Source organism: Onychostoma macrolepis, chromosome 03 (assembly GCF_012432095.1).
Source record: "Onychostoma macrolepis isolate SWU-2019 chromosome 03, ASM1243209v1, whole genome shotgun sequence".
Taxonomy (NCBI): Eukaryota; Metazoa; Chordata; class Actinopteri; order Cypriniformes; family Cyprinidae; genus Onychostoma; species Onychostoma macrolepis.
In genome coordinates, this window is record NC_081157.1 from 23,207,525 (window position 1) to 23,469,358 (window position 261,834).

General features: G+C 37.9%; 6 protein-coding genes across 12 annotated transcripts; 5 read left to right on the forward strand and 1 right to left on the reverse strand.

Annotated features, from left to right (window-relative positions):
* The first annotated feature begins 2,462 nt into the window (after nt 1-2,462).
* Nucleotides 2,463-15,949, forward strand: tfap4 (transcription factor AP-4 (activating enhancer binding protein 4)). Of its 3 annotated transcripts, none has more exons than XM_058771424.1 (7): nt 2,463-2,875; nt 5,521-5,686; nt 7,133-7,231; nt 7,337-7,510; nt 8,184-8,342; nt 9,335-9,502; nt 12,970-15,949. In XM_058771424.1, the coding sequence occupies exons 1-7, from the start codon at nt 2,787-2,789 to the stop codon at nt 13,117-13,119; spliced, it is 1,005 nt and encodes a 334-aa protein (XP_058627407.1). In that variant the 5' UTR covers nt 2,463-2,786; the 3' UTR covers nt 13,120-15,949. The 3 variants fall into 3 exon arrangements, with proteins under 3 accessions (XP_058627407.1, XP_058627408.1, XP_058627409.1); XM_058771425.1 differs by lacking the exon at nt 2,463-2,875 and adding an exon at nt 2,949-3,104; XM_058771426.1 differs by lacking the exon at nt 2,463-2,875 and adding an exon at nt 4,669-5,124.
* Nucleotides 15,950-17,704: 1,755 nt separating this feature from the next.
* Nucleotides 17,705-45,111, forward strand: srl (sarcalumenin). Its single transcript, XM_058771906.1, has 7 exons — nt 17,705-17,789; nt 31,331-31,426; nt 33,017-33,112; nt 40,630-40,746; nt 40,836-41,069; nt 42,678-43,660; nt 43,715-45,111. The coding sequence occupies exons 1-6, from the start codon at nt 17,732-17,734 to the stop codon at nt 43,487-43,489; spliced, it is 1,413 nt and encodes a 470-aa protein (XP_058627889.1). The 5' UTR covers nt 17,705-17,731; the 3' UTR covers nt 43,490-43,660; nt 43,715-45,111.
* Nucleotides 45,112-50,292: 5,181 nt separating this feature from the next.
* LOC131534865 (adenylate cyclase type 9-like) lies at nt 50,293-128,753 on the forward strand. The gene is made up of 8 exons (XM_058767958.1): nt 50,293-53,681; nt 104,035-104,210; nt 115,444-115,626; nt 115,879-116,087; nt 118,624-118,783; nt 122,391-122,533; nt 123,748-123,771; nt 123,900-128,753. Exons 1-8 carry the CDS (start codon nt 51,869-51,871, stop codon nt 125,191-125,193), a joined length of 4,002 nt encoding a protein of 1,333 aa, XP_058623941.1. The 5' UTR covers nt 50,293-51,868; the 3' UTR covers nt 125,194-128,753.
* Nucleotides 128,754-129,206: 453 nt separating this feature from the next.
* Nucleotides 129,207-189,440, forward strand: LOC131535882 (CREB-binding protein-like). Of its 5 annotated transcripts, none has more exons than XM_058768398.1 (31): nt 129,207-130,049; nt 145,262-145,902; nt 169,746-169,907; nt 171,224-171,467; nt 172,963-173,076; nt 174,401-174,634; nt 175,147-175,231; nt 175,587-175,721; nt 175,795-175,912; nt 176,010-176,169; nt 176,276-176,338; nt 176,966-177,090; nt 177,371-177,553; nt 178,390-178,710; nt 178,804-178,980; nt 179,678-179,849; nt 179,935-180,053; nt 180,259-180,498; nt 181,178-181,266; nt 183,166-183,309; nt 183,398-183,454; nt 183,597-183,674; nt 183,760-183,827; nt 183,908-184,058; nt 184,213-184,359; nt 184,457-184,570; nt 184,801-184,966; nt 185,086-185,253; nt 185,334-185,495; nt 185,605-185,886; nt 186,147-189,440. In XM_058768398.1, exons 1-31 carry the CDS (start codon nt 129,962-129,964, stop codon nt 188,430-188,432), a joined length of 7,293 nt encoding a protein of 2,430 aa, XP_058624381.1. In that variant the 5' UTR covers nt 129,207-129,961; the 3' UTR covers nt 188,433-189,440. The 5 variants fall into 5 exon arrangements, with proteins under 5 accessions (XP_058624381.1, XP_058624384.1, XP_058624383.1 ...); XM_058768401.1 differs by having other exon boundaries at nt 183,166-183,276; XM_058768400.1 differs by having other exon boundaries at nt 183,196-183,309.
* Nucleotides 189,441-192,344: 2,904 nt separating this feature from the next.
* Nucleotides 192,345-203,234, reverse strand: trap1 (TNF receptor-associated protein 1). Its single transcript, XM_058768403.1, has 18 exons — nt 203,015-203,234; nt 202,472-202,633; nt 201,921-202,003; nt 201,387-201,527; nt 200,216-200,287; nt 199,967-200,127; nt 199,296-199,405; nt 199,132-199,205; nt 198,891-199,046; nt 196,386-196,506; nt 196,217-196,286; nt 195,987-196,134; nt 195,720-195,905; nt 194,706-194,844; nt 194,385-194,470; nt 193,734-193,879; nt 192,860-192,932; nt 192,345-192,781 (listed from the first exon to the last, which is right to left on the reverse strand). Exons 1-18 carry the CDS (start codon nt 203,133-203,135, stop codon nt 192,680-192,682), a joined length of 2,151 nt encoding a protein of 716 aa, XP_058624386.1. The 5' UTR covers nt 203,136-203,234; the 3' UTR covers nt 192,345-192,679.
* An 11,531-nt stretch (nt 203,235-214,765) lies between these two features.
* LOC131534874 (uncharacterized) lies at nt 214,766-250,870 on the forward strand. Its single transcript, XM_058767984.1, has 22 exons — nt 214,766-214,861; nt 214,973-215,393; nt 216,828-217,259; nt 217,380-217,535; nt 218,224-218,334; nt 225,049-225,460; nt 227,815-227,991; nt 228,090-228,097; nt 228,192-228,315; nt 231,236-231,293; nt 231,471-231,546; nt 232,598-232,939; nt 233,602-233,851; nt 241,912-241,953; nt 244,799-244,840; nt 248,281-248,322; nt 248,484-248,516; nt 248,739-248,780; nt 248,990-249,017; nt 249,153-249,209; nt 249,650-249,694; nt 250,267-250,870. The coding sequence occupies exons 1-14, from the start codon at nt 214,766-214,768 to the stop codon at nt 241,916-241,918; spliced, it is 2,670 nt and encodes an 889-aa protein (XP_058623967.1). The 3' UTR covers nt 241,919-241,953; nt 244,799-244,840; nt 248,281-248,322; nt 248,484-248,516; nt 248,739-248,780; nt 248,990-249,017; nt 249,153-249,209; nt 249,650-249,694; nt 250,267-250,870.
* The last annotated feature ends 10,964 nt before the right edge of the window (nt 250,871-261,834 follow it).

Below are 261,834 nucleotides of genomic sequence, written 5' to 3' on the forward strand. Positions count from 1 at the left end.
ACAGCTGGAGAACTGAAGATGATAGTTGAGTCTCGGGGTCAGAAAACGTTTTAAAAAATTGTCAAACAGCACCAACATCACCACATGTTGTTTGGGAGGGTTTCAAGAACTCAAGCTCATCCAAAAACAAACTAACCCATGTGTACAATGAAATATACTGCTGTATGTTTGATGTTGTGGGCCTATATTCCTGCTGGAGGTCCTGGACATCTTGTTTAGACACATGGCATCATGGATTCTATCAAATATCAACAGATAAAAAAATCAATAAGTGACTGACTCTGTTAGAAATCTTATAATGGGCCATGTTTGGATCTTCCAACCGTACAATAATCCAAACACAAACCTCAAAAACAACACAAAAATGGGTCACTGAGCACAAAACCAAGCTTCTGCTGGCCATTCCAGTCCTCTGACCTGAACCCTGTAGAAAATGAGTGAACTGAAGAGAAGAAGCACCAACATGGAGCTGGGAATCTAAAGGGTCTGGAGTGATTCTGGATGAAGGAATGGTCTCTGATCTCTTGTCAGGTGTCTCTAACCTCATCAGGCATTATAGGAGAACATTTAGAGCTGTTAAACTGACAAATGGAGGTTTCAAAAAGTATTGAATAAAAGGGTGCCGTTAATTGTGGCCAATGTGTATTAGAGAAAAACATTTATTTCATAATGATATTTCCTCTCATTTTAAATTCTTATTATCCAATGAAAGGTTAGATTTTTGTACATTTTTTCAAATAAAAGATCAAAAGGATTAACAATGCAGATTAATTTTCACAGCCTTCTTTGATCATATTTACCAAGAGTGCCGATATTTTTGGCCATGACTGTATATATATCAGATTGCAACTAGAATTTATAATAATAATAATAGTAATATTTTATTAGAAAATTACATAAAACATATAATTTGTATCATTGCATTATGATACCAAATATTATTTTACTATATTATGTATAAAATAATGTATAATTTTGTATAATATTTAATATAAAACACATTAAAAGTGGACATATTAATTCCTTTAAGTTCAAATGTATTTGTATAGCGTTTTTAACAGTGCATGTTTCAAAGCAGCTTCACAGAAACATTTTATGCAGAACTTGTAACAGATGACATATGTAGAGTGTCGTTTCCTCCATAAGTTTGTGTTCATATATCACAGCCTGCATGTTCGTCCACGATCTCGCCCTCAGTGTGTGTTGAGTCACAGTAAAACACATTTCCGGGTTCTTCATGACCGCTCCCATTTTGTCTGTGTGTGTGATTTGTGCTTCGAGCATGCGATTAGGTAACTCCTGTTCCTCCTCCTACAACTACAACTTTCATGCACCCAAAATGGTGTGTGAGTGTCAGCCCTCTCTCTTCTCTTCTTCTCTTCTCTCCTCCTCCTCCTCCTCCGCTGGTCGGTGGTGTTGTGTTGTAAAGCCCTGCCAGCATGTCAGCTGATCCCGCATGTTTCACCCCCCAGTCAAAGAAAAAGAGCCTATTTACATTCACTAAGCGACATAACAGATCTAGAGCGATATTATCACTCATTATGAATTGCATCGCGCATTGATTTTTAACGTGTTTACATTCGCTTTAAAATGAAACGCTTCGGTACTAATAAAATAATCTATTTAAACACATGCAGACAGAAGATTTTAGGATGCGCATGCTCTGTGCGCCGATATTTTACATATGGTAAACTGTAAATATATGATTATTGCTTTAAAAGAAAAAAAAAATCAATCAATAAAGCTAGCTTATAAAAAATATAACCGGCATCATTTTAACATAAACAGATTAGTAATTGTGTAACAAAAGGAAGAAAATAAAATGTAGAGCTTACGAAAAATATTACCTGTTTACATGCACTGATCATTTTAACAGATGTAGATCAATATTTTTTATATTACTGATTAAAAAGCTAGCTCACAAAAAAATATAACCTGTTTACATGCATTAATCAGATCTTGATCAGTATTTTTATATTAATGATTTAAAAAATAATAGCTATAGCTTACGAAAAAAAACCCTGTTTACATGCACTAATCATTATTTTTATATTAAAATGCAACAAATATAGATTTATATTTTAATATACATGCTTTAAAAGTTATTTAATGTAAAAAAGGGGGGAAAAAAACCTTGCTAAATGTACATGCACTGACCATGTCAGATCTAGATCACTATTTTAAGATATGCATAATGCTTTAATTTATATTTAGGTTCATGAACCAACAATATATTTACGTGCAGTATATAGAAACACTATATTTAACGCATACAATGAATTTATGCACAGAATGTTATTGCACACGAGGCAGGTATTTAAATGCATTTAAATGCATCCATTACAAGACCCTTTCTGTCACATGCAATCAGCATGAAACTGATTTCAGGAAAACATGGTCGCTGTTGCAATACTCCTTTGTTTACATGCAAGTCCTCCTGTTCGGCGGAAGGAGGCTTTTTGGTAGTGCAGTGCTGTGTGTGATTCCTACCAGCTGTTTCCCGCCTTGAAAGACATCCGATCAGCTGCAAACACACACATGCAGAAGGAGGGAGGGAAAGAGAGCGAGCGAGCGCCACACACACACTACGAGGGAACCCCATCAGCTGGAAGAGTAGAGTAACCTTACAACTCAACACTCATCTTACGCGCTCATGCCCCAAATCAGCAGGACAAGCACAGCTCTGCTTCTTAAATGAGAAAGAGACACGAAGAAGCTGTTTTGTTTTTAAGCCGATAAAGTACAAGAAGAATCGAGGAGCCAGAGCTGGAGAGAAGCGGGGAAGCATGGAGTATTTCATGGTACCAGCTCAGAAGGTGCCCTCCTTGCAACATTTCAGGAAAACCGAGAAAGAAGTAATAGGGGGCTTGTGCAGGTACGTGAGAGCCTCTTTTAAATAAATGCGCACACATATGTGCGCGTTTCTTTAATAGCGCGCCAACAGCAGCTGCGCTACTACGAGAGTAACATGCATGCATGATTTCTGTGTTATTGTGTACATGCGCCTATCTAGCGGCTTAAGACGGGACGGAACCCATGCGAGACTCGGTTTTCTAAATTTGAAACATCTCGCGGGGGTCTATGGAAGCCCCTTGGCTTGTCAGGTCAGTGTTACCTATGAAATATCTCGGCGAAATCGATGCATTTTGTGTCTAACAAACACAAACCACGTGGTTGCATGCACACAGACCACGCTGCTGGTCTCGCGCGTGTATTTAATATCAGAAACCGCGCTTATTTCGTCCCACCAGTGAATTTGTCGTCGTATAGAGGGGTTTGTGGATTAAAAGTGCGTTTGGGCTCAAGTTCGCGTGTTTTTGGGGCTTAAGTTATTGTGGGCAGTGCGGCCATGCTTGTGGCTCGTGCATTTGGCGTCGTCTGTTTCTCATTGCTATCAAACATTAAAAGTCTCCAGACTGCCATAGCATACGAGTATCCCCCACATACGAGACTGAAATGGGCGTTAAGCGCGAGAAATCTCGCCGTGCGTGCGGCGGGAGAGAGATCAGATGATATTTGGACTGCGTCGCTGCTGCCGCATGGACGGAGGAAGCGCATTGTTGTAATGGCGGACCGTATCATCCGCGAACACGATGTTTTTTATTTAGGCCAGCGAGTATGTTGATCATCTCGCTCGATGTTACAGTTTCGGCTCATTGTGAGTGGAATATGGGGTATTTAGAGGTTAGTAAATTAATAACTGGTGTTATTTTAATAAGGGGGTGTGTATGCTGTTGAAGGAAGGCCCCGTCAATGCGTCTGCGATCCATTCTCAGAAGGGGGCGGGGCCAGTAATCCGATTAGCGCAGGGCGTTCTGGGAATTGTAGTTTTCCCCCAAAGTAAATCGCATACAAATGATGCGTATGGTCTCGGCTATGTTTGTGCTGCTGTTATTCACTGGACACTTTGCAGATTTACATGGGTTATCAGTCTATATCGGTTGAAGTGATCCAAAGTACATAGAATAGCATGGTTTTGCAAGTGTATAAAACACCAAGGTAGTGCGTGGTACTTTTGTTGTTGGTTAAATGTTGCTGTGCTTATGAAGTATACACATTACTAGCAATCTGGCAATTTTATGTTTTCCTTTTTGGTTAAAACCATGTTTAAGTTATCTGTGTTTTGAAAATGTAGAAAGCAAAGACTGTTGTTCCTTCTCTAATAGTTATTTAAACTGAGGGATGCATATTTTTATTATTTTAATAGCAGTTAGTTTATTTCATAATGTTATGAGTAAAAACAACCAGACATATGAGCAGTGTTCAGTAACATTTTATCAATCTTGTCATGTATCATTACAAGCTTGTACCATGGCCCTTTGTCAAATTTTACCAAATTTGTTAATAATATTATTATTAAAACATTATTTTTAAAGTATTAAAATATTAGTTGTAAATTATTAATTACTGTTGTTATTAAGTATTATTATTAAGACATTACTATTATTATTTTGAAACATTATTTGAAATTATACATTTATTATTTGAAATTGGTATTATAGGTTGATTTATATTTAATATAAAACTTGTATGTATTACTATTTACTATTGTAAATGTTTATATATATATATATATATATATTTATTTATTTATTTTATGGCAGCTTTAATTACACAAATGCAAAGTCTCTCACCCCAAACTGAAATTTAAACTCCCTTTTGACCATTCTATTTTCATGCATAAAAGAAGTTGGGTCATATTCAATGCATATGGCTGGAAACGGCTGATCTGACCGTATCTCTCGTTCCACAGTTGGCTCTAGTTGTGATTTTGGCATTGGATCTGTTTGCTGGGTTTTGAGCCGCTTGGACATAAGGAAGCGAGCAGGGAAACCTCTCTCTCTCTCCCCTCACAATTGTTCGCCATGTTTGTCCTCGTGCAGCTGAGGCGCTGCTGATAAGAGAGGCTTTCCAGAGATACCCCGTGAGATGCCCAGACAGGGAGGAAGTTCAATTAGGGTTTGATTTCCTCGGCCAAAGCACGCGTGTGATCGTGCGAGGCAGAGATTTCCAGGGGCTCGAATTTAGAGACAATGGGCTTCAATGAGCATTCAGGAAAGTCAATATTTTCTACTTCGCACTCTGATGTTTCTCTCACTCAAGGTTGCATCCTGTTTTAGAGATGTAAGCAAAAGGAAAAAAGAGAACTTTTAGTTATTATATAAACAGTATAACTTACAAAAAGAATTAATTTAACATTATTCAACTTTCTTTGAATCTCAGTGTTTACATTTCAGACACATTGTCCAAAACAAAACATCTTGCCAAGCTTCCTTCATAAAAAAAACCTTAAAATGGGGAAAATTATCATGGAATGGTAGTACCATGGTATTCTTTGAAGTACATTACAGTATTATTTAAACAACATGGGGTTTCAATATAGTAATCAAACAGTGCAATGATATGGATTTTAATTATATACCATTTTAACATGTTTTTGCAATTTCTCTTAGTGCATAATTATATTAATACATGCTCCGTTAAAGTAAACTAAAGTGCTGTAATGTCTCCTCTTCACAGCTTAGCAAACATTCCCCTCACGCCAGAGACGGCACGGGACCAGGAGCGGCGTATTCGGCGGGAAATCGCCAACAGTAATGAGCGCCGGCGCATGCAGAGCATCAACGCTGGCTTCCAGTCTCTGAAAACACTCATCCCGCATAGTGACGGAGAAAAGCTAAGCAAGGTGAGTCAGAGAGCTCTTGTAAACAAACTGGGAAGAGTGTAAATCAAGTGTTGATTTGAATGAGTAGTTCATTTAAAAATGAAAATACTTACGCACCCTCAGGTTCTTCCAAACCCATATTTGTTTTAAGCTCTAAACAAAGTTGGAGAAGCGTCTTAGAAGTACAACAGAAGTAGTCAACATAGCTTATAATGCTATAGTGCAAATCTTCTCAAGTATTACAGTATTTTCTTGGTTATTCTCTCATAATCTTCTCCTCCAGTGAACTGGGATTGGATCCTTTACTCACTGAGTTGAATCTGATCAGTCCAATGTGTGAATGAATCATTCAGAAAAGCTTTGAGGACCAGATCAACTGATTAAAAGGGATTTGCTCACAAATCAGAGGCTGTTCACTGAAAATCTTGACATGGAAGTATCACTGGTGCGGATGTCAAGATTTCAGTGTGTATATATATATATGGTCCATATTACAGTCTTTGGTCACTATGATAGCTTTTTGTGAGAAACCGACTGAAATATAAGTCGTTATTCATTGATAATCTTACAGTCTGTTTTGTTGCATTGGAAAGATCTAAACAGATATGTGAGGGTGTGTAAGTAATGACGATGTTCATTTTTAGGGTGAACAATTCCTTTAAATATAGATTTTATGCAAGTGTAAATGCTCCCACAAAATTAAAATGTTAATTATGATTTTCTTTAAGTTTAAATGAAGTCTGCTTGCTTTTTTTTATTTTTTATTATTATCTCACCAATGTTACCACGTCATACATAAGTTATACTTGTAATTGTCTATTTCCCCCCTTTATTACTTAATATTTGCTTGTATGTTTTGAAGCTATATTTAGTTTATTTCTTAACAATAATTAATTAATTAATATATTAATTAACGTAATTATTTTAAAAAAGTAGCCTGCTTATATAAATTAATAAAAATGCACAAAATAAATTTGATATAGTCGTGATATCGAATTGAATCGAATTGTTGATATGATAATCGTAAAGGAATTGAATGGTGAAACCACTGCCAATTCACACCCCTAATCATTACTCCAGTCTTCAGTGTTACATGATCCTTCAGAAATCTTTCTAATATGCTGATTTGATGCTCAAGAAACATTTCTTATTTTTATAAATGTTGAAAACAGTTGTGCTGCTGAATATTGTTGTGGTCACTGTAGTTTCTCAGGTTTCTATGAACAAAGTTCAAAAGAACAGCAGAAAATCTTTTGAAACAGGAATCTTCTGTAAACTTAAGTGTCTTTACTGTAACTTTTGACTGATTTAATCCATCCTTGCTGAATAAAACTATTCACTTTATTCACTATTGACCTCAAACTTATGAACGGTCGTGTACTTCTAGCATCCATCAAAGATGTTTGGTATCACTTTGACTGAAACATTCAGATCAGATGGATGTAATGCGATCTCTTTCTCTCTCAGGCTGCCATCTTACAGCAGACGGCCGAATACATCTTTTCTCTGGAGCAGGAAAAGACGAGGCTGCTGCAACAAAACACCCAACTGAAACGCTACATACAGGTGAAGCACTTCATATAAATATAATATCTTATCAATGTAACAGATGAAACATGACTGTTATGAGGACAGTCCTGTCATCTCATGTTTTCCTCTTCCTCCCATCAGAAGGAGTTCAGTGGCTCATCCCCGAAGAGGAGGCGCGCCGAGGAGAAGGATGAAGGCATTGGATCTCCAGACATTCTGGAGGAGGAGAAGGTGGAGGATCTTCGGCGAGAGATGATCGAACTCCGACAACAGCTGGATAAAGAGCGCTCCGTTCGCATGATGCTGGAAGAACAGGTATTGTTGATAATTATTGATAGTTAAATATTTATAAGAGGTGTTTAAAATGAGATATTCATGTATATAGAGAGAGAGAGAATATATTATGTAAGATGCAGTCATATGGGCTAAAATTTCCATATTAGTGTATTTTGTAAAGGATATGCTCAAGAAAAGTAGGGATTTCTTAAGTCCTAAATTAATTGATTGTAAACCACATTACAGAGAGAGTTCTCAGTCATAATTTTTTTTTTTTTTTTTTTGTCGTTATTTGACAAATTTTGCAAATCTTCAGTAGAACTCATTGGGAGCTGTTTGATCTGTCACTTGCAGTTTTGCTTGACTAAATCTCGCATATCTGTATTCATCATGGCCTAGTGCTGAAGAGTTGTCATCTGTGAAATCCATTATCAAACTTTTCTTTTGCTGCATCAGTTTGCTTGCTAAAATTAGCTCGCTTTAGTCTTTGCATATTTAATGAGATATCACAGAAGGTGCACAGCTCCCCTGAGAGCTTGAATCGTTTCTGAACATCACACTTGAAGTGCAAATTACACCCCAATCTCTGCTGCTATCCATGAAATGCGCTAGAGAAACTTCCTCAGGCAAAAAAAAAAAATATTAGGAGGAAAGACTCTCTCCAGTGTTTTCTGGATATGTATTGACCTGTTTCTTTGTGTGTTTCTGTTAGATCCGCTCGTTGGATGCCCACTTGTACCCAGAGAAGCTAAAGGTGATCGCTCAGCAGGTCCAGGAGCAGCACGTGCAGACGCAAACTCTGCTTCGTCTTCAACAACACCAACAAGAACAGCTGGGAAAAGAGACCACGACACCTGCTCGCAGCCCGCTGGTCAGACAGACTCTCGGTTTTTATTGATAAACTAACATTGACTGATAATAGGAATCAGTATATGAAATACTTCATAAAAGAGAGGTTTTGCAGTGCAGTTTATAAGTCTTGATCTGATGTGTTGATCCACTAGAGGGCATTAGAAGAGTTAAGACATCAAATTGCATTTGCAATCCATTTAACTTCTATAATGTGACAGATTTCTGAGTGACACAATTTTCGGAAAATAATGTAGGGTGGGACTTCATTTAGCCTATGAATATTTGACTGTGTAGTATATTTTTTTTATTGTTTTTATGCAAAGAGAAGCTGATTATATTAATAAGAATTATATAATAAGAATCTTCTAATAAGTTATTAACTTATTCAGCAAGGGCACATTAAATTGGTCAAAAGTGACAGTGAAAATATTTATAATGTTGCAAAAGATTTCAATTCCAAATAAAAGCTGTTCTTCTGAAGAATCCTGGAAAAAAATGCATTGCAGTTTCCTCAAAATATGAAGCAGCAAAACTGTTTTTAACATTTATGATAATTATTAAAGCTTTTGTGAGCAGCAATCAGCACATTAGAATGATTTCTGAGGAATAAAGTGACACTAAAGACTGGAGTGATGATGCCGAAAATTCAACTTTACATCACAGAAATAATTTTTCATTTTCAAATATATTCTTATAGTTCAGATAGTTCTTTTAAATTGCAATAATATTTTATAAAATAATTTTATTCTATTTTTAAGTTAATTAAATGCAGCATTGGTGAGCATAAGAGACTTCTTTCAAAAACACAAAAATCTTACCAACCTCAAACTTTTGACCAGTAATGATGATTTTTTTTTTCTTTTGAATGTGTACTTATGAATAATGCACAGTACGACCATATACATTAAGTAAATATATACATAAAGTGTCAGTTCTGATTTCTTGTTCACTTTGTTCATAGAAAAGGTCTCTGTAATTTATCGTAATCCTCCGTCCTGCTGTGTTGCTCAGGTGTTTTCTCCTGCCACGCCGCCTGCGCCCACTCATCACGCCACAGTAATTGTTCCCGCCCCTGCGCCGCCGCCCCCTCCCCATCATGTCACCGTGGTAACCATGGGCCCTACCTCTGTGATCAACACAGCGTCCACATCACGACAGAACTTGGACACCATTGTGCAGGTAAAACGCATTCCTGCCCAGCTCAAGGAGAAAGTCCTGATTGAATGAGATTTAACTACCAGATTCCCATTGTAGAGATGGTATGGCTTAGTGGCCATATATACAGGTGCATCTCAATAAAATTTATTTCAGTAATTCAACTCAAATTGTGAAACTCTTGTATTAAATTCAGTGCACACAGACTTAAGTAGTTTAAGTCTTTGGTTCTTTTAATTGTGATGATTTTGGCTCACATTTAACAAAAACCCACCAATTCACTCAAATCTCAACAAATTATAATATGGTGACATGCCAATCAGCTAATTAGCTCAAAACACCTGCAAAGGTTTCCTGAGCCTTCAAAATGGTCTCTCAGTTTGGTTCACTAGGCTACACAATCATGGGGAAGACTGCTGATCTGACAGTTATCCAGAAGACAATCATTGACACCCTTCACAAGGAGGGTAAGCCACAAACATTCATTGCCAAAGAAGCTGGCTGTTCACAGAGTGCTGTATCCAAGCATGTTAACAGAAAGTGGAAGGAAAAAGTGTAGAAGAAAAAGATGCACAACCAACCGAGAGAACTGCAGCCTTATGAGGATTGTCAAGCAAAATTGATTCAAGAATTTGGGTGAACTTCACAAGGAATGGACTGAGGCTGGGGTCAAGGCATCAAGAGCCACCACACACAGACGCGTCAAGGAATTTGGCTACAGTTGTCGTATTCCTCTTGTTAAGCCACTCCTGAACCACAGACAACGTCAGAGGCGTCTTACCTGGGCTAAGGAGAAGAACTGGACTGTTGCCCAGTGGTCCAAAGTCCTCTTTTCAGATGAGAGCAAGTTTTGTATTTTGTTTGGAAACCAAGGTCCTAGAGTCTGGAGGAAGGGTGGAGAAGCTCGTAGCCCAAGTTGCTTGAAGTCCAGTGTTAAGTTTTCACAGGCTGTGATGATTTGGGGTGCAATGTCATCTGCTGGTGTTGGTCCATTGTGTTTTTTGAAAACCAAAGTCACTGCACCCATTTACCAAGAAATGTTGGAGCACTTCATGCTTCCTTCTGCTCACCAGCTTTTTAAAGATGCTGATTTCATTTTCCAGCAGGATTTGGCACCTGCCCACACTGCCAAAAGCACCAAAAGTTGGTTAAATGACCATGGTGTTGGTGTACTTGATTGGCCAGCAAACTCGCCTGACCTGAACCCCATAGAGAATCTATGGAGTATTGTCAAGAGGAAAATGGGAGACACCAGACCAAAAAATGCAGATGAGCTGAAAGCCACTGTCTAAGAAACCTCAGTAAATGAACATACTTTCCAGAAGGCCAACAATTCACTAAAAATGTTTTTTTTTTATTGGTCTTATGAAGTCTTCTAATTTGTTGAGATAGTGAATTGGTGGGTTTTTGTTAAATGTGAGCCTAAATCATCACAATTAAAAGAACCAAAGACTTAAATTCAATGCACACAGACTGAAGATGTTTATTTAATACACGAGTTTCACAATTTGAGTTGAATTACTGAAATAAATGAACATAAAGGGGTGGTTCACCCAAAAATAAAAATTAACCCATGATTTACTAAGCCTCGAGCCATCCTAGGTGTATGTGATTTTCTTCTTTCAGATGAATACAGAATTGTAATAAAAAAATGTCCTAGCTCTTCCAAGCTTTATAATGGCAGTGAGTGGCTGTTTATATTCAATAGTCCAATAAATTAAATAGTACTCCACGCAGCTTAATAAAGGCCTCCTGAAGTGAATCGATGTGTTTTTGTAAGAAAAATAACCACGTGTCAAACTTTATAAACCGTAATCTCTAGCTTCCGTAAACTGTTGTGTACACATTCACGAGAGAGTGGCGTTCAGCTGATGACGTAGGCGTGTAGCGTAAGCTCTGAAAAGAAGTGACGAACGCAGAGGAGAAAGCAAAACAAAACGCTGCTTGCGAATTAGAAGTACAAAATGAGGATTTGTAAAGAAATATTGAAATATTCTGACATTTGTGAAGAGGAGACTGGTTTTCCTTTGCTGTAATAAAAACTTGGTTCTCGCGAGACTAGCATATTCTCACCGGAGTTTACGCTTTGCGTACGTCATCCGCTGAAACACCACTCTCTTGTGAACAAGCGTACGACAGTTAGCCGAAGCTACAGATTACGGTTTATACAGTTTGACACATGGATATTTTCCTTACATTGATTCAGTTCAGAGGGCCTTTATTAACGCCCCCTGAGCCATGTGGTACACTTTTTATGATGAATGGACGCACTTTATTGGACTTCTATTGGACATTCATATATGGCTATTCACATATTTTAATATAACTCCGATTGTATTCGTCTGAAAGAAGAAAGTCATATACACTTTGGATGGCTTAATGGTGAGTAAATCATGTGGTAATCTTCATTTTTGGGTGTGAACTATCCCTTTAAAGGGATACTCCACCCCAAAATGAAAATGTTGTCATTAATCACTTACCCCCGTGTCGTTTAATTTGTCTTCGGAACACAATTTAATATATTTTAGATGAAAACCGGGAGGCTTGTGACTGTCCCATTGACTGCCAAACAGTTAACACTGTCAAGGCCCAGAAAAGTCAAGTCAAGTCAAGTCACCTTTATTTATATAGCGCTTTTACAATACAGATTGTGTCAAAGCACTTAACAGTATCAAATTGGAGGATAGAGTGTCAGTAATGTATAATGATAAGATTAAACACTCAATTTTCAGTTAAAGGCATTTCATTATTGAATTCAGAGATGTCATTGTCTAGCTCAGTTTAGTTTAAATAGTATCTGTGCAACCAAATCGACTATAATCGCTAGAAATTAAGTGTCCCCAACTGAGCAAGTCAGAGGCGACAAAAGTATGAAAGACGTCGTCAAAACACTGGCCTCGACGTGAGTAGGTCACGGCGTTTATGTGCTGCGTGCTTGCGTCGTGCTCTGCTAGTGAACTCATGAACGCGCTTGCAGGAAGTGTCACGGAGGAGCAGAAAAAGTTAAATTATTTTTTTTGAATTTTTTTTTTAAATTTTAAGTGTTTAAGTGTTCTCGTCGCATCATAAAATTTAGATTGCACTTCTGATGGCAGATGGACTGTTTTGACTACGTTTTTCATACTTTTATGGACTTTGACAGTGCAATTTACTATGTAGTCAATGGGACAGTCACAAGCCTCCTGGTTTTAAAATATATTAAATTGCTTTCTGAAGACGAATGAAGCATTTATGGGTTTGTAACGACATGGGGGTAAGTGATTGACACAATGTTCATTTTGGGGTGGAGTATCCCTTTAAGTGCATCTTCACACTTCACAAGTTTTGGTGTGGACACTAGGGAACTTGCACCCAAAGTTGTAGATTAAAATGTGAGAATATCTTGAGCTTATGCTAACCACAGACCAAATGTAAAACCAGTTTTTGATAATAAAGTAAATAATTTGGATGTTTAACCAGTCAGCTGACAGTTTCTTCCTGTTTTCCCGCAGGCTATCCAGCACATCGAAGGCACGCAGGACAGGATGGTCGTGCCCGAGGAGGAAAAGCGTCGGGCGGTCATCGTCACCCCGGGCCGTGTCCTCACAGACACCGGCGACTCCGACACCGCCTCTGACAACGAAGGATCTGAGGACTGTTAACTGCCCCGGTCACCCCCACCTCCATATCGCCCCACCACATGTAACCGGGGGCGCGGAAAGGGGGTGAGGGGGTCTGTGGCGAAGGGCCTCCCACAGAAATACTCTTTCTTTCTCTCTCCTCTCTTTCTGTCGCTGTCTTCTTCACACTCGCATACGGGACTCACAGACTCAATGACTTGAAGGTATCTTGGGGGGGTGGGGGGGGAACAAAACAAAAACAAGAAAAAAAGGAAATGTTACAGGAAATGTGCTACAAACAGAACGAGCACGCTTATGTATACTCACACAGTACACTATAACCCCATAGCACTCTGGTAACTTGTTGATACATTCATGTTATACAGCTCTTACTCATACTCCGTCGAATTGTCCTATGTTTCCACAACACACGCTCCCAGGTAAGCGATTTTGTGAGGGAATCACAAAATCTCCGTCAGAATCTACCACAGGTTTTCCAGGCCTCTACTTCATCACTTCCTGTTCTTCATCCTGCCCATAAGAGGGCAGTAGAGTGTTCTGATTGGAGGAATCCCATTACCTCTTCTCATCTCTCAAAATGAACCCTTTGCCCCACCACCCTCTGGTTGCATCATATTGCTCTTTCCGTTCTGGGGAGGCTTGAAGCATCACTGTGAGCCAATGAGACTTCAGAAACCTGTTCCACACCATGGCTTCCGAAACTTTAGAGGAAATGTTACCTTTGTTTTGTTTTGTTTTTTGGCACAGACGTGCTCCTAGATTTCCATTTGCTGGTGGGCACCTTTGATTGTCATGTTGTCAATGGAGGGACAAAGACCGCCTCTGCTTTGAGGGGCTTCGAGCACTTTGTAAATAACACAAAGTTATTACGCAAAGAGGGGGGACTTTGTGCACTTAATGTTGCTCACCTTTACTGGGCTGGGTTCCCAGTATGCTTGTTGGTGTAGGGTGAAGCACTCCCTCCGTCACGTCAAACGCCCCCCGGTCCTGTCCTCACAGATCTGATTTTGAAATTCTGGCCGAATTCTTGTCGTTTGTGTGTCAAATGGAATAAGCTAACCATCAGGTACTTGTACCTGCGAGGAAATTTGTGTGTCGCTTTTAGCACACTCGCTAATGTAAACGTAAAGGTCTTGTTTTTTGTTTTTTTGAGAAAGTGTGAAAATAGCACTACCAGGGTTGTCATGGCCCGATTTCAGCCTATGCAGCTCTTTTGGTTCTCGTCCCCCTTTGAGAGCAACTTCGTGACCCCTTTGGTCTTCTCCCGGAAGTATTGTCCTGTCCATTTTTCATGTCCGACGCTCCGTAACGATGTTTACGGCGACACCGAAGAGTGACTAGCCCGTAATCATGTAATCACACGCTCAAGCTCTATGCACTCGCTGGTTCACTCTGCTCGCTTGAATGTTTCAGTTTCCCTGTTTCTCTCGTCATGCGACAAGGACGTTCGTACATGCCGCAGATAATCACGTGCAAGGTGGTGCTACTCCTGCGTGAGCTCTCCGGATAAGCCAAGGATGTCCAATCTGGCTTCCAGAGGGCCAATGTCCACTAGAGTTCGGCTTCAACTCCAATTATACAGGATTACTACATGCATGGAATGGGACACGTTGGAGCTAAACTCTGCAGGACGTTGGTTTTTGGACCAGGCTTGGACACTCCTGGGATAAGCCATGCGATACTGTGAGCTCTTCATACCCCTGGTGGGATCGAGAGACAGAGCGTATCCAGTGCCGAACAATGGCCAGTGGCTTGCCTTAAAACAGCTTCGGTGTGCACGGTGAGGCACAGAGGCCTGCCTTAAACTAGCCCTGAAGGTGGCGCTAGAGAGCAAGGCCGGAGGACACAGTTAAGACGCGGCACCCCACGTTCATCTCTTCTCACAGTTCACGTTTCCAAACATTCCAGAACGGTCTACCGTTGCGTTTTGCGTTTAGTTGTTGATGCTAAAGTCGGTAAGATTTGGCCATAGACGAAGGTGAGAGGTGTCGTTTATTTTGACTGAAAATTCAAAGTGTGCATCCCTTCCCTTACGAAATATTACAGGGAATATTTTTGCTGCTGGACAGATAGTTTTTTTCCTTCTGGATTTATCAGGTGCTGTCAGCACGCTGGACCTTGTCATTCGTATTGCGGTGAAGACTGCAGGGAGTCAGGGCTTCCAGAAGAACGGGCTGGTCTAATTTTGGCAGATTTTCTTGTTTGTTTGTTTGTACTCGTGCGTTTTTATTTTGGATAATGGGTTGTAGAGACTAGCGTCCTGCTCATGCCGTCTTCTCATGTGTAAGTCTGTAATAACGGTTTTTTGTCTTCGTGAAAAATCTCTTTCCCTCTCCCGCGTTTGAACATTTCCTCTACCGAAGCCACAGGGTGTCTATTTTTTTGTGTATTTTCTACTCACAGAAATCACTGTAAGAAATCTTGAGGACATATCAGAGGTTGGGTGTGTCGAGGGGAACGGGGGCGATTTTATGAACCTGAAGCACTTACTGTAGTATAACGAGGAATGACTCTTGTTTTTTCAAAGAGATGTTGTCCTCGACCGAAGCTCTTCTCGCTGTGATTTTTGAACCACACAGCTGTGTTTAACCCTCAACGTTTGTCCTGGCACACCACACGTCCTCTGGCCGTCTCCGCAGTCTCCAGACTTGTCCTGTCTCTCATCCTCTCCCTCTTTTATTGTCTGTCATCTCTTTTAATATTTTTTGTTTCTATTTTTGTTGTTTTTCTTTATGTGGGACAGTCAGTCCATTTGGTTGAGAAGCTATTGTATTTTTTTTTTTAACTGGGGAAAAGAGGCTTGTGCCTTTGTAAAAACAGAATAATAAAGTTTGTACTTTGTTTTTTACAACTTCTCAGTCTGTGTAAATATTTTTGTCTTCAATATGAATTGTACAGTATGTTTTGCCTGCATTACACTCACATTAACATTTAACATTATAAAAAGCTTGCTAGATTACACATCAAATAACAGATCAGTTCAACTTTAACATTCAAAGGAATATTTTTAAATCTAAGAGTGACGTGCAGCTGTAGCATTTGAATTGCACTTTGGGTACCTCATAAATAGGATGACAAGCTCAGATTTCTTTTGGATACCATTGGAGTGTGTTGTATGCGAGTGAAACCCTGAGTACTCAAAGAACATTTTACAATTTCCTTAAATCTGACATTTAAGCGATAAGTAAGCTAAAAACCTGTTTTTCATCAGGAAAGCAAGTGTCAAGGAGAAGTAAATGGTTTAATACTACAAAAGATTTAGCTAAGTTTTCAAACAATGTCTAAGTAAATTCAAAATTAGCATGTGTATCATCACCTGGCACCAAATTAAAAAGTTGTATAAAAAGTTGTAAGTTCAGGTGGCTAACCAGTCATCAAGATTTGGATGTGTTCCTTGAAATTTAGTTTTTTATATTTTTTCAAACATAGTCCTAACCTACCCATAAATTTGGTACAACACGCAAAGTTATATAGAAACTTGTTTCCGCCATGGCTTTAAAAAACTCATTTCCTCACAATTCTAAATTTGTCAGAGTTCTGGGTCCATATCTCGTAATTCTGACTTTTCCCCCAGAATTGGAATGAATAAAAAGTTCTCATTACCTTTTTATTGTTTTTAGTTCTGTGTTGGAAACAGGTTTCCATACATCTTACATTGCTTAAAACTACTAACCGAATGCAAGTACACACTGGCCAAGAACTCACTATGCTACTGCTTTCGTGTACTTGCATTATGTTTCTAGCCTAAGTTCACAATGAGCATGTCTGGGGAATCACAGGACGTAGGAGTCATGAAGTTCATTAGTTGTAAATTATTATTATTGTTATTAAATTGCTTCATTTATAACGGATTTGCATAATTTTTTCAAAATCCCAGAACAACAGACAACCCTAAACAAAAGAAACAACCTCCTGCTGTTTGTTTCATGCTTGTATTTTACAAGTCAATTTTTCCATGAACACGTTAGTGTATTCACAGATTAATGAAGGGAGTTAATTTGCCTGTGAAGTGCTGGAGTCGGCGTCTGCTGTGTAATGATAAGGCGTTAATCTCCACTCTCCGAGGAAATGATGATGCTGACTTTTACACCTTATTCCCGACTGTCAACTCCTGTAATCCTACCCAGCATGAATGCTGGTGATTAACAGCACCGACTCGAGCCTGTGATCGGGTTAAAGTTCATTAAATAGGACAATAGTTTATAATGACCAACAAGCTATTTGAAACCATACCATCAAGTAAATTCTTCGTTAATTATTTTATTTATTTATTTTTTTGATCAAATTCATCAAGTGTCTTTTTAAAAAAGTGGAATGCCATGTCACAAATAGTGTTGTCTTGTCATACCTCTTGTACAACATTCCTTCTCAGTTGCCAAAATCAACACCAGCTGAAGTACCAAAGCGCTCTTGTGCTGGAGATGGCTGCACACCCTTGATTTGACGTCACTGCCATGATGGCTTTGCTAAAAGAGACAGTCAGCTGCTCGGGTGCGCCCTTTTCTGACACCTACGGCACCAGCCCCCTCCATGTAGTCCTGTCTGTAAGACCACCCTCTTGCCGGCACCCTCTGACCTTATCAGCCCAGTATATATAGCCAGAGAGGCAACCAGAGGTCTCCTGGCAGCCAACATGAAGGTCTTAGTCTCGCTCTGCGTCTTTGTGCCCCTGCTGGCACTGGCCACAGCAGGTAAGAGCATTTTACAGTTTGCTCAGTTCAGTAATGCGGATCTGAGATGAGGTTTACTTTGTGTAGTCGTCAAGAGAGTACCATTTCCCGTCTAGTGGTTTGAAAAGTTTTAGCGGGAAAACGCTTGGATCCAAAGAGTGGTTGAAACTGAAAGTTGAAAGCATGTTAAGGCTGTTCTTGTTGTGCAACATGCTAGTCATTTTGACATGGGACTATAGGACGTTTGAATGAATTAGGCATGGCAGCATGCCTTAAACCTGTGATGGTCACCAGCAGAAGATGGGCCGTGTCACCTATTTGTGCTCAGCTATTTAAACCCGCAGTGTTCAATAATAACTCTGGACAAGGATGAGTTATCTTAAGACTTGGCATGTGCAGTTTAACAAAAAGTTGTCTGAATGTTAAACGAATCCTTTATCATTTAAATTTTATGATATGTGTTCCAGTTTAAGCTTGTAGAATCTCTGAGCTGATTGTGGGACAAACGACAGGGGGTTTATTTTCGTTCATTTCAGCCCATGCATTGTGTGTCAGCTGTCGTGAGGCATGGCATCGGCTTATGGAAAGAGCTAGAGCCTTGGGACGACTATTAACCAGTCGCTCTGCTCCTGTTTCCAGCTCTTCTTGAGTCCCGAAACATCCCGTATCCTAATTTCAGAGGTTTGATAGAGGGTTCAGCTGGTATTTATGCACCGTTTGAGGTGCTTGTATTCACAACTTTGGTTTTATTGATTTGCCAATGGGAGACAACTAAATCCAACCATTCTATTTCATTCAACAAGGTCTTGCATTTTTAACCCTTGCTCTTGAAAATAAACATTCTTAATTGGCATCAATGATTCCATGAAGAACCTTTAACACCCATTGAACCTTTCCATTCCATAAAAAGATTCTCGATAGGAGAACTATTTCAGAACTTCTTTTCACTGAAAGGTTCTTTGGGGAACCCAAAAATGGCATTGCAGTGAAAGCTCCATTTTAGAGCCTTTATTTTTAAGTGTGTCAGCTATAAAAGTCCAGCTACTCCGGCTTTGCATGTGATTTCCAAGGGCTCTGGCAGCCGCCGTTACCCTTGTTCCGTCCTTGGGTTCCTCTCGGGCCCGGCATGGGCCTTCATAGGCCCAGGCTGCCGTCAGGTGTCTAAGATTGGAAGTTGTCCTGTAACCGGACACTGTCTACTATAGATTTCCCCGTCGTCCTCTTCCTCTCTCCCCTCCCCTCTCCTCCCCTCCCATCCGCGCATGTCTTTGGATCCAGCGTGCAGCTGCTGTCACCCTGACACAATCACAATTTATTTATTCCCAGCTACTGGCCATATAAGGACATGCATTATCTCAGCAGGAGGAGCCGCGGTGATCTATGCCAGTCTTGCTGCATTAGTGTGTGTACAGCTAGAGAACTGAAGTGCTAGTTGCTTCAAATGGACAAAAATTTGATGATTTTAGTGCCATTGTTGAATGACAGTTAAAATGAGTGCTTATGCTTCTGAGCTTTAGTTGATTTATTGGTGAAAAGGAGTTTTCAGTCTGATTATGTGCAGATAAAACTTTAAGAATTTTCCATGAGACAATCTTCACTTCACGTTCATTATTGGCATCTATGATTACACGAAGAACCTTTAACATCCATGGAACCTTTCCATTCCAAAGGGTTCTTAATTGTAGGAAAAGTTCTTTTAGGTTTTATAAAATGTTCTTCATCGTTCTTTAAAGAAAAAGAAACTAAGAGGTTCTTTAGGGAACCAAAAATGGTTCTTCTATGGCATCACTGTGAACCCCCCCCCACACCCTTATGAACCTTTCTTTTTAAGATTGTTGCAGGTCACTTTTCACTAAACAACTGGAAAAAGAAAACACATTTTGTCATATCCAATGGTTTTATGCTGTCTTTCTCTTTGTAACAAGCATCACGATTTTGGCGTAGGTTCTTCTTAAGACTGGGGCATGGCTTCATTTGTTAAAACATAATCTGGATGCAGCTGTAGTAGGTCAAAGGTTTACGACCTTATGACCTCGCATCTGTTCGCCTTCCTCACCTTCCTCCTGTTTAGCCACATCTTCTAGGTGACGAGTTTCCTTATCTTGCATATTAGGATGCTCCTTCAAGACATTTCGCAAGTATGGTGTTTGATAGCTGAAATAATTGATCCAAATCCTGAATGGAACAACTTCTCTCAAGCAAAGAACATTTTAAAAGAATCGTTTTCCACTATAAAGAACCTTTTGTGGAATGAGAAGTTTCCATGGATGTTCAAGGTTTTTCATGGAACCTATAAAGAATCTTAATTTTTTATGAGCGAACCACGAGTAACGGAGGAAGTCGTCTTTATTGACTACACATCTGATATGGGCTCTCCCCGCCTTTCAGCAATGTAGTACAGCAGGCATGCGGTGCCCCTGCTCTTTAGGGACTTCCCTCTGCTAGGAATTGTGGGACGGGCAGCCAAGTGCTTATTCCATAAAAAGGCCAATGCGACATGGCTTTACAGAAATGAGTCATGCTTTCAATCCCCTTTACCCCTTTGGTTCCATGTGATGTTCTTACGCCATCCTAACTCTGATGCCCATGATTCCTCTGAGGAATTACCTGCCGGATATGATCCTGGTTCTCGGATTCAAAAATGTGTCACACAAGACACTGCCATTTTGTCACGCTATTAAAAGCTTTGAAGTAACGAGCTAAAAACTGGAATCAATTTATACAACAAAATATTACTGTAATATTTTGATTCATTTAGATTTATCGCTTCTGTTGACTTTAATGTATGTAGATGCTGTTAACTATTGAAGAGACATAATATCTTCATCAATTGCTAATTTTGGAAGTGTAGAATCACACTTCTGATTGACAGAAAAAGGCCAGTTAGACTCCGCCCCCTGGAGGCTTGATCCATTGTGGAGCTATTTCTGTCATCAAGTGAGACCAGAACCTTGGCACCTGTTGCTATTTATGTCTCTCGGTGTTTTGCCCCATAGATAGATTAGACAGACAGATAGATTAACATTTGCAGGTATGCTTTGCTTTGTGTATGATTTTTTTTTTTTATATATAAGTATATAATTAAATTTATATAAGTAGTATACTTATATAAGTATATAAGTAAATTTATATATGTATATAAATGTTGTTTTATGCTGAATTAAATTTATATTTTCTATTATAATTTATTCTAATTGTGCTATATATATATATATGCTGTTTTATGCCTAATTTTTACAAAAATATTTCTTATTATAATATTTCTAAATATAATAATATTATTTCATTATATGTAATATTTCATTTTACTCATAATATATTCATATTAATAAATTAATATTTCATTTACAATATACATATTTTATGCTACATTTATTTTACATATGTAATTTTATGCAATATTAATATGATCATACAGTGTATAGAAATACCATGGTATTTCCATTTTATACCATCATTGTACTGGACTTTTTGTAAGGCCTTATGTAGTTTGATTAACAACATTTGTAGTTATGATTTGCAGTTAGTTTGTTTGTTCATTCATTCATTCATTTTATTTTTTAGCTTTAATTTAAAATTTATGCAAGATTTAATATAATTTAATATAATTTATAATATTAAAATTGTAAGTGTACTGATATAGGCCATGGCAGTGCCATTTTTAGTATGATAAATTTTTTGTAAGGGCTGTAAAAGCATTTTAAGTGAAGTTTAGCTGCTGATTTTGTGAAGTTTAGCTGCTGTGTACTGCAATGCATTTAATCTCACAGCAGCTTTGTTCACTTGGAAATCCCTTGGCCTGCTGTAAAGGTTGTGTACGCTCTCCCTCGCTGCCGGTAAATCCTGCGGGTTCAGACGGGCTCAAGGCTCACCTCCCTAATCACACTCACAGTAATTCAATTTACCTCCTGCATCCGCCAGCGGAACATGATCAGGGGCTTTAACCCTGATCCACTGAGGAGATCACACCTATGGGCCGCAGGAACGAAACTAGATCATTTGCATGAAAGTTGCTAGTTAGAGAATGAATGCATTTTTGTATTTATTGCCTACTGTCAGAAGTCTAAACGATCACCTGCAGCTTTTCAAGGATCTCCATCTGTGTTTATGCAATCATAAACATAGAGAGAGCCTAAACCGACCGTTATTTAAACACCTGTAAGGTCAGCAGATGATACTAAACCATGCTTCCTCACAAAAGCGCACATGTGTGTATTTGACCAATTAGCCGCAGTCTACAGCAGTCCGATGGCATTCCGGTGAGATGAGCTCTAGCAACAGCTGTGTTTTTTCCAAAGCCTCTGTTGCTAGGCGACAGGCTCATTGGATGTCCGTAGACCCTGCGACAGATGCTGGCGGTTTGCGTATTTGTCCTTCCAGTGCGTACAGGGTTAAATTAAAGCTAGCCCCCGGGGAATGACATTGTGCTCGCCTGAAGCGGATATATTTGTAATTGTGTTGGTGCTATATTAGGTGCTGGAACTGCTGCCGTTGCATACTATGCACCCGAGGGCACTGAGTCTCGTCATGAACTCCTTGATGCCCTTTGAGGGGATATTTCACAGATTTGATGCTGTGTAGATCTACACTTGGCCCGCATGAGAATAGATTACACAGCCGTAATGTCTGCCTTAAGACTAAGGTCTTACAATTTCCTTTTGTGACAAGTCAGCTAGTCTGCAAGGTGAAGGGAGGGACATTTTTACAGTGTACTTGGTCTTTCTTTAATAAAATAAAATAAATGGTAATTTTGTGAGTTTAAAATAAACTTACAGTAACAACAGATAATTAAAAATTTTTTTTTTAAATATTTTGTATATTAAGGTTATATAATGCAATGGCATACACTAACTTGTAAAAATGTAAAATAGAAAATGTAAAATATACAGTCACTTCCTTTTTATTGTAAAGTTTTGGCATCCACATATACCAACATTTTACTATAAATAAATAGTTTATTTATTTTTATAAAATGTATGAATTATATTATTCTAAATATATAATATGTTATTAGTATCTGTTTGTTAAAGTTTTATTATATATTTATTTATTTCTGCATTAAACATCTTTCCATAATTAGCCTAATTCATACCATTTTCTTTAACATTTGTTTGTTTGATGTTTATTTAAAATGTTTTCTCACATATTAACACATTTTTTACCTAAAATTTATTTTTTCTTTTAACATTTGTTTATTTGTGGTGTTTATTCATTTATAATATATTTTGCCATATATGAATATATATTTACCATGAATTATTACTTCAATCATGCATGCATTCTTTCATTCATTAATTTTTTTTTTTCATTTTGCAGATACTTTAAAAAAAGCATAAAGAGGTTTCCTTTCCTTTTTTAACATTTATTATAGAATTTTTACACAGTGTCAATATACATGTGTGTTTCACACTAGGACTTTTCTATGTCATCACATTAGCCATTAAAAACCCCACATAGTTCACAGTTCCTCCATTTAAACTGCACACTTTTCCGCTAACCTTTCGCCGTTTTAGCGCCATGCTGAGCTCAACATTACAGGGCTGTATTTTTAGCAGCTTGACTTGGCTCGCGTCGGCTGAGCACTTGTATGCTTTAACCAGCACGTTGTGTCATCACAACAGGCCTGCAGTCTCTGCACTGAAAGCCCATCTGCTCTCAACAATATGGCATTGCATTCGGCGGGCGAGTCCTCAGCAGGCCAGAGAAACGTGTCAATGCTGAGCTGTAGAATTTGACCTGCGGCGAGCCATTGTAAAGTCTACAAAGATTAAATATATATATATATATATATATATATATATATATATATATATATATATATATATATATATATATATATATATATTAAATAAATTTATTTATTTATTTATATATATTTATTTATATATATTTAAAAAAAAAAAAAGATCACAAAGGGCAGCTGTGGAAAATGTGAAGTTGCTTTGTTAGCCACCTCTGTTGGAAAATTCAGCTACCAGCTTTGAATACTCGTTTTTACATGGTTTCTAGCTAGTCCAAGCCAGTTTATGTTAGCTAACTTGGGTAAAGATTTTTTTAAAATAGAAATGAATAGCCTACGTTTATTCAGCAAAGACGCATTAAATTGATCAAAAGTGACAGTAAAATTACAGAGGATTTCTATTTAAAACAAATACTGTTATTTTGGACTTTCTGTTCATCAAATGAATGCTGAATAAAAATATATCACAGTTTGCTCAAAAATATTAAGCGGCACAACATTTTCAACACTGATAATAATCAGATATGTTTCTTGAGCAGCAAATCAGCATATTACTATGATTTCTGAAGGATCATGTGACACTGAAGACTGGAGTAATGATGCTGACAATGTAGCTTTGAATCAGCTTTTTAAAATACATTCAAATAAAACCAAGTATTTTGAATTGTAATATTACTTTTTACTGTACTTTTTACCTTGGTGAGCATAACAGACTTATTTAAAAAAAAAACATTAATAAGCGTTTAACTTTATTTATTTATTGTTTATTTGCTGTTTGTGTATTAAAATATTTTTGCTGTTTTAACAGATTTTTAGTTGCTTTTTGTTGTTTGTTTGTTTTTGCATTTATACGTTTATTTATTTATTAACATTTATTTTCTTTTAACATTTTTGTTTGTTTATTTTAAAAACATTTCTTTGCCGTAGATGCAAAGAATTTAGCGTTGACACCTATAGATAAAAAGTTTTCTTTCAAATCTGTCTGATTTTTTTCATCGGACAGACAGATAGATAGACAGACAACCAATTAAATGTTGGCAGCGGCTATTTGCACTGTGTAAATAGCAATTAGATTCGATTTACACTAAGTGCAAATGGCAGTATTTTTTAAAGATATGCTATTTACACTAAGTGCAAATAGCTAGATTATATTTACACTGTTAAAATAGCAAGATTTTCTGCTATTTATACTACTTATTGCAAATAGTGGCAATTATCTGCACCTCAGTATTGTAGTACATTATAAAACAGTATGCAATAATAACGTATTAAGTGTAAATTGAAGTTTTAATTCATATTAGGCTATTAAATGGATGCCACCTTATTGGGACAATAAAGCCCTCCCTACACCTACCCTAACCCTACCCAATACTTTATTTTCAACTTTTTGATTATTTCCTTCATTTTTATTGAAAATAAATGCCTTTCCGATGCGATATGAGATTTGAAAAGGGAGATTTGAAAAAATTTGGCAAAAGGCAGGTTCGAGATTTGCACATGCCTTATCATCTACGTCACTGAAACTGATGATCAACAAGCGTCTTTTTTCAGTGGTCACTATTCCAATCACACGTTAGTGGGCGGAGTTAGTGTAAATATCCTTTGCCAACAAGGCGGGCTATTTGCAATGTAAATAGACACTCCGTTAAATGTTTTGTCATGACAAATTTTGCTCTTCCAGTAAAAAAAAATTGTCTAAATTTCAGTTCATTTGACTTCTTCCTTGCATTATAATTCCAACTGCAATGCAGTTAAGTTCAATTCAAATTCACTTATACATAGCAAACAACCTGAACCCATGGCTGGTTTGATCAGCTTGAGTTGAACTCTATAGATGGGGGATGTAAAAAGATGCCGGGCTCTTCAGAATCCTGGCTGGCCCACATTCACAGATGGTTTTTAAGTTGTGCTGATGCAGGTTGATTAAGCATATATTGCTTGAGCTGTCAGTTATTTCGGTCGGCAGCCAGCGAGGAAGGTTAACGGATGCCCAAGCAAGTTTCAGATCAGCAAATAAATGCCAATGGACACCTGAGAACTAAATAAATACGCCATTTAGCTGTATGGGTCACTAGTGGGGTTGTGAGAAGGGATGACAGATGAGCTGGACTGGACTGCATGCAGATGAGCCAAACTTCACTTCTAGAGCTTTCCAGGCAAACTGCATTAGCAGCAAGTACATTACACTGTATGCTGAATCTAGTCACTCTTTGGTGTATTGGGTTGAATTTAACAATTATAATTTAATGAAAGCAATCTTGTCGTTCTTAAATTATATCTCAAACATTTAAAAAAAAGTTTTAGGCTGGCCACACACTAGACGATTTTTAGGCCCGATTTTTTTTTGTCCAAAAAATCCTCTATTGTGTGGTGTCATTACAATTACTTAGATTTTTGTTCTAAGTCCCTTATGCTCACCAAAGCTCTATTTATTTAATAAAAAATTCAGTAAAAACAGTAATATTGTGAAATATTTTTAAAATATGGAATAACTGCTTTCTGGAATTTATTTTACAATTCATTCTTGTGATGCAAAGCTGAATTTTCAGCATCATTACTCTTCAGTGTCACGTGATCCTTCAGAAATCAACCTAACATGCTGATTAGCTGCTCAAGAAACATTTCTGATTATTATCAATGTTGAAGACAGTTGTGCTGCTTCATATTTTTGTGGAAACTGTGATAGATTTTTTTCATGATTCTCTCGGAAATTCAGCATTTATTTGAAATATAAGTTTTTGTAACATTATAAATGTATTTACTGTCACTTTTGATCAATTTAAAGCATGTCTTCTTATGCAAGTACATTTTGATGCCAGCACATCAACTTATACTCCAACTTCAAAAGATACAATAAAATATGGTACTCCAAAAGATACCATACATAATGCATGGTAATGTACTATAATGTACTAGGATTTTTAGGCACCACTAGCATCCTGAGGTAAATCTTCATTTGTTCTGCTGGTAAACTTGCATAGAAAACAGTATAAAGCAGAAGTGATACAGTGTGTTGTTGGGTGCATAAGGGCAGCTACCCACTGCTGGGTATATTTAGGGTCTGTTATCTCTCTTATCAGCATATAATCCAACCATTTGGTAGCCATGTGTCCATCATTGAAGCTCCAGCTTGTTATGAAACCAGGGAGTCCCCGTATACACCAACACCGTTGTGTTATGAAACCAAGGCTACATTACACTCGACCATTGGCTGTTGGCTGTGATGGTTTTATTTTTAGATTTAATACTCTAAAATAAGACAGATGATGGTTGAAAACTTTTACATTGCTACAAAAAAATTGCAGTTCATTTGAACTTTCTATTCATCAACAAATCCTGAAACAATGTATCACGGTTTCCGCAAAAATATGAAGCAGCACCACTGTTTTCAACACTGATAATAAGAAGAAATGTTTCTTGAGCAGCAGATAATGGTTTGATTTTATTTTTAAATTTGATACTCTAGAATAAGACTGATCAAACTGTCAAAACAAAATGGAAATGTAATTATAAACAGGATATGTAATGGATGTTATGGTGTTCTCTCGTCTCCTTCCTCCCAAAAGAGATGTCATGCTGTTAATATATGAGGAACTTGTAATGAATGGCAGCGCTGCTAAATATAAATGTGGAGGCACGGTGTCTTCCCATTAGGCTCCATTTATGTCTTCGGTCTTGATAACAGCAGCCTGGCAGGAACGCCCTGAGGCATTGTGGGTAAATATCTATGAACAGAGGGGGGAATATTGTGGCATGAATATCAATAGTCTGACATTAATAGTACAACAATGCCCTGATGAGAAGAGTGCTAGACAAATGTTGACAGAAAATAACTGTATTCATAACAGCTAAGATAAAGCATTAGGCTACAAATGTTGTTGCTTGTGAACTATTAAACTTGTGTTACGGACATAAATGATAACTCAAATTAGGGATTTTAACACTGTGATTAACCCTGGTATGTTGTTGTTCTAAACCCAGGTAACTCCGGGTAAAGTAACATTTCACAATTGTAATTTACATGCGGTATAGCACCACGTTTTACCCGTGGTTATGAAACCGCCTTTTACGTTTTTAACCCACATCACAGTGACAAACGTGTACAGTGTGAAATGAAGCTTGGTCCAAATATTATGACTAGTTGCTCATTTACATGCTTTGGACAGTCACGGAAAAACCGCGTGTTGATTGAACACATGTTTCAGCGTTTGAGGCAAAATTAAAAAAAAAAAAAAGAAAATGGTGATGAAAAGGGCGTCAACTGTAGTGAAGAAGAGACCATTTAATTCTTCCCTTTATAATCCAAAAAGCAGTGTTGATGAGCTACCTACAAGTAGAGACACTACTAATATAGCTACATTTTCTCAGTAGCTTGACTGTAGCTCAGCTACTTTTAAAACAGCGTAGCTTTTCCAGTAGCAAACTACTTTTTCCAGCAAGTAGCGGTTTAGCGCGACCAAGAGCTATAACTTCATTATAATCCTTCATTTACAATTATTCAGTTATTTGTAATGTTAAATGTAAAAAACAACAACAACAACATTAAAATAATAATAATAATAAAATTGAAAGTAGTTTCAGTGTAGCTAGCTACGTTTTGATAGTAACTTGTAGTGTAGCTAGCTACTTTCAGAGTATCTTTCCCAACAATGCCAAAAAGTTGTTTCAGGAAAAAATATCTAATATGAGGAAGTGCAATGCTAGAGGCATTGTGTATACAGGTGGCGTGCTGCATTTGTCAGTGACACTGACACCGCAGATATGCAAATGAGAAGGTTAACCTGTGATTTAGGAATATACTGAGTGAAACGCAAGTTTATGAATAGGATTAATGGCTGACCCCAGGTAAATTATGAGCAGTGTGAAATATGAAGCAAAATTACCGAGGATTCTGTTTACCAAGTGTTATTTGAAATAACCCATGATTAAAGGGGTGGTTCACCCAAAAATGAAAATTCTGTAATTGATTACTCACCCTCGTGTCGTTCCAAACCTGTAAGACCTTCAATAATCTTCGGAACACAAATTAAGATATTTTTGATGAAATCCGGGAGCTCTCTGACCCTCCGTAGACAGCAACGCAACTGACATGTTGCCAAGTCCAGAAACATAGCAAAGACATCGGTAAAATTCAACCGCTCAACCGTAATTTTACAAAGCTCTTTAAAGTTACAACTCGAATTCCGGAAATGTTGGGACATTTTTAAATTTAAATAAAATGAAAGCTAAAAGACTTTCAAATCACATGAGCCAATATTTTATTCACAATAGAACATAGATAACATAACAAATGTTTAAACTGAGAAATTTTACAATTTTATGCAGAAAATGAGCTCATTTCAAATTTGAGGTCTGATTTTTGCCTGATATAGGTTATCAGCTGCTGAAGAGTTTGTGGTCGTCTTTGACGTATTTTTTGTTTAATGATGCACCAAATGTTCTCTATAGGTGAAAGATCTGGACTGCAGGCACTCTTCTACTATGAAGCCATGCTGTTGTAATAGCTGCAGTATGTGGTTTTGCATTGTCCTGCTGATATACACAAGGCTTTCCCTGAAATAGACGTCGTCTGGAGGGGAACATATGTTGCTCTAAAACCTTTATATACCTTTCAGCATTCATAGTGCCTCCCAAAACACGCAAGCTGCCCATACTGTATGCACTTATACACCCCCATACCATCAGAGGTGCTGGCTTTTGAACTGAACGCTGATAACACGCTGGAAGGTCTCCCTCCTCTTTAGCCCAGAGGACACGGCTTCCGTGATTTCCAACAAGAATGTCAAATTTGGACTCGTCTGACCATAGAACACTTTTCCACTTTGAAACAGTCCATTTTAAATGAGCCTTGGCCCACAGGACACAATGGTGTTTCTGGACCATGTTCACATATGGCTTCCTTTTCGCATGATAGAGCTTTAGTTGGCATCTGCAGATGGCACGGCGGATTATGTTTACCGACAGTGGTTTCTGGAAGTATTCCTGGGCCCATTTAGTAATGTCAATGACAGAATCATGCCGATGAGTGATGCAGTGTCGTCTGAGGGCCCAAAGACCACGGGCATCCAACAAAGGTCTTCGGCCTTGTCCCTTACGCACAGAGATTTCTCCAATTTCTCTGAATCTTTTGATGATGTTATGCACTGTAGATGATGAGATTTGCAAAGCCTTTGCAATTTGACGTTGAGAAACGTTGTTTTTAAAGGTCCCATGAAATCAATATTTAAGTTTTTTGTTAGTGTCAATATGTTAGTCTTAAGGTTATCTGTATGCCAGTACGCTCCAAAACAGTGACAAAATTCGCATTTAGAAGATATAAGCATTCAAATCTTGCAGTTCGTCACTTCCGCCAAAACGGCTCAACGATTTTTCTGACGTCACATCGTACTTCATCTTCTCATCAAACTTTCTGTCCAATCAAATGCTCCCCTGCACTATAAATAGACGCTGAAGCTGAGGCTGAAATTGGTCACTTGTTCACAGAATTATTTTCTGTGCGGTGAATGGCACATAGTGCACTATAATAGGGGACAGAGAACGATTCAGACAGTGTAAATATGCTTTCCATTAAGGAAAAAAATAAGTCTTGTTTCGCGTTGTCACGCTAACCACTCTGCACACACACTCTGCTCCGGTCCATAGACACAGAAACGTATCAGAATTCTACACAGAATGCTATATTTTATAGCCATATGGATGAGATTGTGGCTGTCATACCCTGTCAAATGTGGCTTTATTGAGCTCAACGGCTCTGAACGGCTTTAGCCCAAGCTGTGATATAAACTAACGCTATTGTCTATTTTAAAAAGGGGCGGGGCTGCTTGATATGTCCCACCCTGTCTTCCTGTTTCAGTTAAAATGACGTTAACTCATAGAATAACGCTGCATGTTTCAAAGCATTTCAGGGGACCTTTAAAGTATTCCACAATCTTTTTACGCTCTCTTTCACAGATTGGAGAGCCTCTGCCCATCTTTACTTCTGAGAGACTCTGCCTCTCTAAGACATCCCTTTTATAGCTAATCATGTTACAGACCTGATGTCAGTTAACTTAATTAGTTGCTAGATGTTCTCCCAGCTGAATCTTTTCAAAATTGCTTGCTTTTTCAGCCCTTTGTTGCCCCCGTGCCAACGTTTTTGAGACCTGTAGCAGGCATCAAATTTGAAATGTACTCATTTAGTGGATACAAGTGTAAAATTTCTCCATTTAAACATTTAAGTTCTCTATGTTCTATTGTGAATAAAATATTGTCTCATGTGATTTGAAAGTCTTTTAGTTTTCATTTTATTCAAAAAAAAAAAAAAAAAAAAAAAGTCTCAACATTTCCGGAATTCGGGTTGTAGTAGGATTCTGATTGGTTGACTCAATCGATATTGTTCCTCTGTTTTGTTATTGTTATAGTTGTGGTGCGAACTCTGCTATTTTTTTACCTTCTTAAAACTATATCTTTGTCGTTATAGTTATGGTCCTTGGTGTGAAGAGGCCTTTAAACCTTGTGCATTTGTTATTATATTTATTCTAAGACAAATTACTACAGTCTGGGCCAGCCATGCACATTTGGTCATATTAACTTTTTACAAGGTGTTTTAAAGTCTGTAAAACTCTTTGTAAATTCCCGTTTATCCATCCAGAAACCACACAAACAGATAGCTTGTCGATGGGCCTTGGCAAAGACTAAAAGGACTGTTTTATCACAGGATACTAATCACAGAGACCTCAGGAAGACCTGCTGCAGTGAATTATGGGCCGCCGTGGCTCGCTGAGCAAGATTTCCTCAGGCTTCGAAGGAAGTTTTAATGTGTGTCTTTTTGGTTTCTCTGCAGAGGAGGAAGCCGTTCTGGAATCCATCCTGAGAGACAGATCTCACATCGAGGAAACTCTGAGGCTCGCAGCAGATGAGAAAGCAGGAGATTATGCTGGTGAGGACATGAAGCCTGTGTCTTAGACAGATACACACATAAACAGATCGTTAGCTAGCAGGTGAATGTTGCCTTTAAACTTGGGTTAAGCAACATTTCACACTAGCATGCTGTTAAGAAACAGCTTAACCATCTTAGACTGGTTTAAACCAAGAGTTTGCAAACTTTTCAATGCCTAGGACCCAGAAATAGGATGATATGCTAGCAAAAGTATATAACATTTAAATATAAAATTTAATTTATACAGTGTGAGAAAAATATTAAGTGTGATATTATAAAGAAAACGTGTTTCCTAAAATTAAGTGGTTTCTGTGTGGACAATTACACTAAAGCCAAAACAAATTATTAGGGTTTTTAATATTATGTATACCCATTATTAGAGTAATGTTAGCTATGTAAACCTGAAAACAAGCATTTTCCATTCAAATTTATTCACAATAAATAAGATGTCTTATGATATTTGTAAGTATAAAATTGTAATGTTATTGAATTCTGTAAATGTGCTAAAAATCAACCATTATATTTTATTAATAAATACAATATTTTAATATTAATATTAAAATACTGCAAGGTATTATGATAACTGTTATATCGTAAAAATATATATTTTTTTTTACATTTTCTGTAGCTCCTTATGAACCCCTTTCGCCACTTTTGTTATCATTTACTAAAGCTATTAAAAATACTTTTCATTGATTGAATTGAATAAAAATATTAGATGAAAAAAACTAAAATTAAAAAATAGCTCCCTTGCCAACTAAATAAAACTTTAAAAACAGTTTAAGTATAAAAATCACTGAAAATAAAACAACATTTTTGAATATCTATCTATCTATCTATCTATCTATCTATCTATCTATCTATCTATCTATCTATCTATCTATCTATCTATCTATCTATCTATCTATCTATCTATCTATCTATCTATCTTATCTATCTGTAGTGACAATAAAAGAACATCATTACATAGAATTCTTAAATTAAAATTAAAACAGTAAATATTTTAAATAAAAACTAAATCAAAATATTCATAAATATGCTAATAGTAATTTAGATACACTGTAGATACAGAGGTCTCTGATTACTATTTAAATAATCAGTAAGTCAGTTTATGTAAGTTATGACAACATTAATTCTGTGTGTGGAGGCAAAATCTCGAGTAACTATCACATAATTTGTTTTTACAATCACAGCAGTATTTATCTGGCACAAAACAAAAACCTTCAGCTAAACTACTTTTTGAGCAGCTTGTAAGCTGTGAAGCATGAAACCACGGTGAGTCATTGCTTCTTGTGAATTGAACTCACCGTAAAAGTTTAACAATGGATTATTTAGTCCATATGTCACATCAGCTACCAAGAGAGAGTTTTTATCTGACTCATGGGATCAGCTCCAAACTGAACTATACCTCTGAAAGGCACGTAGATGTTTTTAGGTTTGTTTACATAACTGTCTCCTCTCATTTCCTTTCCAAACGCTTTATCCACAATACCATCTGCAGTCTTCCCTCTCTGCGCTCTGCGCCTGTGTCTTGTGGTGGATGTCATACTCAGCTTTCGCTCTTTGTTTGTTCTCGGTTTCATCCTTCAGCTGCTTTGCAGAGGCTGAGGAAGATCTACCACAACTCCATCAGGCCCATGGAGCAAGCCTACAAGTACAATGAGCTGAGACAGCATGAGATCTCAGGTACCGTCAGCCTGCTTTCCACTGCTGTCTCATGTGTGTTTGTCTACTCTCAAAAAATATTTAGCTCTTAGTTTAAGATGTATTTGAACTGCATGTTCACATAAACTAATAAACTGTTATGCGATGCATATTTGTCTGTCATACACAAATGAAACAGGTAAGAAACAGGTTTCTTAAGATTTCTGCTCTCAAAATCAAATAGATGCAAATCCTCAATTATAAACCATGCCATGATTAAAATTTTATTTATTTATTTATTTATTTATTTATTCAAAATGCATTTATTTAAATGGCATAGAATCAGAGTTATTACAGTTAACTAAAACCATAAAAATACTTTAAATAAACGTTAACTAAAATAAAATAAGAAACCTTTCCAAAGAAACATTTCTCATTTTTATTTAACTTGATGTTCTAAAATAACTCAAAGTAAAACTAAAATAAAAGATAGACCCATTTAAAAAAAAAAAAAAGTAGTAAAAATGGCAAAAACAGCTTTAACTAAAATTAAAATAAATAAATTGAAATAAAAATTACAACAAATTACTAAAACTTTCAATAAAATGAAATCTGAAATATATCTTTTTCATTTAACTTGATTTTACTTAAAAACGAAAACTGAAATAAAAATCAATAAAAACTACATAGATAAAAAACTAATAATAATGACAAAACACAACAAATTAGTAAAACTTTAAAATGTAAATATTCATCATAAATATGTTCGCTGTGCAATAAATTACATTTGCATAATTTAAATTATATATGGTTAAAATATGGCTATAGCTGTGGAACAATATTTAATTAGTTAAAATATATGAGATTGAAAGAAGTAAAAATTTAATAAAACATTATTAAAAACTAATAAACATTACAACACGTACACAATACTAAAACCTTAAGTAAAATGAAAATTGAAAATAAAAACTATAATAGTATTTCAGTGATACTAAAATAACACTGTTTTGAATCCGCATACATCTGTTCACTGTAAAATTAATTAAATTTAGTGTGAACATGACTAAAGTCTATAGCTGAGGAACAAGCAATATTCAATTAGTTAAAATGTATGATATTATTGCATTATTTATGATAAATATAAACCAATTACTGAATTCTTACTTGTTTCGTATATATGTATGCCTGACAAACATGCATCACATAAAGTTTAGTACTTTGTCAAAACTGTCTAATCTAAATCGATGGAAATTTTATATCCAAATACATCCTAAATTTAGGCTAAAATATTTTTTGAGTGTAGTTTAGCATTATATGAATGTTGATTGATAATTCATCTCCATCATCTCATTCTCCATCATCCAAACCATCCCACTGTGCATTCAAGCTGCCATCGTCATATTCATAAGGAAGAACCTAAGGCTGCTGTGTCAAATTTCAATGTCTTTAATTAAATACTAATGTAATCATTTATTAATGATTTTGAATTACCTGTCCTAAACTTGCGCTAACTGTGTTCCCGGCCCAGTAATTGCTGCTCGCAGCTTTATTTAAACGTGATTTTCTGTGTGATGTGTGCAACAGCAAATGCGGTTCTTTTCACTCACAAAGTTCCAGATACATACAGAGCTGGTAAATAAAACCCCTTAGACAATGAACTGCAGGATTAATTGAGGCTAAAGGCTTTTTTTCCCCGTTGGCGTATCCGAGTATCGTGGCTTCTTTGAGCCGACACATGTGCGGTTCGTCATTCCACAGCTGTAGCACTGGTGCTCGTCCAGAGCCGGCCGAGGGGGGCCAGAAACAGAGGAAGAAAGAGAGAGAGAGAGTTAAAATAGAAAACACAAGGCTTTCTTATTACTGCCGGAGGAACGAAGCCTCCATCTGAAAGCAATCAAGAGTTTCTCAACAGCCCTCGCTTTATATAAGACCTCTATGTGCTCTAGTCCTCACAAGTCTGTACAAAATTCTTATGAATACACAGGAAATATCCTCTGTTTTTAATTATTTATACAGTAATACCTTATAAAAGAGGAGGTTCTGCAGACATAAATTGTGCTTTTGGATTGAACTGAACTTTTGACGTTTTGACTTTCAGCAATACTTTATGACTTATTACAAACAATATCTGAAATAATAAGTGGTAAAATGTATAAACATTTACATTTATAACTAACACACAACACTTTCAATAAATAAGTTAGGCCATGTTTTTAAAAAATGTAATTTTGGATTTTTGCGTAATGTTACTGTTAGTTATCAGATTTTATTAATTTATTTATAACAGTACACTTTTGTTGTTGTTGGTGGTGATAATATTAAAACCCAATAGTTTTTGTGACATTTTCATAATCTGCATATTTAATCAAATGTATTATGAATTGAGCACAATTTAAATATTTAACATTTTTAAATGGACAATTACACAATATAAAAACATTATTTTGGTTCTATTATATTATGCTTTTAGATGCATTGAACTTTTGACTTTCAACAATATTTTACAACTTCAAACATTTAGAAAATATCCCAAATAATAAATTACAAAATTCAGATTTTATATTTTATGTCGGTTTTTATTTTTATAATTTTTAGAAAAATGCCATATTTAGACCTTTAATTTTGGATTTGTCCTAATATATATGTTACTACTAGTTGTCTTATTTATTTATTTATACATTTTTTATACATTAAAACAAACCCAATAGTTCTTTTGATTCGCTCATAATCTGCATATGTATGGACATGTAATAAAATTAATTATGAATTTTGCATAATTTGCATATTTAAATGGACAAAGACACAATGTAAACAAATAATTTTGTTTGTATTTTATTATGCTTCTGGATGAAATTTGGACTTCTTGACTATTAGCAATATTTCTTGAAACTTTAAAAAAAATATCCCAAGTAATGTGTAAACAAAATGTATTCATTTAGATTTTATAGTTTTATATAATTTTCACCAAATGAGACTATTTTTTTAGAAAAAATAAATTTTTGGACCTTTATTTATTTATTTATTTACACACAACACTTTTGTTGGTGAAAAATTAAATTAAAAATTATTTTGTGTATTTTATATATATATATATATATATATATATATATATATATATAAAGTTTTATTTTTATATGGGAAGTTTCATTTGCAAACCCCCATGCAAAAAGCAAACCCCATGTTTTAACCCATTCACCAGATTTACTTATTCCCTTAGTAGTAGTTTGAGTGTGAAAATAAGGTTTAGATAAACAAGGGGCAGGTGATTATTGTAGAGGTGTTGGGTGTATGTAGGCTGTGTCCTCGGAAGGGTGACTTTCACAGTGTTGAGTGTCCTGCTAACCCCTGACTGAACACTGGGCTCCAGCTTGCCCCCTTGTGGTTCAGCATGGTATTTAACCCCTACACTCACCACAATAATGCAAAACTGACCTCTACACTTGTGAGGAAGTAGAAAGAAGCTGAAACAAGCTAGTGCCAGTGTGATCAAAGGCTGCTGCTGGTGATCAGAGGAAGAAAATGTGTCCTAAACCATCACATTACAAGAAACATTAGTTCAATATGAGTACATTCTGCCATGCAGGGGCTTCTGGGTACATGCATGGTTTTCCCACCAAACATCTGACAGCACAACCATAAGTGAATATACAGTATTTAGTGGGATTCATGCTAAATTTGGTATATTTAGGCTTTAAGAGATTATATAAGAATTTAGTGAGGTATTTATTTTTACTTGAATTGATCCTTTGATCTCTTGATCTTTACTTGAACTTGTTCAGATCATATTTCACCACAAAATCAAAAATCTAAATTTAGCTTATTTTAAGGATTTTTTTTGTTTGTTTGTTTGTTTTGCTTTATTCTGTGATGAACTATGTTACTGTTGTGTAAAATATCTCATTCCCATTACTGTAAAACTGTAAAAATATATTATTATATATTTTTTCATGAATAAATACTACATTAAAAATGTGGTGTAGAAACTAGTAAATTTTACACACAATGATAAAGGAATGTGAAGTAGCACATTAAATTCAATGTAAAATTAGGAAGTTAAAAAACTAAAAATATTTTCAATTTTTATTTTATAAAACACATAATCCTTGTTTTGTGTTTTTACAGTTGTATAAATACCTAATTTAAATGAAATATTCTTATATATTGTAATTATATATGTAATCTTCACATTAAAACAAAGAGATTGAGGTTGTTGTTTTTTTACATAGCAGTAATAATGTACTATATACAATAGATAAATATATAACAATGTGTATGTAAAATATTACTTTTTAATGTCATTTTGGGTGAAATATTTTCAATGTGTTCTTGGCAGGTTTCACAAATGAATTTATTTTCTGTTTAAAACAAGATAAACATTAATTTGATGTTTTATTTACCTTTATTTATAAGGTTTTCCAAGATTGACCCATCTTTATATTACATTAACATATAAATATTGTACATTTTTATGTAAAACAAGACAAAATATTTAAATTATTATTATTTTTTTTTTTTACATTTATTCGTAAGAATAGGATTTGTTGCAGTATGTGTTCAATCTCTTCTAGAAATCATTGTATCTGGACGAGCATCAATCTTCATCCACACACATTTCAGCTCATCACATACTGTCTCCCGCTTCACAGGAAAAGTGTCCCTTTCTGTCCCCCTCCTCAGCTTCTCTCTTTGACCCCCTTCACATTCTCTTTCTCTTTCTGTCTTTCTTCCTCCTCTGCCTGCACTTTTCCTCACACTTGTCATTTTCATCCCTTTCTCCTCGCCCGACATCACCCGTCACTAAACAGCCTATCCTGGACGCACACTGGGGGATTCTGCCACAGGTGGGTATGACGGGGCGCTTCACTGCATGGCACTGCCTGCGTCTCTGATCCCCTGCAGTGTAACGCCAGCTAGCGCTCATCTGCCCAATTACCATCAGCACTGAATGAGCACTAATTACAAAGTGCCATTATATGTCAGCGTGGAGCATTGCTCAGTCGACATTCAGCCACTGCAAAGAGGAAAACTCTGTCGATTTTTTTGGGGAGAAAATAAAACTAACAGACGAATTTGGTGCTTCAAATCATCCAGTGGCACGTGCAACAATTCAACCAGCAGATTTGGGTGAAAGTCTAGATTTGGTTCAGCTATTTTCTTCATCCGACTAACCAAATTGTCTAATTGAATTAATTCTGAACACTAATCGAAGTCTTTGTTTATGAGAATAATTTGATTGTGCCATATTGTGTTCATTGTATAAAGACTGCAAAATATGGGTTGCATAAGTGTTATAGAATGGTGTGTGCAATAAACAGTGCTTGGCAATTAATCGTGATGTATCTGTTATAAACGTTTGTGGGTCAATAAGATTTTTAATTTTTTTATTTTAAGAAATTAATAGTTTTATTCAGTAAGGATGCATTAAACTGATCAAAAATTACAGGAAAGGCATTTCTAATGTTAAAAAAGATTTCTATTTTCAATAAATGTTGGCGTTCATTTGAACATTCTATTTATAAGACAAGCCTCAAATACAAAATGCATCATGGTTTCCGCAAAAATATTAAGTAGCTCAACTGTTTTCAACATTGATAAAAATAAATGTATCTTGAGCAGCAAATCGTCATATTAGAATGATTTCTGAAGAATCATGTGACCCTGAAGACTGGAGTAATGATGCTGAAAATTCAGCTTTGCATCACAGGAATAAATTACATTTTACAATATATTCAAATAAAAAAACAGTTATTTGAAATTGTAATCATATTTCACAATATTGCTGTTTCTATTGGATTTTTGATCACATACTGTAAATGCATCCTTGGTGAGCATAAGAGAGTTTCAAATACATTACAAAAAAAAAAAATCTTACCGACCCCAAAAATTTTACTGGTGTTATGACGTGTCTAGTAGACAACGTGTCTAATTTCATGCACAAAAAAAGGAAAGAAAAAAAGAACCAGTACGTGGGTATTAATTATTCATCAGACAAAACACAGAAAAGGACAAAAACACCACAAAACACAAGTCATGCAAATTAGATCAAACTTAAAGACAGCACAAATTGAATGGTCTGTACTTCCGTCCCTCATAGCCTTGATTTTATTTGCATCATATTAAATATCTACTCTGGCTAAAGTTAATTGACGTATGAGTGTTGGTTGCATGTGCAGGCCTCTCATAACCATATGGATGGGTGGGTGAGGGGTGGGGGGTGGGGTTACTTGTCATATGTCGGATGCTTATATCAAAACTGACTTGCACTAATTGCAATAAAGATCACTCTTAAAAATATAGGTTCCAAAGAACCATTTTTTCTTAGTGTGAAGAACATTTTAATCATCTCAAGAATCTTTTGTGCATTTGAAAGGTTCCATGGATGTTAAAGGTTCTTCATGAAACCATCAATGCCACCAAGAACCTTTATTTTTAAGAATGTAGAGTCACATGCTGTGTCTGAAGGTTTGATGGTGGCACTCAGGTTATCTTTATTGTGACTGGGTTCAAAAAACCTACATCTTCTGAACTGCTAACCGAGCTCCTCGACCTCTACACCGCTGTAGAGCTGGAGGGGCCTTGAGTGATTGTGTTTGCCCCGTTCTGAAGTACTTCATAGAAATGACATTCTCTGCAATTAATTAAACAGAAATTAGTTTCTTTTCCTAAAGAACTCTTAGAGCTCTGTCCTCAGGTTTTACAACAGAAAAGATGAAGTGAGTGAAATGGCCTTCATTCCTTCATCTGCGCTCTTAAATAGGCATTCATTAGATATAAAAAATTAAAGAAATCCAATTTAGATTCATTGTAAAACTTCTTTTTCATTATCTAGAAAGGTTTGGGTTCAACAAAAACTTACCATATAGAGAAGAGAATCTACATGCATTCACACAACAATTTAAAGACTTGTTTTGGGTTCCTTAAAATGATTCTGATTCACTCGCACTAATGCCGACACTCAACGATGCTGCATGGCGCATTCATCACTCTTTACGCTTGCTGTTTCTGCTGGCTCTTCCTCATGTGCACCCCAGTGTGATGGTACTTTACTTGTGGTCTAAGGTGAACGATGAAACCCAGTTAATCAGCAATATGCAATAAGCACCAGTAAAAAAACCCTTGCAACATAATTTTCCCTTTGACAGATGGAGACCAATTCATTCTTGAATATTTAAATTCATACACTCATAAATATAAAAAAGGGGGGTTTTGCAGCGATGAAAAACATTTTTGGTTTCTCAAAGAACCTTTCAGTGAACAGTTTTGAAACCATGTTAAATTGTGAAGAACATTTGAAAAATCTAAGAATCCATTTCGACTATAAAGAATCTTTTGTGGAAAGAAAAGGTTCTATGGGTGTTTGAGGTTCTTCATGGAACCATCAATGCCTATTAAGGACCTTTATTTTTGAAAGTGTACTAATATTATGATTTCCGTTTGCTTTATAAAAGAGAAAAAGGGCTTTTTCATTCATGGTAGATCTTGAATTGTGGTTCTTGCCCTTAGTCTCACATGTTTAATAGTAAACGCCATTGTTCTCTAACTCTCTCTCTCTCAAACAGATGGAGAAATCACCTCCAAACCCATGGTGCTGTTCCTTGGACCCTGGAGCGTGGGCAAGTCCTCCATGGTCAACTATCTGTTGGGTTTGCAGGACACTCCTTACCAGCTGTACACGGGTAAACTGCCGTCTGTGCTGCTTGTCAAGTGGTTTTCGGTATTAAAGTCTTGTTTTATTACAAATTGGTATTATCTTCTGTTCATCCAGGTGCTGAGCCCACTACCTCAGAGTTTACCGTCATCATGCACGGCGAGAAGATCCGCACCGTGGAGGGCATCGTCATGGCTGCCGACAGCTCTCGCTCCTTCTCCCCACTGGAGAAGTTCGGCCAGAACTTTTTGGAGAAGCTGGTTGGCATCGAGATGCCCCACAAGCTTCTGGAGCGGGTCACATTCGTGGACACGCCTGGAATCATTGAGAACCGCAAACAGCAGGAGAGAGGTACAGACTTCTCTATCATCGCCATTGATTTCTGTCATTTCTGGGATCTAGTGGGTCCTTAAAAAGTCTTAAACCCAAATTGAAGGTCATAAAAAGTCTAAGATATGTGAAATGGTTCAGTCTTTATTATCATTTTAAGAGGTCTTCAGTTTAAGAGCTGATCATTAAACTCATTCCTTAAACTGATTTAATAAAATGTAAGTGCTGCTCTTTTCACTGTTGCCTGTTCTACAGGTTCACAGTTTCAGAGCAGTTGTCAATCAATAATTTCATGCATTTATGACTATTTATGATTGTTTATGACCTACTGTTTATCAATTATGACGATGTTTAGTGCATATTTTTTCATCATCATCTGTTCCGTTTGAATGAGCAGCTGGAAATAGTGACACATAGATATTTCAATATAAGAGTCCCGGTGTATCTCAGGCTCCTTTATAATTAAAAGTTCAGCGTTATGCATACAATCTTTTTCTGGTTATTATGGCATAAACCATAAACCATATTTTACAGGAAGGAAAACATTATTTAACATATTCAGTATATAGATTTGATTAGTTCAGGCACCAGGGTTATTATAGTTAACAAAAAAATTAAATAAATAAAAACATAAAGACAAACATTTTTTGTAACATGAAATAAAATACATTTTTATATGTTCTTCATATACACACACACACACACACACACACACACTCTAAAAAAAAAAAAATGGTGCTATATAAAGCACTATACTAATCTTGGTGCTTCAGTGGTTCTTCAGTGGTTCTTTGGCATGACTGAGGGGCTACATAGCACCGCTACCATATACAGAACCTGTTAAGCTCCTGTATGGTTCTTTGGGGTGATTAAGGTGCTATATAGCACCACTGCTGTACAAAGAACTTGTTAAGCCCCTTTAAAGGTTCTTTACGAGCCAAAGAACCACTGTTGGTGCTGTTTAGCACCATTTTTGTTGAAGAAATACAATGCAGTATGGCACCTCTTATGGTTCTACATAGCACCATTTCACAAAGGTGCTGTATAGCACCTTTAAAGATATGGTGCTATATAGCACCAAAAGTGGTTCCCCTATGATTACGAGCCAAGAACCACTTTTAGTGCTATATAACACCATTTTTTTTACAGTGACACTGCATATATATATATATATATATATATATATATATATATATATATATATATATATATATATATAAACTATACAGGCAACTAATAAAAATGACAAAAGCACTAATTACTAAAACTTAAAATTAAACTTAAACTAAAAATTAAAATGAAAGCGAAAAATATTAAATAAAATAAAAACTAAATTTAAATATTGTTACAAATATAATAGCATCTCAGTAATATGACCCCCCACCCAATGATTTGCTAAAAAATAAAAATTAAAGTCTTTGCTGAATATGTGATGTACACTGTAAGGAAATATGAGATATGTTTTGCAGTTGTATAGGTTTAATCTGAATGGATATACGGTATTAATTTTGTTTGTCAAGGTCTTAAAAAAGGTCTTAAAAAGTCTTAAAAACCCTCCAGATACACTGTATTTAACATCTCAATTTATGAATAATAATTAATTCTTTATATTTCTTCTCTCACTTCAAGGTTACCCATTCAACGATGTGTGCCAGTGGTTTATCGATCGCGCGGACCTCATTTTCGTGGTTTTTGATCCCACCAAGCTGGACGTCGGTCTCGAGTTGGAGATGCTCTTCCGACAGCTGAAAGGTCGGGAGTCTCAGATCCGTATCATCCTCAATAAGGCCGACAGCTTGGCAACCCAGGACCTCATGCGCGTCTATGGGGCCCTCTTCTGGAGCCTGGCGCCCCTCATTAATGTGACAGAGCCCCCGCGCGTCTACGTCAGCTCCTTCTGGCCCTACGACTACGCGCCAGACACCAGCCGCGACCTCTTCAAACGTGAGGAAATATCCCTGCTTGAAGACCTGAACCAAGTGATTGAGAACCGTCTGGAGAACAAAATCGCCTTCATACGCCAGCACGGCATCCGCGTTCGCATTCACGCTCTCCTGGTGGACCGCTACGTGCAGACCTTCAAGGAGAAGATGAGCTTCTTCAGCGACCCTGAACTGGTCTTCAAGGAGATCGTGGACGATCCCGATAAGTTCTACATTTTCAAGTCCATCCTGGCCAAAACCAACGTCAGTAAGTTTGACCTGCCCAACCGAGACGCTTACCGCGACTTCTTCGGGATTAACCCGGTGAGCAGCTTCAAGCAGCTGTCGGCTCAATGCTCCTACATGGGCGGTTGTCTACTGGAGAAGATCGAGCGCGCCATCACCCACGAACTGCCCTCTCTGCTTGGCAGCATCAACTCCGGCAAGAACCCGACCCTGTCCTCCTGCGAGGCCACCGGCTGCGGGGAAAAGCCCAAGAACCGCTACCGGCGAAACTGAGAGAAGAAAATCAGGTGGGAGGGAGACCGAGGAGGAGGACGAGAGAAAGAAAGGAGGAACGGTGGAGCGAACAAACCGAGGAGGAGCAGTGGAGCTAATCCTGTTCCTGCCGCAGGTCCGTTTTGAGTCAATGGAGACGGATCTCACGGGACTTTTTTTTTGCGTGAAGAGGTTGTGTGTGGGGATGTTTGTGGGCGGGGGATTCTGGGATGGGGTGGAGGGGAGGTTCTTGTGAAGTCTTGAGGCGGAGTTTATTGTGAATGCGAGGAGAGCGCGTCAAAATAACTCTCTTCTCTTTCCGCGCTACTTTTATAAACTGTCTGCAGTTTTGAAGGGGAAAAATGTGTACGCATGGAAAAACTAAAATGGCTGAGACACCCTTAAAAAATGTAAAAAATAGCAAAAATAAAATATCCTGAGACTGAAAATGGATATCAGCTGCCTTGAATGTGAACAGTGATGCAATTGTCATGTTTTAAACTTACTGAATCAGTTCCCCAGTTGTGCGTTTTTCCGCTGTCTTTTGGGTTGATTTGTTCACTTTTATAGGTTAATAGTAACTATGGATGATTATTTCTCTCTTCAGACTGATAAGCTACTAGCATGTTATGATACATATGGGTTTGGTTTTTTCACATTTCCACTTTGTATACCACAATAAAAAAACGATCTACACTCTTAAAAATAAAGGCTCTGAAAGGAGGTTTTCACAGCAATGTGATCTATTTGGGGTTCTCTAAAGAACCTTCAAAGGAATAGTTCACCCAATAATGAAAATTTGTAAGATTTGAAAATATGTAGATGAGTTTTTCTTCATCGGAACAGATTTGGAGAAATTGAGCATTATATCAGTGAATGGGTGCCGTCAGAAGGAGAGTTCAAACAGCTGATAAAACATCACAATAATTCACAAGTAATCCACACCACTCCAGTCCATCAGTTAATGTTGAAAGCTGTGTGTTTGTAAGAAACAAATATGTTATATAGACATTTTAACTTTAAACCGTTGTTTCTGGCCAAAATACGAGTCCATAATAACACTTCCTCCAGTGAAAAAGTCCATCCTTAATGTCTTCTCAAATCAAAATGAACTGATATGTTTGTTTAGAACTGTTTTGTCTTGCAAATGGTGCTTGATCTGTGAATATTTCTCTCCTGATTCAGACAAGGGAACTTTTTCACTGGAGAAAGCATTATTATGGATAGAGGACTCATATTTTAACCAAGCAATGGTTTAAAGCAGGGGTGTCAAACCCTGCTCCAACACACAAACCATGCAGTTATCAAACCTAAACCTAAATGACTTAGCTGGATCAGGTGTGTTTAATTAGGGTTGCATCTAAACTCTGCAGGGCTCCGGCCCTCCAGGAACTGAGTTTGACACCCCTGGTTTAAAGTTAAAAATGTATTAATGATGTATTTGTTTCTTACATACATGCAACTTTTTGCTTTTCCATTAACTGATGGACTGGAGTGGTGTGGATTAACTTGTGGATCATTGTGATGTTTTTATCAGCTGTTTGGATTCTCATTCTGACGGCACCCATTCACTGCAGAGGATCCGTTGGTGAGCAAGTGATGTAATGCTAAATTTCTCCAAATCTGTTCTAATGAAAAAAACCCCAAAAACGAATCTACATCCTGGCCTGTGGGTGAGTAAATGTTCAGCTAATTTTCATTTTTGGCTGAACTATTCCTTTAGCTGAACTGTTCTTTCTTAATGTAAAGAACATTTTAATAATCTTTTTCCATAAAAGAACCTTTTTTGCATTTGAACGGTTCCATGGATGTTAACGGTTCTTCACGGAACCTGCGATGCCAATACAGAACCTTCATTTTTAAAAGCGTATTTAATATTCCACAACTAATAGCCAGGTCTTATGTAATGGTTGGGGTTTTGTGTGGAAATAATCACATTAATCTAGATATCTAGATAGATGTTACCTCAGAAAGCTGCATTTTTATAAGCTTTAGGCTTTTTTGGAATCCTAGTTATGATGTATGGTAGTCAACAGTGAACATAGTGCAAACAGTGCAGTTCTGTGGGAGCGACAAAACTGCAATAAAGTGTTATTAACCGAGCTGTCTGTTTTTTTGGAGTTGGGTCGTGGGGGTTAATAGACTCGGATCTCTTCTGAAAGACCTGTCTAAATATCGAGGTCACTCTTTGTTCCCACCTCCAAAAATAGACACAAGATGAACCATGGTGTCACTATCAGATTCAGATTTTAACGGCAGGTAAGTGCTGAAAGATGCTCAAGTCAGCTGTATATTTAGCAGGTGTGTTTTCTGAGGCAGGTGGGAGATCACAGGGGTCGTCATAAATGTAGCAACCCCATTAAAACATGCAGAGGATGTGAATATTGCTCAATCCCTGAGCTTGATTTGTTATTCTGACAGGTGGCTTGTTTAAAAATGTGACAAAATCTCTGATGTTTAAAAGTATTAAACTACAGCTCATGAGCTGTAAAAACTACACAGATCACCATAACAAGCGCATTAAAATGACCTGGCAACCAACCACAACTTTTGCATGTGCAAACGCCCCTCTCATGTTCTTTAGGCAATGTAAAACTCCGTTTCATAAAGTATCTTGAGACTATTAAAGTGAAAATAGTTTTTTCAACACTTCTAATTAGCCGTGAGTGAGTGTCCATATGTGTTGAAGTTGCTGTGGCAGTAGTTGTCCACTAGAGTGAGCACAGAATGTAAAGAGCTATTGCATCACATTGACATGAGGACAAAGCAACATAAATTGCACAACATAATGCTGAAGCGAGGAAGATTATAGTGCAAACCATTTTTTTGCCAACGTGAGGTGAATGAAATCATGCAAAATATGAAATGGAAAAAGTTCAAGCATTGCAAAATGCTCATTATGAAACAGTTTAATGTAAACTTGTAGAGCAGCTTAAAATTAGCAATTTGGGGAGAGATTTAACATTGCATTGGAAACCTCTTAACCATGATGCAGCGGAGAGAGTCTTATCATTATGTGTGAGGTTAACATAAAAATAAATATTTTTGACTGAGAGAAGAGAAGAATTTGCCCCCCAGGCCCTCCAAGATGTAGATGAGTTTGTTTCTTCATCAGAACAGATTTGGCGAAATTTAGCATTACATCTCTTGCTCACCAGTGTATCCTCTGCAGTGAATGGGTGCCGTCAGAAGGAGAGTCTAAACAGCTGATAAAAACATCACAATAATCCACAAGTAGTTCAACAGTTACAGTCTTGTAAAGTGAAAAGTTGTGTGTTTGCAAGAAACAAACCCGTCATTAAGACATTTTTATCTTCAAACCATTGCTTCTGGCTAAAATATGAGTCCTTTATTCACAATACTGCTTTCTCCTGTGAAAAAGTCCATCTCCTCTTGCCCACTCACATCAGAATCCACCCACATATTTGCTTAGAACAATTTTGAACTGTTTTCACTGTAAACTCTGCTTGATCTGTGCACATTTCTCTTCTGATTCAGACGAGACGACTTTTTCAAAGGAGAAAGCAATATGAATAAAGGACTCCTATTTTAGCCAATAGCAAGATGTTGATGGAGTGGTGTGGATTGCTTGTGGATTATTGTGATGTTTTTATCAGCTGTTTGGACTCTCATTCTGACGGCACCCATTCACTGCAGAGGATCCGTTGGTGAGCAAGTGATGAAATGCTAAATTTCTGCAAATCTGTTCCAATTAAGAAACAAATTCATCTACATCTTGGATGGCCTGAGTAAGCTAATTTAGCTAATTTAAATTTTTGGGTGAACTATTCCTGTAATCAAGTAAATAATATCCCAGACAGCAAGGAGTGTCGGCCCAGATCCGGCCCACAATTGGCCCGCATGGATTTCACACGGGCCAGATGTTGCTGTCTGGGATGGCACTAATGGCAAAAAATAACAAAAATAACTCCTATATTTCAAACAGTAAAGCATGGTACTTGAAATGCCAAGATCATGGGTTTGATTTCCAAGAAATACACGCTATGAATCCAGTATAGGTTGCTTTGAATAAATGCAGACGTGAAAAATAAATAGTTTTCCCACAACACTGCATCATTCCTGTAGCTCAAACACACTGCTAAAAATGCCAAGGTCATGGTTTTGATTCCAGGAAACGCAAGGGCTGATAGAAATATTTATATAATGCAATGTAAGTTGCTTGGATAAAAGAGCCTACCGAATTCATAACTGTAAATATAAATCCACCATAAATCCACCACAAACTCACTTTCAGCTCAATTCTGATAAGAAACGCACGCTTTACACCTTCACATCATTTCCTGATGGATAAAATCAAGTGCCATCCCACACAAATATTCTGTTTCCCTCTGAAATACGTCACATAACTGAAGTAAATTGGGGTGCTGATGTCTTTCATGTTGCTTCTAATGAACAGATTGTAATCAAGGAAATTTCCTCATTGCGTTCTCGTATCTGTTATTCAGTGTTTAATGCACTGAATAGAAGATGTAACAGCTCATTTTGCAGCACTCCTCGAGAAACAAATGTGCAATATGGCCATCGCACTCAATAGCAGAATGAAGCCAGAGTCCCGTCGCCAAATGATATTAATCTTAATGAGTTAATAATGACATGGGTCTGCGCGCCTGTGTGAGGACATGGCCCACTGATCACATATTTCAAAACAGACTGTGCTATATTCCCCCCAGAGCGAGGGAAGCCCCCACAACATCAGGGCCGCCTCTGAAAGCGTGTGAAGTCACACTCACACATACACACGTTTCAGATGGCAGGCTGAAGTTTGCCTTGCACTCAGACGTGATTGGAGAACAGGTCTGGAAGCTGCATTGCACCAGCTCGGGGTCGGTCGTGACTCCAACTCAAAGGGAGGTGTGCGAGTGAACTGTAACGGGGGACTATGTAACATGTTCAAAGGGAATGGTGATTCTCAAGGCCATTTCTCCAGATTTAAGTCTTTGTGAGTGTGTTTCAGTAAACTGAAAAGTGTGAGTAGAAAAACATTTTATTGAGTGAATATCACAAATAGATGTCTGGGTTCAATTTCACCCCATAATCAAAAGAAAAAACAAAAACAAATTATGTTTTGCTAAATTTATGTCTATTTTAATTTATTTTTTTATTTTTTTGCACTGTGACATAATTTTTATGCCAATTAATCACATGTATTTCTGGATGTGATTTTTGCTATGCATTTGTATGCAATGTATAGGTTTGTTTAATTCAATATGAATTAAAGGCAGATGCATCTAGATGTTTTTTTTTAAACCATAATTCTCAATGGATTTCTGCAGTGCACTTTTTTTTTTTTAACAGTTTTTTTAATCAAAGAAAATATATCTGTGACATATAGCATTACAGTTTTCTACAGTTTATTATTATTATTATTAGCAATATATTTAATTGTCATGAAAATAATGAACTTCAATAATTCTATGCTCCTTTATTTTCCTCAAGCAAAATATCCCCTTTGACTTTGGGATGAGATATAACCTGGACATGTTCTTGAGAGGTTTGTATAGGAATGGATTTCATAATGCTCTTCACTTTTCCCCAAAACAACATAATCTACCCTAAGAACAAGCAGTGTACTTCTGTAAGAAACCTGTCACCTTTCTGTGTCATGACCCAGCAGCTCAGGCCCGGCCTGCTCTAGAGACACACACACAGCTGCAGTTCTCCAGGGAATTCCTTTGAAACAGTCTTCTGAAGCTTTTTAAGCATCTTAGCCTCTTGTTGGCTTCCAAAACAAAATAATCACTTTGATTCAGCCACAGTTACTGCTGCGCAGCGCAAGCACAACACGACAGCCGAGCAAAGAGACTCTATTAATTAAAACATGCGGATTAAAGACTTATGGTTTATTTTGGGAATAATTTCATAAACTGGGATCAACATTTAATTACAAAATTGGTGGATTTGGTGAGTATTACGGAAAACATTGTGGAAAATGTTTAATAAACCCTTCGGCCTCCAAGCAGAGCTGACCTGGAAAGGAAAGACTTCCTGTAACCAAGAAATGACTATTTAATTACAATATGATTGATATGTGACCTTGGAGCACAAAACCAGTAAAAAGTAGCACAGGAAGCCTATATTTGTAGCAATAGCCATACAATGTATGGGTCAAAATGATAGATTTTCCTTATATGCCAAAAATCATTAGCAAATTAAGTAAGGATCATGTTCCATTAAGATATTTTGTAAATTTCCTACTGTAACTATATCAAAACTTAATTTTTGATTGGCAATATGCATTGCTAAGAACTTCATTTGGACAAATTTAAAGGCTATTTTCTCAATATTTAGACTTTTTTTGCACCCTCAGATTCCTGATTTTCAAATAGTTGTATCTCGGCCAAATATTGTCCGATCCTAACAAACCATACATCAATAGAAAGCTTATTTATTCAGCTCTCAGATGATTAAAAAATAAAAAATAAAATTTGACCCTTATGATTGGTTTTGTGATCCAGGGTCACATATATTGATAGGAGTTATGATAGAAATGATTGAAGATTATTCTTACCTTAATCTATCTATCTATCTATCTATCTATCTATCTATCTATCTATCAAAAACTATGAAAAGAACCAGACAGATAGATAGGAAAGCAAATGTGTTTCTGTCTAGTGGTGTCAACGCTAAATTGGTTTGGTTGATTTAATATGGCTCTTAATATGACAGCTGTGTCTCCCCCTGCATTACACGTGATTGATTGGACTCCCCCCCATCCCCTTTTGACAGCTCTCGGTGACGCGCGTCAGCGTTGGGGACGCGCTCCGACGCGAACACTGCGGTTTGAGAAGAGCCCACCTCCATGTGAATGCGTGCGTGCTCGCCACCCTTCTGTTGTTCTCTCTCCGGAGCGTGCACGCACGCGTCTATCCCCACCTCTCAATGTATTTCCAGCGTCTGCTGGACTTGTACAGACACCGCGTCGGATTCCGAATACAGATGGAGATCTCACTGATGTCTGATGGCCACCGGCGCATCCAAGCTGCGCTAAAGCACACAAGTCAACTATGATACACTGGCATGTGTCTCGAGTGCCAAGCTGTGCGCTGATGGGGATCATAGAGGAACCGGCTGAGAAAGAGATTTGTTTGGACATCACAGGAAAAGCTGCCCGTGGAAATGAGTCCTGAAGAGAAACCAAAGAGGCACTTTACCACTGTGAGTCTATGGAGAGAGAAGTGCAGACTTTCTGTCTTCTCTACGAGGAAAGGAAACTTAAATGACTTCTGAACATCAAGGTGAATTCATTCTTCATTTGAAGCACTTTTACAACGTGCATTGAAATAAATGGCTCAAACTGGTTTCAAACAGCCGCACCTGAATTAAGATCACAGTGTTTTAAGTCTGTGGGAATATACTGGACAAACAGGCATTTATGCATCTTGAATGATAAATTAATCCATATGCGCAATCTTTATTATTCTTATCCCGTTACGCACGTTTAATTCGCAATAGAAGCGCCTGCAAGATCCGGAGCAGGAACTCAGGAAAGGTCGGTGCTCCTGTCAAGAGAATATTAACGCGACAGGCCGTTTAAGAAAGAAGACTGGTTGAAATTTTCTGCGTGTTTTTTAACAACAGGCTGTTGTGCCCTTTATGTCCGTCTGACAGGACGCGGAGTCTCCAGTGAACGCTTATTCTGAATCTGAAGAACAAAAGAGGGCGGAAGGTTTCTTTTTAAGAAACCATGTTGAGTTATTTTTCTTAAGTAGCCTAAATAATGTAGAAACACATCGTTTTTTAAAGTTTGGACTTTTTTTTAACATACTCATCCCCTGCTGGACTTTTTTAATGTTTATTTGATCAAGAGTTTTTGGACTTTATTATGCATAACTGTGTTGGATATGAGGAATGCCATAACTTACGTCAAGCATAAATGCTGACAGTCCTCTAAGTGGTCTCATAAGTACAATTTTCTTCTTGAAAACTAATGCAATGGCTCATTTATGGGGAAAATTGTGCACTTGGCATCAGAATGGAGTGAAGAAGTTCCCTAAGGAGTCAAAGCAAACAGTCCTTGACTTGAGTCTTCATTTTTGTGGTGTTATTATGTAACTTTGATTCATCAGTGAGAGAACATTTTTGATTCACTTGTAGTAAGTCGAAAGATTCCATGCGCTTTGGATAAACCTCTCCGACCCATGTGCGTCAAGAAAGACAGAAGAGAAGAGGAATGCGCTATTGACGTCATGAGGTGAAATAACCAAAACTCAAAATCCTGGAACTGTCTAAACGCATGAGTAAATTTTTCGTGATTTAGTCGTCAGAGCTGTTTGGCGCCATCTCCGTTTGTTTCCCCCTCTTGATTCTTTTTCCACCCAAGCACCTTATTTTCATCATTTTTTGCATTTCTCCCAGCTTGCCTCTGATCTGAACGGTATCATGGCTTCTCCTCAACATCAACATCTGCTGTTTCACAACAGCGAAGTAAGCTGCGACTCCAGCGGCGACGGTGCCATTTCTGTGCGGATCAGCGGCACCAAGCCGCACAAACAGCAGCGTGGGAGTCTGGGCGCCAGCGCCATGTGCAGCATCATCGGGGGCTCCAAACATTGCAAGTACAGCATCTCTTCCAGCTGTAGCTCAGGCGAATCCGCCATCCGCAAACCAGTGGTCAAAGGCCTCCGGACTCAAAGGAAGATGCCGCAGCTGTTCGAAAGGTCGGCCGGACATTTCTGGAACCCCAAGTTTGACTCCAACATTCTGGAGGAAGCCTGCCGCGAGCGCTGCTTCCCTCAAACGCAACGCCGTTTCCGTTGTGTGTTGCTTTACTTGGCGGCCGCCAGCCTCCTCTGGGGGTTGTTCTTCATTGCTAATGCTAATCGATGTGAAAGAACTGCCTTCTTATTGCCCACAACTGCCTTCCTACTCCTCTGTTCTGTCCTGTTCGCCTTCACGTTCACCCGGTTCTACTCCCACTGCTACAATCAAGCCTCGCTGTTGCTCATCGTGGTGACATTTACCCTCACTCTTGCACCTCAGATCCAGACTTCAGGCTTTAGTGACTTTAATGTTCCTCCTTTGAAGGATGAAGAGGACGCAAGCGACTTCAGTGGCGCTGAGGATAAAAACCTGACGTTTGAAGCCACCCGAAGTGGAGGTCTAGTTGCTCCTTGTTTGTCCCCAGTTGGCACCTTCTCTTTAGGCATGGAGGTGCTTTCGTTGCTCTACAGTTTCCTCCACGTCCGTTTGTATGCTTCGCTCCTGCTCGGCTTGCTCTACTCAGTGCTTTTTGAGACTCTTGGCTGGATGCATTTGATTCAAGGCAATGGCTGGAGGAACTCCACCGAGGAACATTTGGAAACGCTCTACTGGCTGATCCCAGGAAGGGCAATTTTACATCTTTGCGCCCACGTCATTGGCATCCACCTTTTTATTATGTCCGAAGTGCGTTCACGCAGCACGTTCCTCAAGGTCGGCCAAGCCATCATGCATGGGAAAGACCTGGAGGTGGAAAAGGCCCTGAAGGAGCGGATGATCCACTCGGTGATGCCTCGTAGGGTGGCCGATGAGCTAATGAAGCAGAGCGATGATGACAATGACAATTCGGTTAAGCGCTACTCGACGGGAGCGGCCATTGCGGGCGCCTCCAGCCCAAAGAGCACCAAACGCAAGAAGACGTCGATACCTCGAGGCCAGATCATCTTTCGGCCGTTCAACATGAAACGCATGGAGCCGGTCAGCATCCTGTTCGCAGACATTGTGGGATTCACCAAGATGAGCGCCAATAAGTCAGCGCATGCCCTAGTGGGACTCCTCAACGACTTATTCGGACGCTTCGATCGCCTGTGTGAGCTCACATGTTGCGAGAAGATCAGCACACTGGGAGATTGTTACTATTGCGTGGCTGGTTGTCCCGAACCAAGAGAGGACCACGCCTACTGCTGTGTAGAGATGGGGCTTGGGATGATCCAGGCCATTGAGCAGTTCTGTCAAGAAAAGAAGGAGATGGTGAACATGCGTGTTGGCGTCCATACTGGCACCGTGCTGTGCGGGATCCTCGGCATGAAGCGCTTTAAGTTCGACGTCTGGTCCAACGATGTCAACCTAGCCAATCTTATGGAGCAGTTGGGTGTTGCCGGGAAGGTACACCTTTCGGAGGCCACGGACAGGTTTTTGGATGACCGGTACTTGCGAGAAGACGGGCGAGTCACAGAAAGGATTGGACCAAGTGTGGTTGCAGATCAGCTTAAAGGTAAGATGTGCATTTCTAGTGACTAACACAGTGTACATGAGTATGTTTCCTTGTTTAGCACTGTGCTTAATCTTTGTTGCGAAACCGTGCCTCAGAGGACTAAGTGAGACACTTTTGGCTCTTGGCTCATGTGGCTGTTAAAAGTTTCTTGCTGCATTGAAACTTCATTCTTCAGCCTGCGTATTGTCAGTGTCCTCAGTGTTCACTTGTCAAATCGTTTTATTGAATCTTTGCCCCTGCGGTTTCTGTGACACATTCGGTTAAAAGGGCAGGTCTTTTAGGCAGTAACATGTTGTCTAACCTTTTCCGCAGCCTTCAGAAAGGGACTATTAGGGATTTGTGCAGTCAGTTTTTCCTCAAAAAAAGCCTGTCATTTTCTATATATTATCATGTTTTCCATTTAGTGGTCAACAAAGCAAAATAAGCATTTGCAAGTGGCAAATTAGCAAAAATCCAGTCATGTTAGCATGCAATGCAATGTTTGCATACATTTGTTGCATATCTATCCTTTCATTTAAAGAGATAGTACACCCAAAAAATGAAAATTGTCATTTACTAACCCTCTAGTAGTGTAATATGTATGACTTTCTTCTGTGGAACACAAAAAGAAAGAAAGATTTACAAAAAAGTCAGCCATCATTTATATATTTTCCATAGATGCAATTAAGTCATACCAGAATGGAACAACATAAGGGTGTGAGTAAATGCATTGTTATATCTAATATTAATTATTTATATTGGTTTTAGTTTAAGTTTTAGTGTTTTTATGTGCTTTTTTTATATGCTACTTTTATTTATTTTTTTGGCTTTTTAATTTATTTAAACTGTAGTCATTTTAAATGTATATTATATATTCATAATATTTACACTGTAAATTATGACAATTTTCATTTTTGGGTGAACTGCCCCCTTAATAGCTAATAAAGAGATTCATGTTGGAAATTTGTAGATTCATTTCGTCTTGCAAAAGGGCTGTAATTTTCTCTGTTACCTGATTTCATGCGCTTTCTGATCAGCAATCAACAAAGAAAAATTAGCGTTTGCAAATTAGCAACCTTTTTTGCATGCTAATGAGGTTAGCATGCAAGCTGTATTTGTACGTTTGTTTCTTCTGCATATTTTGAATTTCAAGCTATCCCCTTCTTTTGCTTAATGGCTGGTCACCTCACTTACATCAAGTATTGGATTCTCAAAGCACTTGACATTTGTATAAATGTGGCTGAAGGCTGGCATTTTGATGTAATTAACTTATGGAAATGGTTCCTTCGTTTTGTTAATTGTACTTGAGCTCAAGCAAAAGCCAATAATTGGGCGTTAAGTGATACATTTTCCTAGCTGTACAGAATATGAATGTCCCAGCATGTTATTAATCCTTTCAGGTCATAATTATGGTTACTTAATAGATCCTCTGGATCCTCTGTAATTAATATCAAATGGAATTCTCATTTTGACAGTATTGATAACGAGTTGAAACCTCTTATAAGATTAGCAAAGTGGCATATTCAGGTTTTTAAGGAGCCAAAACTGACCCATGCGCATCCACGGGACTTTTGACATCTTTATCCGCTGTGCTAAAATCTAAGCACTGAAGGATCCCAAACGCCTGTTTGTGAGTGGATAAAGTCACTTGGCGAAACCGAAATCACTGTGCCAGAACAAATCTCTATGCTGTCACAGCATTGACTTGCCGTGGCAGCGCAGGTGTCTCTGTAGGTCCTGCGGGTCAACTGGAATTGACGGCGCGGCTGTCACCCTTGAGAGTCTCGCTTCATTTCGCTGGTGTTAGTTGCCAGCATTCCCCCTCAATCAGAGAGGATTTGAGTCTCTTGAGGAACTCGGCTTCATTTTTTTTTACTCCGTCATTCCCTCAGCCTTCGTTTAAAAGGGTAAAATGGCCTCCTGAAAACGGTCCCATGGTGCTCGTTTCTGAATATCTGTCAGTTCCTCTCTCAATTTCTTTCCCTCACTCTCTGTTTTTATGTGCCACTCAGTACTGTAGTCTTTCCAGTGGACATAATTTTTTTTTTTTTTTTTTTTTTACAGTTTCATGACTCAGAACGGTACAGCAAGGTTAAGCGTAACATTGCATAACAACCTTTCTTTTTCTAACACCACTGAACTCTCTGTTGAATTCACTGCATCTCATTTCGCTCAGTTTTACACACACTGTACCCGAGGCCTGAAGCTTTAATATATGACTTCCTTTCTTTAATCATCAACAAAATGATTAAAGTGTCGACATTTATTTCCTTCATATCTTGTATTCAGTTGATTGCCCCTCTCCAGGCGGTTATGTTTTTTCTTTTTCTCCTCCCGTTTACTGGCTGAAAGCTTAATTTTCCCACTCCGGAGTGATGTATTCAGTCCAGCGCTCAGGATTTATCTTTCCCTCTTGGATTTGCAGGCCCATTGAATGAGCTCTCCGTCAAGAGAGACTTCAACTCCAGAACGGCAAAAAATCTTCCAGCTGCTCGCAGTAGCTGCGTAAATCACCGAAGGAAAGTAGCGAGCTCGTGTGGAAACCTGGCAGACCTGGGAATAGAGACTGGCCGGGTCTCGAGTAAATCACACCGGCCTGGACGCTAATCATAAAACGGCAGTCTCTCTTCAGACGCCGATGTTCTTTTGAATTGGACATGTGTTTAAATGAAAGCGTTGGCTGTGCTGACTCTCGCTGCAAGGTCTTTCAATTTGCTGGTGAAATCAAGCTGCACAAACCAACAAAAACAACACACCTGGGTCATTCCTACTGTGCAGTACATTTTCATGTGAAATCAAACCATGAAACCAAGAGCCCATCGAATCTAAAATGGTGTTTTTGTAGATTTTAGTCCTTGTGTGCTTTTGAAGTAGTCTATATGTTAGTGTACTGCTGAAAGAGCAAAGTCATTTATGTATAATTTTAAAATGTGCAGTTCTTCGCTACAAATGCTAAAAATGGCTCATTTTCTTCTAATACAATATTATGATTATGTAAGTTAATATAAATTACTGTATTATGTAAAAAAAATATATATATATATATATATATATATATATATAGTATCGTATTTAAAATGTCCTATTTATGGGAAATCGTGCACTGTAAAAAAAATTAAAAATAAAAAGTTTAGAAAACATAGCAGTTTAAAGCAACCAGCTTCAGCAGATTTTTGTTTTGACTGTGTCCCCAAATATCACCTTCCATCCTGTTTTTATTTCAGTCTTCTGTAAATTCTAACGAAAGCCAGTGAATGACATCATCTTCCAGGAAGTGATATCATTTTGGCGGGAAAACAACAGCAGTATTAGCAATGGATTCAATGAATTCTTTAATGGTGTCTCACTATAAAACATCCATCTTTGTTACTATAAATCTAAACCTTTTTTTGTTTTGTTTTGTTTTATTTTGAAGACATACCGAGCTGTTACTGCACAACAGGAACAACCCACCACCAATTGTCTCCGCTAATGCTAGGAAAACAGGTCTGACGTAAATGGAGAGGGAATGATAAATGTGTACTTATACAGTCGCCTCCAGTGCTAGTCAAGAAAAACAATATCCTGATCTCACACGCTCTTGTATTGCGTGCAAGCGGCGAAAGTCACTGTCATTTCTATAATGCTGTCTGGTGCACTTCCAATAAACCACAGTCTGCTTTATAAATAGCAAAAATAAGAATAGTCATAACTGCTGGCCTGGATAAACAACACCAGCCGATGCATCGCCCAAGGGAGGACAAGGCTTGACCATTTGGCTACTTTTTGGAAAACAAGTGCATTTCTTGTAGCTCCATGATGAGAGATTAAAGCGTTTAATAAAATAACCTCTTAGCACAAGTGTTCTTGAGTGTCACGGTAGCGTGTATCTTTGTGCTTTCCACATCCCGTTCCCTCCGGCGCTTCCGATTTCCCACTGCGTGTGTGTGTGTGTGTGTATGTGTGTGTATGTGTATGTATGCAGGCCCCTGTTGTGTGGAGTGCTTGTTTGAGTGGAAATGGTGGCTATTTTTGGCTGTTTCCCTGGAAAGTACCTGACTGTGCCCTGGTCCTCCTGCGGTTTCAGAGAACGATGCCACCTCCCTTATCGTCGGGTTATCCAAATACTCGTTTTGTCAGGCATTTCAATTCCCACTGAAGAAAAAATATGGGTCATATTTTTGTGGCCCACAATTTTTCCTGTGAACTCAATTTAGGGGATGCAGCCTGTTGTACCACCAAGTAGGTTATGATTGTTCATTAAGCTAACTTAGCATGACGGTGGCTTGGTTATTTTCAGAGTAGCTTTTGCATTAACAAGCTGCTTTTTCCAGTAATTAGCATTACTACAAAAACTTCACCCTCACATGAAAGTCTTATTCATTTTAGTGAATTGGTTCTTTTGTACAGATTGTTTTTGTCAATAAATGATTCTTTAATCAAATGAAAGGTTCCTGTGACATTTACTGACTGATTGACTGTATTAACTAGAAATATTAGGAGCAGCTTGTTAAGAGAAAGTGTGGCTGTGAAATAGTTAAATGTTGTACTATAGGTGTAGCTAAACTTTTAGCGTTCAGCTATGTAAATGACAGTGTTTGCTAGTTTTATTAGTTGCTTTGTTTAAATTGATCTGTTTATTGTTGACTGCTGTAATGCAATCACGGTGTGGTTGTGAAATGGTTAAATGTTGTTGTTCTTTGCTAAGTGTTTACCGTTCAGCTATGTATAAATGACTGCATTTGCTAGTTTTCTCGGCTAGTTTATCAGTGTGGTTGCAAAATAGTTAGGCTAAATGTTGTTCTTTGTAACGCTTCATCTGCTAAGTTTTTAGCATTCAGCTATGTATATGGCAGTTTTTGCTAGTTTTATTAGTTGGGCCATTCTACAGAAACGTACATTTTTCTGTCCCTAGCCTTTACAGAAATATTACAGTTGAAAAACACCTTAGGGTTACAATTTTTTAAATACTTTAAAATAAAACAATGTGTTATTTTAACAATTAGACCTTGCGCCATCAATGTGGCAATATTTGTTTTTAATTAATTATAAAGAATTCCAAGCACCACAAAACTGCTTGTCTCCACAGCCATGTACAGAGGGAAAGTGCTTTATTTTGAGGTCAAAAACTGTTTTTCTACCATTTTAAAATACAATAATGTATTCATAACTATCAAATATATTATGTGAATGACATAAAAAAACAATATTCTAAAATATATAATGAAAGTAGTGGTCCCCTGGAGTTGTCACTGGTGTTACCGTTTAACAAAAATCTGTTATTTTGTAATAAAAATCACACTGATGACATCACTTGACTTATTTCCTGAAGATCTATGAAAAAAGGCCCACGATAAGTCCATTGTCTCTTTTCAGTTATCAGAAATTTTCTCATTTATCTCATGATTTCATATGAAGCTTTTAGTTGAAGTCACTGGTATGACCTACTTTATTGTTAGGGAATTGTAAAAAACTAGAATACAATTGAATTAAACTATTTAATTTAGTGAGTATACCATGATTGACAACATGTGGTTTGATATCTTGTAGCAGACTTTTTGTAAAATGCATTTTTCTTGAAAATTGTCTCTGGTGTTACTGTCACTGGTGTTACCTTCCTTGTGGGTAACACCAGTGAAGATCAGTTTATGTTTATATTCTTTTACTAACTGCTTTCACTAAATACCAAATGTAAAAATTTAGTCTCATCTAATAATTATAGTTGAAGAATAAGGATCTTTGGTCTAATGTATGTCACTGGTGTTTCATTGTGTCACTGGTGTTACCGATAAAATGTATCACATGTGACATGATGATAATTTTACATCCATTGAATTCTGCTTCACTCGAGAGTTAAGATTTAAAGGATTGCATCATTATTTGTTTATAATTGTTTTTCAAATATTTTCATTTTTATAGCAAATACATGGTTGCGCAAATGAACTAACATCATTCAATCACACTTTTAACAAACCTGATTAAAATAAATAAAACACAATCTCCTTATTTGTTACATTATCACTATTTTTCTGTAACTCTGACTACATGTGCTGAAAAAAATCGAGAAACAATATTTCAGAAAAACCTTTAAAATTGCCAAAGTAGTAAGGTAACACCAGTGACAAAAAAATGGTACATGTGGTCTTTAAATAAATGTACAAAATTAAAAAAAAAAAAAAGTAATTAAGCTGTCATTTATGTGTATTCATAAAGTCAAAAGGTAATCTAATAATGTGGTCTAAGTTTAAATGTTAAAAAAATAAATTAAGACATCTTGCTATACCATAAGTGTACGTTTCTGTAGAATGACCCTGTTTTTGTTGTCGCTTTAATGCAGTCCCCTCAGTTTAGCTATTTTTTGTTATTAGTTTGTAGTGTAGAACAATTTGAGTAATTTTTTTTTTTATCAAAGTAGTTTCACTGTAGTTAAGCTAATTTAAATGATGAGCACCTTAAGAGTTAGTGCCATTACGAAATACTTCAATGATTTTGCTCTTTGTTACATTTTTAGCATCCAGCTAAGTTTCATCAGTGTGATTGCGAAATAGTTAAATGTTGTTCTTTGCTAAGTTTTTAGTATTCAGCTATGTTAATGGCGTAAAGACATAAAAGTCTTTGCTAGTTTTATTAGTTGTGTTTAGTGAAAATATATTTGTTTTTGTTGTCTGTTTAATGCCATCACCGCAATTTAGCTACTTTTCGTTAATAGTTTGTAGTGTTAACCTCTTAACTGTCACCGTCCACCCTGTGGGACGCCTACGTTTACTTCACTATTTTACAATTAAATCCTAATCTAATCATGACAAACTATATATCGTTGGAAAGGTCTAAGACTCCTAAATAGGTATTTTACCACTTTTTTTGTAAAAAAATTATGTAGGAAAAGTAATAGATTAATTTATGACAAGAGTGCACCTGAAAAATCTACATCATAACAGGAGTTCTGACCTTTGTCACAGAAAGTCTTCTTAGTTGCCTTTTTCTCTATCACGCTTTAGAAATCATAAGAAATTATATATCAGTTGAAAACTTAAAATCTCAAAATTCATCCTTTGAAACCCATTTTAAAATCAGACATTGCATTACCATGGAAATGGTACATCAAAATCACGTTGGAAAATGTTTTCATTCATGAATTATAAAAAAATAAGTTTGGATAGTGCACTATCATGTCTGTGTTCAAAACTGTGAGTGACAGTTAAGGGGTTAAACAATTTTATTCATTTTTTTTTTTTAAAACAAAGACTTTAGCTTAACTGTAGTTAAGCTTGTTAAAGTTAGTGTGGTTGTGAAATATAGTTAATAGTTAAAAATGCTTAAATGCTATTACAGTGTGGTTGCGAAAGAGTTAAATGATGTTGGTCTTTTTAGCTGTTTTTAGGTGTTTGCTAATTTTGTTAGTTGTACTTATTGTAAATTTATCTGTGTATTGCTGATCACTTTAGTGTTATCAACTCAATTGGCAATATTATCACAAAGTGGTTGCAAAATAATTAAATGTTGGTCTTTGCCAAGTGTTTAGCATTCAGTTATGTAAATGACTTTTTGCTAGTTTCGTTAATTGTATTTAGTGTAAATTTATCTGTTTGTTGTTGTCACTTTAATGCTATTACCTCAACATTTCATTAGTAATTTGTAGCGTAGAATGAGATTGACTGTAGTTTCACCATAAATTACGAGCAGCTTGTTAGAGACACTGTAGTTGCAAAATAGTTATATTGTGTTGTTCTTATGTATCCTGCAGGATACAACACATGCAAACTTCTGCATAATTTCATACATATCCTGTACAATAGTCCTGTTTTTATTTAAATAGACATGGAGGATACAATTCCTGCATATAATTCTTTCCTTCGTAGAATTCCTGCAGGTACTATTTCAGGAAAATGAGCCAAAAATCATGTAGGAAATCTGCACAATATTCCTGCAGGTTTTTTGGCAAGTTTTTCTTGCTGGTATTATTAGGTTGTTTTTTTGTTTTTGCTGGTATTATTAATTGTATTTCGTGTACATTTATCTGTTTATCTGATCGCTTTAATGCTATGACCTTAATTGAGCTCATTTTTGTAAGTAATTTGTAGTGTAGCTAACTATTTTAAGGTAGCTTGACTGTAGCTTTAAATTATACTTATACGACTGAATACTAGCCTATATGTTACATTTTAATTATACTACTTTAAATTATAAATTATTTAAGATACAGTTTCAAGTTAGCACCCCAGCACTGGTCAAGTGGTAGTCGATATGCCTTGTACGTGTGAATTTGAAAGTTGCAGATTGTTAATTGCATATCCATCAATATATCGTCTGTGAATTTCCATAAACCGCTCTGTACGCGTTGTACGGCTAGGCTTTGATTTTAGTCGCTGACATGCGAGTGACCTCTTATCAAATCATTCCAACTGAAAGAGAAACAGTGCAACCACTTGTTTTGTGCTCCCAACGGATTGTTTTTCAATTAAGCATGACAGGGATTGTAGAAGAGCCTCGAAAATTATCGTCTGTAGTTAATTTAAACTATATTTTCTGCAAAAACTGCCAACTGCCTTTTCACTGCCATGATGCTTGGATGTTTACAGGACATTGATATAACATTTCTATGGCATTCAAAGTGATTTTTAGTGCTGCTGCTGTTTTGGGTCATTTGTTTCTTGCTTCTGTGGTTCAAATCTATCTTGAGATAGTATTGATTCTAGCCTGTCCCATATCCTGAAATCCAGTTATTTTTCCTCTCTCAGTGCATGTATTTTCTGATTCCTTGTTCTGGTTGTACAATCAGTTATGTTTGCATAAAATAATTGGCCATTTGTTTCACCTAAACCTCTGCAGATGTTCGATTCAATGGCGTTAAAACGAAAACCCATGATTAATCACCTAGATTCTTCTCTGTTCATCTGCAAATGACTCATTTTCCATTCATTTCACTTTCATCTCGTTCATCCGATGGCAGCCGTTGTGCCGTGTGTGTGTGTGTGTGTGTGTGTTACTGTAGAACAACCTTCGATGTGAGGACTGACAATGTGGCGCCGTGACCTTCACAAGGAGGACTGAAGGCAAGCAGGCAGTCCGACGGGAGAGTGAAGGAGTCCTATAATGTGTTCATTTGATGGACGTCAGAGGACAGTCTCCATATAAAGTGAACCTCTGCGCTATTTGTCTCAGGGGATTTTGGAGAAATCTGCAGTCATATAATCAGAAAATTCAGTTCTCCAAACTGCATGCTCTCAAGAGAGCGTAGGTTGTGAATTGATCAACTTAGATTTGTTTGTTTATATCTCGGCGTGCAGCAGTCTTTTATCATGAAGTGGAGATTTTGACATGTTTTAACCCTGATGGGGTGGTAGTGGGTGTTAGTGGTTAAGGACTCTTGATTGGTAATTTGAGGGTTGCTGGTTCGATCTTAGCAAATTGTGAGCTTGCGATATATCGTTCTATCTAATGTTCGGCTGTTTTGAGATTATTGTTACACTTCCCCATAAAGTCAATTTCAAAATCTATTGATACACATATTTATTGATATAATGGGTGTCATATAATGGGAACTAAAAGTCTTAGAAATGCTTCAGTTCTTTACATTGCAAATAAAGTCATGCTATTGGGTTGTAAGATTTAAAAAAAAAATGTTTTTAAAGAAGTCTCTTATGCTCACCAAGGCTGCATTTATTTGACCAAAAGTAAAAACATTAATATTTTGAAAAATTATATTTTAAATTAACTGCTTTCTGTTTTAATATATTTTAAAATGTAATTTATTCCGGGGATGCAAAGCTGAATTTTCAGCATCATTACTCCAGTCTTCAGTGTCACATGATCCTTCAGAAATCATTCAGTGTTAAAGACAGGTGTGCTGCATCATTTTTTTTGTGGAAACCCTGACACATTTTGTTCAGATTTGTTGATTAATAGGAAGTTTAAAAGAACAAATTTTATTTGAAGTAAAAGGTTTTTGTAACATTATAAATGTCTTTACTGTCACTTCTGGTCAATGTAAATCATCACTGGTGAATAAAAAAAAATATATTTTGTTAAAAAAAAAATCATACTGGCCCCAAGCTTTTCAAAGGTAGTGTATCAGCATGAAACTTTACATAAATATTAAATGCATTTCAATGAATAATTTGTAAAATCATCATGAATTTGAATATGTCTCAATATTTAGTATTTTAGTATTTAGTATATTTCAGTATTTTGTGTGTAATTATTTAGTTTTAATGACAGCAGCACTGGAGCTAACATGAACAAAACCTTATGATCATTTTCTCCATAATATTTGGATATTTTCCAAAAAACGTTTTGTGCTTCATTGGAAGCAAGAACATCTGACCTTCTGTACAAAGAATTTGCAGAATTTTAGATATTTCTTCATTTTATACCAGGATCTTTGTTTTAGTCCTAATACTATCAGTGTATTTTCAGACTTTTGGAAACCCATCAATATTATATTGCACCCTGCATCCTAGATATAGCTATAGACTCAGGCCATTGAAAACCCATAGCGGTGGACTGCTGGTTATCACCGTTGTGCTCTTGAGCTCTTGGCACTTAACCTCAGACCGCTCCAGTGGGACTGTAAGGAGTTCATCCTGGCGCTTTGTGACAATAACAGAGGAAATATATTTTCTCTGGCCTTGGTCAGATATTAGTAAATACATTTTTTTAGTTGTTAAGAACCAGGGTTAATATACAGTCAAACCAAAATTTATTCAGACACCTTCAACATTTCTCACATTATCACACTCTCAGAAATAAAGGTACAAAAGCTGTCACTGGGGCGGTACCTTTTACATGTTTGTATCTAAAAGGTCCATTTTGGTACCTTAACACATTAGTACTTAAAGTGTACATATTTGAACTTAATAGGTACAAAAGTGTACCTTTTGAAAAGGTACCGCCCCAGTGACAGCTTTTCAGTGTTGTAAAAAAAGGGTGCATTAGCAATTAAAGAAAAACACTCAAGAATAACATGGTCAGGTCAAAGTGTCTGAATGATTTTTGTCCCAAATTTTTATCAATTTTACTGCTACTCTGTATGAATAATTTTTGGGTATAATATGTCACAGTTTACTTTACTTTGCTATCCTCACTTACATAAATGAACTATAGTGTCCTGCACCTACTAGTAAAAATATATAAAAAAATTATATCTGGTGTCTGAACAATTTTTGGTTTGACTATAGTAGTTAACTGAAGCTAAAACTAAAACTAAAAGCATAAAAAATATTTTTGTTACGTGAAATGACAAAAACACACAACCAAATTACTAACATTTTAAAGCTGCAGTCCGTAAGTTTTGCCTCTTTGTCGACATCTCTGTTTGAAAACCTGGAATTGCAGCTGCTTGCAGAATTATCTCGCTTTCGTGGGGTTGTGATCCGGTGTTCCGGCCACGGCTTCAGCACAGATGAATCTAATGTTTTGAGGTGAATGTGTAGCTGTCGGTGTGGATGTTTACCGTACTTCGCAATCACAGATTTTAGCCTATGTCTTGGAAATGTGACCCAAATAAGAATTTTCACTGTATATTGCCATCTGAACAAGTAAGTAACAAGTCTGCCACGTTTGTTCTGACCAACTGAGGAAAAAAGCATTACCATAAATCGCGCTATCAATGGTAATTAAATCTAACGATCGTTTAGCTCATATCACATCAAACCGTGCAAATTATTATTATTGTTATACTTTATTCTCAAATTATTAATGTTAACAACATCAGCATTGCGTGACTATGAGTAGTGTGTATTAGCGTGTAGATTTCAATTTCTGTACAGTCTAATATCTAATTGTCATACCATTCGAATTTCATATTAATAAATTCTTTTAACCCAAAAAGCAAACTATGCTCCCTTCGAACTGGTTTTCTTTAAAATACAAATCTTGTGTAATCCCAGGCTAATCTGTAATCAGAAGCACATTTAAAACTGGAATATAATTAAATTTCATTCACATGTGTTTCATAAATCCTTTCTGGATTACAAACCGCCATCAAATGATACATTTAATTATACCAGCTGCTGTGAGAAAAGAATATAAACGATCCGCCTAGTAGCTGGGACAAGTTCTTTATGTTTACAGATGTGACGTAATGACGCAGTGCCATGCTCGAATTTCCCGCGAAAACCTACCTCGTACCTCTCAAATTAGAAAACATTATTATAAGCTCTAACCGTTGTGAATCAGGCTAAAGTAAGGTGATAGTTTTGAACACTGCCTAGTTATGTAATTGCTCAAATATTGATTTCGGATAATTTTTAACCAAAAAAAGTTACAGACTGATTCAAATCAAAACAAAAAGTATAAAAAAAAAATTAATTAATTAATTTAGCATGAATGAACAAGGGGTCAAAATTTGTCCAGTTAGCAAAGGTCATTTAGCCCCTGCTGCTAGCTGCTCGGACTACACAGTCTGTTGCTAAAAAGCATCTTTCTCCATTGACAAAATTATCAGCTAGATTTCCCCAGGTATTTTTAACGACTTGTGAAACAGAACGAGTGTGGTTTGGTGTCAAGGAGCGAGTTGACTGTGAAGACAAGGTAACTTCTTTCGGCAGCTGTGATGACAGCTAATGAGACAGCTAAGAGTAAATATATCCTGCTGTGATACTGATTCCCAACATGCCGAGGCAGCTGCTGCTCTTTGATGTGTGATTGTACGGCGTCTGAAGGTGACAGGAGAAGTACACTAGCGCCGTATCTGCTGCAATGCTGCAGGGACCGCTGACCGTCTGCACTGTTCTGACCTACTGACTCCAAGTATGTTCTCATAAAGCCATTAATAGAATATGAAAAATTAAAAGTGGCAGTGTTGTTTCTCATTCTGACGTAGTCTCTTTCCTCTTGTCCCTATGGTGTCTGCACTAGCAAAGCCAATGTTCTGCAGCCGTGAAGCAAGATGTTTTTTTTTTTCTTTTTTCTTTTTCCCTTGAATGACCTGTGATTGAGTGTCTTGCTCAAGGGCACCATGATTATATACTGGAGAGCCATACTTCATGATTCAGTCTAACCAGGGTTCAAACCAGGCGATCGAGGTTAGGAGTTGAGCGTATTTTGAGCATTAAAGGGATAGATCTGTTGTTAAAGTTTGCTGTTTATTTACTCACCCTCAAGCAATCAAAATTAATACCTGACGATATATATTGAGGTCTTATGAAGCGAAATGATCAGTCTGTGCAAGAAACTAAACATTATTTATAACATTATTAACTGTAATCCAGGGCCTCAGGCAAACTAGAGTGATTAATGATTGGTCAAGAGTGATTTTTGGTTTGCAAACTAATCATTCTTTTGAATCATTCTAGTGAACTATATGAACCAGTTCACCAAATCGGACGGGGCTGCGTTTCCCAAATCCATTGAACCCAATGGAGCTACGATCAACTTAGGCTTACGATGCTTTTTGGAAATGCAGCCCTGAACGGTCTAAAACTGTTCACGGCTCGAGCAGCACAGATCTACAACATACTCAATCAAGCTCACTTTCGGATTTGTCTGACAGTCACTACGACTCAAAATGAGCACATGAGCCAGTGATATGTGCATGCATGAACCTAGCACTTGAAAAAAGGTGTTGAAATGAAAGTTTTTATGGTTTCACGTTATTTCTGTAAAAAGGTTAGCTGAAGAAGGCTATTTTAGTCATTTTATATGCTTTAGACAGGTAAAACATCCAAGTTTCACATTATAACTTTACTCTAATGATTTAATTAACTGTGTATGTGATTTGTCATTGCGCTATTATGTAAAGGATAGGGCTGTCTTAGTCGATGATTTTTAAAAATCATCGATGTCATTTTGCTCGTGTCGACTAACTGGCAAAATACACTGTTAGACATTTCTGTAATTTCCACAGTTATTTACTGTATATCACCCAGTGTAATACTGCAAATTCCCTTTACAGTAAATAACTGTAATACCCTTTGCATCATGGGAATTTTCTGTGATGTCAGACCCCACATACAGAGACTTACTGTATTTTTTAAAATTGCTGTATACTACTGTAACGGTCTCTTTGGCGCCATTATACTGAGGTCGTTTTATTTTCCTAATTTCTTACATTTGGATTGACACAATTTGCCCTGCACCGTGTCTATAACGCCGCAACAGCTTGGGACTGACTACTGGACGTGTTACATCGCTTCTAATGATTGGAAAATCCGTTTATACTTCGTGTCAGAAACAGCGCCAGCGCTTGGAGTACATCTGTACATCAGAAATATACCGGGGCATCACATTACTGTCCACATCCACTGAAGATAGTATATATAATGGGTTCTATATTGCTTTTTTATCGAGTCGCGCCTCACTGCGCCGCGCCACTCGCGTCCGAGGAAGACGCGGAAGCAGCGGGGCAGCGCCGGGGATGAACCCGAGAGAGTGGGAGTGCTCCGGAGAACATCTGGGCTGTGTGTCGATGCACCTTACGAGAGAAAAAGACCAGCAAGCAAGGTAAAAATATATGTATGTTTGTCTGTGTGTTTGTGTCAGATTTTTGCACACCAGTTTAACCCATAGTAACATTTACTAGTCAACATGGCGGTTACAGAACTTTACCATGGTAAACTGCTGTCGTTTCAAACGACTTTTGTCAGCTTATTGAATTAAGTTACCGAATTAAAATTGTTTTTAAGGAGCAACGCTTATCTTATATTAACATTTAAGTTAACTAATGTGAAATTTAGTTCAGGTGTTAGTAGTTAATGTTGGCCAGTAGCCTGAGAAAATAAAATCGTATGTTAGCTAGGTTAAACAAGTTTTATGGCTAGCTGCCTTTCTAGTTTTAGAGTTAGTTTGTTATAGTTTTTAATGGAATTTAAGGTTTACTGCATTTTTTTGTATTTGTGTTTTAAAGGCAACTGCAATGAAGCATCAAGAAAGACATGAGCAAGCCAGCCACCCTGAGACTGATAATTCATGCTAAGAGAACAGCTATGGTTTTGAGAGGTTTGTGTATTTTATATGAGGTTTGCCTTTTAAAAGTGTGCTATTTCTTCTACTTGTTTTTCAGAGAAGACATTTCTGTCAAAGTGGATGGTGAGCAAAGATGGTGGCCACGTTTTGGAGCAGCACCTGGGTTTTGCAGATGTCTATGTATTCTTTGGCTGCTTGTCTTTTTCCCCATTATGTTTCTGTTGCCTAAAGATTCTTTGTGAGGATGAATCCAGAGGACACAACATAATGCACTGCAAAACGTCCTAAGACAGGAGAAATGGTGAAGATGCACTGTTCCAGCATTGGAAGACTGTATTTTTAAGTGTTATACATGCAATGTTTTAAATAAAGAATTTGATATTTTGTAATTATTGTGTCTGTTTGAATTGAATGCCAGTAGTACCTATGTAGAGTAAAAATAAAATGAATTCTATATAAAAATTATAAAATCTAATGAAATCTATATTAAAATGAATGAATTACAGTAGTATATTGATAAATCAAATACAGTTTGCTACTGTAAATCTTAATTACAGTAACTGTTTTCAGTAAGTTACTGTAAAAACCCTTTGAAATGTCTAACAGTGTACCAGAAGTGGCACATTTCAGGCGGACGAGAATGTGTGAGGCTGCATGATATATTTCAACCCATTTAAAAATAATAATTAAGCATAATTGTGTATTTACAAACGCTATGATTTAATTAAATAATTATATGCGATGCAGTTCTAATACAGTCTATGCGCTTTAATTATTTACATGCATGTAGGTTACGTTCGTGCGTCACACAGCGGCTCCGTTCACAGGAGCTCCACAGGAACTGTTATCATTTACATGTGTGGAGCGTCTCAAACTCCGTCTCTGCATGTTGTTGTGAGTTTGGGTTTATTAACATTCATCTGGGAACGCAACTTACGCCATTTCATCAGATTTGTAAGGTAAATCATTTATAAATCTACACAAACAGGAGAATACATCACGATTTCAAAATAAAAGCTCAAACCCTTACTCTGAGTTTACAGGTTTTGATGTCCACATATTCATTTAATCACAGCGGCTACAGCATTTCTGTCCTAAAGAAATGGCCAAATATTAAAGATTAAGTGGACATTTGAATTAAATGGTGCTTGGTCAATATTAAACAAGGATTAGATCAAGCAGTAATGTGTAAAAATTCTTAAGTAAAATGGTTGATTATTTTGTGGGAAATTAATTGTTTAGATTAATCGATAAATTAGTCGATAGATTAATTGAAATAAAAATAGTCGTTAGTGGCAGCCCTAGTAAACGAACAAGTGAATTGAAACGGTTCATTAAAACAAATCCCAGTTTGCCTCAGGCTCTGGTTTACAGTTACAACATTATTAATGTTGTGAATAATGTTTTATTTCTTGCACAGACCGAACGCTTTGCTTCATAAGACCTCAATATATTGTCAACAGCTACAGGTATTCATTTTGTGTTCCTTGATATGTTTTTTTTTTTTTTAATTACCAAGGACCACTTCTTCTTTACTGTTTTTCTGAAGAAAAAGTCGACAGAGCTGTCGTGGTTTGTCTATGTTTGGAAGGCTGCTTCTCAGAACGTGCTCTTGAAGGCTGGCCATGTCCACTGGTTAAAAAGCATCTCTTATTAAGCATTTTTGGGCTTTTGTTTATTGCTCGGCTCATATAGCAATCCATTTTATGGAGTTAATAAAGTAGGAGGTCGCTATATTTTGGTATGTGGCTTATTTCCAAGATAACGTGATTGGATTTAAGTTTATTCTGGGCTTGTTCTTTTTTTTTTTTAATAGCGAGATCTGGCAACACTAATGAATCAAAAACGTTCCTCATTCACTGTGCACCACACATACAAGTCTGATATGTCATTAACAACTAATTGTTCAGTTTGATTCATTACACACTGAGTAGAGTATTTAAAAATAAATTTTTCTGGATTTAATTTGATTGTAGCATGCGTTTGTCACTGTCGTAAATGACTGAATTGTGTTTGTACAGAACAGGATTGAAGCCCTGTTCACACCAAGAACGATAACTTTAAAGATAACTATAAAGATAACGATTAAAGATAACCAGCAAACGATATCATCTGTTTATTCTAAGCGCACGTGCGTCTGCTGCTTTAAATTCTCGAGCTTGTTATAGCAGGATGGATTCTGATTGGGTTTCAATGTTTGTATCGTTCATCAGCTGGAAAAAAATATTCTGAAAGTGATTCCAACGATATCGTTTCTCTGTGCCTTTATCGTTATAGCTGTGGTGTGGACTCTGCTATTCTTTAATATTGAGAATGATTTTTAGAAATATATTATTATCTTTATAGTTATTGGCCTTGGTGTGAACGGGCTTAAGCGCTAAAAGGCTAATTGATTTGAATGTACTTTTTTAGGCTCGGAAATACATGCCTCAACCTAAAATTTTTCCGAAACCCCAAAAATGTGCCTATGCATAAAATTTGTGGCACTGTTTATGTATAGCAATTAACTGTGGTGCTTATGTATGAGATATGGGTTCAAGTTGGCTTATGTTGTGTCCTAAATCCCTCTGCATCGTTTCCTAATATCTTTCATCAGTCGCTGCTAAAACAAATGAGCAAGAATCCAAAACTTTATTATGTACTGTAGCCAAGAGTGTAGCTTTGTTCATAATTAGCCTTCATTGTGTGTTTAATGACCGTGGAGAGTTGCTCTGCTATGTGAGATTTCCGTCAACTATGTGGACTGAGCCGAGAGCGTGTTATTTCCACAGCTCAGCATAAAAGTACACCAAAAAATCTTGAGTCAGCATTACCCTGTCTTTATCGCTTACGACAGACATGTCTGGTACCTCATATTTACTGTCTAGAGAGATGCAATATTAGCCAGCCAACCTGTTCTCCAGTTCTGAACCCTAATCAGACATCGTGTCTGACAGTCTACAGCACCTGTGAACTGTGGGTCGAGGGGAGATGGTGAGCAGGTGCGTCTGACGTTTCAAGTGCAGTGTTTTGAAAAGCATTTGTCTTAGACGATCACCTACAGGCGATGGGATGCGATCAGAGCCACCTGGAGTCTGGCAGATATGAGCCTTCGCTGCCATATAAACAACTTGGATTGTCTATCACTGCAGATCAGAGGTCATATGCGCTGATTTTGATACGATCCACCGTCCGCTGGGCTCAGGTGTGTGGCAGCTGTCATATACCCACGGGTCAGAGACCGGCTGCCTGGTAATGCAATTATGATGGGAGTTCATCATGGTGATGTGCTTGCCGTCTTAAAAAATCTTTATCTTTCCTCATGATGTTTCGCTGAAAATAATGAGACAAGTACAGGATTTTATTGTTTGTGCTTGACAAATTAAACGTCAGTGCATAATTCGTCGTACGCTGCGGGTGTTACAGACATTAATGAACACAAATGAAGTAGAAAATATACTTTCTAAGCAATGAAACCTTAATTTTTGCTTGGCAGGTGAAAACATTTTTTTTTTTTAAATATTTAAAATTTAATTTAAATAAAATTAAATATTTACAATTAAACAATGATATTTACATTTTATTTAGAAATAAATAAAGCAAGTATAAAAATATTATTACTTTTATTGAATCATTTTCACATTGTGTTATGAATAAAAACTATTTAATTTAATTATTTAATTTTATTGTACATTATGTAAGATTTTTATGCTCAACAAGGCTGCATTTATTTGATTAAAAGTACAGTGAAAACAGTAATATTGTGAAATATTATTTCAATTTCAAATAAGTTTTTATTTCTGTTTGAATATATTTTAAGATTTTTTTTTTTTTTTTACTCCTGTCTTCAGTGTCCTGATGACCTGATCCTTCAGAAATCATTCTGTTGATTTTTATTTTATTTTTATTTTTTGCTCAAGACACATTTATTATTATCTATTATGATTAATATTGAAACAAAATTTGAGCTGCTTGATACTTTTGATACTTTTGCCCACAAGGTTATCGGCGCCGACAAAAATAATTATATTTTTTACTAAAACTCCAAAATTCAACATGAATCAGTGCTGGAGAGAAATTCTGTGCATGTCTATTGTTCACGTCTCTGTAAATATCATGCATGAAGCCTAGAGCTTCACTCTGCTTAAGTAGGTCCATTGGATTCATTATCCTGCAGTCCTGACGGTGACAGATTCTTGTGTTTTGAGAGAAGGTGGCAGCATCTCACTGTAATGAATGGAGTAAATCACTGCAAAGCCATTACAGTGGCGCGTCGGCTCTGGCCTCTGGGAAGCCCACGCATTTGACCCTGCTCACCGTCATTTATTTCCACTGTCCTTCGGCTCAGGCCTCGCTGAAGACACTGATATCTGGCCCTTCATCTCTGTAGAAGGAATTGAGGTGGGTGTTGCTGCTCGGATCTGAGCGGATGATGGATTTGCTGTGAAACGCGTTGGACTGTAGGTTATGCTGAGGTTATGTTATTTGTGGGCTGTGTGCATGCTGGATACTAGTGGAGCAGATTTTGCATCGAAAAACCTTGCCCAGGCAAGCATTCTGTTTGCATTCATAGCTAAAGTGTTTAAGATTGTTTCATCCTGTCATAAGCATTATATATACAGAACTGTAAATTTTTAGCTCAATAAGATTTAAAAAAAAGAAATTAATACTTTTGAATTCAGAGAAATGAATTCAGCAAGGATGCATTAAATGGATCAAAAGTGACAGTAAAGAAATGTACAATCTTACAAAAAAATATGAAGCAGCACAATATTTTCAACATTGATAATATTCAGAAATATTTCTTGAGCAGCAAGTCGGTATATTAGAATGATTTCTGAAGGATCATCTTTGCATTAAAATAAAACTGAAAACGATTGAACTAAATTACATTTTAAAATGTATTCAAGTAGAAAAAAGTTTTTTAAAACAGTAATATTATTTCCCAGTTTTACTGTTTCTGGGCAACTGTCTACTGTCCACTTAACTGATTAATTGATTGTGAAAGGACTGTTACGATTATGTGAATCGACTGTCTTATTTTATACAGCATCCTTGAGCGTGGGAAAGGCGCTATTTAAATTAAACATTATTATTATTATTATTATTGCATTTTTGATCATCAAAATCAACCTTGGTGAGCATAAGATCCCAAATGACCCCAAACTTTTGAACAATTTTTGTATTTATGTCATGTTCAATATTACAACTAGATTTGTCTCTTGTTGGGAATCAGTTGATTTGGAAGAATTGTTTCAATGAACTGGTTCAGAACTGGTTGATTGAGTCATTAATTTTTGGAGAAACATTTTGCTAAATATGCTTATGCTTAATAATAAGCTTAATGATAAGCCTAGTGAACCTATATAGATTGAGTATTACATATCTATCTGTCTATCTATTTAAATATATTTTTGTTAAAAAATTATGTTGAATAAGTTTTTATTTATTTATGGAATGTTGTGTTAGTGACATTTACAAAGGCAGCTTTTTCTATTGCTGATTCTTCTCTAAACTATCAGACGTACAGATTAAGTCTTCCAGCAGGAGCTCTATATGTTCTGGTGTTTTATCTCAAGCTCTGTGTTGTCAGAGCTGGCTTGAAGTCTAAATGTCAGCATCAACTGTACACACGGCTGCTTTTCCCCACATCGGTCCACAACAGATCCACAAAGCAACCATGCATTGATCCCTCGGGGGAACGTGTCTGCTGTGGCTGTGGACCGGTTGGTTTCATCTGAAGCGTCTGAGGGAACGTGGGGGTGTTAAATACAGTCGGCTTTCTGTTAAGAGTTACTTGGCACTTCTCATCAACACTCTCATCCCATATTGATCCTTACCAGATTCAGCATGCGTGAACACACATGCTCATCCTGCTCTTCAGTGGCTCCGCGCTGTTGCTAATACCTCGTTAGCGCGCTCTGCGGGGAGGTCGTGTGATAGATGGCGGTGTGAATGAAAAATGAGATGCTAAGAAGGGAAAGCGGTCCATGAGAGGCCCTTCTGAAATAAGCATGAAGCCGCACAGATGTGTGGGACTCATTATAGAAACACCTGCAGAAAACTGCACATGGAAAAGACATGTAACGAAAGTGACATCTGTAGCTGATACTTGAGACTTCAGGTGAAATGTGTCATTTTTGGATGTGAAAGTACTTTGACTCTGTCTCACTTTTTAGCATTTTGATAAATATTCATTATGAATCTGACATGTCAGAAAGAGACAGTTCTTGGTTTAATGAGTCAGTGAGCTGTAGATTTGTGAATTAATTAGACTTTTCAGTCCAATTTGTGAACAAATTTTTCAGTCTAATTCATGAATGAATCATTTTGTGAATCCGTTTGTACCAGTAATTGAAAAGGCTTGTGAAATTGTGAATGAATCGTTTTGTAAACTAGTTCAACCAATTAATTGACTAGGTCCAATTCATAAACAAATTGTTCAGGCTAATTCATTAACAATTCATTTTGTGAACCAGTTCAACCAATTAACTGAACAGGTCCAATTCGTAAACAAATTGTTCATTCTAATTCATAAGTGAATCATTTTGTGAACTGGTTCAATCAATAATTTGAAATGGTACTATCCGCAAACATGTTATTATGTCTGATTAATGAATGAATCATTTTGTGGACCCGTTTAACCAATTCATGGTAAAGTCCGATTCATAAACAAATTGTTCAACTGTCCAAAACCTCAATCTGATAATTGAAAAGTTTAGGTCACAAAAAGGATTTGTTCATGAGTAAGGCATTGTTTAAGCATCAGTTTTACTATTACATGCTAAAGGCTAGTGATTTGAACAAACCACTAACATAGGGCTGGGCGATATATCTCATGCGATATGCATGCGCATCTCGTCAATAAAGCCGGTTCCTTGATTAGCGGTAAATCTCCATCACCTGTTTTCAAATGGAGCGGCATTTAATACACAGAGCCGTAGATCACTGAAAAGCTACGCAATATCGCATTCATTATCGCAGATGAATCGCCTTCGATAATGAACGTGATATTGCGTAGCTTGTAAGTGAACTACGGCTCTGTGTATTAAATGCCGCTCCATTTGAAAACAGGTGATGGAGATTTACCGCTAATCAAGGAACCGGCTTTACTGACGAGATGCGCATGCATATCGCATGAGATATATCGCCCAGCCCTACACTAACACTTATTAATCTGCATCAAGTAACTCATTTGTGCAACAGACATGAATGATGCTGTTATCAGCTGGCAACCACATAGCAATACCCTGGCAAACAGCAACACCATCAAAACATCCCGATTCTCACATTTCTTTAAGAAAATGTAAATTCTAGTTAAGTTTGCATTGACATGTGGTTTCAATAGTGATGCAGAGTTGAGAAAAATCACATTCTTTTTATGCAAACTTGCAGCTAAAGAGGCAGAAGCGAGCGAGCTTGAAGAATGAGCGTATTATGGGCTGTGGCCTCTTGTGTCTGATGGAGGTTAAACCTCTCTGGCTCCCCTCCAGAGCGCTTCTGATGTCTGTTCACACATTCAGGGGAATTTTTCAAGGATTTCTTACAGTTCAGATGAGCGCTTCTTTCCGTTTGTGTGCTGAAATGCATAAACACAGGCGTTCTTGCCCGAGCGTGGTGCACATTGTCATGCTGTCTTCACTCTTGCTGCTGTATTTAGCCAGAGGTCTCATTTGCTTTGACATGCTGTATAATTTACACATGCTTCTTGTGCATTCCTGCCTATTGTAGTCTTCTCTCTCAGTCTCTCCGCTTTCTAACAGTTCTTTCCCTGCCATATCTGCCCGTTTTTGTGCATCTGCATGGTTAACCTCTGTCTAAATGAATTTATACACGACATCATTGTTAAATTCTTCTTTCTGATTGGTTGGTAGACATTCTAAGGTGATTATTCACAGAGGTGCTGCTACCAATAGAGAATGTACACCTAATAGTTAAATGTGAATGTGAACGAGGATTTAGGCCTGTTTTATTTTCTACACCATTATAGTTATAGAAATTTAAGAATAAAGTTCAGCTTTTCGGAATCTGATGATGTCAGTGTGTAATATTTGCATACCGAGTTCTGATTGGTCTTTTTTCTTGTATGTGTCTGCATATTGAATTGTGATTTGTGTCGTCTTCCTTGCATATATTTAGTCATTTATAGTCACTTTTGTGCTGCAAAGTGGCTGTAGGGCAGCAGGGCTAAGAAGTACTTCTAGGTTTATCAAACTAGTTTATTTCTGAACTAGTAACAGCTGTTTGTTTTAAGCAAAATGCTTCATCAGTTGCGTAAGAAAGAACTTTTCCAGGATGGAAACCTGAAAAATGTTTTGAGATAAATACATAATATGGATAAAGTTATTTCAGAGAAAACCTTGTGTAGCATTTGTTCGCCGATGTGATATTTAGTTACTTATTTATTTGCTGATTTACATTTTAATTCACTTATCAATTCATTCATTCATCATTGGCTTATTTGTTTTTGTTTTTTTATTTGCTTTTATTTATTATTTTATTTTTGTCTACTTATTTTTATTTCTTTGCTTGTTTGTTTGCATTTGTTTTGTTTATTAATTTACTTATTTTTAGGTTTGTGCTTATTTGTTTCATTTATTTGCTTTTATTTAGTTTGCATTTATTTACTTGTTTGTTTGTTTGCATTTTATTTATTTACTTATTTGCTTTTATTTACTTTATTTATTTGCATTTATTTATATAGTTTTATTTATTTGCATTTTTAGTTATTTAATTTATTTATTTATTTGTTCATTCATTTGAATTTATTTATTTATTTATTTCAATCTAATGCAATGGTTAATGCAAATCTAATGATATCTAAAGAACTACTGTTTGGGGCCACAGTTTAACTTAATTTTTCGAGCAGACTATGCGTCGATGGTGGCCGTGGCATCTGTACTGTATCTGTCAGATGGCTCTAAAGAATATGCCAGCTCTTGAATTCATGTTAGTTGTTGTATTGGATTGGATTGCATGCTCAGATCATTTCATTCATTATACTGCATCCACTATTGTCACCTTAGCTTGTAGTGCAGACCGAACAATTTTCACAGAGCTCACAACGATCTGTAAAAAGAGCTTGTATCCCATATCTACCCGCTGTTGCACTCGTATTTCGTTTTTTTCCCCTTCCTTATCTCCCAAGAGGCCTTGCTGCTTAACAGCCATGGCCATGCAGGAGAGATAGTCAGAGCAGTGCATTCAAGGACAGTGTGTGAGAGAGTGTGTATGTGTTTGCAGTAATGACCGTGTTTATGAACTGAGCATCAGCATTATTATAGCGCTCCTGCATGAAATCACCTTATGCTCTTTGGAGTCTCAGGAGCAGCAACCAGATCCCTGATGGAGATCTATAACCATATGGAAAGACAGAGAGAGGACTGGAAGAGCTGCTCCTTATCTGATATTACACAGAGAAAAAGGCCTTGTGGTTAAAACGACGTGACCAATAATGCCATTTATTATATAATTAACATCGGTCTGATTAGGCTTGTACTGGAAGTAGGGCTGAACAATGTAGAAAGAAAAGTATCAATTGATATTTTATCAGAATTTTATCTATTCAGCTTAAAATTTATAAAACAAATAACAGTTAAGACATTTATAATGTTATAAACATTTCTATTTCAAATAAATGCTGTTCTTTTGAACTTAAAGATTCCTGAAAAATAAAATGTATTACAGTTTTCACAAAAATATGAAGTGGCACAATTAATAATTTCTGAAGGATCACGTGACACTGAAGACTGGAGTAATAACAAAATAAATTCAGCTTTGCATCACAAGAATAAATTACATTTTTCACTATATTCAAATTTTATGTTTTCATAAATAAAATTATTTTAAAAATATAAATTCAGCTATTTTAAGTTGTAATAATATTTCATAATATTAATGTTTTTACTGTATTTTTGGTCGGATAAATTCAGCCTTGGTGAACATAAGAGACTTCCAAAAACATTAAAAAGTCATACCAACCCCAACCTTTTAAATAGCACACTGAAAAATGTGGTATAGAAACAATTTTTACCTTATACATTGATAGTAAATTATTTACAAATATTTAGTAATAAATGCATGAAACATATTGAAATAAACATGAAATTTTGAACTAGAAAAATTGAAATAATATTTTCTTGAAAAGATCATAACTTGAAAATAATTACTGTAGCATTCACCACTAACTAGGGTGTTAGAAATTGGAACAAACCCATAACTGTAAGTATTAAAAGTTTGGTGCATAATTCATGGATGTTGCATATAATAATGCAGCTTGTGGAGTTATTCTTCATGATAACAGCTACATAGCTACATGCTTAAAACCAAACTGAATACATTAGCATAGCAACGCCACCCAGCATCCCTGAGTTTTATAGGAGAAAGCGTTACTCAAATTAACTTTGTTTTTATTTCATAGATTTTTTAGACAGATTTTGAAAACATGAAAATACATTTATTTATTTTTTCTATATACTGTACTATATTCGACTGTAAGACCACATGACACAGATATGACAGCTGAACAGTTTGTGCTCAGTGGACAACAGAGTGGATTTGTAATGGTGAGTAGTTTGTTTAGCCCTCAACATCTGCCTGCACTCTCAAACACCACAAACGCGAGTCCAAATAAGGATGTGTTTTCCACAATGCATGCCATGTTTACTGGGAAATGGTGAGAGGGCCGAACGCAAACACGCCACTTGACTTGACTGTTTGAAGAGCAGAGAATTTATTGACATTGCAAAGTAAATCAGGCTTCTACTTCTCCTCAGTCAATTTAAGCACTGTTAATTGGGGATTTCTCTATTGTCCAGTGGAATTAGACACCTCACGAGACTTTCTCTGCTGTTTCACCTAAAATTCCTTGCTTAGAAATAAAAATAGACACACGAGTCAGTAGTTGACATACAGTAAGAGCATTAAGCACTATAAAATTAATGTGTAGCAGGTCAGATAGTTTGAGTCGAAGTAACATCTCTGATCTTTGCTATATTTAGTAGGGTACAACGGGGCTAAAGGCCCACCTTAAGAAAAAAATGTGCTGTTTCCTCCACCTAAAATGCATAATTGCAGAAAAAATATGTATGCTTGTATTGAACATTAATGGAGCAACAGATTTTGTGTGAAAATAAATCATACAAGTCGTTTATTTTGTTTAAAAATCTTATAAATGTATGAGGTGGCAAGGGGCATGGGGTAATGGCACATGGTGTTGATACAAATACTTTAGCTAAAATAATGTTTTTTTGCTTTTTTTAAATAATGTGTAAGTTAATACTTGTTCAAAACAATCACTTTAGCAAAGTTTGTACTATGTTGTGCTTATTTTGAAAAATAAAATTAACTTTTTGTTCAATAAATATACTGTCATTAAAATGTTAATATAAAAAAATATATTCTAAAATACAGAAACAAAATAATTTAAAAAAAATAAAGATTCTGAAAGCATTGAGATCCCATAAAAATTTAATATAGATTTACAGTATTAACAACAAATGATATTTTATTATATGATATGATTAATATCATGTTTTTAAATATGATGGTTTCATTCTGAACATGGTCATTATCTCTAATATCGACACCCAACATAATATATGATGTTTACCATCTGAATCTAACCATGTATTAATTAACCATCTATTAATTATCATGTTAATTACTGTGCGTTTTTAGCCCCAACAGCAGGGGTGCTTTTTACCCCAAATACCATACTTTTACATATTCTTTTGTTATTTAAAAACTGTTGCTTTAATTATCTTAAACAAAACTGAAAATCGTTAAGAAGACTTTTGTCACAAAATATATGCATTAATTTTAGTGATTCTCATTTGCTACTTAAATCTACAACATTTTAAAAAACATAAAATATTAGATCAAGTAAGCACAGAATCAACTTTGCGCTGCTGCGCGCGATCGCGTCAAGGATCAGACAAATATACACATGCATCTTGAAAAGCGGATGTTTTGAAAAGTGCTACGCCACGTTTTTGTGCCATCTAGTGGTATAGAAGAAAAGTATATCAAAGGCGCCTTTTACCCCGTTGTACCCTAATGTGGAGTCTTTTTTTATCATGCAGACTGTGAGAAATAGAGATCAATTTGAAAATTGTCATTATGTAAAACATTAATTTTCTACTTGATTCCTGTGATAAGTTGAATTTTCAGTGTCACATGATCCTTCAGAAATCATTCTAATATGATGATTTGCTGCTCAAGAAACATTTCTGATTATTATCAATGCTGAAAAACAGCTGTGGTGCTTCATGTTTTTGTAGAAACCATGATGCATTTTGTTTTTCAGGATTATTTGATAAACAGAATTTTCAAAATAACAGAATTTATTCAAAAAAGAAATTACAAATGTGTTTAATGCCACTTTTGATCAATTTATTTTGCACAGTGTTTTTAGTCACACTTTTTGTTTTGTATATTGTGTCCATCAATATGTATTCATTTTATTCCGTCATTACTCTGACAATATATTAATATAAATGATGACATCATCTTCATTCTTGGGTGAATTATTGCTTTAACACCATTTCCAGCCTGCCCTTTAAGAAAGGAGAGATTTATGTTGAAATCCATTATTAGCTGCCAATTAAATGCACAGTGTGAGCAGCTTTTGTTCCGGTGGTTGGAAATCCACCGACTGAGCGCTGAGGAGCGTGTCCCCGCTGTTTCAGCCCAAGATCTCCCTCTGCTCTTGTGAGAGAGTGGACAAAACCTCTGCTGAGTCACAGCAACATCTGCAGATGGGCTAATATTCACTTGGCCTCCTCCTGAGAGAGCCACGGTCACTAAATATAAGCATTTGTTTCAACTGACTCACACACTTTCTGTTCACTGAGAGCAGCTTCAGCAACATAATGCCATGTGTGAAGCATCTGCTAATATAAATTATTAAAAAAAACATACCTTTGTTTGAAAAGGTCACACTACTCTGTCTTTGCATGAATTTCCTTGCTGGTCTAGACTAGTTTTTGCTGGTTAGTGCTAGCTCAGCACTGGAGAATAACATACTGTAGATGTGCTGCTTACACTGTAAAAATAAATTCAGTGGGACCTGTTGCCACAACTTAAAGGTGCAGTATATAATATTTATAGCTAGTGGTTGAAATGGGTACTGCAGTCAAAATACTGGAGAGAGTTGTTTCTCCCACCCCTCCTTTTCAGACTCAACACTTACACGGGTTGCCAGATTGAGGACACGCAACAGCGATGAGTGCATTTCACAATGGAAGGTGACAAGTCTTACACTGTAAGCTGATGAGTTGATTTATCCACGTTTTAATATTGATCTGCTCATAGAGTTTTTAGATGGATGCAGAGGCTTTTTAGGTCATGTAGAATCTGTGATGTCTGATCCAGTTTGTTTGCTGGCTTCTACAGTTGCAAAACGCTGCATTTTCCACTAACTAGCAACCTGGGGTGTCGAAGTACTCTTGGGTAAACGGTCAGTGGGCGGAGTCACAGACCAAAACAAAAACAGACATTCCGACACAGAACACACATTTCAAAATACAATAACTGGCTGAAGCATTGCTTTTCGGGGAAAACGTATGTGAACTTACTATGTTTACTAAATATCTACCAACATATTGTGGTATTGTAATGCTTTAGTACAGTCAGAAATGCGAGTTACAATTCAAATGTACTGATTTATTTATACTAGCGCTGTCAAATGATTAATTTCTGTTAATCGCATCCAAAATAAAAGTTTTTGTTTACATAATATATGTGCACTGTGTATATTTATTATGTATAAATACATGCGCACACACATACAGTATATATTTTGAAAAAAAGGTTATTGCGACTTTTTATCTCAGAATTCTGACTTTTTTTCTCGCAATTCCGAGATATAAACTCGCAATTCTGACATTTTTTCTCAGAATTGCGAGTTTATATCTCAGAATTCTGAGAAAAAAAAGTCAGAATTGCGAGTTTATATCTCAGAATTGCGAGAAAAAAAGTCAGAATTGTGAGATAAAAAGTCGCAATTACCTTGTTTTATTTTTTTATTCAGTGGTGGAAACGGGCTTCCATACATAGGCTATTTGTCAGTGTGGTTCAGCTAGTAAAAGGTTTTAGGTTCACTCAGAAATGACAAATCTGTCATCTTTTACTCATTTGTTTGACTTTTTATCTTGTTTTGCACTCATGGCATAAGGGTCAGTAAATGATGACACACGTTTCATTTTAGGGTGCACTGTCCCTTTAAGAGCCTTGCTTATCCACATGCTGCTGATGTTTTCAGCATCTTAAGAAGCTCACATAGACTCTCATGTTAATGCTCATTGTTTTCCAAGGTTATGAAACACATGGAAAATTAATTGATTTTGACAGACTGTTGGATAAACCAATTTTTATTTATGAAATCGACATGCTCAATTTAGTTTAACGTACATTGCAATAGAATTTTCTTTCTTAGCATTTATGGCTTGTTTTCCATTATAAATATCCAAAAATTCTTGATGAATTTTTGACTTAAGATGTTAAGTCTTGTTTCCTGAAAAAAATTTATCAACTTGTGATGAAAGTGAAACAAGAAACAATATGACAGTGGGATAAGAAAAATATTGTTGTTTTCCCTTTGAACTGAGTTTATTATTATCATATTGTAGATATTTGGTCTATTTGGTATTTTGATGCAGTTTTCAGAAACCAAGACATATGTAATAGACCTAATAGTCGATTTGCTTCTCTCGATTTAAGAATGTTCTGGAAAAAAAGATAAAAATACTGAATAGGAAAATCATTATTTGCAGTGTATACCATGCAGTGAAGTATAAAGCATTTCACTTTGTATTGAGAAATAATGTCCCTGTCCAAAATTCACATCTTGCTCTTTTGTGGTTTGTTGGCAGAATATGTATCCATCCATCATATAGCGCTCTGTTTATAGCAAACTTGAGGGTTCAACAAACTCATTTTTCTTCTGGCTCGCTTCATTAATAGCTCTCCTTTTTGTCCCCCTGTCTCTTTGGTAGAGATGCTTGAATAGGGATGCATCAGCATTAATATTGCTCATGCTTAGAGTTAAGTGGTTTGAAAACCACTCTCCTTCTGTTAAAGCTCAGTTCGTGCATCATCCTGCAGTGTTTGAGCTCCAGACTCGAATGATTCCTCGGGTCATGTGTGGAACAGGAATGTTGTTCATTTGTAAGGTGTGAAAGTGTATTTAATAAAGCAGCCGTGTGCTCAGGTCACTCTCTCAACTCTCCCCCACCCTCCTCTCCAATCCGGTTGCTGATCCAACTGGAAGTGTTGAGATCCAACAGTTGGCACTGCCATCGTGGCACATGAGCCCACCTGCCAGCCTGGCCCACCTGTTCTGTGCTCAGCCTGCATGCAAAACAAACCAAACAGACCGGACTGTGTGTTAGTCAGAGCTGAATCACAAATACCTGCAAAATTCTAATTCAGTTCCTTACTAGAATTGAAATTGAAATGTGTTCGCAAATGTGAGGCAGAAAGTGAGTTTGAATTTGAGAAAGCAGAATTAATACATTTCAGTGTTTTTCTTTTCAGCATGAATTGCCCATTACCATGTTTTATAATGTTTCAGAAAATCAATAAGAATATATAAATAAGAATATAATTTAATAGTTTTAGAATATATATAATAATGTGTGTTTGTACTGTATGTATATATAATATTAATGTGATTACCATTTATGAAAATACCTTATACATTATGCATAAAATGTTTATGAGTAATTTATACTAAAACGAATAAACACTATTAATAAATAACTAAATGAATGAATGAATGAATGAATTAATTAATTAAAATAATTTTGGTATTTTGGATCATGGTGGAAGAACACCTTTGAATTTTCTATTAAGTTCTATTAATACATGTAGAATCATATATCTTAAATAGAATAATGAATAAATAAATCATACACACACACACATACACACATATAAATATACATTTCAATTTTAGAATTTTATGTATTTTTATTTTATTCATATTTTATATAGTTTATTTCCTTTTACATTAATTTTTTAAAAGTTATATTAATATATGTAGAAAATATATTAATAAATAGAAATATGAATAATTATATATAGAATGTTTATATATAAATATACATTTTAAATTTTAGAATTTTATATATATTTTATTTTATTTATATTTTATAGATTATATTATATCAATAGTTGTATTTTATAGTGAGGTGGACCGTTTGTGTTGTATTGCAAAATTAATCTGTCCTGATGGCTGTGTAAATTGTTTTGAAAGCACTTAGATTGGAGAAATATGTCTAATGAGCTGAAAAATGAATGCATTTGTCGACATAGCGTACAAAAAAAGCATAATTAGTCCAAATTAATGTAGTTATGTTTTTTAGCAAAATATAAAAAAAATAGTTTTGTGTGATTATGCAATACAGTAAATTCCTTTTTTTCCCCCCCAGTTGAGCATCCTGTGTGCTGTTGCTCAGTTCAGTGTAAAATCACACTCATGAAAGGATGCAGTTGTTAAATTCTGCAGGCTTGTGCTCAGTGTCTGGTCAACAACAGCCTGTTGCTGTCTCCATCTCATCTCTCCAGACGGGCGGCTCAAGCGTGGGTGCGCTCAGCGCTGCAGTCTTTTGATTTTATGGGTTTCTCGCTCAGTCTCATGTCTTTCTGTTCTCATTTCAGTGAACAGATGCTTTCTACCCTGTGATGATGTGGTGAGTGTTGTGATTGTAAGTATTTTTGTGATTGTGGAGTGCAGTGTGGTTGACATTGAGGAACTCTTGACATTGTCCCGTTTGGCTCTCTGGACGGGGCAGGACGGGGTCTTTTATTGTCCTGTGAATACGGCCGAAGAGTGGATGGACAGCATTGGTGTGAAGTGGTACTTTTCTGTGCGCTGTGCTCTTGTGGACAAAGCTGTTGTTGGGTGATGAATGGAAAAACAGACAGTAGTGTGGGTGAGCTGATGGGATATTCATCATGCTGGCCTGTGGGAAGAGACCTGGCTACTTTACACCCACACAGAAGATTATGGGTGAACTGGAATGTATATAGGCTACCACAGTTTAATGATGAGAAATAAAGAATCCTATGGGCTTGGTGCAATAAGTCATTTTTAATAAGGCTCCTGGACATGCTTCAGTAGAGGGCAAGATTTTCAGTGAGGAGCAATTACATTTTTACCTGTTCCTCAAACAAAGATATTGTATAACTTTTTTGATGACCTTTTTGGAGCTTGATGGTTGTAGTCACCAGTGTTTGGGAAAGTTACTTTTAAAAGTAATGCATTACAATTAGTGGTCGACCGATATATCGGCCAATATTTGGCATTTTTCAAGTTTTCAAGATTGCTTTTATATTATTAGTAATAGAAAGGCAAACATTATAATACTTTCTCGTTTGCCTTCAGCATTCAGAAAATGCGCATTTATATCATTTAAACAAATCTTTGAATGGCTAATGAACATTTCATTTCACAAACCTTGCAAACTTAGTCGAATCCAGTTGTGAGATCTTGTGAAGTGTGCATTTGTATCCTGCATGATCGCGTGTGCTCTGCGTGACGGTCGGTCCGTGCGAATTGAATGCTTTAAACATTAAATTCGTGATTTCAAATTATGCTGTGCTTTATGCATTTGCCCACTGTTATATTCATGTCATTTTCACTGTGTGCTGTACATAAAATGAGTGTTACCTTGGCTTTATTTTGATTCCCAATGCACACAAATGTCCCAGAATACTGAGTGCTCTGTTGGTTACAGTGTTGACTTCCTTTTTAATTATATTTTTATTAAATATTTATTTATTTCTGAAAAATACTTTGTCATCTAAAGTATAAGTATTTTTATTTTACAAATTTATTTTTTTATACATTTTCAAATGATCTGATGACGTAATTCGTGTTAATTGTAATGCGTACCATCCAACACTGATAGTCACCGTTTTTGATTGGAAAAGAGAACACTCTCTAAAATAAAATCTCCTTTTTTGTCTTCTAACAGCATATGGAACAAAATGTTCATTTTTGGTTCATCCCAAGATCCCATGACCCACTAAATTATACTCACTTTATTTTAGTAGCCTACTTATTATGAGACATTTGAGACCACTGCTGTATCAGCTATCACCAAAAAAATTAAGTGTACCTTGATAGGAATAGTTCACCTCATAATGAACGTGGTCATTACTTACTCATCTCCATGTCAATCCAAATAACAAAAAAGGAGATGTTCTGTACTTCATCTATGCAAAGAGAAAAAAAAAATAAAAATAGGTGCTATAAGTGGAAATGTGTTATGGGAGTTAAAAGCTTCCAAATACAACAGGATGTTAAATAAAATAAATAAATAATTAGTGTTTAGTTCTTTACAGTTGTTGGCCCGTAAGCAACAAAATTATATATAAAAAAATAAAAAAAATATATATATACATAGATGGTATTAAAAATAAATATGAATATTTAAAGCATAAATATAAAAAACATGTTTTTTGTTGTTTTTTTGTTTTTTTTACAAATTAATGAATACTTTTATTGATAAAACGTGACAATAAACACATTTATAATGTTATAAAAGAGTTCTATTTAAATGCTGTTCTTTTGAATTTTTTATTCATCAACGAATCATGAAAAAAAGGTGTATAATGACTTCCACAAAAAAAAAAAAAAAAAAATGAAGCAGCACAACATTGATAATAATAAAAATGTTTCTTGAGCAGCAAATCGTCATATTAGAATGATTTCTGAAGGATCATGTGACACTGAAGACTGGAGTAATGATGCTGAAAATTCAGCTTTGATCACAGGAATAAATTACATTTTAAAATACATAAAAATAGAAAACATCTATTTTAAATTGTAATAATATATCACAATATTGCTGTTTTTTTACGGCATTTTTGAAGTAAAATAATAGTTCATAGTTTCGATTCACAAACATATATTTTGTTTCTATTGCTTTCCAGACATGGTGCAATATCAACAAACAAGTGAACACAGGCTATTAGTGCCATAATGTTCAGTATATGAATAATGCAAATAATTTTTATGAATTTACATTTACATTTAGTCATTTTGCAGACGCTTTTATCCAAAGCGACTTACAATTTGGGGAACACATGAAGCGATTCATCTTGAAGAGGCAATTCGACAAAGGAAGTGCTTGTAACACCAAGTCTCAGGCATTGTTTAAATAAGTACAAGCTAGCAAGGGAAGGAATAAGTAAGGAGAAAGATTTTTTTTTTTTTATGTGTAGGTTGAAGTCAAGTAGTGTCGAAAGAGATGAGTTTTCAGCTGTTGCTTGAAGATTGACAGGGATCCAGTACTCCGAATATGGGTGGGAAGATCATTCCACCAGCCAGGAATGGTGAACGAGAATGTTCTGGAGAGTGATTTTGAGCCTCTTTGTGATGGTACCACGAGGCGTCGCTCACTAGCAGATCTCAGATTTCTGGAGGGGATGTAGATTCTTAATAGTGAGTGCATGTAGGCGGGTGCTGAGCCTGTGGTTGTTCTATGAGCAAGCATCAGTGTCTTGAACTTGATGCGAGCTGCGATTGGTAGCCAATGCAATGAGATAAAGAGAGGTGTAACATGGGCTCTTTTGGGTTCCTTGAAGACCAGTCGTGCCGCATTCTGAATCATTTGTAGAGGTTTGACTGTGTTTGATGGAAGTCCAGCCAGAAGAGCATTGCAGTAGTCCAGCCTAGAAATGACAAGGGCCTGGACAAGAAGTTGTGCAGCATGCTCCGTCAGAAAGGGCCTGATCTTTCTGATGTTGTGTAGTGCAAACCTGCAAGATCGAGCAGTCTTTGCAATGTGGTCTTTGAAGGTCAGCTGGTCATCAAAGATTACACCAAGATTTCTGACCGAAGTTGATGGGGTAATTGTTGATGAACCTAACTGGATCGTGATGTCATGCTGTAGAGTTGGAGCGGCAGGAAAGACAAGAAGCTCAGTCTTTGCCAGGTTGAGCTGGAGGTGATGTTCTTTCATCCATGCCGAGATGTCTGCCAGGCAACCTGAGATCCTTGCAGCTACCGTTGGATCATCTGGTTGAAAAGAGAGATAGAGCTGTGTGTCATCAGCATAGCAGTGGTAGGAGAATCCATGTGCCTGTATGATGGGACCCAGTGATGTAGTGTATGTGGAGAAGAGGAGGGTCCAAGAACCGATCCCTGAGGAACCCCAGTGACCAGTGTATGTGCTTTGGATACCTCCCCTTCCCAGGCCACCCTGAAAGACCTACCAGTGAGATAGGATTCAAACCAGCGAAGTGGAATTCCAGCGATGCCCAGTGATGAGAGAGTGGAGAGGAGTATCTGATGATTGACAGTGTCAAACGCGGCAGATAGATCCAGCAGAATGAGGACTGATGATTTGGAATGGGCTTTTGCAATTCGCAGGGCTTCAGTGACCGAGAGAAGTGCAGTCTCAGTTGAATGGCCACTCCTGAAACCTGACTGTTTAGCGTCCAGTTTGTTGTTCTGTGAAAGAAACAATGAGACCTGGTTCAAGACAACACGTTCAAGTGTTTTCGCTATGAATGGAAGGAGAGAGACAGGTCTATAGTTTTCTATAAGAGAAGCGTTTAATGTAGTTTTTTTGAGCAGTGGGGTTACCCGAGCCTGCTTGAACGCAGTGGGGAAGATGCCTGTGAGGAGGGATGTGTTGATGATGTGTGTGAGTGCAGGTAAGAGTGTGGGTGAGATTGCTTGCAGAAGGTGCGAGGGGATTGGGTCAAGAGGACATGTTGTAGGATGGTTGGAGAGAAGAAGTTTGGATACTTCAGCCTCCGTCAGGGGACAGAAGGAGAAAATGGGAGGTTTAGCAGTGGAAGTGGTTGGTTGGGGGTCCTGTGTGCGTGGAGGTGAGAACTGATCACTGATCGATCTAGTTTTGTCTGTAAAAAAAGTAGCAAAGTCATCAGCTGTAATAGAAGTGGTGGGAGGTGGTGGAGGGGGACAGAGGAGAGAATTAAATGTTCTGAAGAGATTACGCATGTCTGGAGCGCTGTTGATCTTGTTGTGGAAATGTGAGGATTTGGCAGTGTGGACATCAGCAGAGAAAGATGAGAGCAGAGACTGATACCTACTCAGGTCCGACGGGTTGTTTGATTTGTGCCATTTCTCTCTGCCGCTCTGAGTTTAGTCCGATGTTCACGAAGAACATCAGATAACCAGGGGTTAGAAGGGGCAGTCCGTGCTGACCTAGAGGAGAGAGGACAAATGTCGTCTAGACAAGAAGTTAAGGTAGAGCATAAAGTTTCAGTAGCTGCGTTTACATCCAGAGATGAGAAATGGGTAGGTGAGGGAAGAGAGGAGGATACCACAGAGGAAAGATGGGAAGGAGAAAGGGAGCGCAGGTTTCGTCTAAAAGTAACCGGTAGGGGGGTTGGTGGCACACGGGTAGCAAAATGTAGTGTAAATGTAATGAAGAAATGGTCCGAGATATGTAGCGGTTGTACCAGAATGTTATCTGCAGTACAATTGCGTGTGTAAATTAAATCAAGTTGGTTGCCTGATTTGTGCGTGCTAGTAGTGGTAAGGCGATTGAGATCAAATGAAGCTAGTAGCGAGTGGAAGTCTGTAGCATAAGGCTTGTCTAGGTGAATGTTGAAATCACCAAAGACTAAGAGTGGAATGCCATCCTCCACAAAAGAGGACAACAACCCGTCCAGCTCCTCTAGGAAGGTGGCTAGAATTTGTCCAGGGGGACGGTAGATTACCACAATCTGGAGTTTTATCGGAGCTGATACAGTAATGGCATGACATTCAAATGAGTTGTAATTGCAAAGGGTAGAGCGGGTTGAGTATTTCCAATTGTGTGAAACGAGCAGGCCAGTACCCCCACCCCGACCAACTTGACGCGAAGTATGAGAGAAAGAGAAATTAGTAGAGAGAGCAGCTGGGGTTGCTGAGTCTTCTGGACGAATCCAGGTCTCAGTCAAGCCCAAGATGCTGAGAGTGGATTTTAAAGAAAAGGCAGAAATGAAGTCAGCTTTGTTGACGGCTGACTGACAATTCCAGAGACCCACAGAGAAAGCCAGAGGTGTAGTGGAAGATGTAGAGATAGGGCGTAGGTTAGCAGTATTACGTTGCCGTCTGCGAGTGATGTTAGAGCGTGGCTGAGAGAGAACCGGAATGTTTTGGAGACACATGATAGAGGTAGAAGGAAAGAGGATAGGAGAGCAGAGTGAGGAAGGAAAAAAAGATACTTAAGTGTGTAGCTCGGTGTCGTTGCTCGGTTCAAGTCGCACAGGAAAAAGTCGCAGGTCTTTACACTCCTCGGTCTTCACACGAGGAGGCTGAACACGACGGCTGAACGCTTCCGCAGACGCTTCCGCGTCAGTGCACACACCTCAAACAAATACACAGTCTAGAGTGAAAAAAACAAAAAAACAAAAAGAAATATAAACGTTTTAAGCATCCAAATTAGCTGTGACCTCCTTTCTTTCTTTCTTTCTTTCTTTCTTTCTTTCTTTCTTTCTTTGCAGCAGCCTATATGGTGGCTATAGAAGCTGGAAAGTTGCAGTGTAGAAATGCTGATTCAGTGAGCCACTTTCCACACGCGTACACAGCGTTTGTGAAAGCGTCGGTCCTGAGGGAAAGCCTAAAAAAGCCCCGTGTATCAGAACTCTCTGACACACTTCGCTCTCTCTCTCTGTCCGGGAAAGAAGAGGTTTTTGAAGGCAGAGACGAGTGATTGATGGGGCTCAGCCAAGACTTGCCCCATAATCAATGCAATCGATTGCTCTGTTACTCGGCTGTCAGAGCAGCACTGCGTTAAGCGAGAGATCTGGAGCATCCGTTTGGGATAAATGACTTGGCGGGTTAGAAGCCTTTGACTGGCCCAGCTATTCATCCTGACATCTCTAAAGGAATGACAGCTGAACACAGTTGCTCAGGTCAAAGGGCAAACTATTTTTACTAGTTGTTCGCAAACTATTTTACTTCTGCAATCTGATGTGTTTGTTAAAACTCAAAGATAAAAGAACAGGGTTTTGTTTTTTCCATCTGCAGCTTTGCAGGTGTGAAGTATCCAGTAAATACATTGATTGGAATGGGTTTTGTTAACATTAAGTTTAACGACATTACACTTAAGGAAAAAAAAAAAAAAAAAACATATTAAGGGATAAAATTAACATTTATGTATTTGAATTGCATAGACAATTTGGAGACAGTTTTTACATAAACCAATAAACTTAATGTGATACATATTTTTCAGTCATACATAATTGAAAGGCGTAAGATTTCTGCACTCAAAAATGGTATTTTATTTTATTTTAATCATCATATTTTCAAAATGCATTTATTAAAATTGCTCAAAATTACCATAAATCTGTTCATTGTTAAAAACAATTACGTTTATGCAGTTAAAAACAGGATTGTTATAATAAATTAAAACTAAAACCGTAAAAAAAAAACATTGTTACTTGAATTGAAATAAACATTAACTGAAATAATATTTTAAAAAAATTATTTATAAAATATATAAAAACTAAAGCTGAAATAAAAATGGGTAAAAACTGTATTTAAAAAACAAAAACAAAAAAATACTGACACTTCAATTTAAAATGAAAACAGAAAATATCAATTTGAAAATTAACTTAACTTAAAATTAACTTTAACTTTAATTAAACAATTCAAATATTAGTAAAACTTCTGATGTCAATGTTACTTAAGTGACTACGTGTCGACGAGATGTGAGCGGATCCAATTGCAAGCAAGCTGATGGCGAGTGGACGGAAGACCATGAACCGGATTCATAACAGTATGAACATGGTTAAAATATGACTATAGGCGTGGAACAAGCAATATTCAATTAGTTAAAATGTATGAGATTGAAACCAATTGGATTTATCGAACTTTCAACGTGCACAATAAGATCATGCATGAAGAACGTAAATGGGTCAGTTGTGATTTGATGATGGTGAAACAGTGGGCTAAATGAGAATGGAGTGCTCCTCACCTGTGGCTGTCTGACTGCAGCCGCACTGATCTCTGTCTGCTCGTACTCGCTCTCTGCTGTTTGCCTCATTTCTTCCTGCAACCTCAGGCAAAATGTCAGTAGCATTGAAAGGATGAATCATAAAACAGTCTCATTTAATGATAAAAGATGACCAGTGACAGCAGGCAGTGACAGCAGGGTGTGATTCAGAAACACGGTCATTGCTTATTCATTCAGAGCTGTCGCTCCATGACTTCAGAGTGAATGTTCCTCGCCTTCAATCAATCAGAGCACAAAAATACTGCATCAGGACAGAGATTTTTACTTTAAAAAACAGTTTTCCACAGTTAAGAAATAGTTGACCTAAATTCTGTCATTTATTTCACATAGTGCCCTTCAGAACCTGTATGATTTGCACATAATTTAAGTGATTCATGCACTGTATTTCCAAGTAATTATTAAGTGTAAAATTAAGTTTAATGCATACATGAAATTATTAAATATATGTATATCGTATACATCTATATATATATATTGTGACGAGTCGGTTGCCCTCCCCCTTATTGTCATCACCACCCCGTCCCTTATTCACCGCCCTTCACCAGGCTCCCGACGGGAGTGTGTGTGCGAGAGAGGAGGGGCGTGGAAACAGTGAGGGCTGGCGGCGTGTGATGAGGCACAGCTGAACTGAATGAAGCCTCATCACCGCCGCTGTTTAAATGCCAAGCGTGCCTCTCCTCGAGAGACCGGTCTCTTCCCCTGTGCATGCATGCTGGTGTCCTCGTGGGTCCAGGAAGGGAGCGTAGAGGGACTTCCGCGCCACCGGAGACGTGAGCTGCCGAACCTGCGGTCCGGAAGAAGCCGCACCCGTGGACGGTCGTCGGGCCAGGATGGCGGGCCGTACAAGTCCCACCGGACTCCGCGGAAGAAGAGGAAGAGCCGCCGCTAGAATGAAGCCGCCGCCCCTTGCGCCCCGGACCCAAGCGGGAGCGCGTGCAGCTGCCGGACTCCGCCCCTTACCTGGACCCTCCCTTCCAGAACACTGCCCTCCTTCACAAGCCCCGCAGCACGACGAGGACACCAGACCCCCTGTGTTATTTTGGACACTTTTTCCCCTTGGACACTTTATTTTATTGTTTTTGTTTTGACTTGCTGCTGTGTTTGGAATCATTGTCCTGCTGCATAACCCAAGTGCGCTTGAGCTTGAGGTCACACACTGATGGCCGGACATTCTCCTTCAGGATTTTCTGATAGAGAGCAGAATTCATGGTTCCATCAATTATGGCAAGTCATCCAGATTCTGAAGCTGCAAAGCAGCCTCAGACCATCACACTACCACCACCATGTTTGACTGTTGGTATGATGTTCTTTTTATGAAATGCTGTGTTGGTTTTATGCCAGATGTAACGGGACACACACTTTCCAAAAAGTTCAACTTTTGTCGCATCAGTCCACAGAATATTTGCCCAAAAGTCTTTGGGATAATCAAGATATTTTTTGGCAAATGTGAGACGAGCCTTTGTGTTCTTTTTGGTCAGCAATGTCTTTTGCCTTGGAACTCTCCCATGGATGCTGTTTTTGCCCAGTCTCTTTCTTATTGTTGAATCATGAACACTGACCTTAATTGAGGCAAGTGAGGCCTGCAGTTCTTTAGATGTTGTTCTGGGTTCTTTTATGACCTCCTGGATGAGTCGTCTTTGTGCTCTTGGTGTAATTTTGGTAGGCCGGCCACTCCTGGGAAGGTTCACCACTGTTCCAAGTTTTCTCCATTTGTGGATAATGGCTCTGACCATGGTTTGCTGGAGTCTCAAAGCCTTAGAAATGGCTTTATAACCCTTTCCAGACTGATACATGTAAACTATTTTGTTTCTCATCTGTTTATGAATTTCTTAAGATCGTGGAATGATGTGTTGCTCTTTAAACATGCTTCACTTTGTCAGACAGGTTCTATTTAAGTGATTTCTTGATTCAACAGGTCTGACAGTAATCAGGCCTGGGTTTGGCTAGTGAAATTTAACTCAGCTTTCTAAAATAATGTGGTTAATCACAGTTCTTTCATGATTTAATAGGAGGGGGCAATTAATTTTTCACTTAGAGCCAAGTAGGTTTGGACAGCTTTTTTCCCTTAATAAATTGAATCATCATTTAAAAACTGCATTTTGTATTTACTTGCATTATCTTTGTGTAATATTAAAATTAGTTTGATGATCTGAATCATTTAAGTGTGACAAATATGCAAAAATGTAAAAATCAGGAAGGGGCCAAAACTTTTCACACCACTGTGTATATATATATATGTATGTTGTGTGTGTGTGTGTGTGTGTGTATATGTATAATTGTGTATAATAAATAATAATAAATGTATATGTATATATGTGTATAATTTTACATACACAATAATCTAAATAATTAATCTTTAGTTATTTTGCAATATTTATAAAATATTTTATTTGTTATATTTATAATTTCATTTTTACATTAGATTTTATACATTTATAAATTGAAAATTACAAATAAAAAGTACTGTATGCTTTTTAAATATATATATCTCTCTCACACACAAACACACACACACAATTTACTTAAAATCATAATAATACATAGAAATTGCATTAAAAATGATATAAAAGTGGTTCAAATCACAAACACACGCAAACACATACAGTACATTCAGAAATCTAATTTAATTTAAAAACTATATAATGTGTGTGTGTGTATATATATATATATATATATATATATAGTAACACTTTATTTCAATAGTCCACTTTAGACATTCTACTAACAGTAATTAACTTTGCAACAACATGTCAACTAGCAGTCATTAAGAGTATTAGTAGACTGTCTGCTTAATATCTTCTAACACTTTATTTTGATGGGTCTACAACATACTGAGTATTAGAAACTTTGCAAGTATGTCAACTTATTCTACTAACCCTAAACCAACCCTACTGAGAGTTAGTAGACATGTAGTTGACATGTAGTTACAAAGTTACTTATAGTTAGTAGAATGTCTAAAGTGGACTATTGAAATAAAGTGTAACCATATATATATTTTTTTTCTTATGTGATATTCAATAACAAATGTTGCCTACTTAAAGCCTTTGACTCACTGGTGTTTCTGCTCTGGCTCAGACTGAGCTCTTTCATTGAGCTGGGTGTGAATTGACTGTCTTGTTGGCTCAGGGTTTGGAGTTCGTCTGGAGATGTGACCCGTTTGTCATCCCTGCTCCGACGTTTTTAATTATGTGCCGGTTTTTTGTGGGAGGTGAGGCTTTATTGTCTGTTAATTAGGTTGAAGATGGATCTGAGATGGTCCTCATTCCCATGATTGCCTTTCTCTTCTGCGCTGACGAGTGGCAGAGTGTGAAGAGAGCAGAAGGAGTAAATCTCATGAAGAAACGGCCGGGTCATTTTACATCCCAATATTCACAGTAAATTTCCAGTTCCCATATGTACACCAAGCGGTGTTGATTTAACACCGGGGAATTTACTGTGTTCGATTGCATAAAGAAAATTAAGTCTATTTTAGAACCATTAAGATTATTATAGGCTTTGTTTTTGATGGCATAATACACTATTTATGTTTTTTTGGTTTTGATTTAGGGGTAAAATAGGAGCCAGACGCTCATGCATGTTTTAAGATGTCGTGACCCTGAGAGAAGAGGAAGTCTGCTCACAGCTCCGCTTGTTTTGATTGCTCTGGTGAAAGGGTGACACATTAGCGATCCTTAGCATTTTTCTGTTCTTTGATCTTTTCTAAAAATAGCCCCTGCATAGGAAAAACGTTTAAAGCTTCTAAGATACAGAGCTAGTACTGACTGATCTACCATTCCTTACTTATATATTAACTGCTGTTTATGTTGTGCTCATAAATTTACATGCCCCTTGCAGAATATGCAAAATATTAATAATTTGAACAAAATAAGAGGGCTCATGAAAATTGCATGTTATTGTTTATTTATTACTCTCCTGAATAATCTATTTCATATAACAGATGTTTACATATTCTCCACAAGACAAAATAATAATTGAATTTATAAAAATGACCCCATTCAAAAGTTTACATACTCTTAAATCTTTATACAGTGTGTCATTTCCTGGATGATCCACGACTATCTTTCTGTTTTGTGATAGTTGTTCATGAGTCCCTTGCTGGTCCTGTGCAGTTCAACTGCCTGCTGTTTTTCAGAAAAATCCTCCAGCTCCTGCACGTTCTTTGGTTTTCCAACATTTTCTGCATATTTGAACCCTTTCCAACAGTGACTGTATGATTTTGAGATCCATCTTTTCACATGGAGGACAATTGGGAGACTCATACATAACTATCCTATAAGGTGAAAACATTTACTGATGTTCAAGAAGGCAACACAATGCATTAAGAGCTGGGGGTATAAACCTTTTGAATTGGATGATCATGGTAAATTGTACTTTTGTCTTCTGGGAAACATCTAAGTATTTATGTAGCTTCTTAAGTGCAGTACCAAATGAAAAAAATATGATCTTTTTAACAAAATAAGAAAAATGTACACATAATTATCCTATTCAAAAGTTTACCCCCAGCTCTTAATGCATTGTGTCGCCTTCTTGAGCATCACCAAATGTTTCCACCTTTTGTAATAGCTGTGTATGAGTCCCTCAATTGCCTGTGAAAATATGGATCTCAAAATCATGTACTCACTGTTGGAAAAGGTTCAAATATGCAGAAGATCCTGGAAAACCGAAGAATGTGCAGGAGCTGGAGGATTTTTCTGAAGAACAGCAGTATCTGTAATGTAATATAGCTTATTCAGGAGAGTACTAAATAAAAATAACATGTAATTTTCATGATCCCTCTTATTTAGTAAAAATTATTAACATATTCTGCAAGGGGTATATATATATATACATACATAATATATATAGCAATCAGAATGAATCTGAGTCAAATGAAGATTAAGATGTGTTCTTGCGTCTGGAGTGTTTATCGAACCAATCAGATAAAAGTAAATCGAAAGTCAGCGAAAACGGTCAATCTGTTTTGTAGTTCTTCATACAGTTGTTTTCGCTTGCAAAACGCTGTGCACAGGCTTGCAATACTTTTGGCTGTATTTGGGCAAAACAACAGTGCCAAAAGTGTAAGCACGGAAAAATGGAAGTCAGAAGAACACAGATCATATTTATTTTGCCTTAGCATGAAGTTGCAATTTCACAATACATGAATTACACTTACAAAAAAGAGTAAAAGGCTGCAAATCTTCTTTCTTACACTTGAAACGCGATTTAGACTTTTACAAATCTTTTCTTGCGCATACAAAATTAACTTACGCTTGCTATCTTATGTACACTTTCACAAAACTTATTACCTGCACATGCAAATCTTTTAGGCATCATTTTATCTTCATACTGGAGGAAGACTGGAGAGGCACAGAATCCAAGCTGCTTGAAGTCCAGTGTGACGGTTCTGAAGTCAGTTATGATTTGGGGTGCCGAGACGTCTGCTGGTGTTGATCCATTGTGTTTTATCAAGTCCAAAGTCAATGCAGCCGTCTACCAGGAGATTTTGGAGCACTTTATGCTTCTATCTGCTGACAAGCTTTATGGAGACGCTGATTTCCTTTTCCAGCAGGACTTTAGCACCTGCTCACAGATATTACTGACCATGATATTACTGTGCTTGATTGGCCAGCCAACATGCCTGACCTGAACCCCATAATTATGAAATCTATGGGATATTGTCAAGAGAAAGATGATAAACAATGGATCCAACCATCCAGACGAGCTGAAGGCTCAGTAGTGCCTCAGCAGAGCCACAGGCTGATCGCTTCCATGCCACACCTCACTGATGCTGGAATTTGTGCTAAACGAGCACCGACCAAGTATTGAGTGCATAAATGAACATACTATAAAGATTTTACTAAAACAAAAAAACTTTTGAAATGTTTTACTTTACATGTAATGAATCTAGAATATATGAAAGTTTCACTTTTTGAAATAAGTTACCAAAGAAATGAACTTTTTCACGATATTCAAATTTTTTGAGGTGCATCTGTATATATGTAAAACAAAAAATAGTTCCAGGGTTTTACAGTTGATCCCTGAGTGTTTGTTTATTCTCAGTTTCCTGGATGGAGTCAGATATCTGTCTGAACAGCACTGTCAGTGGGATGTTTACAGTGGAGTAGGGTTGAATCGATACCAGCTCTGTTAGATCAGTATTGATAATCGATACTTTAAGCGCCAAAATAACTTTAAGCGTCTTAGATCTATGTGCAGATTCAGGGTTTCAAATGTGAATTTTTTTTTAGGAATCATAATTTTTTATTACAGAATGCGTGTGTGTGTGTGTATATATGTGTATTGGCAGCATTGGCAGCAGATTGCATGATCATATAAAGCAATCATCAGTCATATGATGATTATTTTGGCTTACACTCACAATTATTTGCCTTTCAGCAAATAGGACTACTGGGTGTCTGTTATTTTATATATATATATATATATATATATATATATATATATATATATTAGTGCTGGGCAACGATTAATCTAGGTTAATCTCATCCAAAATAAAAGTTTTTGTGTACATAATATATGTGTGTGTATTGTGTATATTTATTATGTATATATGAATACACACCCATTTATGTATATATTTAAGAAAAATGTGTTATGTTTATATATTAAATATATTTATATATCATATAAATTATATTAATATAAATATATACATGTAAATACATGTAAATATTTTCAAAATATATACTGTATGTGTGTGTCTTTATATACACATAATAAATATTCACAGTACACACAGATATATTATATAAACAAAAACTTTTATTTTGGATGAGATTAATCTAGATTAATCGTTGCCCAGCACTAATATATATATATATATATATATATATATATATATATTGTTTTAGTGAGACAAATGGTGAAATTTACATTTACCTATGTTACAATTTAAGCAAATCTGTTAGGACTACTGAATTAATGTCCATATGAATTAAAATTAATATATTTATGAGCCAGGCTAATAAGATGTATCATATTTCCTTCCATTTTCCAGATTGTTCCTTCACCCCCAATTGAATGTTAATACAGTAATCATTATAAATTAAATTCAGTATTTTGCTCTTTATTTTCATTATTAGATCATTGCATTGTTCTTTTACACAATGCATAATTACCATAAGTCATCAGGTCATCATTATTACCTAAGTCATCAGTTAGGCCATTGAAATATGCAAATTTATTGTATTGTACTACAATGTACTACAATTTTTTTGCAGCAGTACATTGAGAAGCCCATAGTTAGTGGAAAATTAATAAGCTAATAAATCCCAGCACTTGTTTTCCACCAAGGGTTTGTTTTTTCAAAGTTGTCATCTTGGTGAAGTGGCCAAAATGAAATCCCCATTTTCGAACCTCGTTAAATATTCATGAAGTTTTAAGAGCGTTTTACACCGGGCCCCATATGGAGTGGCACAGTGACTTTATGCCAGATCTGTTGGTCTGCGCCAGCTCGTGTATCTCCTGCCAGAGCGCCGCCGCTGTTCGCTGACAGGTGAATTACGTGCGTGAGGACAGGAACACAGACGCTTAATCCAAACATTGACGTTGCGCAGACGTTTTTAGTTCCTCTGCTGTCAGCTGAAGCTGTCTGGCAAAGGCTGGCAGTATTTTGGTGTAAAGTGACTCTTTTAGTTGTGGCTATAAAACTCTTGAACTCTCACAGTTGGTGCTTCTTATTTTCTCTTCCTCCATCAAGCTTCCCTGTGGATTTTTATTTGTAACTCCAGCTTCCTTGCAGAAAATAGATGCATTCAGCAGGTGTTTGATAAAGTGACTGTGAGGATGTTTCATCATTACAGCGACTGTGGATTCATTTCACTTTCTCAGTTGAATGTCTGATTACTTCAGAGACAGACTGAGTTTCTGCTGATGTATGGAGATATCAACACAAACGATCATTTAAAGTCGGCATGAAACGGAAGTAGTGATTGTCTTTTTTTCTCTACTGTGACGTCTATCCGAGTGAAACGGCATCTGAAATGAGAGGGCGGGACTTGATTTCATCCTTCGAGAATTGATTGGATCATTGGAATTTGGGGCGTGGCTATCTAAATGGAGGCAGATCTGAATGCCAGTTTTCAGTTAGTTGTGGGGGGATTTCTCTCCACTGGATTCACCGCCGACACCCTAGCATGAAGAAATTTTTTTATTTGGCTCATGGCTCGCATTTATTTCTATAAAGTGAAGCATCAGCAGCTTTCCCCCTGTCATTTATCCCAGCGTTTACCCCTCACATCACTAGCTCTGCCCTTGCGCCATACCTCGTGAGTCGTGACCGGAAGAGAAGATGAGTTGTTTTGAGGGGGAGGGGAGGTAAACATTTTTGATTAAAGATTACAAAGGCACATGAATTTAAAAAAAATAATGAAGTGCACGGATAAATTATTTATAATGAACACTACAGTATTCCATTAAAAAATAAGAATTTTCCATTTTGATTTCATGCCGACTTTAAAGCAATGTGTTCTTTATATACCCTGATGCCAGTCTTGCACTGGTCAAGGTGGTCTGGTTAGCTGGGTTTAGTGGGGTTGTGGGCAGTTGTTATTTGAGAGACCAGCTAAACCAGCTTTTAACCAGGGTTGAGTAAGTCTTGATTGTATTGACCTATTTCCCTACCAAATCATTTGGTTTTTTATAAGGCTGATTGGATCATGATAACACTGTATATCTGACTATCCTTTTTGGTTATTGCTTGTCAGATTGTATAATATGACCAAAGTGAGATCTTGGGCAAAGCCCCACAGACATTCCTGAAAAACTGTTTTTAATTTCATCATATTATGACAGCCAGGAAGTGACATCATTTGGATGCCTTTTACCACCTGACCAGAAATACATCTTAATTTCTACACAATGTTTAGTGTTAGTTTCATGTCATCAAGCTCAACCATTTAACCCAGGCAGTTATTGTATATAAAAAAATAAGGCTGCTCAAGGCAGCTGGGACCATAGCCACCAAGAAAACAATTGGTAACACACTACGCCGTGAAGGACTGAAATCCTGCAGCGCCCACAAGGTCCCCTGCTCAAGAAAGCACATGTGCAGCCCGTCTGAAGTTTGCCAATGATTCAGAGGAGAACTGGGTGAAAGTGTTGTGGTCAGATGAGACCAAAATCAAGCTCTTTGGCATCAACTCAACACGCCGTGTTTGGAGGAGGAGGAATGCTGCCTATGACCCCAAGAACACCATCCCCACCGTCAAACATGGAGGTCCAAACATTATGCTTTGGGGGTGTTTTCTGCTAAGGGGACAGGACAACTGCACCGCATCAAAGGGACGATGGACGGGGCCATGTACCGTCAGGGCATTGAAGCCAGCCAGGGCATTGAAAATGGGTCGTGGATGGGTATTCCAGCATGACAATGACCCAAAGCACACGGCCAAGGCAACAAAGAGTGGCTCAAGAAGCAGCACATTAAGGTCCTGGAGTGGCCTAGCCAGTCTCTCATAGAAAATCTGTGGAGGTAGCTGAAAGTTTGAGTTGCCAAACGTCAGCCTCAAAGCCTCAAAGTTGGCAAACGTACAAAATCAGCAGATCAAATAATTTTTTTCCCACTGTGTGTGTGTGTGTATATATATATATATATATATATATATATATATATATATATATACAGTGGTGTGAAAAAGTGTTGGCCCCCTTTTTTTTTATTTTTTTGCATGTTTGTCACACATTAATGTTTCAGATCATCGAACAAATTTAAATATTAATCAAAGATAACACAAGTAAACACAACATGCATTTTTTAAATTAAGTTTTTTATTATGAAGGGAAAACAAAATCCAAACCTACATGGCCCTGTGTGAAAAAGTGTTTGCCCCCTAAACCTAATAACTGGTTGTGCCACCCTTTGCAGCAACAACTACAATCAAGCGTTTGTGATAACTGGCAATGAGTCTTTCACATCGCTGTGGAGGAATTTTGGCCCACTCTTCTTTGCAGAATTGTTTTAATTCGGCCACATTGGAGGGTTTTCGAGCATGAATGGACTGTTTAAGGTCATGCCACAGCATTTCAATAGGATTTAAGTCCAGACTTTGATTTGGCCACTCCAAAACCTTAATTTTGTTTTTCTTGAGACATTCAGAGGTGGACTTGCTGCTGTGTTTGGGATCATTGTCCTGCTGCAGAACCCAAGTGCGCTTGAGCTTGAGGTCACACACTGATGGCCGGACATTCCCCTTCAGGATTTTCTGATAGAGAGCAGAATTCATGGTTCCATCAATTATGGCAAGTCATCCAGATTCTGAAGCTGCAAAGCAGCCCCAGACCATCACACTACCACCACCATGTTTGACTGTTGGTGTGATGTTCTTTTTATGAAATGCTGTGTTGGTTTTACGCCAGATGTAACGGGACACACACTTTCCACAGAATATTTGCCCAAAAGTCTTGGGGATAATCAAGATATTTTTTGGCAAATGTGAGACGAGCCTTTGTGTTCTTTTTGGTCAGCAATGGCTTTTGCCTTGGAACTCTCCCATGGATGCTGTTTTTGCCCAGTCTCTTTCTTATTGTTGAATCATGAACACTGACCTTAATTGAGGCAAGTGAGGCCTGCAGTTCTTTAGATGTTGTTCTGGGTTCTTTTATGACCTCCTGGATGAGTCGTCACTGCGCTCTTGGTGTAATTTTGGTAGGCCGGCCACTCCTGGGAAGGTTCACCACTGTTCCAAGTTTTCTCCATTTGTGGATAATGGCTCTGACCATGGTTTGCTGGAGCCTTAGAAATGGCTTTATAACCCTTTCCAGACTGATACATGTAAACTATTTTGTTTCTCATCTGTTTATGAATTTCTTAAGATCGTGGAATGATGTGTTGCTCTTTAAACATGCTTCACTTTGTCAGACAGGTTCTATTTAAGTGATTTCTTGATTCAACAGGTCTGGCAGTAATCAGGCCTGGGTTTGGCAAGTGAAATTTAACTCAGCTTTCTAAAATAATGTGGTTAATCACAGTTTTTTCATGATTTAATAGGAGGGGGCAATTAATTTTTCACGTAGGGCCAAGTAGGTTTGGACAGCTTTTTTCCCTTAATAAATTAAATCATCATTTAAAAACTGCATTTTCTATTTACTTGCATTATCTTTGTGTAATATAAAAATTTGTTTGATGATCTGAATCTTTTAAGTGTGACAAAAAAAAAAAGTAAAAATCAGGAAGGGGCCAACACTTTTCACACCACTGTATATATATATATATATATATATATATATATATATATATATGTATGTATGTATGTATGTATGTATATGTGTGTGTATATATATATATATATATATACATGTCAATATATATAGAAATATTTTTCCCTTTTGTGGAAAATACCATCTGCAATCTGCAAATGTTGTCTTGATCATGACAAAAGTGTGCACTCGACACTGCTGTGTGTTGGTGTTTCTTCAGAGTTGATTGATGAATTCACTGTCAACTCAGGTCAGTGTACGATGAACCAAACTGATCTGGACAAATACTGCTGGGACTTGATGGTTACTGTGTGTGTGTGTGTCCTCTACAGGTCTTAAGACGTATCTGATATCCGGGAGGAAGGTGAAGCACACCCAGTGGAGCTGCCCTCCATCTGCTCTGGTGGCTCCTGAGCTCAGAAAGTCTCTCAGCGCCTCGTCCTTCAGCCACAGCCCTGACATCACATCCTCGGCCTGCGCTCTGACCCCTGCCCCAGACAGAGCTAAGGTCAGTCCCACACCAAAATCCTTTATCCTACATAATTAAAAGTGATGTTTTAATGTGCAGCCTTGTAATCACATCACAGGTAATTGATTTAGTGCAGCAGTACTCAACTTTTTTTTTTTTTTTTTTGTGGGGACTCTGAGGCCTACCACTGTCAAAGACAATATTTAACAGTGAGGTCAAATATGTTTCTGGTACTTCTGCCATAATGACAAAGCTGCTCATTTTTGATAAAGTTTTTTATTTACAGAAAATTTAAATAATTAAATGATCATTTTAATTTTATTTCTATAAATTAATTATCATTAATACTTATTATTATTGATGTGCTATAATTATAAATTATACATGATCAATAGTGCTTATTATTATTATTATTATTATTAATTCATTATTTTAATATTTACCATTAACAATGTAATATATGATATAATGATGCAGTTTGATGTGTTATCATTTATAAATTATATATTATTAATATAAATTATTATTATTAATTCATTATTTTAATTTTACAATTTACAATTTAATATATCATATGATATATCATGATACAATATGAGTTAAAATAAAATTATAAAATTAAAATACAGTTATAAAATTAAAGTATTATATAAAATTTAAATACATTTATGTTACTTTTTTGGTTAAAAATCAGCAATTTCTACTCAATAAAATATTTTAGAGCTTGACAAACTCGAAAAATGTATTGTTATTATCACAGATTTCCACGGCTTTTAAAGATTTAATGGACCTTTCTCACATTTCCGGGTTTCTCAGCAGCGGAAGTCATCATAGTTGGGTAAAATCCGACAGCAGTGAATGAGATGGTACCACAAATATATTTTTTTGCATTCCCATTTGCTCAAATAGCAAAAGAAAAACTCCACGATAGTATTTTCAAGACTTTCAATCAAAGGAAAAAAATTGAGAGAGACTGATAACAGCAGTCAGAAGAGAGAACGATGTCAAATTTACAGTAGCTCACATTGACGCTGCATTAGAAACACCCTCGCATTAGCGTTAACTAGTTTTTTTTTTTACTTGATGAAATGGTGATATAATACAAAGTATAGTGTTATAAATGTACATAAATTTTTTAAATAAAAATATAAAATACTTTCAAGGATTTATAATGATGATGACCATTGAAACGCGTCATCACAGTCTTGTGAAAAGGGTCCATTATTGTGCATGTGCAAATATAAATACAACCAGAATTCCGGAAATGTTGGGACATTTTTTAAAATTTGAATAAAATGGAAACTAAAAGAATTTCAAATCGCATGAGCCAATATTTTACTCACAAAAGAACATAGATAACATAACAAATGTTTAAACTGAGAAATTTGACAAGTTTATGCACAAAATGAGCTCATTTCAAATTTAATGCCTGCTACAGGTCTCAAAATAGTTGGGACGGAGGCATGTTTACCATGGTGTAGCATCTCCTCTTCTTTTCAAAACAGTTTGAAAATGTCTGGGCATCGAGGTTATGAGTTTCTGGAGTTTTGGTGTTGGAATTTGGTCCCGTTCTTGCCTGATATAGGTTTCCAGCTGCTGAAGAGTTCATGGTCGTCTTTGATGTATTTTTCGTTTAATGATGCGCCAAAAGTTCTCTATAAGTGAAAGATCTGAACTGCAGGCAGGCCAATTCAGCACCCGGACTCTTCTACTACGAAGCCATGCTGTTGTAATAGCTGCAGTATGTGGTTTTGCATTGTCCTGCTGAAATACACAAGGCCTTCCCTGAAATAGACGTCGTCTGGAGGGGAGCATATGTTGCTCTAAAACCTTTATATACCTTTCAGCATTCATAGTGCCTTCCAAAACATGCAAGCTGCCCATACTGTATGCACTTATGCACCCCCATACCATCAGAGATGCTGGCTTTTGAACTGGACGCTGATAACACGCTGGAAGGTCTCCATCCTCTTTAGCCCGGAGGACACGGCGTCTGTGATTTCCAACAAGAATGTCAAATTTGGACTCGTCTGACCATAGAATACTTTTACACTTTGAAACAGTCCATTTTAAATGAGCCTTGGCCCACAGAACACGACGGCGCTTCTGGACCATGTTCACATATGGCTTTCTTTTTGCATGATAGAGCTTTAGTTGGCATCTGCAGATGACACGGCGGATTGCGTTTACCGACAGTGGTTTCTGGAAGTATTCCTGGGCCCATTTAGTAATGCCAATGACAGAATCAAGACAACGGGTATCCAACAAAGGTCTTCTGTCTTGTCCCTTACGCACAGAGATTTCTGCAGTTTCTCTGAATCTTTTGATGATGTTATGCACTGTAGATGATGAGATTTGCAAAGCCTTTGCAATTTGACTTTAAGGAACATTGCTTTTAAAGTATTTCACAATCTTTTTACGCTCTCTTTCACAGATTGGAGAGCCTCTGCCCATCTTTACTTCTGAGAGACTCTGCCTCTCTAAGACATCCCTTTTATAGCTAATCATGTTATAGACCTGATGTCAATTAACTTAATTAGTTGCTAGATGTTCTCCCAGCTGAATCTTTTCAACATTTCTTGCTTTTTCAGCCCTTTGTTGCCCCCGTGCCAACTTTTTTGAGACCTGTAGCAGGCATCAAATTTGAAATGAGCTCATTTAGTGGATAAAAGTGTAAAATTGTACTTTAGTTGTAAAAAATGTTCTTTATGTTCTTTTGTGAATAAAATATTGGCAAAGATTTGAAAGTCTTTGTTTTCATTTTATTCACATTTAAAAAACCGTCCGAACATTTCCAGAATTCAGGTTGTATAACTTTGAATTCCCTCATATATCTAGGTTTTCTGAAACTGTAGACTTAAAATAAAATGTAAAAATAATAAAATAAATATCTTGTTGTTAAGATCTTGAAACTTATTTGAATATTTGTTATATTTGTCTTTATTTTTAAGTAATTTAGCATGAAATTTGAAATTTGTGTTCACTGTGTGTGTGTGTGTTACGACCCTTGGCTCAAGGGAAGCAACAAAAACAAGGGACACACGTAAACCAAAGTATAAGCTCAAAAGTAATGTTTATTTAACTGAAAATCAAACAACATTAAATATAATGAAAGTAATTAAAGAGAATAACAGTATCCCTGTAGTCATCAGTTAAGTCAGTGTGTAAAGCAAGATGCATGGTTGAAAGTGTAATACAATGTTGAAGATAAAATGTAAGTGCAGAAAGTAACAAAATACGTCGCAAGCAACGTCCAACACAAAGTCCAAACAAGTCTCTCTCCAAGTCTCTCCCTCCTGGCTCAGTTGGTGTTCTCTTAAGCAGCGTCTAAGGCATGGTCACAGGTGTTTCCAGTTGACTGCTAATTGAGGCAATTAGTGGGCTCAGGTACCAAAAAGCAACTCTCCAAAAGCAACAGCAGGGGTCTTCACACCCTCCCCATAAGACAGGGACTCCCACAAAGATCCCTGTAACAATACAAAACAAAACTCAATACACAGTCGTAGGGTACCACGCAAGTTCAGGACCAAAGTCAGCTCCAAAAAGAAATGCCAAAAGAGAATGACATGTCAGATCCAATAGATTAAACTGTATCTGGAATGCGTGACAGCGCATCAGCTACCACATTTTCTGATCCTCGAATGTGTCGAATATCCAGACAGAAGGATTGCAAAAACAAGGACCACCGAACCAACCTCTGATTCGGACACTGCAAAGAATTCAGAAAGGTTAATGGATTGTGATCTGTATAGATCACAATGGGTGCACTGGAGTTAATATAAACCGCAAAATGCTGCAAAGCCCAAATCAGGGCTAACGCTTCCTTTTCGACAACAGAATAATTACGCTGGTACAAGTTAAACTTTTTCGAAAAGAAACTAACTGGATGGTTTACTCCGTCCACATCAGATTGCTGAAGGACAGCTCCAGCTCCCACGTTACTGGCATCAACGTGCAACGTAAAAGGTTTATCAAAGCAGGAAAGTTCTGGATGGCTTGCACTTTAGCCTGTATTGGACGCACTTCGCCGTTCCCCACCACCTTCCCGAGATACGTCACTGTCGCCTTCGCAAACTCACATTTGGCTAAGTTTACTGTAAGTCGAGCATCAGACAAACGTCTCAAAACCAAACGCAAGCGGGTTAAATGAGACTCCCAACTGTCACTAAAAACGACTAAATCGTCCAAATAGACGGCACAACCCTCAAGACCAGAAATTACACGGTTCATGAGGCGTTGGAAAGTCGCTGGAGCATTTCGCAGGCCAAAACTCATGACCTGGTAAGAATGTAACCCTGACGGAGTAACAAAAGACGAAATCTCTTGCGCTCTTTTGGTCAAAGGCACCTGCCAATAGCCCTTCAACAAGTCAAACTTGCTGACGAACTTGGCTGAACCAACCTGGTCCACGCAATCTTCAACGCGAGGCAAAGGAAAACAGTCTGGTTTCGTTAAAGCGTTAACTTTACGAAAATCCGTACAAAATCTCACAGTACCGTCTGATTTTCCAACTAAAATACATGGGGAAGCCCAATCAGAAAATGAAGGTACTGCAATATTGTGATCCTGCATATACTCAATTTCCCTCTCCATTAATTCCCATTTCTCAGGTGCAACACGATAAAAACGCTGCTTAATAGGCTTTGCGTCCCCCACATCAATATCATGTTCAACCCAATCAGTACGCGACGGAGCATCACCAAATAATTCAGGAAAACTACGTAGTACTTCACATAACTCCTGACATCTTACAGGAGAAAGATGACGGAGAGTGAACTCCAAGTTGTACAATGACTCTGAATTATTCAAACGGCCGCAGAAAACACAATCATCGGGCGAAATGGTCTCCTCTTCCTCACCTACCAAACTCACATTACCCCACCGATGGAAACGGCCGAAAGTGCTGGATGCAAAGAGGTTAAATCTTCTACAGGTTTGGTTTTCTTTTCATAATAGGGTTTTAATAGATTTACATGGCACCGTTTAACTGACTTTTTCCACGATGGCATTGAAATGTCATAATTTTCATCAGTCAACTTTCGCTGCACAACAAATGGGCCATCAAATTTGGCTTCAAACGGAGAAGATATCATAGGCGCAAGACAAGAACTTGATCGCCTGGCACAAACATTCGACGTTCAACTGTACGATCATACAATTGCTTCATGCTTTTCTGATGTTTCCCCAAATTTAACTTAACTAGTTCTCTAGCCTGAATGAGTCGGTTTTTAAACCCCAAAACATATGACGCCAAGTTTTTAGGAGGCTCTACAGCTTTACCAACCTGCTGAAAAACAGACAGCAGTCCACGAACATTATGGCCAAAGACCAAATCGTTAGGGCTGAACCCGTACTCTCCTGCACTACTTCCAGCGCAGCTAACATCATCCAAGGTAAACCCTCCTCCCAATCTCTATCCAGCTGCACGCAGTACGCACGGAGAAGTGACTTTAAAGACTGATGGAATCTCTCCAACGCGCCCTGACTTTGTGCGTGATACGCAGTAGATTGATTATGCTTAATGTGCAGCTGTTTTAATACTTGCTGGAAGAGATGCAGTAAGGTTTGAACCTTGATCACTTTGGATGATTTTTGGAATTCCAAAGACAGATATAAACTGCGTTAAAGCTTTGACAATTGAACGAGACGTAATGGTACGCAATGGATATGCCGCAGGAAAGCGTGTGTTCAAACACATCACCGTGAATAAATAACTGCTACCAGACTTCGAACGCGGAAGTGGCCCTACACAATCGACAATAAGATGCTCGAAAGGTTCACCAGTAGCTGGAATTGGTTTTAAAGGAGTAGGTTTCAACACCTGGTTCGGTTTACTCGTTAATTGGCAGGTTTTGCATCTCTTTATATAAGCAGAGATGTCTCGTTTTAAACGTGGCCAAAAAAAATCTCAACAGGCGATCATAAGTCTTACGCACCCCCTGGTGACCTAATTGATCATGAGCAATTTCGATCATCATTTGTCGAAACTTAGTAGGAACAACTACTTGGAAAACAGGATCTCCAACGAAATCTTTGTGAGGACTCCATTTTCTCAACAACACCCCATTGTGAACAAAATATCCATGGGCAACGTTACCCTCTTCCACTTCAGGAACAGCACTCTGAAAGAGTTCATCCAGAGAGAAGTCAGTTCGCTGTTCCTTTCCTAATTCCTCTGCAGAAACAGGAAAAGACAAGGCAGACAAATCAGGCATAAACAACTTAGTGCAGACTTTATCAGATTGAATATCTTTTTGATCACACACTTCAACCTTATTCGCACGTTTCATTGCACGAGTCACGACACATGCTGAATCCTGACACAAATAATTCCGTTCAGTTTCAATTTTTTTATCAGTGGTCACTATGGGAAACACTGAAGTATCAGCCCACACACGTTCACCTACCAGTCCATTTCCTAAAATGATATGGACTCCCTCAACTGGCAAAGCTGGTCGTACTCCCACTACAACCTCACCTTGAATCAAATCGGACTGAAGCCTTACCTTATGCAGAGGCACAGACAGAGTATTCAGTCCTATTCCACGAATTAAAACACTTTCACCAGTATGAGACTGCAAGGAAAAAGGCAAAACTGATTCCAAAATAAAGGAATCCATTGCGCCAGTATCCCGCAAGATTTTAACAGGGATTTCCTCTTTCTCTCCAACCATAGATACACGCCCTTCTGTAATAAAAGGTAAGTAAGAAGAGAAATCAACATCAAGTTTTGGACTTTTATCAATTTCACCTCCTGCAGAAAGGACTGGTGCAGCAAGAGCAGAAGGCTTAGCATGTGAACTTTGTCCATGACGATTGGATTTATTTTTAAGGACAGGACACTCTGCTTTCCAATGTCCTTTCTCATGACAATAATTGCAAATCTTGCTCGGGTCAAATTTTCCTGAGAACACACGGTTATACTTGTGGAGACTTTACATACTGAACATCACGAGCATGCCAATCGACAAAAGTGGTTTTGTGCGTCAGTACAAAATCATCGGCTAACATAGCTGCTTCCTCTGGCGTTTTGACATTATGCTCACTGATATACATAGCTATACTGCTCAGGACTGAATTTTTAAATTGTTCCAACACCATCAAATTAGTTAAATCCTCCAATGTTTTAATGTCTAATGCTGTACACCAATGATTAAAGTGCTTTCTCAGATCACGCACAAATTCCAAATTTGTTTGCAACTCGTCTTTTCCTGCAATCGAAAGCGCTGTCTGTATGCTTCGGGTACGCATTCATATGCTTTTAGAATGACAGATTTAACTGTATCATAATCTTTACAACTATCAACCGACAATGAAGAAAACGCTACTTGTGCTTTCCCAGTTAACACACACTGTAGCAGTGCAACACGATTATCATCTGACCAATTTCTTAATTCTGCCATGCGTTCAAACAGAGTAAAAAAAATATCAGGATCTTCCTCATTGAATTTTGGAACAAGTTTTAGATTTGAAGTGATCGAAAAAGACACATTCGGTTCCTGACCAAAACTAGAAAGCTTACCTTCCTTCATCAGCTCAAACTTGAGACACTCCAAATCCAATTTTGCCTTTTCTAATTCCATTTTACCTTGTTCAGAACGCAGTTTTAACTTCTCATGGTCCATTTGTAGAAGTAGCAGCTCTTTTTGCTGTTCAAAAGACAAAGGACTTTTAAAATCAGATGCAACCGGTACATTTTCCTCCATTTCAGTGTCTAAGAAACCTTTTTCAATCAACTGAATTTTCAAAGCCACTTTAACATTTTCTTTGAGCTTCTTATCTTTGATCACAATTTTATAACGCTCAGCAATACTTAATAATTGCTCTTTAGTACACTCATTCAAAAATTCATGAGAAGGTGAACTAACAAACTCCTCAATATCAGCCATGCTAAAAATCACCAGAACAATTTAACACTGTGCAATCAAAATAACGAGAGTTTTCCCTCTACCTACCATCCCAATACCTCTACCTAACTCAACCCTAGTCTTCATGCAGTTACCGGTGGGGGGTATTTATGCACTACAGCCCGCTGGGTGAAAAACGCAACTGGTCAAACCAGCGACGCCTTCAACACCACGGATGTGCCCCCGAGATAATTACTACTACCCACTTTCACCACAACACTACACAAAAATAACAAATCCGACACGTCTCAAAAGAAACATGCCGCTATACCTATCAGAGAAAACTCAAGTTCAAAAAACAATATTGCACGTGTACTTACCAACTGGTGATTTCACATGGTGAACAAATTGACTTCGATTGATAAATTTTCGTGTGTCCAATCAAACTATAAGCATCCAAAAATTTTACGCAACCAAATAACCTAGGCAAGGGCGAGCCCCAATTTGTTACGACCCTTGGCTCAAGGGAAGCAACAAAAACAAGGGACACACGTAAACCAAAGTATAAGCTCAAAAGTAATGTTTATTTAACTGAAAATCAAACAACATTAAATATAATGAAAGTAATTAAAGAGAATAACAGTATCCCTGTAGTCATCAGTTAAGTCAGTGTGTAAAGCAAGATGCATGGTTGAAAGTGTAATACAATGTTGAAGATAAAATGTAAGTGCAGAAAGTAACAAAATACGTCGCAAGCAACGTCCAACACAAAGTCCAAACAAGTCTCTCTCCAAGTCTCTCCCTCCTGGCTCAGTTGGTGTTCTCTTAAGCAGCGTCTAAGGCATGGTCACAGGTGTTTCCAGTTGACTGCTAATTGAGGCAATTAGTGGGCTCAGGTACCAAACAGCAACTCTCCAAAAGCAACAGCAGGGGTCGTCACAGTGTGTGTGTAATGTCATGAGCTAATATTCATAAAATACTTTTCTGAATGTATTAATATAATGAATACAAGTAGTCAGCGTATCAGGTGTTGTATTGGGTTTTACTTTGTTAATGCACAATCTGTCTCTGTGCATGCTGCTTTCTCTCAAGTGTTCTCCGAACAGCATTATTCCATTTACTGATGAAAAGACCGTGCTGGAAACACACACCACACTGATGCATTGTGTGAAACACTGCAGTGATTTGCAGAAGGCCGTGAGGGATCACAATGAGCACGTCAATAAGTGAGCGTGGCCAGACCAGATCTGTGAGATCATGATGTGCCATGTGCAATGCATCCACCTCTTCTTTTAAATATGATCGATCAGTTGAATGCCCGATGCATTCATCCAGGCAACCTTTCAGAGGACGCCACATTACCCAGCAGCCTTTGCAAAAAATACTCTCGTCATTGCACTTTAATACTGATGGGACCTTGGATTGCAAGCGATAGCGGAAAATAAGATAAGGGAGGGCAGGCGAATCGCTGCTCGCTCCTCCTGTGTAAACAGCAGAGAGGGAAAGCGAGATTCTGTCCGTCTCCATCTGTAGTAATTATTCATCTCTGAGGCCAAATGCTGCTGATTTTTAATCCCTTGCATATTCAAACGGCAAATGTTAAATGGCAGATGCAACACATTTTAGAGCTGCTTGCTAAAGCTGGCATCAATACTGCTGAGATTTAAACAAACCCTTAGGCTTTAAACATTTTCTAAGCAAGAAGTTGAAAACTACTATCATCCCAACTATCTTTGGCTAACATTCTGGAAAGATTCTCTCAACATTATAAACAAACTTTATGAACAAACATTCTACCAGTGATGATAAAGGAATAGTTCACCCAAAATAAAAGTTTACTCACCATCAGGAAATCCAAGATGTTTTAATAAAATTAAAAACTGTTAATGATGGTTTTGTTTCTTAAAGCATCCAGCTTTTTGCTTTACAAAATATTAAGTAATGGACTGGCATTACTTGTGGATTATTATGATGTTTTTATCAGCTGTTTGGACTCTAGTTCTTTATTTGACCCTCTAAAATATGTTTCATTCGTTTTTTGATTTAATATCGAAAGTAGAAAAATGAAAAAAAAAAAGAAAGAAAGAAAAACGAGAATTCAGCTTAAATTTTCGTTTTTCGTTCAGGGGTAGAAAAATTAATAAACAGCTTGAATATTCGATTTTTACACGGGAGCGGGAATTAAACGCCCCTTTCTGCTAATTGGTCAGCCAAAGATCAAACCGTGCAGTAATCAGTTCCTCCGCAGTTTCGCGCGGCAGAATAATAGTCCTCCGCTGCTGCAGTTGTATGGATTCTTAACGCATTTATTGCAACTACATTTCATCTTTTTTCATCAAACAAACAGACTAATGAATAGCTCGACACAACTTGCACCAGGGCAGAGTCTAGACAGGGCCCCCAAGTGATGGGGGTCAGCAAAATAATTTGCTATAGCCTACCGTATTTTCAGACTGTAAAGTCGCTTTTTTTTTTATCATGATACATAGGCCTACTGTAATTTATTTATTTATTTTTCCCAAAGTGACTTATATGATGCATTTAATGTCAAATAACCTAAATGAAGCCTTTTAAAAGATAAGTATTCGCTATTTTACCGTACGACTAAACAACAAACAGACTTACTGGGTGAGCAGGGTAGGCTGCATGATACTGCAGAATTGATGACGGCACGGTTTGATCTTCGGCTGACCGATCAGCAGAAAGGGGCGTTTAATTCCTGCCCACATATAGAAATCAAATATTCATGCTGTTTATTCATTTTTTTTTTACCCCTGAATGGAAAACGAAAAAGGAGCCTTTTTTTTCTTTCTTTCATTTTTCTACTTAATAAAAAAATGATGTACAGTGCTGAATGATGCACACATTCTTGCTCTATTCTTTTTCTATTCTATCTGTTTTCTTTTTATTTATTATATAATAAAATAAAATAAAAAACCTTGCTATGTTGTATTGCGTTAAGCTAACTGAGACTTGTTATAGCACTTGTGTATCATTGCTCTTTTATTGATTTTGATTGCCTCCATTTTCCTCATTTGTAAGTCGCTTTGGATAAAAGCGTCTGCTAAATGACTAAATGTAAATGTAATGTAATGTCATTCTGACAGCACCCATTCACTGCAGAGGATCCATTGCTGAGCAAAATGCTACATTTCTCCAAATCTTTTCTGATAAAGAAACAAACTCCTCTACATCTTGGATGGCCTGAGGGTTTTGTGTGAACACCTTTGAACTGCATTTTCTTTGTGAAATATAGTTTTTTTTATTTAGGGTTGAAGTGTGATCTGGATATGTTTTTGTGTGATTCACCCATAAAAGGCGTTGTAAAGTGTAAATGCATTGATATACAGTAGCTCTGCTCCATGTGCACTTAAAACTAGCATTTTTTTCAGGCTTCCTCTTTTCAATGCAAATGCACTGCATAGTTAAAAAAAAAGTGGATGCATTGGATTCTTAGTGAATTCTTCACAAATCTAATCTTGTTTTCTGTGCTTCTACGTTGCAGTCTGATGAAAGATTACTTCTTTAGACCTCCCATCAACAAGTTGAGTCACACTTTCATAGACAAATCCCTGGAGTCGGCTTACAGGACCAGCTACCAGGATGAGGTATAATGTTTCTTCCATTTATATGTCACTTTTCATTTGTTATCACTCTGTCACAATGTTTATAACGGGTTTTAACTCTTCAGTATATAACTGGTCAGTAAGAGAGAGAAAACGTCACAAGGACAAAGTTTGTTGCACTGTCTGTACTGCCCTCTGGTGGTCTGCCTTTTGAAATGCATGAATGCTTAATGGGATGTATTATACTGGCAGTGTTCATTAAAATTCTGTTGTTTTCTTTCTGATTGTTGTCAGGTTAAGACACAGGCTCCTGTCCAGACGTTTGCCAGTCCAACGTTCAGCTCTTTCCTAGACATGCTTCTGTGCTGTTGTGTTCTCCTGGCTCTCTCTGTGGCCTGCTTCCTGCGACCACTGGTTACCCAACAGCCCCTGCCCACACCTGCCCTCATAGTGGCCGCAGTTGCAGCTGTGCTTGAATGTTTGGCCCTAGTGCTGGCAATACGGTGAGTGTAAAGATTGCGATCATTTATTCACCCTCATTCCAAACCTGTACAATTGATTGGTTTTCATGCGATATAAAAGAGCATATTTTTCAGAATGTCCTAACTGTTTTTTTTTTTCTGTACATTGATGGTAAATGGATTTGGCAAAACTGCCAAAAAGAAAAACAGAAAAACAATTATTTTTGCATTTTCTGTTTTCACTTTAATTTTAGTTAAGGTTTTATTAATTTTGTTTTGTGTTTTTTAATTTTTCAAGTCATGTTTTTTATTATTATTATTATTGTTCTTATTATTAAATATGTTTATTTAGTTTTAGTTGGTTTAGTAACAAATAAAGTAAACAAAAATTTAAAATGTTGATTTGGCAACTAGATTAAATAAAATAAGATAAAGTTTTCTTAAATATTTTGTTTTATTTCAGTTAATGTTTATTTTATTTCAAGTATCAAAAATATATATATATATATTTTTTTTTAAATGGTTTTATACACTATAATAACCCTGGCGTATAATCAAATGTTGCAACACGTCATTCTAGCTTTAAACAAAATTAATTTTTAATAGTTTTAGAATGACATTAGGGTGAATTAATGATTTCATTTCTAGATGTAGATGTAGGTGTGGATTTTATGTTTATTTAGCAGTTTTTGGTATTGGCTATATAGTTTTTATTAATTTTTATTTATTAGTTGTAGTTAATTTAGTTTACATTTTTTTTAGTACTGCATTTTAAGCTAAACAAAAATTTGAAATGTTGCCTTGGCAATAAGTAAAAATTGTATTTATTTTTTTAAATTTTAGTTCATTTCAGTTAACGTTTACTTTATTTCAAGTAACCATTTTTTATGGTTTTAGTTTTAGTTCACTCTAATACCCCTGATGAATAATCAAAATGGTGCAACATGTCATGCTATATTTGTAGAAAATTGTACACATTTAGAATGAAATGATGGTGAATAAATGATTCTAGAAATGTAATTTTTGAATGAACTATGCCTTATTTAAACCTGCCTGTGTAGATGAGGCCAAAAGATTTGAAAAAAAGGGTTTATTTGCTGTAAATATTCAACAGATCAAATTGCATTATCTTTTTAATATACTTGTCAGAAATGTCTCTGATGTTCGTGATCTGTCAGGCCGAATTTAGAGATTTCAATAAGAATTTCATGCCTCTTGAGATGAAATTTTTTTTTGCAGATATTGCTGCTGTAAAAGAATGGGGCTAAGCTAAAAAAAAAAAAAAAAAAATCTCAAATACATGTGTTAAATAATGTAGAGGAATTACTCATTTAGCCTCTGTTTCAACCAGCAGGCATCTGGAACTGTTCCAGGCTGATACAGATGTTTGTTTCATATTCAAAAGCTTTAGCATCCTTTGTAGCTAAAATTAAACATTTAAATGTGTTTCATTTGCATTCAGTGAAGTTAAAAGTATCATTCACCCCAAAATGATAGTCATCATTTACCCACCCTCATTCATTCCAGATGATTTGTTGGTAACTAAACAGTCTCAGTTCCCAAATACAGCCAAATATATTTGACTATCAGCATTTTCTTACATATAGGTTTGGAGTAACATGAGGGTGAGTAAATGATGACAGAATTTTCATTTTCGGGTGAACTATACCTTTAAATGCAGTAAAATATTGGCAGTAGTTTTTAACATTATTTCTCTTTGCATTATGGTTAAACACAGATAATTGTTTACTGTCTGGAAATTGTGGGGAAATTTGATTTTACTGTCTGATAAAAATGTCAATATCAATATTTTCAGTGTTATATTGTCTGCATGATGGAATTGAATAGATACTTTACTTATCGTGTTTTTGTTCAAATCAGTGTTACTTTAGTATCATTGAGATACTACTATAGTTTTTATTAATATTTTTATATTTTTCATTCTAATTTTAGATTTGGTTATAATTAGATTAAATTAGAAGTTTTAGACATTTTGTTCTGTGTTTTTATCATTTTTAGTCATTTTTTGTGATGTCTATATATGTCTATGTAGTTTTTATTAATTTTATTTCAGTTTTATTTTAGTTATTTTAGCACATCAGGTAAAACTAAATTAAAAAGAGAAATGTTGCTTTGGCAAGCGCGGAAAAAAAGTAATAAAATATTATATAATAATAATATTATATTATTAAATGTTTTTGTATTATTTTACTATAGTTAATGTTTTATTTTATTTCAAATGATTTTTATTGTTATTTTACCATTTTTTTTAATGGTTTTAGTTTTAGTTAAATATAAGAACCTTGGATCACATTAAAGTAAATATGGCATCTACTCTAATTAAGGTCCATAAACATCAAGGAACCAGCTGGCTTAAATTATGGAAGTTTGAACTCTTTTAACTCATATTCCAGTATGTTATTGGGATGTTTTGTTGTTCAGAATAGGCTATTACCTCAGTCTTAAAACGGGACCAAGGCAATAGCAGCATAATGCACAATTACACAAAACGCATATAGCAGTTGCTGTATAATCCTGAATCTGATGAAATGTGTCTATCTCATTGTCTACTTTACAGACGAGCCTTTTACCTGGACCGTGTCCTGAACTGCACCAGGAACCTCCTCTGGGCCATTTCTGGCTGGATTCCCCGTCACATGATCGGAGCAGTGCTGGTGTCTTTACCTGCAGTGGCTGTGTTTTCTCATATCACCTGCAATATGCATGACTCCCTACAGGTAAACACAGCAGCAATGATATTGTGAAGGGGTTTTCATGTATGTCAAATAGTTTTATTAAATATATATTGCATTTGTTTAACAGTTCAGTCTTTTCCCTTTCAAAAAAAAAAAAAAAAGTACTGTAGCAGTACAGTGATGCTAATACCATGGTACTCTATCTACAATAGCACTGCTCACATTCACTGGAATTTTTTAATTTTGTTCTAGAGTAACCGTCAATCGTCAGTAACCGTAAACAGTCTTTGTCCTGTTTCAGATGGCAACATTTTCCTCCATTCATTTCCTCCATCTTTAGGATTAGAATATAAAAATATTAATAAATACTAAAATAGCATTTAAATAATAAAAATGGTTTGTGAAACTGTGATTTATGCTTATAATCAAAATATAATTATTCTTAATCAAAATAAAATCACAAAACCAAAGAACCAGTCATAAGGGTCAATTGTTTTGAAATTGAGATTTATACATCATCTGAAAGCTGAATAATTAAGCTTTATATTGATGTGTGGTTTGTTACATTGATAAAATATTGATAGGACAATATTTGGCCGAGATACGACTATTTGAAAATCTGGAATCTGAGGGTGCAAAAAAATCAAAATATTGAGAAAAATTTTGACCCATTCAATGTATTTTTGGCTATTGCTACAAATATACCCCAGCGACTTAAGACTGGTTTTGTGGTCCAGGGTCACAAATGCATGCTTAATATACTGTTCAAAAGTTTGAGGTCAGTAATATTATTTATTTTTAAGAAATTAATGCCATTTTTCTGCAAGGATGCATTAAATTGATCACATTTGACAGTAAAAACATTTAAATAAACAAATCAACAATCAATCAGTCAATCCTGAAAAAAGTATCACAATTTCCAAAAAGTATTAAAAAGCACAACTGTTTTCAACACTGATAATAATAATAAATGTTTTTTGATCAGCAAGTCATCATATTAGAATGATTTCTGAAGGATCATGTCACACTAGAGACTGGAGTAATGATGCTGAAAATTCAACTTTGGTCACAGGGAAAAAAATACATTTTAAAATATAGTACAATAGAAAAAAAAATATTTTAAATTGTAATTTTTTTCTGAATATTACCCTACAATTTTTTTATTGTATTTTTGATCAATTTTGAGCAATTGCTGAGCATAACAGACAGCAAAAAATCTTACCAACCACATACTTTTGAACAGTAGTGTGTAATTCTCTTTAAATAATAAATATATTTTATGTATACATCCTAATTTGTTGATCCCTTTTAAAGCAGAATTAAATCCACCGAGTTTAGGATCACATATGTGTCACAGTTCACTGTAGTAAGGACTAGCATGAGGCTGAAGATGAAAGTCAAAGTCTTTTAATATAATCCACACAAGGCAATTCACGACAGGAAGGCAGCAAACACACGTACACAGAGACGAGTCCGGACCAAGAAACACTGAACTGAATACAACTTATATGGGGAACGTAAATGAGGATAATGACTAGACACACCTGAACATAATGACACAAATCAAAATTGAGGAAAAAGTAGGTCACAGTTCACATGGGGAATGAAAACACAAAACGTCCATGGGTGTGACAGATCGCCCCCCTCCCGGAAGCCACGACCTCGCGCCACAGAGAAAAAGGGAGGAATAGAGGGGGACTTCGGAGGAGGACAAAGTAGTGGATGTGGGATGGAAAAAGGTTCAGGAGGTGGCCGGATGACCAGGAGGAGGACGATAAACAGAGTCCAGGGTGGGGATGATGGAGGAAGGAGCCAGGGATGAAACAGTAGGAGCCACAGGGTGGATCAGATGGAGGGAGGAGCCAGGACGGAGACAGGAGGGACTTGGAGCAGGAGGAGCCAGGCGGGACCCAGGCCACAGCCATGATGGCAGCCCACGGTGGAACCGACGGAGGGAGAAGCCATAGTGGAGGAAGGGCTGAAGACTCCAGGGGGCCGACCAACGGTGGCAGAGCAGGTGGTGGAGGAACCCGAGGCAGAGACAGAGAGCCGATGAGCCAGCAGAGGGGCTGACAGGTGACAGCGGTGGCAATGGTGAGACAGGGATGACAGGAGGAGGCAGGAGAGGGAGGTTGGGTGGGAAATACAGATAGGTAGAGGGTTCAGGGATGGTGTGCGCCGCCCACACACACCATATTGCGACTCCCAATACTGGGAGCCCAGTGGACAGGGGAACGACATCCGTGGTCGTTTCTGGGCATGCAAACAGTAAAGGATGGGCAGACAGTTCAGGGCTGACCGAGAGTTCATATGAAAGCAGGAGAAGAGGGGACATGTCTGCATATATATCCCAATCTGTAGACCGTTGCTCATCCTCAGCCATGGTGCAGTGGGCGGAGCTTCCCTCCGAGCTTCTGCTGTCCATTGCGCTCTCCATCGTGGCGAACTCTGTTGCTGGCTCTCGCACCTGGTCTGACGTCACAGGCTCTGGCTCCGAGGCGATCCTCAGCACTGTCGCAGTCACTGGTGACGGCTTGTCGGTCGTGGTGGGCTCAGGATTTGGCTCCGCGCAGCGGGGAGATGGTGGGCTGGCCTCTGGGTCAGGAGTGGGGCTGGTGTCATGGTCCGCGATGTCCACGGTGATCGGGGATTTGCAGGACACCAGCACCCACTCAATGAAGGCGGCGAGGCTCTCTCGAGGACCCTCCCTGGACAGCTGTGCTCGTGTGGCGGTGTTTAGTCCAGTTTGATAAAACAAGCAGAGACAGCTGTCCGGGTAGTGTGTCAGGTTGGCGAAGAACACAAAGTCGTTATTGTGGTCCTCAAGAGAGCAGTCCCCCTGCTCCAGCAGGAGGACGAGGATGGTAGGATCGTCCATAAACAAAACAAAAACTGACAAAAAAAGAGAAAAAAAAAAACACAGGGAAACACGCCGCTTTACTTTATAAGGTCCGGTCTTCTGTCATGGTTCAGTGTAGTAAGGACGCGCATGAAGCTGAAGATGAAAGTCAAAGTCTTTTAATATAATCCACACGAGGCAATTCAGGACAAGAAGGCAGCAAACACATGTACACAGACGAGTCCGGACCAAGAAACACTGAACTTAATACAACTTGTATGGGGAACGTAAATGAGGATAATGACTAGACACACCTGAACATAATGACACAATCAAACATGAGGAAAAAGTAGGTCACACAGAGCACATGGGGAATGAAAACACAAAACGTCCATGGGTGTGACGATATGAGTTTAATAAATGAGGGTCCTCGTCTTCTGCCTGCTTGGAAAGTTTCTTGGTTCTTATTGTGTAGATTTTCTTCAAAAGCACTCTAAAACAGCTGTAAATAGAAAGTATTTATTGTTGAAATACAAGAAACCACTTTATATGCAGTAAAAGAGTAGCAAAACACAATAAATGTGCATTCTGGGCTAAATGCCTTTAAGTGTGCACTAATGTATCATACAGTACATATCTATGTAACATTTTATAGACGTGTCTGGTGACCTCTAGACAGCAAAGATGCAGTAATTGAAGCAATTTGATGTTGCTCTGAGTCAGGGAAGTACATATTTCTGTAAACTGCAATCCTGCACGTACTCTGCTGCGAGCGTGAGCATGTTTAATTCATGTCGTTCTTTTCCCCAGTTCACCATGTTCACCTGCTGTGCTGTCATAATTGCCATCATCCAGTACAGCAATTTCTGCCAGCTCAGTTTCTGGATGCGTTCAAGCCTTGCGACGCTTGCGGGACTCACCTTTCTCAGTGTGCTCTGGAGCCCCCCTTGCAGGTTCAAACAATCACACAATGCACAATGTATAAACAGAACTTTTGCACACAGCAACAAAAGTGTTTTTTGTCATCTTTGAGTTAAATATTTAGAAATCCATTTACTTGAGAAACAAAGCTACATAAGACTTGTTTTTAGAGAAAATGTCTTAAATATGAGAATGTATTTTGACAATGCAGTTTTTTTCTGTTCCTTTATTTAAAAAAAGCAAGTGAAAAAAATGTGCTAGTACAAAACATGAGATTTTTAGATATTTTAACTGGAAAACAGGTTGAAAAAGTATGGAAGCCCGTTTCCACCACTGAAAACAAAAAGGTATGGTAATAGTGGCTTTTTATCTCACAATTCTCAGAATTGTAAAATAAAAACTCACAATTGCGATAAGTTAAGTCAGAATTGTGAGACATAAACATGCAAATGCGAGTTATAAAATACAATTCTGAGGGGAAAAAATATTATATTTTCTGATGTTTTCTCAGAATTGTAAGTTTATATCTCACAATTATGACTGAAGTGACTAGTCGCAATTTAAAGGAATAAAGTCAAAATAAATATCTTGCAATTCGACATTATTTCTAAGAATTTTAAGTCTCACAATTCAGAGTTTTTAAAAAAACATTTATTATAGTTTATATCACACAATTGTGAGAAAAGAAAAAAAGTCAGAATTGTGAGATGAAAAAGTCACAGTTTCCATAATAAAGACATTTAAATGACTTGTTCAAAAAAATTTCTTTTATTTGTTTGTGTATTACCATTCAAAAGTTTGGGGTCAGTAAGATATATACATATAATTTTTTTTTTTTTTTTTTTTTTTTAAGTCTCTTCTGCTCACCACAGCTGGATTTATTTGGTAAAACAGAAATGTTGTGAAATTATCACAATTTAAAATACCTGTTTTCAATTTAATATATTTTAAAAGGTAATTTATTACTCCAGTCTTCAGTGTCACATGATCCTTCAGAAATCATAACAATATACTGATTTTTCAGGATTATTTTATAAAAAACAATGTTTCTTTGAAATGGGCATGGTTTGTATCATTATAAATGTCTTTATTGTCACTTTCCATCAATTTAATGCATCCTGGCTGAATATAAATATTTATTTATCCAAGTTTATGAATTGTGATGTTTTTATTGGACTTTCATAAATTAGTTATGTTATGCTAAAACTAATCCAAAGCTAACTTTTTGCTGTCATTTTTCTTATAGCACTTGGGAACGTTTATTTTTGAGGTAAGTTTAAGACTACAGATACTACTTGTTGTTTCACATTTTAGTAGATTCATTTTATGCTAGCATACCACTCTCAACCTAGAGTTTTCATTTTTGTTTCAGCAATTGTCTTTCTCTGTATCCACCAGGTCCAGTGATTTCAACAGCAGCTTTAATGACGTTCAGTCCCCTGCAGAAGATTTGACCCGACTGCAGGACCTGCTCGGACCGGAAGCTTTGGTTGCCTTCTTCCTATTGCTCCTCCTCGTTTGGTTCCTAAACCGCGAGTTCGAGGTGAGCTACCGTCTACACTACCATGGCAACGTGGAAGCAGACCAGCACCGCATCAAGATCCAAAACATGCGGGACCAGGCCGACTGGCTCCTGCGCAACATCATCCCCATCCACGTGGCTGAGCAGCTGAAGGTGACCCAGAGCTACTCGAAGAACCACGACAACGTGGGCGTCATCTTCGCCAGCATCGTCAACTTCAGCGAGTTCTACGAGGAGAGCTATGAAGGCGGGAAGGAGTGCTACCGTGTCCTAAACGAACTCATCGGGGACTTCGACGAACTCTTGCGCAAATCGGACTTTTCCAATATCGAGAAGATCAAGACGATCGGTGCCAGCTACATGGCGGCATCGGGGCTCAATACTCAACAGTGTAGCGATCAAGCCCATCCGCATGCCCACCTGCGAGCGCTCTTCGAATTTTCTTTGGAAATGATGCGCGTGGTGGACGACTTTAATAAAAACATGCTTGGCTTTAAGTTCAAGTTGCGAATCGGGTTCAACCACGGACCTCTTACCGCCGGTGTCATCGGCACCACCAAGCTACTCTACGACATCTGGGGTGACACGGTGAACATCGCAAGCCGGATGGACACAACTGGCGTGGAGTGTCGTGTTCAAGTTAGCGAGGAGAGCTACTGTGTGCTCAGTGGAATGGACTACGAGTTCAACTACCGCGGTACCGTCAACGTGAAGGGCAAGGGTCAAATGAAGACCTACCTTTACCCGAAGAGCCCAGACAGCGGACCTGTACCTCAATACCAGCTCTCGGTCTCTCCAGAAATCCGAGCGCAGGTGGATGGCAGCATCGGACGCTCACCCACCGATGAGATCGCCAATATGGTCCCAGCGGCCAGTGCTAGTAGAGTAGGCGCGTCGTTCTCTGTGAGCTCAGGACTTACCGGACAGGGATTCGCCGGTAGAGACTTTCCTGAGAAGACTGGAAACAATGGTACGTCGAAGACTCAACGATCTGCGTCTGCGGTTGGCCTGACTTGCATACCGGAAACCAGCTTGAGCGCAAGGCCAGTGGTTTTCGGTAAACCACTGGGCCCGACTTTGACCTCTCCTCCTGTCCGGTCGGAAATTGCAGAGGTTGTTGCAAAAATGGAGGGAGAAATTGCGTACATGGGCGAAATGACAAAACTTTGACTTGAAACAAGCCAACATTGTTATCGCTGTTGGCTTTAACCCTTTAAACACAGGCTCCCCATTGAGTTTGTCGAGATAGGCGTGTTTAGGGATGTATGCGAGCGTAGATTTGCATCCTCATATGTGGAAAGTTTAAGCACACAACTTTGAAGTGTTTATAACGCTAGCCGAACCTGGAGATACTTTCACATCTGGATGGTGGTGCTGGACCGTAAAGGAGCCACATGAACCATTTCTACATGGGATACGAAATGCAGAGGAGATGGCATTTGGACAGCACAGACCTGAAGTCCCATTCTTAAATAGACTTATTTCCGCTAATTTAATTTCGAATATTATTTCCCTCTAGCTTCTACTATTGTCTGCCTTTCGTGAATGGTTTTCTTTTAATGAAGTGCCTTTAGAATGATAACAATATGTATGAGGCATTTTTCAAGAAGGTTTCTCAATCAAATCTTTTGCTGAATATCTAAAAGATTTAGCATGTAAATTTGATGTTAGAAAGCGCTTTAATTTTTGTGAAAGTATTTGATATATTTTGGAATTTTTGTAGATAATTTGAGTTCTCTCAGTTGGATGTTCATCAGCCTGTATTCAAAACAATTTTACAAAGCAAAACTCTGTATTGCGATGATTGCTGTTTTAAAAAGACCCAAAAAAGATTGCGTTTGGTGCATGGCCAAAAGTGTCTGTGAAGAAGTATTAGCGAAATGTAGAGCAAGCTATGGGCTAAAATCATCAAACATTTCTACAGCGCTTTATCTTAATGCATGTATTCCTAAGTGTCTGATTATGGCCTTTCCTTCTCTTTTTTTCATGATTTTTCCAATTGCTCTTCATTCTGCAGCTAAATGCTTGGTTGGCCGACCAACATCTGAATTTCAGATGAAAGTTCTAAGACGATGTGCAAGTTTGCCTTAACGCTAATGAGATCATAGTCTTAAAGGACAAAAATGCATTCATGCATTAGCTACTGTGACTTTCAGACTTTACACAAAATATTACATAAAATATAAAAATGGGCAGTCAGTTTTAAGATGTAGGCAGTTTGTTTACAAGTCAACATAAAATCAACACTGACCCCATTTCCTCTCCTAAAAACATTCCTAGTCTTATTCTGGATGATTCATTAGTGCATGTTGTTGTAAAAGCAAAAATGTCTGTAATCTTTCATCAAGATTTAAACTTGTGCCATCTCTGAAATTAATTTTCAGCTGATGTCACCTAGGCTGTGCAGGCCTGGAATATAATAGTAATCAGTAGCTAAATAACATTGTTTAAGGCTACTGTTGTAGGTAGTGCAGCAATTCAAAATTAAACTGATTATGGCAATAATAGCAAATAGGCCTAATGATAGTTTTGAAAACAACGCTTTAAAATTGGATGTACTCTGGTCAAAAATTGGGAAAAAAGATGGTATCGTCTACTTCCACCGTCTAATCCTGTGGTACTCAACAGGGGGCCCGTCTGCACTAATTTTGTGGCCCGCGTCATGAAGAAGATTAATGTATTTAATCAAGCAAGTCTTAGATAAGTGATAAACTGCATTTCTAAATCAGTAAAACTGCTAATATTTTCATAAATAAAGTCTTATGATGCAAACTGTAACTTCGCATTTTATGTGGTTTAAATCGGGCCTGCTTGGCCTCTGAACTTGAGTACCCCTGGTCTAATCAGTCCCTGATGGATCAAATTAAATCCTATCCTACTTTTTTTTCTCATGGAATATAATGTTTCACTTAAAATTACGTCATAAGAGAGTATGAGCGTGCCATTTCATGTTGGCTTTGATTTTAATTATCTTGCGCTGACATCTTGAGTGTTAAAATTTAATTCAGTTTGTTCAAATGTGAAAAAATAAAACTTTAACTGTACTCAGATCTAAAGAGACAAGAAATTGTTGCCAGTTAATTCACCATAGTGGCATAACAGTTTCAAGTACTGGCAATAATCTAGGTAACATATATGTACCCGGCCAGTCAAATGTACAGACTCGTGTGAATATTAGAATAGATTAGACCATAGCCTTGACTCTGCCTGCTTGTCTTTTGATGTGCAATAGTAAAGGGTAAATTATTGTATGGGATATTAGCAAAAGGAAGTAGATTTTAATCTTTTTAACATTGAGCTTTGTGAGTAACTTAATCTGCACTGATACTACATACATTTTATGACTGTCTAATGATTTAAAAATTGATGTTTTACAGTTTGATAGCAGTTTAGTGTCTTTGCTTTTTCCCTTAATTTTTGGCTTTATGATGGGCAACCTATATTAGTTTAAAAGGGTTGTGTGCTCAAAGATTTGCTATTGATTTGTCATGCTTCACATTCAGTGGTGATATTTATGGGAATATGAGAAAATGTGAAATGTATAACTTTTCTTGACATTGCTGTGAATTTGCAATCCGCCAAGAACCTATACATTTAAAAGGGAATTGTTATAAAAGGTGATTGATTTGTCAGTATTTCTCATTGTATATATTAGTGCCTTTTACTCATTTAGAATGCATTGATCAGTCAAATAACATCATCCTGTTTATCTGTTCATTGTCATACACTAAATGCTTGTGTATGATAAATGTCTTCAGATTCAACGTGATCTTTAGCGCTGTGCCTTTTCTTAACGATTAGCTTGACATGTCCATTTTCACTGTATATTCCTTTTGAATGTGAACTGCTCTTCATTTAAAAATGTACAGGATGAATATTGTCATTTTACTCCAAGGTGCCATGCTAATATGTCATTTTTATTCTGTGCTGATTTTGATACTGTTCAGTTGATGTGTTTTTGGTGACACCAAGCATAGCAATCCATGTATTTATGATATATTTTATAGGGGCACGACTTTTGCTAAATAATAAAAGTGCCCTTGCTGTCTGGATGGGTAACGAGCACACAACCCTTATGGGCTCCTCTGTTTCAGAGTAGTAGAGCAATATAAAACTTGATCCAACTAAATAAGCATTACGCTTCAGCCTCCGAACTGCTGCTTGAACTTAGCTTGACAAAGCACATTTGTGTTTTTCATCGGTTATTTTTATGGAAATGTGCTCCTTATGAACTTTCCATTCTATTACTTCTGTCTGAGACTTTATTGTGAGGAAAACACATTTAGGATGAATGAAAGTGCTGAAGTAATGTACGATAACAGAAGAGCCGCATTTTATTATTATTATTTTTTTATTTGATTTAATTTACTATCACTTCAGTTGTCACAATTGATGATTCCAAGCAATTTGACGTAGGAAATGTGTGTATGTAAAATTTGACACACAAATGTGTTTTAATAGAAATATCACACACTGGGACTTCTTGCCAAAGAGTGTATTTATTCAAGAATGTATGATTTTGAGTTTCTCTCAGTTTCTTCAGTTATAAACTCAATCTGTATTCATTTGTATAAAGATTTTATTTTCTCTCCTATGTTTGTACATATGCATTGCTCTGTGTGTTGACATATAATTCATTTTTGTATTATTTATATCAATGCATGTGCCATACTGTTACATCAAAGCTAATGGATGAAAAGGGAAAGCCAATAATACAGTGTTGAAGTCTGCTTCTGTCTGTTGATTTGTAATGAATCTGAAAATTTCACAGTAGCAATATCCTGCACACACACTAGTTTAATTGTGAGATGAACTATTCCTTTTATTCCTATTAAGCACATATTTTGTATACACACAGCTGTATTTACTGGTAGTTGAATTGCAGTCTACCAAGTTTTACTGCAGTAGTAGTACTACACTGAAAAATCCTAGTACAGATCTCTTTCAAGCAATGTTTTCATTTAATTTGAATAAAAAGATGTACTAACTGTGGTATTTGTTAGCATGGTACACTTTTGCAAGGGGACACTCAAAACTGACCCGATTGAATATTGCATCTACGCCATTTATATGTAAACCACGCCCCCTAGCGGCTGTTTTGGTTACGACCGTGTGACGTACGCGTTTGCGTAAGGGGCGTGGCCGCGCAGCCCCTCCCCCTCCACAGTCTGGCTGGAAAAGAAAAAAAAACTTTTTGTATCGAAGGAATCAACAGCCGCCATCTTGTCGCGGATGAGCGTCAGGATTTCGGGAGAGCATTATATTATTTTTAACGCACCCGGCTCCATCGGAACCGGCCCAAATAGCTTCCCTGCGACGGAAAAGACAAGCTTCGGGCCGAATCGCGGATCTTTGTGGCGAATATTAGCGTAATGGAGCCGTTTTTGTGGTCGGCTGGAAAACCCCCGTATATCTGATTTCCCCCTTCAGCGCGAGCGGCGCTCCTGTGCCACTCGCCTATATTAAAATAGAATTATTTGCTCTCATTTTTCATTTATATTTACGGACTTTCCAGATTATTCGTTTCGGGCTGGACATGGAGCTTGAAGGTCTTTATTTTTATTCGCAGAAAATAGCCTTTTTGAACGGACCCAGGCGAGCCACTTGAAGGAACCGGGATTGATGATTTTTCTCCCCTCGTCGTTTGTTTTTCGGTTTTAACGATGATATAATTTATTTCCGTGGGGTTTGGGGTGATCATTAAGGTTAATTATGCGGGTTTTGGGTGTTGGATTATCATGGGGTGAATGGCGGTGGCGGAGCGGGGCGCTGTTGAGTCGCGTTTGAGCCCCATCTGTTAATTATTGGCCCCTGATCGCTGAATAATAATAGAAAAACCCGAGGGTTGATTTGATTTATTTCGCTTTGTCCCCCCTCCCGGGCTCTTGGAAGACGCATTTATTGCTTTGACGTATTTTTTGTGAAGCGAGAGAGCACGATGGCTGATAATCTGCTGGATATGGGTCCCTCCAGCGCAAAGCGGCCCAAACTCAACTCACCTGCGCTGTCCTCCTCCGACACTCCAGGTAAGATGCTGCTGATCACACCTGTCAAATCTGAAAGCCTCTCAGAGCTCATCCGTCACATCTGAAAGCGAGATCAGATCCGGGGAATCTCTCATAGCCCAGGTCTTCTGTTTTATCTCACGCTCGCTCAGATGTCCGATCAGAAACCCTTTAGACCAGGTAAAACATCACGTGTTTGTTGAGGAATCTCTAAGGCAGGGTTCAGGTAGTGATCTCACCTGTCCTGTAAGAAACCAGGTAAGTCTCGACGTCAGAAACCCCTCACCTGTCCCACCAGAAACCGATCAGTTCAGTAAAGACACTCGGTTGCCCATCTCAGACCCCTACAGACCAGGTCCAGGTCTTGCTAGCGACTGACCAATCGTGCTTCATTTTTATGACCGATATCTGTTTGTTTTTATGTTTCGTTTCTGTGAACTGATATGCAGAACGAAAATGTTTACACAATAATAACTAGATGGACATTAAACGGCAATAAAAACATATGCATTATAACTATTTTATTGTAACTACTTATTCTTAAGATCGTTGCTATTGTATGATGCGTGTACAATTAAATAATTCTTAGTTTAGTTTTGGAAAATAGGTAGCTTGGATTCTATCTATCTATCTGTCTATCTTTATCCTCATGATTTTTCAAAAATGGAGAAATAATTATTTCTGAAAAAATAAGATTTTTTTTTTTTTTTTACACGTATTACAATTGAGAGTTGTTTGGGTACTTTTGTTTAAATGTCAAATGGTGCCACATATTTATAGATTTGGTATTAAATAACTGATTAGGTTGAAATGTGATCATATATTTAAAATAAATTCTAGATATGTCATGTTACTTCTCTGCTAACAAATGCAGAACTGTTTTATTTCTAAAATCCCAAAATTGTTATATTTCTAAAATAATAATAATATATAATACAAATATACTTAACTATTTTATTAATAAAATACTCTTGTTGTTTATAAGTTGTTTTGTGATCTAAATGGTAAAAAAAAATTAATTTTAATTAAGCTACATATTTTCATTTAAGAATGAATAACTGTTATTTATTATAATTACGTTTGCATATTTTGCAGTATATACTCTTGTTAATCTGTCAAATGGTCACATTTAATCGGCAAACCCGCTATTAAAGAACCGATAACCAATTGACAATTGTTAAGTGTGAATATCGGTAAAATATGTCGGTCAAAATGACTTCTGGTCACTCCCTAGCTCTCACCTTTCCTGTCAGGTTCAGGTGAGACACTTAACCTGTCCCATAAGAATCCTTTCAAAACTGGGTTCAGTTATGACTTTGCCCCAAAACCTGGTCTATGTGAAAATCTTACAGTCCATCAGAAACTGATTGTTCTTGTCAGCGTAACTGCTGCATGAAGGCAGTTCCGGCAAAAGCTCTTATTTCCAGGATGTGAGGTTTAGTCTGCAAGCAGGGATGCGTTGAATTAGTGTGTATACAACAAATCTGTGCACTTTAATATGTGCAACAAATGTTTGTATTGAATGTAAAATTGACATTTTTTGCTATCACAAAATGCTATCACACACTTTATAAGACATAATAATCATCTCTATGTAATAAAGATGGTGCAGAATGTTTTTTTTTTTTACATTTTTTAATTTGAACTGATAGTGACTTTTGAAGCCATTTAGCTGCTGAATGTGATCGTATTCCTATAGAATGTAAAGACACTGACTATTTATCTTCATATGCTCTTTTGAGCAAGATCTTGTTACAAGTTATTCATATAGATGCAGCTACCAAGCATCTCTGTATGCGGATTTCTGTGAGGGCTGCTAATAATCAGTGCAATGACAATTGACATCAGTCTCGAGGAAAGCAGAAGTTTTCTTTTCATCCCCATTTCGCTTGCAAGTCTTCATGCACCATCTGTTGAGGTTTCACTCAGCTGAATATTACTTATGCAGAGACTGTAGTGCAGCGATTCGCAACCTTTTGGACTTCCGTTGTTCAACAGAATATTCGAAGCCTCCAAGAAATATGATTTCAGTTCAGGCTACATCTTAAGCATTTTAATTTAGGGTTAGATTTTTAGTATGTTAATATTTACACGTGATATTTTAATGTCAATTTATTAATTGAAATATTAAGTAATGCATGAAATATTAAGTCATCCTGCAGATGTGAAATAATTTTTTTAAGCATGTTACCGTTTCATGATTTTGTGTGATTTACCAGTTCATTGTATTAGACAAATATTAGATGGCATGCTTCAACGTTTGGATGTGTAGGATTGTAATTATGAATGGATGGTTTCTCTAGTCATTGTTTATAGGAGCAGCCACCCACTTGATAGCATCATAGCAGTGAGATTTGCACAGACAAGCATTACTCATTTTCCAGAAAATGTGAAATTGTTTCAAATGTAATGATAGGCACTAGAAAAATGAAGACACATTTTGTCATTTTAGTAGTCTTGTTTTAGAAAGCTGAATGTAGCATGCCTTCTGGTTAGGATTTCAGGGGACATCCTAATGGGTTTCTTGTGAAGCAGCTTGTTTTGTGTTGCAGAAAGTAGCATTTTGTTTAAGAGCATAACTTAAGACTCACATCAGGAAATTCCACAGCTCAGCGTGGAGAGATCCGTTATTTCCTGTCTCCCTAATTCCTCCCATGTTTTTGGATTAACATGCAACTTTAAGTGCACTTAGTTTATTTGACACAAAACTAGCCATTTTCTAAATCTGACGTAAGTGGTGTTTCCTGTGCAAAAGCCGCAATCGTGATGCTAGAGTGGAGTCGTGGACTGTTGCTAATAGGGCTGGGTATTGAGACAAATTTCAGTTAGTTTTGATCTCGATTCTATACTGATTCATTTGGCAATCAGGTGCAGTACATGTAAAAAAAAATAAAATAAATCAACTAATGCTGTAAAAGGTACAATAAATCCTGACAGTTTGCACATTACTATTTTTAAGTGATTTTTAAACAACATTTTAAATTGCACACAAGGCAGTTTTTATCATGAAATTTAAATTTAATTCAAACATGCATTAAAAGTATAGTTAATCCAAAAATGAAAATTACCCCATGGTTTACTTTTAAGGGTGTGTAAATCATGGGGTAATTTTCATTTTTTGGTGAACTATCTCTTTAAATATTGAAGAACAGCTTAAGTAAAAATATAAATGTGTAATATTTAGCTTCTTTCTATAGTTAATTTTTTTTCTAGCTAATTGAGTTCAAGGTCATTGAATGGATTTTCTAAGGTAAACATAAGGTTACGCGACATTGACTGTTTAAATGCGTACGAATAATGCGATTATTTCCAGTAATCAGAGTAAGGACTTAAACGCATTATGATGTTTACATGTCAAGAGCAAAGCTCTTCACTCAGGTTTACATGCAATTTCCATTATTCTTATTATTCGCTAAGAATTGTGGTTAATTTTTCACTGCCATTATTCACATACCTCACTGCACACCACAAATGATGGACTCTGAAAGAGCAGGTGTGTTACTGGCCTCTGTTTTAATTTATTTACGTCTAATGCAAAATTATTTTGTATGGTTGTATTCCACTCTTTTTCGGCACCATAGAAATGGCAATTCGTTTACCTGTGGTGCCGTCGCGTTCTACTCCCCGTTTCTGGATGAGTGTAAGAGACTGGTGGCAACGAGTTGTGTTTTCCCCAGAAATGCTTTCTTCCCTGCCATCGATTGTAATCTGCGTATTATTACAGGTGTGTTTCATGTCATTCATGTCTGTCACCAAGCACATGCACACTTTGGTCAGAGCGGCAATACTGCGATTAAGGTGTTTACATGCTTGTATATTTCAATTAAATTCGGCGTACGCCACCTATGTTAATGCGATTTTATGCTTGCCACGATTATGAACTTAATCGCGTTATTTAGATCTAAGTATTGCGTTTACATGAGGTAAAGTTTAATCACAATATTGTCAAAATCTTGTCAAAAATTATAATCGCATTAAGAGGGTGCATGTAAACATACTCATTGTTGCAAGCGGTTGAAATACTGATTGAGCGACATCAGACATGACACATTTCGCTTTCAACACCACCTGATGTCCATTCATGTTCATTTTGTGCAGTAACTAATAGTAAGGCAAAAGAGATGATTGGTTCACATGGGCTCCATGCTGCTGCTTCTGCTGAGGCTACAGCAATCTGTCACACCAAATTAAAGAGTGCCAAACAGTGTTTATTGCTTGAATTTTGTAATAAAATTAACAGAATTTGAAAGCTTAAACTTTTTCATATCAAAAGTAGCAAAACACAAATTATTGCAATTTATTGGATGGGCGGTATGCTATAAATGATAATTCATTAAAGGGATAGTTCACTCAAAAATGAAAATTGTCATAAACCCATCGTTCTAAACCCGTAAGACCTTTGTTCATCTTTGGATTACAAAATAAGATATTTTTGATGAAGTCTGAGAGCTTTCTGACCCTGCAATTGACAGCAATGTAACTGAAACGTTCCCAGGTCCAGAAACGAAACGAGGACATTGGTAAAATGGTTCATGTGACATCAGTGGTTCAACTGTAATTTTACAAAGCTGCGAGAATACTTTTCGTGTGCAAAGAAAACAAAAATAATGACTTTAGTCAACAATTCTTCTCCTCCAAATCACGTCTTCACCATTATAGAGAGTACCTGTGCATGTAAAAAACAGCGTGTGCATTTTACTTTCACTTTCAAATTAGCGGCAATTCAGCGTAAAGCAATTGTTCATTTTTAGTTTGAGTTTTTCCCTCTTTTCCTCGCTTTCCTTTGCTTTTAAATAGCTTTGAATTTGCAGCAGTTTGCCATCAATTGCATGAATGCAATTCAGGCAACAACAAAATACAACATCAAACTCACTCAGCCTATATATAAATCATAGAACTTTTATTAATAAAAGGAATAATACACCATGCTATAGGCTTTGCCTAATATAAAATAACAAATGGGGCTGGGTATCGTCCAAAATTTTTCGATACCGATACTTTGACTTCGATACCAGTTCCTGAACAATACTTTTTTCGATACCAATTTTATGAAATCAGTTTTAACAAGATTACGTTACCTCAAAAAAGAAAAAAAACAACCCTTTGGTTTTATTTTTCAGCTTGTTGATGTTTACAGACTCAAAGACTCATCTCTTGAGCCACTGCACAAAGAAACAAACACAATGTAACCAACACAAATTAGTTTTAATAAAGTTCAAATAGTTTTCAGTTTACACAACTGTTAGGCTACATTTACACTCGTGCATGTTTGTTTTAAAATGCTCAGACAAGAGTCATCATTTCTATTCATTTTCCACTGATTTACTGATGAGCATTAGCAGCTTCCAGTGCTGTCTGCCTATGTTCTCTCTTTCATGATCGCTGTTCTGACTCGGAGTAAATAACATATTTCAGCAACATTACATGGCCAAAACACACATTAGACGGCAATTGGAAGTTATTACAAACACTCGATGGTGGTTTAAACAGAGTTTTGAGTAAAAGCAGAATATGAATCTGATTTATTGTCTTATGTAGCATGATGCTACAGTGTGCGTGAATGGTCACGTAATTTCACGCTTTCGGTTGTGTAATATCAACGGAGATCTTTTCTGAAATGCAGTGGAAATGCCTATGGATGAGGATCGTTTTCATTTTAAAACAAAAAAAATGCACCAGTGTAAAGTTAGCCTTACATCTATGGGGGTTGGGGCGCTTGCACACTACAGCCTCACATGTGTGTAAACTAGTAGGTGTGTTCGACTGTGCAGACCGATCAGTGCATTACAGTACCGCAAGAGCTATAGAGAGCTGACTGCTCCGTATGCTTTCGAATCGCTCTCGCGAATATCGAAAACTGATTGATCTGCGCTGTGCGGCACCGCTTCAAGTTGACCACACCTAGTGCTGCAGGCTTATTGGCTCACTGATGTTGACGAGATTAAGGGTGAATCCCATTTCTCTGTCTTACCCCTTCCCCTTACCCCCTTCCCCTTAGTTTTGCGCGTTCACGTGAGAGTAAGGGCTATCCCAATTCTCGTTTTGATCGAGGGGTAGGGCTAAGGGGAAGGGGTAGATACCCCTTAAAACCAAGCATTTTCGCGAGCTTACTTGAAACCGAGGGGTACCCAGAACACACTGCAACAATCAAGTATTTTCGGCTTAAATAATTTATTTAAAAATTACGACAGTCTTGTTTTGTGCTCTAGACAGTCCTGTACATATATTTGCAACCATGTTCTTAATTGAAACGTTTTTAAAAAATCGCTAGTTTGCGACGCTAACGTTACATTGCTGATTTGCACAACAGTCCCACAGACTAGCCTTGAATGGACTCCATGCATGTCTACAGTTTTAACAAGTTTGTAAAACGATCCAAAGTTCGTGATCGACACTTGTCGGCTCTGGTGACGTAGCAGCCAGCTAGCGACGGTGTATGATGACGTAACCGTAACCAAGTGGTGTCTCATTTCATAGGGGTATGTTTTCACCCCTAGCGCTTACCACTCGGTTTCGAGGGACAAGGGCTAGGGGTAAGACGTAGGGGAAGAAGTAAGACAGAGAAATAGGATTCACCCTAACCCCTTAGGTGTCGAAGATTGGTACTGAACAAGACAAGACGTTTTTCAATACTCGATGGTATCGAGGCAATTCGGTCGGTGCCTAAAAAGTATTTTCTAAAAAGACGGTTTTTCCTTTTTTTTTTTTTTTTCACCAATGCATAAATAAAATAGCCGAAATGTGCTTTTTACTGTTTTGTCCTGCTTTTCAAATAAAAAAATAAAAAAATCAATTACAAAACAACAATTTAAAAATATTTACTTAACACTGAACATTTTTTACATTCTATCAGACATTATACCAACAAAGCACAATTTAACGTAAAATTAATAAGTTACTAAAATAATTTTTTTTTGGCCACTTTTGAGACCCCCTTCTTGAATCAGGCATGTATTTTTTACTATACAAATAAATGCAGCCTGGCTGAGCAGAAGAGAATTCTTTTAAAACAAATTACAGATCCCAATTTGAACACTATTGTGAATGTCATAATAAATGTATAGAGCGGTTGTAGGGTAATTATTATCATTATTATTGTCTTATTTTTTTATTTTACAGAACAACAGTAAAATTACAATACTAACATTTATGAATGTTGGAGGAGTTGCTTTTTATTAGACTTTATTTTGGCAGAAACCCGCAGGAAGATCTTAGTGCTCCTCTTTGTTGACAACAGCATGCAGATATTTAAATGATTCTCATTATGAATTTGGGAAGAATTTTGTCGCACTTATCACATTGTCACGTGTCTTTTAAAAAATAAAAATAAAAATGTTACTGAGCAAATGACGAGTAACAGTGTTTTAGTGCAGATGTTCTTCGCGTTTTGGACTTTGAACCCTGGTGCTGCGAGCTCGTGCAGCGCTGTTTGAATAAATGCAATACGTACGTGTGTTAGAAAACATAACATTCTGCAGTTTATTTACTAATCATTTGAGGCCATTTCGTGATTTCAGTCATCATCAACCACCTCTTCCTCTTCTCATCGGAGACATGAGATACAGCGCTAAGCATCTAACTGTCGGTGCTTCGTGCTTGGAATGATTTTTGCGTCTTTCTCTGACAGTTTTAAATACTTTCACACTGGAGACGTTTTTTCTGCATTAGTGCGTGCCTCTGTTTGATTGCGTCACATCTTTAAGGTACAATTTATTCGGTCTTTTCGCTGATTCGGCCGAACACCGAAAGAGATTTTTTTTGCTATTTTCAGCCAAACAATTTCGGTTGCCGAACATTCGGCGCATCCCTACAAATAACTTACACAAAGTTTAAGTAGGTATTCAATACTGAAAATAAGTAAACACTGTGAAACCAAATAAATAGCCGACGAAATGTGGAACATTTATTAGCAAAATAAGAAAGCTTCAAGGCATGGCATACACCTTGATGTCAAATATAATAAATTACATGAAGTTTAAATAACGTAAAAATCGGCAAACACTAGAGCTGTACGATTAATCGTTTATTAATCACCCACACGATCTCATTTTTAAATGACAACGATTCGCCCGTGTCTATTAAACCTTTGAAAAAAATCATACAACGTTCAAATCTGCGTTCGTGCTGCCAATGACACAGAAAGCAGACATTTAACATGTTTGGGTAAGAAACAGCTTCACAAACAGTCTTTTCAACTGCACAGTATTATTTCTGTCTTATGTAGTCATTCATATCACAGAAATACTGGGATGAAAGTTTGCAGTTCAGATATCACAGCGTTTACATGCACCCTCTTAATGCGATAAGATTTTTGCAATATTGTGATTTTAAACTTTATCTCATGTAAACTCAATACTTTGATTTGAATAATGCGATTAAGCTCATAATCGCAGCAAGCATAATAGTATTAACATAGGTGGTGTACGACGATTTTAATTGAAATATACAGGCTACTCCTTAATCGGAGTAGCCTATTGCCGCTCTGACCAAAGTGCGCATGTGCTTGTGACATGAATGACGTGACATGCACCTGTAATAATATGCAGATTAGAAACGATGGCGGGGAAGAAAGCATCGCATTTCTGGGGAAAACACAACTCGCTGCCACCAGTCTCTGTTCCTTACCCTCATCCAGAAACGGTGAGCAGAACGCGACGGCAGCGTAAGCAAACGAATTGCCGTCGCATTTCTATGGCGCCAAAGAATGGAATACAACCATATAAAAGTGTTTTGCATTAGACTTAAATTAAAACAGTGGCAAGTAACACACCTACTCTTTCTGAGTCCATCATTTGTGCTGTGCAGCGGGGTACGTGAGGCAGTAAAAAAAAAAAAAAAGTACAACTCGCTAATAAGAATAATGGAAATTGCATGTAAACGGGATTGAAGAGCTTTGCTCTTGACATGTAAACATCATAATGCAATTAAGTCCTTACATTATTCGTGCGCATGTAAATGTAGTAAATAGAGTAAATCCCTTTTTGAAAGTAACTGGCACTTCAAATAATGTGTCGATTGCATTGTTTTGCCACCTAGTGACTGTTAAAATATATTTGTCATTGAATCATTCAAGAGATTTGTTCAAAAACGCTGATTAATCCATTAATAAATAAAACAAGTGAAGTATTTGAGTGAGTCAATCATTCATTCAAACCATTTTTTTCAAAATCTTAATAATAAAAATTGGTGTATTTAAATATATGTTGAAATATATATATATTAACATGTTTAGTTCATTCAAATGAAACACTTTTAAATAGACTGCAGCAATAATATTTTGTCACACACTATTTTGTTTAGTTCAGAATCATGGGAGAATCGTGATCTCAATTTGAGACAAAAAAACGTGATTCTCAATTTATCCAGAATCGTGCAGCTCTAGTAAACATTGTCAAAACAATTAAATAAATGTAAATATAAAAAAAAAAACTTCCAATATCACCTTAGATAAATGGCAAAAGTCAACAGGCTTTTCAAAATATTGCCAAACAGGCGCTTTTGCATTTCGTTTCAAAACTAATCATCTGCTATCGTCTTGTCTGTCTCACCTCACTCTTCTTGTCAGTCAGCTTGACTCACTCTCCTCACGTGATAAATGAAATCTGATTTGTGATGCGACTGTCGTTCAGCACGCTGCATTGAGCAGCCGCGTTCAATTTTTAATTGTAGCGTATGTAGTGTCTCTAACTGAACTAAATTATTTTTATTGCTATAAAAAATCGAAACGACAGTGAGGGGCTTCACACCTGTAAAACAGTCAACACCATCTATTGAATCAAGCCTAGTTTGGAACTACTTGAGGGCGAGTAATTAATGACAGAACTTTCATTTTTGGGTGAAAGAACTGAAAACAGCATAGATCGATTCTTGGGTCTTAAGAATCGATAGCGGTTCATCAAAATAAGAATTGATTAGAAATCCTGAAATTTATATTTTTAAGCCAGCCTCAGTTGCTAAGGTGTCTTTACTGTTATGATGCTGGACTTATTAAATCACGGTGAATCTTATAATTTCCAAAATAAGCTTTTTGTGTGTGTTGCAAGAGAAGTCACACACTGAAAAATAAATCTGGTTTAGGATTTACTTTGAAACAACTACCACTTAGAAATTGCTAGTAAATTTCACAAATAATTACAAAGAAATGGCAAGTAACACATTAAATTTGAAATTTTGAAGTAGACTGGAATAGTATTTTATTGTAAAACGTACTCCAATAATTTGCTTTATTTTCAACTTTGAAAAATCTATTTTTACAGTGTAGATGAGCCGCTGAAGGCTTGTTAATAATCGGTCCATGTGTTAACCTCTCTTCGATAAGTGCACACTACTCTGTAGCTGTGAGCCGCATTGACTGTAATGTGGACCGCTGGTGTGAGAACGGCAACACATGCACGTGTCCTGTAGTATGCATGCTAATTTGTGGGTTTGTGTTAAGTCTCTGTGGTCTTTTTTTTTGTTTTCCCCCTTTTTTTTTTTTTTTTGCCGTTTACTGTTGTTGGAGACGGTTCCAGTGGGTGTGTTGTTTGCCAGCTGGGTGTTCCTCCTCTTGTTATTGTGAGCGTGTGGCAGCCGTGGGTGCGCTTTTATTCCAGCCGTGTTTGCATTAGTGTACATACAAACACAGCCAAGCGTGTAAACGCTGCCCTCCACCAGCTTTAGGCAGACGGCTCGCTGCGTGGTTTAATGTCTCGGTTGAAGCATGACTGATTTGGGGAAGGATGCTTTGGGGAGAACATCGCAACGCAGACGAGATCTGATGCCGTGTGAGCAACTGCCTGGATTCAACCACGTAGTACTTTTGCGGAAACACAAAGATGAGGACCTGATATTTGGGCTGACATGATATTTATTACAGTTAATATGATGACTGATATTACATTTTGTTTGCTTACCCCAAAAATGAAAACCGTCATTTACTTGCCCTCATGTTGTTATATTTATATAAGTACTTTAACTTGAATTTTATGAAATCTCCTTGAAGGTTGTCCTGGCAACTCTGTATTTCCATCTATTGAAAGCATCATAAAAGTGATCCATGTGATTCCTGCACTATTCGATATTTAAAGGGTTAGTTTAGTTTATCCCAAAAAAAGTAATCTCATACTCCGAATGTTGTTACAAACCTATAAAACTTTCATTCATCCATGCAAAGCATCAAAGTTTTGGTTGCGTCATGGACTTTCAGCTGAGGGACTGAAATCTGAGGATTCATATAAACCTTTATTTGGGCTTCGAATGTGAGTGAAAGTCTTGTGGCTTTGGAAAAACATTAGATGAGTATTTGATGGCAGAATTTTGAGTTGTGAGTGAACTCTCCCTTTATGGACTTATTCACTGAAGGCTACATAGTGAAAATGTTGCCAATAGATTCTGCATTTGCATTATAAAAAAGTAGCATTATAAAAGTTTTATAAGCTGGTTTTTAAGGAGCACCTTCAAACCACATTCACATGCACCTGCTATCTCATTCAGTACCAGTTAACTATTGTTTATGACTAGTGTGATCAATCCAGATTTTTTTCCAAGTGCTATGTAGGGCATGCATTTTCAATCAGATTTTTTTTTTTAATGCATACAGAATGCATTTTGTGCTTTGATTGCGTTGTCAATAAAAGTGTTCTGGGCAATGTTTTAAATGTTGGTCTTTGTACACGTGCAAATTTTTCTCAGTCTGAGTGCCATGAGTGTTGTTTTCACTGTAAAATTTTTTTTTTTTTTTTAAGTGATTAAAAACTAATTTTCTTCTATTATGAATTGGTGGTTTTTATAGCCATAGGGACAACCACTCAACTTCATAACCAGTGCTTGAACCAGCTGTTTTTTTTTTAAATGCATGAACTTGCAAACTGGACTTGTAAAGTGTCATTTTTCTAATCTTGAGTTCATAAATTCATATATGTACAGTCATGTCCAAAAATATCGGCACCCTTGGTAAATATGATCAAAGAAGGCTGTGAAAATTAATCTGCATTGTTAATCCTTTTGATCATTTATTTAAAAAAATCACAATCTAACCTTTCATTGGATGATAAGAATTTAAAATGGGGGGAATATCATTGAAATGTTTTTCTCTAATACACATTGGCCACAATTAACGGCACCCTTTTATTCAATACTTTTTGAAACCTCCATTTGTCAGTTTAACAGCTCTAAATGTTCTCCTATAATGCCTGTTGAGGTTAGAGACACCTGACAAGAGATCAGAGACCATTCCTTCATCCAGAATCACTCCAGACCCTCTAGGCTGCATTTACACTGCAGGTCTTGATGACCAATTCCGATTTTGTGACCTATATCCGTTTTTTTTTTTTAGACGACGTGCTTACATTACTTTTAAAAGTGACCCGTATCCGATGTGTGCATTTTACACTGCACTTGGTGAAACAAGCCAAAAATAGCATATGATATCACAAATCAATTTGAATAGTACTTTTTAATGCAATAGTTACATCTATACATCAAAATAATTCTATAGCCTAGAACAAATTCTTCAGGACAGTGATGTGCTCAGCTGAAAGCTTGCGAGTGGAGTAATATTCAGGTGGTAGATATTAAGCATGTCACATCGTCTGTTTTTTTTTTTTTTTTTGGTAATTAAAACCAAATGCGTTCATCAGTGATTGTATATCAAAGGCATGCAACATGTTTGTGTGCGTTTCATTTTGTGGTTTCAATGGAACGAACGGGACTGAAGCGCTCGTGTTCCGTTTTTCTTTTCCCAACATAAAATAATAGTACTTTAATAGTTTTAGTAGTAGTAGTCTATTACGTTCTGCCCAATGTCTTCAAGTGAAACAGAACTTTTATTTTGACGGGTTGCCGTGAATACCTTTACATTTCTGTGTGTATATGATATGAGGATAGTTTTACTCAAATGAAACGGTCAAATGCTCATGAAGTGACTCTCAGAGCAGTTCTGGAGATGTTGTTCATGTATTTATGTCCTCATTTAGTGAGGTGGCAGACGTTAATATCACCGCAAGCATCACTCGGGCTTCTGTATGAGTAGTGAACAAACCCGTGCGTGTGCCATACATTAGCACAGAGACGGGCAGAAGTCATATTTAATCATTAGTCATATTTTAAGTCGTTTAATATTTAATATAATGCCCCCCTAAAATAATGGTAGGGGAAACACTGGGTTGGAAGATCCAGACATGGCCCATTATAAGATTTCTAACAGAGTCAGTCACTTATTGTTTTTTTTAATCTGTTGGTATTTGATAGAATCCATGATGCCATGTGTCTAAACAAGATGTCCAGGACCTACAGCAGAAATATAGGCCCACGACATCAAAAATACAGCAGTATATTTCATTGTACACATGGGGTACTTTTTATCCCTGTGTTCACCAAACCCATTCCAGTCGTGTCTAATAACTGAATTTGCTGGAGTTTGCTTTTGGATGAGCTATGAGAATTTTTCTTGAAACCCTCCCAAACATGTGGTGATGTAGGTGCTGTTTGACAATTTTTTTCAAAAAGGTTTTCTGACCCCTAGACTCAACTATCATCTTCAATTCTCCAGCTGTGGTCCTTGGATAGTCTTTAGCCACTCAAACTCTCCTTCTCACCGTGCATTAGGACGATGTAGACACATGTCCTCTTCCAGGCAGTTTCGTAACATTTTATGTTGATTGGAAATTCTTAATTATTGCCCTGATGGTGGAAATGGGAATTTTCACTGCTCTAGCTCTTTTCTTAAAGCCACTTCACTAATTTGTGAAGCTCAATTATCTTTTGCTGCACATCAGAAATATATTCTTTGGTTTTTCTCATTGTGATGGATGATTAAGGGAACTTGGGCTTTGTTTTCCCTCCTATTTATATTTGTGTGAAACAGGAAGCCATGGCTGGATAATTTCATGTTCATAATCACCCTGGAGTGCTCAAAATTGTGAATATGAATGAGAATATACTTGTCAAGATATTTTACTCATAAGAATTTATAGTGGTGCCAATAATTGTGTCCAACGTGTATTTGAGAAAAACATTTTTCATAATAATTCCCCCCATTTTAAATTCTTATCCAATGAAAGGTTAGATTTTTGTGAATTTTTTTAAAATAAAAGATCAAAAGGATTAACAATGCAGATTAATTTTCACAGCCTTCTTTTATCATATTTACCAAGGGTGCCGATATTTTTGTCCATGACTATATACGTGCATTTGACGGATTATTTACGCAGTTTACAGTGCAATCAAATTATACAGTTTATCAATGTGCATTATTTCAGTTCAGGCCAATTCACAGTACGTTATCTTTTATCTGGTGTTTGATTAGAATGTTAGTCTAATTTTTTTTATTTTAACCCTAAAACATAAGCACACACTGTTCTCTGTCTGTACTGTACGACTGACTGTGTTGGTCTCAGTGGTGAGGAGGTAGACCAGTCACCAGACTGAAGGGCAGCTGTTGAAGACTAGGGGGGGTACGAGGGCTAACAGATGAGCGGCTGGAGTGATTCTTATTTTTAGCCATGAATCTGAGCGCTTCCCACTGAGAATAAGGAGACATTACAACAGCGTCGACTTCCTCACGCAGTTCTCAAACCAAAACGCAAAGTTGAGTGTGTGTGCAAAGGGTGACCTTTATTAGTCAATTTTTATTTAATTGTTAACAAGACTCAAGATGGTCAGTGAAAAGTTAACTGATATGAGCCAAAGCCATTGTTTAGGTATTAGGGTAACCTATTGGTAATAAATTGCATTACATATCAAATTTATATCCATCTATAATCATATCAGTTGAGACAAAAGCAAAATTTACTATTTCACATTAAAAAAAATTAAAAAGTTCTGGTCACACTTCAAAAAATAAGTACAATGTACTTATTGTGTTCATACTGTATTGCAAAACACTTTTGCTGCTATTGAGGTGGGATACGGGTAAGGTTAGTGACAGGTTTGGTAGTATGGGTAGGTTTAAGGGTGGGTTAAGGTGTAAGGGATGGGTCAATAGTGTAATTATAAATGTAATTACAGATGTAATTACATTTAGGTATTTTTAAAAAATATGAGTACAATGTAAACATGTATGTACATAATAAGTGCATTGTACCAAATGATTAATTCAAATGTAAATACATGGTAGTTAAGGCTATAAAGTGGGACCAAAGTACTGTTGAGTACTCATGAATTATCCCTTTATGGGCCAACAGTCAATGTAGTATTAACCCAACTGGCTTTTTTTTTGGACCCAACTGATAAATCTTTTTCCTCTCTTTTTCTAGACTTTGTGTCCTTGTTTGACTTGGAAAACGATCTTCCAGATGAGTTGATACCCAACGGAGACCTGGGGCTGATGTCCATGCCCTCTAATGGAGACGGAGGGGTGGGGAGCCGGATGGGGGGCACCGTCCCGGACGCTGCTGCCAAGCACAAGCAGCTGTCCCAGCTCCTGCAGGCAGGGAGCGGCTCTGGTCTGGCTGGAAACCTCAGCCCTCAGTCTGGAATGGGTGGCCAACTCGGTGCCTTGGGGAAGAGTCCCATGGGCCAGGGCTCACCCGGTCACCAGACACAAACCCCGAAGCCGGTCGGCAACCCTACCGGTCAGGGCAACAACAGTCCGGGTATGGGCCTCAATGCAGGTTTCAACCCGGCCATGATGAACAATAACAACCAGGCTCATGGACTCATGGGACAGAACATGGCTCCGCAGGGGCAGATGATGAATGGCGTGATGGGGCAGGCCGGAAGAGGCAGGGCAGCTCCAGGGATGCAGTACCAGGGTCAGGCCATGCAGGCAGCACCGGGTGCTGGGCAAGGGGTCAGCGTTTCTGGCAGTGCATTGGCGGAGACACTTACCCAGGGTGCACCACAGATGGGGGCACACAATGCCATCAATCCCCAGCAAGCGGGAAACATGAACAAGGTAAGTCGCCATTGCTGCTGTTTGTCTTGCGTCCTAAAAATGTTCAGTGTGGTTGGGTGTAATGACTAGGCAAGCTAACACGAACACAGATAAACAAATTGTTTCAGTTTCGACCAGTTTTGTGTACATACAGTTTCAGTTGCTCATGCTGTGGTTTATGATGGATATTTTCAACCCTTATTTATTTATATATATATATATATATATATATATATATATATATATATATATATATATATATATATATATATATATATATAATTGAATGGGGAGAATAAGCGATGGATAATAGAAACTTCTTTGTAGAAATAAAGGTAGTTCATAGAAAAATCATTTGGTTATTTGGAAATTCTGCAGATGATTGCTGTTAGCATTTGTTTGTTGTTTGTTTAGATAATATTGCAATGGTGCTCAGTTACAATAGTTGGGTTGCGTGTCAATTCGGTCATGTTTAAAGGAATAGTTCACCCAAAAATGAAAATTTGCAAAAAATGTACACACCCTCACCCACTGCAGTGAATGGGTGCCGTCAGAATGAGAGTCCAAAAAGCTGATAAAAACATCACAGTAATCCACACCACTCTAGTCCATCAGTTAATGAAACCATCATTAATTCATTAAGACATTTTAATTAAATACGAGACCTCTTAGTAATATTGCTTTCTCCAGTAAAAAGTTGTCTTGTCTGAATCAGGAGAGAAATCTGCACAGATCAAGCAAGTGAAAACAGTTCTAAACAAATAAATTCATCTAAACGAATGAATTCATGTTTGGGTGAAAGGTTTCATTATTCTGCTCTGCTGCTCATGTAATTTTCACACGTAGACCATCTCATGTCCATGAAATGTGCATTAAGATCATGAAAGCACTGTAAGTTCTCCCTGTTTTTACATTTACAATTCCAAACAAATAAATATACCTAAATGGTTGTTGGTTAGAGCACTAAACACACAGTAATTTAAGTATTTAATTCTTTGTGCGTTTGCTTACATTTACATGAATGGATTTTTCATATACAAAAAAAAAGTTAAAAGTAAGTTCTTCATTCATTCTTCACAAGAATATTGATCTTATTGTGAACAATCCATGGTTATATATATATATATATATATAAATAATTTTTGTTAATTTTTCTCCTGTAATTTCACAACTTGATCTACTGGTGAAACACTTCTCTATTGTAATTTCTCCAGCCAATTAGTCCTATTCTTACAACCAACCTCAAGCTCACATCCTCCTCAATCCAATCAACAACTGATGAATTGAACCAAGACAGTGTTTAATATGAATCTATGCCTGCTTGAGCTTTTCAGACATTTGAAGGAAAGATTGCACAGAAAGAACCAACCTCAAGTTCACATTCAGATCCCCCTCAATCCAATCAACAACTGATGAATTGAACCAAGACAGTGTTTAACGTGAATCTATGCCTGCTTGAGCTTTTCAGACATTTGAAGGAAAGATTGCACAGAAAGAACCAACCTCAAGTTCACATTCAGATCCCCCTCAATCCAATCAACAACTGATGAATTGAACCAAGACAGTGTTTAACGTGAATCTATGCCTGCTTGAGCTTTTCAGACATTTGAAGGCAAGATTACACAAAGGTAGTTGTGGCTATCGCATGTGTCTGACTGTTGTGGTTTTACAGGAAACCAATCGGAAACCAGTGTGCTGCTCGCACTGTGCTTTTGTCACTAGTGAACGCTCTTGTGTTGAGATGTTGGGTTCATATCGAGAAATCAGTCTATCGATGGAGTTTGCAACTGAAATATTGTGAATAACATCACAGGCTGCCAGAGCGATCACGGGTTTCCATATCTGCTGTGTTTGTTCTGAGGTGAATAGATGTGCTGTCGGCGGTGTGGCGTGTGTTTGCATTGCACACAGATTATGAGAGTCACAAGAGCAGGTGAAGTGTGTGAGATCAGTCCACAGCTGTGCCAGCGCTCGATCTGTACTGTCCACTCGCTCTGTTCTCATGTCTCCTGTTCAGAGGAAATCTGCTTTAAATGAAAACACAGAACTTGTGAAAAATCTATTTTTTCTTTTTTTTTCTGGGTTCGGTTCATGGAATAATCCAGTTCATCATCATAAGGAATGTCTAATCAGATTAGTTAATCTTTAACAGTTTAATAACAAAAATGACATTTAACCACATCTTTAATCAAATGAAAATAATTAATTCATTTTAGAGCTGGGTGGTGTGATACGTGTGTGCGATTGAAATGTGGGATTTTGCTTTTCTGTTTATTTTGCGGTGGATATATTTGTATGGCTGTTAGTAGACAGAACTGATTTATGCTATTTACACATGAGAATCAGTAAGGTTGAAACTTGCTGCGTTAAAATTGGCATGGAATAATTCACCCTATTTATATTTAAATTAGGGCTGGGTGCTAAATCAATAACGATAATTATTGCAATATAATTTTAAAATGATAAAACGATGGTCTTGGTCACGTGAGAACTAAACAGCGCTGTGAGATTCAGTGTGAAGCTATTGAATTCGGCAAACAACATGAGATTCAGTGATTTAAACTAGTTTAAAGCTGGATGACACAGCGCTGACAAACCGGAGAAACACTGAGCAACGATACAGTCAGAAGGTTTTTCAATCTACAAATCACCATTTGTGGATTTACTGCGCCATGGTATTGTAGCAGAAATGTGGGTATTTGTATAGAATTTTACTATATTAATATATACATGTATTAAAGGAGTAATGGAATATATTACAATTTTATGATTAAGCTATAGCATGTGTGCATTTATACTAAATGTCTTTAGGCTACTGTTTTTCATACAGATACCTAAAAACCATATAGTTCTATTTTTACAATGGTATTGAGGTGCTATGTGTGGTTTTAACTGTGATTTATCATGATTTAAATGTATGCTTCTCTCTTGATCAATAGACCAATGATTAATTAAAAAAAGGCAGAATAATTAAATTTCACCATATAAAAATGTTGTTACAATTCTTACAGATGTTACTGATTTTGATGATAAACAAAAATTTGCATCTGCATCCTAACTCAAGCTGCTACTATTATCAAATGTGCTTTTCTAAGAGACAAAGTAATATTATTATTATTATTATTATTATTATTATTATCATGCAACACAAACCTATTTTTTGATTTGAAACAATATCACTCATTAGAACATGCAGAATCTAAGAATTTTTTTTTTAAGAGATTTATTTTAAGGAAAATTAATATTCTGTCTGGTTTCAACAACTTTCACATTGGAGCAAAAATCTGGCTTTAAACTTTTATTTGACATTTAAATCTGGCTTTAAACTTAGATTTGACATTTATCGTGATAATCATCTATATCGACTGATTGTCATAATTTTTTGGCCATATCGCCCAGCCCTAATTTAAATGCATGTTATTGATCTTATTGTGAAGAAATCATGCATGTATGTGTTTAACTTATTTTTTTTTACCTCCGTAATTTTACTTTGTAAAATGTCATAACTCTCTTCCGGTTAAACAATAATATCTGGTGACACATGCTGGACATTTTCAATAATGCCTTCAACAACCAATGGACAAAAACGGCTTATTTGTTCAATTACATATCTTTTTCCATGTTTTTACAGTGTTGCGTGTTATAACCAATCACACACTATTTTGTTGAGCTTATGAATGCAGTGGCCAATCAGCGGCATTCAAGTCATCAAGCGAGTCTTCAATGAAACGGGAGTTTTGTTGTTCAGCGCGTGCTGACTGAATTCTGATTTGTGAATTCTCTCATAAACAACAATGTGCAAGTGCAATGTAAGTATAAAGCCCTATTTGGATGGGACTAAATTTCTAAAATACGTTTGAGTTTTGATTCTTATCACCTGACGTTTGAGAATTTCCTGTACCAATTCAGATGGGACTAACATCTGTGTTTATTACAGCGGTGGGAGGGTCTGTTTTGTACATCTGGGCATTGGAGAGATCACGCATGGTGAAGCTATATGGCTAGTATAGCAAAACCTTGGTTAATGTTTGGTTACTTTAGTTTAACTATTTTTGTTTTATTTGTAGTAAAACCATGTTTAATTTTCATAAAGGTATATATGTAATTAAAACATTATGTAATTGAGTGCAGAAATTAAGGTGAAGTAATGTTAACCTGACGCTGATATTACAATAGCCAGTCTTAACAGTTTAAGTGATATGGCTCTTGATTTTATTATTATTTTTTTTATTTCTTTGCCAGGAGAACTGAGTTGACCGGGTAGACCAAGTACTCTGTAACACCGGTACTTTAAAAAAAACCTGGTACAGTGACGTTTTAATTTTTTTAGTACCGACTTGGTACCGAAGTACCGGGTCTTTTGACAACACTACATTGATCAAAACACACAATGAATCGTTGTGAAAAGAAACATTTTTTTGACTACGTTTACATGGATAACAATACTCAGATTTTAATACAGATTTTAAATGCTCTGATTAAGAATCTACCATGTAAACAGACATTTTTGATTCACCTTAATCCGGCTAAAGTCATAATCGAAGTGTAAACAAATCGAATTAAGACGTATAGTATTCCTATTTTAGTCGCATTATCGAGTAAACACCTTTAATCAAACTATTACCGTTGTGTAGGACTTTTTGCCACATTTTGCAACAGGACACACACGGCAGCGGTCAACCGTTTGACGGCAAATAAAAGAGCTTCAACACCGCCGTCGTCTGTATGCACTTACAAACAATTAACTGCACTTGAAGCTTTTATAAAATAAAAAATGAAATGCCCAAAACTGCATATCGCATCATCATGAAGACAAACTATGTTTACACGTGAAAGTCTGGAGGGGACATCGGATGGCGTCACGTGGGGACGTAATGACGTGCCATTAATCGATCTATGTACTATAACATGTAAAACGGGAACATGAAAGGATTATTCTAAAAGCAACTCATGTAAACGCCTTAATCATAATATTGTCTTATTCAGAATAAGGTCAATAATTAGATTACCAAAAGAACATCACTCACTACGTTTACATGGACATCAGTAATGTAAATGTTCTTTGCTTGTTTTTTGTAGCTGCTTTTTGAATAACCGAGGAAATGTAAGGCTTATTAGTAACTTGCAATGTTTCTATTGAATTGTTAAAACAAATTCAGTCACATGTAAAACATTAGGCTGTTTCAGTGTTAATTTTGTCAACGAAGATGACGATATTAAAACTAATATCTGATGATTAAAAACTATGACGAAATTTATGCCACGTCTTCATTAACAAGAAGAGATGGGACTAGAATGTTATTTGAGGACTACATTCAAAATACATCCTAGGCTAAGTTAACTGTCTTGTCTTTCAAAATGTGCGTCCCTGTCATTGTCATTGGCGCAATAGGCGGAATCGCGCTGATAGAAGTGCTCTCTCGCACACGCTCCACTTCTGCTCAAATACATACACGGCAGTCCAAATGTCTATCGTCTAGAAAGAACATAGGTCTTTAACTCTGTTCCTGGGGACCCACTGTCCTGCAGAGTTTAGCTACAACCCTAATCAAACACACCTTAAGCACCTAATCAAGCTCCTCAAGATTGCTTGAAAATACAAAGGCAGGTGTGCTGAATTAGGTTGGAAATAAACTTTGCAGGACAGTGGGTCCCCAGGAGCAGGGTTGGAGACCTCTGGTCTAGAGTATCTCACGTAAAAACAGTCGGTTATGGCTTAAGTGAACGTAAACAAGTTGGTGAAAACTGAATGTGTGTCAGTATTACATGCATGCCTTCCGTCTTAAAGGGACAGCATTCCTAATTAAATTCTTATGTGTCATCAATGTTAACCAACAAAAGATGTTAAATAAATGTGTACTTAAGTAAACCTACTGAATCTCTAACCAAAAAATGAATATTTATTTGTTTTTCCAAATTCAATCCTTGATTCAAATTTCACATAAGCTTAATAGATTTGGTCTAAAAAGAGAAGAATGACTATTTTTGTTTGAAGACTACATATAAAATAGCTTCCAAAATAAATGCTGGTAACTGCAGTTTGACTAAAAGTTGACACAAATGCCAACTAAACTAAAACTAAAGTATTTTCATCTCAAGATAAAGCCTAAGACTAAATCAAAAATGCCTGCCAAAATTAACACTGGGCTGTTTTTAGCTTTACGCTGGAGTAGGGGTGGGCGATATGGAAAAAATATCATATCACAATTTTTTTTTTAAATATCATGATTCACAATTTCATCACGATTCTTTTTCATGTTGGTTTTACTATTTTGCATGTTTTCTGAGCATTACAGCCAAACTAATTTCCCTATTGTAAAGACACAGCCTTTCAAGGTAATAAAATAAAAAGAGTGGCAGATATTTAGACCAAAGTGGGTGAAGATAAAAATCTTTGTCATTATTTTATCTTTATTGTTAAAAAAATAAGAACAAAGATACACATTACAAATAAAAAAGTGCTTTATTTTCAGGTACAATAGGTGTATTTGGCAGGAGCATTCAAGAAATATAAAAATAAAACACTATATAGTCTGTATATTCCTAAAGCAGCTGGATTAAAGTTCTTCAGTCAAGAATAGTGAGTGATTTTTCTCATTGAGGTTTGTTGTTTTATTAACGTAAAAGGGCACCTATTATGCAAAATCCACTTCTACATGGTGTTTGGACATAAATGTGTGTTGGCAGTGTGAGAACACAACCACCCTACAATAATAAAAATCCACCCCGTCATTTTTTAAATCCCCTTTAAACCAAGTCACAGGGATCAATGCTAAGGATTTATTTTTTTCTACTGGCCTGGTCGGGCCAGTGGTACAAATGTTTACTTGCCCTGCCAACATTTTCACTGGCCCTGCCGCAAAAAAATAAAATAGTTGCTGTTATCATTGTTTTTGATTGATGTTGTCTTGTATTCTAATAAACTTATTTGACTCCAATATTTTAGATATCAATTAAATTTGACAATTCTTTCAATTTCAATACCACAGCAAAAATCACTGGCCAAAAAGAATCATAAATATAAAGTTTAAACATTATTAAAATCAAGTGACAGCCAGTAACTAAGAACAAATGAACAAATTATTAGCAAGTATTAGCACAAATAAACATAGGCCAATAGCACAAAGATAGAAATGAAATTATGCTTTAGGTGTTTACGTTTTGTAGATGTTAAGGTACAGAAATTTAAAAATCACATATAAAATAACATTTGAATATTCTTCACTCTGTGTAGCACCTTGATTTTTCATAGCCATTTGAAATTTTAATCATGGATTAATCCACAAAAAAAAAAAAAATTGCAATATTTATATTAGACTGTATAATTTCAAAATCTGACGCAAAAACAGAATGACCCGACTTTAGCTTTGTGAAATCATGCTAATGTTACATAAAACATCGGCACTAAACAGAAACAGCAGACGGGCTGAATGAGACGCAATTTTACTCTCTGCCAGCAGGCGGCGCTCATGGAACAGTGAGAGTGTTTCCTTGGTTACCACTGTAAACACAGCAAGACTGCGCATATTAATACCAATTTAATATGCATTATAATCCGTCTACTGTCCCAAGCGTCTTTCACACTGGCCCCGGGCCATCGGGCAGTCCTTATAGAGTGGGGGAACTATGACGTCACTTTGTAGGCGGATCGGCTGTTAGCATGAAACTGGTTCCTCAACAAAAAGCCAATAGGATTTTTCCATAGGCTTTTGGATTATCGCAAAAAATAAGCTCTGTGTTCAATCATAGTTCATGAAACTTACACGTTTTGTCCATCAAGATAATCTTCACAAAATAATATAACTTTGACGAATTTTGAAGCCTAAATAAAAGCGCCAGAACTGAAAAGCTAAACTTAAGCTATAAACGAACTACAGCACCACGGTCGCTCGCCTTCAACGTCATGACCACCGCGCTCCCGACAACTTTTTCAAAACTTATTTTTAACATGTTCAGTGAAACGTATTTACTCTGTATATGAATTTTAATCCACGCTACATGAACTTTTCATATAAACTGGAATAAATACAAAACTAGAGCCAAACTAAAACTGAAATGAGACATTAGTAATAAATATAGTGAATAAATGAAATCTTAACTAAAGGACATTTGAAAGCACGTATTTCTGTACATTTCGAAATAAGGTGCATTAAAAGTCAATAAATCCCTGATTAATATGAATATTTTAATTAAAAACACATCCCCGCGTATTTAATCTTTTAAAGGGATCCCCGGGTATTAAGACAAGTATAGCTTAATATAACGTAAATGATGTCTCTTATTTAAATATGTAGTAAAAAACCCATGAAAATGTATGTTATTTGAAAAAATCGACATCGTTTTTGGACTATGGGGGGCACCATTATTTTACGTGCACAGTACATTCTGTGTTGAGGACGTCAAATGGTTGCACTCAGTGAGCTACTGGCACTTTTTACCACAACAACTCTGAATACACAACTCAGAAAATAAAATACTGATACGATACCACATTGTGAGACTTTTGGTTGTAATTTTCAGTCGAAGGGCAACAAAAGAAGCGAGGTAATGTAAGACTTTCCTAGCGATAAGAAAAGAATGGGAAGATGCCTGTGGACGAATAAAACTTCCTAAAGACCCGCTTCTTTGTTCTCTCCACTTTAGCCCTGATGCCTTTGAGTCTGTTAGGATGTAAACATGCCGACGCGTGGCCGCTAGAGGAGTTCCTCAGCGCGGATTTCCCTCGATATCCGGGCCGTTTACACTCCTTGTGGGGAAAAATCGATGGTACCGCATTTGGTTTAAACCTATACTTATATCCATCGCCACCTGTAAGCTCTTTCAGTAGCTGTGGTTATTTCCTAGTTGTCTATTCAGAATTGTGTTGAGGTAAAAATAGCAACAGATAGCGCTAGTAGCTCAGAGTGCAACCATTTTACGTCATCAGACAAATAGCGCCCCCCATAGTTCAAAATGTATAAAACGATATGATTTTTTAAAAAATAAAACAAATCTTTAATGGCTTTTCTACTACATATTTCAGTAAGAGACATAATTTACGTTATATTAAGCCACACAAGTCTTAATACCCAGGGATCCCTTTAAACAACAGCAGAGTGAGCGAGTTTTTGGATATGGTAAGATTAAACTTATTTTAGTGAACAAAGTACCACATTTCAGCTCTCATTTTGTTAGGGTGGATACACAATGTTATTTTATCCTTGCTTCTAGGAAATCCTCAATCTATATGCTTTCTAACAGCTTCATGTGGCCTTAAACATTTAATTTTAACGTGGCTTTAAGCACTATGCATCATTAAAGTTTCACTTTCACAAGTAAAGCCGGTAAATGTGGTGTTTACATGTAATAATCGTAATATGAGTTTACGATAAAACTCAAGCTTCTTCCCTCCGAAGACACGTCGCATTTCGGGAAAAAATTCTATTCGTTGGTTATTCTAAAATTAATTGTATTACAAATCATACTACAACTGGAAAATACTGTAAGTTGATAAACTGTTCGGCATGATGACGTTGAATGTCTCTGACAGCGCCTGTAGTCCCATTTAGCAACTTTTTAGCAACCGTCTTTTTTCAACCCCTTAACTGTCACTCACAGTTTTGAACATAGACATTATAGTGCACTATCCAAACTTAAATTTTTATAATTCATGAATGAACATTTTGTAACATGATTTTGATGTACCATTTCCATGGTAATGCAATGTCTGATTTTAAAATGGGTTTCAAAGGATGAATTTTGAGATTAAGTTTTCAACTGATATATGATTTCTAAAGCGTGACAGAGAAAAAGGCAAAAAAGAAGACTTTATGTGACAAAGGTCAGAACTCCTGTTATGATGTAGATTTTTCAGGTGCACTTTTGTCATAAATTAATCTATTACTTTTCCTACATAATTTTTTAACAAAAAAAGTGGTAAAATACCTATTTAAGAGTCTTAGACCTTTCCAACGATATATAGTTTGTCATGATTAGAGTAGGATTTAATTGTGAAATAGTGAAGTAAAAGTAGACGTCCCACAGAGGGGACGGTGACAGTTAAGAGGTTAAGAAACATAACCGCTTAAAAACATCACGAGTAGGGTGTAACTGGTGTGTTTTATGTTGTAGAATAAAACGTGAAAGTATCCTGAGCTTGTTTGAACCACGGACCTTATTTAAGGGATTTAACCAAAATCCCATTTTAAAACCATTGACTTTGGGACGATGGAACCGGAAGCGCTAAAATGCACTCGCTTCCGGGTTTTCACCAACAAAGTGACATCATAGTTCCACCACTCTATTGTCGAGCCCTGAGTCAGTCTCACTAGTCCTGCCGTTTTGATTCTCACCGCAGTGTGATATCACATTTCGGAGGGCCGGGTCACAGGGGTTGATTGACAGCCCTGCATTGCTATAGTTTCTGCCCTCAGCGGTTGTAAGATGTCCTCCGATTTCTCCGCGCTAGAGCAGCTGTAACGTCAACAATGTCTTGTAAGCAATCACCGTGCTCTGTGTTTGGATGTAAGACTGAACATAAGAGTCTTCATTTTCTCCCAAAATCCAAGCTGCTGAGGACACACTGGATTACTTTCATTTTTCAAGGTAATGCACCTCAGAATCTACCTAAATACGTGTATCACTCCAGACTCCTTTGTGAGTCATGTCTTTATAGTGCTTAGCGTTTTAACCATATTTGTGTGCGTACATTTAAGTATTTTTAACTGATCAGCGCCAAGCTTGTGAGATTAGTTCGCGCTGTTCGTAGCACCAGAGTCGTTCGGTAGCGCGGTTGCCCAAGACCATCTTGTAAAAAGGGGCATAATAGGTACTCTTTAAAGGAATGGAACCCAAAAATAAAAATTCTGTCATAGTGTTTTAATTTTATACCATCATTTACTCACTCAAAAGTTGTTTTAAACCTGAATGAGTTTCTTTCTTCTCAGTTGCTGGTCCACAGTGACTTCAATAATATTTTTTTCCTACTGTCATTCAATGTGGACCAGCAACTGTTTGGTTGCCCACATTCTTCAATACATCTTTTGTTCAGCACAAGAAAGAAATTAAAGGTCATATGATGTTGCTAAAAAGAACATTTATTTTGTGTATTTGGTGTAATGCAATGTGTTTACGTGGTTCAAGGTTCAAAAAACACATTATTTTCCACATACTGTACATTATTGTTGCTCCTCTATGCTCTGCCTTTCTGAAACGTGGCGATTTTTAGAAAGCGAGGTGTGCTCTGATTGGCCAGCTATCCAGTGCGTTGTGATTGGCCGAATATCTCAAAGTGTGACGGAAATGTTACTAGGGATGCAACGATACCATTTTTTCAGATCCGATCTAGAAAATTTAGTATAGTCCAATTCCGATCCGATACTATGCTTTTTTTTTTTTTTGCTTTTTTTTTTTTTAATCAATGTACAATTTCTATAGCCTACTTCTGTCACTCTTTTGTGTGTTAAACGCAATCTATTAGACAGCTTAATTTTAATGAAAAAATAACATGGAAAAAATATATAGGGGCTGTGTAAAATACGTAAGTTTTGTAATATAAATCCAATCGCTCAAACCACTTCAGGAGGTGGTCTGGGCTGCATTCCAAACGAAACTAGACAAGTGTAAATGCATCTGGTTGTTGAAACCACACATGTACGTTTTATACTCCTCCTAAAATGTAAAAAATAATAAACGTGTGAGACCGTGTTACAGGCTATGACATTATTGCCAGATATGACTGCGCTAATGCAACACGCATCGCTGCGGAAGAGTAGCTGAGTATCTCTTCAATAAGCAGACGCGCAAACTGCTGCGAATGAAACTGAAAGTAAGATGCAGACGCTCAACACAGTCATCTTCATTAAAAGTAGTAAGACAAACTTATTTTTCCAGTGCTGATGCCGCGCGCTCTCCTATTGCGGTCTTTGATCTTGAAATGAGCTGATAATAAAATGCAGCGCTTATCTTTTGATTTCGTTGATGTGAACTTCGAACTTCAAGCGCGGGAAGTGAAGATCGGATTTATATCTGTTTTGCGACTGTGGCCAAGTGTAAATGGAAACGTTTTAACTAGGACTGAAACGATTCCTCGTAACTCGAATACAAAAAATCATCGATGCAAATTCTTGTGCTTCGAAGAATCGTTTTAGTCCATTTACTAGGGATGCACTGAATATTCGGTCGCTGAAAATATATGCCGTGCCGCACAGCAGTGTTCAAGTTTCACTCTCATCACTGCGCCTCGTGACGTTCAATATTCCGCTCTATCAATGTGCATTCTGCTTATTCTGTTATTTATTCTTAAAATAGCCTCATGAAATGTTTTATTTTTCCTCATAAATTCTGTTATCAAATGAAGGCATAAAACATTAATTTTATTTAGCTTTAAATTAAACTTTTTGGCAAACAAAAGGGAATTACTATTAAAATTAAAACATGGAAGAAATGTTGTGATAATTTCTTAAAGTTTTCATAATAGTAGACAAGTAGTAGTAGTAGTAGTAGTAAAGGTATTCACGGCAACCCGTCAAAATAAAATTTGAAGACATTGCAGCAGAAATATATTATTATTGTTCAGCAGAATGTACATACTACTACTACTACTACTACTACTACTACCGAGAATTCTGGATGTGCTTGGTCAAAAACCGAAACTGCTTTATATTGTTGAATAAAATAAAGAATTATTACAAAGTAGTTTTGTAAGACTTTTTAATGACACAGAATTTAAAAAACACAAGCCAATAAAATAACCACACTTTGAAAGAAAATTGATTGGACAGAAAATATATTAATATTAAAATCAAAATCAAATCGAAACTGCTTTATATTGTTGAATAAAATAAAATCAACAACAACAACAACAGTTATGTCTGATTCTGTTGCATAGAACTGAATAAAAATTATACATTATTTAATATTTAATATTAATAATTTCGGTTTTTGACCAAGCACATCCAGAATTCTCGGTTTCGGCCCAGAGTTTTCATTTCGGTGCATCCCTGTAACTGCATAGTGCACTGTGTTTGCAACCACATGCTCCTTTAAATGATTACACACACACACCAGTATGCAGAGAGACATTTAAGAGGGTTTATTCTCCAAATAACTTTAAATTCATGTTGCTGAAAAATGTGTTAAATGTTGTGTGTATGAACTCTTGTTTTTGTTCCACGTTAGCTTCCTGACCACAATTTTCTGCCTCTTACAAAAGCCACAAAGCCTTCTAAGAAGACAGTAAAGGCTTATGTCACTCCTGAGCTGTAGTTAGGCTGAAACTTGAAAGTTAAGTTGCACAATGTTTAGGTTTAATTATTTTTTTTATTACTATTATTTAGATTTATGTCATAGTTTTAGGTTGTACCATGTTTACCTTTTTTAAAGTAATTTGAAATAGATTTTTATATATTTGTATTTGCATTTTGAATGTAATATGGCAATTAAATGCACTAAATGGGTTTAGTTTTCACATATTAATATATGCAATTTCAGCAATAAAAATGTACACTTTTCTAAAAAGGAAACAAATTACTTGTTCATTTTGAGAGACCGGTCTTATTTTCTCTTGTATATTTAGTATTGCTCTTTAATAAAGAAAGTTCTTCTTCGATTAATCGATAGAATTTTCGGTAGAATACTCGATTACGAAAATATTCGATAGCTACAGCCCTAGTTTTAACAAATCAGATTGATATCCGATCAGCGAAAACGCGCATGAAATGACCAGGTGTAAACGGGCCCATTCATAATCTTTGACAAAAATACTATTATAAACTACGTTGGTGGATAATTTAGCACCAAAAGCTATTCTAGAAAAATCATGAGTGCAAAATTTTATAAAATCTAAACATTTAATGAAATAACATTTATTTAGTGGGGAACAAATAAAAAATAAAATGTGAAGGACTAAATCTGGTAAAATGATACACATTGCTCTTTGTAGTGTTGTAAAATACATTTAATGAAAACAAGTAAATATATTTATTTATAAATATAAACTACAAAATTAAAAAAAACATTTATTTTAAATGTATAGCACAGTAATGAAGGCAGCAACATATGATAGAGGAGTCCTATCTATCATATGTTGCTGCCTCCTCCATTACTGTGCTATACATTAGATTATTAATAGCCTTGATAGGACAGAACAAGAAACGCTATAAATAATCTTTCATTGCTTTCAGTATCGGAGCCGATACTGATCCTGAATATCGGATCGATGCATCCCTCAATGTTACGCCCCTTACCATATTGTGATGCTGTCCAGCACGACGAGACTAAAACAAAACCCATTATATACATTTGTTGCATAATTACATAAGGACATAATTACTGATGATAATGACTCATATGGTCTTTTTACGTTGTCGCGCAGACATTACCATGTCTGCATTTGTGTTTGTAGAAACGCCAAACAAGCACTACTCTACACTGCTCAAAACTGAGCGTTTGAATAGATTAGTAGCAAATTCTTTAAATATTGAAACATACATACAGGCTGAGACTCAGAAGCACCAGACTGTCCTTACGACGTTGGAATTGCCCCACTGTATAGTGTTCACATCACAGCCATTCATAGTGTTCACATTGTAGGCTACTCTCTCCCAGGTTCAGGAAATAGTCCTCCGTAAAATGTGCTGCACACACTCGGATATTTGCGTTGTACTGTTCTGGAACAGTGTTGTAAATACAACTTAACCACTGATTTCAAGTTGTGTTCTCATTTGGAAGGCCAAACAAAGTACTTTCGCTTTTACAACGTAACACAGCATCTCCATGACATGGCAGTGGCAACAATACTACAGCGAGAATAAAAGTTACACTGCCTTTCATTGCGTATACGTTTGGGCGGTGTTATGCAAATTTTCCCACACCGTGACGTAGACACGTGGGGTGTTTTTAAATGAGCCGTTTTAGGAAGGCGTGGCAGTGTCTTAACTTTTATAAAGAATATCTCTGGGTTTGAGACTTTAATCTTTGCAACTTTACAGATGTTATATATGCACAAACAGCTTGTAACACTTCAAAGACAAAGGAAAACATGAAATCACATCATATGACCCCTTTAATGCAGTTTTGGGACAACATGTGAGTGAGTAAATAATGACAGAAGTTACATTTTAGGGTGAACTATTCCTTTAAAGGGCTGGTTGATTGCAATTTTCACTTTTTTAACGTTAGTGTGTAATGTTGCTGTTTGAACATAAACAATATCTGCAAAGTTGCGGTGCTAAATGTTCAGTGCAAACGGAGATATTGTTTTTTAAAATTCTGGCAGTTTAATGCCTACAAAAACGGCTCGTAGGGACTAAAACGAGTTACTCCCCTGGTCCGTTATGTCACGAACCCAGATAAACCCCGCCCTCATGAACACGTTTGACTGCACCCCAAAAACACAATCAAGTCTAGGAAAAAAAAGTCAACCACCCCTTTTAATGACAGTCGGCAACATGTTTAGTTCTGTCCCTTTAAAGGGGTCCTATTATTCTTTTTCACCTTTTGAATTTTAGTCAGTGTGTATGTTTGGGCATAAAAAGATTATCAAAGTTACAAATCTCAAAGTCCACTCCAAAGGGAGATATTTCATTTTAAAAAAATCCCTTTTCAAGAGCTACAACGAATGGCTCGTTTGGACTACAGCGTTGTTTCCCGGTGTTAGTGATGTTACAAAGCGGCCCATTAGAATATCATTAAAATAAATCCCACCTACAGAAATTCGAATGGTTGGCGGGTGGGGAGAGCGCTTGTGGGGTTGAGCACTGCACGTTTCAAAATCTAAACCCGGTGCTGGTGTTTTTATATCACTGTATTTCTGAAGGAAACCAACTGTTTTCAGAAAATTTTGTATGTCATTTTCATTTCATCTTGCATGTAATGTCTGATAAAGCAGCGGTTGTGATAGAAGCGCTGCTTTGTGTACAGCCGTTACCGGGCAAACCTCGGTCTCTCCCGCTCCAATAGCGCCTCCCGCAGGCACAGAATGAATATGCTGCCACAAATAGTGTAAGTCTGTGGGACTATGTATAAATAAATTGAACTGTATAACAGTTTCACTGCAATTCATGTTATAATGTTAGAATTAAAGAACAAAATATAATACATTTTACCATTGCATTTATCTGTACATAGTAAATGCAGTTATTTTTAAGCTGTTGTTGACATCCTATGTAAAACGGGATTTAGCCACAAAAAACAACAACGTTTGCACTTTAATATGTCTTGTAATATCCGTGCGTGCAAAGGTTCTGTGCGATCCTCGTGTTCAATATTCTCGGGGTCTGAATTGATAGCAATGTTGACAAACTTGCTGCTTTGGCAAGGGGCGGGGCAGTACTGAAACACCGTCTAAGCCAGGGGTGTCAAACTCAATTCCTGGAGGGCCACAGCCCTGCAGAGTTTAGCTCCAACCTTAATTAAACACACCTGATCCAGCTAATCACATCCTTCAGGCTTATTTGAAAACTACTTGGTTTGTGTGTTGGAGCAGGGTTGGAACTAAACTCTGCAGGGCTGCGGCCCTCCAGGAACCGAGTTTGACACCCCTGGTCTAAGCTGTTCGCCAATCATAATGCACTGGGACAGCTAACCAATCACAACACATTTTGTTTTTTGGAAGATGGGACTTCATCAAACCCGGAACTAATCAAACTGTTTGTGCCAGGCTGGGAAGAAAGGTATTGTAAAAATGTGAAAATTGTGAAAAATAATGCGATTTTCGAACCACCAAGCATGAGAGCATGGCCTAGTACACCCCCAAAACAAAATCAAGACTTTGTGAAAGAGCATAATAGGACCCCTTTAAGAGCTGCACGCATCTAATATACAGGCACTTATGTTTTTCTCTCAACTTTACTTTCATCTTAGACATAACCAACTGAGTCTATACATAAACCTGGTAACTTCGTTTAGTAATCAGGCTTTATAGTGCGCACGCTTCGGGTGTATGTGCTCAGAAAAAGCGCACGTCAGAACAGCACATGAATGAAAGGTTTAACTGGCAAGGCTTTAAAGCAGATGCGAATAATGTACTTTTGTGATTGCGAATAAGTGCAAGTGTCCCGTGAGAGTAACTCTACCGCTGAGTTAACACTGATGTGAATGTATGTGGCGTTGTACAGTATATTGAGACGGCGGCGCCAGAACTGCAGCTGATAGAATGTACGCTGTAGCACGATACTATATTTCTTCAGAAGCAGATTGAGACATTATCATCCACGATCAAAAATCGTCATATTGCACTACCAGACATTCAAAATACATCCTATAGGCTAAGTTAACTGTCTTGTCTTTCAAAATGTGTGTCTGTCATTGGATTACAATCAGATGAGGGGCGTTTGTATCTAGTCTCAGTATGGCAGCTGCAGTGGACAGATAGGCTATCAAAATGCGAACTAGCCGAAGGGTTAGGGATAGGGCGACCAGACGTCCCGTTTTTCCCAGGAGTCACAATTCGTTGTAGATTAACTTAAAGTTAGTGACGGCGGGATAGGCGGAATCACGCTGATAGAAGTGCTCTCTCTTGTGCGCTCCACTTCTTCAGTCTCATACAGTGCGCGATCAGTTCTCAGTGCTCAAATACACACACAGCAGTCCTGTGTCTATCGTGTAGAATCAGAGTATCTCACATAAATACAGTCAGTTATGGCTTAAGGTCCATAACTGACTGTATTTATGAATGTCCCACGTCTCAAAAAAAGGGACAGCATTCCTAATTATCCGTGTCATAAATGTTAACCAACAAAAGATGTTAAATGTATACTTAAGCAAAGCTACTGTATTTGAAAAATGAGTTTAATTTGTATCGCTACAAAAAATTTTTTCACTTATTCCGGTTTTTCCAAATTCAATCCTTGATTCAAATTTCTCATAAGCTTAATTAATTTGGTCTAAAGAGAGAAGAATTGATGCCTATTTTTGTTTGAATACTACATATAAAATAGCTACCAAAATAAATGTTGTTAACTGCACTTTGACTAAAAGTTGACAAAAATACAATGACTTTTCGTCGACTAAAACTAGACTAAAACCATGAAAGACTCAAATGACTAAAATGTGACTAAGACTATTAAGCATTTTCGTCTCAAGATAAAGACTAAGACTAAATCAAAAATGCCTGCCAAAATTAACACTGTACCGGTATCACCGTGGGGGTGGTTGGGGGGATGGGGTTCCCCTCTTTTTACGCTTTCCTTCGCTTTTAAATAGCTTGTAAAAGTGGGGTGCGTATTTTACTTTCACTTTCAAATTAGCGCCAATTCAGCATAAAGCACTTGTTCGTTGTTAGTTCGTTTGAGTTTTCCCCTTGTTTCCCACAAATTCCGTCGCTTCTAAAGAGCTTAAAAGCGATGTGCGCATTTTACTTTCACCTTTGAACTAGCGTCAATTCGGCGTCAATTCAAACATCAACAAAATACAACTTCAAACTCAACTTAGCATATATAAATCATAGAACTTTTAACAAAACGAATCAAAATGCACCATTCTATAGGCTATGCCTAAATAACATAACATAAATAACTTAAACAGTTTAAATGGCCTAGGCAGGCCTATACAAAACTGAAAATCAGCACACATTGTGAAACCAATTAAATAAGAAACAAATGTTTAAAAAAAACTTCCCAAATCACTTTAGATAAACGGCAAAAGTCAACATGGCATTTCAAAATGCAAAATATTGCCAAACATGCGCTTTTGCATTTAATTTTGAAACTAAATCTTCCTCTCTCATATTGTCTGTCTCACCCCACTCTTCTTGTCAGTCAGCTTGACTCACTCTCCTCATGTGAATGAAATCTAATTATGATGCGACTGCCGTTCAGCATGCTGTATTGAGCTGCCGCGTTCAGTTTTTAATTGTAGTGTCTGTTTTCTAACTGAACTAAATTTTTATTACTATAAAAAAAAATCTAAACGACGTTGGGGGACGGTGCCTCGGTGGGCAAGTGACATACCGGTATCACTGCCAACACAGTCTATCGCAGCAAGCCTAGAAGGCAGTTTCAAACCAAGCAGCTTTGTGTTTGCCGACGCGCTCAATTCGCATGACTAACTTGTGAAATCTATTTGTGGAAATCTCACGTAAAATTCCCGTTAATGTCTATTCCTATAAAAATGTCCAGATTCGACATGCGAAAATTTGCAGAACGGCGGTAAATGTGATCGTTTTTTAATTTTTTTTTTAATGTGGGCCAGATCCATTTATTTTATATTACTATTGAATCTTACTGTTTTTAGTCTTTCGTTTTTCATTTAAATGTTGCAAAACATGATGCTTTTTTGTATTTGTCTATGGATAATCACATCTTTTGGTTTGCCTATCAAATTCAAAGTAACGAGACTTTGTTTTTTTGTTTTGTTGATTTTTAAGTTGTATAATATAAAAATGGACATCTGCCACATGTCTATTAAATATATAGATATTTTTTGTTGTAGTTGAGAGCTCTGTTTGTCACAACAGAAATTTTTGTTCTTACTGAAAATTACATTTAATAATAAAACGGTAACACTTTACAATAAGGTGTAATTTGTTAACATTAGTTAATGCATTAACTAACATGAACAAACAATGAACAATGCATTTATTACTCTATTTATTAATGTTAATGAAAATACAGTTGTTCATGTTAGTTCACAGTGCATTAACTAATGTTAACAAACACAACTTGTGATTTTAATAATGCATTAGTAAATGCTGAAATGAACAGTAACTAAGATTAATAAATGCTGTAGAAGTATTGTTCATTCTTAGTTCATGTTTACTAATGTTGTTAACTAATGTTAACTATTGAACCTTATTGTAAAGTGTTACCAATAAAACAGCCAATGAGAACATATTCTAACATATTATTAATATTACAGCTATAGGAGTGAAATTTTGGTCCAATGACATTTCAGTTTTGTGTGGATTTATACAAAATATTAAAAGGCAGATGACAGTTTCTTGTTGCAGCTGGTTAGAAAAGTCAGTTTAATGTGGAAGAGAAGATCCATCACTTGCATGGACAGAGTGTTAGAGTGAAAGCGGGAGAGCGACAGGCAGCGGAGATGTGTATTGCTCAGGACAGGGAGTTGCTCATTGTGGCACGTTCAGCAGCGGTGCGTGCAGCGCTAATGGCTGCAGGCTCGCATTAGTGATGGTGGGGGATGGGCCGGTTTACACACGCCGCTGGAGGAGCTCTGATCTGACGCTCCGCTGCAGAACCATGCTGTGAAAGCATCACTGAAAAGTGCTCTTAAGTAACTCCGGTTTAATACAGTTATTCATTTACATGTACTTCATTTAGTAGCAGTAAATGATGGATTAAAGTTGGTGTGAAATTAAAATTCATGTTTTGTTTTTTTTAATAAATGCAAATTATAGCTCATATTGCGAACAATTCATCCTTGTTTCATGCATAAATGCAATTTAAAAAAATTTTAAATTATCCATAAAAATTAGTAATTGTTAATCCTCAGATGAACCTGCTTCATTTTATTTCTATTGGTGGATGGCATCAGAGATATGTTTTATATTTTTACATTATTTTTGAGTAACTTTAAACGGGTATTTTAGCATAAAAAATTACACTGCTGATGCTAAATATTACACTACTGTTCAAAAACTTGGGGTCAGTAAAATAAATTAACTTTTATTCAGCAAGGGCAAATTAAATTCATCAAAAGTGACAGTAAATACATTTTTTTTTGTTACAAAAAATGGCTTTCAAAATTAATGTTTTTTTTTTTTTTAATCTTTCTATTCAACAAAGAATCCTAAATCCTGTTTTCAACATTAATAATGAGAAATGTTTCTTGAGTAAATCTAGCTTTTGCGTTTACAGTAGGGCTACAAGATAAATCGCATGTGATTGTCATGCGTATCTCGTCAATAAAGCCGGTTCTGTGATTAGTAGTTAATCTCCATCACGTGCTTTCTGATGGAGCTACATTTAATACACAGAGCCGTAGATCACTGACAAGCTACACAATACTGAGTTCATAATTGCAGATGTCAGTGATCTACGGCTCTGTGGGCAATTCCATGCAAAATTCATCCTTACCATGAAAAAAATAAATTTTTTACCAAAAGAATAAAATCCTGTTTAACTTGTGCATTTAGGTCTGTATTTTACGACATCAACGTGCTTTAATAGAAATTTGAAGGAAATCACTTGTTTATCCACCACATACGAGGGGTGCACCTAAAGTAAAATGACATTTTCATTTGACTGTATTTTATGTTTTCAAATGAGAGATCAAAGACTGCCCAGTTTTTAATTTGTCAACATTAAGTATTTTGTAGAAAGATGGAAGCCTGTCTGAAAAGTGAATAAACTCACTTTGTCTAAGCAGCGATGATTCTTGGATTTATGAGGTCAGGACGCTTCAGCGCTGTCACATCCGTAACGTTTTAAAGAAAGTTTATTTCATATAGTAATTATTAATGAAATTAACTTAACTTTCTGTACAAAGCCAACTTATGGCTAGGGCTGCTCGATTGTGGCAAAAATCATAATCACAGTTATTTTGGTTAATATTGTAATCACGATTATTGAACACGATTATCAGTGGGCCATATAACCAAAACTTTTTTAATGCGAGTCTAAAGTATTCAGTTAACAGCCTACTACAGAAATTGAATAATCTAATGCAGTGGTTCTCAATTCCAGTCCTGGGGACCCCCTGCTCTGCACATTTTGCATGTGTCCCTTGTTTAACACACCTGATTGAGATCATCAGCTCGTTGGTTCAGTTCATGGATCTCTCTCCTAACAAGGGACACATGCAAAATGTGCAGAGCAGGGGGTCCCCAGGACTGGAATTGAGAACCACTGATATAATGTAAAATAAAACAGCATAGTATTCATTGTAAGAATTAAACTTCCTTTGTTACAAAAAGCCATACAAAAGCCCTTCTGTCAAGAGCATTGAGTGATTTTTGTCTTTGTGCTTAATATTAAATCAAACAACAAAAGACAAAGTCAACAGCAGGAATATTGCCCGATGTCACTTTAAGAGCCGCACGGATCCAATTTACTGTTACACACGTATTTTCAGTCTTGACTGTTTTCATTCATTTATTACATAACCGACAAGGGTTTACGTGAATAATCACCAAGCGCTGCATTTTGTGACACTTTTGCATGTATTTGACTGGCTTTACTGACGAGATGCGCATGACAATGATATGCGATTTATTGTGCAGCCCAATCAAATTTTTAAATATATTCAAATAGAAAATAGTTGCTTTACATTAAATTATTTCACAATATTTCTGCTGAATTTTTGATCAAATAAATTCAGCCTTGGTGAGAATAAGTCTATTTAAAGTGTCTAAGTGAGAATAAATCTATTTAAAAAATCTTACCAACCCCAAATTTCTGAACGGTAGTGTATATTATCTAAAAGTTTAAATATTGTATCACAGAGGTGGGGGACTCGAGTCACATGACTTGACTCGAGTCGCAAATTTAAGGACTTGTGACTTGCTTGACTAAATAAAGAAAATGACTCGACTTGACTTGGACTTGAGATCCAGTGACTTGAGACTTGACTTGACTTGACCTTCATGACTCGGCAGGACTTAACTCTAATTATTATTATAAATCATTGCGACATAATCTGGTAAACAAAACGCAAGCCACTGAACCAGCGGCAGAAGAGTTGGTCTATCAGTTTATTTCACATTTCTATATTCAATTTTTTTTAATAAATTTTTCCAACAGAACATACAGAAAACAAAACGAAACAAAACAAAAAGCTTAGGCAGACCTTAAATGCACAGCTGTCAATTTAGTTCTTAAGATAAAATCAAAGAAATCGATCAGCTACAGGGGAAAATACATAAACATTAACAGTAATGGGCTTCTTTTTTTTGAGCCATGATGACAATAGTTTTCAAGAACAATGTAGGCAATCATGCAAAGTGAAAGAAACAGTCCAAATAGGGTGTCTATATCCGATAAAAATTTTGGGTCCATTTTATTTCTGATATAAGGGGTGATTTGTAGTCAGCATATTATTTAAAATTGAATAGCATGTTTTGTTACACACTGAAATTATTTAGCGTGCTCCCAGACTGAATCCCAGTCTTCACTGGAGATATTTAGTGCAAAATCATTTTCAAACATCTATTATCTTTGTCTCCTAGGATGGTCAAACTCAATATAACATAAATATGAGATACATATTTTTATCTTGTATTTTTCAAAAAATGTTCTCAATTACAGACTTATCGGTATACAAAGTAGTATTTTGCCTATTTTCAAAATGTTATATTTAAAACATTATTATTTAAAATGTATAATTAAAAAAGTAAATTTCTAAGGAAAAATGAATAATGTCGTGTGGCAAAAATATATTTGTTCCTGTTTGATACTGTGACTTGACTTGACCCTTATCAGGACTCGACTTGACTTGCTTGAGGTGAGCCACTGACTTGACTTGACTTGCTTGATTTGTTTGTACTGTGACTTGAGACTTGCTTGAGACTTGATGGTAGGGGCTTGGGACTTGCTTGAGACTTGAACATGTGTGACTTGCCCCCATCTCTGTTGTATCATCAGTGCATCTTTATTTTGGTGTTTTTATGAAGAGTAGACACCGTTTTTCTTATTCTCAAGCTCTCCCCTAAAGGCAAGTCGGTCTCCACTGCTTGTACGTGAGCGGGCGGATGTCACTGAGCAGCTGATGACAGTATCTTTTAGTACACTCTTTGACCTATGAATGTTTGGCTCGGCAGCGTCTACGCTACACTGGCAGAGAGCAGGACCTCGTGCCTGTGTAACGCCTTGCCTGCTCTCTATGAATTTAAATTGAAGCGCTACACTGGCAGCCGTTTGGAGCCACTGTTTCATGAACATTCGGTGAGGTTCACAGATGCTGATGGTCTTTTTTTTCCTCCATAGATGGGTCTTGCAACTGCTAACGGCCCGTTCGGGCAGCAGTATGCACAGGGTTCGGTCCAGCAGATGTCCGGCGCTGGATTAAACGCTCAGATCCAGAACAAGGCAGCTCTTCCCAACAGCCTCCAGCCCACCCTGAAGGGTGCTTCCAGCGTGCCAAATCTGGTGAGTAACCCTCCACAGCTGGCTCTGGTTCAGTTCAGAACACTTCAGGCCTCTCTTGTCTCTGCGTCACACATCTATTCAGCAGCTATTTATTCTTTCGAGGAGCTAATTGAAGTGCATGTTACACGCGACAGAATATGACGCAAAGAGTGGATAAACTGGCTAAATGAAGTCTAAAATGATATCTGAAAATTGACCTAGATTGCTCCAACATTGTGTAGTTAGGTCAACAAAGTATATTTATTTATATTTATAGCTGTATTTCCTTTTGTCTTTTTTTTTAACTAAATAGTTTGAGGTCAGTAATGGCGCTTTTCCACTGCGTGGTACGACTCAGCTCGGCACAGTTCAGAACGGCACGGCATAGCTCAGTTCGGCTCGGTTTGCGTTTCCACTGCAGTTTAATACCGCTTTAGAGTGGGCGGGATTATTCACGTGTCGTTATAGTTGCGCCGCCTCTACTGCCGTGACTCCTGAAAAATGTTTTAATTCCACGTTGCTCCATCAAGCTCTCGTTGGATCCTCTCCTCGGCTATGAACGAGAGGAACATCTGTACTTCCTCAACAGACAATGAAACAGCCATTTTTTGCTCATTCAAAACAGTTGCGTTCGATCCTTCGCTGGCTGTGCTGATTTAAATCTAGCGGGTCTGTTGTGTCTCGTGCCGCAAGTTCAATGACGCAGGGAGTGACTATTTTTTCCGACCAATCAGTGATCAGCAGAGTTTACACGTCATGTTTTGGTAACAGTACGGTTCGCTTGGAATCTCGGCCGAGGTGGTACTAAAAAAAGTACTAGGTACTGTACCCAGTGGAAACCCCCCCCAAAAGTGAGCCGTACTGAACCGTACCATGCAGTGGAAAAGTGCCATAAGAGGTTTTTTTTTTTTTTTTACATTAATTAAAGGGTGCATAAATACGTTACATGATTTCTGAAGGATCATGTGACACTGAAGACTGGAGTAATGATGCTGGAAATTTAGCTTTGCATCACAGGAATGAATTACATTTTAAAATATATTCAAATTAAAAACAGGTATTTTAAATTGTAATACTATTTCACAGTATTACCGAGTTGTGGCTGGACAGTTTACAAATGTTAAAACAATTGTGTTGTTGAAGCCAAGAAGACAGAACACATTGTTTTGATTAAGGCGTAAAATGGACGCTTAACACCTCAGCGAATAAAATCACAGCTTCACAGCCTCTCGTGGCTTGAGGCTTTATCTAACCAACTGAGAATATTTAGAAAGATTTGTTTCTTTATGTAATAACAACCGAATTTGAGCTTCTATCTAATCAACTCTTCCCTCCAGCTGCAGCAGCAGGTGCCCTCGGTGGGCATGGTACCGGGACAGGGGGTGTCAGCGGGCCCCACGGCCGACCCAGAGAAGCGCAAACTGATCCAGCAGCAGCTGGTCCTGCTGCTTCACGCCCACAAGTGCCAGCGGCGAGAGCAGGCCAACGGCGAAGTACGCGCCTGCGCCCTGCCCCACTGCCGCACCATGAAGAACGTCCTCAATCACATGACCCACTGCCAGGCGGGGAAATCCTGCCAAGGTGAGAGGCAAAATGAGACCAGTTATGTTAATGTATAACTGGACTCTGGCACTTTACCCCAAGCTTTACTCCACATGGTTTGTCATGTGCCATCTCTGAGTCGATCTGAAAGTGCTTGTATATTCCTCCGTCTCTTTGTCCGCAACCATATTTCGGTGATGACTGTACATCTCAGTGTTGTTAAACTGTCTGGCCGGGCACTCAGGCTTCATGTAAACTTGGGAAGTCAATCGTGGCTCTTGTGGTCTCACTGTCTAAGTATGAAGGAGTCTGGAACTTCGAAACCCCTTTTATTCCTTGACATGATTTCATTTGGGCGGAGTGTTTTATTACGGTGTGAAAAACAAATGTCGAGAAGTCTTTCTCGTCAAGAGTGTTCTGTCTGATTTATTAGTTGTGCTTGTTGTGCTTTATAAGATGAGCATGATTATTTATATTGCTCTTGAACGCTTGGCTTACACTGCAGGAGGGACCTTAATATCACATAAGCCATTTTTCGGCACCCATTCTGGACCCTTTTTGCACATTTCCACAGCAGAAACTGAGATGTTAAAATGTTTATATAACAACCAAGTTGTCGCAAAACTACATTGCTTCCATTATAATCAACCACGTTGCATTGCAAATGTGCAGTTTGACTCAAATTAGTTCTATTTCTGTATATCTGTGTTGTCTTGCACAGAAGCTCTCCCCAATTTGTTTAAACCAAAATTATTTTTAATTACAAATATAATGTAAATAGTTAACTTAGAATTTTGATTGTTAGTAAACAAGATGGTTAATACAAACTTAATGACAGCCCAGTAACATATTATTGCCTTTCTTTTCGAAATTAGCTGTTAAGATGTTGAAATAAGCCATTCATGTGATGGGTGCAAATCTGAGGAGTTGTTTTTATGTGAATGTACCATCTGAAGGGTACCGTCTGTCTTAAGAAATGTTTTAATGGTATTAGGCAGCTCAGCACTGCTTTATATACGGGGTTACAGCTGTCTTTGTTTTTCCATAAGTGCCACCTAGAGTCAGCGTGAATTTGCATTTTCATTCAGCCCACCTACCATTTTTCTTCAGACCAATTACATATACTTAATTGTTTTTGTTCAGCTGAAATGTAATGTTAATAATTTTATAAAACCTTATCAAAAACCTTTGAGTTGAAGTGTGAAGTTGTTCAATTCACAGTTCTTGCCATAATTTTACAGTTTAGGATGTTACCATAGATATGGGTGGTGTTTCAAAACAACGTTGCTACCTAAACACGTCATTCTATTCTAATATCAGAATTGTCCAACAGCGATTTCCAGATTCAAAGTTTTTGAAGAATAATTCCCCATTTCTCCAGTAATCAACCACCCGTTAACGTCCCCAGCAACCGTATAGGCGATCATTATTCATCATTTTTATTCATCAGGTATTTCGAAAATCTTTTAAGTGTGTGATTGCTCGGTATTGTAACTTTTTATTTTTATTTTATTTTTTTTATCCGTTTCCGCAGTGGCTCACTGCGCCTCCTCTAGACAGATCATCTCGCACTGGAAGAACTGCACCCGGCACGACTGCCCCGTCTGTCTGCCCCTGAAAAACGCCAGTGACAAGAGAAACCAGCAGCGTAAGTCGTACTCATTTAAAATAAACCACCTGCACCGATACATTCTCTGCATGAGCTTACTTTCCAAGCAGGATTTTGATCATATTTTCATGCTATATACTTATATATGCTACTATACTTCATGCTACTACATGGCAACACTGCAAGTTCCTTGCACTATCATGTGATTTAATTAGTACAGTTAATGGCTGAATCTCACAAATAACTAAATATTTTGCATATAGTCTCTTATTAGGGGCCATTGCAGTTTGATCAATGCAAAAAAAAAAAGTGACAAAGTGAAAATGATCCTTCTGCCCTGATACACAAAATTGACTCCTTTTTAAAAGGAAATTAATATCTAAATTATATCTAAATTAATGTTTTAAAAATATGAACTCAGGTTTGTTACTCTACTGATTGTGTGTTTGCATCTCATGCTTTGCTATATGGGGTGCGTTCAGATGAGTGCTGCCACCTGTAGGTCGTGTGTGCAGCTCGGCTGCGCTCTGAATGTAAAAGCATGAGACCAGCAGCGGATTCCGGCAGGCAGCGGGACTGTAATCTGACACTGTGGGGGAGGGGCTCCACCCCTGGTTTTTCACAGGGGGCGGGACACATGGAGCTCCCGCTCTCTGATTGGACAGCAGATCACTGACTCGTTTAAATCCCCCTGTAGTGGCAACAGAAGCACGCTCTCTCTGTGTCTCTAGCAGTTCTGTTCTCTGCCGCTGCTCGAAGTGCTCTGTGTTTGCAAAATGGCTATTCCACTTCAATCACTTCTGTTTCCAAATAAAGTGGAATTACTGCAAGACTGAAATTATTCAGAATAGAAATAATTCTTGAATTTTTTAATTTTGTTTCAAGGCAAGACAACCCAGATGACTAGGATAAATTAGCTGATACATATCACCATACTTCCCCAGTTGATTAATTACATTAAGATTTGTAGACTTTTTTTTTGTATTTTTTTTTTTTTTTTTTTTTAGTACTGCATATTTTCTTAAATGTTATGTTTAATTTTCTATTTATTTATGCACTAATTTTGCATACTTTTCCAGAACCAGAACTCTAAACAATAGATAAAGCCAGATTCAGAGTTCTTTTATTTAGTGGACAAATTAAAGTTGAAGCGGAGGGGATTTTGAATATCTCTCTTTATCAACAGTCAGATAGAAATACATTTTTACCATGTTTTTAGGAATAAAATATGTAAATCAGGTGAATTATTTATATATATATATATATATATATATATAAGAAAATCCCTCTGCAAAAACCTTTGGAATATATGAATAAAAGTAGTTTGATTTGATTAAAAAAACATGGTTTCTTCTATTTGCAGCGATGCTGAGCTCTCCTAACACTGGCATGCAGGCTCCGCTGGGCCCTGTGGGCACGAGTCAACCCGCTGCGCCCGCCATCAGCAGCGGCACGCACATAGACCCCAGCTCTATGCAGCGGGCGTATGCAGCACTCGGCCTCCCGTACGGGAACCAGCCGGCTGCGCAGACGCAGGTTGCAGGACAGCAGCCCACGCAGACCCAGCAGCAGCAGATGCGCTCCATGCCTGCACTAGGTATCAACTACAATTCGCAAGGAAATCTAAAAAGTGTTTTTTTGAGGAAGAGCTGAATATTTATTGCGAACAATACAACGTTCCATGTTCATTATTAACCTTGAAAGCTGCTGTCATTCTTTAACTTCATCTTGCATCATATTGATTACTGTGAGCCATTTACTAAACATGCACACAAGTGCATTACAATTTCTATTGCATAATTATATCTACTAAATGTAATTTATCAAATATCTTTAAACATGCCCACAAGTGCATCGGAATATTTAATGCGTAATTACGTTCGGTGCAATTTATCAAATATCTTTAAGCATGCACAAGCACATTAGAATCTTTATTGCGTAATTAGATTTGCTAAATGCATGGGTAAAGATCAAAATTGACATCAAGGGCATCATGGTCTATAAACAATAGATTTTATTGTATCTGCTGTCAGTTTGCATTGAAACGTCATGCTGTTCCTCATATTGTGTATCCGTGTGTAACCCCTGTTTGGTTTCCCACATCTTCAGGCACTAACCAGATGAACATCGGTGGTAACGGTATGGCCGATCAGACGAACCTTCACACTGATTCCTCTCTCCCCTCATCCCTCAAGTGAGTCTCTTCACCTTCACCCCTCACCTTTAACCTCTTACACGCACTGCAGAGCAGGAATTGTTCATCTGTAGAGTCCAGCAATGTAAGGGAGCAAACAATGTCATTGTAGAAAGATTTCACAGCACTTCTGTAGCAATAAGCAGTTGAATGTCAAAATCTGGGATAATAAAAGGGAAAAATATTTTTAAAACTGTCAAAGGACTACATTTGAAACTATCTCAAAACGTTTGTTTTTTCTGCCTGATTTTGAGCGAAATGTCATCACATCAGTACGTTCTTTGATTTTTGCTTGAAGAATGCAAGTTTTTGGGAAGGAAAAACTTAAACCAATGTTGTTATCCTGCTCCCACAGTCAGATGATGCCAGACGGGTCAAACATGGGCACGGGGAACCTGCCCACAGCTGCGCCGCTGTCAATGCCTGGCATGAAGAAGCCCTGGCACGAGCACGTCACTCAGGACTTGAGGAATCACCTAGTGCACAAGCTGTGAGTTGAAGTCATCATGTTTCAAATTCATGATTTGTCAAGGGCAGTTCTCTTAACCCTGTGTTCTCCACAGAGTTCAAGCCATATTCCCGACCCCAGACCCTGCAGCACTGAAGGACAGACGCATGGAGAACTTGGTCGCTTACGCACGTAAGGTGGAAGGGGACATGTACGAGTCTGCCAACAGCAGGGTAAAGCGCACAAACCTTCTTTCAGGACGGAGTTTTGTGACTGTAAGAAAGCACCAGGTGGCTCATGTTTTTATATCTCTTAAAATCTTGTGTCCAGGATGAGTATTACCACTTTCTGGCTGAGAAGATCTATAAGATCCAGAAGGAGCTGGAGGAAAAGAGAAAGTCCAGGCTGTCGAAGCCTCAAATGGGCGCTCAGGGTCCTCAGCAGCCTGGCCTTCCCTCTATGGGACCTGGACAAGCCATCCGACCTCCGAGTTAGTGGCTTTGTTTTTTAATGCTTTGATCTTCTGGTTGTTAGATTGAACAACTTTCCTGGCTGCTTTCTTGATTAGTTGCTCAAAATATGCTTTATTTCCTCAGATGGACCTGTTCCTTTGTCCAATGTGCCAAATCAGTTGATGGCCCGGATGCAGGTCCCTCAAGGTATGGTTTTTCATTTTGTGTGTGTGTGTGTGTGTGTGTGTACATATACACTACCGTTCAAAAGTTTGAGCTTAAGTTTTTTTTAGAAGTATCTAATGCTCACCAAGGCTCCATTTATTTGAATTAAAACTACTGTAAAAACAGTAATATTATGAAATAATACAATTTAAAGAACTGTTTCTATTTGAATGTATTTTAAAATGTAGGTTATTTCTGTGACGCAAAGTTGAATTTTGAATCATTACTCTATTTTCTCACTGACTTTAACAGTAGTGTACATTCTTCTATATTATCTGTGATTCCTTTTTGGCAGAATGTAATAACTTCATCTCTGAAAACAGCAGCCTTTCTGAAATTTTGTCAAAAGTGAATTAGCTCAACTGTAATTTAATCATTTATGGCAATATTGGCAAAAAACGAAAATTATTTGCAATCTGAAATATGTCTTATTACAGAAATGAAATAGGTTTTGAATGCTGTTTTATGTTGACTTGAGTAGGATAAAAGCAGTTGGGCAGGTCATACTGGTAGCACAGGAATTACTCAAAAGCTTCAATCTCCCGTTGAACAAACTCTTCAACTTTCTTTTTCTTTTTTCTTTTTTTTCTTTTTTATCATGCTCTTCAGGGATGGGCCAGTTCAACCCCGTGACCATGCAGAACGTGCAGATGTCCCAGTCACCGGTGGGAGCTCCTCGGGCTGCGTCCCCTATGACCCACCCCCCTCAGATGGGCATGGGTACTGTTCCAGCGGTGAGCAGCAAGAAGTGATTCCAGATTGATTCCAGTTTTGGCATTTTTGGAATTTTATATTTTAAAACTGTTTGTTCTTAGTTAGCTTTAAATGTTTTCTTGCTTCAATTTAAGTTTATTTATAGTCAACATTGTTCTTGAGGTGTGCACAATTTTGGATTTGTATTTACGAAAACAAGCTTGTTTCACTAGAAAGTAAGCTTATCAATAGCTTTATCACTCATGTTGTCTCAAACATACTTTTGTGGCTCAAATCTAATTTCTCTTCATTCTTTTGCAGATGGGCATGTCTCCCTCCAGGTTGCCACAGGCACCTGCAATGATGGGAGGCCATGCTAACAACATGGTGGGCCAGACGCCCAACCAGAACCAGTTCATGAACCAGACGTCATTCCCTGCCTCAGCCGGGGGCATGAATGTGAATGTAAACCTGGCTCAGCAGTCGGGACAGACTGGCCCACAGGTGAGGAGTCAGAATTGCTACATCTTCATTACGGTTTCATTGTTTGTGGTGTTACTTGGGTGTTCATAAGAGACCACAAACACTTCTTGTCTTCCTGTCATAGAGTGCATTAGTGCCTGCCCACTTTGTCAGCAGCGATGGTTCCAGAAGTGTTTTTTCCATTCATTTTTCCATAGAGATAAAAAAAAAAAAAAAAAAGTTACAAGCCATAAACTAAACCAACCAGCTATGAGGAGAGTCACAACATTACAGACTTTTATTCAAAGCTAAAAGGTATTTAAACATTCAACTGAAACACGAATGTACAACACTGCGTACTTTAGTTTTGTTTCTCCATTTTTATTCTGGAATTGTACTACTTTCCCTCTTTAAAGTCATTAAATATAGTAAATACATTTTCGAAATATTTATATACAAAAATGCAATTTTTGTTGATAGGCGTGGGAAGACCTATTTGATTGCGTCATTAGCGGTGTTTCATGGGAGTTGGCATTCCCTTTTTGGTGCACTCTGCTCGCCGCACCTTTCTGATTGGTGGAATTTTCTTTGCAGAATTATGGGTAATGTAGTTTTTCAACAGGCTTCCCACTATGAAACACAATTCTTTAAAACATAAGTTTTAAATAATGCGGTCTGATTAGTTCAACAAAAGCATATACCATCGATTAACAACCTCGTAGCTCACAGTAGATCTATCTTTACAGGTTTATGGGTTAATAATCAATTTCCCAGTGGAGAAAATGAATGGAGTTTTACCTCGGGAACCGACTGTTGCACTCTGTTGTAGTTTGTTGTGCTGTATCTGAGTCGGTTTGCCCTCAATCTCTCCTCTGCAGCAGCAGCCGAACGCTAACCTGACCCTGAATCCCGTGGGCCCTCTGGGCACCCCGTCCGCCCTGTGCTCAACCCCTCCTCCGCCCTCCACCCCATCAGCTGCCGCTAACCTACAGCCACTCCAGACCCAGCCTTCCACGCCGGCCTCGGCCGGGGGCCACGTCACGCCCACCCACATCCCCAGCGGCTTGCCCCGCCCTTCCTCAGCCCTGGGCTCCTCCCCGGCCCCCTCCCAGCCGCTCACGCCCCTGCAGCCCCAGCCCGAGCCCTCCCTGCAGATGCAGCAGCCCACCTCTGTGCAAGCGCAGCAGCCCAGCACTCCGGTGAGGATCGCCATGAAAACACAGCCTCGATTGCAGTTGTATGCCATGACACCCTTAACTTATGTCCTTCTTCCTCGTTTGTCTGTCCGTTAGCTCTCCCAGATGGCTGCTAGCGTTGATAATAGAGTTCCCACGCCTGCATCCGTGGCTGAGACTCACTCCCAGCAAGCTTTGCCCCCCGACTACCCTGCTGTTGAACCCAAAACTGAGAATCAAGACGACGAGCAGGACTTTGACTCTGGGAAAAAGCGGCTTGATATCAAGATGGAGGTGTGACATAAAGTGAAACTTTGCTTGGAAAATTGGCTTAAAAATGGTTCAGAAATTCTTGACTTTAATTGGTTGTGTTCCTTGAGAATTGTAAATTACCGTTGAAAAGTTAGAAAACAGTGAATTAATATTAGTGAGAAATTGCTATTTTTATTCAGCAAGGAGGCATTAAATTGATCAAAAGTGACAGTAAAGACATTTGTTACTAAAGATTTATATTTCAAACAAGTGCTGTTCTTTTGAACTTCTTGGTCATTCATTCATTCAGTTCAGGAATAAATGACATTTGAAAATATATTCAAATAGAAAACCTATTTTGAATTGTAACAACGATTCAAGTCTTTTTTTTTTTTTTTTTTTTTTAACTGTATTTTTGATCAAAAACATTCAGCTTCGGTAAGCAGAAGAGACTTTCAAAAACAAAATATTATCGACACCTAACTTTTGAACGATTCTGTATTTCTTTGCAGTATACATTTCTTCATTCTTTTGAAGAGATTCATGGTCTCTGAATGTTATATTGACATTTATTATTGAATTTATTTGTTGGAACTGTTAAACTGATTTGTCTTGCTAGCTCTAATGCCAGTTTTTAACTCTTCATTCTCTAGTTTCACGATATTTCATTGTCTCGTGACTCAATTCAAATGACACAGGCTTTAGTAAACATCTAAACATAATTCATGTTGTTCATTAGGATGAAGATGTCAAACCTCCTCAAATAAAAGAGCAGCCAGAGTCTGTAGAACCTAAACAAGAACCGATGGAGACGGAGGAGAAGAAACCAGAGACAAAGACTGAGCCAAAAGAGGAGGAAGTGTCCAACAGCACCACACCATCCAGTCAATCCGCCCAGTCACGCAAGAAAAGTAAAACGATATTCTGAAAACTTTGAAACCACAATTAGTAATATCTGGAACTCGATTAGTCACATAACATAATGATTTGTTACAGTTTTCAAGCCGGAGGAGCTCAGACAGGCGCTGATGCCTACATTAGAAGCCCTGTATCGTCAAGACCCAGAGTCCTTGCCCTTCCGCCAGCCAGTCGATCCCGCTCTCCTGGGCATTCCGGTAAATCCCATACACCTATTCATTGGTCTAATATTATATGGATATCTCTTTAAACGCTCTGAATATATTAGATAAAACAGCCCTGCATCTTGTAAAAAAGCAGATTTTGCCTAGTATTATAGTACTAAGCTTTCCATCCATTCAACAAATATTATACAGGGCAGTGTAATCACCATGTATTTGATTGTTGTTGTTTTTTTCCCAGGACTACTTTGACATTGTAAAGAACCCAATTGACCTTTCCACCATCAAGAGGAAGCTGGACACAGGGCAGTATCAGGAGCCTTGGCAGTATGTTGACGACATCTGGCTGATGTTCAACAACGCCTGGCTCTACAACCGCAAAACATCTCGAGTGTACAAGTATTGCTCGAAGCTGGCCGAGGTGTTCGAGCAGGAAATTGACCCCGTCATGCAAAGTCTGGGATACTGCTGTGGACGCAAGGTGAGAATTGGAGCTTCTTCCTGCAGGAAAAGAGTGGTTTGGTAACCAAAAATATTCAGCCAAAACGCTTTTTGTTACTATTGATATAAAACAAAGTCTAAGCTTTCAAATTCAAACATGTAGTTTCAAATGTTTCACTTAAACTTGTCCACACAAATATGACGGTTCGGTACGTAAAAACTAAATTATTTTAATTTTTTTAAATAAACAGTGGTTTACTGAAGTTGCTCTTTCTTTAAACACATTGTTATAGTTTCAATTTTCTTAGTGATAAAAATCTATCTCAGCTTAACCCAAACTCTTTTAAAACAAATTTAATTACTATTTATTTTTAAATAGATGCTGATCACTCAACTTAAAAAAGAAAAAAAAAAAAAAGGATGCAAATTGCACACAATGCAGTTTTTAAATTAACTTTGTTAAAATATATTCAATTACACACTGGCTGTCATAGCATGTTTCATAACAGATTAATTTAAACATACATTAAATAATTAGGACAAACAGGTTTAGTAAAATATGAGTATATGGTGTAATATTTGGCGAAATGCTTGATTTAAAAATTAAAACTGAAAATATAAAAATAAAAAAGTTAAATACTGTAATGCTGCTACAGTTTGTGTTAATTAGCTTTGAATAAGTTGCTTTTAACAGAATAGCTTTTTCTCTGTCTCCACAGTACGAGTTTTCACCTCAGACGCTTTGCTGCTATGGCAAACAGCTCTGTACTATCTCCAGAGATGGCACATATTACAGCTACCAAAACAGGTAACCAATGGCATGATCAGTGGTGTGAGAAATGAGACGCCGATGAATGACTTTCCAAGTGGGACTGTGATGCACTGAGATATACTTGTGACATTTAGGCTGCATTTACACTGCAGGTCTTGATGACCAATTCTGATTTTGTGACTATATCCGATTTGTTTTTTTTTAGACGACGTGCTTGCATTTCTTTTAAAAGTGACCCATATCCGATGTGTGCATTTTACACTGAAAACAAGTGAAACAAGATAAAAATAGCGCATATGACATCACAAATAAATTTGAATAGTACATTGAGTTTAATTTATTGACACAGAATTCATATAGAATTTTTTAATGCAATCGTTACATCTATACATCAAAATAATTATATATCCTAGTACAAATTCTACAGGACAGTGATGTACACAGCTCCGCTGAAAGCTTGCGAGTGGAGTAATATTCAGGTGGTAGATATTGTTAACCATGTCACATCGTCTCTGTTTTTTTAGTAATTAAAACCAAATGCATTCATCAGTGATTGTATATCAAAGGCAGGACATGTTTGTGTGCGTTTTATTTTGTGGTTTCAATGGAACGAACGGGACTGAAGCGGGAATATCCAATTTGTCCGCTATACACGGCAGGCGCAAATGCACATTTCCGATTCATATCTGATTTACTTCCACATATGAATGAGGTCTGAAACAGATCGGAGAATATCGGAATCCATGTGAAATATTTTTATTTTATTTTTTATTTTTTTCCTTCCCCTGCTTACACGGTCGTGGGCCATATCCGATCTGTGCTACATGGGAGGAAAAAATCAGAATTGGGTCACTTGAACCATGCAAGTGTAAATGCGGCCTTGGTGCTCAGTTGACTCCATGTTGTTTGCACCTTAAAAATGGAGTCATAAAAGCAAGTTCAAAGGTTAAGCGTCTTGCTCTAGGTTACAGTGGTAATACTTTGTGGGTCGATCATTGTGGGTTTTGAATCTCTCAGTTTGCAAGCCTAGATCTTCGCCTACTAGGCTGTTCCACCCACCAGCCCACTAGTATTTTGTAAATTCTGAAAACTTTGACAGTCTTTAGGGCTGCACAGTTAATCAGAATAAAACCAAACTTTGTGTGGTTATCAATTTTAATTAAATACACAGTGCATGTTTCGGAGTGAAGCATGTTCTTGTTATCGATGGTCAGTGTTTAAAAATGAAGAAATCGAGACAGCCATAAATGTTTTTTTTATAATTTTACAGTTGTAAAATGAAATTATTTTTGTATTATTTTTATTAAATGCTTTATTTTAACAGTTAAATATCACAATTGTAATATTTTTGTTCTTATTTAGCAATTTTTGATTTTTCTTTAATAATAGTAATCATTATTTTATTACTGTTACTATTTTATAATTATATTGATATGTAATCACTGTTTTTCAGAACTGTGTAGCTCTGCAGACCTAGAATTTATGTTTTTAAGCGCTTTTTCAAAATCGTAATTGTAATTTTGGCTGAGAAAACTAGATGTTTTCCCCCAAATCTAGCAGCCTTAATTATTTAATTGTATTAAAACGAATATGTGCCTGGAAAAGCTCTGGTGCATCACTTTTCCATAACTGGCATTAGTGCATGTTTCTCATTTCATCACATTGTCTTTATTTCTGTTTCATGCCTTTTAATTTGTTCTTAAAATCAATCAGAAAAGGCATGTGGTTACTTTCTAGTGCATGAAAGGACATACCATCCTGTAGCTATCCATAATTGTTTTGATTTAACATTCATTTGTGAGTTTGAATGCTAACCTTGCTCTGCCTTGGACTGTGTGCTGTGTGTCAATCTCTGCCCGACCCCGCGTTCTGCGCTCTTGTGCTGTGCTGCTCTCCGTGTGCCGGTTTGCCTGTGCTCTTGTGTGCTGGCTCCAGTTCACCCAAATATGGCCTTGTTGCCGACAGGTATCACTTCTGCGAGAAGTGCTTCAATGAGATTCAGGGCGACAGTGTCACCCTGGGAGATGACCCAGCCCAGCCGCAGACGTACGTATCTTCTGCCGCCCAGAAGGCTTTGAGGTTTTTCTTTGTTAAATTACACAGTTTATACTCAAAAATGAGTTGTGCATGTACGAAGGTAGAATTTATCTTATACATCTCTCTGCAGTATGATATCAAAGGAGCAGTTTGAGAAGAAGAAAAATGACATGTTGGACCCTGAGCCGTAAGTTTTGTCATTTTAATGCTTGTAATTTTTATTGAAATAGTGTATATATACTAATGAATATGTATGCAAATACTGTGAAAGTGTCACGAATTATCCACTCTTGTCAAAATTGTTTTTAACACCACCTTCTGTCTAACAGCTTTGTTGAATGTAAAGACTGTGGCCGGAAGATGCATCAAATCTGCGTACTACATTATGACGTCATCTGGCCATCAGGGTAAGCATCTTATCCCACTGCTCTCCTGAAGTTTAGCATGACATGATCTTACAGCTGCTTTGTTTGTCTGTCCTTCCTATAACAGTTTCATCTGTGACAACTGCATGAAGAAGTCAGGGAAAACAAGAAAGGAAAACAAGTTTTCTGCAAAAAGTGAGTGCTTTTGAAGCTTCTTCCTGCTTGCTTCTCTGTCTGTTGCAGAGTAAAGTAACCCTCTGTGCTTTTCTGATCAGGGTTACAGAGCACGAGACTGGGCTCTTACATCGAGGACCGAGTGAATAAGTACTTGAAGAGGCAGAATCACCCCGAGGCCGGAGAGGTGTTTGTTCGGGTGGTCGCCAGCTCTGATAAGACCGTGGAGGTCAAACCTGGGATGAAATCCAGGTAACGTCACAGAGAATGAATATGAATCGAGTATAGATCTCCCATTAAAGAAATTTCAAAATTTATTGAAGTAAATTGGTTCGATTTTGATTTCTCGTGACTGAGAAAAGTCTAGCATGTACCTGAATTGACAGGAGCAATTATTTCTCTGTAGGTTTGTTGACTCAGGAGAGATGTCAGAAAGCTTTCCCTACAGAACCAAAGCACTTTTTGCATTTGAGGAGATTGATGGAGTGGATGTGTGTTTCTTTGGCATGCACGTCCAGGAATATGGATCTGATTGTCCCTTTCCTAACACCAGGTATTATGCAAATACTGATCAGTGGGGGAAAAAAATAACAAAATGTGTCTTGAACAGGCTGTATTGACTAATTGTCTTGTTTTACTCCCCTTTCCAGACGGGTATACATATCATATCTTGACAGTATTCACTTCTTCAAGCCTCGGTTGCTAAGAACTGCAGTTTACCATGAAATCCTCATTGGTTATTTGGAGTATGTTAAGAAACTTGGGTAAGTACCACCTTGAAGTTTAAATATAATATGTGTAATTGTTTTTAGTGTTTAATATTTGATTTCTTCAATCTCAACTTAAAATGACAAGTCCACTATAAATAAGCCATAATAAACCAGGAAATTGTTTGAACCTCTTTATTTTTCACTTCACCATTAGCACTTGCTTTTGTGATCTAATGGGATCTGTAGGGTTATGCACTAATGGATTTGATTTTTCCCACCTACAGGTATGTGACTGGTCATATCTGGGCCTGCCCACCTAGTGAAGGCGATGACTACATCTTCCACTGTCACCCTCCTGATCAGAAGATTCCCAAGCCTAAAAGACTGCAGGAGTGGTACCGGAAAATGCTGGACAAAGCCTTTGCAGAAAGAATCATCCATGACTATAAGGTATGCCAGTGCTGAATTTGTTTTTAAGGGATTTACGGTCTGTTAGTTTTCATTCACAACGGGTTAACGTCACACTGACACAGATATGACTCACAAAATGACTCACTTGTGTTATGCAGGACATATTTAAGCAGGCCACAGAGGACCGGCTTACAAGTGCCAACGAGCTGCCCTATTTCGAGGGTGATTTTTGGCCCAATGTTTTGGAGGAAAGCATCAAGGAGCTGGAGCAAGAGGAGGAGGAAAGGAAGAAGGAGGAGAATACAGCCTCCACTGAGACAACAGAGGTTAGTCAGAGAGCCAAATGGTGTGAATGAGTGTTTAGTGTAGTCTGTAGCCATTTGTTAAATGTCTTCCTTTTCCACAGGGAACCCAAGCTGACAGCAAGAACGCCAAAAAGAAGAACAATAAAAAGACCAACAAAAATAAGAGCAGCGTGAGCCGCGCAAACAAAAAGAAGCCTGGGATGCCGAATGTAGCTAATGATCTGTCCCAGAAGCTATATGCAACAATGGAGAAGCACAAAGAGGTTGACACATTGTCAATTTTATTATTATTTTTTTATTATTATTTTTATTTTTTTACCTGAATACCGTTTCTTTTGCTGACAAGAACCCCTCTTGCGTCCTAAATTCCAGGTCTTCTTCGTGATCCACCTGCATGCTGGTCCAGTGATCAACACCCTGCCTCCGATCATGGATCCTGACCCAATGCTGACCTGCGATCTGATGGACGGCCGTGATGCCTTCCTGACACTGGCCAGGGACAAACACTGGGAGTTCAGTTCCCTACGCCGCTGCAAGTGGAGCAGTATGTGCATGCTGGTGGAGCTACACAATCAGGGCCAAGACCGATTTGTGTACACTTGCAACGAATGCAAGCACCACGTAGAGACACGCTGGCATTGCACCGTTTGTGAGGTTAGTCTTCTCTTTGTGGCTTTGACAGCAGTTTAGTGTCTTGCCATTGTTTGCTATCCAACAGGTCTTTTTTTAAAAACATAAATGGTACTACTTTATCACCACTTTATTAAGATCTGAGGTTTAAACTAGTAGGTTGCAGATTCAAACCTGTCAAGGTGTAAAAATATCACCAATCTCCGGTTTTGCAGCAGTAAATTAACATACTATGTTATGGTTATCTAGAAAACAATATAAATTATTCTTCTGATTTCTTTCAGGACTTTGATCTATGCATTAACTGCTACAACTCCAAGGGCCATGAGCACCAAATGGTGAAGTGGGGTTTGGGCCTGGACGACGACAGCAACCAGGGCGGCGAGGCCAACAAGAGCCCGCAGGAGAGTCGACGCCTCAGCATCCAACGCTGCATCCAGTCACTGGTGCATGCCTGCCAGTGCCGCAACGCCAACTGTTCTCTGCCATCTTGTCAGAAGATGAAGAGAGTGGTACAGCACACCAAGGGCTGCAAGCGCAAGACCAACGGAGGCTGCCCCGTTTGCAAGCAACTCATCGCATTGTGCTGCTACCATGCCAAGCACTGCCAGGAGAACAAGTGCCCCGTGCCCTTCTGTCTCAATATCAAGCACAAGCTGCGGCAGCAGCAGATTCAGCAGCGGCTGCAGCAGGCGCAGATGATGCGCCGGCGCATGGCACTCATGCAGGGCAGAGGAATGCCGCCCAGTCTGCCCTCCCCAACTACCTCAGGAGGTCCGGGGACGCCCAACTCTCAGCAGCTGCAGCAGCCTAATACGCCTCAGACCTCGCAGGCATTAGCCAACCAGCCCCAGCAGACGCATCCGAATGTGGCTGCAATGGTGCAACCCTTCCCTACCCAACCACCTACACCTGGGTCGCAGGGTAAGTCAGGCCCGCAGTCCTCGCCTCTGCCCCAGCAGCAGTCCCCCCTGCCCATGCCGCCTCAACAACAGCCGCAGCCCTCTCCGCAGCAGCAGCAGGCTTTGAAGGTTGCAAAACAAATAGAGATGATGACCAAAGTTCAGCAGCAGCAACAGCAACAACAACAACAACAACAGCAGCAGCAGCAACAACAACAACAACAACAACAGCAGCAGCAACAACAACAGCAGCAGCAGCAAGACTACAGGATGAACGTGAATGGCATGCAGATGAACCAACCTCGCATGATGACTCCCATGCAGATGATGGCCCCTCGTGGCCCTCAGATGGTTCAGAACATGCAGCCTGGCCAGTGGCCAGCTGGGATGCAAGGGTCCATGCAGAATCCGCAGGCACCTCCGACGCAGCAAGTGCCACAGCAGCAGATGGCCATGGCCCCGCAGCAGTCTCAGGTAGTGCAGACGCCGCAACAGGCACAAATGATGCAGCGTGCTATGATGCAGCAGCAGCAGCAGCAGCAGCCGCGGCAGATGCAGGCCGTCATGCCTCCCCAGCAAGTGCAACCACAAGCCCCGCAGCAGCAAGGCATGCAGCAAAGAGGGGTGGCCAGCAGCATCGCTCCAGGAGCGCTGCAGGACCTGCTGCGCACATTAAAATCACCAAGTTCCCCTCAGCAGCAACAGCAGGTCCTCAACATTCTCAAATCGAACCCGCATCTCATGGCTGCGTTCATCAAACAGCGGACGGCGAAATACCAAGCCAGCCAACCGCAGCAGCAGAACCCGCAGGCCATGCTCGCAGCTCAGCCGGGAATGCAGAACATGGCTGCGATGCAAACCGGCCCCGTGCAGAGACCCGTCATGCCGCCTCAGCAGCCACAGCCAGCCGCAACCCAAGCCATGGCAGCCCTCGGATCCCAGGGACAAATGATGAATGCTGCGCACAATGGAAACCAGCAGCTGTTCCGCCGGCAACTAATGCGCATGCAGCAGCAACAGGGAGCAATGCCTCCAGGACAAGGGAGATTCCCGCAACCTCAAGGCGCAGCAAGTTACTCGCAAATCCGCATGCAGCAGCAGATGGCCATGCAGGGAGGCGCTGGACCCATGGGACAGATGCCGCCCATGGCTCAGATGGGCCAGCCTGGCATGGGCATGGAAGCCCAGCAGAACATGCTGCAACAGCGCTTGCTGCAGCAGCAGCAACAGCAGCAGCAGCAGCAAATGCTGAAGCAGCAAATGGGATCGCCGGCTCAGGCCGCTTCCATGAGTCCCCAACCCCACATGCTTGCAGGACAGCCGCAGGGATCTCACCTGCCCGGACAGGCCATGGCCAATGCGCTGGGCAACCAAGTGAGGTCGCCTGCACCCGTGCAATCGCCCCGCCCCCCATCCCAACAGCCGCCACATTCCAGCCCGTCCCCGCGCATGCAGCCCCAGCCCTCGCCCCTGCACTCCGGTGCATCCCACCCCAGCCTGGCAGGACCCATGCCGGGCCCCATGGACCAGGCTCACCTGTGCACACCCGAACAGAGTGCAATGCTTCCGCAGCTGAACACGCCAAACCGTGGAGGACTCCCCAATGAGTTGAGTATGGTTGGGGATACATCGGGAGACACGTTAGAGAAGTTCGTCGAGGGATTGTAGCATTAAGAGACGTTTAGGAGAGAGAGGTGTTTTCTACACAGGAAATTAGATAAGGCGACAAAATGAACTGTAATAGGTTTACACAACCAATGGACTGCTTTTTCTTCCCTGTTGGCGGGATTGAAATTACTGTTTAAAGAGCAGAATCACAAAGGGTATTTTTCTGGGAGGGTTGTCGGACCGGCCGAAATGCAGTCCTGGTCTACGAGTTACATTTTTAATTGTTTTTTCCTTTTTTTTTCCTTTTTTTTTCTCGGGGAGGGGGTTATTTTGAGCTTATGGACTTTTTAAATGGAATTTCTCAAGGCAAAATATTTGATTTTATTATTGAAGACTTTTGTTTTGTATGTTTGCAAACTGAAATGCGTTTCTTTTTTTTTTTTTTCTTTTTTTTGGTGAATGTGTGTGCGTGTTTAGGGACTGTAAGATACTCTGTGTGGAATTAGGATCAGAAGCAATCCTCATTCCTGTCTGATACGTATTCACATTTACCAGGTTTGGAAAAGGACGCGCCGCCTTTTTCTCTCCAAACTGTGGAGTTTGTACAGAGGACCTGTATTCATTTGTACAGAAAGGAGCTTGGCTACTACACACACACACGAACACACACGAACACGTGAGCAAATTGTGAAAGTTGCTCTTATTTTTCAAGGTGCCCAAATGCGTTAATTTATTGGCCTGGATTCAGTAGTTGTCTCTTAAGATGTAGGAAGATGTTCCTGTTTTTCTCGTTTGATCTCTGAAACATCAATGATGTCCCCTCCACCTCGCTTATGAGGCCGGAGCTTCGTCTGACTGCTGATTTGTTCAAAGAGTTCTTCAGTCAACCTCTTTTGTTTTTCTCCTCATGAAACTTGAATTGAAGGTGAACGATTCTTTAATGTAAATCATGCAGCTTGATGACATACTGTAAATAAAAGGAAAAAAGATTGAGATCGCTGTATAAACTGGTTAAGAACTTGTTTCGTACTTATATACCATATTGTTAAATAAACTGTGTGCAACAGACACGACCCTTGTGGTGACTTCGTTTTGCGCATTTTCGCAATTCTGATTTCAGGAAATTAATATGCATAAGTTTTAAACTAACACCTGACTGACTGTTTTCACATAAAGCCAGTGCAATTTCAAACAATTAGTGGACCGGAGCTAGTTGTTAAATTAATAGAATTGAGTTTTTTTTCTGTTTCTATCAAGAAATGCATGGATCTGTTTCTCTGGATTCCGTCAAGACTGTCATCACCTATTTTTTTTTTCTGAAAACATTTGATCAGATTCCTTGTCCTTAAAATAATTTTGTAATTCATTATTTTAGATCTAAAAGAGAAGTTTAGGATTTATTTATAGACCTATAGGTTTTATTTCTTTACTCTTATTCGCTTTATCTAAGGGAGAAGTAAATGTACCAGAGCATTACACTTGAAATGCAATTATCAAATGTGCCATAGAAGTTTAAGTAACTGCCCGGTTACTTTCTTCAGCATGAGGTTGGAGTATTTGCTCACCACTGGCTTCACTGCACCTCCTGGTGCCTGAAAGGTGCAACTGAAGTTTAGAGCCCTTTTTCTGCAATTCACAATTTCTCAGCGCACTACACGATTCATTGTACAGGTTTGGATGTGATTAAATTTATGGAAGATGCATTTTTTTTTTTTTTTTTCTTCCGAGTTTTAAATTTCGGCACCACTGTGATTGCACTGCAGGGAATCTCACTCCGACCAATGATTGCAGGTGTGGCATATTTTCATGATTTGTAATTTAGCACAAAAAAAAAAACCGGTTAATGTAAATGTTTGTTAAAATATGTATGTCTGTGTATTTATATTTTTGAAAGAATGAGTCCAAGTGCAATTGCTCTATTGCTTGTGTAGCTCCACGCGCACTGGTGAGAGAAACCCCTCTACGAGCGATCCTGAGCAAGAGAAACTGCTTTTCGAGCGACTTGAAACCAGTCGCAAGCGAAACTACAGCTCAAAGACTAAATATGGTTGTTGCTCCTCTACTGAGTGCTAAATCCAATGTACGGGAATGACAATTTCATTTTTCATTAAATCCACATTGTGTACTTGGCTTGTTAATGAATTGACCGTCACTTTTCTGCACGCTAGCTGTCTGAGGAGTGGTGAATGAAATCAGAAACTGAGGTACATGTCTTCACTTATTCACAAATTTGTTTGTCTGTCTTGTGGAAACTACATAGAGAATGTGCTGTGTAAATGCAGCAGCTTAAATATCAAAACACTGCCTCTGGCTGTTTTTACTAATTGTTAATTATTAACTACTGATGATTGTTGGACTGTAACAAGTCATTAAAACGTTAAAAAAAAAAAAAAAAAGTTTAAAGTCATAAATCAATTGGAATGTCAAATTTGGTCAATTATGACTTCTTAATTTTGACATGCCAGTACATGAAGTATTTTTTTTTTAATGGAATGGGTATTACTTGGTATGTTTCAATTTTTACTTTACATTATAATGGTGACTTTTTTTCATAAAATAAGATTTACGAAAGCATTACGCAGCGGAAATGGGCTTCCATAATGTTACTTATTTGGTCAAAAACGCATCCATCAAACGCCATGTTCAGTGTTGCTAGTTTACAGCAGTGAGAAGTCAAAAATTTTAGGCTACACTGCGTTAAGTACCTTAAAGTAACCCCTGTATTTAAAGGGGGATGCAAATGCTGTATTTAAATGCAGTTGTCTCTCTTTGAAGTTTGCAGTGTGTACGTGACCTCGTACTCGTTCGGTGTCTTCTGGAACGCTACAAACGGCTTGATACAAATGGAGAAACGGCTCACTGTTGGCGCCTAACGAATTTCATGATTAAAGCCGTGCCTACACACTATTTGCGGCATTTTAGTTGAGTTGGTCCTGCAAGGTATGCTTCCCATGGTGGAAGCGCGTAACAGATTTTCAGAGCACGATTCTTCACACAGAACGCGTTTTGCGTTTAAACGCGCTGCGTTCTATTGTTTTCTACATAAACATGAGCGAAGTTATATTGAGGTCTCACAGTTGCGCTGTTTCTAAACGGGTTAAACGTGACTGTTTTTAAACGCAATAACGCGTTCTGTTCAGTCTGATTTTAGGCTATGTGGCCTTTTGCTCATGGAAGTATTATTATTTTGGAAATAACAAAAATTAGTTGGTTATAAAAGAAATTGGCCAGTTGTGGCATGCTAAGCTCCACCTAAAGTTATTTTAAACAGCATTTCCTTCATTCTTTTGTAATTATTATACATGCAGCATTTACTAAATTAATTTAATGATTACATGGGATATTTGCACGTGTCATGCCTCAGGGGTATTTGTTTAAAAGCTAGTGATGGCAATGATGATGAACTTAAACGTCTAAAATTAGAAATGGTATTTGAATGATTTGATCAGTTTTGTCTAAACAGCCTTTTTTTTTTTTGCTTTCATATTCTTAACAGTAAGGTGAACTAGAATGCACATGATCTACTGTAAATGCGTGACTAACAGGCTGTTTTACCGCCATCAGCCTCCGGATCACTGCGCCTCCTGCTGTCCGAACGGCGCAACTGCAGCGTAGAGCGTGGCGCACTTCATTTCTGCGCGCGCTGGATTCCGATTTCATTTCGAAGAGTTGGACATGATCACATTTCGCTAAGACGGGTTTTCTTTCGCCTTTATGAAATTGTGGAATTTTTGATGAGACGTTAAGGAAGCACAAGAACGGTTATTTATACTTTATCCTTTTAATAAATCGAAGCATTAACCCATATAAATGTTTTATTAGAGGTTTTGTAATTGTGAAACTACATTTAAAATGGGTGGAAAGCATTTGAGACGCTTCACGTTTGTTTTATTTAATATTTTCCTCACGCTAATTTCAATTTACATATGGAAAACCTGTTAATGGACTGAAATGTGAATAATTTTAGAGCAAAAGGGTACAAGAAATTTTAATATTCAACATATAATGTTTCACTGGAATCTTCTTCTTGCTATGCAAATATCTCTTGCATCTTTTCAGGTAAATTCAGGAGTGCAGCACAAACTTCTGATTTGTTTTCTCCAATCTGACAACCGCCTTATCAGTTTAAAACACGACTCCCACCAAAACGACAATGTCACACCTGCACAAAGATTCTCTGGTCTTCATATAAACAACGTTTGTTTGTGTTTAGTGTGCAATCATGACCGGGACGCCCCCTTTGTGCATCCATGCATGGCTCTAATAAAGGCAAAACAAGTCTGTCAGGCTGAACTTCAGCATGGGCGTCAGTGTTTCTCCAGCGCTTGAGTGAGGAGCTGATTCAGCCGAGAGATCATCGGACGAGGGTCGTCGTTCAGGCCAGCGGTGATCATGGCGTTGTCATATATCTGGTATGTAAAAATGGCATTTAGTTTTTAATTAGAAATAGTATTGAGATGAGAGAGTGGGGGACACTATTTCTTTACCTGGTCGAGGAGAAGCTGTGCCAGCTCAGGGTTTGAGTCCTTCAGTGCATGAAGCTTCTTGATCAGATCATGTCTGCAAACAAACGCTTGATGTTAGAGAAACCACAGCATTTCCACATGATATGCAAACAGCTGGTTAAAAACATCTCAATAATCCACACGACCACAGTCCATCAATTAACGTGTTTGTAAGAAACAAATCCATCATTGTGTTTTAACTTCAAACTTGTTTCCGGCTAAAATACAAGTTCTCTATTCATAACATTGCTTTATCCAGTAAAAACGTCACAGAGAGAAGTCAGGTGAGAAACATGCATAGATCAAGCACCGTTTAAAAATAAAAACAGTCTAAAAGATCTAAACAAATATGTGAGTTGATTCTGATGTGAGAGGAAAACAAGAGATGGACTGTTTCACAGGAGGAAGCGTTATTAAGGGGTATGGACTCGTATTTTGGCCAGAAGCAACGGTTTTTAGTTAAAACGCCTTTGTTTCTTACAAACACACAATTTTTCACTTCAAGACACTGATTGATGGATTGAAGTGGTGTGGATTATTGTGATGTTTTTATTTGGACTCTCATTCTGACGGCACCCATTCACTGCAGAGGATCCATTGATGAACTAGTGATATAATGCTAAATTGTTCTGATGAAGAAACAAACTCATCTACATATTGAATGGCCTGAAGGGAGTATATTTTCAGAAAGTTTTGGGGTGAACTATTCCTTTAAGACACATAAGCAATATAACACTGTGTTCATCTGCTGCATCTCACTGAAAGGAAATTATTCTGGGGATATTAGACTAGACTTTTCTTCATGCAAACTGTGAGATTGATTATTTTTGTTCATCTAAAGTTCACCGTCTCGTACCCAGCGTTGATCTCCAGTGTGGGCTGCAGGATCTGGGCTCTCTCCTCTGAGCTTCGGGCGAGCTGCTGTGTGCGCAGGAAGTGTCGAGCGGCACCCATCTCCAGCACCGTGATCATGGCGGGGTGTGTGTCCAGACGTGGCGTCACCTGTGGAAACATTGGTAAATTAATGTTAATAATAATAATCATTGTCAGGTTTCTACACATTTGTGAGTTAAAATCACTGTTTGAATTTGCAAAATTATGTAAATGCCTGAGCATTTACAATTAAGCACCATGTGGATCATCATCATAATACAAAGAGTGGCCCGGATTTATTACAAGGCTGATTACCAAACAAATAAATAAATGGACATGAAATATTGATAAGCGATGAGATTACTAAAAAAAAATTTAGTTTCTTAAATGTAACAGGCTAATTAAAAATGTTAAAAATATTTTGTATATGTATAATGCAATTAATTATCTAAATACTTTATATTTTCATAGTATGTGCATGCAATATTTAAAAATATATTTGCTTTTTGACTGATGTTTACTAAAAGTTACCTTTGCAACACAATCAGTATAGTTTTTTATGTGAGTAGAAGCAATGAATAAGAATGTAATTTTGTTTTTGTTTCCTTTTTTTTTTGCATGTACATGTGGTTACCTTGATGTTGGTGACTCTCTGTCCAAGTGCGTTCCTCATCCAGGCCATCAGATCTTCTGTCTGCTGATCGGTCAGACGCTCTGATGCTGCACAACACAATCATATCACCAGTAACTCGGCTGATCTTATTAGTTTTTAGGCAATTGGCCTTTCATTTATTTGTCTAAATGCTTAATTCAAAATTATCACTGTTTGCAAAACAAGGCAAGGAATCAAGAACATCAATTCATCAATTCAAGAGATCCAGAAATCACTCTTTAGTTGACATGTCTCAGATAATGACTGAAAACTGTGACTGTATCGACTGTTGTTCTGTCTTACCTGGTTTGCTGTCTTGAAATTTCTCCTCTTTGTAATGATCTACAACAATGTCGGTCTCGGCTGAGATGAGCTTCTTCCTGTCAAACTCTCTGAGGTGAAGCAGCGTGAGCTCATCAAACTGCTCAAAGCAGAACAAGACCTGCAGGAAGAGACAGAACGTCAAAAACAGCCACATCTTTTTCTGTTGTTTTGCTGCAATCAAATTTTCAGAATAAATCCTTGTGCTTAACTGTAAATGTTCGAATCGAACAAGCATTATAAATATTAAAATATAAATACAGACTGACTAATAGAATAAATCAATAATAAATAAATATTTAAATTAGAGTTTGTTCTTTTGAAGGTTAAAAGGTTAGAGATGTTGAACAATGTTATTAATTTAATATATTCTGTTATATTAATTAGGAGGAAGAGTGACTCTGTCTTAATAAAAGGTAATAGGTTTTAATATTAAGTGAGCTCTCCATTTTTTTTTTTTACCCTGTGGTGTAAAAGAACAGACAGACATTAAATAAAAAAACATGTTTTTAGTTTTAGTTTATATTATTAAATGTAGATTATGATTTAAATTACATGTAGTTGTTTAAACATTTACAATTAAGCACCTTTTGAATCTGACTATTTTCTATAGTCAAGATCACAAGAAAATTGAATAGAATCATTTTTGACATGTTGTGATCACAACAAAATAGATGAAATGATTTGATCAATGCATCTTTAGCTTTCCATTAGCTGCTGACCAATACTTTTGGCCATTTTGAGATTAACAGTAGTGTTGGCGCCCCCTTGTGTTCATCTCAAAACCTATCAACAGCCTTGTCAATGGATAATGCACAGTTTATGCTTTCAAAATTGGAATGAACTGAGTACATTTTAATTGAAATTAAATTAACAGTTGTTTCCAGCAAATCTGCAATGCATATTATCAGCCTTTGGATCAACTTAGATTCATTACCCATTTGCTCTTGAGTATGATAGTGAATATTAACTGTAGACCTGATTGTCTCGTCTCACCTCCATATCTTTCTGTTTCATGGCCTCAAAGTACGGCGAGTGTTCAGCCAGGTGGCGATTCGGTGCACACAGATAGTAAATGTTCCTCGTTCCTGCCTTCATCCGAGAAGCGTACTCCATCAGGCTGGTCTGCTGTCCTGCAGGAAGCGCCGACGACTCGAAGCGCAACAGCTTAGCGATGTCCTCCTGTGGCGACATAAATCAGCTGTTTAAACACAGTCAGAGAAAAACAGGCCGATTAAAAAGGCTAAACGAGTCGTCTCGCACCTTGACGCTCTGCTCTGCTGTGGTGACGATGCCCTCTCGCATAAACAGCCCATAGTCATCAAAGAAGCGAGCGTATTTCTCCGGATCCTTCTTGCTCTGGTCCAACAGGAACCGAATGACTCGCTGCTGTAAAACATCCCGCAGTTTTCTGAAAGAAAAGACTTTGTTATTGTTTTTGGGTTTTTTTGCAAAATGCAGAAGGCATAATCACATTTGAGGCTGGTTTGTACCTGATTAGAGTGCTTTCCTGTAGCAGCTCTCTGCTGAGGTTCAGAGGAATATCTTCACTGTCCACAACACCTGCAAATGCAGTCATATGACAGTCAAATTTCCTTCATTTTTTAATCTAATAATGCATTTAAAGTTTGTTTCATGCAAACATAAGGACACTCATCTGACCTCGTAGGAAGCGCAGCCACTTGGGAAGGATGTCTGTGGCTTTGGTTTGGATCAGAACCTTCCTGCTGAACAGGGCCACACTGGATCCCATCTCACGACTCACATCAAACATGGAAGGTTTCTGCTCACACACATTTACAATGCAGTCAGTTGTGCCTCAATTACATGGCTGATTACCAAATAAATGGATGTGAAATATTTGTGACATAAAAATCAGTTATACCACTGAACACTACATAATGTAGTTATTTTAAAGTAATGTTCATATGTATAATGCAATTCATGTACATAATTTAAAAATCACACATAATTAAATCAGGTACACATTGTAATTTGAGTTTAAATGCACATAATTTCATATAAATTATGCATGAATTTGTATTTTAAATACATATGGTGAAGAGCGCTTAAGCTCGAAACGTCACCTGTGGTGAGAACATAATTAAATATTTATCTGTCTCTGGAGCTGTGGTGTGCCTACTTTGTTTTCATTCTTATTCTTGTGTGGTGGATTTTTTGGTCTAATTGATGTGCGCTCTTGGACTGTTTTTTATTTTATTTTAAATACATACACATGTGGTCAAAATTGTTGGTACCCTTGGTAAATATGATCAAAGAAGGCTGTGAAAATTAATCTGCATTAATCCTTTTGATCTATTATTTAAAATATTCACAAAAATCTAACATTTCATTGAATAATAAGAATTTAAAATGGGGGGAAATATCATTATGAAATTAAATGTTTTTCTAAAATACACGTTGGACACAACTACTGGCACCCCTAGAAATTCTTATGAGAAAATATCTCTGAAGTATATTTACATTCATATTCACAATTTTGAGCACTCCAGGGTGATTATGAACATGAAATTATCCAGCCATGGCTTCCTGTTTCACAGAAATATAAATAGGAGGGAAAACAAAGCCCAAGTTCCCTTAATCATCCATCACAATGAGAAAAACCAAAGAATATATTTCTGATGTGCAGCAAAAGATAATTGAGCTTCACAAATTAGTGAAGTGGCTTTAAGAAAAGAGCTAGAGCAGTGAAAATTCCCATTTCCACCATCAGGGCAATAATTAAGAATTTACAATCAACATAAAATGTTACGAAACTGCCTGGAAGAGGACATGTGTCTACATCGTCCTAATGCACGGTGAGAAGGAGAGTTTGAGTGGCTAAAGACTCTCCAAGGACCACAGCTGGAGAATTGCAGAAAATAGTTGAGTCTCGGGGTCAGAAAACCTTAAAAAAAAAAAGTCAAACAGCACCTACATCACCACATGCTGTTTGGGAGGGTTTCAAGAAAAATTCTCCTCGCTCATCCAAAAACAAACTCCAGCATATTCAGTTATCAGACACGACTGGAACTTCAAATGGGACTGGCTTCTATGGTCAGATGAAGACCATGAACACTCAAGATGGGTTTGGTGAACACAGGAATAAAAAGTACCCCATGTGTACAATGAAATATACTGCTGTATGTTTGATGTTGTGGGCCTATATTTCTGCTGGAGGTCCTGGACATCTTGTTTAGACACATGGCATCATGGATTCTATCAAATATCAACAGATAAAAAAATCAATAAGTGACTGACTCTGTTAGAAATCTTATAATGGGCCATGTTTGGATCTTCCAACTGTACAATAATCCAAACGCAAACCTTAAAAACAACACAAAAATGGGTCACTGAGCACAAAACCAAGCTTCTGCTGGCCATTCCAGTCCTCTGACCTGAACCCTGTAGAAAATGAGTGAACTGAAGAGAAGAAGCACCAACATGGAGCTGGGAATCTAAAGGGTCTGAAGTGATTCTGGATGAAGGAATGGTCTCTGATCTCTTGTCAGGTGTCTCTAACCTCATCAGGCATTATAGGAGAACATTTAGAGCTGTTAAACTGGCAAATGGAGGTTTCAAAAAGTATTGAATAAAGGGTGCCGTTAATTGTGGCCAATGTGTATTAGAGAAAAACATTTATTTCATAATGATATTTCCTCTCATTTTAAATTCTTATAATCCAATGAAAGGTTAGATTTTTGTGAATTTTTAAAATAATAGATCAGGATTAACAATAAAGGATTAACAATGCACATTTATTTCCACAGCCGCCTTTGGTCATATTTACCAAGGGTACCAACAATTCTGACCACGTGTGTACTTCAGTTGGTAAATGATTTAACAAGTTATTAAAAAAATAATAATAATAATAATAATATATATATATTTAAATGCAAAATGTAATTTTATATGTAACATGTAGATACTTGTTTTTAAAATGATGTATGTGCGATTTAAGTACATGCTTGATTAAATAAAATATTAAATCAAAATATGTGCAAATTAGTCATTTAAATGCATACTTGAGTTGTTAGAAATGGAACATGTATCTAATAGATGTAACTAATTTAAAATAACATTATGTATTTGTACAATTTGTATATGTATAATGTCATTTTTTTTATATGCATAATGTCAAAGATTCCGCAGTCATCTCGCACTCACCATCTCTGGCACGTAGAAGATGCTGCGGATGTTGAGCGGAGCGTCTGCGCGGTAATGCAGCGTGTAGCGGGGTTTATCGTGGGCTTGAGCAACATAGCGATAAAACTCCTCGTGCTGCCACTCGCTGATGTCTTTGGGCTCCATTGTCCACAGGGCCTGCAGAGAGAAAACAGCTCAGGACTGATCATCAGAGCCACAGGGAGGTCAAAGGTCATTTAGAAACAGACTTCACATACGGTACCTGCAGGGTGTTTAACCGCCGTCCGTTCAGGAAGATGGGAAAACTGACAAAGTTACTGTACTTAGTCACAACCTCTGCAAAACAGACCATAGTCACTTCAGTGAGTTTCTTCTCCGAGCATGTCATGTTTTATGTCAATGTTTGTGGTTTTGAGGGTTGCACACCTTTGACTCGGTCTTCTGATGAAAACTCTTTGCAGTCGTCTTTAAGGTGGAGCACGATCTTGGTCCCCTGACGCACACCTGAAGCTTCTGCAATCTCAAACACTCCAGAGCTATAGAAAACACAAAAATGTGATTCATTTTATTCAAATGTTTGCTGTGACTTAATGTTAGATGCCTAAAGACAGTCTAAAAGCCACAAATATGGCAAAAGCTGGCTGAGATGTCCGGTTACTTTGTGTTGATGGTAATTTTAGTCTTGATTTCAATCTTCCAATGATCAAGAAAACCCAATAATTGACATAAAACTATAGTGCCACCCATTGTGTTTCTTTAAAGCAGTGCACTTTTCACCTCAAACGTAATGTCCGAATCAGTCAAGACATTTAATCTTACTGATGTAATATGCAGTAGTTTTTTCTGATTTCTCTTCAATAATTTACTTGTCCTCAATATTTGTTTAAGGGCGTTTTTACCTACATTAGTTAGCCTATTATTAGTTCATTTGGCATATTGCCCACTCCCGATCATGTTTAAATAATCGTGATTATGATATTGACCAAAATAAGTGTAATTATGATTTCTGCCATAATCAAGAAGCCTTAAAAAAAAAAAGCATATCCTTTTTGTCTTAAAACTGTTATTAAATCCATTTCTCTTCTCATTTTACTCACCCATCTGAGGACCACTTGTATCCAGGAGCACCTGGTTCTGCTGACTGAGAATAAACGTCCACTTTATCAGCCACCATGAAGGCGGAGTAAAAGCCCACGCCGAACTGACCGATGATGGAGCTGCTGGCCTCCGCTTGATTCTGAAGAGCATCCAGAAAAGCCTGACAGAGGGAGAACAAAAGGAGCATGAAATAAAACCACGGACTGAATGAGGAACAGCAGACTTTGGAAGAGTTCAGTGAGACACACCTTTGATCCAGATCGAGCGATGGTGCCCAGATTAGCAACCAGCTCCTCTTTGTTCATCCCAACACCCGTGTCCTACAAATCACAGCAGAAAATGTTGATCCATACATTCTACACTACAATTAAAGTGCTCCGTCACTACAGTGGAAAACTACAATTAATAATGTTCATTTTTGTATATGTAATATGTTTAAAATATGTAAATATTAGATTTTTGAATTACTTTAAGTACATACTGTTGAATTCAGATGCATATAAATTATGCAAGAATTAGTACTTTAAATGTATATTTCAGTTGTTAAATTACATAACAGGGCTAATTAATTTAAAATAGCATTAAATAATTTTATATTTATAATGCAATTTTAAAATACATACATATTTACTTATATACAGCAAGTACATATTCTTTTATATGTGCAATTTATTTATTGTGCAAATTATTTACATTTAATGTATAAAAACATACTGTAATTTAAGTTTAAGTTAAAATGTACAAATTAGTGCTTTAAATGCATATTTCAGTTGTTATTTTGTAGTAAAATGACATTAATATTCTGTTTAATAGATTACATTTTTCATATTTTTTTTATAAAATATTATGTAAATAATGTAAGTCACAGTGGTTCAGCTGCTTTAATGAATAAGACTGTAAGCTCATGATATGAGGGAAAGAAAAACGCCCCTGCACAACTGAACTAAATGCAATGCTATGATTAAAGTGATATATGAAAATAGATGGTGTCAATTGCAGCACTACATTTAGATCTGCTCATGTTGCATCAAAGATTTTTTTTCATGCATTGCTTTTTGCAGCATTGAGCATTACAACCAATCACACATTCCTGTTGATTTAAGACTGCAATGGCCACTCAGAGGCATTTAGATTAGTTGTTAAGTGTTAAAGGTTCAAAACTGTTGTTACAAGATGAAAAAAAAAAAAAACATGCAATAGAAAGATATGTAGATTATTTAAACTATCAATAGAAAAGCTGTTCTTCACCTTTTTTCCTTAGAACGCAGTTGGTCTCAAGACTATTTAAATAAAGTGATGTGTAACAGAATATGACGTATCTTGAAAAAAAAAAAATATCAATAATACCCGTTTTATTTGATTCTAATCTATGATTCTGTTCTTGAGCCATGGTGGAGGGGTTGTATGAGTTGACATTACCTGGATGGTGAAGGTGCCTTTGGCTGCATCTGTCTGCAGGTGGATCTCCATGGGTGCTGTTTCTCCTCCTCCTGTGATCATCTTGTGCCGTAGTTTCTCCAGCGCATCACTGCCGTTTGAGATCAGCTCTCTGATGAACACCTAAAACAGCAGGTTTGTGCCAGAAGATCACTGAGTCTATTAGATCAAGTTGCAGACTGATTCATGTATGTATATTTCTTCTGTTCATGCATATATTATATTGTTATAAGTTATATAGATATTTCTGGGATGGGTTTGTAGTTGTAAATCAGACTTAGATCTGACTTAGATCTGGACCCAACTCGCCCCCTGGATCTTGTGTTCTGCAGTGAGGACCATCTCAATATATTGCAGATATATACATAATACAACTTTATGATGACAAATTGGATGAAATCAAATAATCAGCCTGAAAAACGTATTGGTTAATCACAACACAGTCTTGAATGCTTTAAGAGAATTCATTCAAACAGGACCGCATTGCATCTTTTGTTTAATTGTTTAATTTTTCACCTCTTTCTCAGAATACAGTGATCTGGCCACAATATCCAGCAGTTTCTTCGTCTCTGCTTGGAACTCGTGTTTGGAGAAGGATCCTTATTTGAACAAAGAAACAAGAGTTTAAACATTCTTATAATTTCCATATGCTACAGTACAGAACTATAATTGAACTATATTACTATAATTTAAGTTTCTGAATCTTTACCATTCAAATGATCGGAATTTTTTTTTTTTTTTTTTAAGTAAGTTTCTTATGTTCACCAAGGTTGCATTTTTTAAATAAAGCAGTACAAAAAAAACTTTATTATTCTGAAATATTATTACAATTTAAAATAACTGTTTTCTATTGTAATATATATTTAAAGTGTAATTTATTCCTGTGATACAAAGCTGAATTCTCATCATTACTCCAGTCTCCAGTGTCACATGATCCTTTATAAAACAGTTGTGCTGTTCTTTACTGTCACTTTTGATCAATTTAGTGCATTGTTGCTAAATAGAAGCATTCATTTCTTACCAAATAAAAAATAAATAAATCTCTCTGACCCCAAACTTTAGTGTACCTTGAACATTCTCGGTGTCAGTGATGATGCTGTGGAGCGTCTCCTCCTCTGCGCTCTCAGCCTGTTGTGTGCTGTATCTGCGATGAGCCACACTGACAGCAGTGGAGCTCCACAGTCTGACAGCTCTGGTGTGAGGAAGCTGCTGCCTGCCATTAGTGTCAACTGTTGAAGAAAAGAGAGTCAGAATCATCAGAATTAAACAGCACTGATGTTTTATTAACCATATAGAGGGCTTTGGATTTGATAATAGTTACTGTCAGTCTATGCTCGGTAGTCTTTACATCTGCATACGCAGGTAAATATGGAGATTATTTACAGAAACTGATAACATTACTGAACATGTCCATCTGAGCAATATAGACTTATTCAGTGCAAGACTTGTTTATTTTGTCAATGAGACAAATGCACCTTTTTTAAAGGAAGAGCCTGTGTTTGATCAAAATCATTCGTCCCCTTTTATAATATTTCATCACGCTGCTGTGTTCTGATTCGCTGATCATATTATTTAACTGCAAATCCATGTTAAACACATTAAACATGTACCTCCAGTTAATGTCGCGGGGACTATTCTTTTCCCGACCCCTCTGCTGGATGATAACAGCCTGGCATGAGCCTTCTGAGAGACATTCAGAGAGTATTTGAGTAAACCTAATGATCGGATCATCTCTGCTTCTGCTGTAGTTTGACCTATAGAGGACTGGAAACTACGGCGTGACAGGCGTACGGTGAGTGAAAGGACCCTCTTGACGCTCACTGATGACGTCTGCGTGCAGCCCGATACATGCCTGTGTAAAATGTTTTAATGCAATTTCTCGAGCGGCTTTTGGAGAGAGAGAAAAGTCTATTTTTTACCCCTTTAGCATTAACCGCTGTTTAATCTGATTCTAATGCATAATTCTGTTCTTGAGCCCTTCACAGAGCTGTGATTGAATGTGTATGGGTTGAAGGTACCTGGATGGTGCAGTATCTGCAGGTATTATTGGAAATAATAACTACATATTATTGGCAAAATATTCTATACATAAATGTAGATTCCTTTAACCCCTCCTCTGTTTATTATATTCAGAAATTAATTTACAAAAAAATATCAGAGGATCTTACAAAAATGTAAAAATGCAATAAAACTGTTTGATCTTGTTATAGGCCTATATAATTTACTGTAGAAATGATTTTGCCCCATTTTTCCTTTTTGTTTATTTATTTGTTTATCTTGATCTGTCTTGGGTTTGATCTAGTTCTGTTGTGTTAACCCTTCTGTTGAAAAGCGAATTTGAATTTATGCCATTTTGTTGTAATAATATTTTTATTCAATAAAATACGAAAATTTGAATGCTTTACATACTAAACGAATAGATGTACCTTGTGGTAGTAAATGACTTTATCTGCTTTAAATGAGAAACTAAGTGTGATCTTGGAATTTTTGTTGTAAATGGCAATTAAAAAATGTATCAGCATTTTAAAAATCACATTACTTCGTAATAAGCCCTCCAGTTAAACCCTGAAGACACACGTCTGCAAACAGAGTAATTTCAGTAGTTAGGGGCGGTTTCAAAGTGAAACTGATGTTCTCCTTTAATCTTTACGAACTCTTTTATCAACAAGTTAATATCATACAATCATATCAATAATTTATTCAGAAACTCCTGTGAACACAGCAGTGCTCAGTTGAAGGTTGTCAAAAAAACCAACTGAGAAATTTACCTGAACAACCCTGCTGAAAAAAAAAAACAATAGAACCCTGCCCAAAACACAATAGAAAATGTAATGGTTTTAATGGTTATAATGGGAATTGTATTGGTTTTAATGGAAACTATAATGGTGTGGTGTGTGATGGATTCTATTGGTGGGATGTTAAATTCTATTGGAAAAATGCCCAAAACACACTACAAAAAGGAATTTTATAATGGTTTTATTGGTAAAAGCTAATGGTTTATAATGGTATTTTAATGGAAACCATTGGAATTTCTGTGATGGTTTCTACTGGGCTTCTATTGTTTTTTTTAGCAGGGAAGTGAGATCAGATGCGTTTTCCGGTAGGTCTGTAAGTGATGCCATATATTTTTTAAAAACGATAAATTCAAATAATGCTATATGTATATTTATACGTTTGTGTCTTGCTTTTTCTGGACTAACCATTTGATTGATTGAATGTAAAGCTGCATTCGTCCCATAAGTGTAAATGTGCAAGTATTCAGAGCCAACACATGCATGTAAACACGAGTTTATTAACTGTTTATTATAATGTTTTATTTATGTGACCACCCTGCTGCATGGAGTTTGTGTCATAACAATATTAAATTATTTGTATATATTTTGTTATGTATTTAGGTATGTCTATTTCTATTTACATGTGTATATAAGTTAAATTAAAATTACTTTAATGTGTTATAATGAGTTTGCACTGGACAGTCCAGCTGCATTTTCCGAATTCCTGGTGGCAGTTGAGAGAGAGTAGAGTTACCGTGACAACTGCAGCGCATCCTCAGACAACAAAGAGGACCGCTTGGGCAACCACTAACTCTTGTCTCTGTCTCTCTCATTTATTATTAAGAGAGTACTACAAATTTTGGAGGCACCGCTGGGATGTTTATAGGGTGGTTCATCTTCTTGATCAGCAGAGCCCCACCTTGTAACATTCATACTTACCTACAAGCAGCAGTGTGAAGCAGCTGAGTGAAGTGGTACTGCAAAACTGATTGAACTGTGCATAAGCCTGAGGTACAGTGACTACTAGAGGCAGCAAAAGTCAAGTCAGTGAGGTAAACATCCACTTTCATCATACTGTCAGCCACTGCAGATAAAGATGGATTCACTTCAGAGCCTTCACGAAGAAATAGGTGAACGGCTATGTGCACTAACACGAGGAAAGCTCATTGAACTCTGCCAATTCTTAAAAATCTCTGCAGAGGACACTGAAAACACAAATCGCCTGTCTTTAGTAAACCTCCTCAGTAATCATCTCTTAAGAAAAGAATTAGAAGAGCTGGAGGATGGAGGCATGGCCGAGCTTCTCAGCATCAATGAGAAATTAAGTGATTTGATGATGACTGATATAAATGGAACTGAGCTGAGAACAGAGTTAAGACCACCTGAAAGAGGAGAATGTTTAGCTCAAAGACAATTGAGACAACTTGGCAATGCATCTGAATCATTGTCTGCCATGTATATAAGCCCTGCTGTGTCACAGAGCATGACAAGAAGACAGATAACGACTGACAATGCACATGGTGATTCTACATCTGCATTACAGGGACAAATCACACCAGCACTGTGGCGCAAAGACTTTAAAATTTCAGGCCTCATTGGTGAGCCAGGTCAGAAGGACAGATTGTCATTTTCAAGTCTTGCGCGTCAAATAGAGAGTGGGTTAAATAAAAGCTACCTTGAGCAAGATATTATTGATTCAGTCATTCGAGCGATCACACCTGGACTTCAGTTACGTAGTTATCTTGAAGGCAAAGCAGACCTCACACTTCCAACATTAAGAAGAATTCTCCGCTCTCACTATCAAGAGAAAAATGCAACAGAACTATACAAACAGCTCACTGCAGAGGCCCAGCGTGCTAAAGAAACATCACAAAGCTTTCTCATTCGTGTTCTTGATCTGAGACAGAAAATTCTGTTCGCTTCACAAGAAGATGAGTCTGGCTTAAAATATGACCCGGCTTTAGTTCAAAACATGTTCCTCCATACCGTGTTGACTGGCTTACAGAATGACCGTGTTCAGAGTGACCTCCAGCCATTCCTGTCTGACCCCACAATTTCAGATGAAGTGTTGTTGGAGAGATTAAATGTTGCATGTTCCCATGAGACAGAAAGACAAAACAAACGGAAGTCCGAACTCAGTGTTGCTGTGCATGTCACACAGTTAAATGAATCAAAATATCAATCAAAACAGACACAAGTTGACCTGATGTCGCAACTGCAAAGCTTAAGTAATGAGATAATGCAAATTAAAGAAACAATCCAACAGCCCTCACCTGCTTCTCAGTGTTTTGCGGTCAGTAACAAGGCTCCAGCGATGACGATGACTCGTCAGCCGCTACAAGATTTCTCACAAAGTTACCAGCCAGTAGCAGAGTGGAATAAAGAGCTGCCAAACCAAACATGGGGAATAAGTCACCCAACGCATGAACAACATCAGTATCCACTGCAGCTCCACCACCCTAAATCACAACAGAACTCACAACAACAGTATATGACATCACAGCCTCACAGTCTGCAACCATGTTCAATGCCATTACAGCAGCCCCTGCTACATCCAACGTCAACACAGTATGCGAATCATCCATCACGATATGCAACCTCACAGCCTCGCCCACCACAGTTTAATTCAGCGCCCCAACAGTATACGGCAACACTACCACAATACCCTCAGCAGTTTCGACAGCCACGTCCCCCAAGAACAAGACAGTGCTTTTATTGCCAGCAAAGGGGACCAGAGGAACTATGCACCCATTGTTATTGTTGTGGTAGCAGTGAGCACTTTTCAGCAGGCTGCAGAACCAGAGGTGCAAGATTTCAAAGTAGAACGCCTTTAAACGGAAATGGGTTGCCTCCACGGGACAGGGAGTGACCCGAACTGCAAAAATGTCCCACCAACGTCCAAAGCAGCACTTTGAGAATGTAGAACAAGAGTTGTCTGAGTTGCCTCCACTTGATCACATTTTAACTGCTTCATGTCAAGTTAACAAATATTCACCTGTCACTTCTCTCGTCGGCAAACAATGTCTGGTAACCTGCTACTTACAAGGACACAAAACTGAGGCGTTATGGGACACAGGTTCTCAAGTATGTATTGTAGATGAACAATGGAGAGACAAGTACATACCTGAAGTGAAATTGAAGGACATTTCTGAGGCAACAGAAGCTCCAGATGGCTTGCAGCTTGTGGCAGCTAATGGGACCAGTATGCCTTATGTTGGATGGGTAGAGATAACTTTCAAATTGGCTTCCCCTGTTGATAGTGTAAAAGAGTTAGGCATTCCTGTCCTCGTCTTAAAAGATCAAAGGTTATCCAAACCAATCATCGGCTACAATGTGATTGAACAAGTGATGAGACAGAGTGAAGCAAGTGAAGAGAATGAAGTGAGTAAAGGACGTTTGCACAAGATTGTCAAGTATGCCTTCCCTGGCATGAAGAAAAATAAGATACAGACCTTCATTAATCTTGTGACTACTGAGAATCTGGGTGAATATTTGGTGAAAACAATGAAAGACCCTGTGAACATACCAAAACGCACAATTATGCAGATACAGTGTCAAGTTAAAATGCCATATATGAAGCAAGACACTGTTTTCTTGTTTGAACCACATGTAAACCCACAGTGTACAGATGGTCTGGAACCTCTGGAAACCCTAGTAACTCTTCAGAAAGGAAGGCGTCCAGTGGTCAAGATCAGCATACAGAACATCACAGACCATGATATCAGGCTTGCAGGGAAAACTGAGCTTGGGACAATGCAATCAATAAAATCTGTACTACCAACTGCAGTATCACATTGTGCAACAACAGCCATGATCAGCGAGGTTCAAAAAACCACCAATGCTAATGAAAGTAACAGTGAAGAATTGTGGGACCCACCTGCTGATGTAAGCCACTTACCTTTGCACCGCAAAATAAAGTAAAACAGCTACTACGAGAAGAGTGCCATTCATTTTCAAGGTCAGATGACGATATTGGGTGCATCAAAGATCTTCAACTAAGTATCTCTCTGACTGACAATACGCCTGTTGTCCGCATGTACACTTCAGTCCCCAAGCCACTGTATCAGGAAATGAAGGACTACCTGCATGATTTGATTGCCCAGGGCTGGATAGAGAAAACCCATTCTCCCTACTCTTCACCAATCGTATGTGTTCGTAAGAAAGATGGCAGCCTTAGGTTGTGCATTGACTATAGAGACCTCAATAGGAAGACACTACCTGATCGCCAGCCTATCCCGAGAGTACAAGACATTCTAGACAGTTTAGGAGGTAATGCCTGGTTTTCTGTATTAGATCAGGGCAAAGCTTACCATCAAGGTTTTATGTCTCCAGAAAGCAGACCATTGACAGCATTCAGTACACCATGGGGCTTATATGAGTGGGTTCGTATTCCCTTTGGCCTCATGAATGCACCTGCAGCATTTCAGCATTTCATGGAAGAGTGCTTAGAAGGACTTAGAGATGAAATTTGTGTGCCCTACTTGGATGACATCCTGGTTTTCAGCAAGACATTTGATGGACATCTTGAAGCGATGAGAAAAGTGTTGCAACGTTTACAAGCCCATGGAGTAAAGCTGAAACCACGAAAGTGTGATATGTTCAAGAATGAGGTTCGCTACTTAGGCCGAATTGTTTCCGCAGAAGGCAGTAGAATGGACCCTGCAGACACTGTTGCTGTAACAACACTTAAAGAGAAAAGACCAAGCACTGTGGGAGAGCTACGGAAAATTTTAGGTCTACTGAGTTACTATCGCCAGTACATCAAAGACTTTTCACGAATTGCTAAACCCCTTTACGACCTTCTGAAGAGCAATGAGAAAAATAAGAGCACAAAGAAAAAAACCTACAAGGTAGTTACCAACAGAAAAAGTCACGTGGTGCCATCCAGTAAGCTGATCGAATGGACAGAGTACCATCAAGAAACATTGTCAAAGCTGATTGATTGTCTCGTTCAACCTCCAATATTGGGATTTCCAGACTTTTCAAAAACATTCGTACTTCACACAGATGCATCCAATCAAGGTCTAGGTGTGGTCTTGTATCAGAACCAGAACGGAAAGCTAAGGGTGATAGCCTATGGTTCAAGAACATTGACCAATGCAGAGAGAAATTACCACCTGCACAGTGGAAAGTTGGAGTTTCTAGCCCTCAAATGGGCTATAACAGAAAAGTTTCGAGACTACCTATATTATGCACCTACCTTCACCGTGTACAGTGATAACAATCCCCTCACTTATGTGTTGTCCTCTGCAAAGTTAAATGCCACTGGATGCAGATGGGTTGCTGAACTTGCAGATTTCCATTTCACCATTCACTATCGCCCAGGTAAAGAGAATGTGGATGCTGATTCACTATCCAGAATGCCAGTTGATATAGAAACAGCAATGAGAGAATTTACAGAGGAGCTTTCATCAGAATGTGTGGGAGCCACAATACAAGCTGTGGAGGTTCAGCACGACCCAGATCCACCCCTTACGTTAGTCTGTCACTGTGTGCCAGCAAGCATGGAGATTGGTGATGAACCCTACAAATCATTATCAAAAGAGGAGATCCGGCAAGCACAAAGAGATGACACGAATGTCAAAGAAATCATAGACTACTTACAGTCGGGAAGTAGACCTTCTTCAAAGCAGTGGCGGTCAGCCAATCCTACAGTTAGAGGTCTAATGCGTGAGTGGGACAAGCTGGTGTTGGACGAGTATGGCATACTGCACCGCAAAACATCACAACGAATGCAGCTAGTGTTGCCTGCCCAGTTTAAGAGTACCGTCTTGAGGGAACTGCATGATGAGATGGGTCACCAAGGTCTTGACCGCACAACCAGTCTCATCAGAGATCGCTTTTTCTGGCCTTACATGAAAAAGGATATTGAACACTATGTGCTGAGAACCTGTTCATGCATAAAGCAGAAAAAACCATGCAGAGAGATTAGGGCACCCCTCAAGAGCATCAAGACGACACATCCATTTGAGTTAGTATCCATTGACTTCCTTCACTTAGACAAGTGCAAGGGGGGTTACGAGTATATCCTGGTGATCATCGACCATTTCACTCGATACGTGCAGGCATATGCTACAACTTGAAATCTGGAAAAACTGTAGCAGATCGTTTGTTCAATGATTTTGCCCTGAGGTTTGGGTTCCCTCGCGAATTCACCATGACCAAGGCAGGGAATTCGAAAATCAACTCTTTGATCAGCTCCAAAAATACAGCGACATCACTGCCTCTAGAACGACCCTTACCACCCGCAAGGAAATGGACAAGTAGAAAGATTCAATCGGACCATTCTGCAGATGCTCAAAACTCTCACAGAAAAACAGAAATTGAATTGGAAAGAGGAACTGAATAAGCTAGTGTTTGCCTACAATTGTACTAAAAGTGAAGTGACTGGATTCTCACCTTTCTACCTCATGTTCGGTCGCTCTCCAAGGCTTCCAGTTGATGCATTGTTTGGCCTCAATCCAAACAAAGGTTCCATCGACCACAGTGAATATGTGGAGAGGTGGACAAAGGGTATGCAAGAGGCTTATGAGATTGCCAGTGAGCATGCAAAGAAGTGTACTGAGAGAAACAAAAGAAATTATGACCAAAAAGTGAGATGTACTAGTTTATGTCCTGGCAGCAGAGTTCTTGTGAAAAATCTGGCTCAAAAAGGGGGTCCAGGAAAACTTCGAAATTTCTGGGAGGATGAAGTCCACATTGTCATTCGCCAGGCTGCTGAAGATACTCCAATCTATGAAGTGAAACCAGAGCAGGGTAAAGGCAGATCGAGAGTGTTGCATCGTAATCATCTTCTCCCCTGTGATCACTTACCTCAGGTTACCACACAGAAAAGCACAGCTTTACCTGCCGAGAGAAGGGAGGAACATGAGCCAGAGAATGACAGTGAAAGTGATGAAGAGTACTATGTGCAAGTTGAACCCTACCAGTTCAGAACACAGCCAAATAGTCATAATCAGATGGAAAAGGAAACCACATCACACCTGTTACATACTAGTGAGAAATCATCAGCTCAGTCAGAACAAATGCTCGAGTTGACAGTGTTGCCACATCAAGCTGAACAGGAACAAGATGTAATAGAACATGTTGACTTAACCTGCTGGAGAACACTGCTTACCTGAACGACACTCACCTAGACAACACTTACCTGTCAAAGAACGACAACAACCAGAACATCACTCACCTGCACAGAGGAATCCTGCAGAGGAACCATCTAGAATCCGACAACGACGACCACCAAAGAGGTTCACATATGAAAATTTTGGAACTCCTACATGCTACAGTGTACAAAATGCAAGAAATGACTTTAATTCACACCCCATACACACATGGACACCAAATATGAATTCTTGGGTACCAATGCAGATTCATTATTCTCAGCCCTCACTTATCTATTATCCAGCAAATTAAAGAACACCAATGAACCTTCACTTGACCAGGTCTCAGGTGGCACTGCAGAACTGTACTGACAAACTGCATTGACATCATATTGACACTAACTGCCTAACTGATTGCACTTATCTGTTGCCAACAAAGGGACTGTGACACTCATAGAATAAACTGTTGTTGGGCGAAAGAAAACATGGACTGTTTGAAGGCCTAGACAGATTAAATGGACTGTACACTTTGAAAGAACATGGACTGTTTAAAGGCCTAGACAAATTAAATGAGCTGAATGTTCTGAAACTTTCATTGAAGAAGCTCGGAGAACGGCTTGAAGTATTTGTTGCACTTGAACTTGACTGTTTCCTGTATGGACTTGATTCTTAATGAACATTCCTTAGTGCCTTGATTCTGGGACTGTTGTTTGGGGCACTAGCTCATTGGACTTGAATTCAGAAAAGCTGATAATCAGCTAACAAGGACTGTCTGTAAAACAGGAACATGATGAGTGATTATTGAATGTATGTACTGAATGTAAAAAAAAAAGAAAAAAAGAAAAAAGAAAAAAAAGAAAATTGAGAATAAGTATTGAAAACTGTGTGACCTGATACCTTTACAAGTGTGAAGTAAAACAATATGGACTGGTTTAGGGCTTTGAGTGTTTTGATGTCGGGACGACATTTTATTTTGTTGGGGAGAGTGTTAACCCTGCTGCATGGAGTTTGTGTCATAACAATATTAAATTATTTGTATATATTTTGTTATGTATTTAGGTATGTCTATTTCTATTTACATGTGTATATAAGTTAAATTAAAATTACTTTAATGTGTTATAATGAGTTTGCACTGGACAGTCCAGCTGCATTTTCCGAATTCCTGGTGGCAGTTGAGAGAGAGTAGAGTTACCGTGACAACTGCAGCGCATCCTCAGACAACAAAGAGGACCGCTTGGGCAACCACTAACTCTTGTCTCTGTCTCTCTCATTTATTATTAAGAGAGTACTACATTTATATAGCCTATATATATTTCTTTTTTAGCATTTGCGTCCTTTAGAGATTAAATTAATTTATTTGACTCTGCTGATTATTTGTGGAATTACAGATTCAAGATCAGGTAATTATTCACACCCATGTAAAGAGCTGTGTTCATTTCAATTCATTGTCCAGCTGAACTATATTTATAATTATAGTTTAGTTTATAGTTTATGTGATAATGACCAGGTCACTGTACATTATGATGTCTATTACATGGCTACGTACCAACTGAATGGACGAGAAATTTTGATCTCAGCTGAAATTCTTCAATTAACTTACTTGTAGAAACCACAGGACAGAAACTGTAGTTCCCTTTCAGCTGGTCACTTTCGACGTCACGTCGGTATTGATCGACGAAATTGGGATCTTGTGTAGAGAGATCTACTTTGAGTGTAACTAAGGGGCTGTTTACATCTGGTCACTTCATGCATTTTGTCTGATCAAATAGCTATCCGATTGTGAAAAGACCAGGTGTAAATGCCATCCGAAACGTATTTGAGACGGATGTAAATCCGATCACACAAACCACTTCAGGAGGTGGTCTGGGCCACATTCCAGATGAAACTGGACAAGTGTAAATGCATCTGGTTGTTGAAACCACATATGCAAATTTTACTCCCAAAATGTTAAAATAATAAATGTGAGAGCGTGTTATAGGCTATATGGCATGTTATAGACAGATATGACTGTGCTAATGCAACACGCATCGCCGCGGACGAGTAGCTTAGCATCTTTTCAGTAAGCCGACGTGCAAACTGCCGCAGACGGTCAACACACAATCATCTTCATTAAAAGTAGTACGACAAACATATCTTTCCAGGGCTGATGCCGTGCGCTCTCCTACTGCGGTCTTGAAATGAGATGATAATTAATAAAATGCAGTGCTTATCTTTTGATTTCATCGATGTGAACTGTGAACTGGAATTGAAGATCGGATTTATATCTGTTTTGCGATAACACATTTATGTGGCCAAGTGTAAATGGAAACGTTTGAACAAATCAAATAGATAACCGATCAGCGAAAACGCATGAAATGACCAGGTGTAAACAGGCCCTAAATTATCCAATGCACATTGGCATGCAATGATTGCATCCACCTGCTGCTGATTGTTAGGCAGCAGGTGCAACACATACTCAACTTTTCACTTCGAAACCGAGCAATCACATCGTTCTGCTCCTGACTACTGTACAGAGAGGACTGAACGAATTCAGCGCACTCTTTGGAGCTTCTTGGTGCTGGCGGGACGATGCTTCAGCGGTGGTGGTTTCCCGTGTCGAGTGGGTTGCACACATCAGGCTGCACTACCCCGTTTGTGTTGCAGGCAGCCATCCTATGTGCTTCAGCACGCTAAAAGAGCTTTTTTCCCTAAAAGAGCATTCACGGGTGTGTCTTTTTAAAGACGACATTGCGTCTTGCTATAGACAACGTATCACCCATGCGTTTTTTGATGCGGTCGCTACCTGGCATCGGGTTATGGTCATGATCACTGCTTCACATGTCTGGGCACACTGAGGTGGCGTTTGTGGATGAGTCATATTCTGATTGCGGGAAGATGACCATCTTGGAGTTGCGGACCAGGCTCCATTACCTCAAAAGGGCCGGAACTCCGTTGCCTCTGCCTCGTTCTATTTCTCATCCTGGCAGCAGTCAAGCGAGAACTACTTCAGCCAGTAGCACGGGCGGTCTGAGGGTAACAGTGATGGCAAACCTTCCAGGGAACCAACCCTCGGGGGACCATCGCTCCTCTTGCACTCCGCAACCAGTTGAGCTGCCAAAGGAACGTGTTGGGCCCTCTAGACAGAGCGTACCAGCAGTATCCTTCGGCGCTCCACCCGATGATTGGATGTCTATTGCTGCATCGGAGGGTGAGTCAGAGCTTTCTGGAGAGGAAGATTCGGCTGCACTGCCGCCCTCTGGGACTGTGGCAATGCCTGAATCGGATCCGGAAATGACGGCTATGCTTTCCCGGGCCGCCGAGAGGGTAGGGCTCGAATGGAGATCTCCACCGTGTCCCGAGCCCTCAGGCAAGATCGGTTTCTCAGGGTGGCCCACGCTGGTGCCATTCTTCCCGGAGGTGCATGAGGAGCTTACCAGATCGTGGACTGCACCTTTTTCTGCCGGAAACCGACCTGCTAACCACTCTCAACTGTGGTGCAGCTAGGGGATATATGGGGTCACCTCGGTGGAGCGGTCTGTTGCGATGCAGATGTGTCGTAATACCGCCTTCACCTGGCAGGGCAAACTGTGCCTCCCCTCCTGGGCCTGTAGGTACTCATCTGGTCTGTCCGTTGATGCTTTCTGCGGCGATGCATTCTCAACTACCTCGTTGACTGGCTCATACTAGCTCAGTCTCAGGATCAGTTGTGTGAACACAGGGACTTGGTGCTCTCGCACCTCAGCCATTTGGACCTTTGGGTCAACTGGGAAAAGAGCAAACTCTCCCCGACGCAGAGAATCTCTTTTCTCGATATGGAGTTGGATTTGGTCAAACAGACAGCACACCTCATGGAGGAACGTACTCAGTCGGTTTCGAACTACTTGAATATGTTCAACAGCAGGATGGCGGTCCCACTGAAACTGTTCCAGAGGCTCCTGAGGCATATGGCAACTGCAGCGGCAGTCACACCACTCGGGCTGCTTCATATGAGACCGCTCCAACACTGGCTCCTTGGTCGAGTCCCGAGGTGGGCATGGTTGTGCGGCACTCACCGGGTCCGAGTAATACTGGCCTGCCGCCAAACCTTCACCCCGTGGTCAGACCTTGCGTTTCTCCGGGCTGGAGTGCCCCTGGAACAGGTCTCCAGGCATGCTGTGGTTTACACAGATGTTTTACTCCCTGACCGAGGGAACACTCGGCACTGGCACACAGCTGGCCGCGGGGTATGCATAAGTATGCATTTCCCCCAGTGAGCCTTTTCGCGAAGACGCTGCGCAAGATAAGGGAGGACAAGGAGCAGGTACTGCTTGTGGCGCCTTACTGGCCCATTCGGACCTGATTCCCAGAACTAAGCTCCTCGTGACAGCCCCTCCCTGGCGGATTCCTCTGAGGAAGGATCTACTGAATCAGAGACAGGACACCCTGTGGCACCCGCGTCCAGACCTCTGGGAACTCCATGTCTGGTCCCTGGACGGGACGTGGAGGTTCTAGGTGACATACCCCAAGAGGTAGTAGACACCATCATTTCTGCTCGAGCACCGTCTACGAGATACGCTTACACCTTGAAGTGGAACCTGTTCGTCGAGTGGTGTTCTTCTCGCTGAGAGGGGGTGGAGATGCCCGATCAGAGTCGTCCTTTCCTTTCTGCAGCAAGGGTTGGAGCAAAGGCTGTCTCCCTCCACCCATAAAATTTATGTCACTGCGATTGCTGCTAATCACGACCCCGTGGAAGGGAAGTTGGTAGGAAGGCATGACCTTGTCATCAGGTTCCTTAGGGGCCGAGAAGGCTGAATCCTTCCCAGCCCCCCTCTATACCCTCTTGGGACCAGTCTCTAGTGCTCAGAACACTACAGCAGGGCTCATTTGAGCCGTTGCACTCAGTCGAGCTGAAGTTTCTGTCAATGAAAACTCTGCTCCTGCTTGCATTGGCCTCCATCAAGAGGGTAGGGGACCTGCACGCATTTTCGGTCGACGAATCGTGCCTAGAGTTTGGGCCGGCTGACTCCCAGGTAACCCTGAGGCCCCGGCCCAGCTTTGTGCCCAAGGTTCCTACTACTCCCTTCAAGGATCAGGTGGTGAACCTGCAAGCGCCGGAGGAGGCAGACCCAGCCCTAGCTTTGCTCTGTCCTGTCCGAGCCTTGAGATAGTACGTGGACTGGACACAAAGCTTCAGGACCTCAGATCAGCCCCTTGTCTGTTTCGGAGGCCGGAAGAAGGGGAATGCCGTTTCTAAGCAGAGGATGGCCCACTGGATAGTGGATGCCATTACCCTGGCTTATCAGGCACAGGGATGTGCCCTGCCCGGTGAGGTTGTAAGCCCACTCTACTAGGAGTGTTGCATCCTCCTGGGCGCTGGCTCGTGGCGCCTTGCTGAAAGATATTTGTAGAGCTGCGTGCTGGGCGACCCCCAACACGTTCTCTAGATTCTATAGCCTTCATGTGGAGCCGTTATCCTCCTGTGTTCTCACCTCAAGTGGGTAGATGCACCGAGAGGCCCTGGCAAGTGTCGGCTTGCTAAAACCGCTCCAGAATGTCTGCACTTTAGACCCTGACAAGCTCCTCTGTCCCCTCAGCAGTCAGACGTGGCGGAGTGTCCGGCGCCAGGCCCTCACTCAATGAATCAGTGAGAACCACTAGAGGGCCTCATCCACCACCAGTGTGCAGCATCCACCTGGATGATCCAGTATTTGCTGTAGCTGGGGAAGATGTGATTCTGCCCTGTTCAGTCAAACCCAACATCAGTGTTGTGGACATGAGAGTGGAGTGGTTTAGACCTGGTCTGAAAGACTCACAGCTAGTGCATCTCTATGATGATCATGAAGACAGAAACACAGAGCAGATTGAGTCCTACAGAGGGAGAACAGAACTGATCCATCAAGAACTACAGACAGGAAATGCATCACTCAAACTCTTAACAGTCCAAGTCTCTGATGAAGGACGTTATAAGTGTTTTATTCAGTCCAAATCATGGTATGATGATGCCATAATTAATGTTAAAGTTGAGGGTGAGGAATCCAACAAAAGCTAACATGTAATGTTTAGTCATGATGCATTTGATGTATATGTTGCTGTTTTATGATATTGTTTAGTTCACTCACTGATTGTTGTTGATGGTTGGTCTGTAGTTGATGGACGTCCTCCAGTGATCACTGTAGATGGGTTTGATCATTCAGGAGGGCTTCGTCTACAGTGTGAATCTGAAGGTTGGTATCCTGAACCTGTTCTTGAGTGGCTGAACAGTGAAGAAGTCAGTTTGAGTTCAGAAACTACTGAAGGAGTGGATGCCGAGCTGCCATATCCTTCATATTGATATTAATTATATTATTATATTATTTCTTGTTTGACTATTAATCAAGTTATGGCAAGAGTGAAATGTGTAACCTTATGTGCGCTTATGAGATATTAAAGAATCCTGCTTTATGCTGTACTTCTACTCTCTAAGATGATGACTTCACAGTGTGTAACGAGGGCAAGGCAGCCTTGAAGTTCTGATAAGTGCTCTGTGTGTATGTATGTGTGCTGGTAGCTCTCTCTCTGTGTGTTAGAAGACTGTCTCTGTCAGCTGCCGCCATCCTGACCAAAAATAGGTGTCCGGAAGACACCTATCTTGTATGATCCCTGACGTCTGCCCAATCTGATGGAGATATGTTTGAAGCGTTTACGTCCATATGTGGAGATTGTCTAAGTTTATCTAGGTTTTAGAACCTATCAGAATTTTGATGACTTATGCATTGACGCAATTAGCAACCTCTGTTAGGGTATAATTGCTGGTGTTTTTGGATTGTACGCAGAGCGGCCTACAAACTTGATTGTGAGTCTTGAAGCTGACTTCTGCTGATTAAACTGTAAATTTTCAGTAAATTTTCTTCATTTTTGATCGAATCTCTTGACTTCTGGTCTTCATTCAACACACCTGGTCTGAGGGTCTTTACTGTAAATTCCCCTACACTACAGACACACACAGAAACACAGATGGATTCAGTGTGAAACACACCATCACTGTACATCACAGAGACGACAAGATTCACTGCAAAGTCAAATTGAGACATCACGTGCTGGAAACACAGATTATCACTACAAGTAAGTACTGACAGATTTGTTCCTGTAATTGTTTGTCATGTTTTCATGGTATAGAGTAAAAAGGTTTAATCCATTATAACCTTATAAAAGATTATAAGATCTTTATGTAGGCTACTGGAGCTGGTAGCCTATTTTGGTCCCACAACATTTTCTACCACAAGAATAATTACAGTCATGGCCAAAAATATCAGCACCCTAGGAAAATATGATCAAAGAAGGCTGTGAAAATTAATATGCATTGTTAATCCTTTTGATCTTTTATTTAAAAAATTCACAAAAATCTAACCTTTCATTGGATAATAAGAATTTAAAATGGGGGGAAATATCATTATGAAATAAATGTTTTCCTCAAATACACGTTGGACACAATTATTGGCACCCCTTGAAATTCTTATGAGTAAAATATCTCTGAAGTATATTTCCATTCATATTCACAATTTTGAGCACTTCAGGGTGATTATGAACATGAAATTATCCAGCCATGGCTTCCTGTTTCACAGAAATATAAATAGGAGGGAAAACAAAGCCCAAGTTCCCTTAATCATCCATCACAATGAGAAAAACCAAAGAATATATTTCTGATGTGCAGCAAAAGATAATTGAGCTTCACAAATTAGTGAAGTGGCTTTAAGAAAAGAGCTAGAGCAGTGAAAATTCGCATTTCCACCATCAGGGCAATAATTAAGAATTTCCAATCAACATAAAATGTTACAAAACTGCCTGGAAGAGGACGTGTGTCTATATCGTCCTAATGCACGGTGAGAAGCACAGTTTGAGTGGCTTAAGACTCTCCAAGGACCACAGCCGGAGAACTGCAGAAAATAGTTGAGTCTCGGGGTCAGAAAACCTTAAAAAAAAAAAAAAAAAAAAAGTCAAACAGCACATACATCACCACATGTTGTTTGGGATGGTTTCAAGAAAAATCTCCTAGCTCATCCAAAAACAAAGTCCAGCATATTCAGTTATCAGACACTGGAACTTCAAATGGGGCTGGCTTCTATGGTCAGATGAAACTAAAAAAAAAAAGAGCTTTTTAGCAGCAAGCGCTCAAGATGGGTTTGGTGAACACAGGGATAAAAAGTACCCCATGTGTACAACAAAATATACTGCTGTATGTTTGATGTTGTGGGCCTGTATTTCTGCTGGAGGTCCTGGACATCTTGTTTAGACACATGGCATCATGGATTCTATCAAATACCAACAGATAAAAAATCAATAAGTGACTGACTCTGTTAGAAATCTTATAATGGGCCATGGTTGGATCTTCCAAACGTACCTCTGAACTCAATAAACTATCCTCTGACTTGAACCCTTTAGAAAATGAGTAGGGTGAACTGAAGAGAAGAAGCACCAACATGGATCTGGGAATCTAAAGGGTCTGGAGTGATTCTGGATGAAGGAATGGTCTCTGATCTCTTGTCAGGTGTTCTCTAACCTCATCAGGCATTATAGGAGAAATGCAAAAAGTGTTCAGATGCAAAAGCCTCTAAAAGCCATCTGAAATTTTCATCTACAATGAGCATTTTTATCAGGCTGCTATGTTTAGGTTCAGTTATTTTACTCTAATGGCAATATATAGGTCCTTTTCTATGCAATTAAAGTGAAATAACTGAACATAAATATAGGAGCCTGATAAAAATGCTCATTTTAGAAGAACATTTCAGATGGCACTTAGAGGCTTTTGCATCTGAACTCTTCATATATAAAAAAGGTTTCCAGAAATAGCAACAACTTTTGAGCATATTAAGGAGCCTTAAGGAGTCTTCTTTCTGGCCCTAGAGAAGAAAGGCAGCAGCTATTTGCACTGAGTGCAAATAGCGATAGATGCAAAGGTGCAAATAGCTAATATTTTCTATTTACACTGTTAAAATTGCAGGATTTTATCATTTATAATACTTATTGCAAATAGACACAATTATCTGAACCTCAGTATTGTAGTACATTAAAACAGTATGCAGTAATTACATATGGATTGTAAATTATAGTTTTAATTCAATTTATTAAATGTATGCTGCCTTATTGGGACAATAAGCCCTCCCTACACCTACCCTATCCGATACATTATTTTCAACTTTTCAATTATTTCCTTCATTTTTATTTAAAATAAATGCCTTTCCGATATGATATGATTATTTGAAAAGGGAGAAAAAAAGTTTGCCAGAAGGTGGATTCGAACCTGGGTCGATCGCATCGAAAAGAGGAGAAAACACACTGTATTCTCTGCACCACTGGAGCTGATGATTGACAGCCATCTTTTGTAGTGTTGACTAACCCAATCACACGTTGGTGGGTGGAGTTAATGTAAATAGCCTCTGCCAACAAGATGGGCTATTTGCACTTAGTGTAAATAGACACTTCGGAAAAGGCAAGTCATCAAGCCTGGACCTGTGCTAATTCAGCCCATCCGATCACATAGTCCCCATAAATGTTTTGCAGCAATTAGGGCAATTGGAATAAATAAATAATTTATTAATAAATAAAAGAAAGAATAGATATTTTGAATAAACTGCAAAGGCATTTATTAATAGCTAGTCAGCTAGCTTCACCACAAAGCCTTTACTGTTAACATATAATGTTATAAGTGTCATGTGTCGAATTTGAGTCAAGCACTATCACTTCATTAGAGCAGTGGAAGCATTTGGCTAGTTTTTCAGGACTGTGCAAGAGACACTGGTCAGGTCCTGCTGTTCTCTCATACTGCACAGTTTAATCAGGTAACGTCATTTCATCACTTTTGGTGTGTTTCCCCGTAAAGCCGAAAACATACCTGCAACTTTTAACTGGTACAAAGACATTTTTATTGTCCATACTTTTTGGAGAGAAATAGTGCAGTCACTGGACGAGGATGAAACTTTGCAGTGAGCACGTGTTGAGTGTATTGAAGACTCGATATTGTTTCTTAATCACCACATTTTATTAAGTAACAATTTTGAGTCTATAAACACATTAAAACATGTAGCTGCACGAACAAATGGCATTTCAGCTTGCCAAAACAGGTGGAGTTGACTGCTTATGTAAGTCAGCACTGAATGCCATTTTACCAGAATCTTTCGACTAATAGCAACAGTCATCTACCCGCGTGCAGCTTTATAGCACAGCGGTTACTTTAGGTAACTTTAGCACATGCTCGTTACTTTAGGTAACTTTAGTAACCAGAGTGTTGCCTCTGAAAACAGTCACTCACATTGCATGAAACACTCTGGGGAATATATCTAATAGCACTATGCTATAAATAAGCGCACCCAGAGTGCCCGCATTGAGCTAATAATGAGACTCAGGAGGGAGAGTGAGTCCTGAGGTCGGGGTCTGCATAACTAAGACCTTCTTCACTCACAAGGGGATATGGGATATTAGGGGAACAAGATCCATGCCTGAAGGGCAGGGATGTCCAGGTTATAAAATTTATTTGAAGGTAGACGGTGAAGACCAGCCGGCTGCTGCACAGATATTACCAATTGAAACTCCACTGGACCAAGCCCAAGAGGAGGCCTTTCCTCTGGTGGAGTGGGCCCTCAGGGTTGTTGTTTTTTTTGACTGACTGGCCAGCCACGAGAGCATGATTCACCACAATGTCTGCCACATATGCTTTGAACATGAAAGGGGTGCACCCTTTATCCAGAAGCTCTTGCAGAAAGGTTAGAATTGATTACATGTCACATGAGGATGGGTCTTCATTTTGGACTGCACACCAGTCAGAAAACACAGACCACTTAAAGAGGTCATCGGATGTCCATTTTCCACTATAACATCTATAACATACTTTGGTTAAAATTTCTCAATAGTAGTGTAAAACAACACCCCTTTTACCCAGTCAAAAACAGCTCTGCACACAGCAACCCGTTTTAGTGCATGTTTCTTTAAATGCTAAGGAGCTCTGCTCACCCTGCCCCTCTCTTCCGTGGGGTAATGAGCTGTTCTCATGAGACTGTTTACTTTAGCTGTTTACTAGCGGAACTTGCTAACTAACACATTGTTAGGAAAGGCGATTTGCAAAGATTCATGAAAGAACCTTATTCTCACTTCTGTAGGTGAGGCTGGATCATGAATGATTCGTGCGAACATAAACATATTTATTTAGATCAGGGGGTACATTCCCTTCACAAACAAAAGTAATCCTCTGTGTCTTCAGCAGCTCAGATGTCAAGAGTAAATGACAACTGCTATGTTCATTATTACATCCAAAAAACAAAATACCTCAGTCTCTTAGGAGACATTCTTGTCTACTCCCACTCCGGCGTCAAAACAATGGTGGACAGTCTACAGCTCACTCAGGGCAGGTCTAAGGTAAAACACTAGTGTCAATCAACATTTGTGGGAGGGGCCTGGGTCTGTGTGATGTCACACAGCCAAGAAGCTGAGAACGGCTTGATTTGAGAACACTGAGTGGATTTTTATCAATATAGGGTGGATGTGTACAAACACTGCCAACTCAAATTTATGTTCAAACTACATGTAAAAGTGAATTTTGCATCCGATGACCCTTTTAAGGGCATCAAGGTGTCTCGTAGATGTGGCTTTTGCCTCCAAAATTGTGTTAGTTTCCTTCTGCTGTGAGCTGTAAAGATTCCCGTCGAGGGGCCAAATATGAAGGCTACATCTCAGGCTGGGGATGCCAGATCGTGTCTCTCGCTTGGGAAAAGAGGTCCTTCCTCAGCAGGATTGGCCAAGGGGCTGCAACAGCAGCTGAATCAACTCGGGGAACCACGTCTAATTCCTCCAGAGTGGGGCCAACAGGAGAACCAAGCATCTGATTCCCTAATGACCTGAGGAAGCAAGGCAATTGGAGGAAAGGCATAAAGGCAAATACTGGCCCAATCATGGGCCAGGGCATCTCATCCTTCAAGAAATAAGTTGGTCAATAAGAGTTGTCTTATGAGGCAAAGAGGTCCACCTCTGCCCTCTCGAAGACCAACCAAATTATCTGAACCACTTGAGGGTGTAGATACACTTCATTCCATTCTGCTGCAAATACACTTCCCCAGGACAGCTTGTAGGCTCCTTGGTTCAATCTGCACGTGAACTGCCCTGAGTGAACACAAAGGAAAGAAACCTTTTGCAGAGGATTAATATCTCAAAATATGGATTTCGTTAGGGCAATACCTCGAGGGCATCCGATATACTTCATGTGAAATCAAAGAACAAACTGGTGTGAGCAAATTTTTGAGCAAAATCAGAACTGCCATCTATCCACTTTATTTTTTAATGTGGAAGTAAGCCGTTTTCTGTGAATGTGTGAGACTAAGCCACTTTAGGGAATAACGAGAAGAATAACAAAGTGCAGTAAATGGTAAAACTGTTTGCACTACAAACCAGTGTGTTCATAATTAAGATAATATATTAAAATAATATGGTAAGAGACACCAGTTTGCAATATCAAGCAACTAAATTTTTTTTTTTTTTATAGTTTTGTACATCTAAAAATATATGGAAGCGAATGACACCGGAATCTAGGCACATTCAATTTACAAATGGCCACACCCACTCTTAAATAAGGTGGACAGGGCACTATTTCAGGGGACAGACATTTGTAGAGGTGTCCAAAACCATATTGGATGTTACAGACTACACAACTCGTTCAATCCCATGATGCACCGCAATAATGAGTTTATAAACAATGTACTCTTAACAGTTAGAGAATTCAAGTAACTTTAAATATGTTGAGTTGAAAATACTTAATATTCTATGTGAATACAACTTAACTGCAAAAGATAACTCAAAAAGTTTAGTGAACACACACACACACACATGTTCGTTTTTGTGAAAAGTGGGGACATCCCATAGGCGTAATGGTTTTTATAGTGTACTTACTGTATGTGCTATTGCCCTACACCAATCCTACACCTAAACCTACCCCTTACAGGAGACTGTGCATTTCAACTTTCAACAAAAAAACTCACTCTGTATGATTTATAAGCGTTTTGAAACGTGGGGACATGGGTCAATGTCCTGAAAAGTCACCTTCACCTTGTAATACCTATGTCATACCTTTGTCATTATACAAATCTATGTCCTGACTTTTCACAAAAACGCGCGCGCGCACACACACACACACACACACACGCAATATTTCATTAACATGCAGTGGGTATTCATATACTTTTGTCAACACATTTTGTTTTGACAAACAGTTGGCTCACTCATCTTAACTGAGAAAAATGTCCTTTTCCTTTATAGTCTGGTTGTATTTTGTTGGTCTCAAAGTGTTAAAATGCCTGACCTCATTGATCTAAAGATGGATTTTGTTATGAACCCTTTATAACTTTATACTTTTGGTTTTTAGTGACTACACATTTAAGAAAATAAACGCTGCTTTTTTTCTGACTTTTTTTCTCTCAGAATTATGAGATATAAACTCACAATTCTGACTTTTTTTCTCAGAATTGCATGATATAAACTCACAATTGCGAGTTATAAAGTCAGAATTACGTTTTATAAAGTCGCAATTGCAAGATAAAAACTCACAATTCTGACTTTTTTATCGCAATTGTGAGTTTATATCTCACAATTCTGAGAGAAAAAAGTCAGAATTGTGAGATAAAAAGTCACAATAACCTTTTTTTTTAATTATTATTATTCAGTGGCGGAAACGGGCTTCCATAGGTTCCAGAGTTGAACCCGAATGCAAATTGCCTTATTATAGCACCACCTAGTGTCTATTTCCATTTTTGTTTATCTTCTTGTAAAGTTACCATGATTTTCAATATTTTTTTGCAGTGAATGTGATTCTGGATGCTGATACGGCTCATCTACATCTCATCGTGTCTCGTGATGGGAAACAAGTGAAATCTGGAAACAGGCAAACGAAAGGAGTGGATGGAAGAAAAGACAGATTTAATGATTATCTTGGTGTTCTTGGGAAGAATGGATTCTCCTCAAGGTGTTTCTACTTTGAGGTGCAGGTGAAGGGACAAACTGAGTGGTATTTAGGAGTGACCAGAGAATCTGTTAACAGGAAGGGCTTGATCCGTCTGAGTCCTATGAATGGATACTGGACTGTGTGTCTGAGAGATGGGGGCTACTGGGCTTATGAGTTGTCACATGTCTCTCTTTCTCTGAGTGTGGATCCTCAGAGGGTCGGTGTGTTTGTGGATTATGAGACGGGTCTCGTCTCCTTCTATGATGTGCAGTCCATTATCATATCTACTCTTACACTGATCAATCTTTTGATGAGAAACTCTATCCATTTGTTTGTTTGGGGGAATGTTATTATTCTTGGAATACAAACTCTATCCCATTGATCATCTGTGATGATTACTAATGAGACCAGTGAGCGTAACAAAAGGAAATACAATTTAAAAAAAGGTTTAATGGCAATAAATATTGCATAGTATTTACACTGCCATTCAAAAATGTGGACAAACAATTAGGTTTATTTTATGCTTCTCTGAATCTTAATTTTTTGACTTCAGTGACTGCTTAAATGACTGAAATGTCTTGTGTAAACACACACACATACACACACACACACACATATATATATATATATATATATATATGTATTGAGCAAAACTGGAATAAAACAAGCTCAAATATAAGACAGTTTTCATTTGTGTCACATGTGTTGCTCACTACATCATTGCCACAGTTGTCTGTGTTATGTTATAGTTTTCATGACTGTAATGTGTGAATTCTATTTTTATTATTAATTTGATTTCACATTGATTTTGTTTTAAATGGATGGTTCACCCAAAAATGAAAATTCATCATTTACTCACCCTTCAAGTTGTTCCAATCGCTCCCCCCAAATAGTTTTTTCTTCTTTCTTTTCTCTGTTGTTGTTTTTCAACCAAAATGTTGGTGTTATCAGTATACCTGATATTCTGTGTTAAAGTGGCTCTGTTTAATTTCAGATGTTGATTGTTGAGCTCATTTATCATCATTTTAGAGATTAGCATTTTTAAAGCCTTGAAAATAAATTTTCACTGGATAAAATCCTAGACTACAACAGTTTTTTTTAATTTATATAAATTTGGTCACACCTTATTTGAAGATTCAGTTAACTAACTATTAACTATGAATTTTGCCTCAGTAAACTCTTAATTTGCTCATTAATACTAATCGTTGTTCCCTATCTGTCACTTTGAGTTATGTCATGACTCAACATTAGGGGTTTACTCGGGAGCCCCAATCATCTCTGATTTTAAGAGAAGACTCCAATGAAATTTGGCTGGTAGGTTTTGCTTGCTGAGCCACTCCCTGCGCGTAAGGGTATTAAGAGGCGACAGGTGCATCCACTCATCAGATTTTTGCTTTGGAGCCGAGTGGGTGAATGAATTTCAACTGCACAAAGCCAATTGTTTCTGAGAGCTGGAAAGAGAAGAGGCTGTTCTGGTTGGCGTTATGGCGCGACGGTATCCCTGTCATCAGCGATTCCCCTGGGCACTTCAACTTAAAGAGCAGTTTCTCTAAAAGAGCAAATCACGGACGTCTCGCGTCTTTTTAAAGTTGTCGCTCCAGCCGTGTCCTCTTGGTTGCTGTCGTTGCCTGTCTTCTGTCAACAGCCATGATCATTGTCTTCAGTGTTTGGGAATCCAGCGCGCTGAAGATGCATTTGTGGATGGTTCATGCATTCTCTGTGAGCGTATGGCCATGGCAGCGCTGCGATCTCGCCTTTCTGTCCTCACGGGGATGAGAGCGGCACCCTGTCACTACCCATCCCAGTTTCTCTGTCACGAGCAGAGGACCGCCGGCTAGTGCTCACGGAGATCTGAGGATTACAGTGAGAGCTTCTCCGCTGGGTCCGTCCCCGCGAACCTCTCACTCCTTCTGCAGTGGCTGTTTTGTGCGGCTCCCGAGTGATTCCTCTGGCTCGGTTCATGACGGTCCCAGTGTTTCATTTCAGTGCGCAGTATCGGGCTGGAGGTGTGCACACTTCCGAGTCCCGACCCCTCGCGGCTGGATGATTGGTTTCGCACGGAGCGCAACTCGTGACCATGCTCTGCCCTGGTTCCTTTCTTCCCGGAAGTGCATGAGGAGCGGATGAAGTCGTGGATGCCCCTTTTTTCGGCCTGAAGCCACTTGGCTTCCTTCTCCATCCTCACTACCCTCGATGGCAGAGCAGCTAGGGGGTACGCTGACATTTCCCAGGTGGAGAGTGCGGTTGTGGTGCACCTGCCCACAAAACGCTGCCACTTGGAGAAATCGTCCTCATCCCCTATTCAAAGCCTGTAAGCTGTCGGCAGCTCTCGCTCCCGAAGCTTATAGTGTGGTGGGCCGAGCTGCTTCTTCCTTACTTGCCATGGCTATCCTGCAAGTACACCAAGCCAAGGCACTAAAATGCACGAGGGTAGTACCGACCCGAAGTTGATGCAGGAGCTGCGCTCGGCAACTGACATCGTCCTACGGGCAACGAAAGTCACAGCATGGTCCCTCCTGAGGGAGATGTCCACACTTGTGGCCCAAGAGTGCCATCTTTGGCTCAACCTGGTCGAGATGAGAGACTTCGACAAAGTTTGCTTTCTTGATGCTCCTGTCTCCCAGACTGGCATGTTCAGCGACGCTGTCTAGGACTGTGCCCAGCAGTCCTCCGCAGCACAGAAGCAGACCGAGACCATCCAGCACATCCTGCCCCGACGTGGTTCTCCACCTGCCACCATTCCGTCGCAGGCAGTGCCCCAGTCTGCTCGTTGCCGTGGGCGCCCTCCTGCATCCTCCAGAGTGAGCCTCTTGCCGGAGTGCGGTGCCTCCTGTGTTCCAGCCGGCCCCTAAGTCTTCTAAAAAGACAATGTAGCGGACATATTAAGCTGCTCTTCCAGAGGATATGGTGAGTATAGCGTCACTCCTTCCAGGCGGAGAATCCCAGATCTGTTCCAAGCAGTTACAAGGTAGAGCAGTTTCCCTTTCTTTCGAATTAGCAGGCTCATGGGTTGACAGCGAGCGACGCATGGCCTCCTCACTCTCGCCCACGACGCCCCCTATCGCCAGTGGCCAAGAGAATGCTTCTCTGGCCGGTCCCTCTGGGGACACGGGGAGTCCTCCCAGGTGACAAACAAGTACACTTCCATAATGTACTTAAAGTGCTCTATTTTCGTGCACTAATTTTGTACTTAATATACTAAAAATTATCCTTTAGTACTTCTTAAGATAAACTTAAGATCATCTAAGTGTACTCAACTGTACTATTTTGTGCTAAAATGCACTTTTAACATACTGTCTTTGTATTTAAAAAATGTATTTAGCTACCACTTGTAGTACACTTGAGTGTACTAGTGAATGAAAGATGGGTTCAAGTGGTAACTAAATACAGTTTTTAAATACAAAGACAGTATGTTAAAAGTGCATTTTAGCACAAAATAGCACAGTTGAGTACACTTCATTAATCATTAGTTCTGTGACTGTTTTAGACTGTTAGGCTCTTTTGTAGGTCTCCCTGATAAGCTGACATTCAGGTCGAGCTGGGCTCTGATGGTCTTTTAACTGAGTATGCCACTCCCTAAGGGTGGGGGCATGATTGCATTCCCCTCACTTTAGAGGGTCGTTATGCTGAGAGCTTGCTCCCTGTTAGCTCTGTTCTACATGTAGGAGTGTGGTTAGTACTTCTCTCACTTTAGAGAGTCATTTTGCTAAGTATTGCTGAAATGACTCTTTGAAAAAAGATTTGTTCATTTTGATGAATGAGATCAAATGAGAGATTAGTCAAATGGGTGGTGTTAATCATTTGCAAGAAAAATTAATTTATAAAAATGTAAGTACAAAAAAAGTAATTAAATTAATTTAATAATTGAGCTCATTTATGAACACCACTGGAAACAACCTATATTATATATCATATAGATTAAATACAAATATTTGTAAAGGGATCGTAGCACACTTTTAAGCAATGAAATAATAAAACACTTCTGATACTTTATCTGATTATTACACTTAAAAGCATTTTAAGTGTTAGTGCTAATAAGTGTATTTAAGTGTAGCATGGTTGGGAAAATGTTCTTATAACTATTACATTAATAGTATATTTTAAATAAAATCAATTTAATTTAAACTTATAAATGTTTACTAACATTGAACTCATTTTTAAATCGTTCAAAGTACACTTTTAAGAAATAAAACTAATAAAAGTCCTTTGTATAGTTTTGTGGTAGTATACTTTATTACAATGCGTTAAAAATCCATTTAAATATCAGTGGTATTTAGTATACTTTTGCAATTGCACTGAAGTTCTACTGAAGTAGAAATATACTTTTAATTAGTGTATTTATAGTGTATAACTTTTAAAATTTTATTTTGCACAAAAAAATAAGAATGGACTACAAAAGGCACTTGCTGGAATTTAAGTATTTTTTTTTTTAGTGCATTCAAGTATACTTTTTTTTTTTTTTTCCGCCTGGGTGGCAAAGTGGCATAGGAAAACTAAAAACTCATTCTCTGAGGGAAGATGAAGAAAAGTGGAATATAATTCCCCTGTGTATTGACTGCAACAGTATAGTCTACCTCTCTCACCAGATGTCATGGCGCTAATGTTTGCCAAACAACCTTAAAGTAAAGTGTTACTACAGTATAGGCCTATTTTGTTTATTTAGGCCTACTTCTTAACTACCATACCTCTTTAGGGCTTAGCCCATATGTGACCCTGGACCACAAAACCAGTCTTAAGTGTCAATTTTTCGATATTGAGCTTTATACATAATCTGAAAGCTGAATAAATAAGCTTTCCATTGATGTATGGTTTGTTAGGTTCTGCAATCTGAGGGTGCAAAAAAATCTAAATATTGAGAAAATCGCCTTTTAAGTTGTCCAAATTAAGTTCTTAGCAATGCATATTACTAATCAAAAATGAAGTTTTTATACATTTACGGTAAGAAATTTACAAAATATCTTCGTGGAACATGATCTTTACTTTTATCATTTTGACCCATACAATGTATTTTTGGCTATTGCTACAAATATACCCCAGCGACTTAAGACTGGTTTTGTGGTCCAGGGTCACATATTACATGGCAGATGCAATTTTTAAATAGTCCCTGAGCTTCTATTCCTGCTCTGTGCTGAAGACCTGTTTGTGGCGAGAATAACCAACATTGGGGAACTTGCCTCCTCCTGTATCTTTCTCTTCTGCGTTACAAAATGATGGAGAGTCACATGGCAAATACCATGACTTTGCCACTCGTTTGCCACTCTACGTTTTGGCTGAATGCTTTTACTGATTATCTGTGTATAAAGTCCTGTACTTGGCCATCATATCTGTTAGATTTTCACAATTTCCAGCGCGCAGTGACGAAACAGGACAAACTGAGCATTTCACCCAAAATTGTTTGTTGTAATATGATTCCAAATTTAGGGGGGCCAAGCTTGTTGACAGGGGGTCAATTTGCTGTGCTGGGTGGCAGACATGTATGTAAATACAGAACAGATCTGCTATCCTATATATCTTTTGATCTAATCAGATGAGATTTTAAATGTAAGTTCTATGTTTATACAGGTATAATTTATTTCTTCAATTGGACTGATATCAATGGGTGATTGTGTTGCAGATTTATGTGATATGAAATGGAATTAAATACAGATCCATGGATACAGATAACCGAATCAAATGCATGTTCCTCATTGGACCATAAAGGACTTTAACCTAGTTATTGTTCTTTTTTTATTTCCATGTACAGACCTGACCATATATGGTGTGTGATTTACTGTCTCAAAAGAGTAGTGTTTATGCCACTAAATCCACTTACCTAGCTATTAAAACTAGTTAGAACCAGCAAATTGATTGACAAAGTTAAATCACATCCCTCCACTAATGCCAGTTATTAACCCTTTAGCCAAAGCCTTAAGACATTACTCTGAGAATAAGCGAATGATTTCAGCAGCACGGTTATTAACTAGTATGATGGGAGGGACTGTGTTACCACATAAGATGTTCGGTGATATGAGAAAGTGAAACTAAACCAGGAATGATCTTCCTATGATCTCTCATATCATCTTATTTATTGACATTCTTGAGAACAGCCAATACTGAGTTAAAGGTAAGTCATGGAAGAATTGAGAAATACTTTTATCTAGATTTCTACAAGTCTACATAGATTTTCTGAATTTAAATATTCCAGGAGTAATGTAAAGAAAGCACATGCATGTTAACTCACAATTCTGAGTGTTTTCTGATTATGATGCAGTCTCTTTTTTTGATATTTTTTTATTTTTAGCATCAATCTCCTTCAAAGATGAAGTTCATTTGTTTGACTCTCCTGATTATTAGTGGAATTACTGATTCAAGATCAGGTATTTATTTGTATTCAAGTGTGTGTTCATGTGTAAAATAAAGAGAAAGAGAGATATAATAAGTAACTTAAATAAGGGACAATGTACAATCAGCCGGTCATAGTCCAACTGAAGGAGTTAATGTTGCATTCATAACAGGTTTACTATTCATTATGCGGCTTACTACACAAACATTTATTAAATAAACAAAGATTCAAAATTGTTTTGTTATCTTGTAGAAACTGAAAAGACAAAATGCATATATAAAACTAGGCTTCTTGGATGAGCGGTCAGTTATATTATAATGTCATGGATAACAATCATTATTCAGAAATATTTGACCACTGAATACAAAGACTGACCAATCAGAATTATTCTAAAGAACCATGTAATAAATAATAAAATCCATAAAAGTACAACCAGGCAGTGTTTTATGTAGTTTAATGTAGTGAATGAATCCTCAGCTGAACAGATGCAGAGCTGAGATTGCTGAGATGCTGCTTTACATGGAAACATTATTGTATTGTTTCTGGTGCAGGATTATCACACCAGACATTTCTTATAATGTGAAAGAAGATGAGAATTCTAAAATGTATTTTAACTGTTGTAAATCTGTAGAACAAACAGGCTGTCTGCTGCTTCTGATTTAAAGACCACAAAGGCTAAAAAAAAATACCATAAAAGTATCAGACGATAGCCTTTTGTAAGGACATACCCAAATTTAGTTGTCATTATAAGTTTACCGTTTGCCCTAAAGTCAAATATGATGTGTTGTGATAAGTTTACATGTGAGAACCAGCGATGAGTGGTGTCAATGACATTAAACCTGACATAACACTCATTGAGGTGCCAAGTTCTGGACCACTTTTACCTTTTTTGTCCTTTTGGAGGTTGACAGTCCCTTGTAACTGTCCAGCAATATATGAACATTATGCTAAATATCTCTTTTTGTAGAAAGACAGTCATATAGATTTGGAACAACATGAGGGTGAGTAAGTGATGACACCCCAGGTAAAGACAAAATCTTTAGGACTGTATAATTTAGATGTGCTTTTTTTTTCTCTTATAACAGAACAGTATGAAGTCGTAGGAGCTGCAGATCCTGTATTTGTTGTAGCTGGTGAAGATGTGATTCTGCCCTGTTCAGTCAAACCCAACATCAGTGTTGTGGACATGAGAGTCGAGTGGTTTAGACCTGATCTGAAAAACTCACTAGTGCATCTCTATGAGGATCATGAAGACAGAAATGCAGAGTCCTACGGAGAGAGAACAGAACTGAATCATCAAGAACTACAGAGAGGAGATGCATCACTCAAACTGTCATCAGTCCGAGTCTCAGATGAAGGACGTTACAAGTGTTTTATTCAGTCCAAATCCTGGTATGATGATGCTACTGTTGATGTCAGTGTTGAAGGTGAGTAAACCAATGAAAATGAACATTTAATGGTTTTAGACATGAAGCTTTGGTGTAGGGAAGACTGGGATGTTTGTAACATGGGGTCAGTTGTAAAGGGGTCTATAAGGTCATAGAAATATCATGTTTAGCAGATGGGAAGGATTGTTACACAACTTTCACGATTTACTTCTATTGCATCCACAAAGATTGAACACAATGAAATGAGATGGTGTGTTAGCCCACATTTGACAACTATGAAAGTGACTAAAAAGCACACACACTGTTTTTATATTCTTAGCCTATGTTATCTTTATCCTTTTTGAATTACAAGTAGAGTTGGGGAAAGGGTTGATACGTTGATGGTATAAAAATGATTTCAAACAAGCTCATCTGAATGCATGTACAAAACCTCCAAATATTTTGCAGATTTCAAGTCAACTTATGTGATATAATATCAATGTTATAGATAAATAGTGAATTTTTAAATTTTTAAATTTTTTACAATTTCTACTTAAAATTACAGACCTTAAAGCAAAAAGTGTTACAACTTTCCCCAGTCTCCCCTATATTTTGCTCTTTCATTATATAGTTTGGTACTCTTGTCAGTATCAAACTAACAAAAAAGCCAGAACAAAAACACTGAGTGAAAACACTTTCACTCAGTGAATGTTTATTTGTAGCTGTAGGACGTCCTCCAGTGATCACTGTAGATGGGTTTGATGATTCAGGAGGGCTTCATCTACAGTGTGAATCTGAAGGTTGGTATCCTGAACCTGTTCTTGAGTGGCTGAACAGTGAAGGAGTCCGTTTCACACACAGAAACACAGATGGATTCAGTGTGAAACACTCCATCACTTTAACTCGTGTCGGCAAGATTCACTGTAGAGTCAAACTGAGACATCACGTGCTGGAGACACAGATTATAACCAAGTACGTACTGACAGTTATTTTTCATTATGTTTTTATGGTTATTTGATGATTTTATGGTTATAGTGCATTAAATTATCTTATTTTATCTATTATATTATTTTTTAACTTGTATTGTACATTTAATCAAATTTTTTCACTGTATACTTATATATGTATGACACAATGTATATTTTTTTACATTATTAATTTTAAACAAACAGTAATAAATGTTTGACTGGACACAATGTTCTGAATGTGAGTCACTGTTTTGTTTTGCAGATAAAAGGTTTAATCCTTGGAGGACAACAATCATCTTGATTTCAGCTGTTGTTGTACTCATTGTGATTGCTGGAATGTTGATAGCTGCATTTGTTCATAAAAACAGAAGTAAAATTCTTGTTTGTTATTTAATATATTTAATGTAAATAAATAAGGGATTCTAGGGCTAATTGTCATATGGTCCCTATCTGTCGGTCCACTCATTCAGATTAGTTCTTGGGAGCCGAGAGGACAGGTTTGTGCTTCTCTCTCCATTCACATCTGCCTAGAAGCTTCGTTGGATTCTTACAGCACATTTCAGAGGCTCTCTCTCCCATACACACTGATAAGTGCAAGAGAGTTCCCCCTGGACATTTCAACAAGCAACTATAAAGATAAATTTCCAGAACAGAATGTTCTCTAACAAGAGAGTTTCTCTAAAAAGAGAGTGTTTTTCTAAAAGAGCAAGCACAGACGGAGAGTGTCTTTTAAAGATGCCTTTCTGTTCCTAGGTGTGATCAATATTTTCTTCCTTGAATGGCCACAATTGCTGTCTCACGTGCTGTCTTCGATGCTGAGTTGCCAACCATGCTTGCCGGTCCTTCGTGAGCATAAGGCTGGAGTGGAATCTACCACCCTTTTAGAGACACTTTCATGTCTCTATCCTTCCTCTGCACAGACCTTTTCTTCAGTTAGACTTTGAGGGACAGGCATATCACTATAAAGCCCTCCCTTTTGGGTTTTCCCTGTCTCCTTGCTTCTTCACGAAAGTCAGAGAGGCCACCCTTGACCCTCTAAAGCAGTGGTCTCGAACTCAATTCCTGGAGGGCCACAGCTCTGCAGAGTTTAGCTCCAAATCACACCTGCTTGGAAGTTTCTAGTGATCCTGAAGACCTTGATTAGCTGGATCAGGTGTGTTTGATTAGGGTTGGAGCTAAACTGTGCAGAGCTGTGGCCCTCCAGGAATTGAGTTTGAGACCAATGCATGCCCACTTAAAGAAGTGGGCATGCACATCCTTAACTACATTGACAACTGGCTGATTCTACCTCAATCACGGGAATTGGTGGGCTTACACAGGGACCGGTCCTTCAACACGTAGCCTCACTGGGACTTCAGGTCAACTGGGAGAAGATCAAGCTCTCGACTGTGCAGAGCATCTCTAATTCTTGGTGTGGAGTTGGACTTGGTCACAATGACAGCACGCCTCTCAGAGGATTGTGCTCGGCCATTGCTGTGGTGCTTGAACCTGTTAAACAAGACAGCAGTTGCACTGAAATACTTTCAGTGGCTCCTGGGGCAAATGGCTTCCTCAGCCTCAGTCATGCCGTTGGGGTTAATGCATATGAGACCGCTTCAGTACTGCCTTCAGACTCGAGTCCTGAGATGGTCATGGCATTGCGGCACATATTGCCTTGGTCAGACCTCGGGAAGGTGTTCCCCTAGAATGAGTGTCCAGGCGTGTTGTTGTCACAACATATGCCTCTAAGACAGGCTGGGGTGCCATGTGCATCAGACGTGCAGTCTCGGAACCCTAGACAGGGCTTTGTTTGCACCGGCACATCAACTCCCTAGAATTGTTGCCTGTGTTATTAGCCCTGAGGCGGTTTTGACATCTCGTTCAGGGCAAGCACATGTTGGTCTGGACGGACAACACTGCAGTGGTTGTAACAGTTTTACTGTCACATTAGTTACTAGTAGTTCTTTTTTTTTTTTCATGTCATAGTTATGCCCTATCATTAGGAGGTGCTCTGTATTCGGAGTTGCTCATTTGCCTAAAAGGGGGGAAAGAAGTAGCATTAGGCAGGAAGTAGTGTGCTAAGCACATGTAATGTCTTCTCCTTTGCTGTCCTTTGTTGGTGCCCTGATTTGAGGAACAATTTGTTCGTACTCTCAAATGTAAGTAAGGTATTGCTTTGTACATATGTGGAGTTTGCATATATAATTTTTGTTATGGGTTAGCACTAAACGCGTGTTGATTGTATGTTTGTTTAAATGCAGAGGGTTCTTGTTTGAGAGAGGAAACAGCACAGATATAAACAGGACCTAGACAAAAGGGACTAATTGTCTTCATCCAACCCATCTACTCATCGTATTTTATGGTCAACAAACGGATGAATTGTTTGGTGATTCAGATTCCGCATTGCTTCACTTAAGAACTACTGGTCTCATTTTCCACTCTAAAGATGGATTTCATTATGTCAAAATGCTACTTATGGTTATATCTATGAACTGATGGACTTGCTGGATTTAACTGATGTTTCCTCAAATCTGGAAGACTTTATGTGCTGATGTTTGGACTTGTTGATGTGAATGTGTGATCCACAACTTGAATTTAATACACATGGCTCACTGAAATGAATTGGTCTCCGTGGTCCCTCAATCTTTATGTGGCATCAAAAGTTAGGTGTTACATGGTGACATACAGTACATCAACCATCAGGGCAGTGTCTGCTCCCGTCAATCATGAGGCCAATGCACTCTCATGACGAGTCGCACTCCGAGGAGAGTGGAGACTGAACAGGCGCCCGAACAGGGACCAGTTGAAAGAAAAGTACAATCCAATTGAATTTTGATGAGAGACACAAATTCAACTTTCTGTGAGTCATGTTGTTTTATTGGTTACAGTAACATAACATTACAGTCAGCTTAGGCTTTAAAGATAGTTATTTCCAAAGATTCATTAGTTACAAAATGGTCTCCTTACAGAAAGAGACAGAGGGTGAGGATCCTTTAATCCCAGACTACTCTTCAGAACCTTTCACTACTCATCGTGAGCCAATCCAAGACCTTATTCATTCTCTCAGTAGCTTGTATCTGGAAAATGAACCTGAGAATGTGGAACAAGAATGTGATTTCGATGACTCTCTGTTACCTCCTCCAAACGAAGATGATGAAAGCTTATTAACAATGATTATGGCTTCAAGGATGCATAAAGTAGAATGTAGAGTGGAGGGTTTGGAGAATTCATCTGATGTTCGTTTTAAGGATATTCAACACCAGTTGAAGGAGCAATGTAATAGGATGACTGCCATCGAATGTCAGCTGCAGCACATAGTAAAACAGTACCAAGATCATCACGCAGAAGTACAGCAACTCGAGCACTCACTGTCCACCAAGCTGAAGGATGAATGCAGCCAAGTAAAAGGCACTTTGGAAACTAAGGTCCAGGAGTTAGGAAGAGCAATTATGGATTGCCTGAAACGGAGAGATGGCCAGCTGAGGTCACTGATTCAGTCTTCTGGGGGAGCTACCTCTACTCCACATTTCAGCCACACAATATCAGACCACAGTTCCTTTCGACCTGTACATTATAAGACCCCCATCAAGCTAGAGTTTCCAAAATTTGGAAGTTTAGATGGAGAAGATCCCATTACGTACCTAGAGCGATGTGATGAATATCTGGCTGTACAGCCTTTGAATGACTCTGAAATCTTATCCATGCTTCCTTCTGTGGTAACACATACAGCTAAAGACTGGTGGGTAGCCGAAAAGAAGAAGGTAAGAACATGGTCACAATTTAAGTCAGTTTTTCTTCAATCATTTCTGTCTGACGTTCACGAGGTCGAAGTAGAAACAAGGATCAGAGAAAGGAAACAAAGAGTTGATGAAAGCATCAGGACGTTTGCATATCAGTACCGAGCCTTATGTTTGAGGTTGAAGCCTTCCATGATGGAACGTGAGATCCTCCAAGCAACTCTCCGAAACTGCAATCCAAGAATTGCCAGTATTTTAAGAGGTACTGTAACTACGGTAGATGATCTGGTACGGGTAGGCACCCTTGTAGAAAGAGATATCAGCGAAGAGAGAGCCTTCTGGAGGCAGAGGCACCAAGAACAAAACTCAAAACCTATTGAAACGGGTAAATTCACAAAAGGACGACAGCCCAATCCACACATAGCTGTTTGTTCAGAGAACAGCGGAGAGCTACTAACGACATTAACGTTGCCCATAACCATCAAAGGCTGTCAATATCAAGCAATCCTGGATACTGGGAGCACTTATTCATTAGTGCAGGAGTCGTGCTGGCACCAGTTAAAGTCGAATCATGAAGTTTTGCAGTCAAGCAGAGGACAGTCATTTTCCCTTGCTAATGGGTATGTACAGTCAGCCTTGGGGAAGGTAGTTTGGAGGGGTACTATTCAGGGCCACAGTTATCCTCTAAGAGCCTATGTGATGAGGCACTGTGATTTGGCCTTTTCAGTTGTATTAGGACTTGAGTTTTTGAAGACATCAGGAATCATCATTGATTTTAAAAATTCCACACATTCATTGCCTGAAGAATGTGAGAGTCCACTTCTTCTCCTTCACCAACAGTCAGTCTGCACCTTGCAATACCTCTAGTGCCAACCTCTTCTACTACACTAACCATCTTAAAGGAGTTAGTAAATCAAGCTGATGCTTCTAAAGCACACAAACGTCAGTTAGAAGGGCTGTTGCTTGACTGGCAAACCGTATGCACTGACAATTTGGGACAAACCAACTTAATTCGCCATCGAATCAATACTATTGATGAGATTCCAGTCCGTAAGAAAGCCTATCCTGTGTCTGTCAACAAACTGAAGTTCACTGACGAGGAAGTAGCAAGCATACTGGACAAGGGCATTATAAGACCTTCTGTTTCCCCATGGGCAGCACCAGTTGTTTTAGTACCCAAGAAAGATGGTAGTACCCGCTTTTGTGTTGATGATCGATCACTGAACTCCAAGACTCCTCTGGATGGATTTCCGATGCCACAGATTCAGGATATCCTAGAGTCCTTGTATGGAGCGACCATATTCAGCACATTAGACCTTAAGTCTGGTTACTGTCAGGTAGGAATGGATGAGGACAGTATCCAAAAGACCGCCTTTGTCACCAAGAATGCCCAGTACGAATTTGTTAGTCTTCCCTTTGGCCTTAAAAATGCCGCTGCAACCTTTCAAAGGCTTATGAACAACATTCTGAGAGATTACATAGGGAAGTTCTGCTTGGTATACCTTGATGACATAGTGATCTATTCTAAAACTGTCCAAGACCACTTTCAACATCTCAAGCAACTCTTTGCAAAACTGGAAGTCTCAGGATTGACACTCAACCTCAAGAAATGTTCTTTGCTCCAAAAGACCATCACATATCTAGGACATGTTGTTTCTGAGGAAGGGGTTCGTACTGAAGCTTCTAAAGTCAAAGCTGTTCAAGATTTTCCAGTACCCAAGAATCTCAAAGAGGTACAAAGGTTTTTAGGTCTTGCAAGTTGGTATCACCGTTTCATCTCCCACTTTTCTGAGCGAGCAGCCCCTTTATATGCACTAAAGGCTAAGAATTCAACTTGGAATTGGACAGTTGAATGTCAAAATGCTTTTGATGATCTCAAGAATGCCCTACAACGAGCACCAGTTTTAATGCCACCTGACTTCACCAAGGATTTCAGAGTACAAACGGATGCCAGCGATGTAGGATTAGGAGCTGTATTGACACAAGATTTTGATGGGGCAGAGCATGTCATTGCCTACGCTTCGCGGCTTCTGCATGGAGCAGAGAAGTCATACTCTACCGCAGAGAAGGAATGTCTTGCAGTAGTGTGGGCCGTGGAAAAGTGGAGACAGTATTTGGAGGGAAGGAACTTTGAAGTACTCACAGACCATTCTGCATTGACTTGGGTATTCAATCACCCTAAACCATCCTCACGCTTGACTAGGTGGGCTTTACGACTGCAGTGTTTTAGCTTTACGGTAAAGTACCGGAAGGGATCATGTAATGTGGTACCTGATGCCCTATCTAGAGGAGTACCTGTGCAAGAGGTAGTAAGCCATATTGCCCTATGTCAAACTTCAAAACCAGACCCTAATTTGCCTGTCAATTGGGATGAAATTGGGTCCAAAAGCTTGATTCTTCTTTACATGCAACAACCTACTACGGATTCTAATCGCATCGCTTGCATCATACAGAATGACTACTTGTTTCGCAGTGTGCCTGACAAGCACCAAGGATACACTCATCAACTAGTCATACCTGCATCACTTAGGGAAACGTTTTTGCATTTTGCTCACTCAAACCCACTGAGTGGACATTTGGGGAGAATGAAAACCTTAAGGAGATTACTTGACAATGTCTATTGGCCTGAGATTCGTAAAGATGTTTGGAGTTTTTGCACCCAGTGTAAGACGTGTCAAGCCTACAAACCAAGAATCGCAAAGCTATCTGGATTTCTGCAGTCGGTCCCAGTAGTGGAGCCTGGCTATATGCTTGGAGTAGATCTGATGGGTCCTTTCCCAAGCAGTTCCAGATCTAATGAATTCTTATTAGTCTTTGTGGATTATTGCAGTAAGTGGGTAGAACTCTTTGCTCTACGGTCTGCAAAAACTCACCTCATAACCAACATTCTGACAAAAGAAATGTTCACTCGATGGGGAGCTCCAGCATACTTGGTCTCTGACCGCGGCCCACAGTTCACTGCCCAATTACTCAATGATACCTGCAAGCAATGGGGTGTAGTTCAAAAACTCAGTACAGCATATCATCCACAGACCAATTTAACTGAGAGGATCAACAGGACCTTAAAAACAATGATATGATCTTATGTTCGTGATAACCACCGTGATTGGGACAAATGGATACCAGAGTTCCGGTATGCCATTAATTCAGCATGGCAGGAGAGTACGGGTCTCACTCCAGCAGAGATTGCATTGGGGCGCAAATAAAAGGGTCCCCTCGAGCGATTGATCCGCAAACCTCCTAATCCCGATCATGTAGCCTACAGTACTGTTGAAAGGCAGAAAGCTCTTCTTGACCAAGTAAGAGAGAAGACTAGTCAAGCCCAAGAGAGACAAGGCAGATACTACAATAAACGTAGGAAGCCTGAGTCCTTCGAGGAAGGAGATCTGGTTTGGATACTCGCTCACCTTCTATCTCGTGCTGCAGATTTTTTTTATGGCCAAGTTAGCCCCAAGATGGCAAGGTCCTGCAAAGATTATGAAAAGGGTGAATAATGTCAATTACAAAGTGGTAATGCTTGACAACCCGAGTCAATGTGATACTTACCATGTTGAAAAGCTAAAGACGTTTTATGGCACCGGCTAGCTCTTTTCTTTTAGGGGGAGGGGTGTGTAACAGTTTTACTGTCACATTAGTTCCTAGTAGTTTGTGTTTTTTTTTTTTGTTTTTTTTGTTTTTTTCCCATGTCATAGTTATGCCCTATCATTAGGGGGCGCTCTGTGAATGTGTGATCCACAACTTGCATTTAATACACATGGCTCACTGAAATGAATTGGTCTCCGTGGTCCCTCAATCTTTATGTGGCATCAAAAGTTAGGTGTTACATGGTGACATACAGTACATCAACCATCAGGGCAGTGTCTGCTCCCGTCAATCATGAGGCCAATGCACTCTCATGACGAGTCGCACTCCGAGGAGAGTGGAGACTCTGCCAAGAAGGGGCCAGGTGATTTGGAGTTGATTCTGTGAGGTTCAGGAAGACCTGTTTGCCACACAAGAATCCTCCCATTTCTCTCTGTGGTCCCCTCAGCACACATGTACTAGCTCACAGCTGGCACCGGGGCCTGTGCAAGTACCCAATTCCCCAGTAAGCCTCATTGCACATTTGTGGATCATCCCCCCGAGAGGAACAACACACAGTGAAAAGGCACCACTTCAAGGCATATAGCCGCCTGGTAGAGGGGGTGTTTGCCTGTGTGACAGTGTATATCATGGCTGGTGGTAAACCTCTGAATTCCTCATCCATCATGTTTATAAAATATACATTTGAATTATTCATTTATTCAGTTACCATGTGTACCCATGTGTGATGTTGTCTTCTCTTGACTTTGTTCTTAATTTTCTGCAGAACTTGACCAACTAAATAATGAGGACAGGATAATAGAACAAGGTAAATTTGTCTTTTTAAGTTATAATTTTATTATTAATGTAAAGTCTGTTTTCATCCACAAAATATCTACACTGAACAAAATTATAAATGCAACACTTTTGTTTTTGCTCCCATTTTTCATGAGCTGAACTCAAAGATCTAAGACTTTTCCTATGTACATAAAAGACCTATTTCTCTCAAATATTGTTCACAAATCTGTGTTACTGAGCACTTCTCCTTTGCCGAGATAATCCATCCACCTCACAGGTGTGGCATATCAAGATGCTGATTAGACAGCATGATTATTGCACAGATGTGCCTTAGGCTGGCCACAATAAAAGGCCACTCTAAAATGTGCAGTTTTACTGTATTGGGGGGGTGGGGGGGGGTTCTGAAAACCAGTCAGTATCTGGTGTGACCACCATTTGCCTCATGCAGTGCAACACATCTCCTTCGCATAGAGCTGATCAGGTTGTTGATTGTGGCCTGTGGAATGTTGGTCCACTCCTGTTCAATGGCCGTGCAAAGTTACTGGATATTGGCAGGAACTGGAACACGCTGTCGTATACGCCGATCCAGAGCATCCCAAACATGCTCAATGGGTGACATGTCCGGTGAGTATGCTGGCCATGCAAGAACTGGGATGTTTTCAGCTTCCAGGAATTGTGTACAGATCCTTGCAACATGGGGCCGTGCATTATCATGCTGCAACATGAGGTAATGGTCGTGGATGAATGGCACAACAATGGGCCTCAGGATCTCGTCATGGTATCTCTGTGCATTCAAAATGCCATCAATAAACTGCACATTTTAGAGTGGCCTTTTATTGTGGCCAGCCTAAGGCACACCTGTGCAATAATCATGCTGTCTAATCAGCATCTTGATATGCCACACCTTTGAGGTGGATGGAGTATCTCGGCAAAGGAGAAGTGCTCACTAACACAGATTTAGACAGATTTGTGAACAATATTTGAGAGAAATAGGCCTTTTGTGTACATAGAAAAAGTCTTAGATCTTTGAGTTCAGCTCATGAAAAATGGGGGGCAAAAACAAAAATGTTGCATTTATAATTTTGTTCAGTGTACTTAACAGATACTTTGTATTCATATGCTTTTATGCATATCTTGGGTCCTGTACGTTTTTGCCATGTTTTAAAAATATATAATTTGTTTTATTTGTAGTAGTTGTTCTTCAACCAGAAACATGGCTTATACAGTGAGGAAAATAAGTATTTGAACACCCTGCTATTTTGCAAGTTCTCCCACTTAGAAATCATGGAGGGGTCTGAAATTGTCATCGTAGGTGCATGTCCACTGTGAGAGACATAATCTAAAAAAAAAAATCCAGAAATCACAATGTATGATTTTTTTTTAAACTATTTATTTGTATGATACAGCTGCAAATAAGTATTTGAACACCTGAGAAAATCAATGTTAATATTTGGTACAGTAGCCTTTGTTTGCAATTACAGAGGTCAAACGCTTTCCTGTAGTTTTTCACCAGGTTTGCACACACTGCAGGAGGGATTTTGGCCCACTCCTCCACACAGATCTTCTCTAGATCAGTCAGGTTTCTGGCCTGTCGCTGAGAAACACGGAGTTTGAGCTCCTCCAAAGATTCTCTATTGGGTTTAGGTCTGAGACTGGCTAGGCCACGCCAGAACCTTGATATGCTTCTTACAGAGCCACTCCTTGGTTATCCTGGCTGTGTGCTTCGGGTCATTGTCATGTTGGAAGACCCAGCCTCGACCCATCTTCAATGCTCTAACTGAGGGAAGGAGGTTGTTCCCCAAAATCTCGCAATACATGGCCCCGGTCATCCTCTCCTTAATACAGTGCAGTCGCCCTGTCCCATGTGCAGAAAAACACCCCAAAGATGATGCTACCACCCCATGCTTCACAGTAGGGATGGTGTTCTTGGGATGGTACTCATCATTCTTCTTCCTCCAAACACGTTTAGTGGAATTATGACCAAAAGTTCTATTTTGGTCTCATCTGACCACATGACTTTCTCCCATGACTCCTCTGGATCATCCAAATGGTCATTGGCAAACTTAAGTCGGGCCTGGACATGTGCTGGTTTAAGCAGGGGAACCTTCCGTGCCATGCATGATTTCAAACCATGACGCCTTAGTGTATTACCAACAGTAACCTTGGAAACGGTGGTCCCAGCTCTTTTCAGGTCATTGACCAGCTCCTCCTGTGTAGTTCTGGGCTGATTTCTCACCTTTCTTAGGATCATTGAGACCCCATGAGGTGAGATCTTGCATGGAGCCCCAGTCCGAGGGAGATTGACAGTCATGTTTAGCTTCTTCCATTTTCTAATGATTGCTCCAACAGTGGACCTTTTTCACCAAGCTGCTTGGCAATTTCCCGTAGCCCTTTCCAGCCTTGTGGAGGTGTACAATTTTGTCTCTAGTGTCTTTGGACAGCTCTTTGGTCTTGGCCATGTTAGTAGTTGGATTCTTACTGATTGTATGGGGTGGACAGGCGTCTTTATGCAGCTAACGACCTCAAACAGGTGCATCTAATTTAGGATAATAAATAGAGTGGAGGTGGACATTTTTAAAGGCAGACTAACAGGTCTTTGAGGGTCAGAATTCTAGCTGATAGACAGGTGTTCAAATACTTATTTGCAGCTGTATCATACAAATAAATAGTTAAAAAATCATACATTGTGATTTCTGGATTTTTTTTTTAGATTATGTCTCTCACAGTGGACATGCACCTACGATGACAATTTCAGACCCCTCCATGATTTCTAAGTGGGAGAACTGGCAAAATAGCAGGGTGTTCAAATACTTATTTTCCTCACTGTATATATTTAATGTAGTTCTCTCTTGCCATTTATTATGAATTTTCTTCAGAACATGATCAACTACAGAAGGAGAAGAGCAGAATACAACAAGGTGAATTTATCTTTTATTTTCGTTATTTCACTATTAATTTAAATGTTTTTGCAATTTTTCTTTTCTTTTTTTTTTATTTATTTTGCATTTGCAGTTATTATTTCTTGCCTATAATAGATGCATTTTTATAAAATGTACATTTTAAATTATTTATTCACTTACCATATAGTATATACCCATGTGCAGTGTTGGGGAAGTTACTTTCAAAAATGTAACACATTATATATTACTAGTTACTGTCATTTGAAAGTAATTAGTTACATTACAATATTACTGTCTCTGAATTGTAATGTTACATTACTTTTGTGTTACTTTCACAAAAATAACCACATAGGCATTCTAAAATGCTAAAATGTAGTTTATTGCTCCTCATTACAAATCCAGTGAATGGTGATGTGGTATAGCATAGTGCGTAATGACTGTATAGGACCCCAAGCCTACTAACAACATAATGTAATAGGCACAGTGAAGGCTCATGGCGCAATATCATTGTCAGAGGGTGAATCAAATGTTGCCTAATGTTAGTGTAATCTATTAGCTACACACATCACAAACCTGTCATTTTAGGCATGCTTATGGGTGTCATGTCATAAAATATTTTTAATTTGTATTTAATTTGATCATAATTTAATAACAAAGACATCGTAAGTTACTAATTATTATACTTTCACTTCCACGGTTATTCAAACAGTGATAATGTGAATGTTATTTGCACTTTCTCAGTATAATTTATTCAAAGAACATCATAACTAACTTTAAAAAAGCCTTCACTACAACCCGAATTCCAGAAATGTTGGGACGTTTTTTTAAATTTGAATAAAATGAAAACTAAAAGAATTTAAAATCACATGAGCCAATATTTTATTCACAATGGAACACAGATAACATTACAAATGTTTAAACTGAAAAATTTAAAAATTTTATGCACAAAATGAGCTCATTTCAAATTGAATGCCTGATACCGGTCTCAAAATAGTTGGGACGGGGGCATGTTTACCATGTTGCTGCATCTCCTTTTCTTTTCAAAACCGTTTGAAGATGTCTGGGCATCGAGGTTATGAGTTTCTGGAGTTTTGGTGTTGAAATTTGGTCCCGTTCTTGCCTGATATAGGTTTCCAGCTGCTGAAGAGTTCGTGGTTGTCTTTGACGTATTTTTCATTAAATGATGTGCCAAATGTTCTCTATAGGTGAAATATTTGGACTGCAGGCAGGCCAATTCAGCACCCAGACTCTTCTACTATGAAGCCATGCTGTTGTAATAGCTGCAGTATGTGGTTTTGCATTGTCCTGCTGAAATAAACAAGGTCTTTCCTGAAATAGACGTCGTCTGGAGGGGAGCATATGTTGCTCTAAATCCTTTATATACCTTTCAGCATTACCTTCCAAAACATGCAAGCTGCCCATACCGAATGCACTTATGCACCCCCATACCATCAGAGATGCTGGTTTTTGAATTGAACGCTGATAACATGCTGGAAAGTCTCCCACCTCTTTAGCCCAGAGGACACGGCGTCTGTGATTTCCAACAAGAATGTCAAATTTGGACTCGTCTGACCATAGAACACTTTTCCACTTTAAAACAGTCCATTTTAAACGAGCCTTGGCCCACAGGACACAACAACGCTTCTGGACCATGTTTACATATGGCTTCCTTTTCGCATGATAGAGCTTTAGTTGGCTCCTGCAGATGGCACGGCGGATTGTGTTTACTGACAGTGGTTTCTGGAAGTATTCTTGGGCCCATTTAGTAATGTCAATGACAGAATCATGCCGATGAGTGATGCAGTGTCGTCTGAGGGCCCGAAGACCACAGGCATCCAATAAAGGTCTTCGGCCTTGTCCCTTACGCACAGAGATTTCTCCAGTTTCTCTGAATCTTTTGATGTTATGCACTGTAGGATGATGAGATTTGCAAAGCATTTGCAATTTGACATTGAGGAACGTTGTTTTTAAAGTATTCCACAATCTTTTTACGTGCACTTTCACAGATTGGAGAGCCTCTGCCCATCTTTACGTCTGAGAGACTCTGCCTCTTGAAGACATCCCTTTTATAGCCAATCATGTTACAGACCTGATGTCAATTAACTGAATTAGTTGCTAGGTGTTCTCCCAGCTGAATCTTTTCAAAATTTATTGCTTTTTCTGCCCTTCAGCCCCCGTGCCAACTTTTTTGAGACCTGTAGCAGGCATAAAATTTTAAATGTGCTCATTTAGTGGATAAAAGTGTAAAATTTCTCAGTTTAAACATTTATGTTCTCTGTTCTGTTCTAAATAAAATATTGGCTCATGTGATTTGAAAGTCTTTTAGTTTCCATTTTATTCAAATTTAAAAAATGTCCCAACATTTCCGGAATTCGGGTTGTATTTGATGAATAAATCTTACTTACTTTGTACGTACATCTACAGTTTGTTGTTTATGATGACAGAATTTGCCAGAGTGCAGAATTCAGTCAGCAAGCATGCACACTGAACAAAACTCTGCCATTTCAGCGACGTCTTATCTGAGCACCTCTGACTGGCCATTGCATAAACTCAACAAAATCATGGGTGATTGGTTGTAATGCGCAACACTGTAAAAACGCATAAAAAGAAATGTGGTGCGACACGAGCAGATCTAAATTTGGTGCTACAGTTAACACTTTTCATTACATTTTGTGCAATACAATAAGTAACAATCACTGTTAGAATCACAAAAGTAGACAAACAATAAAAGTCTGGTTAATTATGATGCCCATTATTATGCAACCTATAGCCTAATGACACAAGACACAAGTCTTTTTTTTTTTTTCATTTGTTTTCTTATTTTCTTTTAATTCAAGTTCACAGCACAAACCTGGCATGTATTGTGTGGCCTACTGTTGACAGAGGCTGCATATCCTCTACAACATACTCAGCCATGAGTCTCTTCATCTCTCGTCCGCCACATTCTTTCTCTTCTCTGAAACTGCAGCTGTCTTAGTTAGTTTAGTGTTAGCGTGCCATCGGTCCAGTTTTGTTTCTTTAAATTAGTCATGTTATTTCTCAATGTAGAGAGTTTCCTTGGTTTCCCACATAGATCACACTTCTTGTTGTTTTCTCTGTCAAACTGAAAATAATGGGAGTGTGTCCATATCGCAAATGTAGAATCCGCCTCTGCAGTCATCACAACCATTGAATTCTAGCAATAGAAAATAGCAGATTTATTTATTTTTTCTGGTGCTGGAATGTCTCGTGGAAAAACATCACCACTTAATTTCGGGATAAAATGCATTGTTGTAACGTGCGTTACTGAGATTGCATTGGGTATAATATTATCAACATTTTATTAGTAATGTGTTATATTACTGTTACAGCAAAGAGTATTACTGTAATGGTGTTACTTTTGTAATGTGTTATATTAACACTGTCCATGTGTGATGTTATCTATTTAATATTTTCTATTTATTCTGAATTTTCCTCAGAATGTGATAATCTACGAAATGTGATGAGCAGAATACAACAAGGTGAATTAATCTATTTTTAGGGATTATTATTTCACTATTCATTTAAAGTTTTTGCCCTTTTTTTTCTTTTGCATTTGTAGTGCAAAACCATATGTGTACCCGTGTGATATTATTTACTTAATGTTGTTTTCTCTTGCCTTTTTATTCTGAATTTTCTTCAGAAAACGATGAATGCAACAGGAGAATAAAGCAAGGTGAATTATAATTTTATTATTATGTAAAGTCTATTTTCATCCACAAAATATCTACTTATTCAACATATATCTTAGGACTTGTTAATGTTTTGCCTTTTTTTCTTTTCTTTTTTTTTTTTCTTTTAAATATAATTTGTTTTATTTGTAGTTGTTCTTCCTCAGTCAGAAATAAGTATGGCCTATATATTAATGCAGTTTTCTCTTACCTTTATTCTGGTAAAGTTCTGGAACAACTAGAGAATGAGAAGAGCAGAATAAAACCAGGTGAATTTATCTTTTATTAGTTCTCTATTATTTTAAATTTTTTTGCAATTTATTTATTGCATTTGTAGTTATTTCTTTCCTGTAATAGATGCATGTTTACAAAATGTACATTTGAATTATTTATTTAGTTACCCATGTGTGACGTTATCTATAATCTATATCTATGTTTTCTCTTGCCTTATTCAGAATTTGTATTTATTTTTTTTCAGAAAATTATCAACCACAGAATGAGATGAGGTGAATTTATCTTAGGTTATTATTTCACTATTAATTCAAATGTTTTTGCCATTTTTACCTTTTTTTTGCATTTGTAGAGCAAAACCATATGTACCCATGTGTGATGTTATGGTGTTTTCTCTTGCCTTAATTCAGAATGTTCTGCTAAATGTGATCAACTTTTACAGAATGAGAACAGGAGAATAAAACAAGGTGAATTTGTCTTTTGAAGTTTCATTATTAATTTAAAGTCTCTTTTCATCCACAAATCAGTTAATGAACAGACACTGCGTATTCTTACTTTGTCAGATGAGGGAAAGTGTACATATTAGGTCACCATTTCTGGAAACCAGAATGCCATTTTAAATCATTTTTCATACTTGTTTATATATTTGTAGTTATTATTATGAAATAATTATATCATTTTAATCTAGTGGCACTCACTCACTCACTCACTCACTCACTCACTCACTCACACACACACACACACACACACACACACACACACACACACACACACACACACACACACACACACACTCTTGTATAATAAATGCATGTTTATAAAATATACATTTGAATTATTCATTTACCATACCTGTGTATGATGTAATCTTTTGGTTTTTCTTGCCTTTATTCTGAATTTTCTTCAGAAGATGATCAACATTTACAGAATGAGAACAGGGAAAGAAGACAAGGTCAGCTTTGCGGTGATTATTTATTAATGCACACCTGGCCGTCTCTTAATTAAATTGAGTCTGCTTTGATCTGTCAAACAATTAACAAACACTGTCTATTCATTTATATTTAAAATGAGATGCATCTGATTTTATGGCAATTCAGACACACACACACACACACACACACACACAATGAATGCATATGTTTATATTGTATGCATGTATATTTGAATTATTTATTCAGTTAATACAGCCTATAAATGCATCTAAATTATAATAATTTATATTTAAAATATACAGTTGTTTTTCAGAATATCAAAAATAATTTCATGCCAATGTCGATTTTTCTTGTCTTTATTCTGAACTTCATTTACATCAAATTTCAGAGTCACATGATGATTACACCAAATGAAGAATTTGTTTTATTATTAATATATTAATAAAATTAATCACAGTTTATTATATGATAAGTAATCCGTTTAAAATCCTGCTGGTTTTCAATTGGTGACTAATATTATTTATCTCATTATTGATCTTAAGATGAATTCTGTTATGGACCCTTTATAACTTCATACTTTCTTTGTTTTTAGTGAACACACAATCAAAAGAAGATGGAAATAAAAGATGTCTTTTACAGTGAGGTGCAGGTGAAGGAGTGAACTGAGTGGTGTTTAGGCCATCAACATGAACGGTCCGAATTCTAAAAATAAATACTGGACTGTGGGTCTGAGTAATGTGGTGCATTGGGCTTGTGATTCTCCATTTATCTTCCTTTTTTCCTGTGTGTGTGGAGCCTCAGAGGGTGTTTGTGGATTATGAGGAGGGTTTGGCATATATTTTTTTAACATCCTGTAAATATCTCTGTCTAGATCACTGTTACTTGAGTGCCACACTTTATACCAGACATCTTTCATTTTAACACTTACTTTTACTACTCCAGATGTAATCCTCCATGAATAACATCTTTATTCGCAATTCGTCCTTTTTGTATTTTTTATGTCTTATTTAATGCTTTATTGTGCTTAAAGTGGCCAATAAACTGCATTCTTTTATTATTTTATAATGTTATCTGATGTTCACTTAAAACGTTAGTGTGAAAAAATATATATAATTTAGAAGTAGCAAGCTATTTTCTGTCCTGATTTTGAGCCTCTCTGAAGAACAATCTGTTTTTATAGGCGGGCACATTCAAGACTCACAAGTAAACACCCACTCCTATGATTGGTTAACAGTTTCACTTATTAAAACAACAGATTGATGCTGCTGTGATGTACTCTGAAAATAACATTTGGGTTAAAAATGTATAAATACTCAGTATATATCAAACAGTCTGGTACAGACAATGCAATAGTCATAAAAACACAATTGTCTTGCAACATTACTGTTAGATCCACTCTAGTCAGACTCAGCACTGCATCATCTTTTACTTTCAGTCTCTCTGAAGAGCCGGAATCATACTGTCTTGTTTAACACTAGAACCGCCACGGGGTAAATTTTAACCACGGCTGTTTTTCAAATGTACTGTACATAACAGATTTTCAGTGAAACCTTCAACTCTCCCAGTCATTGACTTTTACTAAAATTGTGTGATTTACAGTCCCCTGTTGTTAAAAATTGTTTAGATAAAACCAGATAAAAAAATGTAAGCACCACGAGGGTCAAATGTACTCACTATATAATGCACGGTAAAAAAATCTGGTAAATTTACAGTAAAGTCTTTAAAAATTTTACTGTGAAAAATATGGTAGCAACATTTTAGGATTTACAGAACTGTTTACATTTACAGTGAAAAAAATGTACCGTATTGACCCGAATATAAGACGATGTTTTTTCCTTGGAAATACATCTGAAAAAACGCGGTCGTCTTATATTCAGGGTCTAGAGTCTTTGACATGTCAATAATACACCCACAACAATAGGTGGCGCCAAAAACGCATAAAACGAGTGTGCCATGAAATATGTAATGTAATGTGTGTTGTAAAGATCGCGAATGAAAACAAATGAAAAAGAAAAGCTTACAGCAGCATGATCGTGACTGTCATGTTAGCCTGATGGGACCAAACTTCCTCTGTAAGTGATTTTAAAACATAAGACAGTACCCAGCTACTTGGCTACTATGAGATTGATAGCCTAATTGTTATATAATTCAGATGGGCTACCTGTTATTTCAATGGTAGCCTATATCAAAATTTTCCAATGTCATTGTGGGTACATTTTACCAGTATTTACCATACTTTCAAAACAAAAATTAGAATTGGAAAAATATGCAATATGAAAATAATTTAAGAATAAATGTGTTTTACAGAGAGAGAAAAAAAAACAAAAAAAACAACAACATTTGGTTTTCAAAAAGCTTTTTTTCCAACAGGTACATCTGGAAAAAGGGGGGTCGTCTTATAATCAGGGTCGTCTTATATTCGGGACAATACGGTATTTCATTAACTAATACAATGTCAATATACAAACCGACGACTGCACTTAAATTGTCCAACTGTCTTTTGTTTATTAACTAATATTTATAATGTTTAAGTAATGTGAGCATAAGGGTATTGAGAACTATTTTGCTTAAGTCCATGAAGAAAAACCTACTGATTTATGCAAAGTCATTAAAAGCATCAATTCAACTCAAATCTCTTGCAGATAACAGCAGCACACATACATGTGTGATTGAAATTAGTGAAGAGATTCTCACTGCATCAATAACCACACAGTTATGCCTTTAAATAAAGCAACATGCAGCATACCATCAGTGTTTCTCTGTCCGTCCTTGACTTAAACACAGGCTCTAAAGGACTTTGGCTCTACTCTCTCCAACACAATTTGACCCACAAAACACAACAGGAAGTTGACTGTTAGCAATGTTCCCTCTAAGCTGCGCGCGCGGCCACGCAGAAGAAATTATGTGCAGCGTACATGCAAAAAAAGAGTTGGGAAAGACATTAGATTAAATTGTAGTAAAAGCGAATGAATTGCAATGCTAGGGTAAACTGCTATAGAGTTGATATCGCTATAGAGTTAGAACCGGTGAATGCGGTTTACAGGTTTCATAGAAAGAGAATGATGTGCGCCAACAACCAGTTCTCATCAATCTGCATATAAATAACACGACTTTACATTTTCCAATTGCGTATCAACAAGAGAGCAAACGCAATGACATGTGAAATAAAATGTCCTCATGTATTAAAGAAGAGTGGCTTGATTAAGTGCTGGAAATAGCAGAGTATGGACACAGAACGGTAACAAAACTCTGAGACATTACACACAGTATTGTGCGAACTAGTGTTGTCACGGTACCAAAATTTCAGTATTCGGTACCGATACCAGTGAAAATCCACGGTTCTCGGTACCAATGTCGGTACCACGTGCTAATTAAAAACACGCTATTTTTAATAATAGTCAAACAAAAATTAAATTTACAAAAATCAATGCCATTCTTCATACTTATTTAAATTGTGTTTCAAGTTTTTCCGCAAGTAATCAAAGTATGAAAAACAGTAAACAGTAAAGTTTCACCCAAATTTAATTTGTCTTTTAATTAATGAAATTTAAACATTTTATTTTTTGGGTAAATAAAGGGGATTTACTATTAAAATTAAAATATGGAAGAAATATTGTGTGATTATTTCTTTAAAAAAAAATTTTTTATTTATCAACAGTAGTAATAGTATCACATACATTCTACTAAATAATAGTAATATATTTTTGGCACAATGTCTTTAAGATAAACTTTTATTTTGACGGGTTGCCGTGAATATCTTTAAATTTCTGTGTGTAGCTATATGATATGAAGCTGGTTTTACTCAAATGGATCGGTAGAATACTCGTGAAGGGACTCTCAGAGCATTTCTGTAGATGTTGTTTATGTATTTATGTCCTCATTGAGACGGCAGATGATGAAATCACCGCGAGCAGTGTTGCCAATTTGGGGATTTTGTCGCCAAATTTAGCTACTTTTTTATTGTTGCTGCGACTTGTATTGATGTTTTGCGACAAGGAGCTATTTTAGCTATATTTAAATAAAAATAGCGATTTTTGGAGATTTTTCCCCTCACGTTTGCTCTCAATCATGCCATTAGGCGTGTTCGCGGTACTTTGATGTCATACACTGACCATTCTGCGCAGCGCCGCTTAAAGTCGAACGCGCCTAATGAGTCTGCGCAGTGAACACGGCAGTACATCTGCCATTCAGACATGATGACACACCACCATTTCATTATAAGCATCAAGATGGTGGAGAAAAATATGATTACATCAGGGCACCAACTACTGCATGAACATCTTGTTTTAACCACAGACACAAAAGTTATACCACAATTCATGCACAGTCATGTCAACCAGATACTGAGAGACGCAGTGCATCATCGTGTCATGTGTGCTGGGATGCAGTATTTTGCACTTACTTTGTAGTAATAGATTGTGTTGACTGAAATAAGTTTGTATGAATAAAGGTTTTGTTTTTGGAGAATCATATTTCTTATCTGTTGTATTTGAGCAGGACAGGGATGCGCTTTGGTGAAACAAATGCCCAACATTATGTGTCTTTACATCATTTCCATCATGTTTGATGTGCTTGTAGATCACAGGAAGAAATTTACTGATTCAAATGTGTCCTGTAGAGTTACAAGTAGGCCTAAGCATTTCCTAATTTCACTTCAGATTGTTTTGTTATTGGCCTACTTCATCTTTTGTTATATTTTTTTTATACTGTCATCATTTGTAAAGTAGATATATATATATATTTACTTTCCTGTACCAAATTTACCTGTATTTACTTTCTTTTCATATTTGGCGACTTTTTTTTGAAAAATGGAGACTTTTGAGGGTGGTTCTAGAGATTTTCTGAGGGAGGGGCTTGGCAACACTGCGTCGCGCGCTTCAGTGTAAAAAAAAAAACTAAACAAAAAAACCGCGCGTCCCTGCCATTCATTCATTCATTCACACAGAGACTCGCAGAACATGCGGGATTCATATCTGAATCGACTTTTGCGGCTTAATATTTACAGATACTAGTCCATGTCGCGATTTGATTAAAGTGTGACGACCTACTTTTGATTAATTCATCCAAACTTTGACAAATTCCGTGACATTCCGTGCTAAACTGTAAACTCCGTTTTTATAACTGGATTCCGAGATTCCGTCCGCATTTTCTGCATCGCGGAAATCATAGGTCCGTACACGTCAAGAACCGGGTCGACCGGGTACTCGGTACCACCGGTACTTTAAAAAACCTGGTACCGTGACGTTTTCATTTTTTTAGTACCGACTTGGTACCGAAGTACCGGGTCTTTTGACAACACTAGTGCGAACTGTACTTAGGGATGTTTAGATAGCTATAGAAGAATTCACGTTCACGTTTTTATATAAATATATATATATTTAAACTTACAGATCTCAGTTTAAATGCTTCAGTTTGTTTTGATATTATATTATATTATGTTAGGCCTATATTATAAACCTAACAAATAACTGAATAATATTGAGAAACATCATTGCAATTTCTAATATTGGTTTCCTATTTTAATATACTTTAAAATGTCATTTATTCCTGTGAAGCAAAGCTGAATTTTCAGCATCATTACTCCAGTCTTCAGTGTCACATGATCCTTCAGAAATCATTCTAATTTATATTATCAATGTTGAAACTGTTGTTCTGCTTAATATTTTTTGGGAACCTGTGATACTTTTTTCTTTGATTAATAAAAAGTTAAAAAGAGCATTTATTTAAAAAAAGAAATCTTTTCTAACAATATAAGTCTTTACTTTCACTTTTTATCCATTTAAAGGGGTCATATGTTGCCCATTTTCCACAAGTTGATATTATTCTGTAGGGTCTTAATGAAAAGTTTGTAATAGTTAACTGTAATAGTTTGCTTAAAATTTCTCATTGGTAGTGTAAAAAACACCTGACCCCAAACTTTTGAATAGTAGTGTATAATGTAACTCAAAATTTCTATTTTGAATAAACACTGTTCTTTTAACTTTTTATTTATCAAAGAATCCTGAAAAAAATATCACACGTCCCAAAAAATATTAAACAGCACATCTGTTTCCAACATGGATTATAAATCAGCATATCAGAATGATTCCTGAAGGATCATGTGACACTGAAGACAGGAGTAATGATGCTGAAAATTGATTTGCTTCATAGGAATAAATTATATTTTCAAAATATATTAAAATAGAAAACTTTTATTTTAAATTGCAATAATATTTTACAATATTATTTTGTGAAATAATATTCAGTATTTTTTATCTTAGATACAGCCTTGATGAGCATAATAAACTTCTTTAATAAACTTTACTGATCCCAAATTTTTGAATGGCAGTGTATTATACTGTAAAAAAAACAAAAACAAAACAAAAAGGTAACCTCTCATGTAACCTAAAATGTACATCATTTAGTCAAGGGTCAAATCAAATATAAATAGCACATTAAAGTTAAAAGTTACACACTTTTTTTTCTTTTTTTTTTTCTTGATTTTACAGTGAAATACCGGCAGCTGTGGTTGCCAGTAATCTACTGTTTTTTACAGTTTGCTTCCATAAATTAAATTTACAGTACACTGTAAAAAAATTCTAATTATTATTTAGTAACTATAGTTCCACAGAAATTTTACGTTCAGTCAATTTCTGACTTCAAAGTGTTATCCGAATTGTTATTTTTTAGTTGGTTCAACCTTTACTGAACTAGTTTTATAGTCCATTCAACTAAAATGTTTTAATTGGTCAAACATTTAGAAAACTACAGCAAGTTATGTCAATTAAAATTTAACTATTTACTCCGTGTTTCATATGTTACCTCAACTAAGATTTATTATTTGGGCATCATAAGAAATTGCTGGGGAACTACATAAACATATATTTGTATAGTTTAACAAAATTATTAAAAATGATTAACTGGTGTTTATCAATCACTAAAAACACACACTTTACAACACATAATAGCCTTTATTTAATAACAATCTCCATTTATAACATTTTTCATACAAACTAAACATACAGGAATGAAGAAAAAAAGTTATCCTCTGGCCAGATGAAATCAACAGAGTGTGGTTTAATTCTAGGCTGCAACACGGGTCAGATTGAGCAGAGGACCCAATGGCCAACGAGGTCTTCGGAGGGGATCTGTCTCTGGAGCTCATTTAGCTGACATGGTCTCCGCTGACATTCACCATCTGATCTGGATATGGACTGGATCTGGTGGCTATGGTGACTTCAGAATAAGAAAGAAACAGACTAATATTAGCATAGATGGCACTGAGAACAAGCACATTATAATTGTAGTAAAAACTCTAAACATTTACACATACTACTTGCAATGAAAACAATAAACTCCTAGTCTTGAAGGTACACACAGTGATGAAACAGAAGTTGCAACCTTTCTTTTGGCACAAATCCATTCCACAATCTATTGCACAACAGGGAGCATTGATGCTGACTGGATTTGTAATAGATTTTATATTACATTTAATGTACATTTCATATTGTAGGGCTAAGTTACCTCAAATAGCATAAAAATAATATCAAAATATAACGAATACGAGTAAATCTGTGTAATCCGCCCCATTTGAAAAGAGCGACATTTCACCGTTTAATGTCGTCTTTTTACTTCACGGGACAATTGCAAAAGTTTACACAAGCAAAAACCCATTCAACACACCCATGTTAACTTGAAATGAGCGCTTTACTGTGGTTTACATTAAGTTGCACATTTCATAAATTTCGATTAACGTTAGTCGTATTAAGCATAATGGCTTATAAAAGAGAGAAAGACAGTGCGATCTCTTCATATCTTTTCACGTCATGGAAACAAAATTATCATACAACAGTCAAAATTAGCTAAAATTCATAGTTGTAACACAGCTTTTGATATTAAGTGTTTTATGGATTAAACAAGGTGAAAGACCACATTCCCTTCACTTAAATTTCCCTCATCATACAATGCTTATTTGATGTTTTTATATGTGTTGTACTTTTGTGTATAAATACTGTATATACATTTTAAATAAAACATTTACACCTTTTAAATATACGTTTTGATAAATTCAGTCTAACGTTAAGTACAAATATTTATTCAGTATCACTTGACTTAACTTTACCTGACGCCTAAACTTGACATACAGTACACTGTCTTATATCCACTTTTCTTCAGTTATACAACTCATAAAACACTTTCTAAATGTCCACTCAAAAAAATCGAATATGTTGCATGATTTTCTCGTTAATTTTAGTCATTTATTTAGTGGGACTTACCTGACGCATGAACTTGACAAGATGGCGGTGCTGTTTCTCCCGCGAAGTCACTCAGGCACATGCACGTGTGGAATGATCTCAGTGTTGGCTGGATTTGTTTTTATTAATTCAGTCAAACATTGGCATTCTGAATGTTGACTGGACTTGAAAATAACCATTCGTTTAATGTTTTTAAATATATTTGTGCAGACTTAATATAATATGTCTTCTCAACTAAGCCCAAGCAATAAAATTAGTTCAACTTAAATATGTTTGCTCTTCCAACATTTTGTTAATTGGATTTTTTACAGTGTATGTTTCTGTTAAAATTATGTTTCACAGTGTATTTTTTTCATCTCACACATTTAACCCCTTTAACCCCACAGCAAAATCCTCAGTTTTAAAGAGCACTTAGGGTGAATCCCATTTCGCTGTCTTACCCCTTCCCCTACGTCTTACCCCTAGCCCTTGTCCCTCGAAACCGAGTGGTAAGCGCTAGGGGTGAAAACATACCCCTATGAAATGAGACACCACTTGGTTACGGTTAAGTCATCATACACCGTCGCTAGCTGGCTGCTACGTCACCAGAGCCGACAAGTGTTGATCACAAACTTTGGATCGTTTTACAAACTTGTTAAAACTGTAGACATGCATGGACTGTTGTGCAAATCAGCAATGTAACGTTAGCGTCGCAAACTAGCGATTTTTAAAAAAGTTTCAATTAAGAACATGGTTGCAAATATATATGTACAGGACTGTCTAGAGCACAAAACAAGACTGTCGCAATTTTTAAATAAATTATTTAAGCCGATAATACTTGATTGTTGCCGGTTGCGCAGTGTGTTCTGGGTACCCTCGGTTTCAAGTAAGCTCGCGAAAATGCTTGGTTTTAAGGGTATCTACCCCTTCCCTTAGCCCTACCCTCGATCAAAACGAGAATTGGGATAGCCCTTACTCTCACGTGAGCAGCGCAAAACTAAGGGAAGGGTAAGACAGAGAAATGGGATTCACCCTTACTAGTGTTGAAGTAACACTGAAGCAGTGATGAAGTTAATGAGAGAATTAAGTGACTAATTAAATGAGGATTGAGCTTTAGTGATGAACACCTGCTGTTAACAAGTAGAATCACTGAAGGAAAGAGAAACAAGAGCAGAGAAACAAAACTTACAGCCAAAGCCAAAGATGAAATCAACTGGAATAAAACACATTAAATCTCTCAAGATCTCAGCAGAGGGTGATTAAACAACTCCAAAAACAGCATCACCAGCTTCTTATTACTAACCAATTTGACTTTATTTCTCATATGTGTACAAACGCTCTTATTGAGATTTTAGGTGTTGTACTTTCATTTGAAGTCACCATAATGGCGATCAGTGGTTGCTTTCGTTGGGCTCTTGAACCTTGACTTTTTAAAATTAGTTTTTCTTTGGTTGCTTTAACTAGCTGTGTTCATTAAGCACAGTTTTTAAAGCAAAACAAAAACAGTCTATGATCAGATGAGATTGATGTTTGTGATGTCAAAACCATCATGATCTAGTCTAATTCACAGATCTTACCCAATGTTTAATCTCTACACTTATATTGCACCACTCATGCTACAGAAATCAAATGTTGTGAAACAGTTTTAAGCACAAATAAATGTATCGAACCACGGCAGATTTTAAACACACAGACATCAACAAAAAGCGTATGAATCTCAAAATTGGTGACAAACATAAATGATTTAAAATATATATATATATATATATATATATATAAAATAATTGGTTCAACTCTGAACATCACAAAACATTCTACTGAAAAGTCACAACCAAAACAACACCAAAATAAAAGCAAGTAAAGAAAATAGTAAGAACATTCAGCTGCATCATTTATTCATGCTGCAACGCATTCTGGGAGTTTTGTTTTTTATTATTAATAGTCACCATTGTTGAGGTTCATGTGCTGATTCTGATGTGTGTGTGTCTAAATAGTGCTGTAGCTCTAAAGATTTTGTGCATAAAATGTTTTTAAACTCCTTCAAAATAGTTTGTCAACTTATCTTGTAGAGTAATATTACTACCATAAACAATATGAAGTTAATTACAAATCACTCATATCATTTGACACTAATTGAGATCAGTGAATCAGGTATTTAGATGATGATGATATCACCATCAACAGTTAACCAAAACTATTGAATTACAATTTTTCTTGGCTTTCCTTGTCAAAACAAATGTGCGTCACAAACACAGGTACAACAACCAGAGAAAAACTAACATTAAAGAGTCAAGGGTCAAGAGCATAACTAAAGCAAACACTGATCACCAAAACGGTGAGGTCAAACAAAACATTTGAAATAAAATATAAACCTCTGTTAATTGGTAGATATATGACAGAAATGAAGTCAAACTGGTTAGTAATATGTGGAGCTGGTAATGCTGTTTGTGGAGTTGTTTAATCGTCCTCTGCTGTTTTATTTCAGTTGATTTCATTTAAGGCTGTGGTTGTATGTCAGTTGTAGTTTTGTTTCTTGTTCTTTCCTTCAGTGATTGTGTTTGTTAACAGCAGGTGTTCATCAGTGTCTGAATTCACTCATTTGTTCTCAATCGCTCTGTCTAGTGGACTATATAGTGAACTAATGTAGGGACTAGTGAATGAGGGTGTAGGGTGGAGTGTCGACTCTGAGGCTTCTTTCTCGAAAACAAACAAACTTTGTATCTATTGCAATTATTCACTGTATATAGTAAGGAAACTTACTGTTAATCATTTAACAGGTTTTTACTGGTTCATTTTTACAGTCTTTTACCGTTACAGATAATTTTTACAGTGTGTCTGTATTTTTGCGCTGTCATTTTCTTACTGCTTATGTTTTAACATTGTACATTGCTAGGCAACGACTTTCACTCACTGAATTATCGGTTATCAGTTTCATAAATAAGTAAAAGAAGGCAATTTATGGATGCTGAAGAGGTATAAGAAGCACTAAATACCATGATCGATGGAGAGTCTGATGGTGGGGAGATAAGTAAAGTGTCCTGTGTCAGCTCAGCATCTGACGGCTCATCTGACAGCGATCAAGATATGTTTTAGCCTAATGTTATTCATAGCCTAATTGTTTGAAATTTTGATTATTTCATTTTTGTTTTGCCATTTATATCGTTTATTGTTCATTTCTGTGGTGCTAGCCTGCCCGTTTCCTGAAGAGAAAAAAAATCTGATCTATGATGTAATGAATAAAACCATTTTTGATATTACCCGAAGTTTAATGGTGTTGTTTTCTTATTCAAATTATAAATGATATAACTAAACAAATTAATAATTAATTAGGTGAAGGTGACTCTCAGCTGATCCACGTCTACCTATGCGACACCTATCACTGCATTCATAAGGTCCTTTTATCACCAGCTTCGCGTTGCTCAATAGCTAATTAAATGGCGAATTCATCAGGCAAAACACCATCATCACTAGGAATCTGGAATTTAGCGAGTGGAATTCATTTCCCCAATGGACTTAAACCCTAATCAAACACACCCGAATAAGCTAATCAAAGTCTGAAGGGTTACTAGAAAGCTAAAAAGCAGGTGAGTTTTAATTAGGGTTGGAGCTGAACTCTGCAGGGCTGCGGCTCTCCAGGACCGGAGTTCGCCATCCCTGGCCTATCATTGGCCACCAAATTTTTTTGGCTATAGCATACTTCAGATGTTACGCTACTATTAAAACAGGGCCACGTGCTTTATTTACTGCCAATTTCTCAATAGTGTAACTAACCTCAGCAGGTCTAATATTCACACCAACATCATTCGAAATATGACTTACTTCAAATTCCTGTCAACACAATTAAAAATATCCCTGTAATGCTATTTTCTTTTTCATTTGGATTCCGCTGTATTAGTATGAAAAGGACAACAAACACTGCACTATGCAGAATACATTAAATATGCAAG

What these genes read in the sequence shown, in the direction of transcription:
- tfap4 (XM_058771424.1), top strand. Translation starts at nt 2,787, where the DNA reads ATGGAGTATTTCATGGTACCAGCTCAGAAGGTGCCCTCCTTGCAACAT. An exon ending in AACTGAAACGCTACATACAG is followed by an intron (nt 7,232 to 7,336) that starts GTGAAGCACTTC and finishes TCCTCCCATCAG; the next exon opens with AAGGAGTTCAGTGGCTCATC. An exon ending in ACTTGGACACCATTGTGCAG is followed by an intron (nt 9,503 to 12,969) that starts GTAAAACGCATT and finishes GTTTTCCCGCAG; the next exon opens with GCTATCCAGCACATCGAAGG.
- srl (XM_058771906.1), top strand. Translation starts at nt 17,732, where the DNA reads ATGAAGGTCTTAGTCTCGCTCTGCGTCTTTGTGCCCCTGCTGGCACTG. An exon ending in GCTGGCACTGGCCACAGCAG is followed by an intron (nt 17,790 to 31,330) that starts GTAAGAGCATTT and finishes GTTTCTCTGCAG; the next exon opens with AGGAGGAAGCCGTTCTGGAA. An exon ending in TCCTTACCAGCTGTACACGG is followed by an intron (nt 40,747 to 40,835) that starts GTAAACTGCCGT and finishes CTGTTCATCCAG; the next exon opens with GTGCTGAGCCCACTACCTCA.
- LOC131534865 (XM_058767958.1), top strand. Translation starts at nt 51,869, where the DNA reads ATGGCTTCTCCTCAACATCAACATCTGCTGTTTCACAACAGCGAAGTA. An exon ending in CTGCCCCAGACAGAGCTAAG is followed by an intron (nt 104,211 to 115,443) that starts GTCAGTCCCACA and finishes TGCACTGCATAG; the next exon opens with TTAAAAAAAAAGTGGATGCA. An exon ending in GGACCAGCTACCAGGATGAG is followed by an intron (nt 115,627 to 115,878) that starts GTATAATGTTTC and finishes GATTGTTGTCAG; the next exon opens with GTTAAGACACAGGCTCCTGT.
- LOC131535882 (XM_058768398.1), top strand. Translation starts at nt 129,962, where the DNA reads ATGGCTGATAATCTGCTGGATATGGGTCCCTCCAGCGCAAAGCGGCCC. An exon ending in ACAAGCCATCCGACCTCCGA is followed by an intron (nt 176,170 to 176,275) that starts GTTAGTGGCTTT and finishes TTATTTCCTCAG; the next exon opens with ATGGACCTGTTCCTTTGTCC. An exon ending in CAATGGAGAAGCACAAAGAG is followed by an intron (nt 185,496 to 185,604) that starts GTTGACACATTG and finishes CCTAAATTCCAG; the next exon opens with GTCTTCTTCGTGATCCACCT.
- trap1 (XM_058768403.1), bottom strand. Translation starts at nt 203,135, where the DNA reads ATGATCCGATCATTAGGTTTACTCAAATACTCTCTGAATGTCTCTCAG. An exon ending in GTGGCTGCGCTTCCTACGAG is followed by an intron (nt 196,287 to 196,385) that starts GTCAGATGAGTG and finishes CTGCATTTGCAG; the next exon opens with GTGTTGTGGACAGTGAAGAT. An exon ending in AGAGAGTCACCAACATCAAG is followed by an intron (nt 193,880 to 194,384) that starts GTAACCACATGT and finishes ATGTTTCCACAG; the next exon opens with GTGACGCCACGTCTGGACAC.
- LOC131534874 (XM_058767984.1), top strand. Translation starts at nt 214,766, where the DNA reads ATGGGGTCACCTCGGTGGAGCGGTCTGTTGCGATGCAGATGTGTCGTA. An exon ending in CTGGAGTGCCCCTGGAACAG is followed by an intron (nt 215,394 to 216,827) that starts GTCTCCAGGCAT and finishes CTGTCCCCTCAG; the next exon opens with CAGTCAGACGTGGCGGAGTG. An exon ending in GACACGGGGAGTCCTCCCAG is followed by an intron (nt 228,316 to 231,235) that starts GTGACAAACAAG and finishes GATCTTCCTATG; the next exon opens with ATCTCTCATATCATCTTATT.